At 54.3% G+C, this 255,680-nt stretch overlaps 22 protein-coding genes, 2 long non-coding RNA genes and 2 other non-coding genes across 48 annotated transcripts; 18 read left to right on the forward strand and 8 right to left on the reverse strand.

Moving 5' to 3' along the window:
- Nucleotides 1-2,042: 2,042 nt before the first annotated feature.
- LOC149523788 (uncharacterized) lies at nt 2,043-8,867 on the forward strand. The gene is made up of 2 exons (XR_016350421.1): nt 2,043-7,278; nt 7,389-8,867. It is a non-coding gene; the product is annotated as an uncharacterized LOC149523788 (long non-coding RNA).
- Nucleotides 8,868-15,486: 6,619 nt separating this feature from the next.
- Nucleotides 15,487-32,514, forward strand: HNRNPUL2 (heterogeneous nuclear ribonucleoprotein U like 2). The gene is made up of 14 exons (XM_075939305.2): nt 15,487-16,189; nt 18,734-18,869; nt 19,137-19,210; nt 19,806-19,945; nt 22,703-22,793; nt 24,229-24,341; nt 24,689-24,952; nt 25,528-25,650; nt 26,019-26,147; nt 26,263-26,431; nt 26,679-26,879; nt 28,266-28,342; nt 29,091-29,198; nt 29,550-32,514. Exons 1-14 carry the CDS (start codon nt 15,508-15,510, stop codon nt 29,616-29,618), a joined length of 2,376 nt encoding a protein of 791 aa, XP_075795420.1. The 5' UTR covers nt 15,487-15,507; the 3' UTR covers nt 29,619-32,514.
- Nucleotides 32,515-33,361: 847 nt separating this feature from the next.
- Nucleotides 33,362-47,855, forward strand: LOC149523789 (uncharacterized). Of its 4 annotated transcripts, none has more exons than XM_089781104.1 (7): nt 33,362-33,456; nt 34,152-34,197; nt 34,589-35,722; nt 36,002-36,105; nt 40,625-40,743; nt 41,866-42,015; nt 47,576-47,855. In XM_089781104.1, exons 3-7 carry the CDS (start codon nt 35,579-35,581, stop codon nt 47,716-47,718), a joined length of 660 nt encoding a protein of 219 aa, XP_089637230.1. In that variant the 5' UTR covers nt 33,362-33,456; nt 34,152-34,197; nt 34,589-35,578; the 3' UTR covers nt 47,719-47,855. The 4 variants fall into 4 exon arrangements, with proteins under 4 accessions (XP_089637230.1, XP_089637231.1, XP_089637234.1 ...); XM_089781105.1 differs by lacking the exon at nt 40,625-40,743 and adding an exon at nt 41,401-41,498; XM_089781108.1 differs by having other exon boundaries at nt 34,589-35,608.
- On the reverse strand, nt 42,323-44,478 carry GNG3 (G protein subunit gamma 3). Its single transcript, XM_014571052.4, has 2 exons — nt 44,369-44,478; nt 42,323-44,115 (listed from the first exon to the last, which is right to left on the reverse strand). The coding sequence occupies exons 1-2, from the start codon at nt 44,465-44,467 to the stop codon at nt 43,987-43,989; spliced, it is 228 nt and encodes a 75-aa protein (XP_014426538.1). The 5' UTR covers nt 44,468-44,478; the 3' UTR covers nt 42,323-43,986.
- BSCL2 (BSCL2 lipid droplet biogenesis associated, seipin) lies at nt 47,167-56,696 on the forward strand. 2 transcript variants are annotated; one of them, XM_025182182.3, is made up of 11 exons: nt 47,167-47,303; nt 47,951-48,171; nt 48,618-48,699; nt 49,041-49,184; nt 49,600-49,734; nt 50,677-50,774; nt 51,038-51,179; nt 51,468-51,543; nt 51,716-51,820; nt 52,996-53,085; nt 54,313-56,696. In XM_025182182.3, the coding sequence occupies exons 2-11, from the start codon at nt 47,963-47,965 to the stop codon at nt 54,450-54,452; spliced, it is 1,221 nt and encodes a 406-aa protein (XP_025037967.3). In that variant the 5' UTR covers nt 47,167-47,303; nt 47,951-47,962; the 3' UTR covers nt 54,453-56,696. The 2 variants fall into 2 exon arrangements, with proteins under 2 accessions (XP_025037967.3, XP_089637229.1); XM_089781103.1 differs by lacking the exons at nt 47,167-47,303; nt 49,600-49,734.
- On the forward strand, nt 54,472-63,067 carry LRRN4CL (LRRN4 C-terminal like). The gene is made up of 3 exons (XM_006118224.4): nt 54,472-54,605; nt 60,807-61,082; nt 61,605-63,067. Exons 2-3 carry the CDS (start codon nt 60,893-60,895, stop codon nt 62,465-62,467), a joined length of 1,053 nt encoding a protein of 350 aa, XP_006118286.2. The 5' UTR covers nt 54,472-54,605; nt 60,807-60,892; the 3' UTR covers nt 62,468-63,067.
- A 5,103-nt stretch (nt 63,068-68,170) lies between these two features.
- On the forward strand, nt 68,171-71,213 carry LOC112544976 (uncharacterized). 3 transcript variants are annotated; one of them, XR_003088369.2, is made up of 7 exons: nt 68,171-68,215; nt 68,411-68,462; nt 69,362-69,386; nt 69,763-69,816; nt 70,111-70,188; nt 70,716-70,807; nt 71,079-71,213. It is a non-coding gene; the product is annotated as an uncharacterized LOC112544976 (long non-coding RNA). The 3 variants fall into 3 exon arrangements; XR_003088368.2 differs by lacking the exon at nt 68,171-68,215 and having other exon boundaries at nt 68,224-68,462; XR_003088370.2 differs by lacking the exons at nt 68,171-68,215; nt 69,763-69,816 and having other exon boundaries at nt 68,224-68,462.
- A 78-nt stretch (nt 71,214-71,291) lies between these two features.
- LOC142831020 (proton-coupled zinc antiporter SLC30A1-like) lies at nt 71,292-74,826 on the reverse strand. Its single transcript, XM_075939751.2, has 2 exons — nt 74,104-74,826; nt 71,292-72,379 (listed from the first exon to the last, which is right to left on the reverse strand). Exons 1-2 carry the CDS (start codon nt 74,651-74,653, stop codon nt 71,667-71,669), a joined length of 1,263 nt encoding a protein of 420 aa, XP_075795866.2. The 5' UTR covers nt 74,654-74,826; the 3' UTR covers nt 71,292-71,666.
- Nucleotides 74,827-80,016: 5,190 nt separating this feature from the next.
- On the reverse strand, nt 80,017-82,638 carry LOC112544977 (uncharacterized). Its single transcript, XM_089781366.1, has 3 exons — nt 82,546-82,638; nt 81,867-82,127; nt 80,017-80,498 (listed from the first exon to the last, which is right to left on the reverse strand). Exons 1-3 carry the CDS (start codon nt 82,546-82,548, stop codon nt 80,082-80,084), a joined length of 681 nt encoding a protein of 226 aa, XP_089637492.1. The 5' UTR covers nt 82,549-82,638; the 3' UTR covers nt 80,017-80,081.
- Nucleotides 82,639-86,290: 3,652 nt separating this feature from the next.
- LOC112544985 (small nucleolar RNA SNORD104) lies at nt 86,291-86,356 on the forward strand. The gene has a single exon (XR_003088378.2). It is a non-coding gene; the product is annotated as a small nucleolar RNA SNORD104 (small nucleolar RNA).
- A 2,272-nt stretch (nt 86,357-88,628) lies between these two features.
- Nucleotides 88,629-95,400, forward strand: UBXN1 (UBX domain protein 1). The gene is made up of 10 exons (XM_014571054.4): nt 88,629-88,743; nt 90,109-90,193; nt 91,838-91,891; nt 91,979-92,100; nt 92,514-92,580; nt 92,754-92,945; nt 93,163-93,214; nt 93,584-93,700; nt 94,247-94,427; nt 95,076-95,400. Exons 2-10 carry the CDS (start codon nt 90,138-90,140, stop codon nt 95,123-95,125), a joined length of 891 nt encoding a protein of 296 aa, XP_014426540.2. The 5' UTR covers nt 88,629-88,743; nt 90,109-90,137; the 3' UTR covers nt 95,126-95,400.
- A 6,759-nt stretch (nt 95,401-102,159) lies between these two features.
- Nucleotides 102,160-103,406, reverse strand: DMAC1 (distal membrane arm assembly component 1). The gene is made up of 2 exons (XM_089781113.1): nt 103,106-103,406; nt 102,160-102,690 (listed from the first exon to the last, which is right to left on the reverse strand). The coding sequence occupies exons 1-2, from the start codon at nt 103,302-103,304 to the stop codon at nt 102,635-102,637; spliced, it is 255 nt and encodes an 84-aa protein (XP_089637239.1). The 5' UTR covers nt 103,305-103,406; the 3' UTR covers nt 102,160-102,634.
- Nucleotides 103,407-104,063: 657 nt separating this feature from the next.
- On the reverse strand, nt 104,064-106,345 carry UQCC3 (ubiquinol-cytochrome c reductase complex assembly factor 3). The gene is made up of 2 exons (XM_025182185.3): nt 106,139-106,345; nt 104,064-105,930 (listed from the first exon to the last, which is right to left on the reverse strand). The coding sequence occupies exons 1-2, from the start codon at nt 106,322-106,324 to the stop codon at nt 105,799-105,801; spliced, it is 318 nt and encodes a 105-aa protein (XP_025037970.1). The 5' UTR covers nt 106,325-106,345; the 3' UTR covers nt 104,064-105,798.
- Nucleotides 106,346-106,386: 41 nt separating this feature from the next.
- Nucleotides 106,387-113,548, forward strand: LBHD1 (LBH domain containing 1). The gene is made up of 4 exons (XM_075939300.2): nt 106,387-108,209; nt 108,595-108,805; nt 109,499-109,886; nt 112,918-113,548. The coding sequence occupies exons 2-4, from the start codon at nt 108,602-108,604 to the stop codon at nt 112,959-112,961; spliced, it is 636 nt and encodes a 211-aa protein (XP_075795415.1). The 5' UTR covers nt 106,387-108,209; nt 108,595-108,601; the 3' UTR covers nt 112,962-113,548.
- Nucleotides 113,549-113,681: 133 nt separating this feature from the next.
- On the reverse strand, nt 113,682-116,655 carry CSKMT (citrate synthase lysine methyltransferase). 3 transcript variants are annotated; one of them, XM_089781110.1, is made up of 3 exons: nt 116,372-116,504; nt 115,116-115,215; nt 113,682-114,558 (listed from the first exon to the last, which is right to left on the reverse strand). In XM_089781110.1, exon 3 carries the CDS (start codon nt 114,539-114,541, stop codon nt 113,870-113,872), a length of 672 nt encoding a protein of 223 aa, XP_089637236.1. In that variant the 5' UTR covers nt 114,542-114,558; nt 115,116-115,215; nt 116,372-116,504; the 3' UTR covers nt 113,682-113,869. The 3 variants fall into 3 exon arrangements, with proteins under 3 accessions (XP_089637236.1, XP_089637238.1, XP_089637237.1); XM_089781112.1 differs by lacking the exon at nt 115,116-115,215 and having other exon boundaries at nt 116,372-116,655; XM_089781111.1 differs by lacking the exons at nt 115,116-115,215; nt 116,372-116,504 and adding an exon at nt 115,307-116,022.
- A 1,440-nt stretch (nt 116,656-118,095) lies between these two features.
- Nucleotides 118,096-118,243, reverse strand: LOC112544984 (small nucleolar RNA SNORA57). The gene has a single exon (XR_003088377.2). It is a non-coding gene; the product is annotated as a small nucleolar RNA SNORA57 (small nucleolar RNA).
- Nucleotides 118,244-120,502: 2,259 nt separating this feature from the next.
- On the forward strand, nt 120,503-123,339 carry C11H11orf98 (chromosome 11 C11orf98 homolog). 2 transcript variants are annotated; one of them, XM_014571056.3, is made up of 4 exons: nt 120,503-120,659; nt 121,425-121,549; nt 122,277-122,416; nt 122,885-123,339. In XM_014571056.3, exons 1-4 carry the CDS (start codon nt 120,621-120,623, stop codon nt 123,004-123,006), a joined length of 426 nt encoding a protein of 141 aa, XP_014426542.2. In that variant the 5' UTR covers nt 120,503-120,620; the 3' UTR covers nt 123,007-123,339. The 2 variants fall into 2 exon arrangements, with proteins under 2 accessions (XP_014426542.2, XP_075795416.1); XM_075939301.1 differs by having other exon boundaries at nt 122,277-122,374.
- Nucleotides 123,340-126,789: 3,450 nt separating this feature from the next.
- Nucleotides 126,790-131,960, forward strand: INTS5 (integrator complex subunit 5). The gene is made up of 2 exons (XM_075939295.2): nt 126,790-126,946; nt 128,150-131,960. Exons 1-2 carry the CDS (start codon nt 126,873-126,875, stop codon nt 130,947-130,949), a joined length of 2,874 nt encoding a protein of 957 aa, XP_075795410.1. The 5' UTR covers nt 126,790-126,872; the 3' UTR covers nt 130,950-131,960.
- Nucleotides 131,961-132,324: 364 nt separating this feature from the next.
- Nucleotides 132,325-147,162, forward strand: GANAB (glucosidase II alpha subunit). Of its 4 annotated transcripts, none has more exons than XM_075939290.2 (25): nt 132,325-132,419; nt 133,684-133,785; nt 134,144-134,252; nt 136,451-136,578; nt 136,882-137,061; nt 137,630-137,701; nt 138,849-138,948; nt 139,183-139,270; nt 139,969-140,065; nt 140,812-140,992; nt 141,495-141,648; nt 141,942-142,177; nt 142,468-142,594; nt 142,738-142,817; nt 142,964-143,107; nt 143,485-143,581; nt 144,322-144,423; nt 144,675-144,918; nt 145,233-145,297; nt 145,399-145,475; nt 145,571-145,648; nt 145,831-145,944; nt 146,021-146,133; nt 146,459-146,559; nt 146,704-147,162. In XM_075939290.2, the coding sequence occupies exons 1-25, from the start codon at nt 132,400-132,402 to the stop codon at nt 146,811-146,813; spliced, it is 2,919 nt and encodes a 972-aa protein (XP_075795405.1). In that variant the 5' UTR covers nt 132,325-132,399; the 3' UTR covers nt 146,814-147,162. The 4 variants fall into 4 exon arrangements, with proteins under 4 accessions (XP_075795405.1, XP_075795406.1, XP_075795407.1 ...); XM_075939291.2 differs by having other exon boundaries at nt 145,574-145,648; XM_075939293.2 differs by lacking the exon at nt 132,325-132,419 and adding an exon at nt 132,426-132,559.
- Nucleotides 147,163-148,262: 1,100 nt separating this feature from the next.
- On the forward strand, nt 148,263-163,565 carry B3GAT3 (beta-1,3-glucuronyltransferase 3). Of its 3 annotated transcripts, none has more exons than XM_089781109.1 (6): nt 148,263-148,406; nt 153,034-153,131; nt 153,774-153,951; nt 154,813-155,143; nt 162,426-162,551; nt 162,888-163,565. In XM_089781109.1, the coding sequence occupies exons 2-6, from the start codon at nt 153,050-153,052 to the stop codon at nt 162,984-162,986; spliced, it is 816 nt and encodes a 271-aa protein (XP_089637235.1). In that variant the 5' UTR covers nt 148,263-148,406; nt 153,034-153,049; the 3' UTR covers nt 162,987-163,565. The 3 variants fall into 3 exon arrangements, with proteins under 3 accessions (XP_089637235.1, XP_006118291.2, XP_014426544.2); XM_006118229.5 differs by having other exon boundaries at nt 148,264-148,406; nt 162,261-162,551; XM_014571058.4 differs by having other exon boundaries at nt 148,266-148,406; nt 153,093-153,131; nt 162,261-162,551.
- A 150-nt stretch (nt 163,566-163,715) lies between these two features.
- On the reverse strand, nt 163,716-174,343 carry LOC112544975 (uncharacterized). The gene is made up of 12 exons (XM_089781114.1): nt 173,767-174,343; nt 173,207-173,301; nt 172,833-172,988; nt 172,223-172,379; nt 171,839-171,875; nt 171,523-171,665; nt 165,376-165,479; nt 165,165-165,240; nt 164,681-164,769; nt 164,359-164,490; nt 164,184-164,254; nt 163,716-164,020 (listed from the first exon to the last, which is right to left on the reverse strand). The coding sequence occupies exons 1-12, from the start codon at nt 174,341-174,343 to the stop codon at nt 163,798-163,800; spliced, it is 1,860 nt and encodes a 619-aa protein (XP_089637240.1). The 3' UTR covers nt 163,716-163,797.
- Nucleotides 174,344-183,613: 9,270 nt separating this feature from the next.
- Nucleotides 183,614-198,063, forward strand: EML3 (EMAP like 3). Of its 4 annotated transcripts, none has more exons than XM_075939282.2 (24): nt 183,617-184,064; nt 187,307-187,474; nt 187,710-187,797; nt 188,138-188,611; nt 189,116-189,229; nt 189,582-189,610; nt 189,745-189,780; nt 190,149-190,272; nt 190,483-190,632; nt 191,045-191,114; nt 191,277-191,387; nt 191,903-191,998; nt 192,586-192,720; nt 192,869-193,007; nt 193,472-193,623; nt 194,365-194,490; nt 194,695-194,826; nt 195,090-195,157; nt 195,465-195,553; nt 195,773-195,870; nt 196,136-196,223; nt 196,459-196,557; nt 196,716-196,846; nt 197,246-198,063. In XM_075939282.2, the coding sequence occupies exons 1-24, from the start codon at nt 184,019-184,021 to the stop codon at nt 197,441-197,443; spliced, it is 2,961 nt and encodes a 986-aa protein (XP_075795397.1). In that variant the 5' UTR covers nt 183,617-184,018; the 3' UTR covers nt 197,444-198,063. The 4 variants fall into 4 exon arrangements, with proteins under 4 accessions (XP_089637241.1, XP_075795397.1, XP_075795399.1 ...); XM_075939284.2 differs by lacking the exon at nt 183,617-184,064 and adding an exon at nt 185,190-185,214; XM_075939283.2 differs by lacking the exon at nt 183,617-184,064 and adding an exon at nt 187,138-187,162.
- Nucleotides 198,064-198,637: 574 nt separating this feature from the next.
- On the forward strand, nt 198,638-215,476 carry MTA2 (metastasis associated 1 family member 2). 2 transcript variants are annotated; one of them, XM_075939287.2, is made up of 18 exons: nt 198,975-199,161; nt 201,801-201,868; nt 202,390-202,483; nt 204,167-204,284; nt 204,558-204,621; nt 204,842-204,959; nt 205,171-205,273; nt 205,377-205,476; nt 206,051-206,239; nt 206,455-206,529; nt 206,636-206,694; nt 207,947-208,044; nt 208,252-208,391; nt 208,749-208,977; nt 209,052-209,141; nt 213,883-214,001; nt 214,286-214,434; nt 214,826-215,476. In XM_075939287.2, the coding sequence occupies exons 1-18, from the start codon at nt 199,134-199,136 to the stop codon at nt 214,995-214,997; spliced, it is 2,013 nt and encodes a 670-aa protein (XP_075795402.1). In that variant the 5' UTR covers nt 198,975-199,133; the 3' UTR covers nt 214,998-215,476. The 2 variants fall into 2 exon arrangements, with proteins under 2 accessions (XP_075795403.1, XP_075795402.1); XM_075939288.2 differs by lacking the exon at nt 214,286-214,434 and having other exon boundaries at nt 198,638-199,161.
- A 2,989-nt stretch (nt 215,477-218,465) lies between these two features.
- TUT1 (terminal uridylyl transferase 1, U6 snRNA-specific) lies at nt 218,466-225,140 on the forward strand. 3 transcript variants are annotated; one of them, XM_006118238.5, is made up of 10 exons: nt 218,466-218,687; nt 219,240-219,430; nt 219,516-219,725; nt 220,030-220,144; nt 220,261-220,391; nt 220,510-220,736; nt 221,087-221,196; nt 221,749-221,871; nt 221,980-222,072; nt 224,000-225,140. In XM_006118238.5, exons 1-10 carry the CDS (start codon nt 218,615-218,617, stop codon nt 225,085-225,087), a joined length of 2,361 nt encoding a protein of 786 aa, XP_006118300.3. In that variant the 5' UTR covers nt 218,466-218,614; the 3' UTR covers nt 225,088-225,140. The 3 variants fall into 3 exon arrangements, with proteins under 3 accessions (XP_006118300.3, XP_075795400.1, XP_075795401.1); XM_075939285.2 differs by having other exon boundaries at nt 218,483-218,687; nt 219,240-219,353; XM_075939286.2 differs by lacking the exon at nt 218,466-218,687 and having other exon boundaries at nt 218,694-219,353.
- Nucleotides 225,141-230,371: 5,231 nt separating this feature from the next.
- Nucleotides 230,372-237,667, forward strand: TAF6L (TATA-box binding protein associated factor 6 like). Of its 2 annotated transcripts, none has more exons than XM_014571063.4 (10): nt 230,372-230,567; nt 230,648-230,734; nt 230,903-231,053; nt 231,608-231,658; nt 232,328-232,422; nt 233,237-233,311; nt 233,464-233,684; nt 233,954-234,086; nt 234,446-234,574; nt 234,960-237,667. In XM_014571063.4, exons 1-10 carry the CDS (start codon nt 230,421-230,423, stop codon nt 235,767-235,769), a joined length of 1,899 nt encoding a protein of 632 aa, XP_014426549.2. In that variant the 5' UTR covers nt 230,372-230,420; the 3' UTR covers nt 235,770-237,667. The 2 variants fall into 2 exon arrangements, with proteins under 2 accessions (XP_014426549.2, XP_006118302.2); XM_006118240.5 differs by having other exon boundaries at nt 230,374-230,567; nt 234,975-237,667.
- Nucleotides 237,668-237,847: 180 nt separating this feature from the next.
- Nucleotides 237,848-246,738, forward strand: TMEM179B (transmembrane protein 179B). 2 transcript variants are annotated; one of them, XM_089781116.1, is made up of 6 exons: nt 237,848-238,805; nt 244,278-244,465; nt 244,555-244,689; nt 244,863-244,941; nt 245,227-245,307; nt 245,546-245,683. In XM_089781116.1, exons 1-5 carry the CDS (start codon nt 238,710-238,712, stop codon nt 245,272-245,274), a joined length of 546 nt encoding a protein of 181 aa, XP_089637242.1. In that variant the 5' UTR covers nt 237,848-238,709; the 3' UTR covers nt 245,275-245,307; nt 245,546-245,683. The 2 variants fall into 2 exon arrangements, with proteins under 2 accessions (XP_089637242.1, XP_006118303.1); XM_006118241.5 differs by lacking the exon at nt 245,227-245,307 and having other exon boundaries at nt 238,650-238,805; nt 245,546-246,738.
- Nucleotides 246,739-255,680: the final 8,942 nt, after the last annotated feature.

Below are 255,680 nucleotides of genomic sequence, written 5' to 3' on the forward strand. Positions count from 1 at the left end.
AGTCAACATGGTTTCTGTAAAGGGAAATCATGTCTTACTAATCTATTAGGGTATGTCTACACTACCACCCTAGTTCGAACTAGGGTGGTAATGTAGGCAACCGGAGTTGCAAATGAAGCCCGGGATTTGAATTTCCAGGGCTCCATTTGCATAAAGCCGGGCGCCGCCATTTTTAAATGTCCGCTAGTGCGGACTCCGTGCCCGCGGCTACACGTGGCACGGACTAGGTAGTTCGGACTAGGCTTCATGAGGAGTAACGGTAGTTCGGACTAGGAAGCCTAGTCTGAACTACCTAGTCCGTGCCGCGTGTAGCCGCGCGGCACGGAGTCCGCACTAGTGGACATTTAAAAATGGCGGCGCACGGCTTTATGCAAATGAAGCCCAGAAAATTCAAATCCCGGGCTTCATTTGCAACTCCGGTTGCCTACATTACCACCCTAGTTCGAACTAGGGTGGTAGTGTAGACATACCCTTAGAGTTCTTTGAAGGGGTTAACAAACATGCGGACAGGGAGGATCCAGTAGATATAGTATACTTAGATTTTCAGAAAGCCTTTGACAAGGTCCCTCACCAAAGGCTCTTGTGTAAATTACATGGCCATGGGATAAGAAAGAAGGTCCTTTCTTGGATTGAGAACTGGTTAAAAGACAGGAAAAAAAGGGTAGGAATAAATGGTAAATTTTCAGAATGGAGAGGGGTAACTAGTGGTGTCCCCCAAGGGTCAGTCCTGGGACCAATCCTTTTCAACTTATTCATAAATGATCTGGAGAAAGGGGCAAGCAGTGAGGTGGTAAAGTTTGCAGATGATACCAAACTGTTTAGGATAGTCAAGACAGAAGCAGACTGTGAGGGACTCCAAAAAGATCTCACCAAACTGAGTGTTTAGGCAACAAAATGGCAGATGAAATTTAATGTGGATAAGTGTAAAGTAATGCACATCGGGAAAAATAACCCTAACTGTATGATGGGGGCTAATTTGGCTATGACAAATCAGGAAAGAGATCTTGGCGTTATCGTGGATAGTTCTCTGAAAACTTCCACACAGTGTGCAGCGGTGGTCAAAAAGGCAAATAGAATGCTAGGAATTAGTAAGAAAGGGATAGAAAATAAGACAGAATATCTTACTGCCCGGGCTCGTCTACACTGGCCCCTTTTCCGGAAGGGGTATGTAAATTTCACCTATCGTAGTAGGGAAATGCGCGGGGGATTTAAATATCCCCCGCGGCATTTAAATAAAAATGTCCGCCGCTTTTTTCCGGCTTTTAAAAAAGCCGGAAAAGAGCGTCTACACTGGCCCCGATCCTCCGGAAAAAGCGCCCTTTTCCTATTCAAAGTAGGAATAAGAGCCTCCGGAAAAGGGCGCTTTTTCCGGAGGATCGGGGCCAGTGTAGACACTCTTTTCCGGCTTTTTTAAAAGCCGGAAAAAAGCGGCGGACATTTTTATTTAAATGCCGCGGGGGATATTTAAATCCCCCGCACATTTCCCTACTACGATAGGTGAAATTTACATACCCCTTCCGGAAAAGGGGCCAGTGTAGACGTAGCCCCCCTGTATAAAGCTATGGTATGCCCACATCTTGAATACTGTGTACAGATGTGGTCTCCTCACCTCAAAAAAGATATTTTGGCCTTGGAAAGGGTTCAGAAAAGCTCAGCTACAATGATTAGGGGTTTGGAACAGGTCCCATATGAAGAGAGGTTAAAGCGACTGGGACTTTTCAGTTTAGAAAAGAGGAGACTGAGGGGGGATATGAAAGAGGTATATAAAATCATGAGTGGTGTGGAGAGGGCAGATAAAGAAAAGTTATTTATTAGTTCCCATAATAAAAGAACTAGAGGACACCAAATGAAATTAATGTGTAGCAGGTTTAAAATTAATAAAAGAAAGTTCTTCTTCACACAGCGTGTAGTCAACCTGTGGAACTCCTTGCCAGAGGACGCTGTGAAGGCTAGGACTACAATAGAGTTTAAAGGGAAGCTAGATAATTTCATGGAGGTTAGGTCTATAAAAGGCTATTAGCCTGGGGATAGAAATGGTGTCCCTGGCCTCTGTTTGTCAGAGGCTGGAGAAGGATGGCAGGAGACAAATCGCTTGATCATTGTCTTCAGTCCACCCTCTCTGGGGCACCTGGTGCTGGCCACTGTCAGCAGACAGGCTACTGGGCTAGATGGACCTTTGATCTGACCCAGTATGGCCGTTCTTATGTTCTTATGTTCTAAAATGACCCCTCTCTCTCACAGGCCTTAGAGTTTGACAGGCTATTCTTCACCTACAATCTCCTAACTTCAAACAGATTCTTTTTAGTAACCACACAGCACACCTCCATTATACTCATCTAGGAACTCACCCCTGCAATCGACCCTGGTGTCAACTTTGTCCACACATCTATATCCACAAGCAAAATCATCACAGGACCTAAGCACATAAACCACCACATCAACAGCTCATTTAACTGTAATGTGATCTATGCCATCAAATGCCAGCAATGTCCCTCTGCCATGTATATTGGCCAAACTGGACAGTCTCTACAAGAAAAAAGTAATGAACACAAATCTGATATCTGAAAAGACAACACACAGAAACCTATGGGGGAACATTTTAACTTGCCTGGGCACTCATTAATGGATCTCAAAGTCACTGCATTGTTTCAGGCCAATTCCAAAAGCCAACTCCACAGAGAAACCTTAGAACTTAACTTCATTTACAAGTTTGATTCCTATCACAGAGGTATGAATAAAGACATTGGCTGGATGGCCCACTACATTCCACATCCTAATGACATAAAAAATCCAATTAAAAGGTACTTAAGCACAATTAGAACCTTCTCTATCAGATTCATGTAGCATGGATTTGTTCCAATCCCACAGTCAGAGACAAACACCTACAGGACTGTAGAAGCTGTAGAAGCTGTAGAAACCATTTTCATGTTTAGCTAGAAGCCATCTTGTATATCAGAAACCATTTCAGCTTTTCTCTCAAGCACGTAGACCAGAGTGAACTTTCTGTCACCCCGTGAGAAGAGGCCTACAGGATGGGCTATTGGTATGTGTTAATTGGGCTGGTTGGGACAGGAGATGTACTCCCTCGCACCTGTCCGCCATCTTGTTGATAAGGTTTGGTTTTTCCAAATTTAATTGAGGATTTCTGTAATTGGATGCCCTGACGTCAGACTGTTTGGCTAAGGGTATAAAGATACTAGGATTGATTGTATTAGCAGCCTTACTGGGTCTGGCTCTGCTGTGACCACGTTTGGCTCATGCTGTGCTTTATTAATTAATAAAGCTGTTTGTTAGCTGCCTAAACACAGAGGAGCGTGTTTTTGCTTCGACAATTTGGAGGTTCCACCGAGATTCCTAACGCGCCACTTGCCCGTATGGACGGACCGGCACTCCACTTCCAAACCTCTCAGAGCGCTCAAGAGAAGGTAAAGGGGATACCTGTTACGAAATCTCCTGGTTGAGGGCTTGGGATTTGGAGTGACGGCCGGCCATCGGAGTAAGGGGAGCTACGGAATTCAATTTTGTGGAGCGGCTAACATTTTTGTTTGTCTGTGTCTGTCTTTGTCTATTAGGCCTGTCTTATGTGTCACAGTTCCAAAAGGGCACACCGGTGTCTCTAGTGAGGCAGCCATGCGCTGGACCCTCTGTGTTCGGACGCTAAAAGCTGGTGTGGTGCCATTACTCTCTCTCGGCACACGGAACTGTGGGGAAGCTTTGTTGTCTCTCTCTGTTATTTGTGGGCGTAGTACTGACCTCTGAGGCTAACCCCAGGCCATAGTGCCCCATTCCGCCAGGCTGTCTCCAGGCGCCAGGACGTGGTGTTCTGCCGGGCTGGGGCAGGTGCCGGAAACCCCTGTGAGGCAGGTGGACCTTGAGTCCAGTGCTTCGCAACAAAAAGGGGGGGGACCAGTGCGAGCAGGTGAATTCTTGATTCGGTGACTCACAGAGCAAGCAGGCGGATCCTGATTCAGTGACTCGCAGAGCAAGCAGGCGAATCCTGTTTCGGTGACTTGCAGAGCAAGCAGGCGGATCCTGATTCGGTGACTCGCAGAGCGAGCAGGCGGATCCTGATTCAGTGACTCGCAGAGCGAGCAGGCGGATCCTGATTCGGTGACTTGCAGAATATGGTGTAAGCAGGCGGACTTTGGTTCGGTGTCTTACAGAATTAAGCGCGCGCAGAAAATGGGGGTAGGTCAGTCTACAGGAATTCCAGTGCCTTTATGATAAGTGTTTTCTGGTATAGGATCCTAATGAAGTCTGATATTAAGTGCCGGGTGTCTTAGGGCAGCGTCGCTTAATAGAAACCCATGGGAACTAGACAACAAATAAAGATGCATCTAGATGTGGAAACTATAGGAAAAATGTGAAAAAGGAGAAAAAAATGTGTGTGGAAAATGAGTATGAATGTAATGAGTGAAGAATGAATGCCGTTGCATAGGTCTGAGACTTGAGCTGATCCCAGCTGCACCAGGGCTCTCCCACGAGGGAGCTCTGAACGCAAGGGGGGGGGGTCAGCTGAACCTCGAGACTCAGCGGATATGTGAGGGAGTGACGACTCCCCTTATTTCATGAGCTGCTAAGGTCTGACACTCTAGACCCGGCAGACTCTTTCTTTGGAGTGTGTAAAGTTAGTTTAAGTGGGGGTTAGTCTAAACACCCCCCACACTGCCAAAAGGCACCCCTGTATACTACTTGTAGATGCATAATGGTCCAAGGACCTGTAAGCATTTAACAAATTTGAAAAGAAGAAAAATTAAAGCCCTGAGGGATGAAAGTGAAGCTCAGAAAAGCAAAAATCCGCCCTGCAGTAAGATAGGTAACTTAAAAGTTGCTGCAGTGCCTCTGTGCCAAAATAATGCATAAGAAGTGGAAAAAAAAAAAGAAAATAAAATTCTCAGTTGGCACACCCATATCAACCAAGCTTGGGGGGAAAATCTGGCACAAAATCACCCCTCTATCCCTCTTTATAACGCATACACAGATAGAGAGGAAACATGAAAAATAACCGAAAGGAATTAGCTCTTCCCTTTGAAAACACGGGCTCCTGTAACAAACTTGCCCGATCCAAAGCAAAACACAAAGTTTAAAATAAGTTTAACAGTTTAAGGAAAGTGTTCCTCCAAATCCTAAAGGGGAGGGAAAAAAAAACAAACAAACAAACCTGCTTTAAGAAATGACTCCTTGTTTCTTGCAGCCTCTTTTAATCATCTTAGCAATGAAACAGTCAAGTTAAACATTTGGCTACAGACACTTTGCTAAATCTATTAAAGAGAAAATAAGGAATTCTACTGAAACTTAATTGGTTAACCGCATAAAAGAATAGAATCTTTACATTGTAAATTTGTAAAACCTGCACCCTAAGGGTTAAATGTGTCTTCCAAGGAACCTAATTATTGTTTAAAAAAATCCAAGCCCAGAAACTTCACAGTGTTTCTGTTCAAGGCTGAGCTGATAGCACTTTTGGCTTGCTTTCAGATCCAATGTTGTGTGTGTCTGCAAACTGCCTGTCTGTTCTGGAAGGGGGGAGCACTGTCCCCCATAAGTAAGTCTGTAACATTGCATGTTATTCTTTTCAGGAAAGGAAAACCTTTTGCTTGCTGGAATAGTAACTAGCAAGCACCTTGTTCTAAGAGTTTCTGTGGCAGTAATAAAAAAAAAAAAAAAAGCCTGGTCTGCAGTACAAGAGGGAAACTGAGGCATGCCACCTTTAACTTAATAATTAAACAATGAAGTAATTTACTCAAACCCTCTGAAGCTAGTGTTCAAAATAAAAGCATACCATTGGGTAACAGCAGGCTGATCAAAAAGTAGCAAAAATCTGTAAAGAAAAAGTGTTCTAAAATATAATGCACCACCCCAATGTGGGTAGAAATGTTTTCTTTGTCTTTCAGATCATCAAGAAGTGCTAATATCAGCTGAAAATTAACTGAAGAAAAAAACAAACAAACAAACCATGGTTCCGTGTCATAACATAATAAGTTTGTGTTCTGTGTTCTGTCCAGATTTGTCTTGTGTGTGTCTTGATTGTGATATATGTATTTCAAACGTTGTGTGTACAATATTGTTGTTTTAATGAAAGAATAATTTAAGTCCCTTGAATAATCTTAACATTGTGCTTTATATAAATGGTTCTTGCCTTTATAATTTTAGTAGAGTTTTAGTAGCAGGCTATGCAGTTTGTACTGTCTGGAATGTAGCGGAATCTGCTCCTCTACCTGCTGTTTTTCCCTTCTCTCCTACCATCGTCAGCTCCTATGCCGTCTCTTTCAGAACTGGCCCTCCTGCGAAACCAAACCCCAGAATCAGAAAAGCAGGAGTGGAGACTGGCAGGGTGCACCTTGCGCCCAGACCACTTGTGGTGCAGCTCTGATGGCCACATTGTTGCCCCAGTGGTCTTGCTACCTCACCTTGCCCCCGTGCTCCCTAGATTGTCGCACGTTGGCAAAAGGGGGGATGGTAGCAATCCTAAAACAAAATTGGTTTGCTCCCAAATTCTCCCAAGCAGCCAAAGATTACTGTCTGGCTTGCCCTGTCTGCCAAGCCCACAACGTGGGTAAACCTGTAAAGACAGTTCCGGTAACCAGACCTCCGCCTTTGGGACCATTTCTGAATTTACAAATGGACTTTATTCAATTGCTTAAATGTCAATCTTTTGAATAATGTGCTGGTTATTGTTTGCTTGTTTTTGGGATGGGTAGAAGCTTATCCCTGAAGGAAACATGATGACATCACAGTAGCTAAGAAACTTCTAAATTATTACATCCCATCATGGGGAATACACCTTGTGATCTCTAGTGATAAAGGTCTCCACTTTACTGGGCAAATTGTTCAAAAAAACTGGAAAAGTACTACTCTACCAAACAAGCACTGCACTGTGCACGACACCTGGAGAGCGCAGAAACAGTAGAAAGATGAAACAGGATTTTAAAGAACGAACTTGCTAAAATATGTGAGAACTCTGGCTTAACATAGATAGTAGCACTCCCAATTGCCCTAATGAGCATGAGAGCCACTCCTAATCAGAAAACTGGACTCAGTCCACATGAAATTGCATGTGGCCAACCTATGAGACTGTTAAGCAGCCCAGAAATTGACCTGGCTGATGCCACACTTGTTAAAAGAAGCATAGTCAAGTATTGCCAGGAACTTATGAGGTGTGTACAGTCTTATCATTCACAGGTTAAGGACGCCTTCCAGGAGGCCCCGACTGAGCCGTGCCTTAAACTACAACCAGGAGACTGGGTTTGCGTGAAAGTTCACCAGCGGAAGATTGCCCAGGTGAAAGGATCCCTACCAAGTCCTTCTGACCACCCATATTGCTGTAAAGTGCGAAGGATTGCCCACCTGGATTCATGCATCCCACTGCAAACCCGTTCCATTCCCTACAGAGGTTGTCCCCAACAAGGAGCACCGCAGACCTGGTACCGGAGACCCAGGTCCAGAAGCAGACAGGGATCACCGCAGACCTGGTACCAGAAACCCAGGTCCAGAAGTAGACGAGGATCAGCACAGGCTTGGTACCGGCAATCCAGGCCCAGAAGCAGACGAGCCTGAGAGACCAAGGCTAAGGTACCAGCTGCGGCCCAGAAGAACCTGCCAGCGATAGGTGAAGCAAACTACAAAGTCCTGAAGAACAGCCAGCATGAGGCTGGACAAACAATTCATGTTGAGCTTATGCTTAATCTTGTTTTTAATATTTAGTAGTTATAACCTATATGGTTCAAATGTGTTTATGCTTTTAATGAACCAAGTTTCCCAAGAATTTAATTCTACAGGTTGCTGGATATGTGCTCACAGTCCGGTACATTCAGAAGGAGGCATCCCAATAATTCCAGTCCCACTAAACAACACTCGAATGGCACACTGTTTAGTAAACTAAGCCAAATGATACTTGGCAGGATAAAGGGTTTACTAAACCAGGGTATATCCGCCTTGCCTTGACCCCAATTGGAAAGTACTGCTGGACATCTAACAGTTCAGGAGCCAGGGTGAGAAAAAGCCAAAACCGAATGGCCCTAGACCATGTCCTAGCTAGTAAGAGCGGGGTTTGTGCCTTAGTAAGAAGAAAATGCTGTGAGTATATTTCTGACACCAGAAAAGAAGTAAAGGAAGATGCCTCAGAAATTAAAAGAACTGTGAAACGCCTAAGGCAGGGGGAAGACTGGACCCTCTGGGATTAGTTGGGAGGCTGGTTTGGACATGTAGGAACTTGGATTTTGCAAAGAATAGTTTTAGTATTGGCTATATTCTTTTGTGCCTATTTTTGTTTCTTGCTAATCAAATGCTGTATTTCTTGTATTCTGGAAAACACAAGACAGACCCTTACCAATGGGAATGTGGAACTCGTGATGTTAAAATAGGATGAGCAGAGAAAGGAACAAGAAATGTACATAAATACTTTAATAGAAAAAGGAGGTATAAAATAGTTTCAAGGTTAGCCTTTAAAAGGCTAAAAGGGGGGAGTTGTAGAAGCTGTAGAAACCATTTTCATGTTTAGCTAGAAGCCATCTTGTATATCAGAAACCATTTCAGCTTTTCTCTCAAGCACGTAGACCAGAGTGAACTTTCTGTCACCCCGTGAGAAGAGGCCTACAGGATGGGCTATTGGTATGTGTTAATTGGGCTGGTTGGGACAGGAGATGTACTCCCTCGCACCTGTCCGCCATCTTGTTGATAAGGTTTGGTTTTTCCAAATTTAATTGAGGATTTCTGTAATTGGATGCCCTGACGTCAGACTGTTTGGCTAAGGGTATAAAGATACTAGGATTGATTGTATTAGCAGCCTTACTGGGTCTGGCTCTGCTGTGACCACGTTTGGCTCATGCTGTGCTTTATTAATTAATAAAGCTGTTTGTTAGCTGCCTAAACACAGAGGAGCGTGTTTTTGCTTCGACAGGACCTATATGGAGCATTTTTTAAACTAAAATACCCATCCAGAGAAGTGAAAAAAAAATCAGATTGACAGAGCCTTCCTGTCTAGGAAGGAGTACGGCAGAAAGGGATCTAGGGGTTATAGTGGACCACAAGCTAAGTATGAGTCAACAGTGTGACGCTGTTGCAAAAAAAGCCAACATGATTCTAGGATGCATTAACAGGTGTGTTGTGAGCAAGACACGAGAAGCCATTCTTCTACTCTACTCTGCACTGATTAGGCCTCAGTTGGAGTATTGTGTCCAGTTCTGGGTACCACATTTCAAGAAAGATGTGGAGAAATTGGAGAAGGTCCAGAAAAAAACAACAAGAATGATGTAAGGTCTAGAGAACATGACCTATGAAGGAAGACTAAAAGAATTGGGCTTGTTTAGTTTGGAAAAGAGAAGACTGAGAGGGGACATGATAGCAGTTTTCAGGTATCTAAAAGTGTGTCACAAGGAGGAGGGAGAAAACTTGTTCTTCCTGGCCTCTGAAAATAGAACAAGAAGCAATGGGCTTAAACTGCAGCAATGGAGATTTAGGTTGGACATTAGGAAAAAATTCCTAACTATCAGGGTAGTTAAATACTAGAATAAATTGCCTAGGGTGGTTGTATAATCTCCATCTCTGGAGATATTTAAGAGTAGGTTAGATAAATGTCTATCAGGGATGGTCAAGACAGTACTGGGTCCTGCCATGAGGGCAGGTGACTGGACTCGATGACCTCTCGAGGTCACTTCCAGTCCTAGTATTCTATGATTCTATGGACACTCTAATTGACTATTTCTTCCCCCTTTTTTCCCCTTCTTTTTTTTTTCTTTCTCCATCCTCTATTTATTTAGAAACTAGACCTTTACTAACTCCATTCATCTGAAGAAGTGGGTTGTGCCCACAAAAGCTCATGATGCTAGCTAAATGTTTTGTTAGTCTCTAAGTTGCTGCAAGACTATTTGTTGTTTTTTTAAGTTTTTCCAGGTTTCTGTGTGTTACCTTTTCAAATATCTGATTTGTGTTCATTAATCCTTTGAGATAGAGACTGTCCACTTTGGTCAATATGGCAGAGGGGCATTGCCTAGGCAGAAGGGCAGTTGATGGCATAGATCACATTGGTGAATGTGCAGTTATATGAGCCTCTGATGAGGTGGTTTATATGACTAGGTTCTGAGATGATGTAGCTAGAATAGATGTGTGGACAGAGTTGGCACCAGAGTTGATTGCAGAGAAGGGTTCTTGAATGAGGATGATAAAGGTGTGCTGTGTGGTTGCTGGAAAGAATTTCTTTCAGGTTAGGGAGTTGCCTGTAGGTGAGGATTCGTCTGTCCTCCAAGGCCTGTGAGAGTGAAGGATCATTTTCCGACATAGGTTGTAGATTGTTGATAATGCGCTGGAAGAGTTTAAGTTGAGGGCTGTAGGTGATGACAAGTGGTGTTCTGTTGTTTTCTTTGTTGGGCCTATTTTGAAGAAGCTGATGGCTGGGTACTTGTCTGGCTCTGTCAATCTGTTTTTTCACTTCTCTGGGTGAGTATTTTAGTTTTAAGAATGCTTGATATAAATCCTATAGATGTTTGTCTCTGTCTGTGGGATTAGAGCAAATCCGGTTGTATCGTAGGGCTTGGCTGTAAACAATTGACTGGGAAATGTGTCTTGGATGGAAGCTAGAGGCATGCAGGTAAGTGTAATGGTTGGTAGGTTTCCAGTGTAACGTGGTGGAAATGTGGCCGTCATGTAATTGTACTGTAGTGTCAAGGAAGCGGATCTCTTGTGTGGACTGGTCCAGGCTAAGGCTGATGGTGGAGTTGTCTGTAGGGGTATGTCTACACTACCACCCTAGTTCGAACTAGGGTGGTATTGTAGGCAACCGGAGTTGCAAATGAAGCCCGGGATTTGAATTTCCCGGGCTTCATTTGCATAAAGCTGGGCGCCGCCATTTTTAAATGTCCGCTAGTGCGGACTCCGTGCCGCACGGCTACACACTGCACGGACTAGGTAGTTTGGACTAGGCTTCCTAGTCCGAACTACCGTTACTCCTCGTGAAGCCTAGTCCATGCCGTGTGTAGCCGCGCGGCACGGAGTCCGCACTAGTGGACATTTAAAAATGGTGGCGCCCGGCTTTATGCAAATGAAGCCTGGGAAATTCAAATCCCGGGCTTCATTTGCAACTCCGGTTGCCTACATTACCACCCTAGTTCGAACTAGGGTGGTAGTGTAGACATACCCTAGGTGAGGATTGACCTGTCTCCCAAGGCCTGTGTGAGTGAGGGATTGTTTTTCAGGATAGGTTGTAGATTGTTGATAATGTGCTGGAAGGATAGAAATCCCTGTGGAATTCTTCAAAGGTCTCCTTCCCATGGGTCCATATGATGAAAATGTCATCAGTGTAGCATAAGTAGAGTAAAGATGCTAGGGAGTGAGAGCTGAGGAAATGTTTTTCAAGGTCAGCCATAAAAATGTTGGCATATTGCAGGGATATGTGGGTGCCCATAGCTATGCCACAGACTTGAAGATATAAATAGTTCCCAACTTGGAAATAGTTGTGGGTGAGGACAAAGTCACAGAACTCTGTAAGCAGGTGTGCAGTGGCATGATCACAGATAGTGTTCCTGACAGCCAGTAATCCATCATTGTGTGACATGTTGGAGTAAATATCTTCTACATCCATGGTGGCCAGGATGGTGTTCTCAGGAAGATTACTGATGTTCTATAGTTTCCTCAGGAAGTCATGGTGTCTCGAAGACAGTTAGGAGTGCTGGTAACACAGCGTCTGAGGAGAGAGTCAATATAACCAGATAATCCTGTTGTAAGTGTGCCAATGCCTGAGATGATGGGTCATCCTGGATTTCCAGGGTCTTAAAATATAAAGACCTTGTTCTTGAAAAAACAGGAATTTTTATTCAGGGACCATACAACAGGTGAGGGAGGGAGTAAAGAACCCGGAACGGGGGAGGGCAGCTCAGGAATGGGGCTGAGAGTGATACCTGCCTCCAGGTGGTTTGGAGGCTCCAACTGCCTCAGAGGACCCACCCCCGCCTTGGTTCTGGGGCCCTGGCAGCCTGGAAAGCCTTGGGTGGGTGGGGAAGTGGCTGTTGGCCCACTCCATGCACGACACCATACACTCCATCACTGGGGTGAGGGTGAACCTCACCATCTCTGCTCCCGGTAGGGTTGCCAGGTGTCCGGTTTTGAACCGTACAGTCCAGTATTTGTGCTGTTTGGGAAACAAATTGAGTAAATATAAATGAGAAAATAGAAAAGTCTGGTATTTTCTAAATAAGATGTAATGTCGCTTGTGATGCAATGTCAAGTGTGTATGGTATTTTTGTTGAAACTATCCTGGTTGGCTCGGCGCTCCTGTCAGTTGGCAGCCCCCTCCTGGTGCACTTCCTCGAGTCCCTGTATCAGGGACTGCAGGCAGACCATCTGCTCCCTCATCCACTCCTCCCAGGTCCATTTCTGCCTGCAGATCCTGCTCAGTAGAGTAGATGGAGTGGGAAGTGGGGAACACGCCAAGCTCACAGCTGTCCCAGTCGTGAAGAAAAATTACAGGGGCAGTCATCACAGGAGACACTGCATATGAAGCTTAGCCCTAATCTCTGAGCCAACACTGAAGCTCTTGATTCAGATGATGGTGATGTGCTTTGAGCAAGGCCATATGTTGTCTAGACAGTGGGCACTTTCCAGCAGGTGCACAGACGTCTCAGGGGAGCATCGCAACAACCACAGCCCAAGAACAAGCAGGCATATGATGGTGCTAGTCAGGCCAGGAGTCTGTGGGCAGGATGGGGTGGCTTGACTTTCTTCTAGGGTTGCCAGGGGGTCCAGTATTGACCCGGACAGTCAGGTATTTTCGCCTCCTGTCCGGTAAAAAATAGTTCAGAAAATACCGGACACCTAAAATGTTTGGTATTTTCTGATGTTTTTTCCCTGTCAGGAGGCAAAAATACTGGACACCCTGCAACCTTACACACACTCAGCCACTGGGCCCAGCCCCTGGTCGTCCTCCCGGTCTCCCTCCACTGAGCCCTCCGGACCCCCCTGCTTAATTGATTCTGCAGGGAAGCTACCTTCTGGCTTGATCAGGCAAACAAGATGTCTGCTGGCAAAAAGCTTTTTTTTGTTTAATAACTCTTGGGGTCCTTTTTTTTTTTTTTGCTCAACAACTTTGGTCTCCCCCTTTTTTTTCTCAACAGAATTTTTTCCTGTGTTTTTCTTTTTTTGGGGGGAGGGGAGTGTTTGCTATTTTTAGTTAAACCATCCAGCAACCCTACTTCCTTCTGTGTCCTGCACACGCTGGGTCTGGCACTAGTGGCATCCTGCAGAGAGAACTTCTATCCCTGCCCATAAAGGAAGTGTGTGTGAGCAGCAGATGCTGCCTGCCAGAGACAATACTAAAGGGTTCCTCATTGCTTTCTCCTCCCGGCAGGTTCCCATGCATGCGATCAGTCTTCTGCACATCACCACACTTGTCTGGGAGCAGAGACTGACAGAGTACAGGTAGACCCTGTGCTATGTATGTGGTTCCATGGCCCCAGACTACTTAGTGGGGGCTTGTCATGAGAAGATGTCCCACCATGGAGGCTGGAATAAGGCAGAACTCTCCAGGAGCCTTGTGAGAAGGACTGGGGGGGTTCCTGTGTGACAGTGTCATGGATCTGTGTCCTCCAGACTAATGTTCCCTGTGCAAGTTGTTGGGTGACCCCCAGGCCAAAAAAGCACCAGGCCATAATCAGGGAGACCTTGGGGAGGGAAGGGGAGAGATTCAGGTCGGGCTGAAATGCGGTCACAGCCCCTTTAATTGCCGCGTGTCCCAAGCGGGCTTCCGTCAGGCTCCAAGCTGGGCCTGGGAAAAACAGAAAAACTTCCTTAATTAGAAAATGTGTTTACTGGACACAAAATCCAAATATCAGACTGTCCGGTTCAATACTGGACACCTGGCAACTCTAATAGTCACTGCTTACATGCACATGGCTTTGTCTACATTGGAAAGTTGCTCTGGGTTATAGTTTTTTAAACCATTTGAGTTCACTGGGTGGAAAGCCCTCTGTGGATGCTTTTAGCTGGGATTAAGCTAGATCGCTTGAGTTTATTTGAAACTTCTTCCAAACCAGTTTACTAAACCCATAAAAAGCAATTCTCAAAGCCACAGGACTTGGGTATATCACAAATGGCACTCAATTAAATCAGCACAATTTGTAGAGCAGGTTGATGGTGGTCCAGTCTGCTTATGTAGGTAAACAGAGAGAGGGTACCAGGTGGCTTCAAAAAAAATACCAGATACACTTGATCTCAGATGGTGGGGGCGACGGGACTGGCCAGGAGGGGAGCAGAGCCAGCTGGGGGCAGAGGCAGAGGGGCTGGCAGGAGGAGATTGGGGGGCGGGGACCAGCTGGCAGGGAGAAGGACTAGCTGGGAGGGGAGCAGGGGGGAGAGAATCAGCTGGTGGGGAGCCAGCAAAGCACAGAGTCCAGCCCTGGGGATTCCCTCCTGCCCTGGCCCCACCTCCTGTAGCTGTGTACTGCTTGGCTGGTAGACACACTCACACAGCATGAGCATTTCTACCAGCCAGGCAGTTCGCAACTACGTACTGATACTCATAATTAAATAATAATAATAATAAAACTCACCTAATTAGAAAATACCAGACATTTCTATTTACTCAATTTGTTTCCCAGACAGAACCCTCAAATACCAACTGTCCGGTTCAAAACCAGACACCTGGCAACCCTAAGGTGGGGGAGAGAACTGCCCTTCATCATCCGGGTAATTACTTGGCTTCTATGTGGAGGCAGACAGCTTCAGGAGAGTAACTGCCCACATATACATGGGTGCAGGTACACTGTGGAGGGGTTAGGGCCCGCAATACCTTCCAGAAAGCCACAATGGGATGCATTAATTGCCCCAATAACTGAGGAACAGGTTCAGCAGGGACAGGTAATTGCCCCTTACACAGTGGGGACTGGTGCACTGGGCCCGGGGTAGTTGCAACTGTAGGGAGCCGGGCTAATCTCGGTCAGCTTTTTTCTCTCAGCCTGAGGTACCAAGGCACAAAATGGCGCCCGGATAAACTGAAGCACGGTACGGGGCATTTGAAAGCGCATCGGAGGCCACCCAATCACAAACAAGCCTTACAGTTGCTAGGCAGCTTAGAAAAAGAACGAGCCAAACATAAAATTCAGCAGCCTCCCGTACGACTGGGCCATAGAGGCCTCAAACACCCGCCTAAAACGAGATCGCTATGTACGTAGGCGGCGCGTGCGCAACTAAATGGTCAGCTCGAGGACAACCGCCTGCGGTTTTCGCGGCGGCTAAGAGAAAACAATTGGAGTCTGCGCAGAGTCAATGAGTGGGCGGGAGCGCACGCGCCTTTACCGGACCAGGCGATGGCTGTGATGCGCGCATGTGTAGTTGTGTGGGTAGTGGGGACAACGCGCGTGCGTCATGGCCAGCCTAGTCGGCCGTTGGGGAGCCCCGCCTGCATGTTGGTGAGCCCAAGAGGCCGTTGGAGTCTGCGCTTGCGCGACGGTGTGGGCGGCCTTGAGACTGCGCTTGCGCATTGAGCAACCGAAGCGACGCTCGGAGGGCTGCGCGTGCGCCTTGATGGGCCCAGCCTCCCGCGCTTGCGCAGTGGTCTGTTCGTCCGGTGGGCGCGCTTGCGCTGTGGTGTTGCGAGGCGGCGGCGGGGTTCGGCGCAGGCGCAGTAGCGGCGCGGGCGGCCGAGGCGCTGGGTCGGTCGGAGTCTCTCGCTCGCTGCCTTGTCCCCCCCTTGCCATGGACGTGAAGCGTCTGAAGGTGACTGAGCTTCGGGCTGAGCTGGGTCGCCGTGGTCTCGATTCTCGTGGGCTAAAGGTGGAGCTTGCCCAGCGGCTGCAGGAGGCCCTGGACGCCGAGATGCTGGCGGCCGGGCCCGAGGAGGCCGGCGCTGCCGGGGCCTGCTCTGGGGTGGAGCCGGGGCCCGCGGGGGGCCCTGTCGGAATCCATCCGCGTGGGGAGGGCGATGACGACGAGGACGAAGAAGAGGAGGAGGAAGAGGAAGAAGAAGAGGAAGATGAGGAGGCGCTGCTGGCTGACGAGGAGCCGGCCCCGGCCTTGGGCGGGGAGGCCCAACCGCAGCCCGGGCCCCAGGAAGAAGCGGCCCAGGCCCAGACGCAGCCCCAGCCCCAGCCCGAAGAGAGCGAAGGAGGCGGCGTGAATGGAGCTGAGCGACCGCAGGAAGAGGGGCCCAGCGGGGATGAGGCGGCGGCGGCCGAGGCTGAGACCAAAGAGGGGGGCGAGGAGCCCGGTGAGGCCTCTGACGGGGTTGGGGGGAAATCAGCCGTAGGTGACTCCCGCCGATTCCTTGCCCCACGGACACTACCTTACCCCACAAGTCATACCCTGCACATCCGGTTGCTCTTTCCAACCCATCTGCAGGACACCCCTTATATTCTCTAATCCCCTTTCCGGCACATCCAGCTCCTAATCCCACATCTTCCATGGGTTTACCTTACCCCGCAAATGCAACCTTTTTATCCTACACATCCAGATCCCTCCCCACATCTTTCATGGGAATCTCTTGGGCCCCATCAGTTTCTGCTTCTCCTGTCTATCTGGGACTGTTCCCTTCCCTCTCATATTCAGATATCTTACAATTTATTTCACATTATGTCCTGGTCCACTTTACCCCAGCTATCTAGTCCTGTTTCCCCAATTATTTTCCTCCAGTATCACTGCAGCCAGGTATCTGGGGGGCAGACCAAAGGATTGGGAGCTTCTAGTTTCAGACATATTTGATAAATAGGTCTGTGTAAATCTGTGACATAATATTTTAAATAACCCAAGTAGGATTATACAGTTCCTGGTGCATGTGCAGAATAAGAAGAAATCTGTGAAACTTTTCAATTTTGAGGGCACAAACTGCCCTGCCTCCTGGATGGGGATTTCCAGGCTCAGTGATAATATCCCTGTACATAATTCATCCTTTCACTTGTCTGAATATCTCTGTGCATTGGCTTTTGGTTCAGAAACCCTGTCTTTTGTGCATGGGCAATAAACCCCAGAATGGGGCTATAGGGTGTGATGGTAAAGTTCTGTCAGCACCAAGGCAAAGCTGACAGTTCTCTTCATTGATGTCCTTTTGGGATAAAATCCAAATCTGTTTTAAATTGAAAGTAGTTCCAGGCACCCATATTTATCACTGAGTCTGTTACCAACACTTGTAATTAAAATTGGCATCTAAACACACTTTACTGTTTTTTTCCCTATCTTCCCATGAAATCTCAAAATTTAGAGGGGGGAGGGACCTGACTATAAACCTTTGTCAAAAATGTCCATAGCAAACAGACAGTTTGCAGGTTAGTTGTAGTGGTGAGGGTCCCAGAATATTAGAGAAACAGAATATGAAAGGTACATATCTGTTATTAGACTGAATGTTATTGGTGAAATAATCAAGCTTACGGAGAGTTTTTCAGGTCTGTATAAGCTTGAAGTTGATCAACTAACACTTAAACTTCAGTTAGGGTAATCTTTGTGATTGCTTACAATAAAAGATAAATAAAAGTTGATTGCAAAGTTTTATGTTTGAGAGACTTTCCAGGCTGATCGCTCTGCTTACTAGCTGTTTGTCATTAATCATTTGCTATTTTACAAGTTCATTGTAAAATAGCAAATACAAATAACAACTTTGATATCACTCTTTCCTATTCCTTCCCTTATTTTGGTTTCTAAAGTGTTCAGGGAGGGGAAAGCCCATCTGACCATAGCGCACACAATTTAATTGGATTTTTTTCTTTGGGTTTTGGTTGGCTTTGATTTATGTTGTTACTACAAGGTCAGCTTTGTTTTTTCTATAAAATATATGCATGTGACTTCAGAGACCCTGATCTCGCAAACACACATTTAACTTTACTATCAGGGCTCTCCTGTCAAGTCCCATCTCTCTCTCACCCTCCTTGAATTAGGGGGTTTCAAAAGTATGTTTGTGAGATCTAAGTCTGTGGGGGAAATAAAACAAAGTTTTAAGGCCTAACAGTTGGAAAAATATAAATGCAAAATTAAAAATGTAAAATACATCTCGTTGTATTCTGGCAAGACCAGAGTAAAATGAGGTGTTTCTCTAGAGCTTTTCCTGCACTCTTTAGGGCATATCTGTATCTTCAGCAATTTGTATGTGAAACATGGGGTATTAATATGGATACTTAATGCTTGTACAGTTCATTTCATTTCAGACAATTACAGATGTTACTAATTAACTAATGAACATTAAACCCAGATTTTATATGTAAGTTAGGGAGAAACTGAATTTAAATGTTTGCTTCCAAAAACACTTTAGTTCTTCAGTTCACATCTGTGTTTACCAATTCAACATAATTAAATAATGCTGTCAACTTAAAGTTTGGTCAGTTTAACAAAGTTAAAAGTAGTTTCAGGTACCAATCATACCCGTGAGTACATCTGTTAATTTTTGTGTTTTTATAAAATCCTATTTTTGTTTCTGGAATGTTATTTTCCCAAATTGCAGTGTGAACGATTCACATGAGTAAAATGGGAAATAGCAAAGCTGGTTCTAAACTAAACAAACTGAAATGAGGATTTGTAGTGATCTTTATTGTCATTCATCAGTAGATGACAGTCAGGCAGAAGTGTAATCTTTAAGATGATGGTGTCCCTTTAACAGTTTTTTTTTAAAGTTTAATGAAATGGCCAAATTTTTTATAGACTGTCCATGAGACAGAAGCACTTTATAGGTGTCATCTCTTTGCCAAGAGGATATATCAGGCAAGTGGAACCCATAAGTTTTGTTTCACTTTCAGTAAGACTTGCTGACTTTTTCTTTTGCCCCCAACAGTGGACGAAGAGGACGGGGATAAATCAAAGCCAACAGGTTCAGATGGAGAGCGACGAGGGGTTAAGAGACAACGTGAAGAAAAAGAAGAACATGGCCGTGCTTATTATGAATTCCGAGAGGAAGCTTACAATAGTCGGTAAGAAGCAGCAAATCTTGGGTCCAGTTCTTACAGGCGATTCACGTTACTTCGTAGGCAATGGATAAAATGTTTTGATCAGCTGACTCTGGAATTAGGCAGACCTTGCTCGTGGATGCAGGGGAAAGGTTTAAATTTGATTTGGAACTATGTCAGAATATGTGTTCTTGATTTACATTCTGCTGTTTTTTTTCTATTCTAAATGGGCTTATTCCTGGATATTCTGTAGGAACCTGATCTCTTGTTTCTTCTCTCACTCTTGCCTAGGTCTAAGTCTCCACCACCACCAGAAGAAGAACCGAGAGAGGAAGATGATGAAACTGTTGTGATCCTGGACACATGTATGTATAGGCGATGTGGTAGCTATTTGATTCATACTACATTTAAAATTCAGAGCTTTAATTATTAGGTATATAATTTGAGAAACCCAGCATCACAGCTAATGATGTTTGTGTCAAAACAACCGAGGCCTCTCTGCTCCTTCATCCACCATAGGGTTTACAGAAGCTTGCGTAAGTGGAACTGTGTGGAGCTGGAACATGTGTAATTCTTTTTGATCTTTTGGTCAATATATGGTAGATTTGGAGGTACTTGAGTGGAAAGTGCAGCATTAATGCTGTTGCACGAAAGTAGTGCTTTTCAGTCTGGTCTGCGAACTCCTGGGGGTATGAAAAGTGTCTTAAGACTTCCAAAGGTGTCTGCACCTCCGTCTGGAATTTTGCAGATGCCTACAAATGTGAAAAGGTTGAAAACTACTACACTAGAGCAACTTTGGGCCTGCCAGTAAAACTGGAAGAGAAGAAGGGTAGAAGACTATCTTCTAACATGTTAATTTCTATCTAGATATGAACCAGACTTACTGGTGCTTGTGGTTTAATGCTTTTGTGTACATGTGAAGAAGGAACTTGGTGTAAACTGATGTCTCCTTTCTGATAGATACATCTGATCTCCACTTCAAAGCAAGCAAGGACCGCTATGGAGGACAACCTCTTTTCTCAGAGAAGTTCCCCTCCCTTTGGTCTGGGGCCAGGAGCACCCATGGAGTGACAAAGGGGAAAGTCTGCTTTGAGGCAAAGGTAGGACACCTGGTAGATGGATGTGGTGAGTCAATGTGTTGGGAAGTGGCAAGGCTGTTCTACTGATCCCTGGCCCTTGCAATACTGAATGAGATGTTAGATCTGAGGTAGTCTAATTTAATAAAAATCTAGTAATATTTAATAGGTTGAAATTTAGATTAGCTCTAAAGAAACTCACCATGCTTATCTTAAGGATGTGTGTGTGTGACACAAGGACTGGGTAAGGTACTGTTGTGATGAGAAGATCTTTCCCGAGCTGTGTCTAAACTACATCCCTTTTCTAGAAAAAGGGATGTAAATTAGACACTTTGAAATTGCAAATAAAGCTGGGATTTAAATTTCCCGCACTTCATTTGCATAATGGCAGCTGCAGGTTTTTTTGAAAAGGGGCTTTTGGAAAGAAAAACGGTTGTTTAGACGGGGATCATTTGAAAATAAAACCCTTTTTTGAAAGATCCTGTACTCCTCCAAATGATCCCCATCTAAACAAACGTTTTTCTTTCGAAAAAACCCTGCGGATGCCATTATGCAAATGAAGTGTGGAAAATTTAAATCCAGCTTCATTTGCAATTTTAAAATGTCTAATTTAAATCCCTTTTTTGAGAAAGGGATGTAGTTTAGAGACAGCCCCAGAGTGTAGAGAGAGAATGTCAGAATTGACTCTGGCTGTGGCTCTGTTTAAAAATGCAAACAAAGGCCCACTTTTTGTATCAGAGCCAAATTTCTCACTTAAATTTATTTAATTGTAGCCTTTTGCTGCTTTTAATAGAAAGACCGCCTGAAAATTCTAGGGTCTTTTTTTCCTTGTGTTTTACTTTTGCAGTATAAAGATTTATCAAGTCTGGATTTCCCTAGTTTGCTGGAGGGCATAGGGTGCTTGGGGATGGGATGATAAGGAGTTTGGTTCAATTAAGGACAAAAGGCTCATAAAAAGAAGAGTTATGGAGGGTTTAATCTTTAGCAAACATTTATTTCTTTCCAAGTGTTAATTATGCATTCCAATAATACAGTTGTTCTCAAAGCAGACTTGTAATCAGTCTAGCTGAAATTCCCTATCTCTCTTTTTTTCCTCAGCTGTCAGTTTTTTGTGACGCTAACTTTACTAGTTCTTCATTCACAGCAGCCTCTGTATAACTTAGTCTTAGATACCTAATGTATAAAAAGCTTTTTCTTAAACATCTTTCAGGTATGGATGTAACAGTGTAGCTATTTAAATGGGTAACCAATAAGCTCATCTTATTGGTCCGTAACTCGAACTGTTCGTAACTTGGACCCCACTGAGTTACACGCGACCGTGCTGTTCGTAAGCGCGGGTTGTGTTCGTAACTCAGGGACCGCCTTTACGACCGCTCCATGGGAGCTTTGGTTGTAAGTGCGAACAGTTGTAACTCGACCGTTCGCAACTCGGGGAGCAGCTGTACACAGTTACATGCATTTTAACATCCCTATTTTCAGGAGGCTTTCAGACTGCCTAGGAAAAGTGAAAAGAGTGCAATGCTATTTCTTATTTCTGTGCAAGTTATATTTAAATGCTGAATTTTGTGGGTTTGTCACAAGATTTTTCTTTTCCCAGATAAAGGATTTCCCATGTAAAGCAATTATTTTATTTTGGAAAAGAAATTCCTCGTTATTTCATCAGTAGCTGTTCAGTCCTGGGTATTGGTGTGGCCATACCTGAAAGGAACCAGTTTTGCATAAAATACATATTTCCTTATGTTTACCTTTATCACTACAGTCTCCTATTTAAGAGAATTTCTAGTTGGTGGATATCCTCTCAGATGGGAGTAATCATGAGAATGCTGGTTGAAGCTCAGAATTTGGCAGTCTTGGTAAATGGATTTCAGAACATAAATATATACATCCCAATGCCAAGACACAAGTTTCTATATGGCGCCAGGTTCCCAGTGCTGTCTTTCATTCCTGTTACTGTCTCTGATCTTGTGCGATAATGGGTAGTTGGAGACGATAGAGTTTTTGTAGAGGGAAACAAGTGAGTATATAGTCCTACTAGTATAGTGTCTCACCTAAGCAATAGTCAAGGATTGGCCTGGGGAACATTGCCATGGTCAGATATCTCACTGGGCTCTGCACCAAAAGAATAGACTGTCTAAATGTGGTTTGTTCTAACTCTTGGGGAATCAACTTCTAAATGGCGGAGGTGATTTGGTGCTGCTGCTGTGTTTGTCTTAGGGCAGGGGTGGGGAACCTCAGGCTGGATGCGGCCCCTGGCTTGCCTGGATCTGGCCCCTGAGGCTCAGTGGCCCTCCACCATTGTGGAGTCCATGCTGGTGCTACAGCCCCCTGTTGCCTCACGGTGGGGCTTGAGCACACAATATCTGCTAGGATGAGCCCTTTATGCTCTGGTGTGCGAGGGGTAAATGGGGAGTCTTTTTCCTTCTCAGCCAGGGGCCACATTTTTTGTTTTTGGGTTTTTTGTTTCTCACTTGTGTGTGGCCCCCGACTGATTTTTTTTTTTCTGTGGGTCAGCAGCCCCCAACCCAAAAAAGGTTTCCCCTACTTTACAGTATCTGACATGAGTGCCTCTCTCTGAAGCAGATGAGATCTATATTTGAATAGACTGTAGGGAAAGCAAGAGAAATACCACATTAACCTGTGGCTTTAGTACAGAGATCTGTGCCTGTGTCCAGATTGTGTAAATCTTTTGACTAGGACCTGGAGGATTATAGTCTTGCAGAGGCCTGACTAGTTTTGCAAACAACACAACATGCTAAATGACTTCTCCTGTAATTTCTCTAGGTGACACAGAACCTTCCAGTGAAGGAAGGTAGTACAGAGGTCCCGCTTCTTCGGGTTGGATGGTCTGTGGATTTCTCTCGTTCCCAACTAGGTAACTGAGTTCATTTTTCTTCTATGTTAGCTATAAACTGCAGCAGGTTACTGAGCTATTGAGATTTTGTAAAAGTATTAATGGGCAGTTTGGCTCAACCGTGACGAGATGTGAACAACTAGTCGACTATCTGGTAAGCAAATGCTTAGAGTTGCTCTCCCACCCCCTTGCTCCCTCTATCAGAAAGAGGCAGCAAGTGGGGAGGAGGGAGTACTTCAAAGTGGCAGTGCCACATGGAGCCTGGGCCATCTAGGGTGTCCCCAGGTTGCACACAGCGTTTCAAAGTATCAGCGCCGTATGAAGCCCAGGATCAGTGTGGGAGCCAGCTGACTCGGGGCTCCATGCGGTGCTGCCGCTTTGAAATGCTGTGTGCAGCCTGACGCTGAGCTCCCTGTGGTGTTTCAAAGTGGCAATGCCACATGGAGCTACAACCCTAGGACTATTGCTACACATCAAAGGCAGAGGCGCCCTATCGACTAATCGAATAGTCGATGCAAAGTGCATCGACTATTCGATTAGTCAGTTACTCAATATTTAACATTTCTAACCATAACACAATTTGCGAAAACATGTTTGGCTGATGAGGCAGATCATGGTGTCTGAAACAGTCATGTGGTTGAGGGACATATACGCAGAACACATCACAGGACACCAACAGTACCAAGATGAATAAACAGGACATTACTGACAAGGGCCACAGTTAGGGAAGTAGCCCAAATTCTTCCTGCAGAGAGCCCACTCCAGAAACTGAAGGACAGTGGAACAGTCCTTACCCATTTACATATCTGCTTACTAGGGATGTTAAAATAAGTATTTTTGTAAACATGTAACCACTGAAATTGGGAAGGAGGGAGACGGTGCTTGCAGAAAGATGGCTTTTAAGCTGGCCTGAGCCCCAGCTCCTGCCTACTCCCTCTTCCCCACGCAAAGGCAGCAGTAGAGGGAGGAGTTGGGGCTAGCGGCTTTGTGGGGGCCAGCTTGAAAGTAGGCTTCTTGCATGTAACGGTTCCCACCTGCCCCTCCTCCTGTGCTGCTGCCTCTGTATCAAAGGTAGCAGCATGGGGGGCAGGTGGCTCAGCAAGAGCCAGCTTAAAAGCCAGCTCCCCACATGCACTGGCTCCTTCCTTTCTCCTCCCCCACACCCTGCTTCCTTTGATACATGATTAACCGATTAGCCCGGGCTTATTGCTTAACCTTGTATACAGGGACACACATTAACATCCCTACTGCTTACCACAACCAATTGCATAACATTTCCAATGGGTGATGCACTTATTCCCTACTATCTAAAAACTTGCATACCTAACTCTGGATCAATGCTGGTCATGTACCATACATGTCTTGTGATTTTCAAAGTCAGTCCCCAGATGTACAGAGCCTTTCCTCTTAACCTGTTCATTTTGATTTCAAACATTTATCTGCTGCTCTTTTTCAGGTGAGGATGAGTTTTCCTATGGCTATGATGGACGAGGATTGAAGGCTGAAAATGGGCAGTTTGAGGAGTTTGGTCAGCCCTTTGGGGAGAATGATGTGATCAGCTGCTTTGCTGTAAGTACTCGAGATAAAACCTGTGGTAGACATTTCAGAGGCAGGAGGGAGGAAGTTTTCTATCCTTGCATCAAAATGTGTTAACATAAGATAGTCCATTCCTCTCCTGTGTGTAAGGAAACAGCTGTATACTTTCTGCAAACAGGAAGACAGTCTTGAAATGTCTCTCTGGTATGTTTCTGATTGACTGCATTAGATTGGACAACAATAAGCCTGGAAGTGGCTTTCCTCCTGTTTGTGCTGGAGCCTGTTAGGAGATGGTTTTGGAGGAAAGATGGTGGAGGCAAAATAGTGGCCAACCCTCAAAGCTTCTGATCTCAGGATTCTTGTGTTCTTTGTTGTCACAGAACTTTGAGAGTGAAGAGGTGGAGCTGTCCTTTTCCAAGAATGGGGAAGATCTGGGAGTAGCCTTCCAGATCATTAAAGAATCTCTGGGTGAGAGAGCCCTCTTGCCACATGTGCTGTGCAAAAACTGTGTGGTTGAATTGAACTTCGGTCAGAAGGAGGAGCCCTTCTTCCCAATTCGTGAGGAATATGTGTTCATCCATGCCATTCCAGTTGAAGATCGAGTGCGCACACCTCTTCCACCAAAAACCACAGAGGAATGTGAGGTAATGGGGTTCGTTTCAGACAGACTTAGTTACTGCTTGTAAGGAGTAATCATGGCTGAGAGTTAGTGGTTGCAAGCATATGGGCCTGTTTTTTAAAGGAATACCTGAAATATATGTGGAAAGAGCCATTCCTGGCAAGTTATAGTGTTGACTTTAACTGTTTCTCCTCAGAGCTACTTAATCATTTCAGCTCTTCCTCTAATCTCTGTGGGTGTGTCTAGACTGCAGGCTTTTTTCGAAAAAATCTTTACCTGCGTCTAGACTGCTGCCGTGTTCTTTCGAAAGTAAATCGAAAGAACGTAGCAGGTTTTTTGACCGTGGTAAACCTCGTTTTATGAGGAATAACGCCTTTTTTCGAAAATGCTCTTTCGAAAAAAAGGCACTATGAAAAAAGCAAACTGTGCTTTTTTGAAAGAGAGCATCGAGACTGCCTGGGTGCTCTTTCGAAAAAGTGGCTTGCTTTTTCGAATGTACTGGTTGTAGTCTAGACGCTCTTTTTCGAAAGAGGCTTTTTCGAAAGTATCTTTCAAAAAAGGCTTGCAGTCTAGACGTAGCCTGTGTGATGTTTATTGCAGGTACTGCTGATGGTTGGACTGCCAGGGTCTGGAAAGACCCAGTGGGCACAGAAGTACACCCAGGACAATCAAGAGAAACGATACAACATCTTGGGAACAGAGACTGTTCTTTACCAAATGAGGGTAAGCCCTTCCATTGGGTAGAGCCCTTCCAGGACTGAGTTGGCAGGACGATCCTAAAAAATATAGTAGCTTTATCTTCCATTGCCAGTGTTCTGCTATAAATGTGGCATTGCAGAAAATTGCTTAGTGGAGTAGTAAGGGGACGGGATTCCTCTGATAGCAGCAAAAAGGAGTGGGTTTTCCCCTCTTTTGAAATCAGTCTGTATATGATTCTAGGGTGAAGACAGCTAGTGACCAAGCTGTGGCAATTATGTTCTGGTTTATGTGACACCTTTTATGGGGCACCAGTGCTAGAGAGGGGTGACCACAGGATTGGTTGTACACTGTATCTAAAGAATCTTATTGATGTTCCTTGTTCCTCTTGCCAGACAAAGGGCCTTGAAGAAGAAGAAGTAGATCCCAAGAGCCGAGACCTGTTAATCCAGCAAGCTGCCCAGTGCCTTAGCAAGCTGGTTCAGATTGCTCCCAGGGCAAAGAGAAACTACATTCTTGATCAGGTATTGTTACTAACCCCCAGGAACTTCCTTTCCTGAGCCGATTTGACTTCAAGGCAAGATGAGTTGAGTAGTGGCAGATGAATTTCTGAAACCTGTTTCTTTTCTCCCCCCTCAGTGTAATGTGTATAACTCTGGTCAGCGACGGAAGCTGCTTGCTTTCAAGGGTTTCTCTCGCAAGGTGATCGTGATTGTTCCCAACGAAGAAGACTGGAAGAAGAGGCTGGAATTGAGGAAAGAGGTTGAGGGGGAGGATGTGCCTGAATCAGTGATGCTGGAAATGAAAGGTAGACTGGTTCAACCAAGCCTGTTGCATTGTGCTGCAGCATCTCTAACAATCCTTAAATAATTCAGAGAAACTAGCTCTTTCCAGACTATCCTGGGCAGTGGTAGGCGCTGAGGTACTCCTTCTGGGTGATGGGGTAGGAAGTGTGTTAACCTCTCGAATCTCTTTTTTGCTGGGAAGTAGGGTCTCAAGCCACTGAAAGTTGCCTTGATATTGTGAATTCTCTTGCTGTTTTCATTTTAACACAGCTAACTTCTCACTTCCGGAGAAGAGTGATTACTTAGATGAGGTGATGTATGAAGAGCTGGTGAAAGAGGAGGCCCAGCCACTGGTCACCAAATACAAGGAGGAGGCCAGAAAACTGCTCCCTCCATCTGAGAAACGGGCAAACCGTCGCAATAATCGCAACAAACGCAACCGTCAGAACCGCAACCGAGGCCAGGGATATGGTGAGGCTCTGCAGGGCCTAGGCAGCATTGCCTCTCTGGTCTCTTTTGTGTCTAAAGGCTCCTTATGCCATATTCTCTTGATGTCAAGGCAATGTGTAAGGATTCTACTCCCTAGGTGTGGAAGAAGGGAATTGGGTCACCAAGTGCAGGCCTCAGCAAGACAGCAGAACTTTCTCTCCACTCTAGCTTCTAGTTCTTCTCTCAAGCACCTTCTTGCCTAGTTAACCTTATGGTTTAACTTGCATTTCCTTATTCAGAGCCAAATTGTTCTTGTGCTAACAGAAGGCTGCAGTTTTCAGAAACATTTGCCTTTCAATGAAATTTGAGCTACCTCCAGGTCCTTAATTCTTACTGTCATGGTAGAAGTAACCATCTAAAACCTGTATTATACAGAGTGCTCTGTTCCCATAAGCAGGGCTTGACAAACGGCGGCGAAATCTACTCACCAGCCCCGCACTGCACATGCGCAAGACCCGCATTGCACATGTGCGCGCCGCCGGTGAACGGGGCAACCGGCTGAAATCTACTTGCCATGGGCGAGTAGAAATAGCGATTTGTCGAGCCCTGCCTGTAAGCTTTTGTTACCCTCACTGGTGACACATTTTTCTTAATTTGCATGTATCCTTTCTACCTGAGGCTTTGTTTTTAGTCTTAAATGTGCATTATTTTGCTGCAGCCAACATGACAATGATGTAAGCCCTTGTCTCAACTCCCTAGACTCCTGCTTGGAGACAGCTTACCCTAGCTACCTTATTTATCTGAATTGAGTCTCATTCTATCGCACCATCTTTCACCTTTCAGAATATCCTGCAGTTTCACTTTCCCTCTGCTTTTCACTGCCAACAATTGTAACTCTTTCAGTATCCCTGACAGATAACACCAATGCATGTTTTATTTCCTGTAGGTTATCGATATCTGTATTAATTAGTTCTGGTCATGCTGTAGACTGTGGGATGTTATTCCACTACTGTTTAACCTCTGTTTAGGGTGTGTTGTCTGTCTCATGCTATGCTCTTCCTTTCCAAACCCCATTCTTTTACTTTGTTGGAGAGATGCTGAGATTGAGATAAGTGGGGCTGCTGCTGGATTTTCTCTCCCCTATAACTTCATTGGAGGGTGTGAAATATGGTACTGTTTCATTAAACCTAGTCTAGCTGCCTTCTGTAATGAACATTTGCTGCTCTCACTCCCCAGAAGTGAAACACACAACCTGGAGGCAGTTACTGTGCAGAGCTGTAATTAGAAAGTCTCTGACAAGCTGTTTTTTGGCTTCTGCCATCATGAGATTGCAAGTCATGGGGCAATGCAGGAACAGCTTGACTCTTGCTGATGTTTAGGAGGTAGTGCATCTGTAGCATTGACGGATCTTGCTTGTTTCCTTTCTAGTTGGTGGGCAGCGCCGAGGTTATGACAATCGATCTTATGGGCAGCAGCAGTACTGGGGGCAGCCTGGAAACAGAGGAGTGAGTGCAATAGTTCTGACTACTTCATATCAGACTCGAGCAGGGGGTATGATGGCCATCGTTGATTTTTCTCAACAGGGAAAAGAGGGCGTTTTTGGGGTGATTCTTGCACCATTTTCTTCCCAAGAGGAGGAAGAGAGGATGATAATACTAGCTCTTGTATGGTGCTTTTTGTCCATAGATCTCAAAGTACTTTACAAAGGAGGCCAGAAGCACAGAGAGGAAAGTGACCTTGCCCAAGGACTCCCAGCAGGCCAGTGGCAAAGCCAGGAATGGAACCCAGATGTCCTGAGTCTCAATCCAGTGTTCTAGTCTCTAGGCCACACTACCTCCCATGAGATGGAGATTTAAAAAAAAAAATGTAACGTCTGTACTGATAATGAGTTCTTCCTGCTAGACTTGGGAACCTTTGCACCATGCCTAAACTTTTAAGTCAGATTATTGGCAACCACCATCTGCCTGAAAATAGCCATGTGCTTCATCCTGGTGGTTGCCTGAACCTAGGTGTTCTAGTCCTAGTTGCCCCTTTTTTTTTTGCTGTTTTCCCCCTTGAGACAGGGATATGCACCCACCTCTGTGTGAAATGCTTTGAGAGGTTTGGGTAGCTGAAAGAGAGACTGTACAGCTGAAAGAATTACTGGAGGATATGAGGTGTTTCCATAGGATGGGGTTCTGTTTACTACAAGGCCGTATTTTTCTACAGGGTACGTTGTTAGATGTGCTTAGCTAACAATCTCTATTATCATAGGGTTACCGTAATTTCTATGACCGGTACAGAGGGGATTATGATCGATTCTATGGACGCGAGTATGACTACAACAGATACCGAGATTACTACAGGCAGTACAACCGGGAGGTGAGTGGCCACACTCCACAGGGCAGTAATAATTCTAGGAGGGGCTTCTCAACCTTTAAGTGTGTGTCTGTGGACACCTCAGTTCCCATTTGTTACCGTGATAGTCCACCTGTAGAAGTATCATCCTAGTATCCCTGTAGCAACTGTAGCAACTTTCCACGTGGAAGAGTGAGCAGTTTGGAAGCAAGCAGGTTAAGCCACAGTAGCGTGCTCCCAGTTGAAAGCTGTTGTCTTAGGACATTTGTGGAAGAGGACTTGGGCTGGGTGGAAGCTATAGTTGCATGGTTATAATGGGAACTTGACTTTTCCAGCACAGCGCCCCTAAATACAAGCTATTTGTTTTCCGTCCAGTGGCAGAACTACTACCAAGACAGAGACCGATACTACAGGAACTACTACGGATACCAAGGATATCGGTGAAATCCCAGCCGTCTTCACCCTTCAGCCAAGAAGCTGAATGTGCGGAGGTGTCTGCCACTTCCCAAAACACAACCAATGGAAACAGGGCTGTTGGGGGGAGAGCGGCGGCGGGGGGGAGGGGTGGGAGGAGGAAAAAAAAACCTGTAAATTTTTTTTAAAAAAAGTTTGTTGAAAAGAATATTGTCTTATTCTATAAAACATTTCAAACCTAGTTAGATATTTGTAATCAGAATGTTTGCGCAGAGAGTGCAGCACTTAGTGCTGCCTGGCCTGTACCCTGTGATTGGGCAGGAAAACCACATACCCTTTAACAACTTTCTAGAGCAGCTGGACTGGCAGCTGGGCAGTGAGGTGCAGGGTTTGCGAGATGCGCTCAGTGATGAGAATTGAACATGTAAGAACAGGGAGGTACAGATGAGTGAGAATAGAGGGGCCAGCGTCCCCTGGGGTGAGAGGGAGGATTGGGAGGCAGGCAATATTAATTGATCATTCACTTGCAAAACTGATTTTCTTCCAGATTATCATTTGCTGATCTAGCTTTAGGGTGATGTGTGGGGCTCTTCCCACAGTGATTCTGAAGACTTGTTGCTCTTCAGTAACTGGTGGAGAAAGGATCGTTTCCACCTTGGAAAATCTGGCAGAGTTCAACGTTCCTGCTGTTGTCTTGTCTGACACTGCTGTGCTGGCTGGATGTAACATATCCCTGGCCAAAGCCTGTGATTTTTTTTTAGTCAAGCAGTTTGCTTTACACACACACACTTCCCCCTCTCCCATCCCAGCAAGTAAATTTCCCCGAAAGCTTGTAAGTTGAATCATGAGCTGGTTTTTTTTGACAGAAGGAAGCACAGGAATTTGGTTTGCCAGTCCCTAAATTCTCGTTCTTCCTTGGCCAAAGCAGACTGTCTCGGCGAGACTCTCCTGTCCCCTTCCCCACCCCCAGGCTAGCAGGCTTGGCCAGGTGCTAAATCATCTCTGTATAGTGTCTGTCCTCTTTAGTGGAAGAGAAGGAACATTTCTCAGGGTTTCTGCTGGATCTTTTCTTCATTAGAGCGTAATGTGTGTATATAGGCAACCCATGCAGTGTATCTCCTTCACCTGTGAAGAGATGGTGCTGAAAATAGCAACAATTTTATACCGTAAGAAGAGGGCACAATTGGTAACGTGCTCCTGTGGTTTTGATAAACTGGTAGAGCGTGTATATAGGAAACTAGGGAAGGCGATTGAGTGCAGTAGCGAACCAGCCTGAAGTGGGTGGGTGTGTGTGTGTGTGTCCCACCCTCCCCATGGTTTGAAAATAATAAGGTTTTGACTTTGACACATGCTGTGAAGTCTAGTCCCAGAAGAGGGGAGGGGGGTTCCTGAGGACACTGCATGAAGGAGGATTCCCTTCAGTGCTTAGGGTGTACTCCAATATAAAATTTGGGTTGTCCTCAGTCTTCAGAATTTTTGTAAGATTTGGTGGGAGGAGAGGGCATAATTTCAGAAATAACCTTTCCCAGACAATAGTGTGTGTGGGGGAAGGGAGTAGCTACTTCTGTAAGGATGTGCATTCATGGCAGAAGTGGATGTGGCTGGCTTGTATCTTGTAGGGGGGAGGGCTGATTTATTTTCCCATTATGAGATTTAGCATTGATCTTTTTTTTTTTTTTTTTTTTTCATTCTCGTTAGTTTGTCTCCTGCCCTGTGATTCTTCCTCCATCCATCTTTCCCAGTGAGGACAGAATACCCTCTTAGGAATTGAATTGTAAATACTCTTGGTTCTGGTCCTATAGCCTTGGATTTGGCTAGGGAGCTAATTATGTCCAATCCTCCAGTTCCTTTCCCTTCTACAGCTTGAAAATTACCTTCTCCCTGTGATTTGTTTGAAATACAAACATTTTAATTTGTTTTAAAAATTGAATTTTTTTATTCTTTGCCTAACATTGCAAGCTGCCCTGTCTCCAGTGCCCATTGTCACATCCCAGCCCAGACTAAAATCTCCATCCAGACCAAGACATGGTGAGACATGGCTCTGCCAGTGCCAGAGTGCACATGTAACAGGTTGCTGGGATCTCCCAGCCCTGTGCCACTTCCCAATGCAAGAACTAGTGAGAAGCAAAGTTCTGCTGACTCCAGCTGTGGTGCCGCATGTGTGTATCTGAACGTGTGACTGTGTGACGACCGTTTTTATAACAAAGCAACTGGTATTTTAAATGATGCTTCAGGCCACTAGAAAATACTCTTGGGATAGGAGTAGAGGGGAGAAAGCAGGATCCTGCAATAGCTGTGTGCTGGCAAGGGTGTATCAATGCTTTGGTATTTTTAAAAAGTTCCTTCTTGGGGTGTGCTTTCCAATGGGTGGGGCACAGGCAGCCTCCAGTGTACAGATCCTCCACAGCTTCATTGGGTTTGGGGGGACATGGAGTAACTGACACTGGAGCCAGGAAAGCTTAAATCACTTCAGGAGGCGCTGTCATCGTTAACAAAAATAACTTTTGAAGCTATAGTCCTTTTTAAATAAAACCTGTTTTTCTGGGGATGACTAGAACTGCCACATCCTTGTCCGTAAGACCAAGAGATCTTAGCAACTTCAGTAGATGTCTTTTTCTGCACATTTTTGTTAAAAAAAAAGAAAAAAAGAAAAAATTAAATGGTAAACAAGGAAATGCAGCCTGTTTTAGATCTGTTAGTGTTTCATGATTGTATGTCTTAGTTGCTGTAGATGGAAAGCTTGAGAGAACATGAAGGCTGTAAATGTTTTTACAAACTGTAAAACGTTTTGAAGTGGCCAGTAAAAGGGTTTTACCATTGAACATGTAACTGTGTGGTTGTTTACATCTGTAACTTTCCTTCAGATTCTGGCAAATGTAGGCAATAGCTTCCATTTTTAGAATAAATAACCATTGGCTTGACTTAACATCCTTATGTTGCTGCACTGACTTCATAGGTGTCTCTATACTTTGGCTCTTCTTCCCCTCTCCAATAAAATACCCTCAAAAAACAAGGCTAATTTTGCTCTTTTCATAAGACTCCTTTATTCAGATCCCTGGCATTCACTTAAGTCTTCGTTTTGCACAGCAGAGAGCAGGCAATGTCCCTGCTGCTCATTATGGGTCCTAGCATGGAGGAGCCTGCCTTTCCTGTGTGAGGCCCTGGCAACGGTATTGTTAACACACTCATGCTTTCGCTCCATCTGGGTGAGGGAAAATATTCTTGCTCCCTCAGGGTAGGACCCAGGAGCATAGCTGCTGCGTTTTCGCTTCTTTCTCTTAAGAAACCTTGTGCTGGGGGAGGGGTTAATTTGAACCGAAAGGAGGTTGGGGAGGAGGGGGGGCGGTGTCATGAGGGCCTAGAGCCTAACAGCCCCTTTGCTCTTGCTTGAGGAGCCGTATTCTAAATCTTACCCCCGCTTCTGTTCTCTCCGCTGCAGCATGCGCGCCCTTCTGGGGGGAGGGCGGAATAGTGTCCCCGGTGGCAGCTGGGCCGGAGAATGGAGGCTCGACATCGCCCCGCCCCCTGCAATTCGCTTTGTGGGCTGGGCTGGGGCTTTGATCACGGGCTGGTTCTGAGCACGACTCGCCGCCTGGCTCCAGAGCCGGAGACACCCTTACTTAGCAACTGGGCTGCTCTTCGAAGCCTCACGTGGGTGCTTCCGGGTCCGCGCTCCCTGCCTGGACATGGAGGCAATGGCTTCGCTCCCGGGCGCTGCTCGGCGCAGCAGGAGCTCTGGGCTGCTTCTTCCCGGCCCGAGCCGGACGCAGACTGATGCCCAGGTGCTGGAGGAAGCGCTTGGCCGGCTCAGCGGGACCACTGCTGCCATCACGGCCAACGTGCGACGGATCAATGCAGCGCTGGAAAGGTAATGGGCCGTGGGGCGCTTCCTGGGACGGACTCCTCTTCCCCAGGGCGCTGGAGAGAGGGCAATCCCTGCCTGGGATGCCGCTCTGTGGGGCTGGAGATGAAGCAACCGGGATTCCTTGTGAGTCCTGCTTCCCTCCTTCCGATCATTCCCTTGGGGACGGGCAATTCCCCCCCCCCCCTCCCCGTGCTGTTGCTCGTTCCGCGGGAGAAGGGATGCCTCTGAAATGGGCAATACCCCCACCTCAAACTGTCCCAACCTCAGTCCAGTTAATTCCTGGAGTCCCTGTATCCCAAGCTGGGGGGGAGCTGATACTGTTGCTTATTCTTAGGAGGGTGGCAAAAGGTCCTGGATATTGGGGTAGTACTGGCATGGGTGAGTGCTAGGAGAGGGTGCAGGAATGGACTGGAGAGATGATGGGTGCAGGATTGGTTGGTGAGGATTTTGAAGATGGTGGTAGATTTGGGGATGGGCCTGGGGTCCAGGAAAAGGGCATGTCCAGAGTAGGCATGAATACAAGACATGGGGAGCAGACTCGGGTAGTGCCAATAAGATGGACAGAGGCAGTATTTTCCTTTGTCAGGTGCATTACCCATCTAGCCTTAGTCGCCCCCTGTTCTGGGTAGTCCTCTAGATGCAGGGATACTGGGGTAGGGGTCATGCCAGTAATGGAAGCTCTTCTCCCCTTTGCCTAGGATTCTGGAGGATAAAGTGACTGTGGAGGAGCTGGAGCAAATGCTGGTGTGTCAGGGGAGGGGGCCTGAGCGAACAGCATTCACCTCATGCTGCACAGAAACTAACATCCCTGAGGAATGTTTGAGGGCAGGAGTAGGTGCTCCCTGCTGGGGCTCCCCCTCCCAGGGCACTCCCACATACTACAATGAAATACCAGGTTCCTGATTTCATTGGGAAAGCCTCCATTCTAGGTGGCATTTGAGTCTGTGGTGCCTGGTTCCATGAGAGTCCATCATGGAGCCATGTCCCATCTGCTGCAGACACAGGGAGATGGGGGTGGGATGATGACAGGAGTGAGGGGAAGGGCACGATGCGGGGGTGAATGAAGAGGCTTCGGGAAAGAACCTTACCAGGTGCACATCTCTGTCCTTCATTTACTCTCAGTCCTCTCTTCCAGAATAGCTTTGAGTCAAAGTAGCTTTGAGATCACACTGAAGAAAACCATGACCACAGCCTTCTGCTTCAAAGAGACATGCCTGGGCCCCATGTCAAAGAGTGGGACCCAAGCTGCTCAAGGATATCCTGGCTTGTTGCCAGCTGGAGATGCTGTCTTCATGAGGACACTACAAACACCTTGGGTGCTGCATGGCACTTCTGCCCCATGATGCTTGCAGATTATGCAGTCACTCTTTGTTCTCACAGATAATAAACATAAGATATGATTTCTGATCTCCAGCTTGCCTGTGAATGTGTCTCCCCCACCACATCATCTGACTCCCCTGCGTACTGTGAATGGTGGGGATCATATTCCTAGTTACTGGAACTAAAGCCACTGGGAGGGGAGGGGAGGGGGGGTGCGTGAGCCTACCATGAGTTTCTGGATCATAGTGGGGAAATGGGGTCTTCTTGGAGAGTGGACTCCTGCGAAGGGAGAGGTCTTGTGGGTGTGTAGAAGGTAGCTCCATTCTGGGTGCTGGAGTAACTGACTGGTATTTTGTCTATTTTGACTGGTTGGTGTGAGTTACCTGTTCCCAAACTCCACAGTCTGTGAGCCTGTTACAGGCCCAGTTAGGGAGCCTGCCTCTTTAGCTCAAGCTGTAGCAGCTTATGTTTTCAGCTGTGGAGGTCCCGATTCAATCTGTGCAGGGTTTGCCTCCTGTACATCCTGTGTTCAGGTACCAGTGCCTTGGGGAGAAGGTTCAGAGAGAGGATTGTGAGGGGCTGGAGCTGGAACAAAGATTGTGTGACATGACCAGGCATTGATCCAGGGGGCTGCCATCTTAGTTTCTGGGACAGGACCTTAGCTGTATGCTGCCATCTTGAATACTGGAACAGAAGCTTTCCAGGCGGCAGCCATTTTAGATCGTGTAATTAGAAGCGGCCTAAGGAGTCGCCGCATTTGATCCTGGATTGAGCGAGTCAAGGGGCTGCCCTCTTGAGCCCTGGAATGGAAGCCGCCTCAAGTGCCGCTTGCAGGGTAGGAATATATGCGCGCGCACTGCTCGCAATGGATGAAACTCCGGGCGCCGCCACGTTGGCTCCGGGCGCTGAAGCTAGCTTGGGCGCCGCCACGTTCCCCTGTGCCTGGCAGGTTAGAGGTTGCACATGGTCGGGGGCAGAGGGCGCGGAGTCGGGCCGGGGCCAGCAGAATGGGGAGGGAGCGGGAGGGAAGCGGTCCCGGCTGGCGGCGCACTGGGGGGACAAGGAAGGGGAAGGTGGTGGATCTGCTGGCCATGGACGCTGATCTGGTGCGTAGGGGCCAAGTGAGAGCAGGCGCGGAGTCAGGAGAGGGGTTCCCGGGGAGGGCGAGCTTACTGCGGGGGCAGCTTCTGAGATCCAGCGCCCTTCCTGATCGGCCTCTCCCTGCAAGGCGGGGACAACGCGGGTCACACCGTGGTGGTGGGGCTGGTGGAGTACGATTTCCAGGTGCTGCCGAACCACAGCGAGGTCACAGCCGTGCCACCTCCTTCCTCGGTGAGTGACCCTATGTACGCTGACATCTGCCCGCACCTCCATCCTGACACCCAGCTTCCTTCCTTGGTGAGTGACCATGTGTACTCCAGTATACCCCTGTACTGGAATGATCTCTGTGTGCCCCAGTATCCGTAAAACTCCTTCAGTGAATGACCCCCAGGGAGACTAATAGCTCTCTGGATCCCTGCCACCAACTCCCCCATCTTCACTGTGTGATGAGCAACCTCCAATGAACTCCAATGTCCTCTTGCATCCTCTCCCCAATACTCCATCTCCTTTTCAATGAGTGACCATGTTTACCCCAATATCCTTTTGCATCCTTTCCTTCAACAGCCCCACTTCCATAGGTGAGTGATCTGACCCATGTTTTCCAGCATCCTCCTGTTTTTCTACCCCCAAGTACAGTACTCATCTGGCTCCTCAGCTGCCATGCCACCTCCTTCACTCATGAGAGCCCACCCTGTACCCCAGTATCCCCACTCCAATATTTCCCACTTGGTGCCTAGAAGGGTTCCAAACTGCCATGCCTCCTGCCACCATCACCAGTGGAAAACCTCCCCATATCTCCGTTTGCTACTCCCCATCTTCCTCATAGTCCTGTGTGGGCTTGAACTGCTGTTCTATCTCCTCATCACTGAGTGATGTTCCCCACCTGTAAATATCCCTTATCCCTCTGCATCCCCATCCTGACTCTCAACACCCCTCCTCCCTTAGTGCTCTGCACCGTCTTGACATGCAATGCAGTCTCCCCACTCCACATCTCTGCTATACCCTTTGCCTCTCACTCAGCCCTCTGCACTTCAGGCTGTGATCCTGCTGCTGAGTCTGTCCAGGGAACGGAGTGGTCATCCACCTCCCAGGACTCTCTGAAGAAGCTGAAAAGAACCTTAAGAAAGGGCCTGGTGAGGGAGGACCCCTGCCAGGGGGTGGCAGAGTTGGGGTGGCAGGAATCCTGGGTTCTGTCCCCAACTCTGGGAGGGCAGTGGGGTCTAGTAAGTTAGAGTTGGGGTGGGAGTCAGAACTCTGGGCTCTATCCTTCCCTTCCCTTCCCTTGGTTACATAAAGGCATGGTAAATAAATTCCAGTTCCCACTCTTGATATTAGGGCTGTCACACCTGGCCAACCTTCCCACAGTAGTGTGTTTTCCTTCTCTCGAGGGCTGGGAGTCAGGCACAGAGATCTGATAGAGCTCACATAGGTGAGTCCAGAGTAGCCAGCAGGGGGCGCCATCTGCATCCTCTGGAAACCTCCTCTTTCCCTTAGAATGTGTGGGGGGGGGGGTGACCAAGCAGCTGGGCAGTAGAGTTGGGAAGGAGCAATTGAGTGGGCAGTGGCAGCAGAGGGGGAGGGGCTGGTAGGGGCAACGGTAGCAGGGAGCATCCCTGCCCTCTCACCTCATCTGTTGTTTCTCTTGTCCCAGTGTTCGATTTCCACCAGGCCGTGATTGAGATCCAGCAGCAGCAGGATGGCAAGAAGTGAGGGGAGGTTAACAGCTGGGTCCCCATTGGGGGAAGGACAGGAGGGATGGAGCTGGGCCCAGGGAGGATTATGGCTGGATGCCCTGGAGTGGGGCATTTCCATGGGGGTTCCCCTTGGACACCAATGGCAGGGGCTAGGCTGGGGTTGGGGAGAGGGGAGGCCATTTCTGTGGGATTCTCATCCTTTGGTGACAGGGCTGCTGCTCTCCCTGCAGCATGGGCCAGTGGAGGGAGTGCTGGGTCTGGCTGCAGTGGCTAGGAGGAGCTGCTGTCACCACCCGTCTCTGACTCTGCTTCTCTGGCAGCCTGGGCACCACCAGGAAGGGCATTGGCCCTGTCTCTGCATGCAGGGCTTCCCACACTGGTCTGTGCATCTGTGACCTGCTGGCTGACTTCCACAAGTTCACCAAGGAAGTGAGTTAGAAGGAGGCAAAGGCAGGTAGGAATCCTTTAATGAAGAAGTTCAGGGACCTCTGAAGATTCACTCGTTCAACCCAGCCCTGGGGATCTGCTCACATATCCTACCCCAGGAGGTAGTGAAGCTTGAGCATCTGTGACCTCAAGCAGTGCAGGAGTGTTTGGGGGTGCACTTTGAGGTCAGCCATGTGTGGCCCCTGCAGCCAGTGCAGGAGCATGGAAGGCAGGGATCCTGGCTGAGGAACAAGCTGGGCTGCAGAGGGGGGTCTCCTGGCTAGAGCCTCCCTCTGGTACCCCAGCCCTTCCCTCTCCCCAATCCTTTGTCCCCCTCTAGCATTCCTACCCCATATAACCCAAACCCTCAGCACCCCTGCTCCTACACTCATAACTCCTCCCAGACCTTGCACCCCAATCTTCTGTCCCCAGTCATAACCAGATTCCCTGCATCCCTTCCTACACTGCTCCTGCAGGTCATAACCCCTTTCCATATCCTGCACTCCCTCATACACTGCAGTCTCCTTCTGCAGGCCACCCCTCCTTCACCCAAACTCCCTCCTGCACCCTAGTCACTTTACTCCAAGCTATCTTCTGCACCCAATCTCCATCCCAGACCCTGCACCTCCTCCATTAATATCATGGAAGAATGCAGCCCTTGACCACTTACCAAATTCTTGGAGTGGCCCCCCCCATTACAAATTATTGTCCACCTTTGCCTTTGGTCTATGCTGAAAGGATCTGAGCCCTGGTAAAGGATGGTGTGTATTTCATGCACCAGGCCCCACACAGGCCCCCCAAGAAAATCCTGGTGAATGGAGCCAGTGCTGGATATTTACTTTGGTAAGTGTGGCACAGTCCCCTCATGCCTGGTGTATAACAGGTGAGGCCTGCCGCCGCCTCTGCAGTCTCTAGGGTAGTAGTTCTCAACCTGCGGCCCAATCAGAAAATAGCTGCCGCACATTTGACTTCTTCAGGGCATACAAGTATTATTGGATGCATCCTGCATAACACAATAGTAAATAGGTTAAGAACCATGGCTCTAGAATAATGATAGAAATGTAGCCGTGTTAGTCTGGGGTAGTTGAAGCAAAATGCAGGACAATGTAGCACTTTAAAGACTAACAAGATGGTTTATTAGATTATGAGCTTTCGTGGGCCAGACCCACTTCCTCAGATTCCTTTTGATCTGAGGAAGTGGGTCTGGCCCACGAAAGCTCATCATCTAATAAACCATCTTGTTAGTCTTTAAAGTGCTACATTGTCCTGCATTTTGCCATGGCTCTAGAGAGTGCCAAGCCCTGGGCTAAGCTTTTCCTAGGGCAGCCACACAGCTCTAAGACTCAGGTTAGCCAGGAAAGCAAGACTTAAATGAGGGGTAGCGTTAGCCGAAGTAACAGCCCTGCTTACTCCATGGCCTTCTGGAGCCTGTGCCTGAACCTGTGTGTGCTCTACCAAGGGCTGCCAAGATCACCTTCTCTCCTCACCTCTCTCTTCTTCCCTAGCTCTACCCCTGCTGCGTTTGCTGTTGTGCTTTCCCTGGGGCTTCCATTGTCTGCGTGGCCCTTTGTTTATCTGGACTGACTGCACATAGCTCTGGATAAGCTATCTGGGCTGGAACCCCTATGGGTATATGGCAACCAACCATGCCTTTCTACCCTCCCTAGAGGAGGAATTAACCTCTCACTCCCTGCAGACAGCAACACAAATTGGGTAGGGAATTGAGTCACACACATTTACTATATATTTGAGAGAGTTTGTCTGTTTATTCAAGAACTCCTCCCAACGGTAAGAGCTAGGACCACCACATTTGATAGACAGCTTCCCCTTACCATAACTTAAAGCAAGTAAGGGTTTGGTTGTGCCAGGGAAATGGGATGTGCCTGGAATGGGATTGCTTCTCATAAAACCAAACAGAAAAGAGACAGTCACCAGGAAGGTGAAAGGGGCTGCCTGGGGGCATGCCTCCCCCCTGTCTGAGACTGCCTCAGCCCTGGGCTTCTCACCCTCCAGGTGCCCTTTAGGGAGGTTGGCGGCAGGGGAGAGAAGCTCCCTCCCAGATTTCTACCAGGACATTGCTGGCTCCCTTTGTCAGGGAGCAAGGGGAAAGTGCACCATTTGCTGCATTCCTCACTCTGGCTGGGGAGCACAGGGAGCAGACAAGCTGTGCACTTTGCTCTTGCTCCCTGACAGGGACAGGAAGGGGAAGAGCAAACAGCCCTAGTTTGAATCTTGGGGCGGGATGCGCACACACACACATGCACCCACTCAGAGCTCTTCCTCACCCCGTCCCAATCCAGATTCCTACATCCCCCACATTCCCTGTCCTGAGCCTCCTTAAGAGCCTGTTCAATGCCAGGTAAATGTGCTAGTTGTTGTTAAATTAATTCCCGCATTTTGCACTCCCTTCCTGCTCTGTGGGACTATGCAGCAAAAGCAGCCGGAGTCAAAGAAAACATGTTCTGATCAACACAATCAGTTGCAGGCTGGAAAGGGAGAGTTCTCATTACAACTGGAATCCAGGGCTTGTGGTGTATGGACTCAGAATGGGGGCTCTGAGCCCCATTTCTGAAGACCTTGTTTGCTTCCTGCCCCTGCTTAGCTCACCTTGGCCTCTCATTTCTCCCCAGGGACATACCCGTTTGTGACATCCTTGAACTGCACAGTGAGGGGAATCTGCACAGGCCTGGGCATTCCACCTTGCCACATCCGGAAGATGTATGGGGTGGTGAAGGCCTACACAACCTGGGTGGGTTTTGGGACCTTCCCCACAGAGCAAGACAACGTGTGTTCTGAAGAATGGGTCTGAATGGCCAGCTTGGGGGGGGGGGGGGCATGGCCCCTGATATTTATAGGCAGTCTCAGACAGTGGAGAGTGAGATTCCAAGTGCTTTCTCCCTGAAGGAACAGGGAAAATCCTGGTGCCACCCCTGGAGAGCAGGGACGATCTCTCGCGTGTCCCCCCCCTTTGACACAGCGCATGCGCCATGGTGCCAAGGCTCATGCGTGGGGCCCCGGGAAGCGTGGGGCCCGGGGCAACTGCCCTGCTCACCCTGCCCTAAATCCGCCGCTGCCCATATGATCAATGGATTTAGTGTGTAAGGACCACATCACCTCCCCACTGCTCCCTTTCACAGCCTCACTGAGTCCCCCATCCTCACCCTCACTAACAGCCTCAGGTACCATCTCCACATCCACCCTGCCATTTCCTCCCCCATTACCCTTCAGCCTTACTAACACCCCCCCTCGGATCTTGCCTCTCCATTGTCCCTTCCTACAGTCTCACTAACCTTTCCCTCCCATGCTCTCACCTCATGCATCCCCTGCCGTCAGTCGCTGCCTCTTGCATGCTCCGATCTTGCTATCTCCCTACCCCTGCGTCACCTGCTCCTGGCTTTCCCTGCAGTCTGGCGCTCACCAAGCTGGATATCCTAGACTCCTTCCCTGAGATTAAAGTGGGCATGGAGTACCTGTTGGAAGGGAAACCCATCTCCTACTTCCCAGGTGAGCCAGTGGCTAGGTTACGCCATGAAGGGTGGTTATTGCCCCTTCCCCACAGTGGGGGAGGGTAGTGGCCCCTGGGGATGAGGCCTTGTAGCCCTTGAGCTTGGGGGAGAGGCTCTTGTGGAGGGGAGAAGAATGGGACTCCAAGGGAGGTAGGGAGAGGGGCTGAGCCATCCATGGGTGTGGATAGGTATCTGTCTGGGAGTGCAAGCAGCTGAGCCATCTGAGGGGGGAAGGACTGCCTGAGGAATGAGGTGGGGGAGAGAGGGGATCCTTTCGGAGTAGGGGCTAAACCACCTTGTGGTATGGTGGGGAAGGGACTCCCTGGGGCCCTTCGGCAGCCAGTAAACTACTCTGTTCCCTGCAGCGAACCTGGAGCTGCTGAACAAGGTGTCGGTGAACTGCAAGACACTGCCATGCCAGCAGTGCAGCACAGAGCAGGCCCGCAGCTCTGCCAGCTTGCCTTCACAGGCACAGAGCTATGTCTACTTCATTGAGTGCTACCTTGGGGTGCCAGGTGTGTCCACAGCCTTACCGCACTGCCTGCTGGCCTGGCTTCCGGAACCTGGGAATGGAAATGCTGGACGCTCCCTTTAGGGTGCTGTGCAGTTCCCGGGAGAGGGGATGCCGAGGGGTGTGGGATCTGCCTTTTTCCTCCTGCAGTGAAGTGGGTGATGTCAGGGAGTTCATTAATCCTTCATCTGGATTTCTGAAGCCTCCCCTTCCTCCTAAGCTGTCCCTTGGAAGAAAAGATGGTTCTGTAGGGGTGGTGGTGGAGGGGATCTGTCTTGTATGTGGGGGGGGGGAGGATATGCTGGGGGAGGGCGTTGGGGGTTCCCAGGTCTCACCCTTCTCTTTTGCAGTGAAATGGGTCAGTGTCGGAAAGTTCTGTGACTCCATCAAGATTTTCTGAGCCTCTGGCCAGCTGTCACTCGAGGGGGCTCTGCTCTTGGACACTCCCTGATACGTGGATCCCTCAGCAAAGGATCACAGGGACCAATGGGCTGGGAGCAGCCCTATACATGCCTCTCAGTCTTCCGTGTTCCCAATCCTTCCCAGTTCTGTGCATGGTGGGGAGCCCCAGCCTGCAGTTTACGGGCCACGTGTTACACTCTGCTCCCGCTGGCTGGTGGCCGGGCCATGTGGTCCCCTCTCCTCACTCCAGGGCTGTGCCTGATGGGCTGTGCTCACTCCAGGTGGGGGACCTGAGCCCAAATCTTGCTCCTGCTCCACCTGTCACTCCTGCCCCCTATGGAAGCAAAGCTCACCTTGCCTTTCCCTACTGGGCACCCCAGTCTCCCTGCTCTTCACCCCAGGAAGTCCCACAGCTTCTTTTTCACTGCATAGAGATAGCTATAAAGAGCCGTGATTTATTTTCACCATGAGCCCAGTGCTGCATTGCTGGGGGGTGCAAGAGGACTGGAGTGGGCACTGTCTAGTGCTATCACATGAGGGAGGCCAAGTGTGCCCCGACACTGAGATGGAAAGAAGGGGAGGGAGCCAGGTGTACTGGGGATGGGTGGATTATTGTGTATGTAGGAAGCAACCGAGCTTCCCCCGGTGCTGGGAATGGGGCATGGAGGTAGGGGGCGGTCTGGGCTGCTCCCTTCCCTCTTGGGGTTCCTAAGCCAATCTGTGGTGGGATGGTGACAGGCTCTGGGGACTATGTCTTGTGCATTGCTCCCACTACCCAGCACCATTGTTGGAGGCTGTTCACGCTCCATACAGACTGGATAAGGTCCCAGCTGTCAGCAAAGCTCCTGGTGCTGCCCCTGGCACCTACTTGCTGCTCAAGCTCGGCCTCTAGTCCCTACCCACCTAGCAAATAGACTCAACCACTATTCCTATCCACCCCCAGCCAGCCTCTTCTGATGGCACTGCCCACTCCCACCCCAAGCTCTTACTGCCAGTGCACTGCAATAACACTGATGCCACCCCAGGGTCTGTGTCTCCTGTTACTTTATTCTCAAGATCTCAGTTTACATTGTGAGGGGCAGCTGAGCCCTGCAATCTTGGTGCTGCCCCACCAGCTCTGGGGGAGGGGGATGAGCCTCTTTGGCCAGGAGCAGCAGGCTGGGAGTTGCCATGAATCCTATTTTCATTAGCGGGGGAAAGTGTCAGGTGTGACACTGCTGGGGATGGTCTGCTGCGTCAGCGGCTTCAGGCCCATATACAGGAACTCAGACTTGGCATGACTCTTACCAAGATGAGGTGCGATACCCCTTCCTGATTGAGGTGGGTGGGACATATTCCTCCTGAAGGGGAGGGACTTTGGGGACTTGTGCTAAGGGTAGGTGCCCTCTCTGGGGAAGCTCAGTTGGGTGGGTGGGGGAAATGATCCCAACCACATACCCAGCTCCAAAGCTGGCCCTAGGAGGGTCTGAGGGCTTGGGGGGAGGTCAGGCCCTACCTGGGAAGTCCTGCCCTATTACAGATGCAGGGTGGGGGCTACATGGTGTCTGTAGCTAAGGGGTGGGATAGGCAAGGCTCAGAGCAGGGCACAGAAGAATTTCTTCTCGCGGAATGGGTTCTCAGAGGTGGGCACTGGGGTGATGAGTGGGTCTTCGCAGGCATGGGCATCACAGTATGTCATCAGGTCAGCTGCTGCCTTGGATACCTGCAGGGAGGGGAGAGGTGAGAACTCTGGAGCGGGGGGGGGGGGAGCAGCTGGAGGTGCTGTGGGGAGCAGGGCAGGCTCACTGGCTGGGAAAGAGCTCCCAGCTACTCAAGTCCTGACCTCTTCCTCACACGGGGCACTGCAGGGACGGGCAGGAGCACTGGCAGAATGAGGAGCTCCCAGCTACTCCAGCTCTGGATATAGGCAGGGGCCTTTTCTACCACAGCAGTCAAGATGCTACCCCAGTTCTTACCTTTATCCGGCACATGCTGGCCTCAATCTTGAGCTGCTCCACCATCTTGCGGGCCTGCCCAATGCTCATGGTACTGTTGACAGGGGTTTCACCCTTCATGGGGACCCTGTAGAGGGATAACAGAGGTTGGGCTCAGCACTGGCAAGAGTCATGTGGCACCCAGGGGCCCCTATCCTGGAGTCTCACTAATGGGCAGGGGATGGAGCCCTGGACAATTGCCCCTACCCCTCATTCTCATTGGGTCACTCCTAGCCCCTCAGCATGGTCCCCAGCTGGCTGCTGGTTAGTTGGGGTTCCATTCTGCCATAGTTCCTCCCCACCAGCTTCTTCCCATTTGCCGCATCCTCTCCTTTCCAGGCCTTGTATCCCTGGCTCTGCTGTCCAGTGCTCCCAGATGGGACACCTGTATCTCCAATCTTGCTTGTCCAGGACCCCAGCCCATGCTTAAGAGTTTGTTGTGACAGGCCCATAGTTAAGCCTAATCCCCTTGAGGTGGGGATTGTGTGGAGGAGCACATTACAGGGGGTGGCCCTGCTCCAGAATGATAGCCCCAATTTGCTCCAGTATGGCATTCCTGCCCTGGAGAGAATCGGGGTGGGGAGCTCTTCCTACGAGTAACATGCATAATACTATCTGCGGGCCAGGAGTGTCTCCCTATAGCGAGGGGCAACTTCCTATGTACACTACTTGCTCGCCTCTCTAGCGGGGAGGGAGTAGACGCAGTATGGACTGCTCTGCCCTATGGTCACTCAATGCTGGGGGCTGCCTGCCCGGGCTGCAGGGAGATTGTGTTTGTCCAGGGATCAGCCCCAGGTAGAGGGGAGCTGTGGGGACCATCCCTGAGACCTTCTTCCCATTTTATTCCCAAGATCTAGTGCAATGGGCCCTACAGAATTGTCTTCTGACGGGACTAACACCCCTGGCTTCCCAAATCTGACTAACCCAAGCACTAGTTTGGGAAGCAGAAGCAGGGCTTGAGGCCCTGTAAGGAGGCAGGAGCTAAGTGCCCCTTCCACAGCTGAGCCCCCTTACTGAGTTCCTTTATGCTCAGCTGAGCCTCCAGCTCTTCACTGTTCGAATGGTACCCACTGGTCCCTGGCACACTGCTGGGCGTGGATGCATGGTGAGTGATTAGCCCAGCCTGTGTGCAGACAAAGGGGTTGCTGATCACTCTCCTCCCCTTCCAAGGGCACCCCCAGCCACTAAATGCAGCATTATTTCAATTCTGTCCTCAGCAATCTGCTTAGGGGATGTCAGGGAGGGGCATCCCTGAGTTCAGCTGGGGAAGAACCTTGTCCCCAGCCTCCCTTTCCTCAGGCAGCGGCATGGTTAGGGGCGGTCCACCATTCAGCCTCACATGGGTCCTGCCCTCTGCCCTCCCTCCCCCAATCCAGGCTGGCTGTGCCTCTAGGAACCCAGGCACACCCCAGTGGCCAGCCGGGCACCCCTGGGCACTGACCTTTGACGGTGGCTGCCAGAGCTGGAAAGACTGGGATGGGCTCCCCTGTGTGCCCAGCTGTCCTGCAGACAGCACTGCTCCCGGTGCCTCCTCCTCCTCCGGGATGCAGCTAATTCAATGCGCCTGTGGTACCTTGAGGATGCTCAGAACCGCTCGATGCTGAGAGCAGACCATGACCACTCCGGGGGGAGTTGCACGCAGTCACCAGAGTTGGCGAGGAACAGGATCACTGTCCAGGACCCATAGGTCCCTGGTGCATGGTCCCTGGCAGGGCAGGAAAAAGGGGGAGGGTGCTGGGGGGGAGACAGAGTACCCCAGGAAGGGGCCAGGCCAGGGCCAGGTTCTGGACACCCCTGCTCTGCTGCTGGTGGTACAGGCCTGCAGTAGCTGCAGTGAGAATGCTGTCTCCCCACCATACTCATTTGGAAATCTGACATCAGGGGCTATGCTAGGCATGGGGGCTGCTCCTCTGCCTGGTTGTGAGCCCCTCCTCAGGGTGCCTGGAATGTGATGGGTAACAGGCAGTGGGGTTCATAGCCCCACCCTTCTTGGGGATTGTCTGGTTTCACACCTGAGAGCAGGGGGATAGCCCCACTCTAGGCAGGGGGAAACTGAGGCACAGAGCAGGGAACAGACACACCTGGAGCAGCATAGCAAATCTCTGCGAGTGCCAAAATAGAACCCAGGGGGCCTAGTTCCCAGACCCCGGTTCTAACCACCAGACACCACTCGGTTCCCGGAGCTGGGGAGCGAATCCCAGAGTCCTGGCTCCCAGCTCCCTGCCATGGAGTTGGGGCGGCAAGCAGGCACTTTGGGCTAGCCCCGCTCTGTGTGGCTGGGCCTCAGTGCAAGTCCTGCTGCCCTGTATGTGAAATAGAGACGGGGGGGGGGGTCTCTCCGGGGGTCCCCAGAGTGGGAGGGGCCACTGGGGGAGGAGCGGATACACTTGGTGGAGAAGGGGCAGGGCAACACGTGGCCTGTGCTGCGTCTCTCGTGGGTGGGTGGGAGCCATTCAGCATGGGAGGGGGGCTGTCTGGGGCGGGTCTGGTCTCTCTCTCGGGGGGGGGGGGCTGCCCCTGGAGTGGGAGGGACATCGGTGGGGGACCTGGAGTGGGGCTGGCCCGTGGGGGGAGTATTCGGGCGCGCTCGGGGAATTACGTCACCATGGAAACAAGGAGCGTGCGGTGCGTCTTTAATCACGCGAGGGCCAGAGCCTGCAGTGGGAGGAGCTTTTCTCGCCCCGCGCGGTCTTTGCGGGCGGGGCGGGCCGCTCGCTGCCGGAAGAGGCGGAGCGCAGAACGGGCCGAGTCCGTACGAGCGGCCCTGGAGCCGGCTGCCGGTGCGCTGTGCCCTGGGTTAGCTCCCAGTGCCTCCCCCCATCGCTCTGGTCACTGGACTCCCCCTTCTGGACCTGGCGAGTCTAGGCTGTCAGTGCCCCTGCTCTAACCACTAGGCCCCATCCCCTGCAGAGGTGGGGTAAGTGCTTGGATAGCAGTTCTCATCCGTAGAGCCGGGAGTCCATCTCCCAGCCCCACCCCGGGCCCTCCTTTCCAGTTGGGACTGGAACCCAGACTTCTAGCCCTTCTCCCCACTCCCTTTCTATGCTACTGATAGGTTCCTAACCCCTCCCTTTCCCCCTTGGCCTGCACAGAGTCCCGGAGACCTGACTCCCACTCGTGCAACCCACTCTAGGCTCTCCCATTCTGCTTTCCATGCCGACCTTCTTCTTTGTGTCTTTTCTTCCTCAGATTGGCTCTGGTATTTGGCTTCTGAAGCAAGACTCCAGTGTGTGACCAATCCCACGCAGGCCCTGCCCCAAGCTGGTTGGCATGGCCCTGCCAACCATGCCCTAGTGCCAGTGACACCCTGTGATACTCTCTCCCATGGCTAGAGACAATTACTGGAAGGCTAAGCGGCGCAGACAGGCCAGAGAGCCTGCCCTGAGCCAGAGCCTTTTCCCTATAAAGGAGCCACTGAGCCTAGGCCCTTTCCAGTTGGGCCAAGGGGCCTTTCCTGAGCCATTCACAAGCACTTGAGCAGGCACTGCCACTCCATCCTCCCTTCCCCAGTGCAGGAACTGACGGCTCAGCTACCCACCCAGACATCAGTTTGTGGCCTTCCAGGTCCCCTGTGCCATGACGGGTAGCACAGGGCCCTTCCTTCAGTGGGCCCAGGAGGTGGCCGCGCTGCTGCTGCTGCGGGTGCGACGTACGGTGCTGCAGACGGCTATCCTGCTCTGCGTGCTGCTGCTGCTTCTCTGGGTTGCTGTCTTTCTCTATGGCAGCTTCTACTACTCCTACATGCCCACTGTGAGCTACATCAGCCCTGTGCACTACCGCTTCAGGTGAGGATGCCCAGGGGGTGGGCCAGACATCCTGCCTCCCAGGAGGGGGGATAGATTTCCTAGGGAGAGCCTATGGAAGCTCCTTCACTGAAGGCTTTCAAAAGGAGGCTGGATAGCTGACTGCCTTGGCTAGATTAGACCCATCCAATGCTGCATCTTGGGCAGGGGGTAGATTAGATGACCTTAATCTAACTTATTCAGCACCTGAGCCCTTTTCTGAGTGAGATGCCCTGAAATGGGCCCCTCTGGGCAGCACGTTGGAGCCCTTCTGGGCAAATCTCCCATTCTCCTACACGTTCTGTAGCTGTGAGTTCCTCCGAGCTGTGACTTACTCCTAAGGACAAGGGTCTGGGCTGCTGCAGCAGTGGAATAGGGGGTGGGGGGTTTGAAGAGGTCTGGGGGAGCTAGTGGTCCCTGAGTGTGACCCATTACCTTGTGTCTTCCAGGACAGACTGTGGTTTGCCAGGCCCTGATCTTTGCTCCTTCCCCATTGCCAACATCTCCCTGGTCAAAAACAACCGGGACAAGGTAAGTGGCACTGGGCGTGAGGCAGGCTGCTGGCTATCACCTCGCTGGGGGTCATGTTCCCCTGGCCATGCCTTGAGTGTAATGCTTTTATCTGGGGTCAGCTGGCAGCAGTACTGGGGTGGGAGCTTTCCCTGCAATGTGGAGGTTAGGCTTCCTGTTCTATCTCTGATGCACTCTCCCTGCGGTGCGGGGCTTTGGGAGGGTTGAGGAACAGGCTCCCCACTCCATCTCTGAATCACTTTGCTCACAGCTATGGGCTCTGAAAGCCTGTGGGGCCTCTAGAATGGTCTGGGAGGGGCAGATATCACCCTCTCTGTCTGCTGTCCCCTGCTGCCCTGTAGGTGCTGATGTACGGGCAGCCCTACCGCATCTCCCTGGAGCTGGAACTGCCTGAGTCACCCGTGAACCAGGAGCTGGGCATGTTCATGGTGGCAATATCCTGCTACACAAAGGGTGGGCGGATCATCTCCTCCTCCACCAGAGCGGTGAGTCCAGGGCCATTCCAGCCTCCTCTGAACTACCCACTCCCACTCCCACTTCAGCGCCTTGCACACCTACAATCCTGGCATCAGATAGAGGCTCCGGAAGTGCTGAGGCAGGGCTCCCTGCAACAGCTATTTCATCCTTAACCACAGGCTTCAGTGATTCTTTGGGTAGTAGAGCAAAAGGAGCTAGCAGTCAGGGCTCCTGGGTTCTATCCCTGGCTCTAGGAGGAGGTGAGGAGGCCTCCTGGATTAGGATAAGGTGGGCTGGGAGCCAGGACTTTGGGATTCTACTCTGTGCTCTGCTATGGCCCCAGCGCACTTTTGTGCAGCTCCCTCCCTTTCTCTGCAGTGGAGAGGCGTGGGTGGGTGTTGGCGGGGCTGGGTTTAGTGCTAACACTAACTCTGCTCCCCACAGACCATGTTGCATTACCGCTCAGGCCTGCTGCAGACTCTGGACACCCTGGTCTTCGCTGGGCTCTTCTTCTTGGGCTTTGCTGAGCAGAAGCAAATAGTTGAGGTGGAGCTGTACTCGGACTACAGGGAGGACTCGGTGAGGGGCAGGTGCAGGCCTCTGCTGCATTGGCTGTCTGGATTGCTGGGCTAGGCTTCTGCTTCCCAACACACATGCGGCATCTGTTCTCTAGGTGTACCCTGAGTGCCCGGTGCAGGCACCCTCCCTTTTCCCCACAAATAGCGGCTCCCACTGCTGTGTGGATTGAGAGTATGGAGGGGCACAGGTTGTCTTGGATGGGCAACAGGTACATGCCCTGTTGACTGGTTTGAGCTGAAGGAGAGCAAGGTGCTGATAAATGCTTTGCAATGTGAGTTGGGTGCTGGGGGTGCAGGTGACTACAGCTCTGTCTTAGGGATGTTAAGTAGCATTTAATTAGCTAATCAAGTAGTCATGTAATTTCCATCAACTAGTCGATAAGCAAGGCACTCACTACCTCCACTGCAGCTCTGCAGTTTAAATGTAGTAGGAGCCAGGTGTGCAGATAGCCTAGCGCCTACTGCGTTTAAACTGAGTGCCGCAAAGGAGTAGCTCCCAGGCACAGCACGAGCTGGGACTAAGCTGTCCCAGCTTGCACCGCCTTCAGGAGCTAACCCTGCTGCAGCTCTGCTTTTTAACTGTAGCAAGAGCCTGGTGGCTGTTACTACATTTAAAAAGTAGAGGCACAGTGGTGCGGGACCTGGCGCAAGCCGGGACCCTCACTGTGCTTCTGCTTCCCCTGCCCCCCTGTGGAGACAGTGCTGGGAGGAACCAAAGCCAGCTCCCCCTAGTACTGGTACCTGCTCCCCACCCTTGCTGCTTTTGACACAGAGTCAGCAACGGAGGAAGCGGGTAGTCAAGGAGTGACTCAACTAGTTGCTTACATCCCTAGTCTGGGTTGTTTGGGCACCAGGGCATGAGGCTGGGTGCAGGCCTTGTGGTCAGGGTTGGGGATCTTGCAATGACCACAACTGGGCCTCTGACCCTGCCTGTCCCTTCTAGTATGTCCCAACTATTGGAGCCGTGATAGAAATCCAGACCAACCGGATCCAGATCTATGGGGCACAGCTGCGGATCCATGCCCACTTCACAGGCCTGCGGTGAGGATGGGGGAGCTTCACGGGGGAGGGAGGGAGAGGAGGGTATGGGATTGCAGCACTGGTGGTAGTTCCTGGTGCTAGAGGTCTGCAGTGCACTCAGTTCAGCAGCCCCACAAAGCTGCTCCTTGTAATCTGCCCCGTTGGTGGTGTTGGGGGGGTCAGGAGGGAGGCTATGCATAGGGGAAGGGCCTCTGTTTGTAAGGGGAAGACTGGATCCAGGCTGCAGTTCCCTAATGCTCACTCTGCACCCCCTCTTGCCTCAGGTACCTCCTCTATAATTTCCCAGTGACTTCGGCCATCTTAGGCGTGGCCAGTAACTTCACCTTCCTCAGTGTCATCGTGCTCTTCAGCTACTTGCAGTGGATCTGGGGCAGTGTATGGCCCCGGGAGCCCCTCTTAGTGCAGGTGAGAAGGTGGCTGTAGTGCTCCCTGGCTTGGGGGAGTTGAAGAATGGAGCTCTGTTGAGGGGAGGGGGCAGTGGGGCATGGAAATTGGGAAATGTATCCCCTGCAAATGAAGGGGCATGGAGTGAAGATATGAGGGGATGGTTCCTGGAGGGAATTGGGCCAGGAGGCTATGCCTTCCCATGCAGTAGACGGTATGGGGCTCTGGTGGGGTGGAGGTGGCATTAATGGGGACTCAGCATTGCCTGGCTCCCCCCACTGTCCTGTCTCTTCTCTCCCCTCCCCCCAGGTAAACACACGGGATGGGGCCAGCCTGCAGCAACGGCGGGAAGAAGCACGACGGCGCATAGTTACTCCCAGGCCAGGTACAGGGAGGTTGGTGGGGATGCTGGGGTAGGAAAGGCTTTGGGGAGGGCAGGCTCTTCCCTTGGTGTGTGGGGGTTCCTGTTTGTCTGTTGCTGGGGTGGGAGATTCCTGTTACTCATCTTGGGTGAGGTGGTGCTGATCAGGTCCGGTCTCTGCCCCACTCTTCCCCAGATGCTCTCTGTCCTGAAACAGCAGACCAAGAGGAGCTGACAACACTGCAGCCCGAGGCCAGAGGGCTGGGCAAGAGTGACCAGGAGAGGGTTCCCCAGGGCACAGGTATGGGGGAGCCTGAGGCTGGGCTGTTCCTGCTGAGCGGGGAGGCTGGGGCAGGGAGGCATTAATTCAGATAAAATAAAAGGGCCCAAAGAGGCAAAGGAGTTTGTGTCCCATTTGCTGCTCACCATTAAATAGTGTTAACCAAGGCTTGGGGGCTGGAGTACAGAGTCCTCAGCCTGCTTAACCCCAAATGCATTACAGCTCCCCTGAGAGCCCTTATTAGCCATAGAGACGTGAAATGCAGCTTCTGTCTCTGCTGCTCCTCTGCCATCTACTGCTAGGAAACAGGTGCCCCCACCCATCAGCTGTTCTGAGACCTGGCAAATGTGTACCAGTGTTGGGCTCTCTGGGGCAGTGCTTGCAATTGCCTCGCTGGTCACAGGGTTAGAGCAGTGTTGCAAACTACACAGTCTTGTCCAGCTTAGCTAGATTATTAGGCAGAAAGCAAAAGGAGAGGGATAGGAGAGAGGAGGAAGGAAAAGTACCTGAGGAGATTGGGTGGGTGTAGTTGGGATTCAGCCAAAGCCAATACAGATGGTGGTGATGTCTGGATCTATCTGTCTGGCCCAGTTGGTTCACGGTGTGTCTCAGGATCAGAAGGTCAAAGGTCCAATTTATATCCAGGTGGATCTGGAGGATCCCAGGAAACCAGCCATGTGGGGGTACCAGCCATGATGGTGACACTCGCTCCTTACTGCTTTTCCGTTTTAGTCAATCAGTGTCCATTCCCACCAGTCCCCCCTGTTCTTTTCCTGAGGACCCCGAAAGGCAGTGGTGGGTGGCACCTACATTTAGCCCTAATCTCTGCCATATGAAGTTTGGTTGGTTAATTCATGTTTATACACTTTGGTTTCAGGCATGATTTTCACGCCTGGGTTGTATCAGTTGGTCTCATTGAAGCGCATTCCTGGTGCCCCTTTGCCATGCCCAGTTACTATTACTGATTGGGGGGCAGTTTTTATTCCCTTTTCCACTGAGGGAACATTTGAAGGCCCAGTCACTACTGTGGGACCCCACAAGCCCACTAGGGAGGGAATCAAGCCTTTCTCAGTGCGACCTGTTGGCTGCCTTTAGAGGTGGAGAAGGGGACAAGGCTCTTTGACCTGGCCTGTGTTGGTGCCTTGGCCTTCTCCCAATCTCTACCTCTAATCTTTGGCTCCCTCCTTTCCGCACAGCTTCCCCCCCACAGTTAACAAACCCATCTCTGGAGACAATTGGCCACATAGAGGACGCAGCCCAGGGGAAGGAACTGGACCTGAGTGAAGGTGAGTAATGTGTCCCAGCTCCTCCACCTCCAGGCTCCTCCTAGCCCCTCCTCCCCTGCCCCCCAAAACCTTGCACAGCAGAGCAGGGAATAGAACCCAGGAGTCCTGACTCGCAGCTGCCCTGCTTTATCCCTTTAACCTCCGCTTTTTACCCATCGAGCTGTGGCCCAACCAAGGGTGAAAGTAACTTACATTTCTTACAGGTACTGTTGTATTGAACTCCTGCGGGGAGAGGGTGAGCTTGGGGGGTGGCGATGTGGGGAAGCAGGGCAGGGGCTTGGAGAATGTGGAGGGAGGGCAGGAGTCAGGGTTGACTGTGAGGGAGGACCTCAGGCAGAGGATTGGGTTGTGTGTGGAGTGGTGCAGGGATCAGGGCAGTGGGCTGGGACCATGGGGGGGACCTAGGCCAGGGGCTTCAGGTTGGGAGGAATACAGGAAGACAAGGGAGCCATTTAGGAAGGGTGGGGGAGGGGAGGGCAGGCTGAAGCTTCTCAAAGATTCCTACTGCATGATTCACGCACTCCTCTGCCCCCTCCCTTCACCACCCAAAAGGGAGGAAGGCAGGTATGCTGTGCGCTTTCCTCTTGCTCCCTGAGAGTGATGCAAAGGGGAAGAGCTTGAGGTGGGGAAGGGGGGCAATGAAGCTCCCCTGCCCTCCCTAACTGATGCCAGGAAGGGAATTGGAGCAGCCCCAGACCAGTGGGGGGCATGACCCCAACCAGCCCCTTTCATCTGCCTGCTTCTTAGCATGGACGTCTGCAGGAGGGTCCCAGGAGCCCATCTGGAAGTGCAGTGTGCCTCCCCCTGCAGCTGATTCCTTCTTGATGGAGGGGCACACTGGCTCACACTGCCTTACTTTCACCTCTAGGCTCCAGCATCCATCAGGGCACCGAGAACCCCTCAAGCAGGAACCTAGAACCTGTTCAGTAAGGTCGAGGCTGGGGTGTGCAGCTGGGAACAGCTTGGTCTGGAGGAGGGAGCTGCCCCCATACTGGGCTGGGAGAGGCCTTTCCCTCCACTTCATGGGGGCCCAGACTCTATTCAGGGACAAGGTTTGTCTCCTGTAGGCACCCGTAGTGGCCATGCCCCTGGGTATACAGATGGTTCTTGTACCTGAAGGAAGGGATGTGTCTGCAGCATCCTGCGGCGGCCTCTCCGTGGAGCCTAGCACAGCCCTTCCCTCAAGCACTTCTGGGATCTCTAACTGTCTCTCCCCTCCTCCTGCAGAGGCTGAGTTCGAGTCCGTGGATGAGTCCTCCCTGCTCACTGATGCCAACTACCCTCCCCCTGCAGGGACACCTGTGATGCTACCACAGCTGGGAGAGGGAGATGAAATCCGTCAGAGATACGTCTGCTCCAGCTCCTGAGGGCACCATCTCCCCTTCCCCAAAAAACAAAAACCCTCTGGCCTTGTTCCCTGGGCTCCCAGCTCGTGTTTACATTCCAACTCCCAACCCTCACTTGGAACTGCAGTAATCGAATAAAGCACCTGCTGGAGGAGCCAGACTGCTGGCTTGGGGGTAAGCAGGCTGTGAGGCAATGCTGGGGGCCTGTCCGTGGAGGTGGAGGGCTACATTCCTGTGGTGAAGGACTGAGATGAGTTGTGCTCTGACCCCTGTTGATGGGGGTAGAAGAGAAACCCCACCCTTCAGGATAAGATGGGCTGGGGTCCCCCAACATTCCACCTCCTAGCCAGGGCGTGCCCATGGCAGCAGACGAGCCGCTCCTCCCCCCCATCCCAGCTCTCCCATTCGCTCTCCACAGCCGCACCTCTTCCTGTCTGCTGAAGTGAGGCCACATGAGGGTGGGGAGATGCCCTCTCCTGAACTGAGCTCACTGCAGCCGGGAAACCAGCATGAGCTTTCCCCACTGGGCTGTGACGTCTGCATTCCAGAAGGCTCAGTAATTGGGGGCTGGATTACACAGGAGGTTGTAAGCTTGGCAGGGAAGGTGTCTGCTTCTGGAGGCAGTTGCCTTTGCTTATCATGCACTGCTCTGAGCACCTGGCAGCCCAGCCCTTGCATCCAGCCACCCACCCATCTGTAAGCTCTCTCTAGCATTTTCCCTCTTGCTGAGGCATTAGGAGTAGAGCACCATTGTTGTCTGGCTGCCTCTTCCAACAGAGGGTTCTGTAGGGAGTGGGGCAGGAGCTATTGGGGGTACTGCTTTGTCAGAATCCAGCCTTCCAGGGTTTGTGCAAGGGGTAGAGAAGCTGGGGCAGGGTATGTCCTGCTGCCTTCCCAGTGTGGAAGCTGCACTTATTTGTGGGGGTAGGAACCTGCAGCCTATTGAGGCACTAACACATGCAGCTACAGCTGTACCTACCTTCCACCAAACCTGGCTCCACTTTGGGGGTGATGCAGGAAACTGGCTCCTCCTCCACTTCTGCCTCCGGATCAGTTGTGAGCTTCTGGCCGCTCTCCTGTAGGTCTCACCTGAGACTGCTCTGCCTGCCAGCCTATGTAAGCAGCCCCACACAGTAGGAGCACAGGGCGAGCCATGATACCTGCCCTAATTTCTCTGTCCCCTTCTACCTCCCTGGCCACTTTGGGCCTGTGGGGTTCTAGGAGTAGCTTTATGGAAAAGTTTCTATTCCTGCAAAGAGATGGGTTATGGGGGCAGAGCCAGAGATGGATGTAGTTCCATGGGCAAGAAGAGTTCTGGCTCCCATCTCCTTCACAAAGACGGGAAGAGCCCGGAGCTTAGGTTGAACATGGCCTGGTGCTGTCAGCCTAGCAGAAGGGGGCTGAAAGCTGTTGCTGCTCTCACTCTTGTGTTGTCCTTGTTTCCCCATACTCATTCTGAGGGTGGTGAGAACTTCTTTGCCCAGCCCCAGCTCAAAGGCCCCTGACCACGAGCCAGGGACTGGCCCAGCTTTGCTTGCTGGCTTCAGCCTGGTATACGTGGGGTGGCCCAGACATGGCTGTTGTGGGGAGGAGGGTGGCACAGTCCCTGTCCTGCTGTGGGATGTTCATCCCACTAGGCCTTAGGTGATATAGGAGCTGTTGCCTTGTCCCTTTCAATGTGTTGGTGGGGGGCCTAAAGCGCCTTTTGTAATGCACTTCTGCCTGCTAAAACAAGTGATGGGCTTGTCAGAATGGGTATTCCTAGCTAGCTGAGGAGTCAGTGAGGCTGGGCAGTTGCTAGGGGCCTCATGGGCCACTGTGGGAGAGCCTGTATAATGCACTACGGCCTCCAGCATTTGGAGGAAGGGACAGGCTGGCTTTGCTCCTACTGCCCAGCTATCCACTTGGTGCACCTTCCTCAGCAGCAGCCGGGGCTAGGCAAGAACCCTGTTGTAGCAGAAGAAGAGTAACTGATTCACAAGTTAAGTCTCATCCTCTGAGATCAGCTTGACCCCTAACACAGGAGCATTGCTCTCCATTCATAAAGCTTTGCTAGCAGTAAGTACCCAGCACACTTGTCTTTGGTATCCACCAACATGTCAAGTTGCTCAGTGTCTTTCTTAGCTCTTGGCCTCAGCACCTTCCTGTGGCAGAGAATCCCACAGGCTTATGACACATCATGTAAACAATTCAGAATTTGCCACCTTGCAGCCACTGTGACTCCCTGTGTTAGGAGAGAAGGAGAATAAAAAAATCATGATCTCAGTGGCTACTTTCAACTTTTATGGGGGGTGGAGCAGAAAATATGGGTGCCTTAAACACATGGCAGTTGGAAAATCAAAAATAGCAGGGGGCAGTCTATGAGCAGACAGCTCCTGATGTGAATTGGGGTGGGGAGGAGCAATTGCAGAGCCCTGTAATAGAGGGGGATGGGCAGTTCATAGGGGGAAGGAGGAAAAAAATGCTGGCCTGGGGGCTGCAGCGGGAGTGAAAGATGTGAAAGAGTATGAATGGTTCCCCTGGCCTGCTCCATAGTCTTTGTATCTCAGTCTGCAAGTCCCTCTGCTTCTGGTTGGTTGTCAGTTTAGTGATCAGTTTTTCTGGGAGCAGGTGCCTTCTCTGCACCAATGAAGTTCAGCTTTGAATCTGATAGTGTCATTGAATGGTGCTGCCTCTTTCCATGGGGCAGGTGTACAAGTCTCCTCCCAGCCCAGACAAAGTTAGGGATGAGCGCTGCATGGGCACTCACCAAACCTAGGTTCTACTTTCACTTCTTGGCTGATCTTGGGCAAGTTGGGGGACCCTTTGTGCCTCAGTTTACCATAAAGTGCACTTAGTTGTGCTGGATGAGAGCTAGTGAGAGAATTAACTGCATCTGTAGGAGGCTTGTAGCAGTACAACAATAGCTGTGTAAACCTTCCCTCCCTCAGACACACATCATTATACCAGGACACCAGCCCCAGAATGAGTTGCCTTTTGCAGAAACATGAATGGGCCATGCAGTAGCAAGCCACCACTGAGAGCACCTGTAACCACCACCAGGCGGATTTGAACCTGGTATCTCTGGAGCTTAGTATAGGAGCCTCTATCTTTTGAGCTAAAAGCTAGTGCCCTCTCAGCCCATGCTGTAGCGGTCTCTTGTTCTTATCTGTTGCTGTGGTCTAGGTGCCACTGCATGAGACAGTGAACCACACTAGGTGTGTGAGTTACACATCCACATGTGTTTTAAATCACTATCTTTTTGTCTTATCTTCCCCCACCTCCTAGAACAGTGGCTGTCAGTCTGGGTTCATGCAGCACCTAGTAACAGGGGAGGTGGTATCAGGGTGAGTGCCTTTAAGGGCTGAGCTCCCCAAACCATGGGGGCTGGGCCCTGGGACGCTCTCCGGCTGCGTCTAGACTGGCATGATTTTGCGGAAATACTTTTAACGGAAAAGTTTTTCCGTTAAAAGTATTTCCACAAAAGCGCGTCTAGATTGGCACAGATGTTTTTGCACAAAAAGTGCTTTTGCGCAAAAGCATCCGTGGCCAGTCTAGACGCAATTTTGCACAAGAAAGCCCCGATCGCCATTTTAGCCATCAGGGCTTTTTTGCGCAAAACAGTTCTTCCCTGTCTACACTGGCCCTCTTGGGCAAGTATTCTTGTGCAAGAGGGCTTTTTCCCGAGCGGGAGCGTGAAAGTATTTGCGCAAGAAGCACTGATTTTGTACATTAAAAAGTCAGTGCTCTTGCACAAATTCAAGTGGCCAGTGTAGACAGCTGGCAAGTTTTTGCGCAAAAGCGGGCACTTTTGCGCAAAATCTTGCCAGTCTCGATGCACCCTCCTTGTTTTGCCCAGCCATTGGGGTTGAACATGGGCTAGAGATCTCTTGCAAACATTTTCATCAGTGAATGATCCCTGACCAGCACGTTGAGGTCCAAGTGCAAGATTGGATGCTGCTGTGCCACCATGAACCAAGTAACTAAGAACCCTAAGTAATGTAAAGCCCAAAGCAGTCTGGTTTTACTTTAAAATAGTCACTGGGCACTGCATTTCTAGTGATGCTTTTTTCAGCCCTCAGCAGGTGAACACACAGTTCTGAGGATACCTCAATTAACCACGTTAGGTACGAAACTGGCTTCTCTTGGCACTGAGATGCAGCTGTCTCTAGGGAGGGTGAGAGGGCCACTTAGAGGAATCCCTCACCCAACTTGGAGATGTAGCTGCTTCTAGCATAGCACAAGGGGGCTGTTTGTGCAAGGTTCCTTTGCAAGGTTTAAGCAAGGTTCCTTTCCTGGTGCAGCTCCCTCTGAGGTGAGGTCTGGGGGCTCCAACATTGCAATACAGGGGCAGCCCGAGGTGAGCTGCCGGCAGCTGGTGCCACAGGCGGAATGTGCGATCAGCACCCTGGTTTCCACTGCCCTCAATGGCGTGATATCATCATTGGGTGCCCCATTTAACGCGGCGCCCTAGGCGACGGCCGAGTCGGCCTGTATGCACGGGCTGCCCCTGTTGCAATATCTTTTGTTCTTTTTTAATCTTGTGATTTTGGCGGTCTTGACTCATGAGTCTGTCACAGTTTGGAGTTTCCAGCATCTCGCTCAGTCTGTGTTAAAGCAGCATTGGCTGTTGCTGACTGGCTTACCAGCATCCTAGACCTGAGCCAAGATGCAGTAACTTGGTTTAAATTAGATTCAGAGCATCCATGCAGCATGTGGTCACTTTTAAGCCAGTGCAAATTGCAAGTGTAGAGGAGGCCCTTGGTTGGGCGGAGCCAGGACTCTGACATGGACACTGCTCCCAGCTAACAAAAAAACCCTCTTAAGCTTCAGGGGGTAGCAGAGTTAGTCTGTACAGGATAAACTTTAAAAACAACAAATAGTCTGGTAGCACTTTATAGACTAACAAAACATGTAGATGGTATCATGAGCTTTCGTGGGCACAGCCCACTTCTTCAGATGACCGGAGTGTTGGATGTCCAGGATCAAAATAAATAGGGGAGGGTGGAAGAGGAAAAAGTGGGAAGGGGGGGAGAGACAAGAAGAGACAGTGGGTAAAAAATATCAAGGGGAAAACCGAGCTGGAATGTAATAGGAAAAACAAATAGTCTACAAGTTCCTAAGACTGGATAGTCAAAAGAGGCAGATAATAAACAGTTGTTGTTAATTAGTGGTTTTTATCTGCCTCTTTTGACTATCCAGTCTTAGGAACTTATCGACTATTTGTTTTTCCTATTACATTCCAGCTTGGTTTTCCCCTTGATATTTTTTACCCACTGTCTCTTCTTGTTTCCCCCCCTCTCTTCCCATTTTTTCCTCTTCCACTGCCCCTCCTTTCTCCCCTATTTATTTTGGTCCTGGACATCCAACATTTTGGTCATCTGAAGAAGTGGGCTGTGCCCATGAAAGCTCATGATCCCATCTACATGTTTTGTTAGTCTTTAAAGTGCTACCAGACCATTTGCTGTTTTTTAAGTTTACCCTCTTAAGCTGTATCCCCCTTGGATACCTGCAAACCAGTGAGGGAGCCCCCAGCTCTGCCACAAGCCAGTCGCTCCTGGATTGAGAAGCTGCCTCTGGCAGTACCGTTGTAGAAGTAATGCACCATGCGTGTCTGTCTGAGCAGAGTCCCCACCCATCCCAGAGGCTCCTGATCCCTTTGCCACACATGAGTCATCCACACCTCACAGTACACATCTGGCTCCCACCACCGCTGCTGTGCACAGTATAGTTGGGGCTGAGATCCAGGGACAAGACTGTCACTTCCTGCCCTTCCCTGAGCTCATGGATGCTGGTGGGATTGGCACTGCCTGTGAGGAGTGACTGTCTCCACCAGCCCCTTGTCATAGGCACTGACTGGCGGCTGCTTTAGAAAGAAGGATGAATGGAGCTTGTGCAGATCTTTGTCCCCGTTGTAAAGAGGGCCAATCTCAACCCCAGAGTTAAGGTCGCAGAGTAAGTCAGTGGCAGAGAATAGAACCCCGTGTCCCATCACCCTGCCCCCTTCCACTTCTTTACCCCCTCCCGCTCCATAGACCACTCTCCTCTCCCAATACTGGCTGGGGACAGCACCCAGGGCAACATTCTGTCTGCTCTAACCACTAGCCCCCACTCTCCTCCCGGGGCCAAAACCAGAGCCCGGGGGCCTGGCTCCCCTCATGCCCCAGCCCGGTCCCTGCGCTCTGTCTGGTTTCCACGAACAGGAAGAGTCTGGCTGGAACAGAGACCTGTGGGGGGCGGCTTCCCACTGTCTATCCGGACGGACCGTCCCTGATTGTGCCTGAGGGCTGAGGCGGGAGGGCCGAGATCCCTGTCCTGCCCCATCTCGGCGGCCTCCGGGATCAGGCGGGAGGGACCGAAATATCCTTATAAGGCAGAGTTTTATTTTCTTTGTAGCCACCTGCAGCCCCCCCTTTCCGCCCCCCCTACGGAGCCCCCGGGCCGCCCCGCCCCTGGCAGCCCCAGCTGGCTGGGGGCGGGGGATGAGCTCAGCTCCGCTCCCCGACGGCATAAAACTTGCTGCAGCTGCCGGAGCGAAGCAGAGACGAGACTCTATAGCCGAACCGAGCAGCGCCGCGCCCCGGAGACGAGAACCCCGATTTCTAGTGGGGAGTCCTATCGGCCCCGCCGCCCCGTGTCCTGAGACCGGACTCTTCCCTCAGCAGGCACCAGGTGAGTGAGGCAGGGAGCCCCCGTCTCCGGAGCCCAGGGACACCTGCCTGGAGGCCACTGGTCCCTACAGCTCCAGGCGTGTCTCCTTGTGAGGGTCGCTGGGCTGGTGCAGCCAGTCCCCCCTTCCCTTAGGGCAGGGCCTGTGGGTGGCATGGAGCCCTGTGTTTGTGGTTCCAGGCCCCAGTAGGGACACACGGACTCCTGGAGCCAAGACTCCTGGGTTCTGTCCCCAGCTCCAGGAAGGGAGGGGTTGGGAGTCAGGGCCCCCTTGGTTCTGTCCCCAGCTCAGCCACTGACTGGCAGCTTGTGAGAGTTCCTGCCAGTCTGTGCCTCAGTTTCCTCTTGTGGGAAATAGGGGAAGGGATCTTGCCCTGGCTCCCAAGGCCCATATATCCCAGGGCCCATATTGCTCCCCTGGGATCTTGTAAGGAGGCAGGAGTGGGGCACAGTTCTCTGCTGGGGGAATCAGACCTTGCCCAGCCCTTCTCTCCTCAGACACCCACCCCATCCTCTCTCTTCCAGGAACCATGACCATCCTCTTGGGACTCTCAGCTCCAGTCCTCACTGCCACTTGCCTCCTGATCCTGTGCCCAGGGGCAGCTCCAACGAGTATGGGAGGCTCCCTGCCTCTTCCTCCAAAGGGCCAGAGCCACTGGCCCTGGCTCCATGCCCAGGCAAGCAGCCCTCTTGTCTTCCCCACCTCCCAGGATGACTTGGAGACAGACTATTACAGCTATGAGGACTTCACCCAAGATACCCCCAAGATGCCTGGCTCTCAGTCCCCACCCGATCAGCCTTGTGACTACCATCGCTGCCGCCACCTACAGCCAGCCTGTGCAGAGTTGAGCAGGGAGACGGGCTGCCTGTGCCCTGGGGTGACTGGCCCAGGTGTGCCCCCAGAGCCACCCCAGCTGAGGACAGTGCACATCACCGAGTCTGGGGCCAGCCTGCATTGGTGTGCTCCTTCTTCCACAGTGCGGGAGTACCGAGTGATGTACCAGGCCGATGGAGAGCCCCCCATTGCTGGTCCCATCTTCAACAGCACCTTCCGGATGGCAGCGCTTGGAGGACTGTGCCCCAGCACCTCCTACCTGGTGTGCATCATAGCAGCCAACCAGGCGGGTGCCAGTCCCACTGACAGTGGGAGTCAGGCCCATGGACCATGCCGCACTATCCGCACCTTGGCTTCTCAGCAGCCCTACGCATATGTGGCTGCAGGACTGGCAGCCATGTTGTGCCTGGTGGTGGTGGCCGCGCTGATCTGGCACTTTGCCCTGCGTGTGAGGAGACGGCAGTTCCATGGCTCCCGGGACAATATCCTGAATGGGGAGGTGGGGCCAGCTGGGGTGGCCAATGGCTCATATGGGGGTGAGGAGCAGCTGTAGGGACTCCTGAGCCCTCCAGCTCCCAAACTCATATACTTCTGGCCTGGATCAGAGCCAGCCCCCATGGACTGTGCTGTGCAGTGGGGAGCAGGGCTGGCAGAGATGTGGAGTTAGCGGGAGGCAGTCCCTGACCCAGCCAGGGCACAGAGTCCTTCTCCACTCCATATGGGGTGAAGCTGCTCAAGTCCTGATGCCCCCCTCAACATTTATTTATTTTATTTATTTATTTATATAATGAAGCATCAAGGGCTGTGAGGAGGCCCCACAGGGACCCATAAGCAAAGGTCCTTGACAGCCAGTATGAGTTATTTGAGTAATGGTCCCACAGGTGGGCACCCTCCATCCCGCACCATCTGCCTGTGCTGGCTCCAGCGGGAAGAGGGATTGCCTGGGGCTTCCCATGCTTGTTGTGGGGGGAGTCACCCAGTTGCTGTGGCATGTCTGGAGGCATGCCGGCTGCACCCTGGGACCACCTTCCCCACATAGCCAGGCTGGTACAGTGGGGAGAACCCTGCCCTGGGAGGAGCCATTGTGGCCGGTTGTGAACTTGTTAGTGTTAAGGAATTAGAGATGAATAAAGCCCAGAAGCAATGTCCTGGCTGCAGATTTGTCCCTTGTCTCCTTCAGCTCGTCTCGGTTGCATGGTGCAGTGAATCAGTGTGGTGCCCCTCCATTGGGGTCCCCCCCCCTTGGACAGCCTGTCTGCTCTGCTGGGTTTTCTGCTTATAGCCGCACCCAGCAGCGTCATAAAGGCCCTTGAACCATGGCCTGGAAAACATGATCTATCCCAGATGTTCATGAGATGGCCCCAGCCCAGAAGGCAGTGAGCATAACAAGCTGTAGCTTCCTGCAGTGCCTGTCTTCCTTGCTCTTGGTGTTCCTGTGAAATAGCCCTGCCCCGTGCCCTGACTGCTGGGGAAGCCATGGTGCCTAGGTATGTGAGGGGCAGCCTAGCCCAGCTGGTGTGTTTGGGAGATGGCTCTCAGGTCCCAGGCACAGGCAGGAGTGAGGTGCTGGGGCAGAGCTCAGCCTTACTGTGCCAGGCAGCAGGCCTGAATGCATGGACTTGATACTGTTGGCATTTGGGGCTTGGCAGCCTGGTGCTAATAGGTTAGGCTGGGTAGGAGATCCCCCTGTCTAGTGTGCGCTGGGCCCAGTGGGGCTGAAGTGCGAGGGACCCCGGGATTGGATTGTCACTGAGATGGGGCAGTTGGGAAAGGGGTTACTCCTGTATTGTGATGAGGCAGCAGTTCATGCTGCATGTTGTGTAATCTAGGGAGACCTCACCACTCCGTGGCACAGGAAGCTGTTGGTATGGGATGCGCTGTAATAACTGGCCAAAGTGCAGCCACTTCCCTTTTCTTGCACGTTCAAGCACAAGGAGTAACACATGCCCATCCAGCATGACACACACAGCCACGCAGAGAGCCAAGCAGATATTCAGAATGACACACAGGCACCGGGAATGCCACAGACGTGGATATGTACACACAGGATGTGCTAAGGGGGCCAAAGCCCAGCCACTTCCCCTCCCAGCCCCTTGTGGACAGACACAGTGTCGCTCACACACATGCTGTGTCACTCTTGCTGCCTGGCCAGGTTGTGCTGTGTCACTCTTGCTGCCTGGCCAGGCTGTGCGTGCTCACCACGCTGGCTGCAGGATCTCAATGGTGAGCACAGAGCCCAGCAGAACCCAGCCCTGAGTCACTCATGTGTCACGCATTAGCAGCCATTGCACTGGCAGAGTTTCCCAGCATCGCCCTGACACTCATCTGCAGCCACTGAGCCTGGCACTTGCCTGCCCAGGCTGGGGCGTGAGCCCAGGGCCTGCCCCTCTGCATTCGGACCTGGATGAAGGGCCAGGTACTAGTGTGTGTCTGCATCTCACTGCTGGGGCCTCCGGAACCTATGGTGCACTTCAGCTTTGCTCAGTCGGGCAGAGTGATTGCCCAGGCAGCACCTCGCTACAAAGAGCTTTGTGTTTTGGGACAATCTCCTGCGTGGAAAGTTGTGAAGCCCATAGGTAAACACACATGCGCACACTGCAACACACTCACTGTAACACAAACACTCAACATATGCTCACTGTAGCACCCCACACACACTGACACACACTTTGTAACGCTCACTGGAACACATTCACATTCACAGTCATGGGCATTCACTGGAACCCCCCCGCTGTAAGGCATGCCTGCTCATTTACACATCCTTATTGTAACACACACACCAACATATGCCCACTACAGGCAGTCCCCGACTTACGCGGATCTGACTTATGTCGGATCCACACTTATGAACGGGGTTTTCTCGCCCCGGAGGTCGGGGCGAGAAAGCCCCGTTCGTAAGCTGCTCCGGTGCCCCTGGTCTGCTGGAGACCGTCTCCAGCAGACCAGGGGCACCGGGCGGGTTCCCGCGCTTCTGAGGCTTTGCCAGAGCAAAGCCTCAGAAGCGCAGGGAACCGCCACTGCTGCCGCTTCAGTCTGGGTGCCTGTGGTCTGCTAGGGACCGTCCCCAGCAGACCACAGGCACCCAGACTGAAGCGGCAGCAGCGGCGGTTCCCCGCGCCTCTGAGGCTTTGCTCTGGCACCGAGGAGCGGCGCTACTGGAGCAACCCAGCAGCACCCCAGCTGCTCTGCCCCAGGCGTCCCCAAGTCAGCTTCTGCTGAAACTGACCAGCGCTGACTACAGGAAGCCCCAGGCAGAGTTGCTCTGCCCCGGGCTTCCTGGAATCAGCTGCTGATCAGTTTCAGCAGCAGCTGACTTGGGGACGCCTGGGGTTCTTAAGTTGATTCTGTATGTAAGTCAGAACTGGCGGTCAGTTTCAGCAGTGTCTGAATCTGGACGCCAGTTCCGACTTACATACAGATTCAACTTAAGAACAAACCTACAGTCCCTATCTTGTACGTAACCCGGGGACTGCCCGTATACACAAATACTCCACCATACACACGCCACATAACACACATACCAAAAACACACTCACCAAGACACATATGCCACACACACTTCCTGTAACACCACACTCACTGTACCACATACTGACCTATTGTGCACAGGTCCACATGCTCACTGAAAAACACACACACACCATGTTACCTACACACCTTACCCCCACTCACTGTCAGGCACTGACACAGACTTATATGTTCACTGTAACAATCCCACCTGCCCCCTCCACACGGACAATAAGCCACACCTTGTTGTAACCCTCTCTGCCTCATGCCTGTGCATTTGCCCCAGCCCGTCTTCTATGAGTGTCCCTTGGTGCCCTGCAATGCTGGCTGCAGTGGGAGCCCAGTGTACAGAGAGTTAAGGGTGGCACCAGTGACTGGGGCTGGAAGGGGTGGGGGGAACAAAGCCTCTTTCATTCCCTGCTTGGAGAGTTTCCTGTCTGACCTACATACCTCCCCACACTAGCCTGGGCCCAGGGCCAAGGCCTCGACTCTGTCCCAGCAGGCATGGAAGGGGGCAGTTTAACCGAGCCATGAGGTAGTTGGGGGTGGGGGAGCAGTGTCAGAAGGGGCCATGGGAAGGGAAGGAAAAGAAAGGGTCCAGCTGAAGCAAAGCAGGGGATGGGACAGGAAAAGCTGTGATGGCGAAGGAGGGGGAGGCATCAGCCCCTGCCTGTTCTCATGATGGACCTGCCCTGTGAATGGTGCTTCAAGCATACAGAGCAACCATCCACCTTGAGCCCTACAATACAGATCAGTTTCTCTGCCCTGAGTAGCTGTCCCATGCTGAGATGAGAACCCCTGTCACTTGGTCTTGAAGCCTGGAGGAAGGGGCTACCCAGCCTGAGGCCCCAGACAATAAACTTCAGCCACTCAGGGACCCCCAGTCTGTCATACACACTAGAGTAGTGGCCATGGGAGTGGCAAGAGGACAGACAGATAGACTCTTTCTCTCTCTCTGCCTGGAAAGCTCAGAGGATGTTACAGTTGTGAAAGACAGACACAACCATGCAGTCAAGGGCACAGCTGTGAAAAGAACCCTTGAATCCAAGGCTCCCAGCCTGCTCTGATCTACCTCACTAGATCTCACTCCACTCCTGGAGCTGGAGATACAATGCAGGAGACCTGGCTCCCATCCCTAGGTGTAAATTCATGATCCACTGTGTGACAGATTGGAAGGAATGTCTGTGTGACCTCCACCTGGGTCTGTGAAAGTTATGTTACAATTACCGTAGTGGATTGGTATGGCCACTATATAGTGGGGCTGGGCACCTAGTGGCATGCATCTTAATTGCTTGATGGCAAAGGGCCTACAAGACAGATGGCTTTCCCCAGTTAGGACAGTGGCTTTGCTACCTAGAGGGCTGTTACTTTGGACTGACCATCTCACAGAAAGCACATGGGTAAAACAGGGCCCAAGATTATTTTAAAAGAGGTGGGGGCTTCCCTAAGTGAGGTCATTCCATCTTCTCGTGGCTGCCTGGCTAACAGGAGGCAGGGTGGTATGGCTTGAAGATGGAGGGCACTCCTAGACCTCCTAGGAGATCTGCCGGAGGAGGGAAGCTGACGTCAGGGCTCTGTGGTGTCTATTGATTTGTGGATCTCTAGGTGGCTTGGTTAAGAGTAATGTGCCTGTAGTTCAGAAATGCCTCGGCCAAGCCCCTGTTTGGTTGCAGGCTGGGCCAAATCTCCTTCCACTGTTGTGATTGCCATGCCTCACTGAAGATTACTGTACGAGACTGCTAGGCAGCCCCACCTGAGCCAAGGAGTACGCCAGCTCGCCTAAGAACTTGGCTTATGTGGGCGAAGGGCTATGCAAGGTATTTGGGTAAGAGGGAAGCAGGACAAAGCCAAAACCAAACACAGACTGAACAAGCAACTGGCATTGGCAGCACAAGCCTGGAGCAAGCTTAGAGCACTTTGAAGGGCTGCGTCTGGGGCAGTAAGCAAGGACCCGGCCTCCTGTTGTTTGGAACTGCCTGTATTCAGGGGAACAGGACTTTGTGCATTCCACAGAAATACACAGGATTGTACCAAAGGGCCCAGACTCTATTGTCCAGGCTCCTCCCAGCTAGAACCCACCCCGGGACCCAGGGCTTTGGTCAGCCACTCAAATAAAAAATTTGAGCAGCCACATTGTCAAGAACCTGGTCCCTGGAGCACGTGCAGCCCAGGGACCTCTGGGGGGACATATCCAGAGCACCTGTGTCCTAGGGGACTCTGAGATGTGTCCAGGCTGGGGTGCTGGCTCTAAGGTGTAAGGCAGCCAGACTGTGGGGTCTCCCTCATCCTAGGAAGGGCTCAGTCCTGGGTCCTGCACCAGGGAGTCCACTTAGATACAGTGCCCTGACTCAGCCCAGACCCAGGGGCCTTGGCAGTTTGGCCCACATGCTATTGCCAGGTGTCCGCAGGGCAGACTCTGACAGCTCTTGCTGTCTCTCCCACCCCCACACATGGGGTCACTCAGGATCCCCACAAGATTTTCTGCAAGAGTAGGGGGTTAAACACACACAGATGGCTGAAGCCAGGGAAAATGAGCAGGGGCTGGACAGGACAGTGGAAGAAAGATCCAGGGGAAATAGCTGGCAAAGGGGGAGCAGAAAGGGAAGAGAAAGCATGAGGGGGGAGGTTGTGGGGAGGGATACTGGGTGGAGGGGCACAATCTGGTGGGGGGCAGGAGTAGAGGGCCAGATTGTAAGAAGGGCAGGGTCCATGGGCATAACCTCCATACAGAATTTTCAGGAAGTTGCCTAGCAACTAGGACTCCCCCATTGCCCAGACCAATCCATACGGGCAGGTAAGGGCTTTAACCTGAGAGACACCCCTCCATTCCCGTGGCCCCAAACCCTGGCCCAAGCTGCTGGGATGCTGGGGGAGAAGTCGACTCCCAGAGGGGGAAGCTGCCCTTGAAGTTGCCTTTCCCCCGTGGCAGGGTGAGTGGGCCGCCCTAGTCCGGGCTGGTTCCGAGCTGTTAACCCCCCTTCTCCTGCAGCCTCCAGCATCATCATGGCTGCCCCGCGCCTCCAAGTGCGGATCATCTTCTGGTGAGTGGCAGCGTTACCCCCACCCATATCTCCTACTCAGCACTGCCCCATAGGCACTCTCACCCAGCATCCTCACGGGTACCTCTCACCCAGCATCACTCCATGTGCACCCCTCACCCGGCATCACCCCCATGGGCACCCCTCTCTTGGCATCACCCCATAGACACCCCTAGCTCAGCAATGCCCCCAGGGCATCCCTACACCACCCCCATTGGCACTCCTCACCCAGCACAACACACATAATAGTGTTCCCTCTATTCTTTTCCATCCATGTGTGGAATAATTTTTATGTGCACTGAGGCATCTGTGAATGTGCACCACCAGTAGAAACACAAACCTAGCTGTGAGTGCTCTGCTAATCAGCATTCGAATCTCTCCTGAGTGGCTGCCGAATGCTTGCAGGGAACACTGTCCCCCTCGCCCCGCTCACCCAGCACTCCCTCCAGGGTCACCCCTCATGCAGCATTGCTCCCATCGGCATGCCTTACCCCCCCAGGGCACACTCCATACAGCTTCATTCCCATGGGCACCCTCACCCAGAACAATTTCCATGGTCATGCTCCATACATCACCACCCTTAGGGGCACCCATTACCGAGCACCACCTTCCATGGGAACCCCTCAGCCAGAACCCATGAGCACACCCCATACACTTCTGAGTCCTCATGGGCACCTCTTACCTGGCATTGCCCCCTGGTACCTCCAATTAGCATCCAGCACTGCCCCCCTAAGGGCACAGTCCACCTTAGGCACTGGGTCCTTGCCTCAGCTTCCCTTCCCATCTCCTCAATTCTGACTCCCCCTGCCACTGGGCCTCTGCCCAAACCCCAGCCCCCCTGCCCATAGGGGTTCCCTCTCAGCATGGTGTCGCTTCACACTGATGCGCCATTTGCCTTGTAGTGGCAGTTGAGGATACAGAAGCCGGGTGAGTACAGTGTATATCCTCCCCCTCTCCCCCCCCCCCAGTGAGAGACTCAGCCTGTAGTCCCTCCATTTCCCCTGTGCACCCTTCCAGTGCTCCATGTGCCCCTGGCTTTCATTGGGCCTTCATGTCTTCATCTGTGGGGGCTCCCCAGGCTCTTTTCCCTAGCAATCTGCCCCCAGGGTCCCTCCTGCAGAAGGTGTTGGACTGCACGGCTGGTAGCGTCTCCCCCTCTGAGGAGTTGGATACCCTGGGTGATGCCAGAGGGCAGAGGGGATTTGTGGGCCTAACAGGCTCCCTGGGCTGGGGAAAGGGGAACAGAGGCAGGGCCTTCCACACCTCACTGACCCTCCCCCATCTCTCCTTCTACTCCCCCTAGTTCCTGCAGCTGCAGGAGTTCCTAGAGAAACGCTTCCCAAAGCAGCTGGAGATTGTGAGTCACCCTGGATCAGGCATGGGTTGAGGGACCAGGTGCAGGAGGGCAGGGAACCAGGTGCAGGAGGGGAGCAGCGGGCATAGGAGGGACAGAAAATCAGGGTTGGGAGCTCTGGGAAGGATTAGAGCAGCAAGCCCCACACTGCTCACCTGAGCCCCCAAGGGCATCCTCCAATTAGTGTGGGGATCACATGCCCCTTGGCCCCTCATGATTTCACCCCCCACTCTGGGACAGTTCTCCATAGGGCTCAGCACCCTGCAGTTTGGTCACCACATACTTGCTCTCTCCCAGACAGGGGAAATGGCTCCCAGTTCTGGGGCCTTCGAGATTCTTCTTCCGGACAGCGGCCGGGTCCTGCACTCCAAGATCGTGAGTACCCGGTGGGCGCTGTGTGTGGGCACCTGCCAGCTGGGGGCTGGGCAGCAATGTTCCCTCTAATTGTTTCCATCCATGTGCAGAATAAATGTTGCTATGTGCACTAAAGCATGAGTGGATATGCACCACCAATACAGCCACACTTGAATCTCTCTTGGGTGGCCGCCCAACTGCTCAGCTTACAGGGAACACTGCTGGGCAGGGGTACTATGCTATGGGCACATCCCTTGCTCTGGGGGAGCTGAGGGGTACTGTGTTGGGGGCACATCCCCAGTTCTGGGGGCACTGTGCTGGGGGCACATCCTCAGCTCAGAGGGGGACTGCGCAGGGGCACTCTTCTGGGAGGCACATCTGCTTTGGGGGGCTGGGCAGGAGCATCTTGCTGGAGGCACATCCCTGTTTTCGGAGCCAGAGTAGGGGGACACATCTTCAGTGTCGGGGGGACTGGGCAGGAAGGCAGGAAGGCAGGAGAGCAGGGGCATCATGGGCAACACAGACTGACCCGTCCCCTGCTCCCACAGAATGGCGATGGCTACGTGGACAGTAATGCCAAAGTGCAGCGCATCTGTGAAGGCATCAGCCAGGTCCTGAAACAGTAGCAAGCAGGGATTGGGTAAGAGACCCCTGGGTGAGGGGTTGGATAGATTAGGAGCCCCAAGGGACAGGAGGTAACATGCCATCCCATGTGGGGTGGGGCTCTGTGGGAGGGTGGGGGATATGCAGAACCCACTCCAGGCTGTGTGATGTTGCTGGAAGGGTGACACACCCCAGCCCCTGTGGGGTCAGGGCTCTTGGGGAGGTTGGGAGACAGGCTCCAGCCTATGTGAGGTCACAGAACACACGCCAGGAGCTGACACTGCCCCATCTCCCCTCTCTCCACACAGGGTGCTATGCTTTCCAGGGCAGCACATGACGGGATCAGCCAAAAGGGAGTCACAGCCCAGGCTAGTCCCTGACCTCCCTCCCGGTGCTCCAATCCCTGGGGCTGTTGCCAAGCAATAAAGAGCAACATCCTGGCAGGCAGCTCCATGCTATTTATTTACAGGGACTGCAGCCATCTAAAAGGAGCAGCCCCACATCAGCCTCGTCCTGTGGCATGTCCTGTCCGGAGGGGAGCCCCATCCTGGGCCGTGACCTTCCTGAGTGTGGAGTCCAGGGGCAGCTCTGTCCAAAGCGCAGCAGTTTCCAAAGCCCCATTGTGCAGCTGAGCCTGGGAAGTCACTTTCTGCTCCTCTCTTCATTTTCTGTCATTAGGGCTGCCAGCACCGCACTGCTCCCCTCTCTCCACGGCGCTGGCTCCTCCACCAGGAATCGCACAGGGGCAGAGGCACTGCCTGGGGCAGGCAAAGAGCAGCAGCTCTCAACTCCCCAATCTGCCTGAGGCATGGGGGGAGCAGAGGCTGTTCATGTGGAGTCGCTGCCATTCCCCCTCTCACTCCTCACAGTGCTGGTTCTGAGGCGGCTCCCATGGCTCACACTGTGGTCTCGTACTCGAGAATCACCGTGGGGAGGAGGGAGGGCAGTGATGGGTGTCTCTTCCTGGGGGCCTCACCACCCCCCCTACCTGCAGCCAGGCAGCAGGATCCCTGAAGTGCACCAAATTCAGGCTGCACGGTGGCTGTGTGGATTCCATGCTCCCAGAACACCTGCTGGATCCTCCGGACCACGGCCCCATAGGAGGTGGCATCCAAGCACCAGACATGGGCTGTGGCCACCAGGTTGTGGGCACTGTCCAGCTGCCAGACATGGAGCTCACGCAGGGCTGCCACCCCTTCTGTGCCCCTGAGATGCGACTCAAGTTGCCACAGATCCAGATGGTCAGGCATGGCCTGCAGAAGCACCAGGGCTGAGTCCCGCAGGGATGGGGCAGCCAAAAGGATCAAGGCTAGTACCACAGCCACACAAAGCCCAGGGTCCAGGTACAGAAGCCAGCAGGGCCCCAGCTCTGCCATGGATGTTGCAGAGCTGCCCAGGGGCTGGCACAGCATCCCAGTGCAGGGGGGCAGACAAGTCACATGCTCTGTGAATGGGGGCCACAGCAGGTGGAAGGCAAGCGAATAGAGCAGCACAGCAGCAGGGCCCAAGGAGGTAGACACGAAGCGAAGGCAGAGGGCCAGCCAGGCACCAGACTCCTCTGCTGGCAAGCACCCATCCTTTAGCCAGGGCTGCCTGTTCCCCAGCAGGTCTGTGTGGGGGAAGGAAGAAGTGTGAAAGGAGTGTAGGAGCAGCATCCCACGCTACAGCTGAGGGGCAAAGGGCAGGGATCAGTATGGGGCAAGGAGCAAAGAGACTTTGTCTACACTTGCAATCGATCCACAAACTTTTTGTCATTCATTGGTGCTTAACTCCTCCCCCACCCCTCAGCCCCTGGCCAAATGAGAAAAATTTTGGGGCAGCAAATCCCAGTGTAATGCTGCTTTGTTGGCTCTCCTGCTGACAAAGCAAAAGCACCTTGTGGGGGCTCAACGTATTTGTCTGCAAAAGTCCTACAACAGCATTCACATGTACCAACTCTTAGCAACAGGGCTACTTAAAACCTGCTTAGTGTAGATGTAGCCTAAGGGATTCATCGGTTACACAAGCAAACTCTCCCACCCACAGCTGAAGGAATGGCCTAGTAACCCTCCCTCCCACATCCTCCCTCAACCACCCTGCTCCACACACACAGCTGGCCTGACCTGGCGTCATACCAGGACATAAGAACAGCCATACTGGGTCAGACCAAAGGTCTAGCTAGCCCAGTATCCTGTCTTCTAACAGTGGCTCATGGCAGGTGCCCCAGGGGAAATAAACAGAACAGGTAGTTCCCAAGGGTATGTCTAGACTACATGCCTCTACCGACAGAGGCATGTAAACTAGGCTACCCGACATAGTCAATGAAGCGGGAATTTAAATATCCCCGGCTTCATTACAATAAAAATGGCCACCGCGCTTCACTGGCTCAGCTGATCGTTGGCACAGCGCACGAGTCAAGACGCGGATCGGTCAACAGGGGAAGCCTTTGTCGTCCGCTCCCGTAAGCCTCTTACAGGAGTGGTCGACAAAGGCTTCCCCTGTCAACCGATCTGCGTCTTGACTGTGACAACGATCAGCTGAGCCGGTACAGCGCGGCGGCCATTTTTATTTTAATGATGCCGGGGATATTTAAATCCCCGCTTCATTGACTATGTCGGGTAGCCTAGTTTACATGCCTGTTGGCAGAGGCATGTAGTCTAGACATACCCCAAGTGATCCACCACCTCTCCCTTATTCCCAGCTTCTGACAATCAGAGGCTAGGGACATCATTCCTACCCATCCTGGCTTATAGCCATTGATGGACATATCCTCCATTAAATTATCTAACTCTTTTTTGAACCCTGTTAAAGTCCCGCCTTTACAACATCCTCTGGCAAGGAGTTCCATGAGTTGACTGTGTGTTACATGAAGAAAAACTTCCATTTGCTTGTTTTAAACCTGCTACCTATTAATTTAATTTGTGACCCCTAGTTCTTATGTTATGGGAACAAGTAAATAACTTTTCCTTGTTTTCGTTCTCTACACTAGTCATGATTTTATAGCCTTCTATCATATCCCCCTCTTAGTCTCCTCTTTTCTAAGCTGAAAAGTCCCAGTCTCTTTAATCTCTCTTCATATGGCAGCCATTCCAAACCCTTAATTGTTGCCTTTTTCTGAACTTTTTCCCGTGCCAATGTATCTTTTTTGAGATGAGGCGACCACATCTCCACACAATATTCAAGATGTGGGGGTACCATAGATTAATACAGAGACAATAAGATATTCTCTGTCTTGTTCTCTATCCCTTTTTTAATGATTCCTAACATTCTGCTAGGAATACCACCCCCACCTCCGCCCTCCCTCTAGCTGAGAGACAGGCTGGCTTCGTACCACTCCCCCTCAGCAGGACTCACCTTGTGTCTCCTGGGCAGAGGTGTCTGTGGCTGAACTCCCTCTGCTGGTGCTGACATTGCTGTTGCGGTGACTCTCCCCGACCAGACAGTGCTGCCCATCCAGCCTCAGCCCAGCCAGATGGACGAAGAGCCCTGCAGTTCCCACTCCCACCAGTGTCAGGGGCCGCTCTGTCACTTGGGGATGCCCTGCCCGCTGCAGTGCCCTGAGCAGCAGGGCCAGGCATAGTGCTGTCAGGAACACGCTGCACACCAGGGTCCCTGCCACTCGGGCCCTCACCCATCCAAAGGTGTTCCTGGAATCGCAGTGTGCTCTGCAGGCCAGCTGGCTATCCAGCAGAGCTAACCCCAGTGCCAGCACCAGCCCCAGTGTCTGGAGGGAGCAGGAGAGAGCCAGCAGAGAGCCTGTGACCTGGCTGCTCACCACCTCTGCCAGGAACAGGCCGAGGGCAAGACAGAGCTGGGCAGTTAGCCAGCCCTGATGCCCCTGCAGCCCTGGTCCTGCTAAACAGCCCTGATGCCTCAGCCCCATCTGCACTCTGGGCAGCCCCATCCCTGCCCCAGGATCTCCTGCCTCAATGTGGACTCCTGTTCCTCTCTAGGCTCTGTGCTCCTGTCCCTACCCCAGCCTACTCCCCAAGCAATCGCCTCTGCCCCAGCAGCCTCCTCCCTATCTGGGCTCTGGGATCCTGTGCCTGCCCCTGCTGCTCTGTACTTGTCGCCAGGAGTTTGCACTCGGAGTGGCTGGCCAGTGCACAAAGTCCCATGGTCCCTGGGGGTCCCTTAAAGGGGCAGTGCCTGCTCCTTCCCCCATGGCTGCTTGCCCAGTTTGCCGCCCGCTGGCAAGCACAGCACACAGGCTGCTCTCAATCTCACAGCCCCTGACTCAGAGCAAGAAGATGTACCCTCTTCTGTCTGCAGTCTGGGGTAGACTAATGGGCAGGTGCCCCCTTTCTGTATCAGGCAGTTCAGACATGGGAACCCCAAGGGCCTCTGTTCTGGGGAAACTGGGATTCCCAGCTCCACCCAAACAGTCTGTACTGGGGAAAACTGGGAATCCTGGTCCCAGCAGAGGCTTCATAGATTCAGATTCCAAGACCAGAAGGAATCACTGGTCATTTAGTCTGGCTCACCGTATAATTCAGGCCACAGGTCTTCATTGCATTAATTCCTGATGGAACTGGAGGAGGCATGTTAGAAAAATATGCCATCTAAAATTAAAAATGATCAGTTAAGGAGACTCCACCACTGTTCCAATGGTTAACCTGTTCCAATGGTTAATTACCCTCACTGTCAAAAATGTACCCCAAATTTTCAGTCTGAATGTGTTGTGCTTCAGTTTCCAGTCATTGGATCGTATTAGACCTTTCTCCTGTTGATCAAAGAGCCCACTATTAAATATTTGTTCCCCATGGAGTTACTTAGGGTATGTCTACACTACAGAGTTAGTTCGAACTAACGGACGTTAGTTCGAACTAACTTTCATAGGCGCTACACTAGCGCTCCGCTAGTTCGAACTTAATTCAAACTAGCGGAGCGCTTAGTTCGAACTAGGAAATCCTCATTTTACGAGGATTAAGCCTAGTTCGAACTAGCTAGTTCGAATTAAGGGGTGTGTAGCCCCTTAATTCGAACTAGTGGGAGGCTAGCCCTCCCCAGGTTTCCCTGGTGGCCACTCTGGCCAACACCAGGGAAACTCTATTGCCGCCCTCCCGGCCCCGGACCCCTTAAAGGGGCACGGGCTGGCTACGGTGCCCGTGCCAGGTGCAAGCCTGCCAGCACCCAGCCAGCAGACCCTGCACCTGGCACGGATCGAGCCAGCCACCCGATGCCCCCCAGCCCTCCCCCTCTTCTCGGGACCAGGCTGGCGGCTCCCGGGAGCTTGCCCAGGATCGCAAGAGGCCCTGGGCTAGTGCGGACATCGTGGACCTCGTCCACGATCTCCGCACTAGGCACAGGAAAGTGGCTGGCTAGGGCAGGAGAGCTGCCAGCCTGGCCACCCAGGAGCAGGTGTGCATGAAAATCAAGGGGGTCCACTGAGACCCCCGACCCTGAGCCCTGAGCTTACAATGGCCGTCCTGGGTCAGACCAAAGGTCCATCTAGCCCAGTAGCCTGTCTGCCGACAGCGGCCAACCCTAGGGACCTTGGAGGGGATGGACCGAAGACAGTGACCAAGCCATTTGTCTCGTGCCATCCCTCTCCAGCCTTCCACAAACCTTGGGCAGGGACACCACTCCTACCCCCTGGCTAATAGCACTCCATGGACCCAACCTCCATGACTTGATCTCACATCCCTTTAAACTCTGTTCTAGTTGTAGCCTTCACAGCCTCCTGCAGCAAGGAGTTCCACAGGTTGACTCTTTGCTTTGTGAAGAACAACTTTCTGTTACTAGTTTGAAGCCTGCTACCCATTCCTTTCCTTTGGTGTCCTCTAGTCCTTCTTTATGGGAACTAATGAAGAACTTTTCTGTATGCACCCTCTCCACCCAACTCCTGCTTTTAGAGACCTCTATCCTGTCCCCCCTCCGTCTCCTCTTTTCTAAGCTGAAAAGTCCCAGTCTCTTTAGCCTCTCTTCATATGGGACCTGTTCCCAACCCCTGATCATTGTAGTTGCCCTCCCCTCTCCCACCCTCTCTCTTCCCCTCTCCCACCTCCCTTTCCCAGTCTCCCCCAGTTTTGTTCAATAAAGACAGATTCCATTTTTGAACACAATTGTCCTTTATTTTGTACATCAAGAAAAGGGGCTAGGGAAGGGTAAGTGGAAGGAGGTGAGGGAGGAATGGGGCACGAGCCCCCGATGGGGAGGACTGAGCTGGCTCTGCGGGCTTCTGGGGGTGGAAGCTCTCCTGCAGCCCCCCAATTGCCCCCTCTCCCCAGATGGCAGCCTGCGGCAAGTGCAGCCGGTCTGATGGCCGAGTGCTGTGATGTGCCCAGTGTGGGCACTCCGGGCACTCCAAGCCAGGACTGGTTTGCAAGCGGGGCACCCTGAGAACTGTCTGTCCGGGGTGGGGGTCGGGTCCCTTTAAGCGCAGCCCTCGGCTAGCCTGAGACAGCATCTCCACGCTCTAAGTCCTCCTCTGATGCCCTGCCGGCATTGCTTCCGGCCATCCTTAAGCCCGGTTCAGGGTCCACTTAATGTGGACATGCTAGTTCGAATTAGCAAAACGCTAATTCGAACTAGTTTTTAGTTCTAGATGCGTTAGTTCGAATTAGCTTAGTTCGAATTAACTAATTCGAACTAAGTTAGTTCGAATTAACGTTGTAGTGTAGACATACCCTTAGAGACTAGGATCAAGTCACCCTTTAACCTTCTTTGTATTAAACTAAGTAGATTGAGCTCACTGAGTCTGCCACATGTTTTCTGATTCTTTAATCATGCGCCTTGCTCATGTATGACCCCTCTCTAACCTACCAGTATCATTCTTGAATTGTGGGCACCAGTTGGGACACAGGATTCCAGCAGCAGTCTAACCAGGCCAAATACAGAAATCCAATATCTTCTGCATTCCTTGCTGAGATTCCCGTTTATGCATTCCAGGATTGAATTAGCCTTTTTGGCCTCAGAATTGCATTGTGGAGTCATGTTCATCTGATTATTCACCGCAATCTCCAAGTCTTTTTTAGATTGCTGTTTCCCACAACAGAGTCCACCATCCTGTATTGCCTACACCTTTTTTATTCATAGCTGTGTACCTTTACATTTAGTTGTGTTAAAACATACCTTCTTTTCAGTTTATCAAGAGATCCAGATTTGTTCTGAATCAGTAACCGGTCCTCATTATCAATAACCAATCCCCCAATTTTTGTGTCATCTGCAAAGTTTGTCAGTGATTTTATGTGTCTTCCATGTTATTGATTAAGAAGTTAAAAAGCACAGGACCCAACACCGATCCTCTTTTCTCCTGTAAACCAAGGTCAGCTTTTTAACCAGCACCGGGGGCTGACAGCTTCCATGGACCCCATAGCAAGGTAAGGGGTGGCTCTAGGACTCTAGAAGGGGCCATGGTGCAGCAGGCCAGCTCCCCAGCCACCAGAGAAGGATGGGGCAGTGGCACAATATCCCAGCTCTCTGGCCACAGGGGAGGGTTAGGGCCAGGCTGCAGCACAGCAGCCCCAAATCTTCAGGTGGCCAGGAAGGATCGGGCTGTGAGTGGGCGGGGCTTGGCTGCCAAGGCGGGTCTCAGGCGGAAGGCATGGGGCTGGGGCTTGCCTTACCCGCAGCCCATGAATAGAAGCCACAGAAAACTGTGCAACCCATTTTGTATGACATAACCCTGATGGTGAACCCATTCAAATGCCTCCAGCAACCCACCTCCTGCCCAGCCCAGTGGCTTGGCAGTTTGCCAAACGGCCCAGCACAGAAAATCCACCAGGACTGATAATCTGTAGCTGTCCCAATCAAATGACTTTAGGGTCATGGGCTATCCACCTGGACCTCATCCAGGTGCCTGGATGGAGGGAGGGGTGGATACTGGAGATCCACCAGGAAGTGAGTAAGATGCTGCCTGGAATGGGAGGCAGACATTCCCATATGGAAGCAGGAGAGGAAGGAAGGGGAAGCGGAACATCCTGAAATACCAGCAGAGGCCTTGGACACACAAGACGGGAGATACAGCAGGATTTAGGTACTTCCCAGAGATCCATTAATCACTAGCACCTTTGAAGAGTAAAGTGATTGTGGTTCAGAGCTGTCTTTGCTAACTGAGTTCCCAGCCTTCCTGCTGTGTTGTCTCTCAAGGGGTTAAACTAGAAGCCCAGAGTGCCCCCAGCCCCCAGAGGTGTGTATGAGTGATCAGGAAGGCTAGGCTGGGGCCATCAATTCTGTGGTTGAGGGCTGCTGGGCTGTGGAACCCTATGGAGTCTGTGATGGTTGCCCCACCCCATGTTTTATGAAGTTTGTCTTATTAATATAAATATGTGTAGCCCAAGGCTGTTTTAAACAATCTGCTGGATCTGTATATCATTCTTGTATGTGACATTAGAAATATGAAGTATGAGACTATTTTAGTTTTAAATGTGCTAATGAGAGCCATTACTGGTGCCTTCCCCCCACCCCCCGTTTCCCACCAAAGCCTTAACAACTTGATGATCAACTTAACAACTTATAAACAGCCTTGTTTGTCCTGTAAGTCCAAAGATAACTGGACAAAAAGTAAGACATGAGACCATACCATCTGGTACTGGATTCCATTTTGACCCAAGTATTTTTTCAGGGAAGCAGCAATGTAGAACAAAAGATTCCCGCCCCAGGGAAAAGATTGTGTAAGCAAGGGGAAGCTATCAACCCATTGTCTTCTTACTCCAATGAGCTGTTCTAGGTACAATCTTCAGGTCAGAGACTCTTTTACCCTGGCCTGAGCCCACAGCTCTTTGTATCCTTTTACAGACCAGCCAAAGACAAAAGGTTGATAGCTTTCCCCTTGCTTAAAAAGTCTTTTCCCCAGGGCAGGAATCTTTTGTTCTATGTTCCCCCTTCCATGAAAAAATACTCCGGTCAAAATGGAATCCAGTACCAGATGCTATGGTCCCATGTCTTACTAGTTCAATCACCTTTGGATTTACAGGACAAACAAGGCTGTTTACAAGTTGTTAAGTTGAGCATCAAGTTGTTAAGGCTTGGAGGGGGATAGGCACCTTCATATTTCTAACATCACATACGAGGATGATACATGCTTCAAAATAGAATATACAGATCCAGCAGATTGCAACATTAAAATGGATAGGTTACATGAGGTATTTTGTTCAAAGCAGCTATGAGTTATGCATATTTATATTCATACGCCAAACATAAAGCATGGGGGAGGCATCATAGGGTCAACCGAGAAACCCAGGGCTGGGAACAATGACCTTGCTTGGCCCAAACCCAGCTCCCCCTGGGTCCCTGCACAACAGACAGGACATAGATCACATAATGCCAGGTTCACAGTGTAATTGACAGAGGTTTGCCTGGATGTGGCTGGGCCCAGCAGGATTGGCCTTTTACGGCGAAGGCTCAGCTGGGCCTGGGGCCTCTTCAGTGCCAGGTGGCCCCTCATCCCCAGTGTCAATGTCATAGTGGGGTGGGACCTGCCTGTGCCCAGCACTGGGCACATACTCCACTACTTGGACACGGCCATCAGGCCTCTCCAGTTGCCGGTAGCGGGGGCAGCCCACAGCATAGAACAGCTGCTCTTTGATCCTGCGGCCCCGCTCTAGCCCCTGGCTTGGGGGCTCTGCTGGATTCAACTCTTGCTCTACCAGTGAGCGAAACAGCTGCTGGTACTCGCCTAGGGACAGACCGTGGATCTGGAGTGGCTGGACAGCCTGAGCCTTTGCTCTCCTCTTCACCCTGGCGGGCTGGGGACTGCAGAAGACTCTGGCTGCTGTGTTTCCAGGGGGCACAGAGGCCCAGGGTCCCTGTGAAAAAGGCCAGAGCTAGAGTGAAGGGCCAAACCAGGACTAAGAGCTACACATCCCGCCCTGACAGCAACCCCCTGTCGCTGCCTTCCTCAAGTCCTACAGGCTAGGAGTGTGGACCTCTCCACTTCACATAAGCCAGCTGTATAATAATGCCCATGCTGCTCCCTCTAGAGGCCTCCCTTTAGCTGAGCATCCCAGCACTTTCTAACCAGCAATTCACTAACACCAGGAAGGAATCATGGAGAGCACTGAGATGGAGATGCCTCTGGTGAGAGGCAGGGACTGTTTGTATGTTGATCCCTCACCTGGCACCTCACCTCTGGGGTGGGGCACAAGGGCTCTCTCTACAGCAGTGGTCATCAACCAGTAGATCGGGATTTACTGATAGATTTTGGTGATCCTGACTGGTTTGGCCAGGAGGCTGTCAAGTGCTCCTGTAGCCAGACAGCTCCTCACCCCACTGCTGCACATCTCCTGCCCTTTGCCTTGGAGCTGCCTCCCCCCGCCCCTCCAGGAGCCTCCTGCTTGCTGGGCAGTGGAGGAAGAGAAGAGGCACTGATGTCAAGATGCCCCCTCTCCCACCCTGTATCCTATCTCCACAGAGCAGGGCGGGGGGCACAACAGGACTTGGGATGGAGTTTGCTGGCTGCTTTTGGGAGTGATGCAGGGTCAGGGCAGGGGTGAGCCTGCCTTAGTCCCACTGAACTGCCACCCAGGAGCCACCTGAGGTAAGCAGGGCCCAGTCAGAGCCCACATCCTGAAACCCTTCCCCCCTTGCATGAACCCCCTCTTGCAACCCAAGCCCCTCATACTCCTGCATCTAAACGTCCTCCCAAAGCCTGCACCTAGAACCCCCTCCGGCACCCCAACTGTCTGCCCCAAGCTCAGCTCAGAGCCCCTCTCACACTCCACATCCATTAATCCAAGACTAGAGCCGCCCCCCTGGCACACTGCCCCTGCCTGGTGAAAATGAGGGAGGATGGGGGAGGGATGGAGGATGGAGTGAGTAGGGGCGGGGCCTTGGAGAAGGGGCACGAAGGAGGCGGGACAAGGGTATTTGGGTGTTAGGTAGATCTTGGATTGAACTTAAATTTAAAAAGTGATCTCGTGCTTAAAAAGGTTGGAGACCCCTGCTCTACTGGGATACTCAATGCTGAGATGCAGGTCCCTCTCAGCTGGTGTTCAGGGGCTGTTTATACAGAGGATTCCCTGGTAGGGTTAGATAAGATGCTTTGTTCATACTTGTAGGATCTCTAAGGATCACTGACCAGCCTGGGCTGTGGCTCTGAGCCAGTTTCCCAGATCTCAGACCCCAATTTGTTATACACATACACCTGCACCAGCACTGCTGCCCTCCCAACTCACCTGACTAGCTCTGTGCTTTGAGCCCTGATGCATTTGCTGGCGTCTTCTGACCGAAGCCAGCCCCACTCTCTGTGAGCTGGGGACTCTTTGCATGCTGCCCTCAGTGTCTGTCCAGCTGCAGTAGTTGTGCTCCTGTGCCACAATGCTCCCGGGTGCCCAAGGGGCTGGGAGGATGCTGTGAGCTGGCCATGCTGGGTAGACCAAGGCTTGGCCTGCCCCATGAGGTATGAGGCCTGGGTGCGATCCTGCTTCTGGGGGTTGCTGCAAGGGGAGGATAGACAGACAGATGGGGGATGGTGAAAGTAGCTGCTGTTCTCAATATGACAGTATCTGACATTTCTCTAGTGAGATCCTAACAGGCACTGTGGCTCTGTATATACAGAGACTGCTTCTCCTGCTACTCAGATGCAGTTGGCTCTGGGGTGGGACACAGCAGCTGTTTACACAACAATTCCTCATGCAGCATTGAGATGAGGCTGGCACTGGGTGAGGTGTGGAGGCTGTTTATACAGGGATCCCTTGTCCAGAACTAAGCTGCAGCCTGTTCTAGGGAGGGGCACAGAGGCTATCATCCAGATCCCTCATCCAGTGGGAAGATGCAGCTGCCTCTGGGGTGGGGCAAGGTCGGACAACCATTTGATATCCACATAACAGACTTCTCCCATCCACTGCCTCTCACCATCCTGACTAGCCTGGGTGCTTCTCACCCTCTACTGGCACTGGACCCAGGAATGTCAAAGTTCTGCCCATGTGCGCAGGTTCCGGATGCAAGGCATCACCGAGGAAACATTTGTGCCCTCAGCTGGGATGTTCCAATCTGAGCGGTGTCATGCTGGCTTAGGGAGTTGTCTTTTATTGCCCCATCTCATGCCACATGTGCCCTCAAAGCAAACTCATCTCTTCTTCTGCCTGCCCCATAGTGCAAGAAAGGAACGAAGAGATTCCATCCATCACCTAAGATCTCAACCCCAGGGTTGAGGTCAGATTGGTTCCCTTAGTTCACATCTCCCTGTGTAAAGTCAAGCTGCCATCTCCACATCTTTCTTGCAGTAACAAGAGCTGGGACCCCTGAAATATCTCCTTTGCTTGCATTTCCCTGACTGGGGAGGTCCATCTCGCTCGGCTGGGGGTGGGGGGTGGATTTAGGAGACCATGAGGAATCTAGTGGGGAGCTGAGTTTGTAGAGGTCATGGCTAGGACTATAGTCCTAGCCAATGTTCCTTCTAAACCTTTCCATCCCTGTGTGGATTTTTTCCATCTACAGGAGGAATAAATGTTTATTCAAGACATTTACAAATGTGAACCACCGGTAGAAACAAAGCCTAGCTGTGGGCACTCTTCTAATCAGCTGGGTGGCATCTGAATCTCTCTTGAGCGGTTGCACAAGCGCACAGCTTACAGGGAACACTGGTCCTAGCCCAGTGTCTATTCCCTGCTGGGCCCTGGGCTATGTGCATCCCACAGGGCCTGGAGTTGGGATGCAGACTGTGGCTGTAGCACAGTCTCATCGGCATCACATAGCCCTGGCACTCAATAGGATACAAAAATTTGGCCTCATCAGGATTGTGGAGGTTGACTGGAACTGCTATTCCAGAGTCAAAGCAGCCACCCAGGGAGCTGCTCCAGAACAGTTCTAATGCTTTGAATCCATACTTTACCTTAATCCAAAATAACTTCACTGTGCAGACAAGCCCTAAATGAGTCTGACATTACAAATGTTTTTGATTTAATGAACACAAGTAATGTATCAATACTTTTAATTTAAGTGCTATTTTAAAAAAAATAGGTTGAAGCAAAAAATCAACTAGAAAGGGAACTTGAATAAAATAGGAAAATCATTAAAAGTCAGAAAAAAAATGCATGGACAGGCTATGGCTGGCTGGTGTTTTTCCATCACAGTAAAAAGCACCGAGACAAAATCAACATTTTGATCTCCACACAAAAATGACCTTTTAGTAGAGGCCAAATTAGTAGAATCTTATAACATGTACAACTGCTGATGGAGATTAGCAAGAGAAAGCAAAACACAACCTGACTGCTTTTCATATTTGTTTAGGTGTGTATGGTGCCTTAAATTCATACAAAACACAAAAACAGATGTTAGCAGCCACATAAAGGCCTGATCATGGACATTCTCCAGAGACTGCCTAGACCTCTGTGTAGCAGATAATATAATGGTGACTGATCACAGAGATGAGAAGGTTTCACAGGAAATATGGAAAAAGGGAAAACACTTTTGGGAGAATTTAATTTATCAAGGAAGCAGAATTCTGAATTGTCAGTGTAATACTGTGCAGTTCAATATTTGGGATTTATGCATCTCCTCATTTAGTTGTCATAATTCTGAAGTTTTATATGGGGGACCACTTCACTATATCTGAAGTGGCTCTAGGCTGTCCCAGAAGGGACAGGGCCTCTGGCAGAAGAGGCAGGGCCAGGACATTTTCATGCTCCCCCTCCCACAGACCCTGATTGACCTGTGGGTGGTGAAGCTAGGGTTACCAGGTAGACCCCCCCAAAAAAAACAAACACACTTGATCGTGGGTGGGTGAGGGGACTGTCTGGGAGGGGGCGGGGCTGGCCGGGAGGAAGGGGGGGCAGGAAGCACAGCTGGGGGGGGTCGGGGGCCGCGGGGCTGGCCGGGAGGAAGGGGGGCGGGAAGCAGAGCTGGGGGGATTCGGGGGCCAGGAGGAAGAGGGGGCCGGGAGGAAGGGGGGTGAGAAGCAGAGCTGGAGGGGGGCAGTGCAGCAGCACTGGCTAGGGGAGATCAGGAAGCGGAATGGGCCGTCGGGAAGCAGAGCTGGGGGGCGGTGGAGGGGGGCTGGCCAGGGAAGATCAGGAGGGGAAGTGGGGGAGAACCAGCCGGCCGGGAAGGGATGGGGGGTGAGCAAATCGGCCGGCGCTGAGTGGGACTCATCTGGACACTTGCAGATCCCGGGGCGCTGCCTGTCCCGCGCAGCCTCCCGGCAACACAAGTGAGGAGAAGGCTTCCCCTCCTCCTCACACTCAACCAACTGAGGGCTCCCAACGGCAATCGCGGCTCTGCCTCCCAGCTGGAACTCCCAGCTGCTCCCCCTGCCCACGCCAGGCTTCCGTCCAGTGCACAGCTGGAAAAATCAGAAAATACCGGACATTGCACGTGTCCAGTATTGTCTGATTTTTTTTACTGGACAGAGAGTGCAAATACCGGACTGTCCAGTAGAATACCGGACACCTGGCAACCCTAAGTGGAGCACATGAAGTTTTTGCCCCCATCTCCTCTACCTAGAGAGAACTGCCAGCTGTTCTGAACAGCTGGTGTAACCCAGATACCTAGTGTGGGTCACTGTCCCATGTAGTGGCACTTTGACCACTTACAGTGAGAGATAAGAACAAGGGAGCTCTACATCCTAAGCTGAGAGCCAGCTGGCTTTTAGCTTAAGTGGTAGAGGCTCCTACACTAAGCTTCAGACAGTCCTGGGTTCAAATCCACACTGTGGCAGTTATACTGGCAGTTCTAGGCACCTGCTCCCTTGCAAGGCAGGAGAAGACTTCACAAGCTTCCCCCACCCCCAGGCCAATCAGAGACTGAGGGTGGAAGGAGCATGCAAAGTTTCTCACTCCATGAGCCTGCGTGAGGGCAGGAAGCAAGAGACTTCAAAGGCCCTGATTGGTCTGGGGGCAGGGGAGTGGCAAGTCACCCACAGGCTGGATCCAGCCTGTGGGGTGCCCCCTTGCCCACCCCTGCAATAGAGCAATGATCACTGGGTTTGGAGTTGCTAAATCTGAACAAGCTCCTGCTGGTCCCAAGGGGACCATCTGACTCAGACAGTCTTGGCACAGCCAGGTTGCTTCCAACCCAAGGCCCTGCTACTGAGATTTTTCTCAGCTCCTCTGAGCCCCCACTCTGAGCCCAGTCTAGGGGGACACAGAGCTGGACCCGTTATCTCAGGGCGGCTAGATGCAGACTGACTGAAGCCAGCCTAAGCGGGTCCCGCATGCCCCAGTTCGGGCAGTTCAGGCCTACTTGGCCCTTCCTTATGGGCCAGAATGGGCCAGACTGTGTGAGGAATGGCCGCTGATGTCAAACCATTGCCTGTTGCCTGTCCCGGGCCTTACTTTTACTGGTTGCTGGTGAGAAGGGGCAGTGCCTGCTGAGGCACCTGGACTATAAGTACCAGCGGCTGCAGCCCCTACTCCCCTTTCCTCTGTGGCACAGTGTGGGAGGTGAGCACAGCAGAGGATGGGCCCCAATCTGCTTTAGGAGCTGGGAGTGGGTCATCCCATGACTCCTGTGAGGAGAAGTGGAGGTTGGGGTGTCCTGGCAGGACTTGGGGGGGTGCTCGCTCTGGCGGGGTGGGGAGGGTGACAGGGTGGGCCTGAGGTGTCCTGCCCAGGGTAGGAGGCAGCTGCCATGGAAAGGGTCTGACCTGCCAGCGCTGGTTGCCATGATGATTGTCCTTACACGTGTTAGAACTTCTGACACAGATGAAGTGAAACCAAGTCTGAGCCCCTGGTGCTGGGTCCCTCAGGCCTGCTTTGCCCAGAGTCTCTGCTGACCTGCACTTGTAAATGGGAGAAGAACATTCAATAAACCAGCAACAAAATCTCTGAGCTGGTTTCCTTGCTGAGCAGCACAGCACTGCCTTTGAGTGGGCGCAGTGTCCCTCTCATGGCTTCACCAGCTAGGCAGTGGTGCAAGAGGAAAAGCTCATTCATATCTAGTGCTATTTGGCTAGAACCCGACCTGGGCTCAGGCCCAGCCAAAGAGGTTGTGGGGCCCAAGGCAGCATGGCTAAGCCACATGGCCGCACAGCTCCCCATCAGAGCAGCGAGTGAGTGGGTGGGTGGATTGGCAGGGCCAGGAGCTGGGCAGCGCAAGGCCCTGAATGTGTGGAGCCGCGGGGCCCTGAATGCATGGGGCCCAAGGCAACTGCCTCACTCGCCATGCCCTAAGGCCGGGCCTGGCCGAGCTTTCAAGATCAAGCAACAGGTTGGTATCAGGGCAACACTCAGAGCATGATTAAACTGATCCACTTGGCCCTGCTGGGTGCAAGTATGAGCTGACATGGGGGAGGATGGCCTAATGGATCAGCCAGCTGCCTCTTGCACTTGGGAGTGTGAGTTTGAGTCCTGTCTTTCCCTGCTACAGAGGCTGTACCCTTTTCCTTCTGGTAGAGTGAGAGCACTGACTGGGGAAAGGCAGAGTACACACATGCTACCTGGAGGCATTCTCAACTGCATCCGTTGGTCAAATTGTGGTCATTGGGAGTTGGTGTTTTTCATGCCCATCCTCCTCACACACACTACACCAACTCCTGCACCCTCCCTCTTGGCCAGGCACCCAGCAGGGCCACCAATGACCATGACCATGAGCCCCACAGCAAGGTATGTATGGTGGGGTGGCTCCATACTTCCAGAGGAGGCAGAGCTGAGGCCAGTCAGTCCTTAGTGCTGCTTCCCCCACAGCTGTGTCCTGGAGCTGGGCTATGGTGCAGCTTTTCTGTGGCAAGCAGCTTACCCCATGTGCTGGAGCTGGGACCTACAAGGCCCCAATCGGGCAATTGTCCTGGGACAGGCCCTGCTGTCTGGCTCCCATCTAGCTGCAGGCACCTGCTCCCTGCACATCCCAATCCCCTGCCCTGTGTCCCTTATACTCCCCAAACCCTGACTCCTACACACACACACCCTGCCATAACGCTCCCACACACCCCAGCCCTATGCCCTGAGCCCCCTATACATCCCAACCCAGACTCCTGTACCCCCACCTCTTCAGAGCCAGCCCCCTGCCATAAGATTGACAGAAGACAGCCTGAATGTGTGCATGAAGCTGGACTTGACAGGTATGATGTAAACTTCAAAGAAATGTGCAAAAAGATGCATCAGCAGAAGTCCCATTAAATGAAGTCTGAGTACAATGTTTCATGTATGCTATTAATCATAATATCAATCATCAATAATATTAAGTTGCATATTTTCAGTTATGCAAATGGGCATTCATATATGGTTCTTTGTTGACCACTTGTTCTGAATTTTGATGTAGTTTGGCTCTTTGGTTTGAAAAGTTTGGCAACCCCAGGTCTAAAGCTTTGGGATGGGCATCAGGGTCATCAGCTCTTTTCCTCTGGCACCAGAGAAGAAGGATGGGTTGTTGATAAGGGCACTTGTCTGAAACTTGGGAAACCCAGCTCTGCCACAGACTTCCCTGTGTGGCCTTGGACAAGTCATATAGTCTTTCTGCACCTCAATTCCTGTGCTGCTCGATGGGGTTATTGGTCTGGCTCTACTTCCCAGAGGTGTGTGAGGATATGTGCAGTAAAGACTGTGAGGCAGTCAGATGCTATGGCGATGGGGACCAGATCATGCTGGTATGGGCTCAGTGATATAGACAGAGGCTGGCCCTGATAGACCCTGTGGTGAGGAAGCCAGGATAAGGTTCCATGAATGACGGGGAGAAGGGGTCATTTTAGAGTGAGCATAGCAGGATGTGTTTTTCTCTGTTCAGGTTATTCTGTGTCCTAACCCGCGATTGTAGTGTGGCTTATACACCTATGAATGGGTTGGTTTTAACTTTAGATGTAGGGAAACTGAGGCAGCAAGTGGGGCCATGACTCACTCCGAGTGACCCAGTGAATTACTGGCAGAGTTAGGGATGTAACGCAGGCAGCTCGATACTCCCAATTTAACTACTTAATTCCTCTACACTCCCAGATCGGGGGAGGGCGGGGAAGGCTCGGGGATTTGGGGAAGGAGTCTCTGCCCCTTTAAGAGTGAGCGCAGGACGGAGCCATTTGTCCCTGAGCGGCTGCCGTCTGCCGAACCCTCACATGACCAAACACAGCGGCCGCGTGAGTCTCGCTGCTTCCGGTGCTGGGGCCCCAGGGAGGAGTCGGACCCGGTGAGTTCCTGGGACACCCCCTCCTCCCCCCGGGACCTGCCTCCGCCCAGGCAGCGCGGGGGCCTTGTAGAGGAGGGGCCCTCGGGGAACTTCAGGAGAACCGAGGGGGGGCTGGGGGGGGAGATGGAGGGGTTGGGGGCTGTGCGGGGGGGGGAGATGGAGGGGTTGGGGGCTGTGCGGGGGGGGGGAGATGGAGGGGTTGGGGGCTGTGCGGGGGGGGGAGATGGAGGGGTTGGGGGCTGTGCGGGGGGGGGAGATGGAGGGGTTGGGGGCTGTGCGGGGGGCTGTGCTTGGGTGTGGAGGCTGTAGAGAAGGGATAGCACAGAGTCTCCATCCGAGGTGGTGTCACCAGATGTGCAGAGGTGGTGCACGGGGTCGAGTTCACCCTGGTGACAATACCTGAGAGTAGCTGTGAGCTGGGCACATCAAGTCATTAGTTGCAGATGATAAACTTTAACCCAAGCTTTAAACCAATGACTAGGGGAGGTATAAATGGCGTCTCATCCCATTCTCTCTAACTCCTGGGCACCTCTCCAGAGACCCCAGTGGCACTGCTCGGGATCTGGCCACAACCCTTGTCTGCCTTGGGTTTTGGGCCCTCGCCTACCTGTATCCCCTTGTGGGATGCTGCTTAGTATGGGGGGCAAATCTCACTGCAGCAGCATAAGTTATGAGAGTCCCGGGGATTTTTAAGCTCTAGCAGGAGCTGGGAGCCAGTACTGCTGGCTTCTATTCCTGTCACTGGGAGGGTTGTGGCATCTAATGGGTTAGAGCAGGACTGCTCAACTTTGGAAGCTCTGGGGGCCACAGTGATACAACACCTGCTGAGGGCCACAACTTAAGTGTGGTTGCATATATATGCAAATAGCTTCTTTCACAGTGACAAGAATGAATACAAAAATTAAGGAAAGATTACACAACACACAGGCCCAATTTAAGTCAGTTCTGCTGATATCAATAAAATGCAATATTTACCCAATGTCCACCCATATGACAGCACTTTTAATGAGCAATGACAGTTCAGGAATTTAACTACTAAAACGCATATCAACAGAAGACCATTATATTGACTACTTTTTTGATTCAGCTCCCTGCCACGTGTTGAGTTTAGCGTAAATGCAAACTGCACCGTGGGCCACAAACAAACAGGCTGTGGGCCACATGTGGCCCACAGGCCATGTATTGAGTAGCCCTGGGTTAGAGGATAGAGCATCCCAGTGCCATCCAGGCCCAAGGAACCTCTCAAGTAGTGGATGTGCCACATATCACGTCATTTCCTCCAGCTGTCCCACCTTGTCCTTTAGCAATCACCTCTCCTCATGGAGCTGTCCTGTAATACATCGTCTCCATCTCTTCCCTTTGCAGAGAGGTAGCTGGGTCCAGAACAGCACATCATGGAGTGCACAGCACTGGAGAGTCTCATCGAGATGGGCTTCCCCCACAATAGAGCGTATGTATGCCTGCCATTCCTTCTCCAGTCACCCACTGGCTGCCTTGGCTGCCCCTGCATCTTGACTTGGTCAGGGTACTCCCTGCTGGTGACTGGGGATCATGGTCTGTGGCTGTAGAACAGCAGAATGAAGTGATCTGGTGCAACATGGGAATGGTCTTTGAGGGGAAAGAAAAATCTAGTGTTGAAAGCTGGACTCCTGAATTCTATCCCCAGTGCTGAGAGGAGAGTGGGGTTTAGTGGGTTAGAGGATGGGGCTTTTTGCCTCAATTTCCCCATCAGCATAGCAGAGATAATGCCTCTCTCTCCTGCATTTCCTCCCACATCCTGATTTCTTCAGCCTAAACAAGAAATACTTATAACATGTTTCCCTGGGCCAGGGCTGCATACTGGTTGTGTCACATGTCAGAGACTCTGAGTAATGGTCTGTATTTTGTATTCCCTTGGTAAATCAAAGTAGGGGCTGGAGCCAGCTTGATGTTCTTTAACTTGCATTCATAACCCCCAACATCTTGGACACTAGCTCATGAACAGTACTGGGAGACCAGCCCGCAAGAGCCAAGAGCAGGGTCTGTCTGAAATCAAGACTGTTAGCTGTATCAAAGCAGGATGCAGTGGCCCAGCTGAATCAGATCCAGGGTCCTTATAGCCCTGTCTCCCAGGGTGCTTCAGAGGGTTTCTAGGTGCTGTGATAGTGTAAGGCCAGAAGGGATTATTAGATCATCTAGTCTGCCCTGCTGTGTAGCACAGGCTAGAGAATCTCTCTCTTACCTTTTCACTGAGCCTGGTTACTCACATTTGACTAAAGCATCTTCCAGAAGGGCAGCCAGCCTTGGCTGGAGATAGAGAATCCACCCCTGCCCTGGGCAGCTTGTTTCAACGGTTAATCACCCTCCCTAGGTGTGGAATGTGCCTGGTGCCAGCTTCCAGCCATTGGTTCTTGTTCTCCCTGTCTCTGTTTATATTAAAGAACCCTCCAGTGCCTGCTAGTTTCTCCTGCTATGTATTCACGAGTCAGGTCACTGTTGTTGTCTTTTTTGGTGAACTAAACAGGCTGAGCTCTATCAATCTCTCACCATCAGCATTTCATTCAGCCCTAGAATTGTTTTTGTGGCACCACTCCTCAGATTCTTCAATGACTCAACACCCAGTTTAAAATGTAGCACCCAGATCTCACCAAGGCCATAAGCAGAAGGGGGTAGGTCTTTCCAGGCACTTGGAGAGTCTGGAAGGGCCAGCGCTGTGAGAGAAGGGAGCTATTTGTGCCTCTCCACCCACAGGAGTAAGCAGCTGGGAGACAATATGCCAGCATTCTAGTCCTCCCAAAGCCTTCGCCAGTTATCCAGCCTAGCATGTGGCCCTTCTGTACTTCCTTCTGAGTCCCCTTTGCCTGGCATTACGCTGACAGCCATGGGCCCACCCTCTTCCAGCTTGGGGTAATGTTCTGTCAGTTAGCCGGAGTGGGAAGACAAACGTCCAGGCTGGAGGCCAAACTATGGTGTTGTGGGTCATCCTGGTGAGTTGCCTATCTGTGTCTGCTCTTTGAAGCATTTCACAGGGAGGATGCTGCTGTGCAGGAGGGGCAGCGATTCATCTGCAATTCCTGTGGGCTGGAACTCAGCCACGGTTGTCTGTTTCTTTCAGAGAGAAGGCGCTGGCGCTGACCGGGAACCAAGGCATCGAGCAGGCCATGGACTGGTGCGTTGGGGCCCTCTCCCCTAGATCTGTCTGCATTTTCTGCCCTTCCGCCTTTCCTTGCTGATGTTTCTCTCTCCCCCTCAAAAGGCTCATGGAGCATGAGAACGATCCAGACTTGGATGAGCCATACGTGGCTCCCCAGGGCCATGTCTTGGGCACAGAGGAGCCCCCTGAGGGAAGCACCCCTGAGACCATGGAAGCCACAGCAGGTTTGAACTGCCCTGGGGAGCTGCCTGGGCTAGTGGGGGAGGAGAGAAACTGCCCAGCCTGACTTGTGGGACATTCTAGGTTGGGCCATGACCCATGCACATCAGGGTCTTGCCTGCTTGGCTGTTCCTTTCTGGAGTGACCCCTTCTCGGCTCATTGCGATTCCACTGAGCTAGGGGGAAGGGTTTTGCCTGCAGGAGGGGCAGGTTGGGAGTCCTGTGGTAGTCTAGGCTCTCAGCCAGGGGTGTGGCATGTCTGTCCCCTCATTCCACGTCCATGTTCCTGGAGTGACGGGTTCTGAAGGATGCTGGTCCCACCTTGATGCCAGCTGCTTTGCCCATTGCCCATGTACCCCAATGTGGGGAACAAGGGGTGCTGGTTTGTGAGCAGAGGATAAGAGGCTTTTCTCTACAGATCTCATGGCGGAGGAAGGTGACAAGCACCCCCTGACTGAGGAGGAGAAGAGGGAACAGACCAAGCGGTAGGAAAGGCCCCCCCCCCCTTTCCTGTCTGACAGGGAGAGATGTGTACCCTGGGGTGCCAGCTGCGTGGCATGATGGGAAGCATAGCTCTGAGAGCAAGGGGGCTTGATTCCTGTGGGTCCTGTGAGGAGGGGAGCATGGAAGGGGGTGCCCACTCCTGTCCCTCCGACAGAATGATGGAACTGATCGCACAGAAGCAGCGGGAGCGGGAGGAGCGGGAGAAGCGGGAGACCATTGAGCGGGAGAAGCAGCGGCGCAAGCAGGGCCAGGAGCTCTCCATGATCCGCCAGAAGCTGCAGGAGGACGAGATGAAGAAGATGGCAGAGGAGAGGCGCAGGGAGAAGATGGAGGAGAAGCTGGCCAAGTGAGATTTGGGGGAGAGTGGGATGGGGATGTGTGGGGAGCAAGGGAAGGCTGAGGGAGTGGGGGGCAATGGGATGGGATGTAGTGGGGGAAGGTGCAGAGTGGGGGAAGGTGAGGAGTGATGTGGACATGGAACCTACCCTTGCTGTGATGTTACAGCAGAAACACAGCTCCATGACATGCTGTGGGCCCATCCTTAATTGAGTCTGTTCTTGCAGGCAGCGGGTGCGTGAGAAGATTGAGCGGGACAAAGCAGAGCGAGCCAAGAAGGTAAGGAGCAGCAGTGGCTGGATGGGATCCATGCCCCCCATAATGGCACCTGCTACTGCCGTCCATTAGGCTAGGGGGTGGGGCAAAGAGGCTTGTGGGGGAAAGGTTGATGAAGGGGTGGAGTTCTGGAGGCTCCCAATCATTATGTGAGCTCCCTGCCTTGTGCCCCATATATGTGGAGGTAGATGGGAGATGCCTTGGGTGTGGCTTTCCCCTCAGGCTGCAGGGTATTGGTGTGGGAGGCTGTGAGAGCACTACGAAGCAGCTGGGAACGGTCCTGGGGCAGCCTGGAGAAATCAGCTTGGGTTTGGAAGGGGAACCTACTTGTGTCTTAATGCCTGGCCCTCTCCATGCACCTTTCCCATCCAGTTTGGAGGTAGCAGCAGCTCTCAGGCCCCAGCTGAACCAGTGCAAGTGACGCTGGTGCCCTCATCACCCAGCCAGGAACCGCCCACAAAGAGAGAGTACGACCAATGTCGAATACAGGTAACCAGAGGGGCAGCTCCACAGACCCTTGTGCTTCGTCCACCTGTTCCCCGTACACCCCTTCCCCCACCCTTGCTGTGGGTTACTGGGAGGGTGCAGACAACAGGCTTTGCCAGGGGGCTTCCGCCTGGGGTCCCAGGTACTGTTCCCTGTAAGCTTTGCCCTTGTGCAGATGCTCAGGAGAGATTCTGATGCCACCCAGCTGATTAGCAGAGGACTCACAGCAAAGTTTTGTTTCTGCTGGGGGTGCACATTTGCACATGCCTTGGTGCACATAAAGTTATTCCATGCATGGATGGAAAAAATCCATAAATTGATGGAAAAGATTAGAGGGAGCATTGGTACCAGGCAGTCACTGGGATATTGGCCCTGATCTGGCTTTCTGCTGCTACTCGGGAGGAAGCCCCCCACTTTATGGAGTCACACCCGGGGTGCACCACAGTGAAACAGGGGCAGTTCTCCTGAGTGTGGAGGGACTATGCATCCCAGCATGCTGCCTTATGGTGCCATGGGATTTGGACCCAGCCCCTTTTGCCCTCCTGTCAGGTGAGGCTGCTGGACGGGACGTCGCTCACGCAAACCTTCAAGGCCAAGGAACAGCTGGCAGCTGTGCGGCTGTACATAGAGCTGAACCGCAAGGATGGCGAGGAGCCCTTCCACCTCCTCACCAGCTTCCCTCGCCGCATCTTCACCGATGAGGACATGGAGAAGCCCTTGCAGGAGCTGGGTGAGCCTGGGGATGACAGGGGCAGGCAAAGTGACTGGCTTGAGGGCACAGATAGCAGCAGCGCTGGGGAACAGAACCAGAAGTCCGGGCTCCCAGTTGCCCTGCTCTGACCTGCTAGATCCAACTCTCCTCCCAGAGCTGGGGAACAGAACCCAGGAGTCCTGACTCCCAGCCCCTGCTACCGTAACCACTAAGCAACAGTGGTGAGTCCTTTGAGAACTGATCTTGGCACGAGACTCATGCCTGCAGGACCATCCAGCTCTTCCTTTGAGGCCCCCATGAGAGAGGGGAGGGTATAGAGCCTGCTTGTGGCTGGTGCTGGGGACAGGCGCTCAGGCTGCAATCAGAGAACCTACTGCAAGAGCCAGCCTTGTCTATGTTGCTGTCTTCCATTGGGCACGGTGGGCCATGGCCCTGTAGGATCTCTGCACAGAGATGCTGTGCCCATTCCTGGACCAGCCACTACAGGATGCTGGGGAAGATACAAACCACAGAGCCCCTAGGGCCCTTCCAGCTCAGACCCCTCCCTGCTGAAGTTGCTCTTGCTCCCAGGGATCAAACCTGTCCAGCCCCAGGGGTGAGTGTGTGCTCCCTCCACAGCCCATATGCACCCAGTTCCTAGTTTCAGCCTGTCTCCTGCCCCCACAGGTTTGGTGCCTTCGGCCGTTCTCATCGTGGCCAAGAAGTGTAACAGCTGAAGGACGCCCTGGCTCATGCGTGCTGTGACCGGAGCTCCCTCCCCACCCCGGCCCTCAATTCCTATGCTTCCCTCTGCCTCCCTCACAATGTGGTTTTGCCCCTCCCCCTGCCCATCTGAGCCCAGAGAAGTGACTGACCATTTTGCTTCCTCAGGACTGGATCCCAGCAGAACAGCTGGTGGGGGGGGGATGAGGGGCATGTGTCCACCCCCTGGGGGTGTGCCACAGTGCGAGCCGCAGCACTAGGGACACTAATAAACATCATCTGTTCTGCTGCTGCCACCCATTATTCCCCCATGCTGCTACTGGTGGGAAGGAGGCCCCAGCTTAGCTGGAGTGGGCAGCCAGCAGGCTGGACACTGGAACAGAATCCTGCCCCCAGCCAAGAAAGGGCCCCACCATAGATTCATAATCCAAACTTCATAGGTTTGTTGGGACAGAAGCCTTCTCTGGGCAGTATCTGGCACAAGTAGTGGAGACAGGCCCCCATCATCGCAGGAGATGCCCCCCCAGCCAAGCGTGGGGTCTGTCATGGTTGAGGCTGGGAGGGCACACGAGCAGGCAGAGGGGAAAGGCCTGGCTGTGTCCATGTGGGGGAGATGATCTGCCCTAGGCAACCTGTGGGGAGAGACAGTGCTCTCTCTACCCCTGCAATGTGAGCTTATCCTATCCCAGGTGCTCAATGGAGGCATTATGGGGAAGGGTTGGTGCACAGAGAAGTCAGAGCCCTGCCAGGCTCTGTAGCAGATGCACTTCCCTTGCTCCTAGGGGGATAGGTAGTGCAGGATGGGGGGGGGGAGGGACTTGCTGGTGAGATGTGACACCCATTTCTGGCCATTGGTCAGTAAAGTGTCCCTGTAGGCCTGGGGCACAGTGCTGTGTGGGTGAGGAAATGGAAAACAGCTTGAGCTAGGAAGATCCAGTCCCCCTGAGCCTGAGAAAATGAGGCTGTATCTACATTGGCATGATTTTGCGCAAAAGCATGCTGCCTGTCTACACTGGCGGGGAGTTCTTGCACAAGAACACTGACGTTCTAATGTGTGAAATCAGTGCTTCTTGCGCAAGAACTATGATGCTTCTGCTCAGGAATAAGCCCTCTTGCGCAAGAGGCCAGTGTAGACAGGCAACATGAAGTTCTTACGCAAGAAAGCCCAATGGCTAAAATGGCCATCGGAGCTTTCTTGAGAAAGAGAGTATCTACACCGGCACGGATGCTCTTGCGCAAAAGCACATCTCTTGCGCAAATACTTTAACGCAAGAACTCTTGCCTTAAAGAGTATTTGCTCAAGATCATGCCGATGTAGACATAGCCTGAGAGTTTGGGTTCCAGTACGGAATTAGGGTTCCAGAGGGAGCCAAACTGATGGTGATACCCCTGCACAGGGCTTTGGCCCACTGACCTGACCTTGGAATGGGGTTTCAAAGCTGCCTTTGAAGATAAGTTAATAGAGGGCAAGTTAGAAAGGGCCTGTGTCCCAGGGCTCTCCCTAAGCAACTGGGCCTGGGAAGCCCATTCCAGGGCTCCCTGCTGGAGCAGCAGCCCCTGGGGCACTCTGGTCCTGGGGCTCCTGCCTGCCGTGTTTGGGCAGCTTGCATTATTGGGGCCCTATTGGAGCAGATTTTCCTGCAGGTGGGCTGGGACTGTAATCCAAACCCTATGCAAGGGGAATGATGGTGCCAGACTCTTCCTCCCCCATCTCCTAGGCACTTAAGGGAGGGGGAAGTAGCCCAGTTCTTGCTGTGGGTACTGGATGGAGTTTACAATCAGAGCAGTAGTTTGGACAGAGCCTTAATCTCCACATCCCTTCTTCCCTCCCCAGTTTGCTGGCTCATTACCACTGCCTGAAATGATGTGCTGAGTCAGCTGTAAATCCAAGCAGGCCCTTTGCTCTAAGCACTAAGTGCTGCATCCTCACAGCACTGGGGGGGGGCAGAATTTAACCCTCTGTCCATTATCTTTATCACCTTTCCAGCAGCTGCTGAATCACAAACTCCTCCAGTGCAGATGAGGAGGAAAAGTTCACTCAACCCTGGTCTGGGTCCAGCATCTGTTTGGATTAGTAACAGGCCACTGGGCTTAGCTGGGCTGACCTGGCTGCAGGCCCTGAAGCCTCCCGAAATTCATCCCTGTCAAAGGTAGAGGGAATGTGAGAGAGGTGTCCCATCAAATTGAAAGGGGGAAATATCTACTTTGTATCATCTGCAGGCTGAGTTCCTCCCAAAATCTGCCTGGCTGCCATCCTCCAAAATGCCCCCAGCAAAGGGAAATTCTAGGACTCCCCTTCACAATTCTCACACCACTGTCGTCCCCCCCCCCAATTTTCCCTCCTCTACCAATAGTTCTGTGCCCCCCCATTATTTCATTCCAGGTGTCAACATTACACTGCTGGAGGAGCAGAGATGGGGTATGTGACTGGTGGGGTTGCAGAAATCCCTTTGGGGTTGTCTGCCAGAGTGCTAAGCAAGCCAGTGCTACCTGCCCTCCTGTCCACTGGGGCTCCCCACCACCATGTCATGCTGAGCCAGCAGCTCTGGTCTCCCCCAGCCAAGATATAGAGTTGGGGTCACTGCCCCCCTGCAGAGCAACACAGACACTGAAGCAGCTCAGGTCTGGGAGGACTCCACTATGAGGCTGCTGATAGCACCAAGGAAACCAAACCCCAAAAGGGACCAAAACTCCAAATAGATCCATTTAACCTGTGTAACAGTTTTACATTGAGCAAGCTCAAAGAGGTTTGCCCCCTTTATCAATGAAAGAGAGAGATGCACAGTAGTTACTTTCCCTCCCCCCCAGTTACAATTATTTATACTGGGCTTGATAATAAAGAAGTGTTTTTATTAAATATAAGATGTAGGATTTAAATGATTGCAAGTGAAAACAAAGTTCAAAGTAAGTTACTAAATTAAAATAAGACACCAGTTAATTCTAATATACCTAAGGCCTTATCTACCCAAATCCCACACCCATCAATCTAATGTACACAACTTCAGCTACACAAAAAGCTTAACTGAAGTCGATGTACTTATCATGGTGTCTTCTGTGCAGTAAGGTCAGCAGGGGCTGCTCTCCTGGCTACTCTTCTTGTTCTGGTGGAGTATGGGAATCAATAGCAGAGCATTTGGTGATCAATTTGTTAAATCTAAGCCGATTAGATAAATAGACTGCTAGTGGATTGATCGCTGTAGTGAAGACAAGCTGCAAGAAACTTGCCACTTGAAAATTCTTACCCTCAACAGCTATTCTTATCTGAGGTAAAATGTTTCAAGGGTTGATCTTTACTCTGCCTTGGGTCTACAGCTTTTCAGAGTTCTTTAGAACATTTTGTTTTCAGGATTATTCATATGTATTCTTCCAGGGTGGATGGGGCAGCTTTAAAGGCCAGGTGAAGACAAAGATCTGATTGCTTTCCCCCAGTGCAGGAATCCTTAAAATAGGAATCTTTTGTTCAGTCTCCCCAGGAAAAATACATGATTCAAGATGGATTCTAATACCAGGTGTCATGTTCACATTTTTCTAGGACCAAACACAGTTTGGGATTATAGGAAAAATACAAAGAGGAGTCTGGTGGCACCTCAGGCTACATCTAGACTACATGGCTCTGTCAACAGAGCCATGTAAAATAGTTTATTCGGCATAGTCAAAGAAGCGGGGATTTAAATAATCCCTGCTTCATTAAAATAAAGATGGCTGCTGTGCTGTGCCAATGATCAGCTGATCCAGCACAGCGCTGCAGTCTAGACGCGGCGCAGTCAACAAAGAAAGCCTTTGTCAACTGCTCTGGTAAACCTCGTTTCATGAGGCTTCCTTTGTCAACCACACAGTGTCTAGACTGCCGTGCTGTGCCAGATCAGCTGATCGTTGGTGCAGTGGCCATTTTTATTTTAATGAAGCAGGGATTATTTACATCCCCACTTCTTTGACTATGCCAAATAAACTATTTTACATGGCTATGTCGACGAAGCTATGTAGTCTAGACATAGCCTTAGAGACTAACACATTTATTAGTCTTTTGTGAGTAAAACCAGTTTCATCAGACGACGTGGAGTGGATGTTTTAAAGAATTTTCAAACCCAAATTCAAAGGGACACAGCTGAACTGGAGTTCATTTGCCAATTCAGTACAAGCAATTTAGGACTGAATAAGGCTCTGAATTAGTTAACATGCTACAAAAGGTAATTTCCCCTCTCTTGATATTCACATTTCCACACCAAATGCTGTGAATGAGTCACTTTCACCCTGATTTGATTAGCCTATACCTCTGCTTCTGTAACTTCCACTCCATCAGATGAAGTGGGTTTTACCTACAAAAGTTTATGCTCTAATAAATCTGTTAGCCTGTATCTACACTAGGACATAAGATCAAATTTATTAAGGTCAATTTCTTGCCATCTGATTTTGCAAAGTCAAAGGTCCATGTCCCCACTGGGAGCAAGAATTCAATGTAGTTCAAAATAGCGTGTCCCCACCAGGGAGACAGTCGTTTACTTTGAGAGTGATGCATTGTGGGTAGCTACCCCACAGTGCCTGTGATGCTTTGCATTCTGGGTTATGCTCCCAGTGAACATTGGGGCCAAAATTGTGCAGTGGGTGTTTCTGGGTTCATGTCATTAGCATCCCATAATGCACTCATCTATTTGCTTGAGATCAATAGGAAACAGTCTTTTCGCACCCTTTTTGGCCTTGGACACCCAAACATGCCACAGCAGCATGAGCATGGCCTCTTGAGGATCCCATTGTGTACCAAAGCACTGTGATGTTCATGTGTACCTTGGTGTGCCTAATGATACAGTATGTCAAGAGTGTATGCACGACACTCCACCAGGAAGAGGATGAGGAAGAATCTTGGTCTTGGGGTGCCACAGGCCCACTGTACAGGCAACCCCTTGTGTGGAGAAAATTGGACATGCAGTCAGCATTTGATCCTCTGGAAACAGTGGAACGCTGGTTCTGGTGCCATGAGACAAGCACAGGCTGGTAGGACCTCATAGTACTACAGGTATGGGATGATCAGCAGTGGCTGTAAAACTTCCAAATGTGCAACTGCACTTTCATAGAACTTTGCAAATGGCTTTCCCCCATCCTGAAGCATAGGGACACCTGAATGAGACTCTCTCTGGCAGTGGAGAAGTGTGTGGCAATTGCCCTGTGGAAGCTTGCAACACCAAACAGCTATTAGTCAGGAATCAATTTGAAGTGGGGAAATCTACACTGGGGGCTGTGCTGCAGTAATGCCATATCACTTACTGCTGCTGTGGGAAGGTGTCCTACTGTGGAGGACAGAATAAGGCTGTGAGAAGCACCAAAGAGTTCCTCTCTGCATATCCTCATGGAGGATTCCTGCTCCATCTCTACGTGCCTTAACAAGCTGTTCCAGGCCACACCACATGGTGTAGGCACAGAATACAACACACATCGTACTCAACTGCCTTAATCTAGGCTTATTTGTTAATCTTGTTGACTATACCTCTGTATCGAAGACAGCAAGGATGGTGGTGGGGGAACAGGAGCCAATGACTGTGAGGAACTGGCTTAAAAACTAGCTCCCCACTAGGTCTGCCTCCTAGCACTAGGTCTGCCTCCCCCCACTCACTGCTCTGTCTGATAGACAAGCAGCAATGGTGAAGGGGATAGGCTGGAGCTGATACGTGCAGGAAGCTGGCTTTCAAGCAAGCTCCCCACACATATCTAGTCACACGGACCTTCCTGCCTTCCCTTGCTGCCTTTTACAGAGGCACGGGGTGGGCAGGCAGTAGTTAGTGCTGGAGAGAGCCATCTTAAAGGGCGGTTCCCCCCCAGCATCAGCTCCAGCTTTCTGCCCCCTTCCACGCTGCTGCCTCTATCACAGGCAGCAGCACAGGCGGGGATGGACAGGGGAGGCTGCTGTAAAGCAGCCTCTGTCCATGGCATGCCAAGTTCCCTGCAGATAGTGGCTGCTTCATGGCAGGAGCCCCATCCACAACGGGTCTGAGGTCCCTGCAGAGGATGTTTTGCATCCTGCAGAGAAGTCTCTGTCTGTGGGGACCTTGGACCCCCCACAGACAGGGTCTGCTGCCACTCCACGGTGCTGCCTCTTGATCAGAGGCAGCAGCACAGGGTGGCAGGCAGCCAGTCCACAAGGAAAGCTGGTTTTTAAACTGGCTCCCCTCACAGACTGGCTCGGCCTTGCCACCCTGCATTGCTGCCTCTGATACAGAGGGAGCGGCAAGGGACTCCCGGGGAATGGGTCTGGGAGCCAAACGAGGGTATTATATGAGAAGCGTTAATTGTGACTTCATACAGCTCCCTTTTTTGTTTTCTGGCATTTGATGCCTACAACACTCCCTAAAATTTTGGAACTGACCAGATGTGGCATTTAAGAGAGATCATATTTTGCACAGAAATGCTATCAAGTTGGTCTAAGACCTTTGCAAACTTGGCCAAAAATGTCCAGTGATAAAGAAGCCACCCCAGGTCTGGATAACTTATTCCAATGATTAATGGCTCTCATTTTGAATCCGCACATTTGTTCCAGTCTGAATGTGTCTAGTTCCAACTTGTGGATCTTATTAGATCTTTGTCCGCTACATTAAAAAGCCTTCTATGAAACTTTCATTCCCCATGTCAGTAGACAGACCAAGTCACCTCCTAACCTCTTTGTGAAGATGAAAAGATTGAGCTCAATGCTTCTATAACTGCAAGGCAGGGTTTCTAATCCTTTAATCATTGGTGTGGTTCTTCTCCAGCTTATTCATGTGCTTTCTGAACCATGGACTGCAAAAATGGGTACTGTATTCTAATAGCAGTGGCAGCTACAGGGGGAATAAAGCCTCTCTTTTGACATGAGATTCTCCTAATCATACAGCCAAGGATCACATTAGCTCTTTTGGCTAAAGTATTATAGTAGGAGCTTCTGTTCAGTTGATTATCCCTTCTACCCCCCATTTTTGAGTCACTGCTTCCTAGCATAGATTGAAATACAGTTCCTGCTTCTCTCCCTGCTGTGAATCTGGGCCCCCACAGGACCAGGCCCTTCTTGGACAAAAGACACAGGACATTTCACACACAGAATATATTGGTTTGAATTTGTCCTTTTATGAACATTTTTCTCCTCCAAAGCTGCCTCCCCCATCCCAATAGAGAAGTGGGGGAATAAGAGACAAAATGCATTCAGCAGAGCTCTGGAAAGAAGACTATTTGTAAAGATACTGGTTCTAGAGAAGCAGACTGATGGGTGGAAGAGATGAGCCTATCTAGAGCCAAAGTGTGTGTGTGGGAGGGGGGTTCAAATTAGAACTGGACCTTCAAGGAATAGGGCAAGTCATGCAAGGGGAGAAATATAGTCATGGCTCATCCCATAAGCAGGAGCTGGGATGGGCCTCTTCTCTCTCAGGTTACCATTGGCTGGTTTTCATAATAAAAAGCAAACAGTCATCTCTTGCATTCATATTCTTGTCCCACATGCACATCCCTTGACTTAATCAGTTCTGGTGGAAGCAGCAGCCGCATCTTGTCCTGCCTCATCACAGATACTACTTCTTTTTCCCAACTGGATCAACTATGATGACTATGCCCCAACAGGCGAGACCTGGAGGGAGAAAACAGGAAGGAGACATCAGGGGGTGGCTGCATAGGATTGACTCTCCCTTAAAGGTATGACCCCCAGGAACTTGAATGGAGTGATCACTGTGCAGATTATAGTTTACATGGAGGAGAGGACTTGCTAAGTCGTGATCCTAAACACTCCTTAGAGCTAACATAGATGTAGGAGTAACCCCTCTGTGATGGTTTGGCCCCTGGGCCATGATCCCACTTGCCCCTATCTCAGTGACACCGCCTTGGATGGGTGATCCCATGCAGCTGGAATGGCCCTTGGCTCTGGGGTGACTTGTGACTCCGAGGTCAATGACGTCTCATGTCAACTCCAATACACCTGACCCCACCAAGGAACTCAGGGCTGGTTCCCATGGAGACAGGTCACGCGGTGCCCGGCGCACACTCACTGACGGCGAAGGTGAGCTGGACGATGTTCCATGGGGAGGGGGCGTAGCCCCGGGACAGGACCCTGCGCGCTCCCAGGTAGACCCAGAAGCCGGCTCCGACCAGCGCCGAGCCGGACAGGATGCGGCAGCTCCAGCAGGACCCGAACGGCAGCTTGGAGGGAGGCGCAGCGTCTTGGCGCGGCTCCGGGGCCCGAGACATGCCGGCGGGACAGGCCCAGGAAGGAGTCTGTTCCGAAGATAGCAGCGCAAATTAGGGGAACCGGAAGTACACGTGCCGCAAAGACCCTAGGACAATGAAACAGGAAGTAGAGATCTTTGTAATAACGGAATGATGTCACTGGAAATACTGGCCAACCTATTGGAGTTCTGGGGAGTGGAACGGGACAGGAAACGCTGCTCGTGAGGGTGCTGTGTGTTAGTGTCCGTGTGCGGACGTCATCCACTCGCTGGTAGTTCCGAGCGCTGAAAAATCTGCACCCCCCCAAGCATCTCTGCTCCTGACGGCTTCTGTCTAAGGCACTCCTCGGCCACTCATGGCTATTGCCCTTTCTGGGGGAGCTGCCGTTGTCCCCAGGAGAGCTGGGGCCCAGACTGCGCCTCAGGAAGGATTAGGACAGTTGAAGAGAGTCCTACAGGTGGCCCCCCATGACAGGCCCTTTGTGGTTTGGCTTCTCTCAGCAGGGCTGATATAGAGAGCAGGGCAAGAATACTTGCTGTGAGAGGAGTTCTTGGTACTCCAGCCCCAAACACTGTCAGCAAGGCTGTTGTAGGAAACACAGCAGGAACACAGGCTAAGATTGGAATTTTGAGTAGATCTTGCAGGGTTTCTTTTCACTTTTTCCTTTTTAATATTGTGATATTGATACAGTTCTCCCCCTTTACTGGGATTAGCCTATATATTATTAAACATGGCTCTTTTTGCACAGTCTGAGTAGATATCAGAGAAAGAGGGACAGGCCAGGGCACAAAACAATAGTTTATTCATACCAAAACCCTTATTAATAATTGTTCAACATATCCATTATTCCTTTGTATTGCAATAGCACCAAGTTTACTCCATTCAAGTTCTTGTACAACCCTGTTCTCTGTGATATCTGGCTTTTTCTGTAAATGATGCGTCAAGTGATATGACTAACATTTGGCACAGGTTTCTTCAGTGAGGAGGGGGATTTTTTTTCTAGCATTATGACTCTTATTAGAGATTATACAGTCTATGTGTTGATGTTCACAAAGGCAGATTGCAGATATGGCCCAAAACCTCTGTATGGAAAATGGGGAAGTTTAGGTTGATTTTTAGTTCTTGAGGGAATTTATTACCACTAGAGATGTTAAAAACATGTTTATCTTAGTAAACACTAACTGCTGAAAATTTCAGCAGTTACACTGCAGGAGTTGGTTCCCCCAGAGCCTGTGCACCAGCTTTTAAGAGCAGCTCTGGGTGGGGAGGAGGCAGCTGTTGCTCACATGTAGCTGACTTGATACAGAGGCTGGAGTGGGGGGGCTGCATGTAACCATGAAAGTTAACCAATGAGCCCAAGCTCATTGGTTAACTCTTTACATCACATCCCTAATTACAATCTGGGACTAGCCTGCAGAGAAATAGTGTCTCTTGTACAAACTGTTGCCAGAGAGTTCTATTGAAACTGAGGAGCAGAGTGCACTGCTCTTGTGGTGAAGCTTTAGGCAACAATTGGCGTTGGTTCTGCTTTGGGCAGGGGGCTGGACTCAATGACCTCCTGAGGTCTCTTCCAGCTCTATGATTCTATGAACTTGGGTTCAGCTGTGGAGCATCCTGAAGATAAGCACTGAGACCTTGGCTACGTCTATATTGGCAAGATTTTGCGCAAATACTTTTAACGCAAGAGTTTTTGTGTTTAAGTATTTGTGCGAGAGAGCGTCTACATTGGCATGTGCTTTTGCACAAGAGATGTGCTTCTGCGCAAAAGCATCCATGCCAGTGTAGATGTTCTCTTGCACAAGAAAGCTCTGATGGCCAGTTTAGCCATGGGGCTTTCTTGCGCAAGAAATTCATGTTGCCTGTCTACACTGGCCTCTTGCACAAGAACAGTTGCTCAAGAGGGCTTATTCCTGAGTGGGAACGTCATAGTTCTTGCGCAAGAAGCACTGATTTTTTTACATTTGATCTCTGAGGGAAAGGCAGAATAGTGGGCAGGAGGCAGATATGCTGCTGTGCCTTATCTTAACAGCACAGGTTAGCACAGTGGGAATAGTGGATAAATAACAGTATCAGTCTATGCAGTTTTTAGCTGGCTTGGAATGGCAGCTACCCCCCACAGATGCCTAGATATTACAAAAATTCAGTTATGTGATTAGCACAAGAGGCAGCAACCATAGAGCCCTAACTGCCTTAACCACAACAACAGACATTTTTCAGGGTTACCAGATTAGTTTATTAAAAACCTGAAAATGCTTATTTACCTCATGCAATAATAGTCTTTGCTCTATCAGATCTGCATTATCCTCATGCTCAATGGGTGCAATCAGGGGCTGGAAATAAGACAGACCCTTCCAACATGAGGATCACTGACAACCAAGGAGTATCCATCCCATTCTGGCCTGTAGGAGACCACGAGTGGCTGCAGCAATGAAGAATGCAGTCTGTTCCCACCTCTGGCAGGTTCTCAGTACCAGTTGTTGCCTTGGTTCCCATTTGGGAGAGGAATGGTCAGGTGTCACTTGCTCCAGGGTGTCGGCCTCCGGGCCACGTTCTCATCTGTTTCAGCTGCCTCTTTGATTGCTGCCATTACCAGTTCATTCTGGTGTCGCCTCTTTGCCCAGTGTAGTGGGGTTGTCTCCTGCAGCTCCTGAGAAGAGAAGAAAGGGATTAAGGGTGTGTGTGTGTGTGGGGGGGGGTGTTTGGTGGTTTATAGAGCTCCCCCTGCTCCCTGAAAGCAAAGGCGAGAGTAACAGCAGTTTTTAATTCCTTTCTCCCGACCTCATGGACTGTTGCCTTTGCCAGCCCCCCCTCCCCGCAGTTATCCATCCCAGAGAAACTGGTTTCCAGCCTCTCACCTCCAGCCTGCGCTGCTCCCGCGGCGCTATCAGCGCCAAGATTCCGACCCCCACTCCTGTGGTCCCGGCCACCACCAGGCTCCCCAGCACCAGGCGCCGCAGGAATTCCATAGGGCGGGGATGAAAGCCGCCGGGTACCACAGAGTCTAGGTTTGTCGGGGGACGGAGCGGGCGGAACGTAACCATAGAGAGCGGGGGAGGTGTTTGGGTAGAGCGTCCCGTTGAGCTCGTGCTACCATAGAGGGGAAGTGCGAGTGAGGGACCACGATGGAGAGCGCTGCGCTGTGACAGAGCGCCCCCTCTTGCAACGGTGGAGAGAGCGCGGAGTGGAGTCAGAGAGTTCGATTTTTTGCAACCATAGAACGCAGGAACTGGTGGGCTAGAGTGTCCTATTTTGCAACCCTGGACAGCTGAGAGGTCTCGTGCTTCTCTCGCTTGTTGTGTGTCACTGGAGCCATTGGGCTAGTGCAACCTGGAGCTGTATGAGGCGATGGCATAGAGGGGGTGTATGTCTGGCTAGGTCACACTGCTGCTCCTTACTATAGATAGGGTGTGTGGCTGGGCCAGGCTGCCCAGCCTCCCAGCACAGTGCGGCTGTTTGGGGGCTGGGTCAATGTGCCTGTTCTGGTCTCTGTGGGTTCCAGTCTGGTCTCCAGACATGCTGCCACCCTCAGAGAGCGGTCAGGGAAGTACGTAGGCAGGGGGCGATGTAAGCTTTCCAGACCCATCTGAAGGGGTACAGAGGAGTCAGTCACCTGCCGTGTAGATGAGAGAGTGTATTTGTGCAGGTCTCACCCTGCCCAGGCTGCTCCCTTGCTGGGCACCTACAGAGGCCTTAGTTCCTGAATTCCAGCCTCTCTCGCTGTCTGGTCCTTGCTGGGAAGCAGCCTCAGCACCTGTAAGTGGGAACAGGGAACACCCAACCTTCTGTCCCCATCCCTTAGTGGGTGAATTATTGGGTCTGAGGCCCCATCTTGTGTTCTATAATGATAAAGAAAGGCCTGGAAAGGAGGAGATATTATATTTCCTCTCCCCCCATCCCATGATGCTGGGGATGTGTCCCTTTCTAATCTGCACAGGATTTGTCACGTCAGTCCCATTAAAACAGCTTTAAACTTTAGGAATCATGTAATCAAGCTACCTTAGATCTGAGCATGCTAGGGAAATGGGGCTGCTGGAAAATTTGGTAACTGGATAAACCTTGAGGTGAGGCCTTCACAGTGCTAAGGGCTCTGGGATCTCTATTCATAGTTCTGTTATTGCTGCCAAATTAATCCAGTCCTGCTCTAGCCCAGTTCATGGTGAAAGCCAGCCTGTGTGAGTAACATCAGCTGACCCAGTCTCTCTTGCTTGCCCCTCACCTCTAATGGCTGGAGCAGCTCCAGGGACCCAGTGCTGTTGCTGCTTAGCAGGGATGTGCAAGCTTCATGACAGAAGCTGAGATCTGGGTCCCTGGTCCCTTAAAAAACCTCAGATCCTCCACCTCCAGGGCAGCCAATTAGCTGCAAAGGCAATTTCTGTTAGCTCACTGCATGATTAACTGAAGCCCTGAATCCAATCCTCCTCTCCTGTATCTGTGTCCTGGAACAGCTCCCACCCAGTGCAACAGCTACCTTTTAAACCCCTTCCCTGATCTGGCCTGGGCTCCTGCTTTAGGTGCAGCAGGGAGATGATCTCCCTGGTGCAGGCTGCCATCAGCATGAGGACTGGAGTCCAGGGCTGAGAGTGCAGATGATGGGATCCAAAAGGAGAGCACTCTGCTGGCAGCAGAGAGTATTAGGGAGATCCCAGGTCTGGGAGTACAGGGGGGAACAGCAGGGGTACTCTTGCCAGGTTGGTGGGTACTGACAATGCATGTGGTCCCTGCAGAAGCACTGACAAAGGGAGTCCAATCTCTAGTCTTTCTCTCTCCCCCTGACCAGGCACCATATGGCTTTTGTGCCCAGGGGATTAGTCGGGTGTCAGGACAAAGCGCTTATGGCTCCTGAAGCATCTGTCAGCTCCCTGTGTTGTGGGCTGCTGGGCCCTATAATCCCTGCACATCCTGGGAGGGCCCAGGCAGCGCTTGATGGTGAGTGAACGAACAGAGTTCTGAGGGGAATCTCGGGGGAGGGGGGTGCGTGCAGCCCACGCACAGACTCCCTTTGTCCTCACAGTGGGACTCCTTGGAAGAATAGGGTGATCCCTGGGGGTGTCTCTGTCAGAGGCTCTTTGGGGCAGGGAAATGCCTTCCAGGGGAAGGGCTGGGACCTGCAGTGTGTGCATGTGGGAGTCTGTGGTGTGAGGAATCTCCCCCCCTTCCCTCCCCCATCTGGTGCAGGGGCTGAATTCCCAGTTCAGGAGTGTCTGAACTTCAGGGTCCAGATCTTGGGGAATAGATGTGGGGTTTATTCCTGGCTGGGTGATGGAAGGATGTGGGGCCATTTCCAACCCTGACTCCCACTGTTTACCCCCAGCATCACCATGGCTGAGGGGACTCTGGACAGTGCGGGTGCTCCAGCCCAGGCAGCACTGCCCCCTGGTGAGGTCTCCACCCCCATCCAGGTACCTGTGGTGACCCCAGGCCGGAACAGCCTGCTCCAGCCCCAGAGCACTGACCAGGAAATGCAGTGGCTACCAGAAGTGGGAAGGAGCCTCATCCAGGCAGAGCCCCCTGCACTGAGACAGGTGAGACACCCTTTTCCTGGGACAGCTCCCACTGGGTACACCAAAAGGATGCCCCTGTGGAGAGCCTGGTGAGCCTCCCCAGGACAAAGCCCCTTGTGCTGCTTCTCACGCTTCTGTGCATCAGATCGAGCCCCCCTCCCGCGCCTCATATCAGGGCCTTACTGCCCTGTATGTCCCTTCCTCCTGCCCCTTTCCAGGTCCCTGGGCAGCTAGGCTCTCTGGCTGTGTCTAGACTGGCAAGTTTTTCCACAAAAGCAGCTGCTTTTGTGGAAATCTTGCCAGCTGTCTACACTGGCCGCTTGAATTTCCGCAAGAACACTGACAATCTCATGTAAGAAATCAGTGCTTCTTGCGGAAATACTATGCTGCTCCCGTTCGGGTAAAAGTCCTTTTGCCACAAAAGCTTTTGCGCAAAAGGGCCAGTGTAGACAGCTCAGATTTGTTTTGCGCAAAAAAGCCCCGATCGTGAAAATGGCGATCGGGGCTTTTTTGTGCAAAAGTGAGTCTAGATTGGCACGGACGCTTTTCCGCAAAAAGTGCTTTTGCGGAAAAGCATCTGTGCCAATCTAGACGCTCTTTTCCGCAAATGCTTTTAACAGAAAACGTTTCCGTTAAAAGCATTTGCGGAAAATCATGCCAGTCTAGACATAGCGTCTGAGTGCCCAAACTAACCCCAGTATCCTCTGTGCCTAGTTCTCTCCAGAGCTCTGTGAGATGGGCAGGCTGTGCAAAACTCCCCCTGAGGAGATGTGCGAGGCAATGTTCGAGGATCCCCCCAGGGAGCCATGCGTGGAGCTGTGTGAGGACACCCCTCCCTGGGAACTGTGCAGGGAATCCCTCCCTGAGCCATGTGAAGGGCTGTGCGAGGAGATGTGCAAAGATCCTCCCCCCTGGAAGCCATGTGAGGGTTCATTTGGAAGTCCCATGCAGGGGAAGGCCCGGCTGCCATCTATTGTGGTAGAGCCCACGGAGGTGGGAGAAGTGGAGAGTGGGGAGCTGCGATGGCCCCCAGATGACTTCCTGCTGCAGGAGGGTGAGGATGAGCTCTTCACCGATGAAGAGGAGCAAGCGCCAGGGCCAGGTGAGTCTGGGTGACAAGAATAGGCCCCGGAGTCTGGGGGACAGGACAGGGGGCTAATGCAAGAAGGAAAGGGGCTTTGACTGGGCCATAGGATATAGGCCAAGGTGTCTTGGAGGCACCTCAGGATTTGGGCTCTCAGGGGGGGTTCTTGCCATGGAGGGGATTATAGTTCCATAAAGCTTTGGAGGATGGGATGTTCATTAGGAGTCCCTCCCCCATTTGGTGTGGCTATGGGGCTGTTAGGGGGTTAAGTGGTGCTGCTGTTCCTGCTCTCCATGTCCATGCTCTGAGGGGCATGTGGAGGGGATGGATCTGGCTGTCCTGGCCTGGAAGGCGCTGGGGTCTTGAGAGAAGCTACCAGAGGCAAAAATGGTGGGAGGGACTTGTCAGCCCCGGGAACTGTACAGAAATAGCTCCTTGGACATTCCCAGTGAGAGGCCCCAGCTGTAATCTAGCTTAGCTCAGTGCACACCCAGGCTGTGTCTACATTGCCATGATTTTGCGCAAAAGTGCCTGCTTTTGCGCAAAAATATGCTGCCTGTCTACACTGGCGGCGAGTTCTTGTGCAAGAACACTGACGTTCTAATGTGTGAAATCAGTGCTTCTTGCGCAAGAACTATGATGCTCCCGCTCAGGAATATGCCCTCTTGTGCAACTGTTCTTGCGCAAGAGGCCAGTGTAGACAGGCAACATGAAGTTCTTGCGCAAAAAAGCCCTATGGCTAAAATGGCCATCGGAGCTTTCTTGCACAAGAGAGCATCTACACTGGTACGGATGCTTTTGTGCAAAAGCACATCTCTTGTGCAAAAGCACATGCCAGTGTAGACGCTGTCTTGCGCAAATACTTTAACGCAAAAACTCTTGCGTTAAAAGTATTTGCGCAAAATCTTGCCAATGTAGACGTAGTCCCAGTGTCCACATGGGGCTTCTCTTGAAATAGCTCCTGGGTCAAAGGAATTTTCCTGTCCTACAGGTGAGCCTGGTACTTTGGTGAGTTTGTTCCTGGGACTCTGAGGGCCACTTGGGGATCTGGAGGGCAGAAGAAAATGCCTGCCAGGGGAAGACTGAAAGAGTTCAGCCTGCTCAGCCCAGGTGCTTTGTTTCCTGTGTCTGAGGCCTTCCCGTGGAGAAAACAGCAGATAGCAAAGGGCTGGAACTGCGCAGAGACAGGCAGAAAAAGAACAGTGGCTGGAAGCTGAAGTCAGAGTAATTCAATTTAGAAACAAGGCTCAAATTTATCTCAGGATGTGAGACTGACTGTTGGGACAGGCTCCCCAGGGTAGGTGTGGAGTCTGCCTCCTTGAAAGGCTCTTCAGTCAAAGGGCAAATCTTCACTACAGGCTGGATTGATGGGCAATGATTGATCCAAGAGGAGACAACTGCTGAGTGCTCTCCTCTCAATTCCGGTACTTCACCAGAACGAGAAGAGTAAGCAGAGTTGATAGGAGAGCATCAGCTGTTGACTTACTGCAGTAAGGAAACCTAAGTACATTATTCACATAGCTGAAGATCCATAACTTAGGTCCCACGGTAGAATAGACAAAGCCAAACACAAGTGATTGGGCTCTATACAGGGTGTCATGGGAGAGTCAGGAGGATGTTCTCCAGCTTGTGCTACACAGGACGGCAGACTATGTGATCTTCTGGCCTTACACTCTGGCTGCGTCTAGACTGGCAAGTTTTTCCGCAAAAGCAGCTGCTTTTGCAGAAAAACTTGCCAGCTATCTACACTGGCCACTTGAATTTCTGCAAGAACACTGACGATCTTATGTCTGAAATCAGTGCTTCTTGCGGAAATACTATGCTGCTCCTGTTCGGGCAAAAGTCCTTTTGCGCAAAAGCTTTTGTGCAAAAGGGCCAGTGTAGACAGCTCAGATTTGTTTTGCGCAAAAGCGCGTCTAGATTGGCACAGACGCTTTTCCGCAAAAAGTGCTTTTGTGGAAAATCATGCCAGTCTAGACGTAGCCTCTCAGCCTGTTTGACAGGGGAATGATTCTACCACTAATTCCCATGGCCCACAACTCAGTGACCAAGTTGCTGTTTGACAGCCTTAAAGCAGTGCCTTACCAAATTTGACCTTTTCCCACAATAAAAAAAAAATAGGGGGACCTAATGTAATTAATAGGCAGTAGGTTTAATACAAGAGGAGGTATTCATGCAATGCACAATTCACCTGTAGAACTCCTTGCTGGGGGATTTTGTGAAGGCCAAAAGTGTAGAACCGAGTTCAGAAGAGTGAGATGAGTGTATGGAGTATAGGTCCATCACTATTAACCAGGACAGAAGGGACACAGCCCCATGATTTAGGCATCTCTGAACTTCTAACTGCCAGAGAATGGAGGGTTGGACACTGGTAGATTTCTCCAGCATTGCTGTCATGTACACTCACCCTGAAGCTCTGTTCCTGGTTGCTGATGGAGACAGGATACTGAGCTAGATGGACCATTGCTGTGTCCCCTCTGGCAGTTCCTGTATTCATATGACCTTCCCCTTGGGGTGGGACTTGTCATGCTATTGCAAGGTGCCCTCTGCATGGGAGGGAGCTCACGTACTGTCTGGATGCCCAGCTGGCCAGGGCTTGAGGGTGTGACTGAGTCATAGAGCTCTGGGACTGCACTGCCCGAAGAACTCTTGCATCTTTCCTTGGGCCATCCTGCTGAGACTGTGATCAGTAGCGATTCTTGAGCTGGGACTCCTCTCTCTGAAGGTGCAGCAGGCAGGTATTCTCTGCGAGGGCTCCTGCCCCCCCAGGCTTTCCCCCCATCTCTGGCCTCAGTTAACCAAAGGCCCAGGGGTGCAAAGTGTTCTGCAGGGTTCTCTCAAGTCTGCTTGTATGGAGCTTGGGCTGGCAGCTTCACCTGAGGGCCAGGCTGAGCCAGGACGGGGGCTGGGAGACAAAGGCTGTGGGGAGTTCAAGTTGGGGGAGAGGCCTCAACATTTCAATGTCAATAATCCTAACAGGGCCAGGAACTGTCCCCTGTGCTGCTCAACATGCTCTGACTGCAGGCTCCTCCGTGCACTTTTGTTTCAGGGCCCCCTGCTCTGGAGAGCACCCTGGATGAAGTGCTGCTGTGAAGCCACTGGGGGCAGAGAGAACCTGATTTCCTCCTCCTCCTCCCCCGGAACCAGAAACCACTAGGGACTCAGCTGTAGCCTTGGGAGCCATAACTCAGGGACTGTGGACCCCCTCCCCAGGAGCTGCACAGCTGTAGGAGGGAATGGGTCCCCCCTACCAAAACCTGGGGTGTGTGTGTGTGTGTGGAATAAGACCAGTCAGGGGCATCTCCCTGCTAGACTCTACTCCCTATTTGTAAGCAAGAGTCAGCCTAATTTTGGTCTGCGACATCAGCACCATGGGGCACACACTTCCCCCACCACCTCCAGGAGCTAGGCCCAGACCAGGCACCTGCTCTGTATGGACAGTGGGGACTCAAGGCCCAGAGGAGCTGAGGAGCCTGCCACCTGCAGAGTTTCTGCTGGAGGGGTACAGCCTGCCCCCTGCTTCCTTGCTGAGCTCGGCAATAAAAGGTTCCTGTCCTAGCTGTGGTGTCACATTGTGAAGTGGTTGGTGAGGCCCTGGGAACAGGGCCCCAGATGTAGTATCCCTGTGGGGCTGGGCTGAGCTTCACACTCTGTGAGCCTCAGGTTGACTGATCTGGGAGGAGGCAGGCAGCAATATCTGGGCACCTGCATGGTGGCTGATGCAGAAGGGGGATGCTGTTCAAGTGGGGAGTTGTGCACAACAGGATCGTGTGTTGGGCGGGAGGCGGACTAGGGAACAAAGCCAGACTCCAGAAAGGTGATAATTCCTTTATTAACAATTCTCCTGTTGGCTTGGGCACCCCCACCTGAGTACATGCTGCTGTGGCAGCCTGCTGGCTGAGGGCACCATCCCCCTAGTTCCTAATGCATCCTGTCCCTGAGTCATACACTCCCTTTGTGCAGTCTTCATGGCCCAATAACACAGGGTCTCCTGTGCCATCCTAGTTCAGCAGTCCCTTGGTTGGTGACTCCAGGACTGGCTGGCTGAGTTTGTAGATGAAGTAGCAGATGCCATTAATGTGCCCGACCTCCTGCACTGTCACACCAGCCCCTCCCACCCGTTCCAGGAAAGGGATCCTGGCATCTGGGTCCTCATCTGAGAATTGCAGCAAGATGCCCCCTGGGCACAACACCCGCAGGCACTCAGCCACCAGCTGGCCAGCCTGGCCTGGTCCCTGGGGGCAGCGCAACAGTGAATCACAGGTGCCCTTGTCCAGCACCACATGGAAGGAACCATCCCCAAAGCTCCCCCCCTCAAGGTTAGTCGCATCCGCCACATGCAGATGAAGCTGGGAAAGGGAGTGTCGGGGTGGGGGGACCTCCTGGAGCAGCCGATGGAGAGACCTGATGGCCACAGGAGACACATCCACACAAGATATGTGGACAGGGTGTGGAGAGTCCCGATACAGTCCCAGGCCCAGATCTGAAGTGCCACAGCCTACGTCAAGCACCCGCATGGGGCTGAGGTTGGATTCGGGTGAGCCATACTCCTGCAGAGCTGGAAGCAGGAGCCCAGAGATAGCGGCGTAGTCAAAGAACCAGTTGAAGTGGGTCGGGGTCCCACCTGTAGCCTGCTGCATGTAGAAGCGGTCCCATGTGCTGGGCTGGGCCATGCCATGGTGCAGCCCATCTGGGGGAGGAAGGAGAGGTCAGTCTAAGGGCTGGGCAGGGAATCAAAAGAGGGGAAGATTATAGTAAGGCCAACAGGGAGGGTGCTGAAGCTCTCTAAAGCCTGGGTGCTGTAGCCAGACACAAACCCCATCTTGTTTTTCCATGAACCCCATCTTGTCCGTCCCCCCCCCCCAGAGAGCAAGAGAAAGGCAGTCAGCCTTTGATGCCCTGGGAACGCAGGTGTGCTGCCTGTCCCTGACTCTACCATAAACAGAAACCAGACAGTAAATGGGCTAGCTGACGACCCGGGGCCTCCCGTCACCCTGATGGCTAGTACCAGTAATTGACACACCTGCACTGTCCCAGGAGAGGAATCTTCGCCCATCACATACCAGAGGTGCCCATTGTCTGCATTTTTCCCAGGTGTAAATTATGCTTTGCACCCTTCGTGGGAAACTTGGTGTTCAAAGCCATTTTTCCTAATTGGCCACTTGAGACCAGGAAGAAGCCTACATGACCCAAGGGGTATAAAAGAGGTTCAGCAGCCCACCCCATTTGAGCTCCAATCATCTATACCTGCTGGCAGGTATTGATTGTCTCCCGAGGTCTGTGGGACGCCCAACCTCGCCCTACTTCTTCCCGAGGGATTGAGAGAAAGATGCTGGCCACGCCAAGTCTGGAACGCAGGGGTGAGAGTATATACTTGCTATGTGTCTATTTTGCATGCATTTAATAAGAGCTCAGAGAACCAAAAGGTTTCATGGTACCTGTAAGTGACTTATTAGAGTAATTTCTGTCCTGTCCTTTGTAGTGGCTGTGTTATCTGTAACACAGCAGTAGCATTTAACAACTAAGTTTACCCTGTAACAATAAAATAGTAACTGTTTAAGCTTTAACCTGACTCCTTCAGTTGCTGTAACAGAACCAAGCACAATTTAAAAGAACTTCAGCCGGTCATAAGGGACTCACTGCCCTGACTGTCGGCTGACAGGTGCCCAGTCTGAGTTCTGGTCTAAACTGGGACAGAGCCCTGAGGTCTGTGGGGTTATGGAGGGGGATGGGCAAGACAGCCACATTTCTGCAGGGGCCAGGGACAAGCAGCCTCCTGTCCCTTGGTGTCATGCTGATGGATGCAGAGGGCCCAACCCCAGCCTGGAGCCAGCAGATGGGGATAAGTGATCCTGGAGCAACCCTACTTGGAGCCCATGTGCTGCAGAGATGGGGATAAGGAGAGACTACATGCTCCATTTCTGGGGCTGTGATCCTTCCCCTTAACTAGCCCCATAGAGGCAGCCTCCCTCCCTGTGTGACCCCCTCTCCTCATCACAGCCCAGCCTGACTCTACACAACACAGGTTGCTCACCCCTCCCCCATGTAACCCCATAGGGCAAGGACCCATCTCACCCTGTCAACCAGTCTGATCCCATCTGCCCCCCCTCACCTCCCAGCCTTACCCCGTGGGGCTGGGATCTGCATCTGACCCACCCCCAGGATGACTTCATGGGCCTCAACTGTGTGATGGTTTCTGTCCTCCTCCAGCATGAGCCCACGAAGTCAGGCCTCACCCGGCCCCCCCCACCTCCCAGCCTTACCAATGGACCCACCTCACCCCACCACATGGTCTGAGCCAGTGGGACTGGGATTCCCCCTCCCTCCCTCCACCAGGCATGACCCTCCCCTCAGCCTGCCACAGCCCTCCGTGCTGGGAGCCCCCGCACAGGTGCGACTCGGGTGCCCTTTCGTCGGGGAAGAGCCCCCAGATGCCCTCTGGCGGGGGGCTGGTACCGGAGGGACAGGACACACCCCGTCCCACCCGGGGAGCTGGCACCCACCTGCCCAAGAGCAGAGCAGCCGGAGCAGGGGCCCGAGGGCCCGGGCGCCCCGCGCGGGGAGCATCAACAGTGCGACCCTCCTCGGGGCCTCTCTGCTCCGCAGCCGGGATTCTCTGCTGGACGCTGCCCCGCCCACTTCCTGCAGCGCCTGGCTCAGAGGCGGGGCCCGGATTCCAGCCCGTCTCCGCCCACAGGGACCCAGCCTAGGGCTCGCCCCCACCGCGGTAACTCGAGCCGCAGCTGCCCGCGGGCCTGAGCTCCCCCCCCCCGCAGAGGGGTCACTCTCCGCCCCATTCCTCACGGGGTGGGGGAGGGCCCGCCTCCCATTAGCGAGTGGCTAATTGAGGAGCCTGAGAGGAGGGGTCAGGCCCAGCCGCAATTCACAAGGAGACTTTCCTGGCTGGGCTTTCTAAAAGCAGCTGAACCAGCCAGCGATTTAAACTAAACGCCCGGCCAAATCCCTGTCCCGCAAACAGAATCAGGTACTAACAGGAACGTGTTCAAAACTTTATTAGCATAACGAGGCAATCACCTGAACACCCCTTTCTGATCAGCAGGGCCGGCTTGACCAAGGCCAGGATCTCTTCAGCCCCTTGCTAAAAGAATAGGGAACCAAGACCATCTCCCCCCGCCGCCCACTGCAGGGCTGTGTCTACACTGGCATGAATTTCCAGAAATGCTTAAAATGGAATACTATTCCGTTTTCAGTTTTTCTGGAAAAGGAGCGTCTACATTGGCAGGCTGCTTTTCCAGAAAAGCCCTTTTTCCAGAAAGGCATCTGTGGCCAATGTAGACGCGCTTTTCCGGAAAAGAGCCCCGATTGCCATTTTCGCGATCGGGGCTTTTTTCCGGAAAAGACTACTGGGCTGTCTACACTGGCCCTTTTCCGGAACAGTGTTCCGGAATAAGGACTTATGCCCGAGCAGGAGCAGAATAGTTTTTCCGGAATAGCAGCTGATTTTGTACAGTAGAGCATTGTTGCTTTTCTGGAAATTCAAGGGCCAGTGTAGACAGCTCGCAGCTTATTCCGGAAAAGCGGCTGATTTTCCAGAATAAGTGGCCCACTGTAGACATAGCCCAGAAGTCTACTTAGGCTGTTCTGCCACCTCTAAACAGGCCCAGCTCAGCCCTCAAACACAAAACCTGCAGTTTCAAACTAGAAGCCACCCTGTTTCACTTGACATTCTTCTACAGAGGGACTGGGTACTGGGGTCTCAGCATCCTTACATCCACCACCATCAGCCCCCTGAAAGGGGATATTAATTCCACCCCTCCAGTGAGCTCAAGTCTAAACCCAAACAGCAATGGGTGAGCTGTAAACCAAGCTGCATGCTATTGTTTGGTGTGCCTGATGCTCCTGCAGAGGGGAGGGATCTCTGCCCAAGGCAAGCAAGGAAGAAGTCTGCAAACATTCACACCACTATGCTGCCCCTCCTTAGGCAGCAGGTCTCCTAGAAGGATCAGGGCAGATCTGGAGAGGAGGCTGCAATAGTCTCATGGTGGGTTCTAATCACAAAAGTCAGTGCGCTCTAGAGGCAGGAGTAGAGCCAAATCCTCAGGGCCTTCCAGAAGCCTGGGAAGAAATAAACAATTCGTAAGAAACCCTTTCCCGTGGTCTGTAAGGAGGGCTAGCTTCCACCTACTGATGCTTTTTTGCCTCATACCCCAGGAGACCTCCCCACCCACCCAAGCTGAGCAAGCAGCCCCCTCACGGGGAGGAAGCTGCGTGTCCCGGAGTTTGAGGATAGAACCAGCAGATGGGAAGCCACTGGCACCGAAGACAGAACACCGGAGGGATGGATCCCCCTCATCTGCCTCCAGAGCATCACAGAGCCAGGCACTGCACCGCCTGGATCTGCCAAGAAAAGGAGGCACTATCCTAGCCCCCCCCCCACCCAAGAACCCCCTTGAGATTGCTGCTCCCAATGTCCAACCACCATCAGTTGCCCCAGTTCCAATCCCAGACCAATCACTGTTCCCACCATCAAGGCCATCTTTAGGGTTTATGGTGCCCTACAAGGGATGATTAAACTGGTGCCCCTATGCCTGACTTACTCTTAGCAACACAAACATAAGCTTACAGTATCGGAAACTTGCCACATGCACATTATTAAAAACAGTTTAACTGAATTAAGTACACTGTAATACTGATGGACTAGTACTAAAGTAGCAGCACTATAGAAAAAAATTCAGATTTATTGACAAAATGATGCAAATAATATTTTTTTTAATTTGTCAACATTTTATTGGAAATTTATATTAAGAACCCTGCCCTCCTTCACCAGCTGCAAGATGGGGGCCAGCTGAAGGCCAGGGCTGGCCCATGGAGCCCTGCTCACCCCAGACAAATTTGAGGCCAGGCCCAGCCCATGCAGGTCCTCTCCCCCCTCAGAGGAGCTGCTGACAGGAAAGTGAAGCTCTGTACCCTGGGGAGGAGTCATCAGCACAGCATTGTCACCCTTGTAAACCCTGTAATCTCTTCCCGCTCCCTCCTGAGTTCTGCACCCTCTACCTCCTGCCCTGACTCCTGCTCCCCCACCTCCCTACCCTGAGCCCCCCCAGACCCTGTGCCCTGAATCCACCCACCTTCTGCCCTGAGCTGCCCCCACAAACCTTCCAGCCCCCTGCCCACATATCTTAACCCCTACCCCTTACCAAGTCCCCCATATCTCTACCCTGACTCCAGCCCTGCAACCTTATACTTCTGCCCTAATGCCCCACACCAAACTGTGTGCCCTCAGTCCCCTATCTTCTGCCTTTGCACTTCAACCCCTGCCCTGAGTTCCCCAACTCTCCCAGTCCCCTGCCTTCACTCCTGTACCCCCACCCCTTATTCTAGCAAAAGACAGAAAACTTGCAAATACTGTCCTCCAAAAAACTATAGCTGATGTTTTAATCACTGACCTTCGGATATTAATACAAACTTCTTTCCCCTTCATTTTTTAAAAATTCTATCATTTAAATAAAGCATGTACATTGTCCTTTTATTTTGTAACTTCTCCCCCTCTCCACTCCTCCCTCCCCCGAAATTACCTCTTAAAGATCCAGATACGCTCATAGGGACATAAATATGTAATCACAACATGCATAATATCTCCCCGCCAAGATTTTCTATTAATCATAAAACTTAGAAATATTTGAAGAAAACGGAGAGTGCCATGTAGTAACAGGACTGCAGGAGCTGGGGATTTATGGCTTCCCTCGCCCCAAAAACAACCCTCCCCCAAAGCAAATTGACAACGAGATACAGGGAGCCTTCTTCCCTCCCCAGTACTGGCGGGGGTGGTGGTGAGTGCGGGTGCTTACCCTCCCGGATCTAAGGCCCCAGCCTCCCTCCCGGGCTCAGCACTCAGCGCCCCCTCCCTCCCGCGGCCCCAGACCCACCTTTCTCCCCTCCCCGGCAGCAGCGTCCACGTGCGGAGCTCAAACCAGCTGAGGGGAAAGTCGCCTGGGCTTCTCCCCACGCAGAGCCCCGGCCGGCGCCGGGGAATTTAAAATACCGGTGCCGGCTCGGGCTGCGGCGCCCCGCGTATCCGCCACCAGCCAGCGCTTCGGCGGACTGCCCCGGGCCAGTCTGCCCGTGCCTCAGCACACAGCCCTCTCCTCCCCTCCTCCAGCACCTCACCTCACCCAGCCCTATGGGAGGGGAGAACGGGAGAGAGCTGTGCTCCGCGGGGGAGGAGGGAGGGGAGAAGAAGCCCAGCCAGCTTCCTCACCTCATGCCAGGAGTCACACAGGGGAGCCTCTTCCCCCACCCCCTCCCGTTCCCAGAGACCCCAGCAGCCCATCCCCTCCCTCAGACGGTGCTGCAGGCAGCGCATTCAGCTCTTCCTAGGACCCAGCAGCGCTGCTGCTGCCTGCTCACTGCTTCCCACTCCTCCCGGCAGAGTGGAGCCCCAGAAATACTGGTGGCCGTGGCCTATGCCCGCCATACTACACACTCAATTACCTGTCAGAGAACAGGCCACGCACCTACCGAGGCGGCTGCTTATAAGGCAGGGGCGTGGTTTAACACATCTTCATTGTGACTGGCCAGCCGGTCTCCCAATCAGGGACTTGCATCCATCTGGACCCAATCAGAGACACGTTATAAATTCAAATCCCGCCGCGTGGGCGGACGAACATGAGAGCTGTGGGGAGGGAGGGAGAAAGGAAGGAAACAGAAGGCGAGTGTGATGTTACGTAATGTCACGTACGGAAGCGGTTGTGTGCGACTGCGAGAGCGAGAGCGAGCCCATGTGGGTGCAGCATGGGGACCCCAGGAGGAAAAATCAACCGGCCCCGAACGGTGACTGAGAGCTCCCCCCACCCACAGCCTTACCCCGCAGCTCCCCCCAGGGCACCCCCCCCCCCCGGCTGAGGGCGCATCGTTTCTGCAGCCGCTGTGCCTCTCATGGGGTCTCCTCTGCAATCCCTCTCGTGGCCTCAAACCATCTTCTGGGGCTCTTTACGGCACCTCCATTGACCCCATAACTCAGCCCCGCCTCTCCTTTGTGTAATGCCTAGTCCCGCCTCAGATGCCTTTGGCAGGTTCCCCTTCCTTATCTTTGAGATGACCCTGCCTCATAGCCAGAGACCCTCTTCTGAAACGCATTGTCTCCTTGGGACACCAGCCCATCATCCTTCTCCTCATGTAGCTCTGATCTATGGCATTTCTGCAGTGCTGAGCCCCAGACCCTGGGCTCCCTGCTTTGCCCCAACTCAGTACAGAGCTGGGGAGCCCCACTGGGTGGTGGTGACTGACCAGCAACTTCAAAGAATTTGCAGTGAGTTTCTCAGCTCACTATGGGATGAATAGGCTGGGGTGTGTGAAAGATTTTCCATCTCTCCAACCCCCAAATTCTCTCCAGCTTCCAACAACCAGCAAGCTTCTCCCTTCTCCATTGTCATTTGCTTTATGATCTGGAGTCTGTAATGTTTTGCTGGGTCTGTGACTTTGCTTCCTGTGCCTCCTACACTCTTTCCATGTAGAGTTTCCCAGCCTCTTAGCTGGTCTAGAGGTGCCAGTAGTGCCTGATGGTGAGTTATGAGCATTGTACTTTTCTTCCATTAGGAGCTGAAGAAAAAACTTTTCAAAAGACGCCGGGTTTTAAGAAAAGAGAAAAGAAGGAAGCACCAGATCACAGGAGCTGTGGTGGATGAGGGACTAATCACCATCCATCACCTGAAGAAGCGTGGGTGAGTCACCTTGTTTCCCCCCACCCTGAAGATCCAGATATGCTTTCAGTCAGAAGGCCAGAGAAGAGCAGTTAACCATCCCAGCCCCTAGAAACATTCAGACCTCAACATCTCTTCAAACACCTTGGTTCTGTCATCAGCCCTGAGAGAGCAGTGGGGCCAAGTAGTTAAAGCAGGAGTGGGCAAAAGGGCCTCTGCAGGCTGGATCTGGCCCACGGAGGTCCTGCTGCTCCCCCATCCCCAGGCCAGTCAGAGCCTAGGGATGGGAGAGCGCTTGGCGCTTAGAGTCAACCGTTCAGAACAGCTGGTGGTTCTCTCTGGGGCGTGTGGGGGCAAAGACTTCATGTTCTTACCCACCCATAGACCAATCAGGGTCTGTAGCTGGAGAAGCATGGAAGTGTCCTGGCTCTGCTCCTTCCATCTGAGCCCCCTGCCTCTTCTAGGGTGGCTCCGGGGCCACTTGAAAAATTGAAGTAGCCCTTGGTCAAAAATGATTGCCCACCCCTGGGTTAGAGCAGGGGGCCCTGGGCTCCAAGATTCCTAGTTGCTGTTCCCAGCTCTGGGAAGGGAGAGGTAGGGGGGTCTGTATTTTTAACGTGCAGCTCTTCTTCTTACTATTGGACTCCAGTGAGCATCTGCAGCTGAGAGGTAGGAGGGTTCAGCTGCCTCTCTTGGCTATTATTCTATCTCTGGGTTTAATAGGGCTTTGGGTATCTTCCACCCACAGTTCCAGCTCACGTGCCAACATTACCCTCTCAGGGAAGAAACGGAGGAAGCTGAGGAAGCAGATTCTTTACGCCACCAAGGAGAGAGACACAATGCAGAGTAATCCTTTCCTGACAATGAACTATGGGGATCTGAGGGAAGGTGTGTGTGGTCAGGGTCCTGCAGTGAGTCAGTAACCCAAAGGGGGTAGGGGAAGCTAAGAGCAGGGATGGATAGACTGCTCAGAACGAGGACAGAGCTCAGGGTCTCCCAGCTCCTAAAATTTAATGACACCCACAATCCCCAGAATCTTCTGGGGCTTCTTGGCTAGTCCAGCATCCAGTGCTGGAATGGGCCACAGAAGGGCTGAGATCAAATTCCTACCTCCACCACAGACTCCCTGTATAGCTTTGAGGAAGTCACTTCATCTCTCTGGGCCTCAGTTCTTAGCCTGTTGAATGGGGATAACTTACTTTCTCGCACCCTATTTAAATGGAATGCAGGGACTATCTTCTTGTCTGTGTGGTGTCATGGGAGGTCCCCTCATCTTGGGCTGGGTCTGTGTGGTGTGATAAGGATCACATTACTGTTATGCATGCACTAATGGTTTTCCTCCTTTCTTGGGCAAAGTTGAAGCTGTGAACCAGGCACAGACAAAAAAAATCACTGGCAGTGGAAGGAAGAAGAAACCTACAGCCTCCCAAGATGTGGAGATGAAGGAATCGGAAGCAGGGCCAGGATTGGACAGCTGAACTACTTCCACTGGCTCCAAAGCCTGGCATCTCCATCACCCATTTGCTGCATTGGTGCCTGCAGTTCTATGACTTTCCAGAGTCCTTTCCACAATTACTGGAAGTAGTATCTTGTTCTCATTCCCCTGGCTCTATTTTATGCTGGACCCCTAGGTGGGCAGCTCCCAGCACCTTTGGCTTTAACCTGCTTTTCTGGAGGTGAAGTAATACCAATCCTATCTATGTGGGAAGTGACTGGCTGAACTGGGGCTATGTGTGACTCTACAGTATTTTGTCAAAGAAATAAAGAAATAAAATCATGACTGGTCCTCCTGCAGGGTCAGAGGCACTTGACATCTCAGCTTGTTTGTGCTGCTACCTTAGGGACTTTTCATTGTGGCCCCAGCTCCCACTGCCTGGGCCGAGCAAGGAGGTAAGTCAGGTCAAGAAAAGGCGCCTTTGGGAGAGGGAAGGGGGACAGTGGCTGTGTGTGAAATGAACCACTTTGGCGCTTACCATCTCCCTCTGGCCAGACCCCTAAAGAGACAAGTAAGGGTGGGAGGGACTCTTTTTGTAATGAAAAGTCTGCATAGCCTTTGGGAGACAGGAATTGAGCTGGGCTAGGTGGGTCTCAGGCCAGTGGCTGTGTTGATTCATTCCCCTTCTGGGTGAGCATGGGGAAAGGCTCCTTCTGGAGCAAGGGTCAGACTGTTGGGTGTGTTTCTAGGGCAGTGATTCCCAATTTTATTTGGCCATGGAACCCTTTTAAACGTTAAAGAATTTTGCAGAACCCCTAATAACAGTCTTATATATGGACCAGGGTATATGAGCAAGCTAGGAATGCAGGGTCTTGGCAGGGGAGTGAGTGAGGGAGATTTGGGTGTTGGGTCTGGGTGTGAGGGGGGACACTTACCTAGCTTGGCACCCTGCTGTAGACAGGAAAGCCTCCAAGCAGCATGCTCTTGTTCCCCCAGCAGGGGGGTGAGAGAGGGAGCTCAGTTGTCCCATGCAGCGGGGATCTCAGCACAGTTGCAGCCAGCACCAGGTCAGGCTTCCCCCTGGCAGGGCAGGGACAGGGGGGGACCTGTAGTAACCCCAACCTTCCCTGCCAGACCAGACTGCCACTTCCCCAGCAGGATGGGGAGGGCCGCAGGGGAGAGAGTGGCAGCGCATGGGGGGGGGAGGCAGCGTGCCCTGAGCGGAGGAGCGCAGAGCCCTAGCTGAGTTCCAGGGGCCGGGGCACAGGCAGCAGTTTAAAAATCCTGAGGTCCGAGAGCGCCTTGGACCCAACCACCCCTCTCCTCCTGGCAGCAGTGGCTGCTATAACAAGCCACCACCTGCACACGAGGAGGAGGAGACTGCACCGTACTGGAGGCCCCGTGGGACAAGGTCAGTCCTGTGGGGTGAGGAGGGGGCCACACTGTGGTGGGGCAGTTGCAGTGGGTGGTGGAGAGGCACGCTGCCAGAAGCCTGCCCCCGCTATGGGCTTTGTACGGGGGAATAGAATTTTATCACAAAACCCTTAGTTTCACTTTGTGGAACCCCAGGGTTCCGTGGAACACCATTTGGGAAACACTGCCCTAGGGAAACTCCTATTGTCTTAGTGCAGCTGTGACCAGGTGCAGCAGCCTTTGGTGGCTGAAAACCCAAGGTACCTTCTCCAACTCCAGTTAGCAATAAACAGACTCGGGATGTCCTGACTTTCATGCTGTTGTGATGGTTTCCTTTCAGGGTGGGATGCTGTCCAGACACAGAGATCCCTTAAGATGGGGTGGGGAACCTAAGGCCTGGGGCTTGCCTGCATCTGGTCCCCAAGGCTAGGGGCTTCCCCCCAGCATTGAGGAGCCAGTGCTGGTTCTCCAGCTCTCCTGCTGTCTCCCCATGGAGCTGGAGCACACACAATCTAGCCTGGGCCCTCCCTAGCCTCTGGTGGTGCTAGGGGAATGTGGGGAGTGTCTTTCTCCTCAGTTGGTGAGGGGTTTTTGGTTTTGTTTTTCACTGTGTGTGGCCCTTGACTGATTTTCCTGTGGGTCCCTGACCCTAAAATTGTTCCCCACCCCTGTTTTAAGATCATACATTTGGGGGAGGAGGGATCAGGAAGAACTCTAGGGAAGAGGCCAATTTAGCTCCAACCTTACACCTACTGCTGGACTGCATAGTCTGTACAAGGTGGTGGTAGGGTTGCCAGGTGTCTGGTATTTTTGGCTTTTGTCCGGTAAAATATTCAGAGAATACTGGACACCGGGTTCCCCAAGACTGCTGGCACAAAATGGCTGCCTGCCAAAAGATCCCTGTATGTAAAGGGGACATGCTGTTTTATTTAAAAAAAAATTTTTTTAGGCTTAAGTCCTTGGAGCCCCTTTTTTTTCTTTCTTTCTTTCTCCCCCCCCTCCTTTTTTTCCCTTCAACAGAATTTTTTCACTGTTGTTTTTTTTTTTGGGGGGGGGGCATGTTTGGTATTTTTGTTTCAACCATCTGGCAACCCTAGGTGGTGGGGGTGCATGACTGAAGGGAAAAGAGGGGTTGGATGCATTATTACTGGCCACAGCAAACTTGGTTGGGGCATTGCCAAGATAGTCCCATCTGAGCCCCAAGGCAGAATTGCCTAGTGGGCACAGCATGTTATATACCACAGGATCTTGCTGATGGAGAGTGAGGCAGGATGCTAGCCTGAAGGGGCCACATTAGCCAGGTCTCCCAGCCCTGCTCTCAGTAATTGACAATGCTTCTGTGGATGGTAGGGGGATAGGGAGAAAGCTCTTCATGGATACAAAACATTTGGATCTGCAAAGATGGCAAACAATACAACTACAAACATGGATGTAGAAAGCTGTGTATTGAAAGTTAGTATTTGCATATTTGCAAGGTTCTAGGGATAAGCATATGCTTTATTGCCTTCAATAGGAGGGCAGGCCTCTGTCCTGAGAGGGATTGTGGTGGGTGGTACCTACAATGGTTGTCCCAGCAATAGTGCTGGGGGACTGCAATGGCTGGAAGGAGGTGGTGCCAAGATCCAAGCCGGGGCGGGCAATAACATGGTGGCAGTTCACTAGGGTTAGCCCCTGATGAGTGGCCAGTGCTTTACCTGCATGGCTGCAGGTATCAGTGATCACAGCTCCTGTTGGCTGTGAATCACTGTACCCAACCAAAGGGAGCAGAGTGGACCAGGGCACTGCTCCCTGCAGCTCCCATTGGCCAAGAACGGAAATCTGCAGCCAACGGGAGCTGTGGTCACCAGTACCTGCAGCCATGCAGGTAAATATAGTGGTGGGGGCCCATCAGGCGCTAACCCTGGAAAACCTGTCCTGCAGGCTGGTATTTGCTCCCCCCCCCCCCAAAAAAAAGCTGTACTGTTTGGAACAAACTATAATAAACACTCCTGCAGTGAGGGAACGGGGAGCCACCCAAAAGTGAAACCTTTTAACATGGGAACCCAGTACAGCATAGATGTTTCCAGCCTGGATTTCTGCTCAGTCTAAATCTCAGATTAAATCCACCCACCTATGGTAAAAATCTGTTTCTCTTCAGCCCAGAGTCCAAACTCACCAACAAGCTCAACATCTCCCTCCTCCCTGCAGTTCAGAACCTGGCAAAACTCTAGTGCAGGCCTCACCAACCCAACCCCCCCACAGCTCAGCACCTAACCCTTCAGCCTATCTCCCAATCCCCACAGCCAGATGCCCCAGTCCCTTCCCTAGTGAGACACCCTATTATGTAGCCCATTCCCGCACTTTCCCCGGCCTGAGCTCTATCATCTCACCAGCGCACCGGGACTGGAACCTTCATAGCGGCACTGGGGCCGGAGGGCCCGTTTCACTGTTACACCTTCCCCCAGGACGCAGGCGCGGAGTGAGCCTGGCTGCTGCCACTGGGACCCCACGCCCGGGATGTCCGCGCTGTGCGACCCCCCGGGAGCGGCGCCGCCGCAGACCCCGGCTCACGGGGCCCACCCGCCGCTCAGGTACCAGGAGCCCCCCGGCAGATGTCCGACCGGGAGCCCTCCCAGTCCCACAGTCCCTCCCACCCCCGGGCAGGGACCTCTCACTGGGAATCCCCCGAGAGCCCCTCTCAGGCAGGGACCTCTGCCTGGGGACCCCCGTCCACGCCCCCTTTTCTCCTCCTGCGCCTCAAAGCCCCCTCCCGACGCAGGGACCTCTCACTCAGAACCCCAGGGACGTCCCATGGGCACTGTCAGAATCCCAACCCCGCCCACTGGGGCTCCCCTTGCCATTCCTGGCAAAGCTTCCACTGGGAACCCTCCTTTGGGGTCTTGAGCCCTTCAGTCTCCCTCTTTCTCCAGGCCCTTCCCTGACTGGATCACACCTCCCAAGAACAGGGACTCCTTCCCCAACCTCCCACTGGGAAATCTCCAACTCTGCCCTGGGAATCTGTGCACTGATACCCCCAGCACTCCTCTGCTTCTTGGCAGGGACCTCCCAAGCAGGAAATTCCAATTTCTCCAAGTTTTGTACATCCACAACCCACCTAACCAGATCACCCAACTGTCCCTGACAGGTATCTTCCACCACCAGTCCCTCCCTGAAATCCCCTCCTTTCCTATGTCCTGGAGACTCATGATAGTTTTGCAGGTCTGTGCTCTCCTGAGTCACATGATGCTGCTTGATGTCCTTGGGTTGGTGGGGGAGTAATATTTAAAACTCAGCCCCAGTAGGTTGTTGGATACCATCCATGTTATAATAAGGGATTCCCTAATGAGCAAGAAAGGGAACTGCAGACTAGCAAAGCCTTCATAGGATGACTGGGCCTGTTTCCCACTTAGTGCAGTGGGTCCCCTCCACCCATTTTTCCAGATGCTAAAACCACGTGAAGATGAATGTTGGGGTCCTATATCTTGTGTTCTGGAGCTCAAAATCCTTCTGGGATGTCAGGCTGCTACTTGGACAACTATATACTGCCCATCCCTGCAATATCTTTGTGCCTCACACTCACCCTTATGGCACCTTTTTTATCCCCACAGACCAGAACTTAGGTGTCCTGGTTCTGTTCTGAGTCAAGTGCCCTACCCACTAGACATCCCCTCCCTTTCTGGATAGAATGCAGGCTGGTGATGGGAGGAGATTGGAGTCCAGGCCTCAGAAGAGGTTGGAGTGAACATCCCTGCTTGCAGCCTGACGCTTTCTGTGTTTCCCCCTCTTCCTCATAGTTCCCAGGAGCTGGCCCAGGAGATCAAAGCCTTCCTGAGTGGTGCAGACCCTGTGCATGGTAACAAGCTTACCATCAAGGAGCATGCCCGCTGTGCCATCCTGCTGCTGCGCAGCTTGCCACCTGCGCGCAGCGCCGTGCTGGACCATCTGCGCAATGTATTCGATGAGTATGTATGCACCTACCTCTTAGAACTAGAGAGCAGCGAGGCAGGACTAAGTGCTGGGCGGACTCAGGGGCCCAACTTGGATGATGTGGTGCAGGAGATCCAGAATGTGCTGTCTGAGTTTGTCCGCATGAACCCCAAGGCCTGGGCACCTGTGGTCTCAGCCTGGTCCATTGACTTGATGGGGCAGTTGAGCAGCAAGTACGCAGGGCGGCACGGTGTGCCCCACGCCTCCAGCCTCAATGAGCTGCTGCAGCTGTGGATGTCATGCAAGGCCACACGGACGCTGATGGACATCTACACCCAGTGCCTGTCCTCCATGATCAACACCTGCCCTGATGCATGTGTGGATGCTCTGCTGGACACCTCAGTGCAGCATTCTCCGCACTTCGACTGGGTGGTGGCTCACATTGGTTCCTCTTTCCCCAACACCATCATTAGCCGTGTCCTCTCCTGTGGCCTCAAGGACTTCTGCGTACACGGGGCAGCCCCTGTCGACCTGCTCTTCCCCAGTGCTGCTGACAAGCGCGTGCCCAAGATTGCCTCAGTGGTGGGCATCTTGGGCCACCTGGCCTCGCGCCACTCAGGCAGCATCAAGCAGGAGTTACTGCGGATGTTTCATGAAAGCCTGGGCCCCATGCGTGACCAGCAGCAGAAAGCTACTGTGCCCTTCCTGCTGCAGCTGGCCGTCATGTCACCCATGCTGCTGGGGACCATCTCTGCTGAGCTGGTGGACTCCCTCAAGCCGAGCGTGCTGAGCCAACTGCACCAGCACTTTGCTGCACTACCTCGCGAGGACCTAGAGAACATGGTGAGCATTGTGGTGCATCTCATCTGCCAGACGTCAGCAGGGGCCTACCGTATCCTGCAGTTCCTGGTAAACACAGCCATGCCAGCCTCGGTCATCACCACGCCAGGGCTGGCCGTCCATGACAGCGTGCGCGAGGCCTGTGACCGTATCATCCAGCTCTTGCTGCTCAACCTGCAGAAGCTGGTGTACAACCGGGGCACAGCCAGCCTGGGGGATGCCCCACCCCGGGCTGTGCCCTTCCTAGATGAGCTGAAGGGCCATGTGCGGGAGCTATGTGTGGAGACACTGAGGCTAGAGCGCAAACGCTTCTTGTGGCAGCACCAGCTTCTTGGGCTCCTCTCAGTCTACTGTACCCCCAGCTGTGCCACAGATGCCCTCTTCTACCTGCTGACGCTGGCCCGGAGCCAGGAGGAACTGGGCCTAGCCACCCAGCTCTATGCTGTTCTGAGCTCCTGTATGAGTGACCTGCTGCCAGCTACTGTCAAGAAGTGCGTGTGCCAAATCCACATGGGGGGGCTGTCAGAGCAGCACATGGTGCAGCTGTTCCACAATCTGGCCTTGATTGTACAGTGGGAGGGGGAGGGTCCTGCCTCCATGAGTGCCCAGCTAGGAGCTGTCCTCTCTCTGCACCTCTATGATCTTGGGCAGCTGTTGCTCCATCACAATCCGGAAGTGGCTGAGGCTGCCTCCTTGCTGCTCTCTGTCTGCCCCATGCCCCAGACCATCCGGCCAGCTCACCTGCTTGTCATCATCCGCTCAGCTGTGCACCAGTTCTTCCTGGTGCTGCATCGCCAGTGCCCTACAGGCATCAGCTACAGCAGCCGGCTGCTCTCCCGTCTTAGTGGGGCCTCTTCAGCTGCCATGAAGGCTATCCTGCAGCAGCTGGTGGAGGGAGCACTGCACCCAGGGAACGCTGAGCTCTTTGGGGGCCTGGCTGAGCTGCCTACTGGGGATGATGCCGGCCTGGAGGGTGCCAGGGTCTCCCTATTGGACATTAACCGGCGCTTCACAGCTGCTGTCAACTTCTCTGGCAGCGTGTGGTCTGTATTCCATGCAGGGGTGATTGGGCGTGGGCTGAAGCCATCCCATCCCACCCGCCGGCAGGAGCCTGAGGAGATTGTGCACAATGTCCAGAACTTCCTGAGCCTGCTGGTGCGCTGCTGCCGGGGTGGATGCTACAGTGCTCCTGAGCCTCTGACCCAAACAGCAGCTGTCAACCCCGAGGCAGCCAAGGTGGTGGCTGTGGTGCTGGTGGAGAGCGTCTGCCCTGATGTCACCAACAGCGAGCTTGGCTGGCCGCCTGAGGAGCACACCCGCACCACTGTGGAGCGTGACATCCAGATCTGCCGACGCTTCCGTGACAACCCGCTGCTTTTCCAGCTGCTGCGATTGGTGGCAGCTGGCCCACCAGCCCTGTGCTACTGCTCTGTGCTGCTGCGTGGCCTGTTAGCCACCCTTATGGCCCACTGGGAGGCCTCCCGTCACAGCGACACCACCAGCTCACCATGGCACCTGCATGCCTCCTGCATCCTGGTGGCTTGCATGGCAGAGGGCTCCCTGCTGCCACCTGTGCTTGGCAACATGCATGAGATCTTCCACCAGTTGGTGCCCTTTGAGGTGCATCTGCTGCTGCTGAGTGTCTGGGACTACATGCGGGACAACAGCCCTTTACCCCAGAAGTTCACCTTCCAAGCTGATAAAGGGCTCTTCTTCCGTGACTTCTCCCGTGACTGTGATGTTGGGAAGTACCTCTGCGTGCTGCACAATGTGCTGCACAAGAACATCGACCGCTTGGGGCTGCTGTCAGGGCGCTTCCAGCCTTAGCGCTGCCCCCCATCTTAGGACAGTCCTGGACTCCCTGCACCTCCCAGGGCATGACTACTCCTGCCATCTCAGGGCAGTCACAGACTTAGCTCCTGCCCCACTCCTAACACACTGCAGGGGCTGCTGCTTGGAGGGGGAAGCATTTGACTTGTTTTTTAACCAATTAAGAATAACTGTAAAATTCTCCAAGGGTTCATTTGGGAAGCTGAGAGTGAGGGGGTCCTGGCACCTCCCACTCAGCCCCTGGAGCTCTAAGCAGGAGCCAATGCAGCTGCACTGGGGAAACTCTGCCTCTTTGTCAGTTTCTCTCTGGGACAGGAATCTTTGGTTTCTGGTTCCAGGGGGGGCTTGATGGCTGGGAGTTGGGTTGCCTTCGGGTAGTAGAGACCCCCTGGCTCACCCACAGTGAGGCACTGAGCATGCTCAGCCTGTCCCAGGGCCACAACAGCTCACTGAAAGTGCTCCCAGGCTGCTTGCCTCCTGTCTTCACACCTTCTGTGGGGGGGATTAAAGCAGGGCCACAAGGTCAAGTCTGTGCCCTGGGACTAGCTAGAGAAACTGGTTGAGGGTGGGAAGTGGGAGATGTTTATGTGTTCAGCACATCTGCTCCAGCCCAGCCTTTCCACCCAGTTCCCTGGTTCTACTGAGCTGGGCCTGGGTGGATTCTGTTCCTGTTGTTTTCGAGCTGCTGTGGCCAAGGGAGTCTCGTGGGAGAAGGACAGACACTCTGGAAACCAAAAGGAGCCTTCACCTCCATCTACCACTGTTGAAAGGGCTCTGCTGTAGTATCAGAGGTTGTTTATTCAATCCTCCAAGATTATCATTCCTCTGTGGTCCTGGCTGGTAGCCACATCCTGGGGACCAACAGGACAGGAATTGTGTGGAGACTCCAGCTATTCAGGGGGACTGGGAGTGCCCAATGCCACATCCCACCAGGGCACAACCCCCAGCTCAGTCTGCTATCGCCTTTGCCAATTCCTTCTCCTTTTCAAAATAAAGGCTGAGAAGGGAATCTTGCCCCTGCAGTTAGTGTTGGGTATGGGGTTGGGGGGCTGCCCCGCAGCTTGGGGCGCAGGGCGGGGCAGCGGAGGAGAGAGGCGTGGGGGGGAGCTGGGCACATGGACTGGGCGTGAGCGGGCCGGGATCCGGTCCCAGCTCTGCTCGGGGATGGAGCGCGGGCCGGGCCCGTTCCTGTCTCAGTGCTGAGCCCCGGCTGTGGCCCTGCGCAGAGCGGGGCGGGTCCCGGACACGAGCTGCCGCCGCGGAGCAACACCAAGGCCAGGCCGGGCCTAGCCCCGCCCCCGGAAGCGAACCGCAGCTCATTCATATTCATAATTGGGCGGGGTCTCTGAATAATTCAGCAGGGAGGCGGGGGAGGGACTCGGGCTGGGCCAATGGGGACCCGAGCCGTGCCGCCGGGGGCGGCGTACAGGGTCAGGCTCGATCCAAGATGGCGGCGGCGCTGGAGAGGTGAGCGGGAGCCGGCGGGGGGCCCCGGTACCCAGAGCCCCCCCGGGGCATGGCCCCGAGTGCCAGTTGAGTCCGCCCCATCCCTGCTGCTCCCCAGCACCCCCCGAGACCGGCCCCTTCCCCGGCCCAGGGCCACCGAGGTACCAGCCCTTCCCCCTGCATCCATCACTCCCTTGGCCCCCCCCGCCTCGCGCTAAGCCCCAGCCCCTCCCCGTGCTCCTGCCCCAGAGCCCCTGCTTCCAGCTCCCCTCAGTCCCGCCGTCCCAGAGCCTCTCCAGCCTAGACACTAGCCCCTCCCCTCGGGCCTCCCTCCCGCTCCTTACTCCCCGTTGACCCCACGCTCACTGCCCTGGCGCTCTCTGCTGCCCCTCATACCTGCACTGTCTCTGCCTCCTACATACCGGCTCGAGCTCTGTTCGCTGGGGCCCAGCCAGAACCTGCTAACCGTGCCAAGAGTAACGGGGTTCAGAGCCAGGGGTCAGGGCTGGGGGTGCCCTGGGGTGTGCTCTCCCTTCTGCTCCCTTGCCTGAGTGGGGAAAGGACTTCCAAGCTCCTGAAGACCTCCCTGAGCCACCTCTGCTTTTTTGCAGCCACTGCTGCCCGAAAATCCCCTGTTGCAGGGGATGCTAAATCCTACCTCTAGCAGGGAGGGTAGCCCTAGGAGTGGGGATCTGGGGATATTGTTCCCCCTCCCCAAGTTAAGGGGAGGTATTGGACCTGGCAGCAAGGGTCTTGATATTTGGATTCCAGGGGTGTGGTAGGCCAAGTAGGGAGGCTTTCCCTGACTCCTACCTGTGTCAGTGCCCCCCTACCCCGCACCCTAGTCCTGTCCTGCATCCCCTCCTAGTCCAGCCCTGGGCATAGTTCTGCCTGGGCCCTTCAGTACTGTGAAGCCTGTGTACTGGCTGTAGAGGCTGAGTGCCAGTGGGTGGGTGCTGAGATTACCTTGCGGACAGAGCGGAAGGGTTCCTGCTCTAACAGCCTGGATCACTGACACTGAGCAGAAAGTCCCACTAGTAGAGTGTTATATGAACCCTGCAATCTGTGTTGCGAGCGCGCTTGCTGCAGGAAGTTGCCCTTTGCTCCACGCTAGCATGAAGAAACCCTGCCCTTCCCCCGCTCCTTGCAAGAGACCAATGCTCAGGGCAAATGCTGGGCATCCTGAAGTCCGTGCTGCCCTCTGTGGTAAATCTGTGTGCAGTGAGGGGCTGATCATTACCCATCCTTGCTATCCCATCCCCCCCTCACCTCGGTTGTCTTCTAGGCTGGGGATGGCAGCGCTTGTCTGGACAGCCCTTTGCCTTGCTTCTGCCATCGCTGTGGATAGAAGCAACTTCAAGACGTGCGATCAGAGTTCCTTCTGCAAGTGAGTAAGCAGCGCAGGGGCACTGGGCTGAATCAAGCCAAGTGTGAACAGTGATGGTAGGGAGCAGGAGTAGAGCATACGGGGCTGGAAGAATCATGGCTGTCATGCAAGGCCAGGAACTGCTGCTCTTTCTGCCCTCCCTCAGCCCCTGGCCTTGTGCTGGCAGCAGATTTTCTTGTGGAGCGGGCTGTTATGTAGTTCCCATGCTGGCTTCTCTTCTCAGCTCTCCCCAGGGCAGGGAGCAGACACGAAAACAAGTAGCGCTGCTGCTGGTTCTAGAGAGCAGGGATCCAGGCTGAGCTGTTCCCCTTGAGCCACACCTGCTGCTGGCTGCTCTAATTTTTCTCCCTGTCCCCAGGCGCCAGAGGAGTGTGAAGCCTGGGAGTTCCCCATACCGGGCATTGCTGGAGTCACTACAGCTCAGCCAGGACTCCATGAAACTGCAGCTTGTCAATGAAGTGAACAAGGTGAGGGGGGCCCAGCATGGGGTGGGGTAATGGGCTGGAAAGCCCTGCCCCAGGAGTGAGGGGAGCATGGGAAAGGGGGTCAGGACTTCCTGGTCATGATGGCATTGTGCCAGAACGCTGCTCTGGTATTGTGCAGCAGCCGTGTTGTAGTCAAGCCATGAGGTAATCTGTCCTCTGGATTCCTTGAGCCTTCACAGCTGGGGGCACATGCTCCCCCACTATGAGCATGTTGTATACATGACCCAGCTGGGCTCCACAAAGCTTCGGAGTGAGTGGCAGCATTTCACCCTCTGGAGTCGAGGTTTGGTGGTGCCTTCACCCAGGTGCAGCAGCCGGCAATGGGGAGTTGCTTTATGAATCTGGCTCCTTCTTTAGCCACGTGTTCTAGGGCCAGTTTGTGTGTGGAGAGTCTGTGTGCCCTGAAGCAAGCAGGCTGTAATGTGTGAGAGTCTGGGGAGGGGCATTAAAGCTGGAGAATAAAGGCTGCCAGGACTACAGCTGATTACTGAACAGGGCCTGAGGTGACCTGATGAGCTGTGGTGGAGAGCTTGGCAGGAACCTTGTTGGGAAGAATTCAAGCAGAGTTACTCTAGAGCAGTGGTCACCAACCAGTAGATCGGGTTGGTCACCAACCAGTCTATCGCCACAGAATGGATAGCGGGGCCAACAGGGCTTGGGATGGAGGGAGTTTGCTGGCTGCTTTTGAGAATGGTGCAGGGCCAGCGCAGGTGTGAGCCTGCCTTAGCCCCACTGCACCACCACCCAGGAGCTACCTGTGATAAACAGTGCCCAGTTGGAGCCAGTTCCAAACCCCTGGCCCAGTAATGTAACCCCTCCTACAGCTCAAACCCCTGTTCTAACCCTGAGCCCCCTGGATCCAAGCACCCTTACAGAGCCTGTACCCTGATCCCCCTCCTGACTCCAATGTCCTGCTCCAGGCTTAGCTCAGAGCTCCTCTCTCACTCCAAATCCCTTAGCCCAAGACCAGGGCCAGTGTCCCAACCCTCGGCCCTGCCTGGTGGAAGGGAGAGAGGATAGGGGAGGATGGAGTGAGCAGAGGTGGGGTCTTGGAGAAGAGGCAGGAAGGAGGTGGAGCAAGAGTATCTGGATTTGAGAGAGATCCTGGATTGCACTTAAATTCAAAAAGTGATTTTGTGCTTAAAAAGGTTGGAGACTAGAGCAGCCGGGACAGGCAGACAGACCTTTCTGGAGTCTGTGGGATGCCCCTCAGTTCAGTTGTCTCTGATCCACACCGGTTTGGCATCCCCCACTGCCAGTGCATGTTGTGTTCTTAATTTGGGGTATGTCTACACTACCCCGCTAGTTTGAACTAGCGGGGTAATGTATGCATACCGAACTTGCTAATGAAGCCTGGGATTTGAATTTCCCGGGCTTCATTAGCATAAAGCCGGCGCCGCCATTTTTAAAAGCTGGCTAGTGCGAACCCCGTGCCGCGGGGCTACACGCGGGGCTACATGCGGCATGGGCTAGATAGTTCGAACTACGTAGCCATTCCGAACTATCTGTACTCCTCGTGGAACAGATAGTTCGAACTACGTAGCCATTCCAAACTATCTAGCCCGTGCCGCGTGTAGCCGTGTGGCACGGGGTTTGCACTAGCCGGCTTTTAAAAATGGCGGCGCCGGCTTTATGCTAATGAAGCCCGGGAAATTCAAATCCCGGGCTTCATTTGCACGTTCGGTATGCATACATTACCCCGCTAGTTCGAACTAGCGGGGTAGTGTAGACATACCCTTGGACCCGTCACTACTTTGGATAACCTGCCCATCCCCAGCCAGGCCCAGTTTAGCCATGGGTCGCAGCACTAGATGTTCAGAATATAAGTAATGTAATAATTCCTGGTCAGGGTTTTACTGGTGTCATGGCACCTTCTGATTTAGGACTAACTATTGCCCCAGGGTTCTGGCTCCAGTGCTGGGAGAGAAGAGGGTTCTAGTGAGGTGGGGTAAGGGAGGGCTGCAAGCCAGGATTCCTAAGTTCTCTCCTTAGTGCTGGGAAAGGAGTGGAGCCTGGTGGGTTGGAGCAGGAGGGCTGGGATCTGTTCCCAGTGGTGCCCTTCCCCACTCTGCACAACAGGATGATGTGCTGGCCGTCGAGGCTGGTGTGTCCCCTGCTGGAGGATGCTGGGAGAGGATGGGCCCTGAGATTGGTAGGAGACTAAGAGTGACTCTTCCCAGGTCCCACTCCTGCTGGAACTGTATGGGCTGCAGGGGAACATGATGCGCATCAAGATCAATGAGCTGAGCCCGTTGCACCCGCGCTACGAGGTGCCTGATGTGCTGGTGCGCGACCCACCTGCCACCTGGTAAGAGGCCTTGTGGGGAAGTGGTCCCCTTTGCTGTGCTTGTGGGGAGCTGTGGGGCTAACAGCAGGGAGTGTTGGGCCTGCTCTTCTAGCTGTGCTCCGTGGGTAAGCAGGGGATTGTCCAGGGCTCTGGCCTTGCAGGCTAGTTGTGTCCCTCTTCCATGTCTGCTTTCCCCCAGGCTGGCTGGGGCTGGACATTTATCTCCTCTTCCCTTCCATATCACTGCTCCCCCAAGCTGGCTGGCACTGGAACTGTGCCCCCTTCCATACCTCTGCCCCCCATCCCCTCTGTGCTGCCCCCCAGGCTGGCTGTGACAGGCCGGGACGACAACAGCGTGGAGCTCGCGCTGGGTGACTCCGGACACAAGCTGATCCTCACAGGGAAGCCGTTCCGCATGGACCTGCTGCAGGGGCGGGAGCTGGTGCTGAGCGTCAACTCCCGTGGGCTGTTGCACTTCGAACACCTGCGGCACCGGAAGGACTCGTGAGTACCGAGGGGAGGGGAACTCTGGGCCAGTCCAGCCTGAAGCTCTTGCAGCTGTGAGGGCCTCCCTGCAGGCAGGACTGCATCCCTGAGAGCCACCAGGGTTCTGATCCCCTAGGGGTGACCGGTTCCCACTCAGCTTAGTGCACTCAGTCCCAGCCTCTCCCAACAGGAGGTGGGAAGGGGGCAGGGCAGGAGCTGGCTGCAGAGGGAGCTCCTGGGTACTCCAGCCCTGGCCTCTCCCAGCAGGGGATGCTGTGCTGAGGCACAGTCCATGTTCAAGCTGTTGGTGAATTGCCAAACCCCTCGATTTTTGCTTTCTAGAGACTCTGGTTGGGGGCTGGTTCCCATGGCTGGTCACTGGGGGGGGCTGAAGGGAACAGGGGCTGGGACCTGGCCCCTTGCTGTGACTTTGCTAGGAGGCTCATCTGGGAGGGGGAGCAGTTCCTGCTGCATCTGTTATGCTCCTGGGAGCACAGGGCCTGGTGAGGGGGGTGGGGATCTCTGTGTCTGGAATTCCATGCACTGACTCTCACTGTTTCTGTTTTGTTGGTTGTGCCTGCCCCAGCCCCAGTTTCTCGGATAAAGTTAGTAGCTCGGTCGGTAGCTTGTGGGATAAGATCAAGAGCCTTTTCCATAGGTAAATCCACAGCTTCTGCTACTGTCTCTGATCTCCCCCCACCCACCCGCCCCGTAGCCGTACTGCTACAGCTGGGGAGTCTTGGGGCTGATCCCTTCCTACTCCCCCCATTGCCAGATTTGGGGAGCCGTGGGACTCCTCCTTCCCCTTCCTCTAGTCCTGGAGGATGGCGTTCATCCCCTGCCACATTGCTCATTGCTGTAGGTCGCTCCTGGGGGTCTCTCAGTACTGCCCAGGCCCTCAGTGAGGTAATCCCCAGGCACACGGGGGGAGAGACGGCAAGTGCATGGGATCCCCTAACTGCTTAGGGCAGGGATCCTGCCTGGGCAGCCTCATGCAGGAACTGCAAAGGGTGACCTGGGGGCTGTGTGGACATGGACAAGGTAGTCTGTTGTGGGTTGTTTCCTCCCAAGGGTGCTGGTTGGAGAGGGGCTTTGGACTCGGGGCTGGGGAGGAAGGGAAGAAATAGAGATCAGGCAGGGAGAGCGGCTGTGACCTACCCCAAGAGACCATGCAGGGAAAGTGGCTATATTTGTGGGGGTGCCAGGGTGTGGGGGCAAGGAACAAGTGAGCCCATCCTGGCTCCCTCTGAGTGAGTCCAACTTTCCAGTGAGCGCTGGCACGAAGGAGGCTGCTCTGGGGCTGGGAGGCATCTGGCCCCACACAGTGTTGTTGTAGTCCCAGTATGAGACTCGCTCAGCCTCCTCTTTGCTCCAGTCTCAGCACCTCTCTCTGTAGCAGCCCCAGCCCTGTAGCCCTGCAGGGGCTGCAATGCTTGCTCTTGCCTTGGGCACTGAGACCTTCCCTAAGTGTGTTATCATGGGGGATCCAGCACCTCCAGGACTGTGGGGCAACAGGGGAGGGGTAGCACCCTCCCATGCAGAGGAGTCTGGGGTAGGGGAAGGCTCTGCCTGGGGAAGGAGTCAGATCAGGGCTCCCTGTGGAGTCTGGATGCATCTGGGCTGGGCTGTCCCCTCTTTCTGTGTCCCTGCTAACCTGGTGTCAGCCTGTGTGTGTGATTCCTGCTTCTAGAGACTAACGGTGCCAGCCCGCCCTGGAGATGCTGCTGTGCCCAGCTTGGGGCGTCATTCCTGGTGCTGCCCTGGGTGGGCATTGAACCTTCTTTTCTTCCCTCTGCCTCTTTCAGGGAGGAGCCAAAAGAGTCGGCCCCGGCGGACGGGACAGCCAGCGAGGAATCGGAGGCAGCTGTGCCCGGGGAGCAGGAGTCCAGTGAGAAGAGCACAAAGGTGTGTGAGAGAGAAGGGGACTCCTGTGTAGCTGGGGAGGGGCCCTGTGCAGGGACTTGTGTGGAGGCAGGGGTAGAGGAGGGTAGCTCAGCAGTAGCTGGGTGCAAAGGCACACAGAGAGCCTACTGTACCCCCTGTGCTTCCCCAGGAGGGTGCCCTGTGGGTCTGAAAAGGGGCTCGAGGGTGCCCAGATTCATCCCTGTAGCTCCCCTGTCTAATTTCCATCGCTTTCAGTCAGAGGAGGACAGACCAGACCAGGCCGAAGAGGAGCTGGGGTCCTGGGAAGAGACATTCAAGACCCACACGGACAGCAAACCCCATGGTGAGAGCACTTGACTTGTTCTCCTCCCCTCAGGCCCCTATGTGGGGTACCTAGAGCAGCCACAATGATCATGTAGGAGACTGGGTCACAGGAGAGGGACTTCCTCAGGCAGACAGTGTGCAGGGAAGTGAGTGGGGCTCGGGGAGTGGAGGGGTCCAGTGGGTTAGAGCTGTGGGGCGGGGACTCAGGATTCTATTCCAGATCTGCCTGTGGCCTTCAGCTAGTTGCTTCCTGGTCATGCCTGTTTCCCCTCCTACCCTGCCATTGAGTCTGATCTGTCAGCTTGGTTGAGGGGGGGGGTCTCTGCAGTTCCCATGGAGAGGACACCAGGCTAGATGGGCCCATTGCTCTGATCTGGGCTAGAGGGGCCTGTTGCTCTGACTCGGTTGGGGGAGTAGGGGGGTTGATGGGGCTGCCTGCTGCTCTGACCTGGTGGGAGTGGAAGGGAGGTGTGAGGGACAGCTGGAGGGGCCTGTTGCTCAGAGGGACGGGTGCCCCTGCCTACTTTGCCCCTAGAGCTTTTGCTGTGGTGGCACTAGCAGTGGGAGTTACGCTAGATCCCAGCCTGTACAACCTGAATGGGATCCCAGTGCTGGGGTAAGAGGGCTGTTTTCTGGGTAGGGCTTGGTGGTGCCGTGCTGCCCTAAGCCCCATGGGCTGCTGGGAGCTGCAGCAATATCACAACCCCTACTTTCCAGGGCCGACCTCAGTGGGGCTGGATTTCTCACTGCCGGGCTTTGAGCATGTCTATGGGATCCCGGAGCACGCCGACAGCCTGCGCCTGCGCACCACCGAGTGAGGAGGGGCCTGCTGGCGCCACTGGGGGGTTTCTGGGCCTGGCAGAGGAGGGGCACTGGCAGTGTTCCCTCTAATTTGTTATGGCCATGAGTGGAGTGAATTTTGTTCTGGGCACCCATATGGAGGTGATGAGTCACACATCCCGCCCGTGTCACACCATCTCCATATGGGTGCACATAACACACTGCATTCTGCACTTGAATGATCTATAGTGGGAGTGGAACTGGGGGAGACTCAGGGTTGGGGGGTGAGGGGTTTGGCGTGCAGGAGGGGCGGAAGGGTTGGGTGAAGGCTTGGGGTAGGGGTCTGGGATTGAGCTGGCAATCAGAAGTTTTGGGTATGGGCTGACCCCAGTGTACTCTCACCACAGCTGCTCTGGGCAAGGCGAGAGGTGCCTCTCTGCCAGCCGTGGCAGCTCCCGTGAGGCAGGGGGTGCCTCTCTCTCCCAGCTACGGCAGATCCCTGCTTCTGGAATGGCAGGGGGAGAACTTTGAGAAGGTGCCTCTCCCTCGGCTGGTCGTGCTGGGGCTGGAGAAGCACATCTCTCCCCCAGCCATGGTAGCCCTGAGCCCCTGCATGGGGCTTATTAAGTGGCCATGCAGCTTAGAGTGAACCCTAGGCTCTGAGCTGATTGGGGGGATGAGAGGGCGTGCTGCCCTTGTTGTGGCTGAAGGGCTGTTGGAGGAGGGAGTGCTGCTTTGCTCAGGATTGGGGAGGGGCAGTGACCCAGTGTGTCCCCACAGGGGGGGTGACCCATATCGCCTCTATAACCTGGACGTGTTCCAGTATGAGCTGTACAACCCCATGGCGCTGTACGGCTCTGTGCCATTCCTGCTTGCCCACAACACCCAGCGCACCGTGGGCATCTTCTGGCTCAATGCTGCCGAGACCTGGGTCGACATCAGCTCCAACACAGCTGGCAAGGTATGGGGGCACCGGCTCCTGCTGGGCTGGCAGGTGCATGTGTCAGAAATAGGGATGTAAAATCTCATGTAACTGGTTAAATGTAATATTTAACCAGTTAACTGTTTAAAGGGGGAGGGGTGGGCAGGCTGGAGTAACACAAACTCCCTCCCCCCGATGCTGACAGAAGCTGCTCCATCCAGGCTGAAGCACCCCCCACCCACATTGGGCCCCATGGGGCTGGTGCAGGCAATTGCCTGTGGTGGGTGGGGATCTGTTCCAGCTCCCACTGATTAACTGGAACTAGTGAGGCTTACTGGTTAACCATGCACATCCCTAGTCAGAAATCATCTGCTGGGGGAGCCTGGCTTGAGGGAGTGTCTCAGCTCTAGAGGGGGAGTGGGTTCCAAGCCAGGTTAAGGAGTCTGGCTCTGTTGTGGCATGGGGCTGGCCCTGGGGGGAAGGAGGGGGACAGTGTGGGAGATGGTATTCTCCTCTCTATTGCTGACGGCTCCCCCTACAGACACTGTTTGGGAAGATGCTGGATTACATGCAGGGGGGTGGCGAGACCCCCCAGACTGACGTGCGCTGGATGTCGGAGAGTGGCATCATCGATGTCTTTCTGCTTCTGGGGCCTGCTCCCAGTGACGTCTTCAGGCAGTACACTACCCTGACGGGTATGGGCTGGGGGTGGCATGGCACTGATGGGTCTAATTGGTGGTGGGACAGGGGATATGTGGCCCAGATGGGTACAGGTGTGGGAAGGGTGGGGACAGTGTTTTTGCAGCATTGATGGATGTGGAGAAGCAGGGATGAGGTTAAGTGGCACTGATAGGTTCAGAGTGGTGTGGAGAGTAAGGGCTGGGTCAGGCCAAGCTGGGGGTCGCTGCACAACCTTGTCAGTGGGGCCAGGTGTAAAGGGAAGGGTGGCTCTGTGGATGCCCCATGCATTGGTTCCTATTTGCCCCAGGCACACAGGCCCTGCCCCCGCTCTTTGCCATGGCCTATCACCAAAGCCGCTGGAACTACAATGATGAGGAGGATGTGGCTACCCTGGACGAGGGCTTTGACACGCATGACATCCCCTGTGATGTCATCTGGCTGGACATCGAGCACACTGATGGCAAGCGCTACTTCACCTGGGACTCCAGCAAGTTCCCCCAGCCCCGCAACATGCTGGGGCATCTGGCCGCCAAGAGACGCAAAGTGAGAACCCCACTGGCACCCACTCACGCCCCCAAAGCTACGTTCCTGAAAACCACAGTCCCATCTCCCACCCCTGCAGCGTACTGAGCCAAGAGATAGAAGGGGAAAGGCTCTCACTCCTGTGAGCCACTAGGGCAGCTGCTGGCAGGAGGCTCCATGTGAGGCTCCTGCAGAAGTCCATGGGCATGAGTCCAACTTATGAGAATGTCCCCTCCCAACCTAAGTGACCAGAACTGCCCCACCCCACTGACCCCTCTCGGGTTGTTCAGATTTCTCACCTCTCCACCCAGATGGTGTCCATTGTGGACCCGCACATCAAGGTGGACAGCGGGTACCAGGTCCACAACGAGATCCGCTCCCGTGGCTTCTATGTCAAGACCAAGGATGGCAGCGATTACGAGGGCTGGTGCTGGCCAGGTGAGCTGGTGATGCCAGCTGTGTGGGTGACTTGACTTGCTGGGATGGTGGCCAGGGCTGTGGCCCAGGTTAGGTTGGGGTGCCAAGCAGAGTGCTATGCGTGGGGCCCCTGGGGTGTCACTAACTCTCCCCTTCTCCCCCAGGCTCGGCTGGCTACCCTGACTTCACCAACCCTGAGATGCGTGCGTGGTGGGCCAGCAAGTTCTCCTATGACCAGTATGAGGTAGTGTGGAGGTGGCACCATAGGTGGGGAGGGGAGTCATTGGGTGAGTCATCCCCACACTGGGGTGCCTTGACTCAGCAGTTTTCCCCATGTGGGGTGGGTGGCTAGGGTGCTGCCTGTGTCTCATTCCCATCCCTGTTCCCTAGGGCTCCATGGAGAACTTGTACATTTGGAACGACATGAATGAGCCATCTGTGTTCAATGGCCCCGAGGTGACAATGTACAAGGATGCCCTGCACCAGGGCGGCTGGGAGCACCGTGACCTGCACAACCTCTATGGCTTCTACGTGGTGAGGGGGCAGGAGACCTTGGGGGGCGGGCACCGCCGCCTGCATAGCCTACTTGGTGAGGAGGCAGGGGCACTGCTGCCTTCATAGCCCTCTTCACAGTGAGGGGAGGCACCTGGAGTGTTGAGAACTTGAGCCTGCAAACCTTTGCGGGCAGAGAGTCATCGCATGGCTGGGATCCTGGAGGGTGGGGAAGTCTTCCCCCATGAAGTGGGGTCCCTGGGGATGGGGGAAAGAGTGTCACTCACATGAGTTGGGGATTATAACTACATGGCAGGCACCTGGGGGATGGTGTTGCCCCAAGGAGGGGGGAGGCCACAGTTAGGGAAAGGAGTTGGCAGACTGCCTGTCACCCTCAGTGTCTCCTTTCCCTCTGGCAGCAAATGGCAACAGCACAGGGACTGGAGCAGCGCTCGGGGGGCCTTGAGCGTCCCTTTGTGCTGAGTCGTGCCTTCTTTGCTGGCTCTCAGCGCTACGGTGAGTGGATGGAGGACGCTCTGTCCCCGGTGCTTTGCGGGGGAGTGTGGGTGGGGGGAGAGGGCATGATAGTTTTCAGGGCTTCCAGGACTGAGCCTATGAGCTGGGATAATGGAGACCGAAGGGTCCCACACAAACTTGAACCAGCACCTGCTGTCGCAGTGAGCCTCTTCCCTCATCCCAAATGTCCTTTGCAGCATTTCCACCGAGGCTGGCTGTGACTCTGTTTTTATGCATGTGATTGCACTGCAGATTGCTTCCTATGCGAAGGTATAGGGAGGGTTTGATGCCTTTTGGGCCACAAAATTCCTTGTCTGTCCCCACAGTCATCCCATAGCAGTGTGGCCCCTCCATCTTGATTTCACATCTCTCTCCCCCCACTCTGTTCATACACAAACAGGGCTTCTGCAGCATTGGCTTACAGTGCTCCATGTATGTGCTGCCTAAGAGGCAGGTGACTGCATACGGAGCGGTGGAAAGCTGCTTAGCAGGTCTGCCTGGGTATGGCCTGGCAGATGGTGTGGTCAGTAGCTGAAGTACCTCACATAGTATCTCCATATGTTTCACACTGATGCCAATGACCAGCTTGGCTTTTATTTAAGATCATGCACAAGGGTGTTTGGTGCACCTGACTGCACATCCCAGGGTCGGGATAGTCTTGCAACCCCCTTCCAGTGGACATGGAGCCCAAGAGGACCGCTCTGTCCTCACCCCTTTCTCTGGTGCCCACTAACTCACAGGTGCGGTGTGGACTGGGGACAACACAGCAGAGTGGGACCATATGAAGATCTCCATCCCCATGTGCCTAAGCCTGGCTCTGGTGGGCATCTCCTTCTGTGGTGGTGAGTATGTGGGGCACAGCTCTTCATGGGTAGGCCTAGTCTTGGTGGCTCTCCTATGCCTGAGGACTGTGGCTTGGTAGATTGGGCAGTTGGGGGGCAGATTCTGGACTCTTGTCTCTCAGTGAATTGGGGGCTTGAGGAGTTTTAAAATCAGGTTATCTTTGGTGCTGGGCAGGCGGAAAATTGATGGGGGACACTGGGGCCTGGGGCTAGACCAGGCGCTCACCTCAGCCATATCTGTCCTGCTTCAGCTGATGTAGGTGGCTTTTTCAAAAGCCCAGATGCAGAGCTACTGGTGCGCTGGTACCAGCTTGGTGCCTACCAGCCCTTCTACCGGGCTCATGCCCACCTGGACACTGTGCGGCGTGAGCCGTGGCTCTTTGGGGAGGAGAACAAGGCCCTGATCCGCGCTGCCATCCGCCAGCGCTATGCCCTACTGCCCTATTGGTACACGACTTTCTACCACAGCTACCGCTCTGGCCAGCCTGTCATGAGGTGAGCAGGGATGGGATTATGGGGCACAGGCATTGCTGGGTAGAGGAGGAGCTCTTGGGGTGTTGGGGGGGGGGCACTCGAGCAGGATCGTGTTTGGGGAAGAAGAGGGGAGCTCTTGGGGTGGGAAAGATACCATTGGGGACAGAACAGGGGAACTGTAGGAGTGAGGACATGGCTGGGGATGGAGTTGGGACAGGTGCTGCTGGGAAATGGGGTTGGCTTGGGGCTGGAGCTCTGCTCGGGAGAGATTGTGGGGCTCAGGGGCTCTTGTGGGGTCAGGGTGTGATTCTCCCTCATGCCCCACTATGTTCCAGGCCACTCTGGGTGGAGTACCTTGATGATGTAACCACCTTCAGCATTGATGACCAGTTCCTGATTGGTAAGTGTCCAGCCCATGGGGATCACTGGCTGGGGGGTAGGTGCTTCCCCTCCCCTACCCCACATCCTAGTTTCTACTGACCTTGCTGTGTCCTCCCCCAGGAAATGCACTGCTGGTCCACCCAGTGACAGAGCAGGGAGCCCATGGCGTGCAGGTCTATCTACCTGGCAAAGGAGAGGTGAGGAGGGAGGTAGATCATGGTAGAAGGACAGTGGGATGCTGAGAGCTGGGGGTCACTGGCTGTTGGCACTCCTGTAATGGCTTTTCTCTCAGCAGGTTTGGTATGATGTCCACTCACACCAGAAGCACCATGCCCCCCAGATGCTCTATGTGCCTGTCACCATGAGCAGTGTGAGTCATGGGGGTATCTCCACTGGGAAATGAGACATTTGGTCTTCCCTTCCAGGGGGCCTCTGGCTCTGACCCAGCCCTGGGTAGCGGGTGTGGGCAATGGGACACTGGATCTTCCCCTCCAGGGCACATGGCTTCGATCCAGCCCTGGCCAGGGCCTCTAACTTCTCCTCTCCCTGCAGATCCCTGTGTACCAGCGGGGTGGGAGCATTGTGCCACGGAAGGAGCGAGTGCGACGCTCGTCAGACTGCATGCACCACGATCCCTACACACTCTATGTGGCACTCAGCCCTCAGGTGAGTGATGCAGGGAACCCAGCATGAGGGTTTCCTGGTAACCTGCCCCTACTGACCAGCTCCTGTCTCCACACAGGGTACGGCAGAAGGAGACCTCTTCATTGATGATGGACACACATACAACTTCGAGAGCAAGGCCCAATACCTGCACCGCCACTTCAGCTTTGCTAGCAATACTCTGACAGCCAGGTACCCACAATGTGCTGGCCTGGTGCTGCCTCCCAACCCTGCACTGTGCTGGGCTGCCACCACCTCCACCTCTATCCCACCTAGAAGGGTGATACCAATGCTGCACCACCACAATACTGATCCCTTCCAAATGGTACCAGCCCAGGTTTGCCCATACAATCCCTCCCAGACTGCCAAGTAATCTCCCTTCCCCCACACATACAGTGCTTCCCACCCTCAAAAACCTGGCACCCCCTGGCATTAGCACTATTCCTTTCCCTATTATCCTTGGGTTGCCTCCTGTCAAACAGCCTGAGACCCTCAGACTCTATATCCCCTTTTCTAGGTCAGCAGATTCCAAAGGCATCTTTGAGAGCCCAGCCTGGATTGAGCGGGTGGTGATCTTAGGAGCAGGGAAGCCGGCCGCTGTTTTCCTCAGACAGTCTGGTGAGTTGGGGACAGGGGCCTCGGGCTTCCTGATTTGGACATGGGCGGTGGCAGTGACTGTCCTGTGCGTGGTGGCTCACGGTTGTGGGGAGGGGCAGTGTGTGCTAAGGAACCCTTCTGTTAGCTGCTTCTCCTCTTCTGCAGGCATGCCTGAGATGCGCCTGGATTTCCAGCATGAGCCAGAGACCTCCATCTTGACTCTCCGCAAACCCGGTGTCAACATTGGAGCTGATTGGAGTATCTCCTTGCGATAATGCCGTGCAGTGGGGGGTGGGATGAGGGAGATGGGAGTGATGTCCCCCCCACCCCAGCCTCACATCATGCCCAGGCAGGGAGGGTGCCCTGAGCCAGTAGTACCCCACCCCTCTCCCTGTGTCTCAGGGCTGGTCTCTTCTGTGAAGGGCAGATAGGGGAGTCCTGACACACACCTCAGTCTGAGGGGATGGGAGTGCCCAGCCCCCCCACTCCCTTAACTGTTTCTGAGCTGCTTCATTGATTAATTTGTAGCAATATTTGCTCCTGGTTGTGAATGAGAAATCCTTGGGGTGGGGGCTAGGTTGGTGGGTTATAGCCCCATCCGCCTTGCTACTCAAAGGCCCCTCCTGGAAGGGGTGATGGCAGGACCTGAGGCAGGAAGGGAGCAGCTGCTCAGTCACCAAGTTCTCTAGAAACATTTAGGTGCCCCTAGCACAATAGCAGGACCAAACGTTTTGGCTGCCACCATCCTTCCTGCCCAAAAAGGAGACTCCTCTCTCTCACTTCTAGCTGCCCTTCCTATATGGGGGAGGGGGCTAAGTGGTACCCCTTCTAATTCAACCTGTCCTCCTCCCCTCCCCCTAGCAACACTGTGACCAGAAGCAAATCTTGGAATATGCAGGGAGCCTCCCCTATACTGTCCCTGGTGGAGTAGGGCATCCTACTTTGCTGGGGCTCCTGCTCCAATTCACTTGTGGGGGACAGGTGCTGTGCTGCCCCTAATCCTAGGAAGAGGAGGGTTCTACTATGTGTGTGGCAGACTCACGCTTGTATTTATAATGGTGAGTGAGCAAATGGATCATGTGGGGTGGTGGATCAAAATGAGCCAGGGGCCTGGGGAGGGTGTGTGGATGGGGGAAACTACCTCGGCCTTGGCTCAGCATGAGACCTGTCAATGCTGGTCCTGGGCTCAAAGGCAGTCCTAGCCCCAGTCTGGCCAGGAGAAAGTGACAGTGAAGGATAATGGCTGGAGTATTTGTCCCCATGCCCTCCCTTAGCTCTTGCAATGTTGTTGCCCTGGCTGGGCCTGCCCTCTTGTGCTCCCTCTGCCCGAGGGTAGCATTTCTCACTAGATACTGCAAAGCTGGCGTGGGCAGGTATCTTTTTAGTACCAAGCTGCCTCCCTTCCTCCTGCCCCAGCCATCTGGACAAACAGCCGGGGCGGCCTGTGAGGGTGAAGCAGCCACTGACCATGTTTTGATAAGAGGAACAATAAAATGAAGAAAAAAGTGACGCTCGTCTGTCTGGGGCGGGGGGCTCAGGAAGCGCAATTTCCTCAGATCTGGTGGGGGGGGCTCAGGAATTCTCCCTCTATGGCGCCCTCCGCCCCCCCTCCCTCCGGGGGGCCTGGTGCCCTAGAAACTCCCCCACGCGCCGTCGCTTTAGAGGTCCCCTCGGGGAACGGAACTGGGGAGCTGTTGAAGAGTTCGGACCGGAAGTGAGTTGCAAGGGGCGGAGCCCGAGGGGGGTCCAGCGCTGAGCGTGACCCGGCGGGGGCGGGGGCGGAAGTGCCCGAAGCCGGGGGCCGAGGAGGCTCCAGGACACCGAGTCGGCCCATCCCCCCCTCCCCGCCAGGGGCCGGCGGTGGCGCGGTGAGTAACCAGCCCCCGGCTCCGTGACAACCGCAGCACGTTCCTCCCTTCGTGACACGGTTTCTATAGCAACGACAGGACGTTGCCGCGCCAGCGGTGCGGTCTCTCCGTGTCCCCTGCCCCCCCCCTCCGGCACCGTCTCCCCGGGCTGGTGCGGTGTCCTAGAGTCGGTGCCATATGACCTGCGGGCCCCCCCCCCCCAGTGAGAAATTCCCGGTTTGGTGCCGTGTCCCAAATCTTCCCCCGCGCCACCATGGTGCCGTTCCCGGGGACAGGGCTACATCTCCACTTCCCCAAGTGTGAGCTGCCCGGGGCAGTGCCACGTCCCCTGCCCGAGACCCACGGGCCTTCGACCAGGCTCTGTGAGTAAACCCCTTCACTGCCACAGCCCCCACTCTTCTCCCAGCGTAAGCCACTTGGCTTCATCTCCTAGGCTGGATTGCTGGTCCATCAGCATCCCTGCTTCTCACCATGAGCTCCAGTCCAGTCCAACTGGGATGGATGTCTAAGCAGGGTGTGCAAGGCAAGTCACCTGTATGGGGACCTCCTCTCTCCCTTTAACATTTTCATATAATTAAAAGAACCTCACTCATTATGGTCAGTGTCACACCACTTACATTCTGAAATCCACTTTCCTGGACTTCCTTGCAACAAACTCTGCTATCAGATCATAATGATCCTCGTTTGATGCGACTTCCTTCTCAATGGACAAAATGGCAGGTCCACTCAGTCTCTTTTGCAACATAGTTGACTGTAGATAGTTCTTAATTTTTAATTTGGAAAAACTTCACTCCCCTGAATCCACTGTGGCTGGGATTATCAGCAAAATCCTGAGGGCTATTGCTGTGTTTGGGAGCAATCCCCCATTTTAGGGATGCTCAGCCAGCATTGTAAAATAGAAGGGTTTATTGTTTATTAGTCCTTAGCAGAAAGGACAGAATGTTACCATATGGTTCATCTCGGCCAACCCAGAGCCTTCTGACCCCTCATTTTGTCCCAGTTCAGGACCGTCTCTAGCTTTAGCAGCCCACATTTAACAACACTCCACCTGGCCCCTCTTCAGTCCTTTGTTTTTGTTCCCCTGCAAATGTGGCTGGCTTTCTGCAGAGATGAGAACCAGAGGTTTTTCCTTCATTAGTAGGGGACCTGGCTTTGGTGCTTCTGGAGTGACATGCACATGGTGTGGTATAAGGGATGACCTTCCCCCCTCCCACACCCTCAGTTCCTTCTTGCTGCCAGTGATTGTTTACCTGCCCAAGTGGACAAGGTTTTCTTTGCTGAGCATTGGAGTGTGGCACCTCTTCTCTGCTTTCTTCTATCCATCTTAGACTACTTGCTGCAGCTCAGGAAACAGTCTAGAGCATTTTTCCTTCCAAATGCACCTTGCTTTCATCTCTGCATTCCACCCACAGATCCAAGATCTCACTGTTTTCTCATGACATGACAGTCAGATTCCTGAGGGTCTTTGAAAGGCTTTACCCGCACTTGTGGATCTCTGTCCCATGCTGGGATCGTACCCAGATTCTGTCCAGCTCACCAGCTTTGTTCGCTCTAATTTTTTCCATCTATATGCTGATTTTATTATGTGCATCAAGGCATGTGTGGCTGTGCACCACCAGAAGAAATATATGCTGTGGCCATTCTGCTAATCAGCTGGGAGGTGTTTGAATCCCTCCCGGGTGGCTTTCCAAGTGCTCAGTTTATAGGGAACACTGCTCATCGGCCTGCTCCTCACGCCACGGGGCTCCTGCTCCCTATCCCACTTGTCTTGGAAGGTCATTTTGTCAATGAGACAAGTCTTGGAGATCAAAGCCTTGACCTTGGAATTGCCTTATGGAGTTTATAGGGAACACTGCTCATCGGCCTGCTCCTCACGCCACTGGGCTCCTGCTCCCTATCCCACTTGTCTTGGAAGGTCATTTTGTCAATGAGACAAGTCTTGGAGATCAAAGCCTTGACCTTGGAATTGCCTTATGGAGTTTTTGTAAGGACAAGGTCTAATTGCAGCCCCATGTGGCCTTCCTGCTGAAGGCAGTGTTTTTCTTACATGTGAACCAGGACATATTCCTGCCTGTGTTCTCTCCCAAGCTACACAAGAGAGCAGAGGAGAGGTGTCCATGGCCCTCCCGACACAACATAGGCAGGAATATGTCCTGATTTTCGTGGAAGGAAGACACCGTCTTCAACAGGAAGGCCAGGTGGGGCTGCAGCTGGACCTTGTCCTTATAAAAAATAGGGATGTAAAATTGTGATTAATCAGCTAATAGTCAGTGGAATTTCCATCAACTACTTGATTAGTCGATAAAGGCGGGAGTGCTCACTACCCCTGCTGCAGCTCTGCAGTTTAAATGTAGGAGGAACCAAGTGCACAGCAGCCTGCTCCTACTACATTTAAACTGCAGAGCCACTGTGGGGTTAGCTCCCAGGAGTGGTGTGAGCAGGGGCACAGCAGTTCCATTCTGTGCTGGCCCCGGGAGCTAACCCCGCTGCAGCTCTGGTTTTGAAATGTCGTAAGAGCCACAGTAGTCGGGGACTCAGCATAAACTTCAGTCCACAATTGCACCGGGTCCCGTGCTGCACCTCTGTCTTTTAAATGTAGTAAGAACTGGGTGGCTCTTACTACATTTCAAAGGCAGTGCCACTGTGCCTTTGCCTCCCCTGTCCCCCACCCCCACTGCAGAGATGGTGCTGGGGGGAACTGGGTTTTAGGCTGGCTCCCCCCAAGCACTGACTCCTGCTCCCCCTACCCCTTTGTTGCCTCTGTTACAGAAGCAGCAAGGCGGAAGGGGGAATGTGAGTGGTTGACTCAACAAACATAGGCTTATCAGGTAATCGGGTAGTCAACTATTCAACTACACTTTTACATCCCTAATAACAAACTCTTTGCTTGGGGTGTACCAAACCTTTCCACAAATTCACCCAGTTCTTCACTACAGCAGTCAGGATGAAGGGCCTTCCAGTTTCCTTACGAGGATTTCTAACTGGATCACCTTGCATAAGGACCTGTTATAAGGTGGATCTACTGCCGATCGTCCTAGCTTGTTTGACTAGAGTTCAGGCATCTTCAGCAGCCTTCCTAGCACTCATCTTGATTCGGGACATCTGTAGAGCCATGATGTGGTTCTTGGTTCACATTTCATTATGCAATCAGCCAGCTGGCCAGAAACAATTCTGGGTTTTGGAAGAGCTGTGTTACAGTCTGTGTGGCCATGAGTTCCTATCTGTCTCCACAGGTCCTATGTGGAGTCATCTCATGTGCAATGGACATGAGCAAGAGCTCAAAGAAGAAAACACAGTTACCTGTTGTGTCACTGGGGTTCTTCAAGATGTTGCTCATGTTCATTCCATGACTCACCCTCTTTTTTCACTGATGGAGTTTCCAGCAAACAGGAATTGAGGGTGAGGGGAGCTGGCTATGCCCCTTATGCCATGCAGGCACCACTTCAGGGGCCTCCAGCACTGGTCCCCTATGGATACTGCCATGTGGCAAGCGCATCCAGCTAATATGGAAGATGAGCAATCAGAGCCTCTCCTGCCCATAGGACAGTCCCGGGTGGCTGCCTTGGGCCCTGTACTTTGAGGCACAGGGCAGCCTGGGGAATAATTGGGGGCCTGGAGCTGGCAGCAGAGGTCAGGCCCCCCTGCACACACCAGCAGGAGCTGTGCAGAGCAGAGCAGTCTAGCCCAAGCCTTCTCTGCTCTGCTTCATCACAGCAGCTGTAAGTGCAGCAACCTGGCCCAGTTTGCTCTGCTCTTCCAAGTGACGTGGCTGAAAGCCAGGCTGAGGAGAGTGCAGCAGGCTGGGGCCAGGTCTCTCTGCTTCAGCCTCTGCAGTGAGAACTCCTGGTGCCAGTGCCAGGCCCCCCAGTAATCCTTCCAGGGCACTTTGCTCAGGGGAAGAGTTGCGATGGGGACAGGGCAGCAGCACAGTAGAGGCGGGGACAAGTGGAGCTTGGGGGAAGGGGTGGAATGTGGGTGGAGCAGGGGCAGGGCAGGGCTGCGGGCGGAGCAGGTCCTGTGATGGGCACAGTTTGAAGAACAAGTCACGTAACAGGCAGCTTTCTTTTCTCAGCACCAACAATACAGCATGTAGGGAAAACTGAGACACACAGATCCTATTCATATAAAATATTATAGAAAATTTCCATTCCATCACACCCCTTTCCCACCTATCCCAGTAGTACTATCTCCCCAGGGATGGTGCCACATCCCACTATCATCCCCAGAGACAGTGGTGCATCCCCCATCCCTCAGGTGTGATTTCCCCTCGTCTCCCCCCTCCAGGCACAGTGGCCAGGGTGGGACTGAGATTTACATTGTCCAATCAATGTCTGCTTTCTGTTGTATGGCCCAGCCTGACTTGAAGGCTCCAGTGAAGGCTGGGGGCCCAGTCATGCCAGGGGCTGCCAAAAGACATGGTGAAAGCTCTGCCTGGAGACCCTTCCAGTTCTGGAGCGTGGAAGAGGTCTGGGGTGGCCAGGATATCGAGATGCAAATTGCAGTGCAGGGAGGGGGGGAAATCCATGTGCCCCAGCAGTTCCCTGATGTGCTCACCCTAGCAGTGTGGTGGTGGGAGTGCTGCAGCAGGGCATTCCCATAACCAGCCACTCCCTCCCCATCTCCCCAGGGGCCAGAGTGGCACCATGAAGGTGAAGCTGAAGAATGTGTTTGTCATTTACTTCCTAGTGTCGGTGATTGGGCTTATGTACGCGCTGCTGCAGCTGGGTGAGTTTGGGGGCTGAGCGCAGAGCAGGTTTGTGGGCTTGGACAGCACCGTTGAGCCAAGAACCATTCTCTGTCCGTACCACAGAGTGCAGTGCCAGCAGTCACTGGCCCCTGAATGTTCTCTCTCCCCCAGTGAAGCAGCCAGCCCTTGGGGACAGCTTGTCTGGGTGCCCATCCTACTGAGTGCTAGTTCCTGCCCCAGCTCCACTGGGTGTCTGTGTAAAGAGCTAGGGCTTCAGAAAGAGATATTGGTGAGGGATTGGACTGGGGGAAAGGGCACAGGCCCTATCTCAGGGAGTTTGAGAAGTCCCAGGAATGCTTGAGGGCCAGACAGTGGATTAGGAGGGAGCATGGCCCTTGTTTGGGAGCAGGGATGGGAGCCCTGTTGTTTCCTGACTGGGGATGGGTCCAGCTGGGGAATCATCCCTAGGGGAGAGGCTGGAGCTATGCAGCTCCCTGTTGGGAATGGGTCTGGCTGGGAGCCTGCTGCTCCTCAGCAGGGAGATGAGGAAGGGCTGAGAGCACCCTGAATCAGTGGATTTCAAGTCTGGCAGGGAACACTCAGGGAAGCAGGCTGGTGGGCTGGCTGGGTCCCAAAGATCTCCCCTCTGTGATCTGTCTGCCTTCTCTGCTCGGCTCCAGGGCAGCCCTGCGACTGCTCCCAGCACCTGAGATCGGCCAGTGAACTATTGCATGGCAAGGACAAGAAGATCTCCCAGCTGCTGAGTGAGGTGAAGCGGCTGCAAGCCCATGGAAAAGGTTCCGACCTGGAGGGACCAGCACTGCCCATTATCTATGCCATCACACCCACCTATGCCAGGTGGGAGCTCCTCTAGGGGGAGCTGAAGGGGAATTGGCCATGCTGGGAATAAGCTGGGCTTGGGGAAATGGGGGGTTTCTGAGGGTGGGAAGAATCTCCATGTGAGAAATGACTCCAAAGCTGGATTCAGCAGCCTGAAATCCAGCTGCAAAGGAGAGCAGGGGCCTGCAGGTAGCAGGTTAGGGCCTGTGACACTCTGGGAACCTCCCAGCAGGCCCTGCCGCAGTGTTAGCAGCCAGGGAGCTGAAAGGGGCCCTATTACCCCTGCCAAGCACCAGTCAGTGTTACAGAAACACTTCAGTGGTTCTCAAGCACTCAAGGAAGCAACCTCTGCAGAAGCTACAAAAATATTTTGCAAAACAACTAACTGGTTTGCCTCCTCCCAGTCTCCTCAGATGAGATCATGAGCGTGGGTTTCCACCCCCCAACTACTGTTGCCTTGCTGGGGTAAGACATGGCTGAGGGGAAGAATATCCCTCCAGCAGACAGCACTGGTGTTAAACCCATTAGTGCTGGACGAGCTGAGAGTTCTCTAGTGCCAAGCACTGGCAACTCCAATACCCAAGAGGTGCTCCGCAGAACCCCGCTGCTTCATCTCTGCCAGGAGGAACAGTCGGACCCCACAGCCTGCTCCCCCTTGCCCACCCTGCTCTGCCTCATCAATGCTTTCCTTGAAGGCTACCTCTTGTTCTTATTTTTTCTCCTACCACCACCTTCTCCAAGTGGTGTGCTTCTCTTACTTTTACCCCTTTATTGTAGCTCCCTTGTTTTCCAGGCCAGTCTGGTGCATTCCTCTATTGTTTCCCCCTCCCACTCCAGGCTGAGCGGATGCATTTCTCTATTGTTTTCTCTCTTCCACAGGCTGGTGCAGAAGGCTGAGCTGGTGCGCATCTCGCAGACCTTCCTGCACGTGAAGAACTTCCACTGGATCGTGGTGGAGGACTCCCCGGTAAAGACCCAGTTGGTGTCAGAGCTGCTGGCCCAGAGTGGCCTGCGCTTCACCCATCTACACACAGAGACGCCCAAAGAGCACAAGCGCAAGGAGAGCGATCCCAACTGGCTGAAGCCCCGTGGTGTGGAGCAGCGAAACCTGGCTCTGCAGTGGCTGCGGGAGAACCGGGAGCTCAGTGAGGAGGGCATAGTCTACTTCGCCGATGATGACAACACCTACAGTCTGCGCCTCTTTGACGAGGTGGGTGCTGTGTAATTAGGAGTGGGATGGTGGCAGAGCGGTAGAGGCAGACTGGGAGTGATGGGGAAGTGGGGACGGCAGGTGTTACAGATCCATACAGTCAGAGCTACAGGCCTACCTCTGGAACAGTCTATCAGGAACCTCTTCTGTGAGCCAGTCCCCTTTGAGTGTCCCCTGTAAGAAGCCTGAGCTACATGGTTTCACTACTTCTTGAGCCAGTTCTTCTGGACCTGCAGCTCCCCTGCAGCACAGGGAGTCCAGCTGAGACAGACCCCGATGGAAACTGGTTCGCTCTCCAGGGCTCAGTGCCCCTCGCCAAGCACTGGAAGACACACTGCACTGTCAAAACAGTTGGCTTTATTAGTCCTTTGGAGCACACCATAGGGTGTGCTTAGGTTAGCACAGAGAACAGATGTTAAAACACAGTCCATTCTGGTAGCCTGGAGCCCAGCCAAGCTGACGTGATCACCGTGGTTTAAGCGGTCTCTGATCCTTCGATTCTCTGTCAGGCTCTAGAACCCTCGCTGCCTCCTGCACTTATCCCTCTTTTTATATCTCCAATCCTTGGATCTGGCGCTGAGATCAGCCTCAGGAAACATCCTGTTTTCCTACAGATATTACGTCTTGCACCTTAGAGAAGGTCTGCTTGCATCAGCTGCTCTCCCACTTTGGATTTACCCAAGTCCCACTCCTGGGGCTGCTTCCATTGGTTCCCTTTCCCAGGTCCTGTGCTTAGCCCAGTTCCCTTTGGGTCTGTCTTCATACTGTCACAAACTCATCAGCCGTGCAGACCCTTCAGTTCCCTGTGCACTAGCTACACTTTAAGTTTGTCACAACAGATCTTCTAGAGTTTCTGCAGTCCAGCCAGGTTTTACAAATCTTCCAGTGCAGTGCTCCTGCTCTCTTAACTGCATTTGTGAAGATATTCTCCCAGCAGGGTGGAGGCTTCCAGGTAGATCACACTCAGGGGCTTTTGCACACCCCGAAACCTCGATATACGCTCCAGGTGTCAGTTCGACTTAAGCAGTAAAGCCTTTCTGAAGTGTTCACAGTCCCCAGTATCAACTCCATCCATGTGGCTGAATGCCTCTATAGCTATGGGTCCAAGTGAGGGGTCAGACAGAAGAGCCAGTTTACAAGGTTACCCTGGTTCAAATCACAGGCCTTCTCAACGGCAGTGAGACAGATATCAATATCTTCCTCCTCCCTCAACTGAGGCAACAATTTGGTGTCTAGGTTCCCCGTGAAATTGGCATCTTTCCTCACTTGTCCTGCTGTGGGTCCTCTCACCCCTCTGCTTCTCCGTATCCAGTTCCTGCTTTCACTCCTCTGAGCTCTTCACTGTTCTTCCTCATGCTTTGTTGCTTCTCCCCCTCAGTTCATTGGCGCCGAGAGGGAACAATCCACTAGCACCTTCACTCTTGGCACCAAGTCCCACCACTTCAGGTCTCTCAATGGAGAGCCAGGTTGCAAGGACCTCAGCTGGACAGGGAACTGGGTCTTGTGGATGCTGCTGCTGCCTCTCACTGTCACACCTGCTTAGAACCTGCTTGGATCTGGAACCTGCTGCTTGACCCGAAAATCCTTCTCCAGCTGTGCAGCCAGGTGTGCCTTGTTGGGCTTCCGATGCTCAACCCTCTTTGCTGCACAGGTTTGTGTTGCTTGATTTAGGGAGCTGCCCACTGACCGTTTTCTTGCTATTCCCTTTAACTATTCTGGTTTTACTGCTGCAAGTCACTTACAGCAAAATACCCTGGATTCATTCAGCATCGCACTGCTACCACCAATTGCACAGAGTCACAAGATCAGTGATATGGTCCTGGTTGGGAGGAGTCTCTTAAGAGGAATCCCTTCAGTGTGCCAGTCCCCATAGGGGTTCCTCTGGGAGGGAAGCAGTGTAAGGCACGCCGCTTACCATCTCCTGAAACTGCTCCTCTGGGCCTGCCGCACTCCTGGGTCTCGCTGTGAGCTCCATTCAGCGAGTGCAGCTGACTGACTGGCACATTCTCCAGGGATCAACACCCCTCACCAAGCACTGTCAGAAACACTCACACTGTGTGGTCAAACCAGTCGGGTTTATTAGTCCTCTGGAACATGCCATAGGGAGTGCTTAGGTAGCACAGAGAACAGACGTTAAAGCACAGTCCAGTCTGGTTAGCCCGGAGCCCAGCTAAGCTGTTGTGAGCCCCTTCGTTCAAGCTCTCTTGGTTCAAGCCGACTCGAAACTCTCCAGTCCTCAGATCTCAAAACTGCTCAGCCCCCTCTCTAAGATAGCACTCATAAAATATTACAGCTGGGAGAGGGTGACAGGCAAGAGTGGGTGGCAGGGCACTGGGAGAGGGTGTAGAGAAGGGTGAGCGCAGGGCGCTGGGAGAGGGGGAAGGGAAGAGTGGGCGCAGGGCGCTGGGAGAGGGGAAAGGAAAGGGAGGGCACTGGGAGAGGGGGAAGGGAAGGGTGGCGCTGGGAGAGGGGAAAGGGAAGGATGGGCGCAGGTCGCTGGGAGAGGGGAAAGGGAAGGGAGGGCGCTGGGAGAGGGGGAAGGGAAGGGTGGACGCAGGTCGCTGGGAGAGGGGAAAGGGAAGGGTGAGCAAGAGGCGCTGGGAGAGGGTGAAGGGAAGGATGGGCGCAGGGCGCTGGGAGAGGGTGAAGGGAAGGGTGATCACAGGGCGCTGGGAGAGGGTGAAGGGAAGGGTGGGCGCAGGGCGCTGGGAGAGGGAAAAGGGAAGGGTGGGCTCTGGGAGAGGGGGAAGGGAAGGGTGGGCACAGGGCGCTGGGAGAGAGGGAAGGGAAGGGTGGGCATAGGGCGCTGGGAGAGGGGGAAGGGAAGGGTGGGCACAGGGCGCTGGGAGAGGGGGAAGGGAAGGGTGAGCACAGGGCGCTGGGAGAGGGGGAAGGGAAGGGTGAGCACAGGGCGCTGGGAGAGGGAAAAGGGAAGGGAGGGCGCTGGGAGAGGGGGAAGAGAAGGGTGGGTGCAGGTCGCTGGGAGAGGGGAAAGGGAAGGGAGGGCGCTGGGAGAGGGGGAAGGGAAGGGTGAGCACAGGGTGCTGGGAGAGGGTGAAGGGAAGGAAGGGCACTGGGCGAGGGGAAAGGGAAGGGAGGGTGCTGGGAGAGGGGGAAGGGAAGGGAGGGCGCTGGGAGAGGGGGAAGGGAAGGGTGGGTGCAGGTCGCTGGGAGAGGGGGAAGGGAAGGGTGAGCACAGGGCACTGGGAGAGGGAAAAGGGAAGGGTGGGCACTGGGAGAGGGAAGGGAAGGGTGGGCGCAGGGCACTGGGAGACGGGGAAGGGAAGGGTGGGCGCTAGGAGAGGGGAAAGGGAAGGGTGGGCGCAGGGCGCTGGGTGAGGGGGAAGGGAAGGGAGGGCGCTGGGAGAGGGGGAAGGGAAGGGTGGGCGCAGGGCGCTGGGAGAGGGGGAAGAGAAGGGTGGGCGCAGGGCGCTGAGAGAGGGGAAAGGGAAGGGAGGGCGCTGGGAGAGGGGGATGGGAAGGGTGGGCGCTGGGAGAGGGGAAAGGGAAGGGTGGGCGCAGGGCGCTGGGTGAGGGGGAAGGGAAGGGAGGGCGCTGGGAGAGGGGGAAGGGAAGGGAGGGCGCAGGGCGCTGGGAGAGGGGGAAGGGAAGGGTGGGCGCAGGGCGCTGGGAGAGGGGGAAGGGAAGGGTGGGCGCTGGGAGAGGGGGAAGAGAAGGGTGGGTGCAGGTCGCTGGGAGAGGGGAAAGGGAAGGGAGGGCGCTGGGAGAGGGGGAAGGGAAGGGTGAGCACAGGGTGCTGGGAGAGGGTGAAGGGAAGGAAGGGCACTGGGCGAGGGGAAAGGGAAGGGAGGGTGCTGGGAGAGGGGGAAGGGAAGGCTGGGCGCTGGGAGAGGGGGAAGGGAAGGGTGGGTGCAGGTCGCTGGGAGAGGGGGAAGGGAAGGGTGAGCACAGGGCACTGGGAGAGGGAAAAGGGAAGGGTGGGCACTGGGAGAGGGAAGGGAAGGGTGGGCGCAGGGCACTGGGAGACGGGGAAGGGAAGGGTGGGCGCTAGGAGAGGGGAAAGGGAAGGGTGGGCGCAGGGCGCTGGGTGAGGGGGAAGGGAAGGGAGGGCGCTGGGAGAGGGGGAAGGGAAGGGTGGGCGCAGGGCGCTGGGAGAGGGGGAAGAGAAGGGTGGGCGCAGGGCGCTGAGAGAGGGGAAAGGGAAGGGAGGGCGCTGGGAGAGGGGGATGGGAAGGGTGGGCGCTGGGAGAGGGGAAAGGGAAGGGTGGGCGCAGGGCGCTGGGAGAGGGGGAAGGGAAGGGAGGGCGCTGGGAGAGGGGGAAGGGAAGGGAGGGCGCAGGGCGCTGGGAGAGGGGGAAGGGAAGGGTGGGCGCAGGGCGCTGGGAGAGGGGGAAGGGAAGGGTGGGCGCTGGGAGAGGGGGAAGGGAAGGGAGGGTGCTGGGAGAGGGGGATGGGAAGGGTGGGCGCAGGGCGCTGGGAGAGGGGAAAGGGAAGGGTGGGCGCAGGGCACTGGGAGAGAGGGAAGGGAAGGGTGAGCACAGCGCTGGGAGAGGGGGAAGGGAAGAGAGGGCGCTGGGAGAGGTGAAAGGGAAGGGTGGGCACAGGGCGCTGGGAGAGGGGGAAGGGAAGGGTGGGCGTAGGGCACTGGGAGAGGGGGAAGGGAAGGATGAGCACAGAGCGCTGGGAGAGGGGGAAGGGAAGGGTGGGCGCAGGGTGCTGGGAGAGGGGGAAGGGAAGGCGCTGGGAGAGGGGGAAGGGAAGGGAAGGCGCTGGGAGAGGGGGAAGGGAAGGGAGGGCGCTGGGAGAGGGGGATGGGAAAGATGGGCGCAGGGCGCTGGGAGAGGGGAAAGGGAAGGGAGGGCGCTGGGAGAGGGGGAAGGGAAGGGTGGGCGCTGGGAGAGGGGGAAGGGAAGGGAGGGCGCTGGGAGAGGGGGATGGGAAGGGTGCGCTGGGAGAGGGGAAAGGGAAGGGTGGGCGCTGGGAGAGGGGGACAGGAAGGGTGGGCGCTGGGGGAGAGGGAAGGGAAGGGAGGGTGCTGGGAGAGGGGGATGGGAAGGGTGGGCGCAGGGCGCTAGGAGAGGGGGAAGGGAAGGGTGGGCGCTGGGAGAGGGGGAAGGGAAGGGAGGGTGCTGGGAGAGGGAGATGGGAAGGGTGGGCGCAGGGCGCTGGGAGAGGGGAAAGGGAAGGGTGGGCACAGGGCGCTGGGAGAGGGGGAAGGGAAGGGAGGGCGCTGGGAGAGGGGGAAGGGAAGGGTGGGCGCTGGGAGAGGGGGAAGGGAAGGGTGGGCACAGGGCGCTGGGAGAGGGGGAAGGGAAGGGAGGGCGCAGGGCGCTGGGAGAGGGGGAAGGGAAGGGTGGGCGCAGGGCGCTGGGAGAGGGGGAAGGGAAGGGTGGGCGCTGGGAGAGGGGGAAGGGAAGGGAGGGGGGAAGGGAAGGGAGGGCGCTGGGAGAGGGGGATGGGAAGGGTGGGCGCAGGGCGCTGGGAGAGGGGAAAGGGAAGGGTGGGCGCAGGGCGCTGGGAGAGGGGGAAGGGAAGGGTGGGCACAGGGCGCTGGGAGAGGGGGAAGGGAAGGGTGAGCACAGGGCGCTGGGAGAGGGGGAAGGGAAGGGTGGGCGCAGGGCGCTGGGAGAGGGGGATGGGAAGGGTGAACACAGGGCGCTGGGAGAGGGAAAAGGGAAGGGAGGACGCTGGGAGAGGGGGAAGAGAAGGGTGGGCGCAGGTCGCTGGGAGAGGGGAAAGGGAAGGGAGGGCGCTGGGAGAGGGGGAAGGGAAGGGTGAGCACAGGGTGCTGGGAGAGGGGAAAGGGAAGAGTGGGCGCAGGGCGCTGGGAGAGGGTGAAGGGAAGGGTGAGCACAGGGCGCTGGGAGAGGGAAAAGGGAAGGGAGGGCGCTGGGAGAGGGGGAAGAGAAGGGTGAGCACAGGGTGCTGGGAGAGGGGAAAGGGAAGAGTGGGCGCAGGGCGCTGGGAGAGGGGAAAGGGAAGGGAAGGGAGGGCGCTGGGAGAGGGGGAAGGGAAGGGTGAGCACAGGGTGCTGGGAGAGGGGAAAGGGAAGAGTGGGCGCAGGGCGCTGGGAGAGGGTGAAGGGAAGGGAGGGCGCTGGGAGAGGGGAAAGGGAAGGGAGGGTGCTGGGAGAGGGGGAAGGGAAGGGTGAGCACAGGGCACTGGGAGAGGGAAAAGGGAAGGGTGGGCGCTGGGAGAGGGGGAAGGGAAGGGTGGGCGCAGGGCGCTGGGAGAGGGGGAAGGGAAGGGTGAGCACAGGGCACTGGGAGAGGGAAAAGGGAAGGGAGGGCGCTGGGAGAGGGGGAAGGGAAGGGAGGGCACTGGGAGAGGGGGAAGAGAAGGGTGGGCGCAGGTCGCTGGGAGACGGGGAAGGGAAGGGTGGGCGCTGGGAGAGGGGAAAGGGAAGGGTGGGCGCAGGGCGCTGGGAGAGGGGGAAGGGAAGGGTGAGCACAGGGCGCTGGGAGAGGGAAAAGGGAAGGGAGGGCGCTGGGTGAGGGGGAAGAGAAGGGTGGGCGCAGGTCGCTGGGAGACGGGGAAGGGAAGGGTGGGCGCTGGGAGAGGGGGAAGGGAAGGGTGGGCGCAGGGCGCTGGGAGAGGGGGATGGGAAGGGTGGGCGCAGGGCGCTGGGAGAGGGGGAAGGGAAGGGTGGGCGCAGGGCACTGGGAGGGGGAAGGGAAGGGTGGGCGCAGGGCGCTGGGAGAGGGGGAAGGGAAGGGTGGGCGCAGGGCGCTGGGAGAGGGGGAAGGGAAGGGTGGGCGCAGGGCGCTGGGAGAGGGGGAAGGGAAGGGTGGGCGCAGGGCGCTGGGAGAGGGGGAAGGGAAGGGTGGGCACAGGGCGGTGGGAGAGGGGGAAGGGAAGGGTGGGCGCAGGGCGGTGGGAGAGGGAGAAGGGAAGGGTGTGCACAGGGCGCTGGGAGAGGGGGAAGGGAAGGGTGGGCACAGGGCGCTGGGAGAGGGGGAAGGGAAGGGTGGGCGCAGGGCACTGGAGGCAGGATGGGAATGATGGGGAAGGGGTGGGCAGCAGGGTGCTAGAGTTTGGAGAGGTGGTAGTATACTGGAGGCAGGGAATGGGGCAATGGGAGCTGGGAAATATTTGTCTTGTCCCCCCCACATGGGGGTCTCTTGCTACTACTGATACACCCATCTCTCCCCCACAGATCCGCTCCACCAAGCGTGTTTCAGTTTGGCCCGTGGGGCTGGTGGGTGGCCTGCGCTTCGAGCGCCCCCTGGTGGAGAAGGGCAAGGTCGTGGGTTTCTACACAGCCTGGAAGCCTAACCGGCCCTTCCCCATGGACATGGCCGGCTTCGCTATTGCTCTGCAGCTGCTGCTTGCCAATCGTGAGGCCCGGTTCGACTTGCTGGCCGAGCGTGGCTACCTGGAGAGCAGTCTGCTGCAGTCATTGGTCTCCATTGAAGAGCTGGAGCCCCGTGCTGACAACTGCACCAAGGTGAGGAGGGGGACCCGTGTCCCCATGGTGTGTGGGTGTGTGGCTGTTGCATGAACATGGTGGCAGTCACAGCAATAAACATATATCCTCAATACCCATGGGGCTAGGAGGGCAGTGGGTGGAGGGGGTCAGAACAGAGGGTCAGGATTCCTGGGCTCTGTTCTGGACCAGGAATGAGGAATGTGAACTTTTACGTGTAGGTGGGATGGTCTCAGGTGTCTTCAGTCTCCCACCTCTGTTGCTGTGCTGGCTTGCTGGGGGTGCTGGTGTGGGGAGGGGCATGGTGTGAGGGGATCTCTCTGGACCCCACCTCTGCCTCGCACTCCTCCCTTACAGGTTCTGGTCTGGCACACGCGAACAGAGAAGCCCAAAATGAAGCAAGAGGAGCTGCTGCAGAAGCAAGGCCTGGGCTCTGACCCAAGCATTGAGGTGTGAGTGGCACCTGGAGCCACGGTGCAGGGAAGCTTGTGTAGTGAACTGGGCCAGAGCCCCACACAGGACAGCATCAGGGTGGCCACCAGAGCAATGGACTCGGGGACTGAACACCCCAGACTGCTTTATTTATTGTGACGTGCAGGGGCCCTGCCCCAACCCCTCCCCACTGGCGGAGCAGCCTCTGTTCCAGAAGCGCCAGTGCTGCCGAGGGAGCCCCCCCCATCCTCACTACTGCTGCCTGGAAGTCAGACCCTCCCAGAGGGAGGCTGTGGCTCCAGGCTCTGTTCCCCTGCCCAGCAGCTCAGAGTGCTGGGCTAGGGGCCCTGGACCCACTGCATGGCACTTGAGGATGGCGGCTTTGGTCCTTCCCTGCTGGGCAGGGCTTCAAAGTGGGGGTGGAGCTGTGAGTGCGACACGACATTCCCCCCCGGCCCACCCCACTGGCTAGTGGGCTGGGATCCCTTCCCCTACTCCAGGGAGCCTTGTGTCCCCATGTTGTGTGTGTGGCTGTTGCATGAACGTGGTGGCTGTTACGGCAATAAGCATGTTCTATCCTCAATAAAGCGCCCACCCCCACTATCCCTGCTGTCTCTCTGCCCCAGGCCCACTCCCCGCCCCACATACCCTGGTGCTTATGCCCAGCAGGCAGTGGCAGAGCTGCCCAGGCACAGAGGGTGGTGCAGGGGCAGGGTCCCTCTAATCTTGTGTGCCCCATGGGGAGAGCACAGCCCCTTGGCCCCCAGTGGGGCAAACACTTGGAGCACGAGGCTCTCCATACCAGGCCCAGGATGGGGGCGGGTCCTGTCCCGCATCACATGAAGAGCTGCTCCATATCCCTCCCATAGAGCAGCCCCAGCCCAGGACAGGCCACAGTCTCTGCAATGGGCTCCGATGGTTCTGTGTTAGCCCAGGGGGGACACCCAATGTGAGCGGCAGGGAGAGCACCAGGTCCCAGCCCTCTCTGCCCACCCCAGTCGTCCTGCTGCCGATGGATCTTCATGTGGGCGTTTCGGCTCTTGATCTTGTGGAATGTCCTGGGGACCGAGGGGGGGTGGGGTTAGTGAGGTGCCTGTGTGGGGCCTTCAGCCTCCCAGCTGCTTCTCCGCAGCAACCAGAGGCCTGGGGATGCTGCTGCTTGGAGCCCATCTCCCACCCCCCACTCTGCTGGGCATGGAGCCCAGTATTAAAGCCACTTACTTGCCGCAGCGTTTGCAGGGAAAGCTGGAGCCAGGGGGTGAGTCCTGAAGCAGCTCGGGAGTAGGTGGCGGCTGAGAGAAAGAGAAAAGGGGGAGCATTGTCCTCATCATGGACCCCCACTCTCCCAAGGGCTACAAACACAGCGGCTCCCCCTCATCCCTGAGGTCTCACATACCTGCCCAGGACCGGCCCTGCCCCCCGTGGCGCCCATCTCTGACCCGGCACCACTTCGTCTGTGACTGCGCCGCAGTCGGCTCTTGTGCAGGTAATAGAACTCCACGCATTGGGCCAGCTGCTTGGAGGGCACCTGGGGAACAGAGAGAGCTCAGTCAGCCGGTACCCCAGCACTGCTGCGAGAGGCCGGGGCTGGAGTCTGTGCCCCACAGCCAGCACTCCTGCCCTGCTCCCTACAGCATCCCCTGCTGGGAGAGAGCAGGGCTGGAGTGGCCAGGGGCTGGGATTGTGACCTTGGTTGGAAGTGGAGGGGCTGGTCTCACCGCACGTTGGATTTGGGCAAAGTCCTTCCTGTGCAGGGTGAAGGCTTTGGAGAAGAGGCGGCGCTCGTGGGGGCTCCACACATCACTGCCTGTGGGAAAGGAATCTGAGACAGGACATCCTGCCCTCCCCATAGCACTCCCTGCCACAGCCTGGCCCCTGCCCACCCCTCATAGCCTCTGCCCTGCCCAATGTTCCTACCCCCTCTTGCTGCTCTCAGCCCCAGGGGCTAGAACTAGGAGTGCTGGGGGTGCAGTGGCACCCTTGAGCTTGAGGTGGTTTCCATTGTAGGGTATAGTTTGGCTCAATGGCTCTCAGCCCCCTCACTACAAAAACTGTTCCAGTGCTACCTTGCTTACAGCCCTGCCCCTCACCCTGCCCCTACTCCTAACCTTGCCCCCACTCCTCTTTTATCCGGTCCTGCACAGCTGTTCTCCTTCCCCCATGCTGCCTTCATTGACCCAAGCCTCTGCCCCCTCCCCTTACCTGTGTAGTGGTAACTGGCCAGAGGGTGAGACTTGGGCCACACTGGGGTTTGCAGCAGTAGAGTCTCCAAGGCAATCTGAGGGGAGAGGAAAGCTGAGAGTGGGGTCCTGGCCCAACCTCTCCCTCCCCAGGGGGCTCCCCACCAGAACCGGCCAGGCCTCCACTCAGACACTGCCACTCACCAAGGCCCAGGGCATAGGGGGACTCTTACCATGACATTCCCACCAGCCTGGAACAGGCAGTGCAGTGCCAGCTCCTGATTGGTGCCACCCCCAGGGAGGGCGCTGGAGCAAGCCACGTCCAACAGCGTCTCCACTGCAACCAGAGAGCAGCCATCAGATGGGCCCTGGAACCTCCAGGCCCCTCACTGCACCAGTGTTCCCTCTCATTTTTTATGTCCACGTGTGGAATGAAATGTATGGGCACCAATATGGAGGTGGTGTCATCACAGAGATGATGTGGAACACGTCTCCATACAGGTGCACATAAGAAAGTTCATGCTGTACTGGGATGATCTGTGGCAGGGGTGGGGCCGAGTGTTGGGAGTGTGGGCGGAAGCTCAGGCTTGTGGGGCAGATGAGGGCTCTGGCTGAGGGTGCGGGCTCTGGGGTAGAACAGGATGAGGCATTTGGGCTCCAGGCTGGGGCCAAGAGGTTTGGAGCAGGTGGGAGTGCAGGGTCTGGGCAAGAGTTAGGGTGCAGGAGGGACTCAGGGTTGAGATCTAGGAGGGAGCTAGGGTGGTGGATTGGGCTTGGGGCTTGGGCTCTGCGTTGGGTGTGGTGTCTGGGAGGGAGATAGGATGCAGGAGGGGACACAGGGCTGGGGCAGGGAGATGGTTCCCCCATTAAGCCCTAGGCAGGGGTTCAGCAGGGAGAGATGGCTCTCCCCAAGCCCTGAAGCTGCAGCAGCCAGTGGGGAGGAGCCCTCCCAGCCAGACACTGAACAGAGCTGCCCAAGTAAACCCTAATCCTGCCCTTGAGTCCCTCTGCCTTCAGCACCTTCCTGTATCCCAAAGCTCACCCCCCAACCCAGAGCCTATGCCCCTCCTGCATCCCAGATCAGAGCCTGTACCCCTCCTGCACAGCAACCCCTCTGCTCCATCCCCACCCCAGAGCCCACACCCCTAGCCTTGCACCCCAACCTTCTGCTCCAGGGCTGAATCCCCTCCCATGCCCACCCACCACATTAATTTTGTTATGTGCACCAATATGAAGGTCGTAGTCTCCTCTGTCGCACATCACCACAGGATTGGTGCACATAAAAAAATTAATTCTGCTCAGGGGTGGGAAATATTAGAGGGAATCCTGTTTGGGGTGCAGTGCTGGGGAGGAGCTGATGGTCATGGTACGTGTAGGTTCCAGTGGCATAGGAAAGATAGGAGAGAGGTCCTGGAGGTCAATTTTAGGCTGCTAGGAAAGAGATTGAAATCTAGGACCTCAATGGTAGTGTTCTCTGAACGCTTCCAGTTCCATACGCAGGACTACATAGGCAGGCAGAACTGCAGAGTCCCAACGTGTGGATGAGTTGATGGTGTAGGATGGAGGGGTTTAAATTTATTAGGAACTGGGGAAACTTTTGGGAAAGGGGGAGCCCATACAGGAAGATGGGCTCCGCCTAAACCAAAATGGAACCAGATTGCCAGCACTTAACATTAAAAAGGTAGAGCAGTTTTTAAACTAATGGCTGGGGGAAAGCCGATGGTTCATAGGAGCACATGGATCAGACAGAAACATCCTTTGGGGAAGGTCTATTAATAGAGACTCTCTGTCCTAGTGAAGAGGAGAGGATGGAAGCTGATAAAATATGGGTAAGGGCTGATGAGAAACAGTCAAATGATAAAGAGTCCCATTCAATCATATCAGGTAAAGGCAGACAGCTAAACAGTGACAAGTTTTTAAAAGTACTTATATACAAATGCTAGATCTCTAAATAAGATGGGTGAACTAGAGTGCCTCATATTGAATGAGGACATTGATATAATAGGCATCACAGAAATTTGGTGGAATGAGGATCATCAATGGGACACAGTCATACCAGGGTACAAAATATATTGGAAGGACAGAATAGAACATGCTGGTGAGGGAGTGGCCCTGTACGTGAAAGGAAGCATAGAATCAAATTAAGTAAAAATCATAAATGAACCAAATGATTCCATAGAATCTTTATGGATAGTAATTCCATGCTCTAATAATATGAATATAGCAGTAGGGATATATTATCAACCACGATAGTGATAGAGACTGTGAAATGCTAAGGGAGATTAGAAAGGCTATACAAATAAAAAAAATCAACAATAATGGGGGATTTCAACTACCCCCATATTGACTGAGTACACATAACCTCAGGACAGGACAGAGAGAGAAAGTTTCTTGGCACTTTGAATGACTGCTTCTTGGAGCAACTGGTTCTGGAACCCATAAGAGGAGAGGTAATTCTTGATTTTGTCCTAAGTGGAGTGCAGAATTTGGTTCAAGAGGTGAATATAGCTGGACCACTTGGAAATAGTGACCATAATATAATTACATTTAACTTACTTATAGTGGGAAAAACACTACAGCCGCCCAATACTGTGGCATTTAATTTCAGAAAAGGGAACTACCCAAAAATGAGGTTAGTTAAACAGAAATTAAAAGGTACAGTGCCAAAAGTAAAATCCCTGCAAGCTGCATGGAGACTTTTCAAAGACACTATAATAGAGGCTAAACTTAAATGTATATCCCAAATTAAAAAACAGAGTAAGAGGACCAAAAAATGTCACCAGCATTTAACAACCAAGTAAAAGAAGTAATGAGCAATTAAAATGGCATTGTTTAAAAAGAGGAAAATAGAACCATAAACTCTGTCAAATGAAGTATAAAAATATAATTAGGAAGACCGAAAAGGAATCTGAAGAACAGCTAGCCAAAACCTAAAAAAATAATAGCAATTTTTTTTAAATACATCAGAAGTAGGAAGCCTGCTAAACCACCTGTGGGGCCACTGGATGATTGAGATGTTAAAGGAGCACTCAAGGTTGATAAGGTCATTGCAAAGAATGTAAATGGATTCTTTGCTTCTGTCCTCACAGCTAAGGATGTGAGGGAGATTCCCAAATCTGAGCCAGTCTTTTTAGGTGACAAATCTGAGCAATTGTCCCAGACTGAGGTCTCATTAGAGGAGGTTTTTGGAACAAATTCATAAACTTAACAGTAATGTCATCAGAACCAGATGGCATTCACCCAAGAGTTTTGAAAGTACAGGCAGTCCCCGACTTATGCGGATCCGACTTATGTCGGATCCGCACTTATGAACGGGGCTTTTCTCGCGGCTTTGCTCGTTTGCCCCGGAGCAAAGCCGCCCAGGCAGCGGGACTCCCCCCGCCTGGGCAGCTTTGCTCCTGTCCCCCTGGTCTGCTGGGGGGATCCAGCGGCTTTGCTGGACCCCCCCAGCAGACCAGGGAGAGACAGGAGCAAAGTGCCGGCTATGCTCAGGTGTCCCTGGTCTGCTGGGTGGGTCCAGCGGCTTTGCTGGACCCCCCCAGCAGACCAGGGAGACAGGAGCAAAGCCACACGGGCAGCGGGGTCCCTCCGCCTGTGCGGCTTTGCTCGGGTCTCCCTGGTCTGCTGGGGGGGGGGGCACAGCTAGTGCCCCCCCCCCAGCAGACCAGGGAAATGTGGAGCAAAGCCCTGGGCCTTTGGTAGAGCAGGTGGGGTGCTGCCGGTTGGTCCCTCAGCACCGCTCCTTGGCGCTACTGGACCAACCCGGCAGCACCCCAGCTGCTCTGCCCCAGGAGTCCTGATTCAGCCGCTGCTGATCAGTTTCAGCAGCGGCTGAATCAGGACACCTGGGGCAGAGCAGCTGGGGTGCTTCTGGGTTGGTCCAGTAGCACCGCAGCGGCGCTACTGGACCAACCCAGCAGCACCCCAGCTGCTCTGCCCCAGGCGTCCCCAAGTCAGCCGCTGCTGAAACTGACCAGTGGCTGACTACAGGAAGCCCCTGCCCCTGGGCTTCCTGGAATCAGCCGCTGATCAGTTTCAGCAGCAGCAGACTTGGGGATGCCTGGGATTCTTAAGTTGAATCTGTATGTAAGTCAGAACTGGCATCCAGATTCAGCCGCTGTTGAAACTGATCAGTTTCAGCAGCGGCTGAATCTGGACGCCAGTTCCGACTTACATACAGATTCAACTTAAGAACAAACCTACAGTCCCTATCTTGTACGTAACCCGGGGACTGCCTGTATTCAAATGTGAAATTAAAGAACTACTAACTCTGGTTTGTAACCTATCCTCTTTTGGTTACCTATCCTTTGATATGATGTTACCTACCCTTTGGTATTGACTGTACCAAATGACAGGAGGATAGCTAATGTGACACCAATTTTTAAAAGGGGCAGTAGAGATGATCCTGGCAATTACAGGTTGGTAAATCTAATCTTCAGTAACAGGCAAATTGGTTGAAACTATAGTAGAGAACAGAATTGTCAAACACATGGATGTTCTTAGTGGGGTGCAGGGCGCTTACTTGGGGCAGTTCCCATTTGGTGGGGGGAGAACAGGTGTTTTTGTGCAGCCCATGCTAACCTGCAGGCATCACCAATGCAGCTCGCTGTGATTACTGGCCCAATGGGAGCTGGGTGGTGGAGTCTCAGGGCAGCTAAGGGACAGAGTTCCAGCTGGGGAAGGGGGAGGAACAGCAGCGCCCAGAGGTCTCCCCTCCCCTGCACCAGGAAGGGCTGGCCCATAATACAGGGGGTTTAGTGCCTGCACTCCCTAAAGCAACTTTCTTATTCCAGCCCTGCTGCTGGGGCTGGAGGCTGCACACAAGGAGTTGCTGTGGCCAGGGGACAGGCATGCTCCTCCAGCCCCAGCAGAGAGCTGCCATGGCCAGGGAACAGATGCACTTTGGCCTGGCCACAGTAGCTTTGTGTGCAGCATCTCCGAACCGCTGTGTGGGGCTTATTAGACAGCTGTGTAGCCATGCAGCTTAGAGGGAATTGTGACGGTGCGTTGGGGGTCCCCCGTCTCCTGCAGCCCCGAAATGGCACAAACAGACTGCACCAGCCGGTGGAATAGAGGAACTTTATTCCCTCTCCAGGATACAGCACAGCACAGATGTAATCTGGTCACAGAGCTGGGCTAGGATGCCACAGGCCACCTTGAGATGGGGGGAGACTGGGCCCCTAAACTCCAGCCCCTTTCCCTAGGCTGTCTCCTCCATGCTCCCAGCCAGCCACTCTAACTAACTCTCTTCCACTATTTGATCTGAGGAAGTGGGTCTGGCCCACGAAAGCTCATCATCTAATAAACCATCTTGTTAGTCTTTAAAGTGCTACATTGTCCTGCATTTTGCTTCAGCTACCTCTAATACCATTAACTCACAAACATCCCACTCTCCCCACCTCTAATATCATCAATTCACAGACACTTACCTTCCTCCCCCCCCCCCCCGCATCCCCCTCCTGTTCTGCAATGTGATTTGTCCTTTTCATATTTGTTCATTTTTTTAAATTGTATCCTTTGGTATATATGGTTGTGACTACTTTCTTCCACTATTTGATCTGAGGAAGTGGGTCTGGCCCACGAAAGCTCATCATCTAATAAACCATCTTGTTAGTCTTTAAAGTGCTACATAGTCCTGCATTTTGCTTCAGCTACCCCAGACTAACACGGCTACATCTCTATCATAACTCTCTTCCAGCCCTGCCCCCCAGCCAGGGCAGCATTCCCCCTTCCTTTGTTCCTCTCCATGGGGTTTATCTGGTTCAACAGGTTTGGCATCACCTTTGCATAGTGAGGTTTTCCCTGCTGGGTCTTGCTCCAGACAGCAGAGGTCACCACAGCCCAGCAAGTACCCCCACTACGTCACAGGAATCCTGCTCTGCAGCCAGACAGCAGACAGCAGCTGAGCCCTGGGAATGCTCCATCCACTGTAAAGGATATATAGGCCTGCCCCAAGGCCCATGGATGCCCTCACTGCACCCAAACAGCAACTGTCAGATGTCTATGGGGACACCCACCTCATAGGACTCCTCCATTCCCCAGACAGTAGCCATCAGTTGGGATTCCACCATCCCTCATGCTGCACCCAGACAGCAGCCACCACGTGGGCCCTGAGACCCTTTCCCCACTTGATGGGAGCCCCTCAGGCACCATCTGCTGCACCACCCGGGCTAGGGGCTGTGTCACTATCACAGATGCCTCACAACCCCCTTTTTCCACAAAAGTCAGGGTTGACTGGATCCTGCCGACAGAGCCCCAGAGAAGCCATAGGGGTGGGCTTGTCCTGCTGCCTCTCCCCTCCCCCCACCTCACTATAAGGGACATAGAGGTCTGCCTGTTAAATAGCTCCTCCACCTGATATCTCCAGTGCTGCCGCTCACCTTGGCGCTGGGTCTCTGCATCCTGCTCCAGCCTGGGCCAGGGCCTCCAGACAGGTTCAGCTTGGGGCGGGTCCAGCCAGGCCAGGTGGGGGTCCTGCAGCACTGGCAGCACTGGCTGGAATGCGGGGCCCACGTTTATCTGCCTGTGGGGGAAGGAGCAAGTGAGGAGACCTCCCTGATACTGTCCTTCCCTGACCAGCCAGTTCCCCCGCACAGGAATCCTCCCTCCCCCAGGAGATATCTAACCCAACCCCTTTGCCACACTGCCACTGAGGATGTAGCCTAGGCTCCCTCCACCCCACAAGACAGGACTTACGGGGTGTCCAGGCGCCGGAGGCGGTCAGGGCTGCCATCTGCAGAGGGAAGAGTCCAGCAGTGAAGGCCCCTGGCACAGGCAGTCCCCCACTTGCCCTGAGACAGATTTTCCTACCCCCTGCCATCTCCCGGGCCCTGCAGGATCTTCCCTGTAGCTTTGTAGCCACCAGACAAATCTTTGTGGACTTCCACCTTCCCACCACCACCACTCACGGGGACCCACCCCATATGGCCCAATGGAGGGAAAGACCCTCTCTCGTATCCCCTGCCCTGTGGCAACACTGCCACATCTGGGAATAGAACCCAGGAGTCCTGGCTCCTAAATGACCAGTCAAGCCCCTCAGCCCACATTAGAAGGTGGGGGCTCGCCTGGATCGGCACTTACCACCCAGCGAGGCACCCAGCTCAGCAAACAGCCCTGTGCCTTGGCGCAGTGGGTTGAGCATGGGGGGCGGAGTGTAGTGTGGGGAACTCGTGGCACGGTGCATCTGACTCCAATACGGGGTACCCTGATAACTGGAGGCCAGGGAACTCCCAGAAACCTGTGGGGAAGAGGAGGAGTCAGAGGCTGCAGGGGCCCAGTCTGTGAACAGGTGATGAGAGGAATGGGGTGTCATAGTCCCCCCCAGCTCTGGCACCCCAGCCCTGCTGGGTCCAGCAACTCCCTTCCCCCAGTGCTGGGAAATGCCTGGCTAACCTGGGCTACTCACACAACATGCTCGTTATTCCTGGCGGCTCCAGGAGGGTTGGCAACTCTACAACCAGCAAGACTCTCTCCCCCGCCCCCTCCTTCCCTGATTATTCCTTGTCGGTGTCTGTGTTAGCCGCCAGTCAGGCGCCCTCACTCCCTTCCAGCGAGTGATCAGGTGCTCAAATGGGCACAAGGTTGTAGACTGTGATGGGGGCTCCCTGGGCTGGCTCCCCGATTCCATTGCCCCACCCATGCTCCCCTGAGGGTTCAGGTGAGGCAGCCCCCAAACTTCCAGTGTACTCACCTGGGGACTGGCAGTGCAGCCTGCCAGTGGGGGGCTCTGCTCATGCCCCAGCTTGGCAGCAGCAACCTCTGACTCCGGCTCCCCAGGGGAGACCCCCAGCCATGGGGTAAAACCAGCAGGGAGAAACTCCAGCCCTTTGCAGTAGCGCTCAGTATCCTGCAGGGGATGAGGGGCTCAGTGTGGGGAGTGAAAACCCACAGCCAGGAGGAGAACCCTGGCATCCTGGTTCTCAGCACCAGCCCTGCTCTAGCCACTGGACTCCACTGTCCTCACCACTCATCTTGGGGGAATCTCCCCACTCCTCCCCTCCTTGGCAGCATGGTCCTGGGACTAGGTGCCCCCATCTCCCCACCACCCTCCTCATGCCAACACACCTGGTAGCAGCAGAGACTGGAGGTGGCATCAGGGGGCCAGTCTGAGGGTCCCAGGAGTCCAGCATATAGCTCAGGGCCTGTGAGCCCCTGGGGAGCTGGTACACAGGGAGGGAAGGTTAGGTTGTAACAGCAAAGAGATGGGGTCCCCCCCTTACATCCCAGCAGCCTCCCCCCAAAGCTGGGGCCCTCCCTTGCATTTCCTGTAACCCCAGAGTAGGCCCCAGAACCCCCTTGAGATGAGTTTCCCCACCTGCTCCATAACTGACACTGGGTCCGGTGCCCCTCCACATATACTCCGTGTCCATAACCCCCATCCTCCTAGACCTACACATCACAGGGGTGTCTCCCCTCCCCATAGCTCCCTCAGCTGGAGTCCGTCCTCCATATTCCCCCTGCCAGACTCCACAGCCTCTCCTCCCCCCTCCCCCCCCCGCACACACATAGCCCCTGGGAACATTCCCTAGTCCCATAACCTCCCCTTCAGCTGACTGCCCCCATCTTGCCTCCTCCCCCATCTCCTGGGCACCTGTAGCCACCCCCATTCCCTTCCTGTCACTCACCAGGCCCCGGATAGCCCCCCGGGGGGCTGTAGCTAGCAGGCTGGTTCTCCTGGTACAGGCACGGAAGGGGGGTCTCCCTGCAGTGCTGCCCATACCCACCTCCACCCTGTCCCTGCCTTGCTGGGAGGCTGCAGTAGGGCAGAGGAGGCCCTGACCCCTCCAGCTGGCCTCCAGGGAGTTGCGGCAGCAGGGGACTGCCAGGCGGGTATCCCTCCTGTGGAATGGCAGGGGGGTGCTGGGCCATTATCTCCTGCAGGCTGCAGCCCGGGCTCCTGGATGCCTGGGTCCCCAGTACCCATGGATTCCCAAAAGGTGGGTTAGGGAAGGCTTGGGCAAAGGGGTCCAGCCTGCGGGGGGCTGGCTCGATCTTCTGGGGCCAAAGCCCATAGGGCCCCCCCGCTGCCCTGGGCAGCTGGCTCTGCTGGGCTGAATTCCCCTCTAGGCCCCAGCTGGGCTGGCCCATGGCAGAGAATGGCCCCTGTGTGCTGGCAGGATCCCCGGCCTCCATGCTGCAGGGGAGGTAGAAGGGGTTGTAGGTGCTCATCTCAGGCTCCATCCCAGTGGCCTTGAGTCCCATAGAGAGCTGAAAGAGATGCAGAGAAAAGAGGGGGCAGCAAAGGGGTCCTGGTTAGCCAGCTCTTCTGGGAATGGAACCCAGAAGTCCTAGCTTCTAACCCACCTGCTTTAACCACTAGAGCCCTTTCCCCTCCCGGAGCTGGGAAGAGAGCTCAGCGGTCATTGTCCCAGTTTTACAGAGGGGGAAACTGAGGCAAAGAGCAGAAGTGTGCCTTGCCCTGGATCACCCAGGCAGCCAATAGCTGAGCCGAGAATAGACTCCTGGCCATGTGTTTCCAGTCCATGCTCCGGCCAGACGCCACCAGACCCCACTCCCCTCCCAGAGCTGGGGATGGAAGCCAAGTGTCCGGGCTCCCAGTCACTCCCCCCATCCCCTTCTAATCATTAGACCCCACTCACTCTTGGTGACAGGGATAGAACCCAGCAGGAATCCAGGCTCCTCCCTCCCCCACGGTACCCACAGACGCTCGGCTGACGCCCGCCCGGGTCCCTGGCTGTTTGCAGAGGGCTCAATGCAGCGTTGCGGCGCATTGTGCTGGTCCCACAGAGACCCCCCTCCCGCTTCCTGTCAGCGCGGCGGCTCCGACGCCTGCTTATCTCCCAGCGCGAGCGAACGAACAAACGGAAAACAGGTGCCTTCGCCGCACGCCTTCCCAGCCCAATATCCTGTGTGAGGGCGGGCGGGGGGCAGACACATACAAACACATGCAGGGCAGAGTGGGTCTCTGGCAGGGCCAGCACGGGGTGGGGAAGGGACCTGCCCACCAGCCCGTGCAGTTGGGCAGAAATAGAAGGCAAGAGTCCTGGCTCCCAGCACCCCCCTGCTCTAACCACTAGACCACTAGGTCTCTCCCAGTCAGGGATGAACCTGGGAGTCCTGGCTGGCAGTCTCATCCGTGGGCCAAAAAGGTATCTCCCTTCCTGTGCTCTGAGGGCAGGACCCACAGAGGAGGGCAGGTGGGAAGCCCAGCAGAGCTAAAGCACTGGGCCTGACTCCCCACCCTTCAGTGCAACCTCATAACTCGTGGGGGGGCCGCGGCTGCACCCTGCTTTCCCCACATCTCCCTGCCCTGCTGCAAATGACAGCACTGCAGGGCAGCGCTTGCCAGTGCCCCCTCCCCCTCCAGCAAGACACACGGAGACTCCAGCGCCAGGCCGCCTGGAAGAACCTAGGGGATGGGGGCCCAGGTGGAATGGAACCAGACAGAGAAACCTGAATCCTGACCTGAGCCCCAGCCTTGAGCCCAGCTCAGCCTCTGCTCCACAGAGCGACTGTCTCGTTGGCATCAAAGTTCCAGGTCTGAGAGTTAAGGGGTGTCCTTGAACACTCCCCTCCCCCGGCCCCAGAGAGCCCATTGGGGTGGTGATCATGACAGGATTATGGGGCTGGAGATGTTGGCACCCTGAGCCTGTGGTTTGGAGTCTCCGTGTGTCATGCTGGAGGGGGACGGGAGTTTCTGCGGGAACCCCACACTGCTAGGGTCTCCCTGCATGGACAGGCTGTGTGATGAAGGACTGGAACAACAAAGCTGGAGTCCCCCCAGTGCTGGGAAATTTACATGTTACCAAGCAGGGGCTGCGTGTCCCTCGCTGCAACCTGTCCAGTGTGACACGTGTCTCCTGCGAAAATCTGCTGCACCAGGCTGCTCTAGTCCTTACAACCCCCCCATCTCCCTGCCCTGCCCTAGCCATGAGGTTCACTGGAGACGGTCGGCTCTAAGCTAGGCCCAGCACTAGAGCCAGAGGGGACCACAGTGCTCAGCTAGTCCGACCTCCTGTCCGACCTCCTGTGTGCCACAGGCCAGGCCAGAGAATCTCCTGCTTGAATTCCTGGCTGTACCAGAGCAGAGCTGCTAGAAAACCAGCCCGTGGAGATGGAAAACTGTCCAGCAGAGGAGACTCCCTCTGTCTACCTTGCTGGGAACATTCACACTGTATTTCCACTCTGCATTTATCAAGCTACTTCGCCCACTTCTCAGATCCTGTTTGGCCTTTGCCTGCAAGCCTGCGACCCAGGCCCATCCTTACAGCGGTTCTTAGCTCACGTCACCATTCGTCTTCTTTTTGGTCAAATCCAGGTTGAGCACTTGGAGCCCAGCCTGATCTAGCGCTCCCCATGCCTGCCCCACTCTGGGCCCATGCAGGGGAGCTGGGAGCCTGGTCAGAGCCTGGCACAGAGCAGCTGGCAGGACCGGGATAGGGACTGCAGTGAGCATGGGGAAGAGACTCCCCCAGCATCTGGCCCATGAGAAGCTGCCATTGTCCCTGGAGAGAGAGAGACATCTACACACACCCAGATGCCAGGGAGCCACCAGCCAGCGCAGGGACCCACATGGAGCCCGGGGACCCATCTGGGCCTCGCACGTCATGGGACGTAACAGCTTCTCAACCTGATCCCAATGCCCTTGGAGCTGTCCTCTCCCCTCCCCCGCCCAAGTTCACTGGCCCCTGGAGAGAGGAGTCCCTGAAGCCCCAGGAGCCTCCCTGCCCCCACAAACCTGGCTGGTCCTGCTCTGCCCTGGTGGAGGATTTAGGCAAGGCCTAGTGGGGCCAAACAGCACAAAAGCCCCTTGCCCCCTGCTGCTCTTTCAGCCATCATGCATGTGAAACCTCATAGAAAGCACAGACCGGGTGGTCAGCACCGGGGTCATGGCCCCAGATGAGCTGCCTGGCTCTGGGGCCAATTTCCATGGGGCTCAGAACCCTGCTGAGCAATGGGATCTCCAGCTCTAAGGTGGCTGAGGTGGTTGGGGTTAGGACTCTGGGGTACATGGGTCTGAGCCCTCTGGCCCCTGTAGTGTGGGGCTGGGAAGGTGAAGGAGGGGGGGGGGGTCTCTAATGCTGAGTGCCTGCTGCAAGGAAGTGTGTGGGGTGATCCCTCAGGCCAGCAGCCAAGGATGCAGCCAGGATGGACTTGGGGAGCTGGGAGCCCTGACAGGGCAAGAGTTTATTTTCTGCTTGGATGGGGGGGGGGGGCTGGAATCTAGGGGTGTGCCCTGCTCCGCCTTTTGCTCTGTGTTGGTATTTCCCCAGCCCCTGAGCTAGGCCATGCAGCTCCCCAGAGCCTGTGGCTGGTCCAGCGCGGCTGGTGCAGGGTGAGGGTCCCTGGGCAGGCAGGTAGGTGATGGGGACAAGGCCAGGTAGGTGGAACGTTCCAAGATGTCCTGGGCCATGGCAGGTTTCCCTGTCCCCAGTTGAAAGGGGGATTTAAGTCTCCATTTGACCCCGCCTCACCTCACCCCCACTGCCAAGATGATGCTGCTCTGGGGACCAACCCCTCCCCTTGCCATGGGGCCAGGACACTGAGGTGATGGGCTCTTGGATGAGATTGGATGCTGCCAGCACACCTGGCTGAGGGCAGAGAGCCCCATAGGAAACTAGTGGGAGAGCTCCCCACCCCAGCTCCTGGTGAGAAGTCCCTGCCAGGCAACCGGGGTTAGAGGTGCCCTCTGGGCAGAGTCTGGCTCACTAGGTCTTGGCAGAGCTTAACCCTGATGGGGACCCTCTGCCCAGGGGAGCCAGAAACACCTGGGTCCCTGGGAATGCCAGGCTCCCAGTGACTGAGCCTGAGGATGGGGCATCCGGCCGGGTGGGGTGGCTGGGCCTAGAGCCTGACACGAGGGTGCAGCTGGAGCCAGCTCATTCCCCATCCCCTGCCTTTGTGACTGACCCTGGTGCCTGACCCTCTCCATGACCCTGACCTGTAAGCCCCTAACCCAGGCCCTTGGGGCCTCCTGAGCCTTCAGTCCCTGAATGACACGCTCCAGCAAACTGCCAAGGTTAGCAGCTGAGGCTCCTGCCTTGGTCCAAACTGCCTCCGAGCATGGGCAGGGGGAGCAGACACTGGGGGCAACCATAGGCGGAGACTCTGGATGGGGGAGACCAGCCCAAGGGGACAGAAGTGTCAGCGGAGCAAGGCACCATCTTGCCCTGCCATGGCCCCCACAGCAGCTGGGGCCAGCACAGGAAACAGTCAGGGCCTGAGCCTGAGATCTGGGTGCCCCGCAAACACAGCAATGAACTTAGAGTCCTGAGAGGGGCCTGGAGTTCCTGGGGGCTTGGGCTCAGCCCCAGCCCCAGGCTGGATGCTCACTGTCCCCTGCTTGCTGCCCTTGAACCTAAGGTCATTTCTCTCCTAGAGCCTGCCCCACAGTGGGGGACCTGCCCCAGCACCCTGAACACCAGAGCCCACCGCCCACTAGGAAGGCTGGGCCGCTAATGGTGATACATCTTCTGGCTGATGCCCCCTGGAGCTGCTACCCACCCCGCTTCCTGTCCCCCTCAGTCGCTCTCCTCACCCCCACCCCGCTCCCTGTCCCCCTCAGTCCCTCTCCTCACCCCCACCCCGCTCCCTGTCCCCTTTGGTCCCTCCTCTCACCCCGCTCTCTGTCCCCCTTGGTCCCTCTCCTCACCCCCACCCCGCTCCCTGTCCCCCTCGGTCCCTCTCCTCACCCCGCTCCCTGTCCCCCTCGGTCCCTCTCCTCACCCCCACCCTGCTCCCTATCCCCCTCGGTCCCTCTTCTCACCCCGCTCCCTATCCCCCTCGGTCCCTCTCCTCACCCCCACCCCGCTCCCTATCCCCCTCGGTCCCTCTTCTCACCCCGCTCCCTGTCCCCCTCGGTCCCTCTCCTCATCCCCACCCCGCTCCCTGTTCCCCTCAGTCCCACTCCTTCCCAGCAGGACAGCAGCTGCAGGGGGTGAGTTCACCCATGAGCCTGGGGTGTATTGTGGGAAGGGGGTCCCTCACCGTAAGCTGCCCCAGCTGAGAATGCCTGGGCCTGCGAGGTGGAAAAGGGAGGCCAAGTCAGCAGGCTACTTCCCCAGAGAGCTCTGCTCCTGTCACAAGCCTGGATGCCAGGAAGGGAGGATACCCACCCCAGGGCTTAGTGCAGACCCCAGTGCAGGTGCCAGCCGCAGATCCTCATGCCCAGAGACTGGACAGACACCCAGTCCCAGGGACTCAGATACGCCATGCAGAGTCCTGCCCCCTCCCACTGCCAGGACCCTACCTGCGGTGCCGTCTGTGCTCCGTGGTCCCGACCGAGTGGCAGTGCGGGAGTCCTGGCCTCTCTTGAGCAGGGAGGCCGTCACCCAATGAGGTGCGAGTGGGGCTGGGCCCTCGCACTATGACTGTGCAGGATCCGGCTCAGCGCCAGCTGGGTTCACACCTTCCACGGGGGGTATAGTGGGGGGGGGGGCTCAGATTTGCCCCCAGAGAGGGGAGGCCTTGGGGAGAGCAGAGCACTCAGAGCCGGGACTAGTTAAATTGTGAGAACTTTGGGTGTGAGCTACCAAAATGATGAGGACTGCAGTCAGGGTCCATGCAGCACCTGGCGCGATGGGGCCTGATGTCCTTTGGGTCTGTGCAGCGCCTGGCGCGATGGGGCCTGATCTCCCTCAGGTCTGTGCAGTGCCTGGCGCGATGGGGGCTCTGGTCTCCTTCGGGTCTGTGCAGCACCTGGCGCGACAGGAGCTCGGATCTCCCTCGGGTCTGTGCAGTACCTGATGCAGTGGGGGCCCTGATTTCCCTTGGGTCCATGCAGCGCCTGGGCTTTCTCTCAGTAACAAATAAATTACAGCAATGCCTACCAGCCACGCAGTGAATTCCAGTCGATCAGTTGGGGGGCGGCTCCCGCGAAGCCCGTGGGGTGGTTTCACTTTCAGGATGAATCGGGGCCAATGTCGCTCTTTGTTGTGGGTTTGGGGCGCTGGGACTGACGGCCTCAATTCATTGTGAAACCAGGGCGTGTGGGCGCCATTATCGCAGCTCGGCCCAGACATCAGCCTTCCTCAGACTGCCCCTCCCCCAGCGCCAGTTTGGGACCCTTTGTGTTCCCACTGTGCAAGGAACGGCCATGTCTCAAGCCCCCTGGGCATCCCAGACCAAGCTCCTTAAAGGGCTCGGTGCACTGGAGGCGCATCAGGACTCCCCCATATAGTGTGAACCTGTCCTGAGAGGTGGGTCATTTCTGACACCCTGATTCTCAGCCAGGCCAGGGACAGCTCTCCCGCCCAGATTGCTGGTTGGGACTAATGGGCACTGGCAGAGCTGGGGAGCACAGGGCTGGGATAGCAGGGGCTGGTGTTGGATTGGGGGCAGTGGCAGAGCGGGGGTGAGTGCAGGGCTGACTGAGGGACACCAGCAGGGTTACATAGGATCCAGGCTCAGTGTCTCCAGCATACATTTGAAATGAGATTGCTGGATTCTCTGCTGTGTCTGCAGTGGATGGCGGGGGATGCTCATCCCTGATCCTGGCTGGGAGGGTGTGGGGGATGCATGAGGGGGCAGCAGGGGCTCCCAGACTCAGACTAAGCAGCCCCACAGGGCTGAGAGCATTAACCCTTTGTGTACCAGTGCTGTGGCTCTGACCTACATCATGGGGCAGCCCAGCTTCCTGTACTGTAACCACAGCTTACAGTGCAGCCGCAGCCTTCCCCCCCACTCCCACACACACACCGGGCTTGCCTGGGGCTCTGCTAGAAATGCCCACCCCACTCCCCATCCCTCGGCCTCCATCCTGCACCAGTCAGCTCCCTCTTCCAGTCCTGATCCTGTGCTTATCCTCAAATCTCCTACCTTACAGGGTGAGTGGGGCCTTTCCAGGGCCAGCTACCCCTGTACCAGGCTCCACTCAAGCACCACTTGGTGGGTGAGGAAGGGCAGCCTGAATGGGAGGAGAGTTTGATGGTGGGATCAGGGCCCTGCCATGCTCCACACAGCCCCGGTCCCCTTCCTAGGGTTGCCAGGTGTCCAGTTTTGAACCAGACAGTCCAGTATTTGAGCTTTCTGTTTGGGAAACAAAATGAGAAAATATAAATATCCGGTACTTTCTAACTAAAATGTAATGTAGATTGTGATGTAATGTTAAGTATGTCCGGTATTTTTGTTGAAACCATCTGGCAACCCTACCCCTTCCTCTGCTCCTAGCCTGGCTGCCGCCCCCACCCGCCTGTGGCAGGCAGTCACACTCTGACTGGCTCGGCAGGGCGCAGGGTTTCCAGTTGAATCACCCCTGCCGGAGAACAGCCTGGTCCTGACAGTGACACTGGTGGGGGGGGCAGGAAGTGGGAGCGGCCGCAGCGGGAGCAGCCACCCACGGGGCCCATAGCGTGGTTTTGGGCCTACGGGGGGAAATTTGCCCTGACTCAGAGGGAGAGCAGGGCTGGGGAAGGAGCTGGGGGAATGGAATGCAGAGCCCAGGTGAGATTATGGGCTCTGGTCCTTCTGGGCCCAAATCATCAACATCCCCACTTCCCACGCCCAGACTCCCTTCCCATCACCAACTCCCCCATAACACAGAGACCCCCAACTTCCCCACATCACACTCAGACCCCCATTTTCCCCCATGTCACACACAGATCCCCCATCTCTACCATATCACACTCACAGACCCCCATATCACACACAGATACCCCACAGGTCCCCATTTAACTCTCCATATAGACCTACATCACACATTCAGGTCCCCATCTCTTCCCATTATGAGATTTCCCTTCCCTCCACTAGCTATGTGAGTCGGGGGTCAGGCCTCCTGGGCCAGGAGCCAGAGACATGTGCACTATGCTGTGGGTGGGAAGGCAGTGCTGTCCCAAGCCCCCATACCCAGTTCTGTCCTGTGCCTGGAACCAAGGGCCTGTCCATCTGTGGACCCATCTGTGCAGCTCAGCCTTGTACCCAGACTAACCTTGTTCTGTCTGGTCTCCTGGGACCCACAGGATGCTAGGGTATGAGGGCTGCAGTGCTGTGCCTGCCTCATGCCCTACAGGGTAGCTAGACACACTGATATAGAAGCCAGGTACCATTGCAGCCTGGGTGTGTGTGTCCCCTCTCACCCCGTTGTGCTTGGTGGGGTGTCCTGGGAAGTTGCGGGTGTGAATCCTGTTGCTGGTGCCCTGGGTCAGTGGGTCTCAACCAGTGTCTCTCCTGATCAGTGATTCTCAACTGGGGGTGATGACCCCCAGAAGGGACCTGGGATGGATTTGGGGGTATCAAGTGCAGAACTGGTGTTAGGGGAGAGCCAGCATGGCAATCGCATTGGGCCGCCTGTAAAAATAAATTCCATATTCAGCCCTGAGCCGTGGGGCTCAGGCTTCAGACAAGTGAAAAGCAAGCTCAGGTCTCACACTGAAATGTAAGTATATGTACATTCCAGTCGATTGATTTGATGCTCTATGGTACAAATGCTAAAGTCAGTGAGTTCTCGGTCACCGTGTGCTGCAGCCCTTTGTAAAACCTGGGGGTGTGCAAGACAAATCTGACTCTGAAAAGAGAGCCACTGCTCTGGGGCACCGATCCCACCAAAGGAAGCTGAGGAGTCCCCCAGTGAATCCTGGTGGTAATAGATCTGGGCTGGGAGTGGGGATAGGGGAGTTGGGACTATGTGGTAGTGCCCTGCATCTCACTGGGGGTGGCTGGCTTATTCTTCTGCCTGGTGTGGCCAGTGGCCCTTGGACCAGGCTGGGTGACTGTGTGTCCTGGCAACGCAACATCAGTGCCATGAGGGTCAAGGAAAGAGGAGCCACTCACTTCAGACCAGGATTTTCCATCTCCCAGGGTGGCCTGTCCAACCTGCTACAAACCAGCCACTTCAGATACTGCAGAACCCGTGCTCCCCCACCCAGGGTCTGCCACCAGTAGCCCCCACAAACCAGCAGCTCCAGATATTGGCTGGAGCCACCTTTCACATACAGACTCTGCCCCCCAGCCAGAGCCAGAACTAGGCATAAGCAGATTAAGCAAATGCTCAGGGCCCCAAGCAGCTCAAGAGGGCCCCCTATTTGATTTTTATTGTAAGACCCTTACTTGCCTGTTTTAACATGGCAGGGGAAGGCGGAATAGCCCTGCCTAGGGCCCCCCTGTGGCCTAGAACTGCCACTGCCCGCAGTCTCTGGCTCCTCCAGAGGTGACTGGGACACAGTCCCCTCTAAACTAGTGCCAAGGGGTTTCATTGCATCCCATGGTGGGGGGGGGGGGCTTTCCTCCCATCCAGTGTCACCCATCCTACTGGTAAGAAGGCTCCTGGATTCTATCCTGGGCTTAGGGAGAGGAGTGGAGTGGAGTGGAGCCTAGTGGTTAGAACAGGAGGCTGGGAGCCTGGGGTAATTTCTCAGCTGTGGCGAGTCCTTACAGTGTGTGATGTGGTGATGTGTTTGGGAGCCAGGAGCCTAAATGTAATCCCAGCCTCTGGAAGGGGCGGGGGTCTAGTGACTGGAGGTGCTGGGAGGCCCTGGGTTCTACCCGCTGGCTCTGAGAGGGGCGTGGGGTCTGCTGTGCGTGTCAGTGGGTGAGTCGGGAGCGAGGACTCCCCGGGACTAGCCTCTACTCTGGGAAAGGAGGGGTCAGCGTGGCTGTGGGGTCAGGGAGCGGGACTCCTGGGTCCCCTTCCGCCCCCCATGTCCAGTCTCTCGAAGGGCCCTTCGCCTCTGGGCCCAGGTCCTCGGCCCACAGCTCTCGCCTCCGAATTTGCTGCTGGAGTCGCTCCGGACAACGAAGCGTTAACGCCCCTCCCTGTCCCGAGCCGGGCTCGGCGCCGCGAATCCGGAGTCACACCGGGCTCGGGCCCGAGCTGCGGAGGGGAAATGACACGGCGCGCCGCTTCCTGGGGTGAGGGAGCCGCGGCCCCAGCGCTCGCTGCCTCCCCGGCGCTCACTCGGCGAGTCGGGGAGCCAGGGGCGCATGGCCCGCGGCGCGATGGACCGGTGCTCGAACCACAGCCCCGCGGGTGAGTGCGGGGGCCCGGCCTAGGGGCTGAGATCCGGGGCCCGGGGCGGGCCGAGCTGCCCGCGCTCCGGACCGCCCGGGGCCCGCTAACAGGGCTGGGGCTGGAGGGGGCGCTGTGCGGGCGGGTGCCGCGTAGGGTGGCTGTGGGGTGTGAGGCGGGGGTCGGGTATATGGGGGTGGGAATGCAGGTGTTTAAGGGTCCCCGGGGAGGGGGTGTATTATGGGGAGGGTATGGCCTGGGGAGGCAGATGTTTGAGGGTCCATGGGGTATATTTTGGGGTGCAGGAGCTATGGGGCAGCTGGAGGGTGCTCTATGTTTGAAGGGGTGGGGGGTGGGGGGTTGGCTGCTTGAAGGGCATTCTGGGCTATATGGACAGGGGTGTACGTTGTGCGGGGGGGGGTCTGTGGTGGAGAATTTGCTGCTTGGGGAGGGGGTGTGGATTCAGTGGGCTTGTATGTAAGCAGAGTGCTGGGGGTGTGCAGGAAGTCAGAGTTGCAGGGGCTGCATGTTCGGGGAGGTGAAAGCTTTTCCTCCTAGGAGAGAGTTTGAGTTTCTTGCTTGGGGGCCTCCATCTCTGTGACACACCCCTCCCCCTAATATCCAAACCTGACACAATCCCCTGCTCCATGCACCACTTCTCTTCCCTGTGACAGCCTCAGTAATTGCCATGGCTTTATCCATTTCACAGATGGAGGAACTGAGGTCCAGAAAGAGTCCAAAGGGACACACACAGAACTGTGAATAAACCCAAGTGCTGGTTCCTAGTGCCCCGCAACCCACAATATCTCTCTCTCTCTCTCTCTCTCTCACACACACACACACACACACACACACACACACACACACACACACACATATATATATATATATATATATATATATATATATATATATATCCTGGCTGAAGCAGGCTCCCAGTCTAGTCCCTTAATGGCAAAGATGCCTCCTTTCATCTCTGGACAGGCTGATGAAGCGTGTGATCGGGTTGTGCCCCCTCTCTGCAGGATTCTTGGCTCCCCATAGCACCCTGGCATTCCTCCTCCCTGTGAGAATCAGGGCTTCCTATCCATCCTGAAGCTAGGAGGAAACCACTGCTTTGGCCCCGCTACTGCACCAGCCATAGCCAAAGCAGCCCAGCCTAGAGACATGGGTGTGTATGTGTCAGGTCAGAACTAGGGGGAGCAGAGGAGGCAGTGTCTGTCTGTGCTCCTCCCCCAGCTCTGTGGGGTTCCCCTGCCATCTGGCCACTGGTCTGGTGGGGCTCCTGGCTGGAGTCTGGCTTTGCTTAGAGCAGCCCACACTGGGTCCAAAGGTCCCATCAATCCTGGCCTCAGGCTGCTTTCTCAACCCCACCCTGAACCCCCTCCTTGTGTTGGGTCCTAACTGGCAGGGAGGTAGGGACCTCTGTGTAGCTTGGGGATGCCCATCTGGGGTGCAGGAATTAAAAGGCCCCTTTGTCCTCATGCTGGCTCCAGCCAGTCCCTGTGGGGTTCATGTTGTAGCATAGATCCCACACCCAGCTGGGAATCCCAGTGGTGCTGGAACTAGGAGTGCTGATGTCCTGCTATATCCCCTGCCTTGAAGTAGTTACCCAGGGTTTCCATGGTCAGCAATGCCACTATAAAAATTGTCCCAGCAACCTTGGGGAATCCAGAGAACAGAAGCCCTACGGGGTGCGACCCCAGTGGGACAGGACCAGGACTGACGTGTATTGGCCAGGGTAGGGGATGCTGGGTTCACAAATTCAAGGCCCCCCCCCACTCCAATCTCATCTCCCTAGATGCAGCTTGTCCTATTGATGACATCAAACCTAAGTTGGGCCCAGCACAGAGCCCATGTAAACAAATGTGCTGCTGGTGGTGGGAAGCCAGGAGAGAGGAAGTGCCTAACTCAGCCCCACACTCCTGTAGGCCTGCCCTCCCCCACCAGCTCCAGGCCTATTCCCCAGGCATGTCCCTGGACTCCTCACCCAAGCTAACTCCTTCCCCCCAAGTTTTGGATCTATCTGGCCCCGCTCCCCTTTGGCCTCTTTCTAGGCAGGTGGCAACCGGAAGCAGTGGGGATGGCTGGCCCATCTGGGTCCATCTTCTGCCAGAAGTCTTCCACCCCAGTTGTACTCAGTACCCTGTCCCCCCTCCCCCCCAAGCTGGAAGCTCAGAGGCTGCAGAATTGGAGCAGGATTTGAGTGCTGGGAGACCCCCATGGCAGCGACTCCATTGCCTAGCACCTAGTCCTACACCTGCCCCTGCAGCTGGCAAGAGTAACATCAGACCCCAAAGGGTTAATGCCAAGCTGAGCACCTCACTCAAAAATGTCACCCAACTTGTTTCCCTGGGGCAAGGGGGCGCGGCTTCCTGCCAGGAACTGCTAGAAAAAGCAGCCTGTGGTTTAAGGTGCAGGATGGGCCAAGGATGCTTGGTTCTAGCCTCAGCTCTGTGGGGGCTGGGGGCTAGTGGTTAAAGCAGGGCAGGCCGGGCACCAGAACTCTTGGGTTCTAGGAAGGGAAATGGTGGGGTCCTGGAGTGCCTGTCACAGCCAAGTGCTCAGCCCCTCCCTCTCCAGTGCTTTTCCTGCCCAACTCCTACCTTTCCTGACCAGCATCATGCTAGGCTGTCCCCCTCCCCCGCAGGTGCCCTCCCCTCTCTGGCTGGGAATGAGCTGTCAGACTGGCGCCTCAGAGCTGTAAATGCCATTGAGAAAGCGGCTTTGTGTGTGGCTGGGGACAAAGCAGAGCCTGTCTGGGGCTGGGGGCGTAGGGCAGATGTTATGGCTGCAGAGTCTGCTCTCAGAGCTGCCCTAAGTGTGGGGGAGGAGGGCACCCACCAGGGCAGGGTCCCCTTCCTTCTAGCCCTGCACAGAGTCCCTAGCCCTTTTCAGCCTGCGCTACCTGCTCTTCCTCAATCCTCCCTGTAGGGGCTCATCTGCAAGGCCTGGCCTAGGCGGAAGTAGGGCTCCGGTCCTCGTCCAGGGAGGGGTGGGGTTGGGGGGGAGTGGCTCCAAGGAGCAGGTGCAGTCCAGCCCCTTCTCCCTGGTGTCAGCTTCCCCTTCTCTCAGGGCTGGGTATTAGAGGTCTTCAGGGCTCCATTCCATGTGGGAAGGTTGGAAGCCAGGACAGACTCCTGGGTTCTGTCCCTGCTCTCGGAGGACAATGGGGTCTAGTGGTTAAAGCAGGGGACCTGGTTTGGGAGGCAGGGGCCTGCCCAAGTGGCTGGATCTAACAGTTCTGATGCTTCCCTTGCTAGATGAGACCATCTCAGCCTTGCACCCTGACCGGCTGGCGAGCCTGGAACTCCGACTGCAGAGCCAGGAGGAGGAGCTGACGCTGGTGAAATCGGCCCTAGCTGACGCGCTGCGGAGACTCAACCTCTACGACCGGCAGATCCCACTCCTCACGCAGCAGCTGCTGACAGGTGGGATGAACAGGACCTTGGAACTGAGCTGGGAGTCTAGCAGGGGGGCTGCAGGGAGCAGGGCAGGAGCGCTGGCTATGGGCCAAGCTCTGGGTTACTCCACCCCAGGTTCTCCCAGGCCTGTAGGGGCTGGAGCAGGAGCAGGAGCAGTCAGGGCACTGGGAGCACAGCGTTAGTGGGATCTGAGGAGTTGGGGCCTTAAAAGGGCTGACGTTTCTCTGTCATTTCCCTGCAGCAAATGATGCCATCCCAGACGCCCAGCAGTTCCTGGACTCTTCACCTGGCCATGGGGTATCCTGGGTCCAACTCACCACCAGCTACAGGTACCACTCAGATGTTGCACTTGACCCAGGGACATCTTGCTTAGGGATGGGGGGCTGGAGGGCCGCACTGGACTGTGAGGCAGGCAAGACCCTGACGTTCAGGTTCAGTACTGAAAAGGGAAGGAGTGTCAGGTACTGGCGAGGGGACCCCAAGCCCAGCTCCCCAGAGGGGAATGTAGAGGGGATGGGGGCAGAGGGGGTATTTTGAGGAGAGCAGTAGGCATGGACCATTGGCGAGTTACAAGAGGGCAGCTTTGGGGAGTGGGAGTGAGGCACTTCAGAGGCCTCCCAGCCCATGGAGCGTGCTCTCAGCCCATGCTGTGATACTTCTGTTCCACAGCCCAGTGCCTGCATCAGGAGTCGTGCGCCATGAAGAGCTGGGCGCAGGGAACCCACGGGGCGCCCCCATCAGCACTGGGACCCAAACGGACGAGTCAGACCTACTGGGCATGAAGTGGGGCTGGAGCCACAGCCATGAGACCCCTCCAGGGACCGGGGTTGAGGCAAAAGAGCCAAATGCTCTGGGGATGCCTCTCAGTCTTCCAGGCCTGGCCCAGTCCCCAGTGGCCCAGCCAATCCCAGCCCCTGACAAGCTGGGAACAGGCTCCCCGCAGGACTCCTCCAAGTCTCCCCATGACTGTGAAGAAACTGCCCCACTTCTGGGCAGTGCAGATGGCAGCCAGCCCCTTGAGAGTCCGTCCCACAGGGAGGAGATGCTGTCCCCAGAGCCTCCATCCGAGGGGAGCAGCAGCAGCAGTGCCACAGTTTCTCCAGTGCCAGCGGTCCATGCCCTGAAAGGCACCAGGAAAGAGCTGTACGTAGGGGACAGAGCAGGCACTGGGACACCTGCTTTCTACTTTCAGCTCTGGGAGGGGAATGAAGTCTAGTGATTAGAACAAGGTGTGGGAGCCGGGGCTGTGGGTGGGGATTGGGGTCTAGTGAGTGAGTCTGTTTATGGGGGCCAGAGGGTGGGGGTGAAGGAAGCTGTCTGGAAACCAGCACTCCTGGGTTCTATTTCTCAGCTGATGTGGCCAACTGTATGCCCCAGTGCAGCTTGTGCCATGGGGTTGGTAAAACTGGATTCCGTGTCTTCTGCTCCCCTGCCCCGGAGGAGCTGGAGTGGGGAGATTCCCAGAGGGAATTGCTGAACAAAGGGCTCCTGTCTCCCCTTTGCTTGAGCTGGGCTGCGGGTGCATTGATGTGGGGAAAGGGCATTCATGTGGGGGTGTCCCTGCTTTGGGGACTGGGATGTGGGCCATGCAGACCCCTCCCCAGTGCATGTAGTTAACCCTTTGCTGACTGTCTTCTCTTCCCTTAGCCTGCGCAGGAACAGTTCCTCGGACAAGGCCGATAAGGCGAAGGCCCGGCAGCACCTCAGCAAGAAGGCAGCGTCCTCTGCCAACCTGCTCTCACGTTCCAGCAGCCTTGAGAAGTAGGGACTTTCCACCTCCCACCAGTGCCCCCTGCTGGGCACACCCTGCCCTCCATGGCCATTCCTCACCCCCCTCACTCACACTCTGCTCTCCAGGCGATCCCTGCTGGGAACATTCCCTCTCATGCAACGCCTGGAAAACATCCCCCACTTGCATACCTTGCCCACCACAACGATTCCTGCTGGAAATGGCTCCCCATGAAGTTACACACACACACATACACACACCCTACACCTCTTGTTGCTGGGAACAGCTCCCACATAGAGCTCCTCCTGATTCACACCCCAGTTAGAGCCGGGACCCAGACTCCCTACAGTGCCCCCCTGCTGATGCTCTGCTTTTCCCTTCTAGCCGGATGAAGGACCCTAACCTGAGCCCAGGTGAGCTGCAGGGAAGCTGAGTGAGGCTTAGTGCCTGGGAGTGTCATTCCACTGGGCTCTGCAGCCCCTTGCCCTGCTCCTTCCTCCCACTACACATGTCCCAGAATCTCCTGATGCTCCCTGTTTCCTTGCAGGACCTTTGGGGTCTCGGCGTGGGAACTACAACCTTGGTGAGGCAGCTGGGGCAGACAGTGGAGGCTGCCCTGGGTGGCCGGAGGCTGAGGGGATACGACCCAATGCATGTTTCTGATGGGGTTTGTGGGGTGATGTACTTGGGAGCTGGGTGCCTGCAGGGAGTGAGGTGTGGGCTGGGAGGGGGCAGCACAGGGGCTGATGCTGTGGAAATCAGGCATGTGGGGCTGGTGTATGGAATGGAGTATGGGGGCTGGGCACAACCTGGGGGTGGGATGGGTGGGCTGAAAGTGGCAGGGGTTGGCTGGGGTAGCACCTGTGGGGGATGGGCCTGGGCAAGCTGCTTGGAATGAACCTGGAGGTGGCTCTGGCTGTGACCTGCCCCCCTCCCATCCCCCTCTCTCAGAGGGCCTCTCAATCAAGATGTTCCTGCGAGGCCGGCCCATCACCATGTACATACCATCGGGCATCTCCCACTACGAGGAGCTGCGTTCAGAGCTGCCTGCTGAGCACCTGCAGCTTGACTGGGTGTATCCTTCAGCCGGCAGCCCCACCTCCCTGCCCTGCCCCAGACAGCACTATTGCCCATAGAGGGTGCTGCACTTCGTGTCCCCCTGCACCTCCACAGGCTATGCTGCACCCCCATCCAAAGGCCACTGCCCCCCCTCTGTCTCCCAGCCCTGGGTCTGGTTGTCTTGGCCCCCTCGTACCTCCCTGTGTTCCTTGACGGGCCTGCCCAGCTATGGGTACCGTGGCCGGGACAGCCGCTCCAATCTTTACGTGCTGGCCTCCGGGGAGCTGGTTTACTTCATTGCATGTGTGGTGGTGCTGTACCACATCCAGCACCGCAACCAGCGCCACTACCTGCGCCACACTGACTGTGTGCGATGGTGAGTGCACGGGGGACACCGACATTGTGCGAGGGGGAACGAAGGCTGGGGCATGGGAACACTGACTGCAGGGGAAGGGAAGTACATTGGGGTGTAGACCAGTAGGGTGACCAGATGTCCCAGTTTTATAGGGATGGTCCTTATATTTGAGGCTCTGGCTTATATAAGTGCCTATTACCCTCACTCCCAGCCCAGGTCCCAGTTTTTCACTCTTGCTGCCTGGTCACCTACAGAGCAGCTGGGGGGCACCAACTAGAATGGAGGAAGAGCACACGGGGGTACAGACTGAGGTGGAGAGTGCGGGTGCAGGAGCACTGACTGCAGCAAGGGCACACAGCAGGTCCCAGGCTGGTCTCTCCAGCCCGTGGGTTTCTGAGGCAATAACCCTGCTCCCTGTGTCTCTCCCCTGCAGCCTGGCCGTGCATCCTGACAGAGTGCGTGTGGCCACAGGGCAGACTGCTGGCGTGGACAAGGATGGCAAGGTACCCACCAAGGGGGGATGGACCCTGCAGGGCTGCCCCAGAGTGGGATTTAGGGGAGTCCCAATGAGCTAGCTTCCTAGAGGCCAGGGACCTTACTACAGGTCCCTGACCCCCGCCAGCTCCCGTGTCTGTCCCTGTTCTGACCTGTTGCCTCTCTTGCAGCCCCTGCAGCCCTTTGTGCACATCTGGGACTCCTCCACGCTGCTCACCCTACAGCAGATCGGCCTGGGGAGCTTCGAGCGGGGGGTTGGCTCCCTTGCCTTCTCCACGGCTGTGAGTCCAAGTGCTAGCCCTGCCCCCACTTGCTTCCCTGTCCTCTTTTTCTCTATCCGCAATTCACATCCCTCCCCCATTGCCCCACCCGAGCTTGGCTCCTGGCCCCCTGGCCGGAGTGATCTGGGTCTGAAGGGACAGAGTGAGGGCAACTGGCTTCAGCAGTGTTACTGAGCATGCTCTGTACAAACCAAGCAGCAAATCTAGGGTGCACACACACACACACACACATCATCAATGCCCCCCAGGGGCTCTGGACTTGGGGCTGCCATCGGGGCAGGGTAGCCTGACAGGAGGCAACCCTGCTGGAGTGCCCCCAGTTCCCTCTCTGCTCCCAGTCCCTGTCTGCCCTGGCTATGCATTTGAGAGAGAGAGGAATTTTTGTCTCCTATCCAGCCCCCCCACATTCCTTGCATGTTCTCCAGGCTCTTGGGTCCCCACATTCCCTCTCATAAGCCCGGGCTCCTCCTTGAGGGGCCCCACTGGTAATGATCCTGCCTGGCTGCTATCTGCAGGATCAGGGGGCCTATCTGTGTGTGGTGGATGACTCTAATGAGCACATGCTGTCGGTGTGGGACTGCGCCCGTGGCACCAAGCAGGCCGAGATTAAGGTGAGCCAGGTTCAGCCCCCTGGGCTGCGTAGCATGGTGGCGGGGTTGGGGGAGGGAACCAAGGAGTCCTGATTTCCTGTCCTCATCCCTCCTCTCACTAGCCACTCTCCTGTCAGAGCCAGGAAGAGACCCTGAGTGCTGGGCTGCTACCCTCGCTCTCCTCCCCTGGGTGACATTGCAATGGGACAGGTCCTGTGCTGCTCCTGCTTTCTGGGTGCCATCTCCATGGCAACCTGTGAATATTTGAGGAGATGAAGTCACTATGCTGTTCCCCCGGCCCCCCATACAGGGACCCTGGGCCAGGCAGCCGTGAGGCTACACTGTGCATCCTGAGGATAGAATTGGCTGTGGGGGGAGGACACTTCTGGGCTGGAGAGGCCCCTAAATCCCAGCTAAGCACTCCCACCACCTGGACAACCCTTGCCCTACTCCCCAGTGCCATCCATTGGTGGGAAAGGAGCAGTGCAGGGGTCTAACCATCCCCCACCTTGGGAGGTTCGATGTAGAATCCTGCTGGGAATCCCCACACGCCCTTGTCCTTGAGGCTGCCGACTGTCCTGTCATGCTCCTCTCTTTTCCCTCTCCAGAGCACCAATGAGTCCGTGTTCACAGTGGAGTTCAACCCCCTGGACAGCAGCAACTTCATCACCAGTGGGAAATCCCACGTTTACTTCTGGACCTGGAGCGGCAGCACTCTGAGCAAGAAGCAGGGCATCTTTGGGGTGAGGGGGCTGGAGAAGGGGGCAGTGCTTGGCCCAGCCTGCGACAAGGGGTCTGGGCTGAGCCTGGCTAGGGAAAGGGTCTGGGCTCAGTCCTCTCTTGACTGAGGGGCTCCCCCCCCTTGATTCACTTCCCCCTCTCCATTTCCAGAAGTACAAGAAGCCCAAGTTTATCCAGTGTTTTGTGTTTGATGCCAACGGGGATGTGCTGACTGGGGACTCGGAGGGGAACATCTTGACCTGGGCACGCACGGCTGCTGACATCCGCACGCTGGGCAAGGGCGCCAAAGGTATTGGGAGAGGTTTTGTACACCCCCCTGGGCTGGGGCCCGTAGGGTTTCCAGTTTTGGTGGGACCTATTCCTGGAGTTTCACATAATCTTGTATTAAAGATTAATTAATTCCTGGAGATTCAAAGAGAATCCTGGAGGGTTGGCAATCCTATCTGAGGGAGGCCTGCACAGATCCCTGGATTGAGGGGGCAGGGTTTCTGGGCTGGAACCCCTGAGCTGAAGAAGGCTTGTACAGACTTCTGGTCTAGAGGGGCAGGGACCCCAGTCTTTTCCCCTGGTGTGGGAGGAGGTGGGGTGAAGAGAATCTGGCACTGACAAGCCCCAGGAGATGTGTGTGGACAAAGCAGTTGGGAGGATGAGGGTGGTGGGGGACATTGCATCGGAGGGGATGCTGGATCCCCTGGATTGAGGGATGTGCGGGGAGGGCCCAGCAATGACTCCTCCCCCCCACACACATTGCAGAGACATACCAGATCGGGCGTCAGACCCGGGCACACGAAGGCAGCATCTTCTCACTCTTCCTGCGGCACGATGGCTCAGTGCTTAGTGGTGGGGGGAAGGACCGGCGCCTCGTGCACTGGAGCCCCAGCCTTGCACTGCTTCAGGAGGTGGAAGTAAGGGGAGCCCTCAATCTGCATGGGGTCAATTGGCTCCAATCCAAAGTGTGGGGCAGGGTAGAATCTGCATGCGACGGGTGAGATTGAGCAAAGGGGATTCACGGGATTGTGGGAGGTAGGGGTGGGGCCAGAATGTGCCAGTGTTGGAGGGGGTTGGGCAGAGAGATCTGTTGGGCAGGGGATCGCTTGGGCTTGGACATGGGGATTTGCCTGTGGGATCCGCTGGCGAGGGGTGGGAGGAAGGTGTTTAGATGTTATGAGAGATCTGCAGTGGGTGAGGGTGGGGCATCCGTGGGGGTGGGCGGGGAGTGTTTGGGTGTTGATGGGGGGCTGTAGTGGATGGGGTGGGAATCTTCAGAGGTGTGTGAAGAAGATTTGGAGGGGTGAGGGGTCTATAGTGGGTGGGAGTGGACAGGGAGTTTTGGAGTGGTTGGTGAGGGAGCAGCAGTGGCTGTGGAGGAGGATCTGCAGGGGTGGGCAGAGGGTATTTGAGGGGATCTCTGAGGTGAGGATGGGGGAATTACAGGGGCAGGCAGAGGGTGTTTGGAGGTGCTATGGGGTGTATGGGGGCCTGGTTGGGGGACTATAGAAATCAGGGTGGGAGTTCACAGACAGCAGGGGTGTGTTGGAGGCATGGCAGGAGGCCCTGGAAGGGTATGTGCAGGAGGGGAAGGGGTCTATAGGAGCCATGTGGGGAGGATCTGTGACTCCAGATGAATCAGCCCCTTGTGCCCCCAGATCCCGGAGCAGTTTGGGGCTGTGCGCACCATCGCTGAGGGCCCCGGGGACGAGCTGCTGGTTGGGACTACGCGCAACGCGCTGCTCAGGGGCAGCCTGGGCACTGGCTTCACCCCCATTGTCCAGGTGCGTGGGGAGCTAGATTCTGGGCAGCTACAGAAACTGCACGGCCATGGGATGGCTTGGGAAAGAGGGGCCTTGGGAATAGTATGGGGGTGCAGCAGAGTGGTGGGCTGGGGAAAGCAGAAGGGGTCTGATGGGATGGGGAGCAGCATGCAGTGGGGTGAGCTAGGCCCCTGTCTGCCTCTATCAGGTTCTTCCTGGTTGCAGGGTCATACGGACGAGCTGTGGGGCTTGGCCACCCACCCCTCACGGAGCCTTTTCCTCACCTGCGGGCATGACAGGCAGGTCTGCATGTGGGACAGCGGGGAGCATACAGCGGCCTGGAGCCTCACCCTGGAGGTATGGCCCAGAGGGGATGGGGGAGCTCGTGGAGGTACCGCCCGGAGGGGAAAGGGGAACCCATGGCAGCCTGGAGCCATACCCTAGACATACCACCTGGGGTGGATGGGGGGGCTTACGGTGGCCTTGAGTGTCACCTGGAGGTACTGCCTGGGGTGGGGGAGGGATGCAAGGCCTGGAGCCTCACCTGGAGGTACCACCTGAGGGGATGGAGCGTGGGGGAAGAGGGTCAATGACCTTACAGTGTATCTCTCCCCCTCTAGGAGACTGGGCTCTGTGCTGATTTCCACCCCAGTGGCAGGGTGGTGGCCGTGGGACTCAACACTGGACGGTAACTCCCCACCACCCCCCATTACTCCCTTTCTGGCCCCTTAGGGGTGCTTGGCAGCCCTTCCCACCCCATTGGAATCACACCCAGCGAACGGCGGATGCTGGTGGCCCTGCAAGCAACACCGTGAGATTCGGGCTGTGGCCCCCATTTCCTGAGTCTGGCCCTCCAGGGATTAAGGGGTCACTGAGTTTGCCCCCAAGGCCGGACCTCCTCTCTGTTGCCCCTGTTCCCTGGGGTGGGGTCGGTCCTCTGCGTGCCTCTGCATGTTTGGCACCTTGGGAGCTCTGACCCTGCCCTGTGCCTCCAGGTGGATGGTGCTGGACACAGAGACACGGCAGGTGCTGTCATGGGGCTCGGATGGGAACGAGCAGCTCTCGGTGGTGCGGTATTCGCCAGGTCAGACCCTCATGCCTCCCTGCCCCGCTCCCCTCCCCAGCAGGCCCATTCTGACTAGATTCCTCCCCCACTGCAGCGCTGGCTCCCTCCAGCCCCCATTTTCCTCATGTTGCTGAGACAGCAAGTTCCTCCCATTCTCCCCCATTCCTGCACCCCCTCCACTGCCCCCCCTTTTGCACACAGATGGCCCCATCCCACCCCTCTTTCCCCCCCCTGCAGATGGTGAGTTCCTGGCCATTGGCTCCCATGACAACTTCATCTACATCTACAGCGTGGGGGAGGGGGAGCGCAAGTACAGCCGCTTCGGTCGCTGCACGGTGAGGCGCTGCTGGCTGTAGGGGGGGCAAGAAGAGAGGGTTGTCAGAAGGAGGCTGGGAGTGATAGGGGCTACTGGGGCAAGGGTAAGGGAGGGAAGAGAAGAGAAGAGAGTTTCAGGGGGGCTGAGAATGGGGGAAGTACTGGGAGCCGGGGGTGTGTGATTCCAAGCCCTTGGGTTGTGCATCCTTGGGAGGCACCTCAGGCTGGGGAGGGGATTCTTGAGTACCTGGCTTTAAAGTCCCATTTTCTTCCCTCTTGCTCCAGGGACACTCCAGCTTCATCACCCACCTGGACTGGTCCAAGGACAGCAAGTTCATCATGTCCAACTCAGGAGACTACGAGATCCTCTACTGTGAGTGCAGGGAAGGCATGTACTCAGGAGCCCCTCACCCTGGTGCCGGGGTGTACGTCCTCCTCATTGTGCCTGGGCCCATCCATAAGCATCTGTCATGGGGGAGATAATTCTGGTGCCCTGAGACAAGGCTGTGCGTGGTCCCCTGGTGCCTAGGCTAGGAGTTGCACCTTCATGTGGCAGTGCCGGTCACTGCAGCTGACCCTAACCCTGCATGTCTCTGCCTCCTTTGCAGGGGATGTGGCTGGCGGCTGCAAGCTGCTGAGGAATCGCTTTGAGAGCCGTGACCGGGAGTGGGCGTCATACACCTGTGTGCTGGGCTTTCATGTTTTTGGTGAGGGTTGGGAACCATAGGGTGTGTAGGGAGAGGATGAGTGTCGGGAACGGGAAAGGAGAAAAGTGTAGCCGGGAGGGAAGGAACCCAGGGGTTCCAAGAGCCACAGTCAGGAAGAGGCACTAACAGCTAGTGCATATCCTGTATCTGCTCCGCAGGTGTGTGGCCGGACGGCTCAGATGGCACAGACATCAACTCCCTGTGCCGCTCCCACAATGAGCGTGTTGTCGCTGTGGCAGACGACTTCTGCAAGGTGCATCTGTTCCAGTACCCCTGCGCCAGGGCCAAGGTGAGACTGGCAGGGATAGGGGAGTTTAAGCCCTGAACCCATGCCAAAATGAGAGGAGGCACACAAGGGGAAGGATTAACTAGGGATTTTGTTTGCTCTTCTGCTCATTCACTGGGTATTGCCCTGAGAGTTTGGGGACCAGAGATGCCCAGAGGGTCTTTGACATGGGGACATCCCAGGGGATCAGGAAGTCTCTATGGGATCTTGGGCAGGGGAATCTCTGTCTGAGTTTGGGGCAGAATAGGGGGGTCTCATCTGGGTATCACGGTGGTTCTGGGAGGTCCTGGGTGTAGTGGCAGAGCCCAAGGGCCTGGACCAGAGGTTAGGGAACAGCCTGGAGGTGATGGGATTTCATCAGTAGCCCCTACCCCTGACCCCACTCCTTGTTTTCTCTTGCAGGCGCCCAGCCACATGTATGGGGGCCATGGGAGCCATGTGACTAACGTGCGCTTTACCAATGATGACAGCTATCTGATCTCACTGGGGGGCAAGGACACCAGCATCTTCCAGTGGCGAGTGCTGGGGGGCAGCCTCACCCATAGCTGCTCGCTCTCTTCTGCTTCCCTATCTTCCCAGGAGGCAGGAGGCTGTGTCTGAGCCGGAGATGCTACAGGGACCAAGCCTCATTGCCTGTAGGCCTGGACAGCCCTGGCACATGAATCTCAGTGAGCGAGGCCCAGCCAGAGGGTTCCCTACCCCCTGGCACTAACACATGCTAATAATGCGACCTGATTCATTAACACTGGGGAAAAGGCCTAAATTCTGCTCAGGGCCTGGTACAGGTCAGAGTGGTGAGGCAGGGCCAAGGGCCTGTTGGCAGCTCCCACCACTGGGGCCCAGGGGCTCATCTGGGAGGGTGTTGGGATTGGGACTCTTGCTTTGGAGGCAAGGGATGGGTCTGGCAGGGGAACTCATGGGTCAGGGAACTGCAGGATGTGTTAATGGAGGCAGCATGGCCTTAGGGTTGGGGCTGTCCATACCCACCCTTGTTCCCCATGGTGGAGCAGTAGCCCCATTCCCAGAATGTGTATGTGTGATGGGACCTGTCCACCTGGGGGCACTCTCCTCTCTAGGGGCCTGAGGGCTGCCCCCAAACCTGGGACCAAGCCTGGAGAAGCAGGACACTGCTCTCCCCACTTTGTTTACATTCCCAGCTGCGCCAGAGCAGCAAGACGCTGAACACTGTGAGAGGCAGCAATAAAGCCTTGGCATCAGGGGCTGGGCTCCCGTCTCTTTCCTTCCAGGGGTGGGGAGCAAGCAAATAACAGTGGTAGGGGGCAGCTGGACAGAAGGTTGTATGCAGGGGCCACAGCAGTGGGGTGGGGAGAGGAAGGCATGCAAGGGGCAGCAGGGTGTGGGGCTAGTCTGCATTAGGATGGCACAAAGACCACATTTAACAGCCTCAGAATGGGGGTGAGGGGAAGCAAATGAGGCTTTTGTTCCGAGGGGGAAACGAGAGATTTAGTTCCCTAAATCCAGTGGAATACAGAGAAAACATTTCCACCTCTCTTTTGGGACACTGGGATTAGTGCAGTGGTGCTCCACTCCAGAGTTGGCTGCATCTCACCTCGGTGTAGGACTCCGCTGCAGGTGGTGAATTCTTGGGTAAATGAGTGGCTATTTTGGTCTAAACATGTCTAAAACTGCACCTGTATGTATGGAAATAATTCTAGTGCAGTTGAGGCTGTTGGGAATTGCCCCTTGAACGGGGGGCGGGGCAACCTTGAGCCCTTCGGAGAAGAAAGGGTTAAAAACCCAGGGCTTGAAGCTCCCTCCGAAAAGGCCCGAGCAGGGCAGACCGTGTCCGGAAATAACCGAAAGTTTCAGTTTCCGGATTTACCCGACGTCCTGCTCGGCGCCGGCCATCTGGAGTCACTGTCCGGAAGGACCCGATCGCCGAGAGGCTTTAGTCGACGGTGCCCGAAGCTTCGCCAGGTGCTTTCGGAAGTACCCGAACGGTTCCGGAGAAACTCGATCTCACGCGGAACATCCCGAAGCGCTGCCGGAGTCTCATCGGGTATTTCCGAGTCTTGCCGATCCTTTTCCGGAAACCACCGAAGCGCTACCGGAGTCGCATCGGGATATTTCCGAGTCTTGCCGATCCTTTTCCGGAAACCACCGAAGCGCTGCCGGAGTCGCCCGAAGTCTCCTGGTCCCGGCCTTGCGTGAGGAGGAGGAGGCGGCGGCGCGGGAGGAGATGAAGAGCGGCCGGGAGCGGGGCTAACGTGGGCCCGAGCGGAGCCGGACGCAGACGCCCCCGCCCTTCCCCCCATCGCGCGACGGGGCCATGGCGGCCAATATGTACCGGGTGGGGGGTGAGTCTCGGGCCGGCGCTGCCCCGGGCTGGGACGGAGCTGGGCAAAGGCGGGTGGACCCGGGAGGGGGAGGGGTCAGTGCGGGACCGAGCTGGGGGGCAGCGTGGGGCCGGACCGGACCGAGCCGAACCGGAGGGGAGCAGTGCGGGGCCGGACCGAGCGGGGAGGTGGAGGGGTAGTGCGGGGCCGGCCGGACTGAGCGTGGGGGGGGGGGAGAGGAAGCAGAGCGGGGGGAGCAGTGGGGGGCGGGGGGGGGCCGGAGCTGAGCGGGGGGGAGGGGGCAGTGCGGGGGCGGGGGGGGGGTAGAGCGGGGGGGGGAGGAAGCGGGGGGGGAGGAAGCGGGGGGGAGCAGTGCGGGGCCGGACTGAGTGGGGGGGGAAGCAGAGCGGGGCTGGAACGGAGGGGAGTGGGGAGGGTAGTGCGGGACCGGACTGGACTGGACCGAGCGGGGGTGGGGGAGGAGCAGTGCAGGACCGGACCGAGCGGAGGGAGCTGGGCGGTGAGCCGGGGGAGCGCGTTCGTGCTTGGGGAGTCAGCAGGACACGGCGGTGCTGACGCTGGTGTGGGGGCTCCCGGGGCCTGACCGAGCCGGGGGGGTGTCAGTGGCTCGGCCGGAGGTGTGTCTGTGGAGGGCAGTGGGGTCAGACAGGTTGGTGTGTCTCGCGCTCCACCGGATTTTTTTTGGGGGGGAGGGGCTGTCCTGTCCTGCAGGGCTTATGGGCTGTGTGTGTGTGTGTGGGGGGGGTGATACCCCCTTAGTTCCTTAGAGGAAGGTGCCGTCCCTCCCCCCCCACATGCTGCACCCCTGTGTGGATAGTGTAGGGGAGTGGTGAGCAGTGGGTTTGTTATGTGGGGACTGGGAGGATTGTTAGAATGTGGGTGATCTAGGGTAGTGAGATGGCTTCATCTGGTATGGGGAGTCCACGGGCTCTGGAGGCCTGGGGCAGTTGGCATCAGGTTGTGGGGGGGGGGTAGGTGGACAATGGCAGTATGGGATAATGGGCTGGTTATGTGAGGGCAGGAGAATGTGGTGTAGGGAGCTGGTTACATGGTACGAAGAAGTTCAGAGGCTCTGGGGAAATGGAGCACTTGAGGGTCTGGCTGGTGGGTTGGGTTTGTTATTTGGGAATGAGGTAAGTTGAGGGGGCAACTGGCAGGTTATGTGGTGGAGGAAGTCCTTTGGGGAAAGCATGTTTGGTTACATAGGGAGGGGTAAGGGAATTCATCAGGTGCAAGGCCCACAGGGGACAAGGGTCGGCTGGCTCGATGGAGTATAAGATTTGGAGGGCTGTGGTTATGGCTGCTGGGGTGGGGAGCAATTAGAGAATGAGGGTCAGTGAGGTGTTTATTTGTTGTCTGCAGTTTGCTTGTAGGGTGTAAGTGGGGCAGTTGACCAAGTGGGTTATCAGGTGTTTGGGGGCAGTCTGGTTGTGGGTAGGCTATTGCACAGGCTGTGGATGAGGCAGTTTGGGGGCATGAGTTGGGGAGATTGGAGGGCAGGTTGAGGTGTCTGTAGTTCTGGGACAGTTGTGGGGTTTAAAGGCTGTGGGAAAGAGAGGCCTGGCTGGGGATGTGCCTGGTCTTGGGGAGGGTGGGTTATGTGTGGGGCAGTTTGAGAGTCTGTGGGGAATGGTGTGTGTGGAACAGTTGGGGAGTGTGCTGGGAGGTGGAGGTAGTTGTGGGACATCTCGTTTTACTGCAATTGGTGGTGGTGGCTTGTGTGGAGTTTGCTTGAGGAGGCCGGGGTGGTGTGTCTGATTTAGGGTGCTTGAGGGGGAGGGATTTCTACCATGACCCTTCCCTGGCTCAAACTGGGCATTTGACCATGTGCTGAGAAGCCCATGAGCATTTGGTGCTGCACTTTGGGTGTGGCACTTCAGGGGAAGGGAGCAAGAAGGTTGGCCCCTTTCAGTGGGGTGGGGTTTTTCTCAGGGTCTCTATTTTATAATGTCCTCCCCACTTCCCACTCTGGGGTGTGTCCCATGAGGGGGTATGATCTTGCACTGAGATCACCATACGTTTGGGTTACGTTGGAAGGTGGGAGGCTGTCTGCCTGTCCTGGCAATGCCATGCCCACGCCAGTACCTGGCTGTTATGCTGCCTGGGCATGTGGCTCAGCTATCCCTCAAGCCTGGTAAATGCTGCCCATGCTTAGCTATTGATGTTCCAGGCTGGAACCTGTTACCAGGCATTGGCAGTACTGCTGTTAAACCGGACCCTGTCCGAGCAGATGGTTGGCAGGTGGTGATGGAAAGGCTCTGGGTTCTAATGGTGTAGGGTTTGGGCTTGGGCTTGGCCCCGGCCCTGGGGAGCTGCAGCCTCGCAATGTTGCCCAAGAATGCAAATGGCTGTGGACAAGAGGAGTGCATTGGTGACAGGGAGGTGGCTGGGGAGACAAATCCCCTGCTATTCAGGGCCTAGACTAGGGTGGGGGCAGGAAACCCCATGGCAGGTGAGTATGAAACAGCTGAGACAGTCTAGGTGAGGCAGCCCTCTGAGGGAGGAGCTTAATGGCGCTTTCGGTGAAGGTGGCCCTGGGGCTCATGTAACGTTTATGAGGGTTCAGCCTGTCCTTCCTGAGTACCTGCCTGTTTCCCCCCATTTCCCCATGACGGCTTCAGTCTCCGTTCTCTTGGCAGATTACGTCTATTTTGAGAATTCCTCCAGTAACCCTTACCTCGTCCGGCGCATTGAGGAGCTCAACAAGGTGAGAGGCCGTGGGACCACAGCCGGAGATATCCACCCATCCCCTGCATGCACCCCTTGGGACCACAAGACCACAGCCTGCCCACGCCCCCTCCCCTGGCTACTAGCCATGCACCAGAGGCCCACCCCCGCTACCTCCCTTGGGCTGTGAGATCAGAGCTAGACATCCATCCCCCCCCTCTTACACCAGAGACCTGCTTGGCTTGGGACAGATCTCCCCAAAAGGTTGGGATCTATAGCCAGCCTCCAACTTGGGGAATTTGCAGCCAGGCCCCTCTCTATAGGAGAGCTCCATTGGCCAGATTGAAAGCTTGCTCCTGGGGGCATTGCAGCTGCTCTGAGCCTGACATTTTTAAGTATGGGAGGGGGTTGGGATCACCAGTGGTTGCCTGAGTGCCCTGGCAGGGGATGGGGTGGGTGCACTGAGTGCTGTGGCTGGGGTGTGGGCGTGTTGAGGAGCAGCTTCCAGGGTACAGCAGTGCCAGCCCCTACTCTCAGGCAGTGTCCTGCTCTCATCCCTAGACAGCCAATGGCAATGTGGAGGCCAAGGTGGTGTGTCTTTTCCGGCGCCGGGACATCTCCAGCAGCCTCAACAGCCTGGCTGACAGCAATGCTCGTGAGTGCTGGGGCCCATCCCTGTGGCTCTACCTGCAGGCCCTGGACCTCTGGGGGTATCCCTGGGGGAGTGGAGGTCTTGGGGGCTCTTAGATCTGTCTCAGGCTAGCAGGAGGTTGGTCTATCTTTAGGGATGGAATAGTAGGACCATGCAAAGGGCAGGGGACAGTCCTGCGTTGTTGGGAAGCAATGGATCTGTCTCAGGTGTGAGATCTTGGAAAGTGGAATGTGTGTGGGTGTTGTTGAGGGTCTTGGGTCTACCTCAGGGCATGTGGGGAGGTTGGTGGTGGCCAGTGGGTAGGGCTCATGGGAGCAACTTATGGCCCCATCCTTACAATGCAGCGCAGACATGGCAGCAGCGACTGCCAGCCAGAACTAGTGGGTGAAAGGCTGCCTTGCCTGCCCCTCCTTGGGCAGCTCCCTGCCTGCCTGGCTAGGAGAACTGCCAGCACTTTCCCAACCCTATCTTGTCCTTTCCCTCTCCCTAGGCTGCAGGCACTGGGAAAGGGTGGCATTAACCCTTGACATTGATAGTATGGGATAGGGGTTGTTTCCAGCACATAGTACAGCCAGGGTACCACATCTGCCAGTCACATGTGTATTCACCCTGCACTGGGCAGTGCCCAACGGTCTGTGAAGGGACTTGCAGGGCCCAAGATTTTGACGTTTCATCCCAGTAGCACTGAGGTTAAACATGCTCGGCAAATGCCTCCAGCCAGACCTGTGGGGAGGGGTAGGGGTGGGTGGGTGGGTGGGGGTGTGTGTGTGTGTGTGTGTGTGTGTGTGTGTGTGTGTGTGTGTGTGTGTGTGTGTGTGTCCCAGTCCAGAGCTGCTGCAGTAGGGGGCTGCAGGCTGGGAGTGAGGGGCATCAGCACAGCTGTAGGAGGGGCAGGGGCTGTGCATCAGGAGTGAGGGTGCTGTGGGTGGAGCTTGCCCAGCTCTCTCTAGCCCCTAGTGTATGAGCCTGGTGCAGCATGGGGGCCATGGGCAGTGCAGGGTTAACAGGCTGCGGGAGCTCTTCCGGTTGGGGCCTGTGCTGGCTGCTCGCCTGGGCTTGGGGTTTCCGGGCCTGTTTGGTGGGGGCTGCTCTTGATTCTGCCCGAGTGGTGGGTAGGAGTGGGACTGAGTTCCAGGGAGCTGCCCCCATGTATTCCCGCCCCCGTCCCCACAGGGTTTCCTGAACACTGAGCAGGGGTGGAATCAGCACCACCCCCTACTGGGCCGCTGCCAAGTGCTGGAGACGGCTGGGAGAACAATGAGCTTCTTGGCAGTGGCTGCAGCTTGGCCACTTCCTGCTGTGGGGAGGGATGGGCCTCTGAGGATAGGGGGCAGTGTGCACTGCTGAGGGGTTCTGGGGGTGCATCCTGTTCTTGAGCAGTGGGGGAAGGTTAGTCAGGGGGCACTACGTTCTGGTGGTTATTGGGCAGGGGAAGGAGGGGGTGATGTTCGGCTTCTCAGAGGAGGGGAGGTTAACCCCAGGCAGGTGCTCTGTTCCAGGGGAATTATGGGGCCATTCTGTTCCTGGGTGGGGAGGAGAGGCTTAATCCTTGGGGGGGTTGCACTGAGGTTAAACATGCTCAGGGGAAGGAGGGGGTGATGACACTGGTGGGGGCATGCTGGGGAGTGGGCCTGGGGGTTGAGGTGGTGGGGTTGAAAGCGCCCTGACCTTCATGTCCTGCCACAGGGGAGTTTGAGGAGGAGTCGAAGCAGCCAGGGGTGTCAGAGCAGCAGCGGCATCAGCTGAAGCATCGTGAGCTCTTCCTGTCGCGCCAGTTTGAGTCGCTGCCAGCCACCCACATACGGTGCGTGGGGTGGCCTGCTGGGCCAGGTGCTAGGGCTCTTCGGAGGGAGGGGTGCTATTCTGGGTTTCATGCTTCATTGTTGCCATCTCCCAAGTCTGTTCTCTGGGGTGGCCCGGCACCAGGCCCGCTGTACAGGTAGAGGTGGGAGCCCAGGGTGGGCTGGCTTTGCTACTGTTGGGTCTGATGAGGTGTGGGGATCCCCCAGGGCGCCAATCCAGGGGAAGGGGAGCCATGGAGCCAGCGAGTGATTTGGCCTGTGCTTGAATCCTGCAGGGGGAAATGCAGTGTCACGCTGCTCAACGAGACTGACATCCTCAACCAGTACCTGGAGAAGGAGGTAAGGGGCTGGGCCCTGCAGGGGTTGAGGGCTATACTCAGCCCTTGGAACTGGTCAGGAGGTGAGGGCAGGAGGAAGGAGGACTTGCCACTTAGCTGCAGATGAGAAGCCAGGCCAGAGCTTTCTTGAGGGGCTACGAAGAGCCATCTCCACGTGGGGAAGGATTGGGGGAAGGCCAGTCTACTGGGGTGCTCTGCCTCACCCGCTGCCCCTTCCCCAGGATTGCTTCTTCTACTCGCTGGTTTTTGACCCTGTTCAGAAGACGCTTCTGGCCGACCAGGGGGAGATCCGGGTCGGCTGCAAGTACCAAGCTGAGATCCCTGACCGGCTGGCTGAAGGTGATGGGGGAGGGTGTCTCACTGCCCCGGGGGAGGGGAGGTGGGGAGATCAGTCTCTCTCTCTCTCTCTCTCTCTCTCTCTCTCTCTCTGAGTTGTGTCCCAGGGGAGAGCTTCTGTGCCTAGGGGAGCCATGGGCCTAGTCTGCCTCTCTGTGGTGACTGTAGGTGAGGGGTGCAGCATTGTCTGTCCTGACCTGGCCCCTCCCAACAGGTGAGTCGGACAATCGGAACCAACAGAAGATGGAGATGAAGGTCTGGGACCCCGACAACCCACTGACCGATCGACAGATTGACCAGTTCTTAGTTGTGGCTCGGTGAGATGCCAGCCTAGGAGGGTAGGGGTATGGGGGAAGGGTCCCTTGTTCATGTGGAGTCCCCTTGGGCTCTAGGGTGTTGCTAATTTATGTCTCTCTCCAGGGCCGTCGGGACTTTTGCTCGAGCTCTGGACTGCAGCAGCTCCATCCGGCAGCCCAGTCTGCACATGAGCGCAGCTGCTGCTTCCCGGGACATCACACTGGTGAGGAGGAGATGGGGGTGGGGAACAGGCCATGCGACTAAGTCCAATTGCAGGGTGTCCCTGCTAGGGATGTCAAATCCCATTTAAAATATTAACTGGTTAAACTATATGTTTAACTGTCCCACTGCGTAGAGCTGGAGCAGCCTGCCCCACAGGGCCTGCTGGGTTTTGCTGCAGATGGGGTGGTTGCTCTGGCTGGGCTGGGCACCAATTACCCCTTTATATCCCTAGTCCCTATTCCCACTAGCTGCTGGAGGGGCCCATACAATCGGAGCAGCCTGTACCACAGGGCCTTCCAGACTGTGCTGTGGATGGGAGGGATGCTTGGCTGGGCTGGGTGCTGGTTACCACTTTACATCCCCAGTCCTATCCCCACTAGCTGCTGGAGGGACTCCTACAGTCCAGGTTGACTTGCTGGGTGTTAGAGGAGCTTGAGAAGCTGCCTCAACCTCCTGACTTCAGGTTGGAGGCCTCTGGCTGCCCCCTGCATTGCACCCCTCTCACAGGCTGCTGGGGGTGGCTTAGAGCCTTGGCAACCAGGAGTGACAGCTTGCTCATGCTGCTTTCCCCACAGTTCCACGCCATGGACACGCTGCAGCGGAATGGCTATGACCTGGCCAAGGCCATGTCAACCCTGGTGCCCCAGGGGGGCCCGGTGCTATGTCGCGACGAGATGGAGGAGTGGTCAGCCTCCGAGGCCATGCTCTTTGAAGAGGCACTGGAGAAGTACGGCAAGGACTTCAACGACATCCGACAAGACTTTGTGAGTGGGGCTTGATGGGACAGACCTGCCTGGGATCACTCCCCAGGCACCCAAACTGGACTGCTCCGTCAGGAGAGGGGCTGGAAGTCCTGGAGATTGGTCCTGCACTGGCTTAGGGTGCTGGGGCACTGCTGTTTCTCCTTCCTCCTATGACTCCTGGGGCTGGATGCATGGGCTCTCCTGGCACTATCTGACAGTCTTTCTGGTTTTTGCAGCTGCCCTGGAAGTCCCTGGCCAGCATCGTACAGTTCTACTATATGTGGAAAACCACAGACCGCTACATCCAGCAGGTGAGCGTGGGGTGTCTGTGTCTGGGCCTTCCTCCCACGGCACCAAGGTGAAGGGGCTGGAGAGGAAGCATCTCCTCCCCTGCTTACACTCTGTCTCTGTTTGCAGAAAAGGTTGAAGGCAGCTGAAGCTGACAGCAAACTGAAGCAGGTCTACATCCCCACCTAGTAAGTAATGGGGGTGTTCTCCCACGCTGAGTATGGGGGTTTTGTGTAGGGATGTTGTGTAGAGTTATTGTTGCTTCCCCCTTCCCCTGTCTTGCTGTGTCTCTGATAGAGGCAACAAAGGGAACAGAAGCTGGTGTTGGAGGGAGCCAGCTTAAACCTGGTTCCCTCCAGCACTGTCTCTGGGATGTTGCCTACTCCCCCTGCCTGATAGAGGCATCGGGGCGGGGGGGAGGGGCAGATAGGGAAGGCTGCTGCGAAGCAGCCCCTGTCTGCAGGGGTCCCAGCAGGGAGCTGCTTCCCGCCCCCCCCCCCCCCCCCGCCCCTCCCGGCTCATGCCGGAGCAGCCTCTTTTCATGGCGGACAAGTCTGGCTGCTGCGAACAGAGACTGCTCCAGCAGCAGTCCCTGTTTGTGGTGGGCGGGGTGGCTCCGTGTGAGCGGGGACCAAGCAGTCCCAACCTGCGCTGATCACTGCGCCTCTGCATTTTAAACGTAGTAAGAGCCCGGCGGCTCTTACTACACTTACAATGCAGAGCTGCGGCATGGGTGGCTTCTGGAGCTGGCATGAGCTGGGACTGCTCAGTCCCAGCTTGAGCTGTTTCCTGGACTATATGATTAGCCTGATAACTGCATTTTTGTGTGTGTGCGTATGCGCGCACCCTCCTCCACCTCCCGACTCCCCAGCGTGTGTGTGCTTGTGCACCAATGGCACAGTATGCCTGGCCATAGGGGGGTGTGCCATCCCTTGTTGGAGGTGGCACATGTGCACACTAAGAGTGAGTGTGCGATGCCCTGCCGATTGGGAGTGTGCCATCTCACTATAAATGTGCCACTATAAATGTGCCATCTCCTTGCCTAGTGCAAGGATGTGCATGTACCTGATCCCCCAGTCATGTGTGAGAATGTGTTCATGCACCATCTGCCAGCCTAGGGTGTGTGATCCCCTGCTGCATGCATGTGGGTGCCAGCCATCCTCTTCCTTCTGAGTATGGGAGTGTGTAATCCCCCCACTCTGTTTTGTGTGGATGTGTGAAATCCCCCACCCAGCATGAGTATTGGGGGGGGGGTTCATCCCTCTTCTCCAATGTTGGGAGCTAGGCCAGGCAGCTGGGCCTGGGGGAGGGGTGATGTCTCCACCTAATGGGGGGGCTGGGATAAGCGGTGCCTGTCTTATGTGCAGGGGGAGCAGGCCCTCCCGCTAGGTGTGTAGGAGGAACAGAGCTCAGTGTGACCTCATCTTTTTCTCCTGGCAGCACTAAACCCAACCCCAATCAGATCATCTCAGTAGGCTCCAAGCCTGGCATGAACGGGGCCGGCTTCCAGAAGGGGCTGACCTGCGAGAGCTGCCACAGTGAGTGCTGACAGCTCTCCAAGGGGTCTGAGGGTCTGGGCCCCGTTCTAGGGGTGGAGGGCCCTGACTGCTGCCATGGATCTTGCCCCAGGGAAGGGGCATGGATCTTGCCCCAGGGAAGGGGCATGGATCCTGGGCTGGCCTGCCAGCAGCTGTTCAGCTCTGGAGCCCCCTCCACCTAATGTTGTGGTCTCTCTACACTCTTAGCCACCCAGTCAGCACAGTGGTATGCCTGGGGCCCGCCCAACATGCAGTGCCGCCTCTGTGCCTCCTGCTGGATCTACTGGAAGAAATACGGGGGGCTGAAGACACCGACGCAGCTGGAGGGAGCTGCCCGCAGCGCCACGGTATTGGACAGGACGTAGTAATAAAGCCTCCTGGGGGCCAGGGCACACAGGGCACCACATGCAGTGCTGTGGCAGTCCCTGCTGGAGTGGGTTGGCGTGGGTGGGGCCCTCAGTGCCTTGGGGAATACCTGCTGGGGTTGGTCAATGGCTGTGCTGGATGCTGTGTAGGGGGACAGGGCGTTAGGGAGGCTCATGTTCCTTGTGACCATGCAGTGGTGTCCATGCAGTGAGCTCTGGGTACTGTCAGCACTTGAGTCTGGGGCTCCTCCATCCTTACTGTACTGGGCTGGGTCCCTTCCCCAAGCTCTCCCAGTGCCCCATGCTGGGCCATGACCCACCTTCCCTTCTGTGTAACAGGAACCACATTCCAGGGGCCACATGTCGAGGCCGGAAGCCCAAAGCCTCTCGCCCTACACAACTAGCGCCAACCGGGCCAAGCTGCTGGCCAAGAACCGCCAGACCTTCTTGCTGCAGACCACCAAGCTGACCCGCATTGCCCGCCGCATGTGCCGCGACATCCTGCAGCCACGCCGTGCTGCCCGGCGTCCCTATGCCCCTATCAACGCCAATGCCATCAAGGCTGAATGTATGTGGGCAGGGCTGGGAGGGAGGACACCATAGGCATCCCCCATCTCACCTGTTCTCTGCTTCCCTCCATAGGTTCTATCCGCCTGCCCAAGGCAGCCAAGACCCCCCTGAAGATACACCCCTTGGTGCGGCTGCCACTGGCCACCATTGTCAAGGAGCTGGGTAAGGCCCATGGTTGTAGAGCTCTGGGCACAGCAGGGAGGTAATCGTGATGATTGCCAGTTGTGTTCCCTCCCTCTGGGGCATCTGGCATTGGCCACTGTCGGCAGACAGAATACTGGGCTAGATGGACCTTTGGTCTGACCCGGTATGGCCGTTCTTATGAGAGCCCAGCTGGGCAGGACTGAGGCCTGGCTCCCCATGCTCCACACCAGCCCTTTTTCCCCTCACGAATGGGGGTTGACTGACCAGACAGCAGTGCCCTTCACTTGAGCAGGGTTGTTGCTCACATGTTCTTTGAGTGCTTAGCTGTGGACCCCACTCTAGGTGCATCTGCTTGAGATTGGATGCCCTTGCATGCCCCCAGCTGTGGGCGTGAAGGGCAGCCTCAGTTCCTCTTGCTTCCCTACTCTTATAGCTGTCCACTGTGGCTGTACTGATCTCCATTCTGAAAATCCTTCACAAGTGTCTCCCTCTAGCTCACTAGCCAGCAAAGGATGTTCCACTGTCCTGCAGCTTTGACTGCAGGGCCCCCTTCAGAGACTCTGACAGCCCCTGACTGTGAGACACTTGAAGGGTTAGAGATGAGGAAAAATAGATTGTAGAAAGAGAGACAGGTCCTGAAACTTGAGGAGCAGTGTCCCCAACTTCTATAGATCCTCTTTGTCTCACCAGATGAAGTGATCTCGTCTGCTCTGGATACCTGCAGTGTTTTTCAGGAACAGACTATGATACCCTAGAAGCTCAAACCTCAGTGATCTAAGACCCCTGAGCCCACAGATTTTGCCATCCTCTGCTCTGGGTGGGATGGTGATACTAGTTGGGGAGGGAACAGTGGAGCCAGCCACAGATCTGTGGAAGAAGCATCTTAGTACCTTTACCCCAACTTAAAAGCAAGTGGAGAAAAGAGGGATCAAGTTCTGCAGAAGAGAGCTCAGAAGTTCTACTTCCACCTGATCTCTGGTGATCTCGGGAGGAGACAGACAAATAGATTGTTCTGAAAGACAAAATCCCTACTAGAAAGCTCACCTTTTTGGAGAGAGAGAAGATTATTCCTTTGCCTTGCCCCAGATACAGAGCAAACTACCGAGTACTATTCTGAGTCATAACCTAACCTGGGAAAAAGTAGCTCCTTTTATTGGTAGAATACACTTTGATACTGTTTAGCCTTTAAAGGCAATAACGTCTATCACTGGTTCAAGCATCTCTCCAAGCAGCTATGCTTGTTTTGGATATATAGATAGATGCATTGATTCTAACCCTGTACGGATGATGCTCTACATTCCCTGAAGCATTCCAGAGACATGCTGGGATCACTGGGCATTCATACCCTGGCCTCCATAGGGAAACCAGACCAGGCAACAAATAGCTATCAGCTTGCAGCAGCAGCCTACGTTTTCTTATCCATCACTACCATCCTAACTTTGTTGTCCAGAGTTGCTTAGTCTTACCTTTGGATGCCTCCTTGGTTCACTCTGACATGGAATGGAGTGAAATTGATGAATGGGTACTAGAAGTCATCTCTGCCACTGTTCTTGTCTCTCTCCAGGGATCCTTCTCATGAAAGCCAATTGTAAGTGGCCTCCCTCCTTTGCCTAGGATTCCGGATATGCTCAGAGGTTAATGAGAACAATTTATCTCCCTTCTCCTTGTTTCAACCTTTTATGTACTTGAAAATTGTTGTGTGTCTGCTCCTGCCCTTGGTCTTCTCCAGACTAAACAAACCCAATTTTTGTCTTCCCTAAGAGGTCATGTTTTCTAGACCTTTAATCATTTTTGTTCGTTCTCCTCTGGACTTCCTCCAGTTTGAAATGTGGTGGCCAGAGCTGGACACAATACGAGGCCTTATCTGCATAGAGTAGAGTGAAACAGTTACTTCTCTTGTCTTGCTTATAACACTCCTGTTAATACATCCCAGAATGAGGTTTGCATTTTTTTGCAGCTGTTACACTGTTGACTTATATTTAGCTTGGGATCCACTATGATCCCAGATCCATTTCTGCAGTACTCTATCCTAGACCATCAGTTCCCATTTTGTGTATGCAATTGATTGTTCCTTCCTAAGGGGAGTACTTTGCATATGTCCTTATTGAATTTCATCCTGTTTACTTCAGACCATTTCTCCAGTTTGTCATGATCACTTTGAATTTCAACCCTATTCTCCAAAGCACTTGATCCCCTCCCAACTTGGTATTGTCCACATGCTTTGTGTTCTCATCTAAATCACTGAATAGAACTGGACACCCAGAACCAATCCCTGTGGGACCCCACTTGATATGCTCTTCCAGCCTGATTGTGAACCACTTTCTTGGAATGGTTATCCAAACAGTTATGCCCTCACCTTTGAAGTAGCTCTATCTAGATTGTATTTCCCTAGCTCATTTATGAGGAAATCATGTCAGATATAAAAAGCCTTACTAAAGTCACGATGAACTACGTGTAACTGTTTCTCCACTATCCACAAGGCTTGTCACCCTGTCTGAGAGAACTATTAGTCTGGTGTGACACGATTTGTCCTTGACAGATCCATGCTGACTGTTCCTTATCACCTTATTTTTTCAAGGTATTTGCTTATTTATTTGCTCCCTTATTTTTCTGGGTACAGAAGTTAAGCTGACAGGTCTGTATTTCTCAGGTTGGCCTTATTCCCATTTTATAGACTGGCACTATGTTTGCCATTTCCCAGGCCTCTGGAATCTCATGATGATGATGATGATGAACTCCAGGAAATCATCCCACCACCAGTGGTTCCCAGGAGTGTACCTTCTGGAGAAGAGATTTCCCCAGACAGTCGTCATCCATGGCTGCTGTGGCCTCAGGAAGTGGTGCACTTGGCTCCCTCCTAGGCTCTGCCCATGGCACATATTGGTTCAGTCCCTAGAAGACTGTAAAACTTAGTCTAATCTAGGTTATTGAGCCAAATACTTTTAGCTGGGTATCCCTATAAACAGTCAGACCTGCTGCATAGCACAGTCTTGATCTGATGGTCCTCCTGGTTTAAACTCTGTAACCTCCCACATCAAATTAAATCCTGTTCTTACCTCTTAGGCTGCTCTGACATGCTGCTGCTAGTCGGGTTTCCCTTCCCCCAGCACAGGACTGGCTGAGGTCGGTGTTATCACACTATCAGACTGAAGTGCATGTCATTATTCTACTTTGTACTATGTCGTCATTCAACTGGTGAACAGAATCTATGCATCTTTTTCCTTCCAAGGAAGACCTCAGTCCCAGATGCTGCTGGGACAGGTTGAGGTGCTCACGTAGGGAACTAGCTTCACGTAGGGGAACCATTGCCTACAAACATCTCTCTAGTTGCTGGATCTCATTCAAATGTCACCTCAGCCATCAGTAGCACTTCCAGATTGTCCTCACATGGTATCTCAGAATCGTGGCCAGATTCTCACTCTAGATGCAAACATCTAACAGCCTAGTTGTGTTGGCTGGTAATGGGCTGCCAATAGACCCCATTTATTGCAAGTCTGAGGACTGATTTTTACCAAGTAGAAATCCCACCATAAGGAGAAGCAACATCTCTCTGGAAAACCCTGGCATCAAGATTCTTGACAGTGGTCTGTATCTGAATCTCTGTGGATTCAAGGTCAGTTCAGTCAAAGTCAAGGTTGCAGCTGCTAGAGCCTGCCAGCCTATTCCAGGCACATGTTGTTTTCTCCCCCCTACTCTTAGAAAACCAAATAAAGATCTAGTCTTGTAGCCCCTCTCTTGAGTCCTCTCTTTGGCATCTTGCTGTCAAAGCAGCTCTTCCACTGGCAATTCCATCAGCCTGCAGTTTGGCAAGCTCCAAGCCCTCCTGCCTGCCCCATTATACATTTTTCATCAGTATCAGGGGGTGGCAAGGCTAAAGTTGTGTTTAAAATTCCCACTGAAGCCAGAGAGTGAATGTCCTGGTTTTCTTTCTTTGTGGGGAAGCAGCTCCACCCTGGAAACATCTTCAGAACCATGCTCTTACCTAGTAGGACCAGTCATCTCACCTTTTTGGCTGCATTAACTGGCCCCACTATGGGACAAGTGGTCTCTTTCCAGATCTCATCTCCGTGGGCTCCTCAGTGTATTCCAGTGTTACCACATAGTAGGCATTTCCTGTCCCCAGGTATCTGCTTTTAAAGCCAGGTGTCAGGCTGTCACCTCTGTGTTTCAGGACCTTCCCTGGGCCCGAGGTCTGCAAAGCAGCCCTGGGAGTAACCCAGTGCCCTTTGTCCAAAGTTGGGTCCCAGCCTGGGCTTTGAGCCCAGATGTCGAGTTCAGAAAGCTCATGTTCCAATTATTGTTCAGGGCCATTCATGGTGCCCGGGAGGTGGGACTGCTGGCCTGGCACCTAGGATGGGCTCCATGCACATGCACATATAGGGCAGCAGAGGGATGGTCCCGGCCAAACCGCCCTTCATACCCTCAGATATGTGGAGAGATAACAGGGACAGGAAGGACACTGATGAGGCCCCAACAGGCATTGCTATGCAAATGATGCCCATCATGTGTGTGGTACTCGGACATAAAGGGAGAGCCCTTTGGACACCAACATCTCCAAACCCTTTCCCTCCCCCCCATTAGTACGAGGTAAGGAAGGCCCAGGGAGAGATTAGGGTGCAGCCCAGCAGGAATCCTGGGTGGCAGGGAAGTGGGGGATGGTGGTTGGGGAGGACTGTTTGGTTAATGGGACGGGGGTGTTGCTGGAGGCAGGGCAGTGAGCTAGACTGTGGGATCCTCATGGTACTGTCTGGTTTTCCAGCTGCACAAGCCCCTCTGAAACCAAAAACCCCACGTGGCACCAAGACACCCATAAACCGGAACCAAATGAGCCAGAACCGGGGCCTGGCTGGCATCGTGGGCAAGAGGGCCTATGACAGCGTGAGTGCCCTACACCCTCTCTGGGATGGGGGTCAGGGATGGCATGAGTGACTGGGGATGGATTCTCACAGTCAGAACTTTCTCCCTGGACTCCAGGGCCCCAGAGACCCTTCCCAAGGGGGCGGGCGTTCCTCATGCAACCCCATGGGAGTCAGGTTAGTGGGTCCCAATAAAGAGGGTGGAGCACAGCCGATGGCTCTGGTCTATGGTTGGTGCAGGGGGTGCGGTCTATGCAGAAGAGGGGATAAGGCCCAGCTGATGGCTCTGGTCTGTGATTGGTGCAGGTGGCAGGGAGTGGGGTCCCGTTCTCGGCCAATGGCCGGCCCATGACCTCGGGAATGCGGTCGAGTTCCCAGCCAGCTGTCAAGCGCCAGAAGCTGAACCCAGCTGATGCCCCCAACCCTGTTGTCTTCGTGGCCACTAAGGACACCAGGTACTTTGGGGTTGGGGGGAAGGGGAGTCACTAGATCATAGAGGATAGGTCCCACCAGATAATGGGGAATTGTGGCAGGTGGGGGGACAGGCAGAGGTGACACTTAGTAATGGAAAGGGATTGGTAGACACATCCCAAGCTAACTGGAGGAGATGGGGGAGGTTTAGTCACACCCCTATTCCAACCCACTAGTCTTTGAATGGTGGAGGGCATGGACTGTGGCCTCATTTTTGCCCTCCCTCAGCCCCTGCTGCCACAACATGCAGCTATCTGACTTGAGTCTGCTTAGACCCACACCTGCCTGGGGCATATTTGGAGGGGCCCTGACCCCCCCCCCACCCTCCCCCACTTGTAGGGTCTCCCACTCTGACCTGGTGTCTGTTTCCTGCAGGGCATTGCGAAAAGCTCTCACCCACCTGGAAATGCGCCGAGCTGCCCGTAGACCCAACTTGCCGCTCAAGGTGAAGCCAGTGCTGCCCCTACGGCCTGTGGTAGCACCGCTGTTGCCAGGGCCCCCAGCCCACCCTGCCAGCACCAGTGAACCCATCATTCTGGAGGACTGAGCCTGGCCTTTCTTCCCAGAGCCACGCCTCCCCGTCTCCAGAGCCTATGCGCATGGCAGGCTTGGGGGAAGAATCTGGTTCCGCTTTCCCTCTGGGGGAGCCCCCTGAGGGACCAGCCCAGGAGTGGGGGGAGCAGGGGCATGGCTTATACTTTTTATATTTTTTTATTTCCACAAACTCCCTCCCCTCTGTCAGGCTCTGGGAGGGGGGGGGGGGTTGAAGTGGGGAGCCAGGGAGGTCTGCCCGCTCACTCCCCCCAAAATGCAGTTACTTCTTGTCTTTACTTATTTCCCTGTGTTGGTTCTACTGTCTCTGCTCCTCATTTCCCATAAGCCACCCTTGCTCCTCTTCTCCCCCCCCCCCCCCCCCCAAACCCATCCTGGGTTTTGTACATGATCAGAGAGAAGAATCTGTCTTTTTTTTAACTCAATCTGTAACCAGTTCTTATAGCAACCAGGAAATAAACCGCCTTTTCTTCAGCTGCCCACTACTGGGGCAGGGAGGTGACTGGGTACTCAGGGAGGAGCAACAGGAGATGTATGGAGCCTTCAGTTCATGGGGTTCACTTGGGGAAGGGGCTTCTCATGTTGGGTTGCTTCTTGGGGCTAGCTTGGTGCTGGTCACATGACTACTTCACCCTGGGACTCAGCCTAGTCCCAGTATAGAGAGGGAGAGGTGACATGGGGCCAACTTGGGGAGGGGGAGAGACAGTAAAGGGACATGGGGCTAACCTCTGAGGCATAACTCAACACCAGGCCCGGTCCAAGTGAGAGCAGACAGTTTAATGTCCTAGCAGAAGAGGGTTGTTAGTGGTCCACCGGGGATCTGAACACTTGTATCTTCCCTAGCGCTGCCAGGGTGCCAGCTTCCTAGCTAGGGCCTGGGGGAAATGGCTACTGCAGGAGCCCAGATTACATCCTACAGTGGTAGAATACTAGAGGCTGCTGCCTACAAGGGGAGGTTCTACACTAACAAAGCCTCCTGCTGTTTGCCTGTCTTGGGGGAGGGTGTGTACTTGCAAACCTCCCCTTTGGGAAGATGGTTTTAGTAGGACTGTGGTCCTTAGTTTAGCTCAGAAAGCTTTCTCTTTCCTCTAACACACATTCCACCCTAGCCTGCACTAGCTTTCAACTCCTGTATCTCCCTCCCACATGCATGTAAGTCAATGGCCCATGCTGCCCCCTCAGCTGAAGTAGCTGGTGATGAGCTCTTGCTGCAGGTGATGAGCCTCCTGGCAGAGGGGCTCAGGGTGAGGAGACACCTGGGTACATGGCTTAGCATCCGGCTCTACCCCCTCTGGCATGGCAATACCCCGCTTCACAGCCATGTTGTGCAGGATGCAGCAGGCCACAAAGATGTGGCAGACCTTGAGGGGGCTGTATTGGAGCACCCCTCCTGCCCGGTCCAGGCACCGGAACCGACCCTTTAATGCCCCTACTGTCCGTCCTGCCACAGCCTGTGTGGCCATGTGCGCTGTGTTGTATCGCTGCTCAGCTGCTGTCCCTGCTGCTTTCACTGGTGTCAATAGCCATGGTTTCAGGGGATAGGCTCCATCTCCTGTGGAGAACCAGACACGGGTTATGCTCTGCAGACTGGCTGTTCCTGACCTTCCACCTGTTCCCAGGGCAGACTCCAGCCTTCAGAATGGGCCCTCCCCCCTCTATGGGATGCTAGTTCCAATCAATCTGGGCAGGGGTAGTGGCAGTCTCAAGGGGAAGAGGGAGTAAAATAATAAGGCTATGTCTAGACTGGCATGATTTTCCACAAATGATTTAACGGAAAACTTTTCTGTTAAAAGCATTTGTGGAGAGCGTCTAGATTAGCATGGACTCTTTGCTGCAAAAGCACTTTTTGCAGAAAAGCATCCGTGCCAATCTAGATGCGGTTTTGCGCAAGAAAGCCCCGATCGCCATTTTCGCCATCGGTGCTTTTTTGCGCAAAACAATACTGCGTTGTCTACACTGGCCCTCTTGTGCAAGGGTTCTCCCCTCTCATGTGTGGCCTGGAAGTCACAAGTCTCCATGATGCTTCAGGAGGAAGGAAGGGCCTATTGAGATATAATGTTCCTTTCTCCCTTGCAGAGTTTCTTCCAGACAGCAGACTGAGGCATGTGCCAGAATTTGAGTGGGTGGATGCTCCCTACACTTAGCAGGGAATTCAGGGTGGGGTGAGGGGTGAAGGTTACTAGCAGCTGTCACAGAGCCTTCACCACACAACCTAAGTTCGAATAATTGGGCAATCTCATCACAAGTAGGGTAGGTAGCCTTGGTTACTTCCCTGGCTGCTAGTTGCAGGTGGAGCTGCAATGAGGGGCCAGGGTGGGAGCCACATCACTGTAGAGATAGGGTCTTACTAAAGTGGTGGAGAGTGGAGGTGCTGGGGAGTGAGGCAAGTAAGGGGTGCAGCAGGTGCATGAGATTGACAAGTGAGGTAGCCAAGGAAAGGAGGGACCCCTAGGCCATGGCTCACCCAGCAACCAGCCATCCATGTTCCTGTGCCCTTCAAAGATACTCTTGAGGTTGGAACAGCTGAGGATGTGGGCATCTGGCACAGAGCCAGGGAACTCAGCCACCACATGGGTTATTAGGCCATGGGCATCACACACCAGCTGCATGTTCATGGAGTGGAAGCGCAGGGGGTTGCGGTAGAGGTTCTCGTGATCTGCAGGTGGCTTCAGGGCCACGTGGGTGCAGCTCAATGTCCCCAGCACGTTGGGGAAGCCAGCAATGCGTAGGAACTCCTCCTTGGTGTGGGCCTGCTCCCGGGGCTGGAAGGGGAAGCGAATGTAGGCATTGGCACGGCGGAGCAGGGCAGTTGTGACCTGGGAAACACAGCGGGACATGCTGGCTTGGCTGATGCCAGCTGCATCACCTGCTGGAGTCTGGAAGGTGCCTGATGTGTAAAAGTTGAGGGCAGCTGTCACCTTGACGTAAACAGGCAGAGCGTGGCTGCGGCCAGTTGAGGGTTGCAGGTCGCACTCTAGCGTGTGACACAGATCTCGGATCATCTCAGGGTTGAGCTGGTAGCGCCGCATCACCTGCTCCTCTGGCATGTTCAGGAACTGGATCCGGGGCTTGAACACCCGCTCCTGGGGCACTCGCCGTCGCCGCCGTGCATGGGCACGCTGGGCCAGCAGGTACAGTGCCATGGGGGAGCTGCAGCCACCCGGGGAGAACAGCTTTTCTTCTCGATAGCAGGCTTGGTGGAGGCTCGCCACTTGCCCGGGCTGGGCTTGGCTAGGGGCGGGGACTAGGACAGGAGGGGGAGGGGTTCGGGCAGGGAAGCAAGGCCAGAGGGGGGTCCCGGCCGGCCCCGGAGGTAGATCTCAGAGCCCCCAACGACCACGGACCCTCTGCAGGACCCCGCCAATCAGCGAGCTCCGCTCCTGCTTATTAATGAGGCGGTGTCCCTTACGCCACCTATGCGGCATATTCCAATTAGCCCCGCCTAACTCGGGGGAAAGGGAACCGAGCGGACCATTTCCGACGGAAGTTATGCTGCTGTCTGGTACTCTCCGGCAGAAGCGCTGCTGGATCAGGCACTTCCGGAGGATATGCTTCCGGGGTAGGGCGTATCAGGGACGGAGCACTTCCGGTGGCGCGTAGTTCTGGCCCGGGATGGAGCAGGATGTGGAGTCGCTGCCCCGTGGAGGCTTCCGTTGCCGTCTCTGTCATGTGACTGCGGCTAACAGTGAGGGGGAAGCCCAGGGTCACCGTGGTCGAGTCACTTGGGGGAGGGGAGCAGGCTGCTGAGCGCCCCGCGGAGCCAGCCTGTGGGCGTCCGTCTGCGAGTGGCGATTTGGGGCGGGGTCCGGGATACCGGGCTGGGGGGCACAGGCGGAGTTGGGGTCATGGTCCCTCTCGGGTCAGAGGGCGGGGGCGGCCTGGTGCCGGCGTCAGGTGACAGTGAGAGGAGGCGGCACCTTAGGACCATGGTCTGGATGGGTTGCTGGCAGGTCAGAGGTCACGGTTGAGTTCGGTGTTGGGGTGTCATGGTGTGAGTGTGATTAGTGTCCCGCCAAAGCGGCCTTGTGGGTGTAAGTGTCAGGCTGTCCATGCAGGTCACAGATTGGACGTGTTGGGTGAGTGGTAGGTCAGAGTTACCACGTGGATGTTTGTGTCAGGTTAAAGATTACCCTCTGGGTCTAGAAGTTGCAGTCTGGGAAGTGTGACTTTCATCTCCAACCTGTTTCTGCCCCTGTATTTCCCCATCGCTCCTGAGCTGCATGTGTCTCCCCTGCAGAGCCCAGCCTGCATGACCATCTGCGGGGGAAGAAGCACCAGCGGCTGGAGAGCTTACGTACCAAGCGCCAACTCCAGGAGCTGCGCAGTGTCTTTGTTAGCGGCTTCCATAAAGGTACATCAGCCCCTGAGCTGAGTGAGTACTTCCAGGCCTTTGGGGGTGTGGCCAGTGTGGTGATGGACAAAGACAAGGTGAGTCCTGTGGATGGGCCAGAGGTTCCTTGGGAAGATGAGACGCCCCTCACTAGTACTAACAGGGTTTGTTTTTTGTGCACAGGGGGTCTATGCTATTGTGGAGCTGCAAGACCAGGAGGTGCTGGAGAAGGTGCTAGCCCACCCTCAGCATTGCTTGGGGGGGAAGCGGCTGCGGGTGAAGCCTCGAGAGAAGAAGGAATTCAAGTACATGCCTCCCAAGAAGCAGGGATCTGCCCCTCGTGAACAACTGAGTCCTGAAAAGCTGACCCAAGCCCTGTGCCAAGCTGATGATGTGAGTATGGATGGGGCTTTGGGACTTGTTCTGCCACCCAGGAGCAAGGGTGGCTGCTGAGCTGTGTGGGACAAGGACACTCTCTTATGGTGTGTGTATGGGGGAATGTTCTGAGCTGTCCGCAGCTGGGTTGATCACTGGAGTGAGGGTTTGGGCTGTGTGGTCCCAGAGCTTGGCGATGAGGAAAATGGATGACAGGGTTCTGAGCTGGGTGGGGTGGGGTTTTGGGCCATGTGATCCTAGGCACATGTTGGGGAGGAGTGTTTGATGATGTTGACCTCTCCCTCCTCCACCACACACCCAGGTGGACGCCCAGATGTCGCAGGTGGTGCAGCTATTTGAGTTTTCTGAGAGTGAGAGGCAGCTGCGGCACCTACTGGTCACCCTGTTCCAGGAAGTTTTCTCAGAATTCTTCCCGGGTGAGTCCCAACCTGTGTGTGTGTGTGTGTGTGTGTTTGTGTAAATACCTATGTTCGCTTCCCTATCCTTGCTCCATGTGCCATTGTTATGTCTTTTCCCTCCTGTGTGTATGCAGGGTGTGCCATCCTTCCTTTTGGTTCCTCGGTGAATGGATTTGACATCCATGGCTGTGACTTGGATTTGTTCCTGGACCTGGAGAAAACAAAATCCTTCCAGGCATCTGCAAAAGCACCCCAGGAGGCACAAGTGAGAAGGGCTGGTAACAGAGACCCCTGGAGGAGTGGGGGGATGGGCACTGGTACCCAGGGGGTTTTGCAATCGTGGGGCATGATGGGTGGTGGGCACTAAGTGCACCCCCTTGCAGGCTGAGGAGGGGGCAGGGCCAGACACCGATTCAGAGGACTCCATCTTGAGTGACATCGATCTGGCAACAGCAACGGTGCCTGAGGTGCTCGAGCTGGTGGCAGCTGTGCTACGGAAGTGCGTACCAGGGGTGCACAGTGTCCAAGCAGTGCCCAGTGCCCGTCGTCCTGTTGTCAAGTTCTGCCACAAGGACTCAGGGCTGCTGGGAGACATCTCCATCAACAACAGGTGCAGAGCCGGGGTGTGTATATGGGAGATGGGGAGAGGGCATTGTTGAGCCTGGGGTGGGGGAGGAGGCAGGGGCAGCTCTTTCTGGGAGGGAAGCGGGAGGGGCCTCTCCCATCTACAACATCCTTCCAGGGCAGGGTGTATAGGTAGCTGTTGACCCTGCTCTGGAGAGACAAAACATCCTGGCTTCATGCCCGAGATTTTTTTCACCAACCCAAATCCATGTGGGGCTGCCCTTGGCCTTGTGGGAGGTGGGGTCTGGAGTGGAAAATGGCAAGGATTTAGGAGTGCCTCAGAGCGTGCATGTGTGTCTCCCCCACCCCCTCACACGTGTCTCATCTCCCTGACAGGCTGGCGCTCTGCAACACACGCTTCCTACAGTTCTGTACGGAAGCTGATGAGCGGGTGCGGCCCCTGGTCTACACGTTGCGCTATTGGGCCAAGCAGCAGGGTCTGGCGGGTAAGGACTTCTCCCTCCCTTCCCCCATTAGTGGGAGTTTAGCTAGACCTTCCATCTGGAGAAACCATGCTGGGATTTGAGGGATTCATGGTAGGGATGTGAATGTGTACTTGTGCGTAAGGTAAACTGGTGATCCTAGGCTCACTGGTTAACCCTCATGGTTTCTCTCTCTCTCTCTCTCTCCCCCCCCCCCTTCCCTGCTGCTGCCTCTGAATCAGAGACAGCAGCATGTGGGCTATGGGGAGCCAGCTTTTAAGCTGGCTCCCTGTGCATGTTGGTTCCCAAGGAGCTGCCTGCCTCCTCTCCCCATGCTGCTGACTCCCACAGAGGCAGCAGCATGTACGGGGGGGAGGGAGGGCAGGTGGGATTTGGTGCTCACAGGGAACTGGCTTTTAAGCAGGCTCCCCATGAGCACCGGCCCCAGCTCCCCCCTGCATGTAAACACGTTACTGCTGAAAATTTCAGTGGTTACACGTTTACAAAAATACATGCTTTTTAACATCTGTAGTGATGGGCCCCCATCCACTTCTCTAATAGCCCGTCTCTTCTCAGGAAACCCGTTTGGGGGAGGTCCCCTCCTCAACAACTACGCACTGACCCTGCTGGTTCTGTTCTTCCTGCAGACACGTTGCCCCCCAGCCCTGCCTACAGTGGCCCAGCTCAGGGAGCTGACAGGTAGGAGTCATCCCATAGTGCACCCAGCTGGCTTTGCTGAATTACCCCCTTAAGCTCCTGAGGCAGTGTTTACCTTACTCCTCCTCCCACTTCTGTTTTCATCCCTAGGGGATGGGGATCAGGCCATTGTGGACGGCTGGGATTGCAGCTTCCCCCAGGATGCATCGCGGCTGGAGCCCAACACCAACACAGAGAGTCTGTGTGAGTGCCATGGGGGGTGTATGTTATGGCTTGAAGGATAACCTCTCACCCCACATTCACAGCGTATGCACAGGCCTGCCACTTGAGATCAGGTGGATTCATCCTGCCTGCCTGGGTGGGGGGTTGTGAGAAGGGTGGTCTCAATCCACAAGGATGTGAGTGATTGTCCCAGCTTCAAGAGATGGATTTCTATTGTGCTCTGGGGATAATAGGTGGTAGGTTTGAAAAAAACGAAAGGAAGTATTTCTTCATGCAGCGCACAGTCAACCTGTGGAACTCCTTGCCGGAAGATGTTGTGAAGACCAGGACTTTAACAGGGTGCAAAAAAAGAACTAGATAAATTTATGGAGGTTCTGTTCATCAATGGCTATTAGCCAGAATGGGTAGAAATGGTGTCTTTATCCTCTGTTTGTCAGAGGCTGGAAATGGGTGACAGGAGAGAGATTACTTGATGATTTCCTGTTCTGGTCACTCCCTCTGGGGTATCTGGTACTGGCCACTGTCAGAAGACAGGACACTGGGCCTGATGGATCTCTGGTCTGACCCAGGTTGGCCATTCTTATGGGGATGGAAGAAATGAATGTTTTCTTGAACTGCTACAGAAGGTCAATTCAGTCTGATCTGCTGGCAGTCCCATGCAGGCAGGTTCCCTGGGCCATTGGGGAAGAGAAGAGAGAAGCATATTTCTCCTTCCCCAGCTCCCTCTCTGCAAACTGAGAGCTACCCAAGTTCTGCAGTACCATTGTGTTCTCATGAATGTATGGGGCTCCCATCTCCCCACCAGCACCCTGCCTCTTGGCCTACCTTACTCCCCTGTGGCCACCCTGAGTTACTTGCACAAAATTCTCTATTACAGAGTCTCTAGGGCATCCTTTTACCCTTCTGGGGGCTCAAGATGTAGCCCTGTTTATTTAGGCACCTCCACCTTTTCCCAGATCCTAGGGCTCTGGTAGAAGGCACCCAACTTTACCCCTCCATGGGCTTCAGGCTCTAGTCCGCTCTGGGTAAACACCCATTCCCTGTGGACTCGGCAGGCACTGATCCCCTGTGGACTCAGTGCTTAATCTTTTGCAGGTGTATGGGTCCTTTACCAATGAAAGAGCTTTCCAGGGTAGTATCCCACGTCTATTTAGTAAGTCACCAAACCAGAATGCACAGGCTAAGCACACGATGCTCACCAATCCCAATTAGGCAGATAGACTTTTCTTGAAAACTAGTCAGGATCATCTGGGGGGGCTCGTTTTTGCACAGTGTGGTTTGATAGGCAGTTGAGCTCTGGCAGCTCTGATCTTGGGGCTGTGTCCTGGAGTTGATGCCAAAGAACTTCCTTTTGGAGCCTGGTTTATATTGTGAAACTTGAGTCCTGCTTAGCTGTATTTTAACCAGTCATTTTATTAAAATATGACTAAACAATTTTCTAACCAACTCTAATGTATTGTAAAGCAATTCTTTATGCAGTGAGACCCCATCAACATAGTTGATTTACACTTAGGTTATGCAACAAACAAAAACAATTTTGCTATCACAGAACCGGACAGGGACCACACAGATAAACAATAGAAGGGGGGAGCATAAAGGCCGAATAATAGAAATATAGATTTTACAATCACAATTGTTGTGATTTCCCTGAAGACAGAATATCAAACAGGTTTTTTTAAACTGTGTTTCTTTATCTGGTGACAATGGGTTTCATTAACACAAGAGTGCCTTCTTAGTAGCCCAACAGTACATGGTTTTAATATATTTCACGTGGAATGTAAGGATATGACTTTCTGCATCTTGACCTGTGACTCCTGCTCTTCTAATATGGCTGTAGAGGGGAAAAAAGCCTCAATTTACAATATGACTACAGGGAAAGGCCTTACTTTACAGCAGGGCTCATCCCCACACAGCCACCCTCCTCTCATCTGTCTACATCTCCCTGCAGGTTCCCTCCTGGCCAAATTCTTCTGCGTCTTTGGGGACCATGACTTTGCTGGCTGTGTGATCTCACTGCGGGAGGGCCGGGCGCTGCCCCTGCCCAACTTCCTGCTCTCGGAGATGGATTCCAAGCTCAAACTGGGTCCCTTCAACGTGCAGGATCCCTTTGAGCTGAGCCACAACGTGGCAGCCAATGTCAACGAGAAGACAGCGCTACGGTTCCAGCACTGCTGCCGGGACGGGGCCAAGTACTGCCGCAGCCTGCAGTATCAACGCAAATCCAGCAAGGGCAAAGCCTGGGGGCTGGTGCGGCTCTTCCAGCCAGGAGTGCCAGAAGCTGGGGAACTGGGCCCCGATGGATTTCTCCTCACCATTCCCTTCACGCCAATGGCGCTCTCCCCTGGGAGCCGGTGGCAGCTGTGCCAGGCAAGGGACTTCCGTCGCTGCTGGTTTGGAAAGGTGTGCTCTGCCATCACCTTTGTGCTGAAGGACGTGCTGAAGTGCAGCTGCACGGAGCCTGCGGGGCAGCCCCTGACGCAGGAGCCCACGGAGCAGGGTGGAGGGGAGCAGCCCATAGTGGGATCCAAGCATCCTCAGTCTGATGAGGGAGGAAGCTTGGTTGTCTCCCCAGCCAGAAAGAGGCTGAGAGCAGAGGGCCCAGCACCAGAGGAGGGGGAGAGTATGAGCTGGAGCTGTGCTGTGTGGCACCGCGTTTGGATGGGCCGACGCCGCATTCGGCGCCAGCTCTGGCACCTGGGCAGCCCCCAGCCAGACACAGAGCAGGAGGCTGGCTCCCTGGAGGTGGAGGAGAAGGTGTCTGAGGCCATAATCCAGCAAGAGGGAGATTCCAGGGGGGCAGAGCCATTGCTGAGGTTCACAGCCTGTGCCCAGGTGGGTGGGAGCCAGGAAGATACACGGACCCTCCTGTGCTTCACCCCAGCCCCCCAGCAGGGCCCCCTATTCCAGGACTTCTATCACTTTCTGCAGGGCTTTCTGCCCAAAATGGTGGAGCGATATGTGGGCAGAACAGCTGAGGGGGGTAGTAGTGAAAGCCAGGACAGTGCCCTGAGACTGGGTGATGCTATTTTAGATTGACTTTCCAGTCACATGGTACAGACACAGCAAAGGGAATAAAGGGTCTAGCCATGTGCCTCTCTGGGCTGTGCCTGTCCTGCTGCTGGGGTGGGGGTGAGGGAGCGGGCAGGCCCCAGCTGGTCACAGGCCTGTCTCCTATCTCCTTGCCCAGTCTCCTGTGAATGCTGCTGGCCTGACAGTATTCTGTATGCACATTATTGGGAGTGGAGATGATTCTTCACAGAGGAAAGGAATATCAGTAAGGGCCGGTGGGGCCTGAGTGGGGAATGGCATGGTTAGACCCTGGCTTTGGCCACTTGGTTCCAACAGCAGCACCATGTGTTTCAGTGAGGGCTGGCGGGAGGGATTTATGGGAAGGGGATTCAAAGGTGGAGGTTGCACTGGGAAGGGGCAGGGTCCCCAAGAGATGCAGCTCTGAGCAGGACAAAGTGCTTCCCAGCCCCAGCTGAGCTGCCCCCCCCCTCCCCCCCAGTGTTCCCTCTAAGTTTTTCACATGTGTGGAATTAATTTTATGTGCACCATTCTGGAGATGTTGTGACACATCCCCTTCATATTGGTGCACACAACAAAATTCATGGGTGAGGCTAGGGTGGGAGCAGGGTTTGTGTTTGGGGGCAGGGGATGAGGGCTCTTACTAGGCATGAGGGCTCTTACTAGGCATGAGGGCTCTGGGATGGGGCCAGAAAGAAGGTGTTTGGGGTGCAGACTGCCCTGGGACTACAGTGGGGAGAAACCCCTTCTCCCACCAACTCTCTCCACACAGCAGTGCCAGGGCTGGGAGGGAGGTGCCACTCCCCGTGATGGTAGCTCCAGGGCTGGGGTCATGGGACAGGCATCCCTCCCTCAGCTGTAGCAGGTCCCATGTGGCAGCACAGCCTCCTCCCATTAGTTTAAGTGCTGCCTTCCCCAACTGAAACAGGTAGGGGGTAGGGAGAGAAGTAGAAAAGGTATTTAGGCCCCAGTGCCTGCAACTCTCTCCTCAGGAGCAAGCAGAAGAGGCCAGGCTAGGATTGGGGTTCTAGAGGGGATATAGCCCCTTCTTCCCATTGTGCCTCACCTGTGCATGCCATGCCAGAGGGATTTTCCAGCACTGAACAGGTTAAGCTGGTGTGGGTGCAATGACAGCAATGTGGTTTCGGGCATTTCAAGTAGAGTCTTGGGCTGTGTCTACACTGGCACAATCTTGTGCCAAAGCGGCTGCTCTTGCCCAAAAACTTGCTGCCTGTCTACACTGGCCGTGTGTTCTTGTGCAAGTAAACTGACATTCTACTGTATGAAATCAGGGCTTCTGCGCAAGCACTATGATGCTCTTGCTCAGTAATAAGTCCTCTTGCGCAACTGTTCTTGTGCAAGAGGCCAGTGTAGACAGGCAACATGAATTTCTTGCGCAAGAAAGCCCTATGATTAAAATGGCCAACAGAGCTTTCTTGCGCAAGAGAGCGTCTACTCTGCAATGGATGCTCTTGCACAAAAGCACATGCCAGTGTAGACGCTCTCTTGCACAACTACTTTAACGGAAGAACTCTTGCGCTAAAGAGTTTTTGTGCAAGATCATGCCAGTGTAGACGTAGCCCTGTAGTACATTCCGGTATTTAATGCTGGTCTGTACAGCTGGTCTTCTCAACCATGCTACAGAAGGGCTCAACGGCAGCATATCCATCAGATAAAGATGTGTTGGCTCAGTCTTCCATCTTCTAAGGCTTAACGCTAAAACAAAAATAACCAAACCACTCCTAAAAGAAGCACTCTTTGCAGCTGAGGAAGATCTTCAGAGAAGCACTCTAGCACTCACAGGGATATTTCCAGTGCATCATTGATTGCTTTGCTGAAGCATCAAAAACTGACCTCAAAATGAGCCTAGAGGAAGCTGTGGTGTTACATGAGTCCTCTTCACCAGTCTGTGTCCTATATTGAAGCATAATCCATTGGGGAATCCAACTAAAGCATGCTGGCAGTTTTACCTGTCTCAAATGGACCTCTTGACAAAGAGACAGTGAACAGAATCACAAACAGAATACTGATGGGTCGTTAAGAAAGCTATGTGACAAAGTCCTGAACTCCTACAACATAATCCTCTCACCAAAAATAAAACTTGATAATGCTTTTGTGCTCACATCTCTCTTCTAGGGCTGAGAGGCCTACACACCGTACAAATGGCATCTCAAACAGCTAGACAACATCTACTCTGCAACGCTATTTCAGGATACCCGAGTATCCCAAATAGCTATCCTGTGTCTTCACAGCAAGCCCGGGCTTGCTATTCTGATTCTTGCTATTATTATTTCAGGCTTGCTATTCTGATTCTTGCTATTATTTCGGGCTTGCTATTCTGACGTCCCTGTAAGCCTCGTTCTACGAGGAGTAAGGAATGCTTTGGAATAGCGCTTTATTTAAAAATTTGGTGCTGTGCAGACAGCACCAAATGGCAAAATAAACTATTTTGACATAGCATTGAAATAAGATACGCAATGTGCATAGCTCAAATTGCATATCTTATTTCAAGTTATGGTGCAGTGTAGATGCACCTCTGGAGGCCTTGTACATGCAGTCTCTGCATGCCATTACAGAAATCCATTGGCAGGACAAAATTAGCAGCCTGCAGATTCTCCCCAAGTCAAATGCCATAAGCACTGAGGCCATGCTGATAAAAGTTCCACAGTGCTGGGCTGGGCTCACCATTAGGATGTCTGAACATCAAATCAGGAACTTTTTGTGTGGAGAATTGGCACAAGGACCTTGGAATCAAGGCCACTCCAGAAAGCACTACGAGGACAGTATCAAGAACCACACACACTTTGGTGTAATAAACTGGATGATCTTAGGAAGGCTGCATGAAACAGATCAGCCTGCTAACACACAAAACTTGGAGCCTTCCAAGTCTTTGAAGAGGATAGAAATAATTGTTAGCTGCCAGGGAAAAGCTATGTACTACTGCTATAGCTACCACGATGCTGACCAATGTCTTTGCCTGATCTGGTCATGAGCATGCATGTCACGCTTTGGACTTAAGAGTCTCTCCAAAAGCCACAAAAAGAGCATGAAAATGTCATTGTTAAACTGACAGACTACACGCATATGCATTCACTGCACCTATGGAGTTCTGGGAGGTGAGCAGGCCTAAGATAAGGAGCAACTAAATCTAGGGTCCAAATGGGGACAACTAATAAAAAACAGAGACTGGACTGAGGACATAGGGCCATAATCAGGGAACTGGAAGGGGACAACAAGCAGAGAATTCCAGGCAGTGCCTGCTGCTCAAAGGGGTCTAGCGAGCCAAGGGACACAGCCCAGAGTAACTCTGTCCACATGCATGATTGAAGGGAGGAGCAGAAATAGTCAGTGCACTTCCCTGTCCAACATCCTCCTGGTGTTCTAGCTAGCCATTTTGGCCAGTGTCAGGAAGAGGTTGACAAGGAGGTCTGGTGACTTTCTGGGGGGCACAGGGGGAAAGGGCAGCCAGAACCTTAGAAGTAGGTTAACCAGGGGCAGGGATGGGTGCAGCAGCAGCATGGGGTCATAGTTCCAAGTAGAACCCTGCAGTGCAGTACACTATTTAACACTGGCTATACTGATTGTTTCACTGCAGCTGCAGTAAGCCATTGAGCCAGATTGGGTGAGTTTCTGGGTCCCAGGCCCATATGGGTTTACCAGGGAGGCTCAGTACTGATTTTCCAGCTGCAGCAATCTACTTCTGGTCCAGGCTTAGCATGGCCTGAGCAAATGTTGGCATATTTTATCCAAAGTGGACTTGCTTCTGGTCAGTGTGCATGGTGGGAGAGGAGTGCTGGAGACAGAGGTGGCTGGTGGATGTCCTCCAACCAAACACAAGGACAGGAAAGGGGTGGGTGGCTGTGTATTGGGAGACTGAACAAAGGGTAGGACATGTTCAATGAATGGAGACAAATGACTGCTTCTATAAAAAGGGCTAGGGAAGACTTCAGGCACCCTATACACACTCATTACTTTCTCCACACCAGTCATGATTTTATACACCTCTATCATCTCCCCCCTTAGTCGTCTATTTTCCAAATGTCACTATCTTGTTAATCTCCCCTTATATGGTAGCCATTACGTACCACTAATCTTTTTGGTTGCTCTTTTCTGAACCTTTTCCAATTCTAATATATATTTTCTGAGATGGGACAACCTCATCTGCACACAGCATTCAAGGGGTCTGTGTATCATGGATTTATTCAGAGGCAAAATGATATTTTCCATCTTATTGTTTATCCCTTTCCCAATGATTCCTAACATTCTGTTCACTTTTTTGCCTGCAGCTGCACATTCATAAAACAGGAAGGAAGCTTTAGAGGTGATCCTGGCCAGTCCCCTGAACTCATAGCAGTGCCAAGCACCATTAAGCGTATGTTTTCAGAGAACACAGTGGCTGTGTCTAGACTGGCAAGTTTTTCCGCAAAAGCAACTGCTTTTGTGGAAAAACTTGCCAGCTGTCTACACTGGCTGCTTGAATTTCAGCAAGAACACTGACGATCTCATGTAAGAAATCAGTGCTTCTTGCGGAAATACTATGCTGCTCCCGTTCGGGCAAAAGCTTTTGCGCAAAAGGGCCAGTGTAGACAGCACAGATTTGTTTTGCACAAAAAAGCCCTGATTGTGAAAATGGTGATTGGGGCTTTTTTGCACAAAAGTGCGTCTAGATTGGCACGGATGCTTTTCCGCAAAAAGTGCTTTTGTGGAAAAGCATCCGTGCCAATTTAGACGCTCTTTTCCGCAAATGCTTTTAACAGAAAACTTTTCCATTAAAAGGATTTGCGGAAAATCATGCCAGTCTAGATGTAGCCAGTGACTTCAAGATCTCTCTCGATTGGGAACTGAATTAGTTGTTACCATCCTATTATACCTGTACCTGGGATTATGTTTTCCAATGGGCATTACTTTGCATTGCATTGCATAGCAACAAGGTCCCTCCAGCTGGAGGTTATTCCGGATTAACAGAGCCTGCGCCCACTCCACTCCCGGGGGGCAGCGAAACCACAGCAAGGCCGCCCTACTCTGCGTCTACACGGCGGGTTAACCTGGCCAAGCCCGCGAGGTGCCGCGCGAGATCCTCACGCGCAGCCAAGCCCAGGCTCAGCCTGCACGCGGCAGCAGCCTGACAACGCCTGCTCGAAGCTGGGGCGGCCCGGCGCGTGGGACCTCCGCCCGGCCCCTCCTGCTGCTGCTGCTGTTCCTCCTCCTCCCGCAGCAGGCTTGAATGGACGTGCACGACGGCCAATGGCGGCGCTCGTACAAACTGTTCCTTGGCTGAAGGCGGAAGAGGCGGGGCGAGGCGTGAGGTGGCCGCCGGCTGGCCCCGCCCCTCTCGCGCAGCCATGGCAGAGCGCGAGGAGCGGCGCTTCGTGGAGCTGCCGCGCGAGTCCGTGCGCCTGATGGCGGAGAGCGCGGGGCTGGAGCTGCCGGACGAGGTGGCCGCGCTGCTGGCCGAGGACGTGTGCTACCGCCTGCGGGAGGCCGCCCAGGTGCGCAGACCGCCCGGGCCGGGGCGATCCCCGCGGGGGCTGCCCCGGCCCCAGCCCCTCACTGTGCTCTCCCCCCGCAGAACAGCGCGCAGTTCCTCAAGCACACCAAGCGCCGCAAGCTCACCGTGGAGGATTTCAACCGGGCCCTCCGCTGGAGCAACGTGGAGGTGAGCGAGCGGCAGCGGGGCCAGCCCCAGCCCGGCCGGGGACTCCCCGGCCCTGGAGAGGGGCGCTGGGCGGACTCCCAAGAGCGCCCGCTCCAGTCCTTTGCCCCCCCAACACCCCCCCCCCTTGGGAGTGCCGGCGGGGCAGTGAGTGGCTGGTGTCCTTGGCAGGTGGTGTGCGGCTATGGCTCCCAGGACCCCCTTCCCTTCCGTGCTATCAAGGAGGGGGAGCTCTACTTCCAGGAGGACCGTGAGATCAATCTCGTGGAGTTGGCCCTGGCCACCAACCTCCCCAAGGGCTGTGCAGAGACGGCGGTGAGAGGTGTGTGTTGCCCTGCTGGGAGGGAGGGGGGGTACCCTGCCTTCTCTGGGCTCCCTCGCCTCGATCTGAATCTCCCGATTTTCAGGGCTCCAAGCCCTAGGGAGAATCCCCTCACCACATCCCTTCCCCTTTTCTGCAAGCAACAGGACACTCAGCCCTTCTGCCTTTAGGGGCAGCCTGCCTCCACCGCCCGTCTATCCCGTAGCAGGGCGCTATGCAGGCTCCCAGGAGAGGATAGTTCCCCGTCAGGGCTGCTTACCAGTCTCCTTGAGTGACTCAGCCAGGCTAGACCTGTGTTATTTCTCCTGTAAATTGGTTCCTCTGGTGCTCAGATCCAAGCTGTTGGGTAGTGACTCTTCACTGGGCCTGCACCTAATGTGTAATAGCTTGGGCTCATGGGGGTCTCCTCAGAGCTGGCTACATGGGATTTGAAGCCCCCTGCTCTGTCACTTGGGTATCTAGAACCCTTTCCCAGGCTGCCTCACTAGAAGAGGAGCATCCTAGGCTGCAGCGATCATCCAAGTTGTGTAACAGCATCTGTGCTTGCCTTGTAGTTCACGTCTCTTACCTGGATGGGAAAGGAAATCTGGAACCGCAGGGAGCTGGTGAGAATTGCAGAGCAACTCATTCCCTTATGTGCATCTCCCTACTGTATTGAAGCAGGGTGCTGTACAGACAGTTGCTGCCCTGCAGAGCTAACAGTAACCTCATCCTCTTCCCTGTTAAGCTGATCTTAAGCTAAACCCCAAAGCAGAAGGCTTTCTCTGCTTCCCAAATCTGCTAGCATTAACTATCCTGCTCTCACTTGTCCTAATTAACCACATCCTCATCCATGTCCCCCTGCATCTCACTTAGTTCTGGGTCTCTGCACTGCCCTGTATCAGGCAGTGCCCCAGGTCAGTCAGGCAGTGTATGCAAAAACATGTCCTTTTATCAGTTAGGAACTTTGCTGCCTTTGGCAATGCTTGTCTTGTTAGAGATTGGGAGAACAGAAGCACCAGACCTCCCTTCTCTGTCCCATTTGTTATCTATCAACTTTTCTCCTGTTCCTTCTCTAAGCAGTCCCAATCCTTTCATGGGAGAGTTCTCCCTGCTCTTTCTCTGACACCTCTCCACCCCCCCATTCCTCCATCTCCTTTCTGAACAATGCCCCTTGGCAGGTCCCTTCCATATACTGGGGCTTGGGCTGCTGCTGTTCTCATAAAGATTCTTTGTGCTCCGGCAGGGTCCCCACTGAATTCCTATAACCCTTCCCTTCCTGGCTTCTCCTGCAGTGCCCAGCGCTGTCTCCACACTCTCAGATGACCTGCTGAAGTACTACCAGCACGTGACCCGAGCTGTGCTTGGGGATGACACCCACCTAATGAAGGTGGGTGAGGGGCTGGGGGTTAGTGCCTTTGTCAGGGCCTGGAATGGGAGTGGGGGGGATTGTTTCAAGGACTGCAGCGCCCCAGCCTCCACAGAAGTATTGTGTCCAGTTCTGGGCATCACATTCCAAGAAAGATGTGGAGAAATTGGAGAGGGTCCAGAGAAGAGCAACAAAAATGATGAAAGATTTAGAAAACATGACCTTTGAGGGACGAATGAAAGAATTGGGCTTGTTTAGTTTGGAAAAGAGAAGACTGAGAGGGGACGTGGTAGCAGTTTTCAAGTATCTAAATGGGTGTTACAAGGAGGAGGGAGAAAAATTGTCCTCCTTGACCTCTGATAAAACAAGAAGCAATGGGCTTAAACTGCAGCAAGGGAGGTTTAGGTTGGACATTAGGAGAAACTACCTACCTGTCAGTGTGGTTAAACACTGGAATAAATTGCCTGGGGAGGTTATGGAATCTCCATCTCTGGAGATATTTAAAAGCACATTGGAGAGACATCTATCAGGGATGATCTGATGGTGCCTGGTCCTGCCATGAGGGCAGAGGACTGGACTCGATGACCTCTTGAGGTCCCTTCCAGTTCTGGAAGCTGCTGGATGCAGTCCAGGAGGGAAAGGACCCCTGAAAGTTCTGGCGCCAATGGTTCAGCCCACCAGCTCTGGCTGGCTCAGGAGGACACACAACATGGATCACTGGTCTGGGAGGGAGCTAAGGGACTATGGCTACATGACAGTGCTTCTCATGCCCCCCACCCCACGGGCTCTCCATTTGCACACTCTGACCCTTAACTGACACTTCACCCCCTCACAGGTTGCCCTCCAAGACCTGCAGACCAACTCGAAGATCGCAGCCCTGCTGCCCTACTTTGTCTACGTGGTCAGCGGGGTGAGTGGAGCAGGAGTCCTCAGGGCAGGAGAAGCAGGGGTTTGGGCGAGAGATCCTCCCAAGCATCTGGCTCCCCGGGGGTGGCCCCTTCCCTTCTTCCAGCAGCAGTGAGACTTGTGCTCTCTTCCTTCTCCTGCCCTCTCGCCTCCCAGGTGAAGTCAGTCAGCCATGACCTGGAGCAGTTGAACCGCCTGCTGCACATTGCCAAGAGCCTCATCCAGAATCCCTACCTGTGCCTGGGTTCCTATGTCAAGAGCCTGATTGCCAGCGTCATGTACTGCGTGCTGGAACCACTTGCGGCATCCATCAACCCCCTCAATGACCACTGGACACTCCGGGACTATGCTGCTATGCTCCTTAGCCACATTTTCTGGTGCGTCCTGGGGTGGTATGGAGCCCCTACAACTGCTACCACCATCTGTGCCCCACCCAGTATGTTTGGTGTCAGTGGGAGTTTCCTTCAGTGCCCAGTGCTGCCCCTGCTCTCCTAGGCAGGGCCCTGGTTGTGCCCCCGTGGTGTATGAGTTGCCTTCTTCCAGGCCTGCAGCTCTGATGGAGCACAATAGGGGAGCGGAGAGTCATGGGTGAGATGCATGAGTGCCATCCCCAGGGAGTCTTCAGCCTCTGCTCTGTTGTCTTCAGGACACATGGTGACCTGGTCAGTGGCCTATACCACCAGATCCTGCTGTCCCTCCAGAAGGTGTTGGCTGATCCGGTGCGCCCACTTTGTTCTCATTATGGGGCAGTGGTGGGGCTGCATGCCCTGGGATGGAAGGTAAGGGACAGTTCTCGATCCCACATGATCTTTGGACAGGGGAGGAGAGCAAACGGTGGTGTCTAGGCTAAACACCCTGTTTCCTTGGGTCTGTGGATTGAAGCTGTGATGCCATGCCAGGAGGGTGGCTATGCTGGGTCCTATGTTGGGGGGCATGGGAGGACGCGGTGACCTGCTGCAGGAACAGGTACCCCTGCTGTGCTTCAGTCCCTTCTCTGTGCGCACACCAGGCAGAAGATCCTGGCTGAGTTCCCAGGCTGGTACTTCTGGATCTCACGCAGTGGCTGTGCTGTTGATTCTTGGGGCCCAGTCAGTAAATGGCCCTTTTGGGGCGGGGTCTTTTGCACTCTCCTCCCCAGGCAGTGGAACGAGTCCTCTACCCCCATCTCTCCACCTACTGGGCAAACCTGCAGGCCGTGCTGGATGACTACTCTGTCTCCAATGCCCAGGTGAAGGCTGATGGGCACAAGGTGTATGGAGCCATCCTGGTGAGTCTCACCCCACGAGTACAGAGGAGAGGGCTGAGCCAGGGCTCTGCCTATAGGGCCCACGCAGTTACAGTGGTTCCAAGCAGCTCAGGAGCCCCTTCTCTCAGGAGCTCCATGTGTTACCTTCCCGATCTCCCAAGAGCAGAGCTTCTGGCCTTGGTCAGGCTAGACACAGGGCTCCTGCCAGAAAAGGGATGTGAATGACTTGGCTTCAACTTGGGTACAGTGAAGGGGGTTTCCCACTACCCCTTAGGGATGGGCAGAGAGGGTTGTGTGAGTGCAGCCTGGCTCAGGGGCTCAAGTGAGCCAGTGAACCCCTGCGGTGGGGGGGAGGGGCACAGCTGGTGCTACGGAGCAAAGATGCCAGGGTGTCTAACCAGAACAGCTCTTCTTTTGCCAGGTGGCAGTGGAGCGCCTGCTGAAGATGAAGGCGCAGGCAGTGTCTGTGTCTCCGTTAGCCCAGGGGGACAGGCTGTGTAGGGATGGGTGCTGGCGGGAGAGCTCTCCCTGGCTTAGCCCCCTGCAAGATCCCCAGGTGGAGTTCAGCTTTGGCATTGCCAGCCACCTGCTGCAGATGGGCAGCGGGGGCCCCCAGCTGGGCACTGGCATCTCTGCTGACTCTCCCTCAGTCTCCCTGCACGAGACCTACCAGGAGCTCTACGACTTCTTTGGAGACAGCCTGGCCACCCGCTTTGGCACGGGCTCAGGGCTGCACTTGCCTGAGCCAACGCCTCCTGGCCCCAAGGTCTTGGACACCAAGAAAGAGCAGCCAGCCTTTGGCACAGGGGATGTGGTGCGCAAGATGCCCCAGCTGACAGCCAATGCCACGGTGAGCCCTCGGGAAGAGGAGAGCCCCCGGGCAGATTACCCACCAGGCAGGCCAGCTCTGCATCGTTCAGCCAGTATGCCCCGCTCTCGGAGTGCATCACGCCAGCAGGGCCACCGGCCTGGGGTCCGCGATGTCTTCCAGAAGTGCCGCTTCACTCCTCAAGGGCCACCTCACTTCAGCTTTGTAATCGCTGGGCGGCAGGTGGGCCTGCGATGTCAGGGCCGACGGTTCCAGACCTGCTTTCCGCAGCATCATGGCCCCAGCCACATTTCCCGCTATGCACAGAAGCTGCCCATGATCGGCAGGACCAGCAAGCCTGTAAAGAAGTGGGCCCACTCAGAGTACTCCCTCTACCTGCCTCTCTGAGGATTGCTCCAGGACTTCAGTGCATGGCCACGCTCCATCTGGGTTCTTCCCTGGACCTCTGAGTATCCTTTGTTGGATGTACTGGGGGGCCCCCTCTCAAGCCAAACCCCCAGGAGAGGGCTGTCTCTTCTACAGTGCTGGGGAGCTACCCAGCAATCTCTGGACTCCGTAAGGAGGGTTGAAGACACATTCTGCCCTCAGCAGTGCTGCCTGTGTGACTCCAAAGGGCCAGCCAGGGTTTTCTGCTGTGCGATGGCTTCACCTGTGTACATGGGCGAGGAGGTGCTTATAGGGCTCAGGGCCTCTGTGCATTTTAGGTACAATGCCCAGCCCCAGACACCACCGTCTAACTGAAGCATCTTAGCGCCCCAGCTCCAAGCCACGTCCTACCCTTGTGGACTCAGCACTCCTCTTGGAGCTGAGGGCGCTAAGATGCTTCAGTTAGACGGTGGTGTCTGGGGCTGGGCATTGTACCTAAAATGCACAGAGACTAACAAAATATACAAAATGCAAAGACTAACAAAATATACAAAACCCACTTCCTTGGGTGAGCAGAGATGTAGGCTTTGGTCATGAAAGCTCATGATTATATATAACATGTAATTGAGAGAGAGAGAGTGTGAGTGTCTTAGGGTGGGTAGCTCTGTTAGACTCTTGGGACTGGATTTTCCTGACAACTCTGCAGCATTTCTCCAATGCCCTAACCCTTGTACTGACCCCTGCCTGCTGGTGAGGATGGAGGATTTGCTTGGTAGCCTATCCCTTGTTGCATGAGGTAAGGGAGCTATAGGTACTCCTGCCTTGCCCCTGCTTGAGACTGCTCATTAGCAAACCCCCCTTCACCTGTGAGCCAGTGCTTACTGCAAGCAGCCAAGGGAAGGCTAACAGCTAGAAAGTTTTGCCTGCAAGTTGAGGGAGCTGCTCCTGTCTTCATAACCCACCATTATAAATTAGGGACCTTCTTCCACACACACACACCCCTGGGCCATATCTGCCTGCTCTCAATCACTGAGTCGAACCCCAGCAAGAGGAGCTGAGTCTGTCTGTAAACCAAAGCCCATGAGGTTTTCAGGTGGTGACTTTGAACACCAGGAGCTGACTGCTCTTTAAGCATGTGGAAGATCCCAGGCTGTTGGAACAGTGTGTTACTTTTTTGAGTGGGAAAGGAGGTTCAGCCTTGGGTGTGGCTACAATCACCCCAGCTCAGTTGCATTTCAGCAGCAGTGTGTGGCTGAAGTTTGGGGATGGTGGAGAGGAGTGTAGGCTCAGGGCAGGGCTGTGGCCTCTCCAGCATTCTGTAAGGTAAGAGATGTGATTTCATCTTTGTGATGTTTCACAGGCATAGCTCCTAGCTGCAAGCACAAATCCTCCCTGCAACTGGGAGATGGGACCAGAGCAAAACTAGACCCTCTCTGTTCTCTTCCAGCCCTGGACCCAGGGCTCATTTCTCTGCAAAGGAGAGGTTGGAAGGCCCTCTGAGATTGAAGCGAGGGGAAGCATTCTGAAATCAACAGAAAACAAATCACCTGCTCAAGGTTAGAAACCAGGCTGTTAGCTCAGGCTCCGAGAGGACACTAGCTCAAAACTAGCTAATAGATATTTGTGTGATAACACAACTGCTAGTAGAGAGTTGCCTGGAAAGGGTCTGGTCTCACAATGCACAGCCAACTTGGTGACATCAGTGGAAAAGTGAGGGAGCCTGGATCAAGCATGTTTTAAGTTGGCCGGTTGCACATTTGTGGCTGGAATGCTATATGTGGCCAATGGTGGGCATTTGACCACACACAATATGGTCTTTTACAACTGATAAATACTAGGAATTAAGCATAAGGGAAGCAGTGCCATGCCAGGATGGCAGTATTAGCTCCCCTGGGCAATAAAGACAAGTAGAAACCTCACTATGCTGTGTTCCTCTGAGCCTGCTGTCTGTTTCACATGTTGCTGCATATCTACAAATCGCTAGGAAACAATGCACAATAGGGATGTAAAACTGTTTAATTAGTTGGTTAACTGTTACTGAACTGATTAACCAATTAAAAGGGGTGGGTGGGCTGGAGTGCCCCCTATTGGGATGGGGCTGTTGCAGTCAGCTGGGGGTCAGTTGGCTGGGGGTTAACCAGTTACTCATTAACACCCCACATTCAAAATCCCATACTGTTGCTGGGCACAGCTGTGGTGCTTAAGGTGTTGACTGGTCAGGCTGGATACTATCCTAATGAGCAAGGCTCTTTCTGCCCAGGAAGTCATGGATTCTGTGACTGCTGCAGGGGTTGGTACAGCTGTGTCTGGTGCTGCCCAAGCAGCTCAGGGAGCTGCCTGGGCTAATGCTGAGAGTGGGGGTTAGGTCAGGGGGCAGAGTGGCAGGCTGGCATGTCTGGGGTGCAGCCTCTCCTGTGGGCTGCGTTTGGAGCCCTGGTTGAGTCTGGTTCTCTGCTGCTGGGAGCTGGAGCTCATGGGGGGAGCCTCCCCCAGGAATTGCAGGGACATGCTGGCCACTTGCAGGGAGCTGGGTAAGGAGCCTGCCAGCCGTCCCCAACCCCAGCAGTGCCCCCCTGCCCCGAGGATCCCGGCCGCAAGTTCAAGGGGTCATATGGTGCCAGTCAGTGAGTGACCAAAAGCCTGCGATCTGTTGAACGGCGAACCGGCCCTCGCCCGGAGCCCTACGGTTGCGGGGCTGTTGGACGCTGCTGTACATCGGGGCCGTGTGTGCTGGGACGGGGCCGCTTGCGCTGACACCCCCAGGCCGAAGCCCCTTTGGCGCGTGGCAGGAGTGGCTGGGCGCCGCGGTTGGGAGCGCTGGGGACTAGCCCCGCACTGCGCGCCAGGAAGCGGGGCTCGTGTTTTCGCGCCGGGCTCGGTTGTGCAGGGAGGGCGGGGGACAGCGCAGGCCGGGAGCCTCCCCAGGGGGCGGGGACTGGGGCTCGGGGCGCCGAGGGGAACATGGCGGTGTCCGCGCTGCAGCTGGCGGAGCTGGCTCTGCACGGAGCTGCCTTCCTCTGCGGGGTCATCAGCGCCTCAGCCCTGACGGTCACTCAGGTACGGGGCGGGGGGGCGGGGGCTGGGTGAAAGGCGACAGCCCCCTGGATGGAGGAGGCGGGGAACCCCTGGCCCCGGTCTGCAGCCCCTCCCAGGGCTACTGGTGTCTCCGTGCCACGTGTCGCAGCTGCCCCCTCCTGCCACTGCACCTCCCCCGCCAGCAATCTCTGGGCAGCTCATGGCGCCCAGCTTCTTCCCCCTGCCTCAGCCCCGTCACAGCCCCTTGCTTCGGCCCCTGCCGCCTCCTTCGCTCCTTTCAAGCCGCATCTCTGGGCAGGCAGCGAGCGCTGGCAGCACAGGGCGCCTAGCGGGTCAGGGGCTAAAAGCCCTGAGCAGACTCCTCGTCTCTGGCCAGGTGGGGGGTGAGTGGAGGAGAAGCATCGCCCAGGCCCCCCGGTTGCTGGATTGGCTCCCACGCCCTCCTGCACTCAGCTCCCAGCTGTCATGTGAGCTCACAGCCCTGGAGCTAATGCGAGTCAGCTGAGGCCTCTGGAAAGGCATTTCCTGCCTGCCTCTATACATACACCCCTCCCTGTGCACACAGGCTCCACCCTCCGCAGGGGCTGTGTGTCTCAGGACGGGGACACTTGGTTCCCCACCAAATACGAACAGCCATACTGGGTCAGAACAACAGTCCATCTAGCTCAGTATCCTGTCTGCCCACAGTGGCCAATACCAGATGCCCTAAACTAGGGAGGGAACACAACAGGTCATCTTAACATGATCCCTTCCCTGTCACCCATTTCCAGACAAACAGAGGCTAGGGACACCATTCCTACCCATCATGGCTAATAGCCATTCATAGACCTAACCTTCATGAATCTATCTAGCTGTGTTTTGAACCCTGTTAAAGTCTTAGCCTTCACCACATCCTCTAGCAAGGAGATCCATAGGTTGATTATGCACTGGGTGAAGAAAAACTTCCTTTTGTTTGTTTTAAGCCTGTTGCCTATTAATTTCATTATATTGTGGGAATAAGTAAATAACTTTTCCCACCAGTCATGATTTTATAGACCTCTATCTCTTCTTTTCTAAGCTGAAAATTCCAAGTCTTTTTAATCTCTCTTCATATGGGACCCGTTCCAAATCCCTAATCATTTTTGTTGCCCTTTTCTGAACCTTTTCCAAAGCCAATATATCTTTTTTGAGATGAGGCAACCACATCTGTACGCGGTATTCAAGATGTGGGCATACCATTGTTTTATATGGAGGCAATAAAATATTTTCGGTCTTATTTTTTTATCCCTTTTTTAATGATTCCTAACATTCTATTTGCTTTTTTGACTGCCAGTTGCACATTGAGTGGATGTTTTCAATTCTCCCTTCCCTGCATTCTGTACTGTATTTGCCTTTTGGCTGCACCGAAACAGCCCCATCCGCAGCAACATTAGGGCTGTCTCTACACTGGCATGAATTTCCGGAACTGCTTAAAATGGAATACTATTCCGTTTTCAGTTTTTCTGGAAAAGTAGCGTCTACATTGGCAGGCTGCTTTTCGGAAAAGCCCTTTTTCCGGAAAAGCATCTGTGGCCAATGTAGACACACTTTTCCGGAAAAGAGCCCCGATCGTCATTTTCGCGATCGGGGCTTTTTTCCGGAAAAGACTACTGGGCTGTCTACACTGGCCCTTTTCCGGAACAGTGTTCCGGAATAAGGACTTATGCCCGAGTGGGAGCAGAATAGTTTTTCCGGAATAGCGGCTGATTTTGTACAGTAGAGCATCGTTGCTTTTCCGGAAATTCAAGGGCCAGTGTAGACAGCTCACAGCTTATTCCGGAAAAGCGGCTGATTTTGCAGAATAAGTGGCCCAGTGTAGACACAGCCTAGAAGTCAGTCCTGGTCCTAAGAGCTTAGAAGGCAAGTGACAGAGCCAGGTTATGGGGTTCTCAGGCCTGGTCTCCACTGAGAATCTGAGGAAATTCTTTCCCCCAGTGCTCAGGGCTTGACAGGTGCTAGCCAGACTGGATACAGCCAGTGGACCTACACCTGCTTCAGTCAGGGTAAAGAACTTGCTGATGAAATGCCCCAGCCCTTTGCACCTCGCTAGCACATCCTCTTGCTCCAAGCCGGGCCTCCTATGTAACCTTGGGTGAGTTACTTATGTCTCCTCCAATGACTTCATAGCTTGTCCTTCAGTTGGAATGGACAGTCAGAGGAAGTGCTGGAACAGAGATGCTTCAGCAAAACTGTAGCAAGCTGACACAAAGTAGGACTATTTTGTAATATTTCCCTGAGTCCTGTGTGCCTCAGTTTCTCGTGTGTTGCACTGTTACCTAGTGGCATTGTTCCCTCTAAGCCAGGGGTGCGCAAGAGGCAGCTAATAGGCCAAATCCGGCCAGTGGCTGCCTCCCCTGCATCCTTGTTAAAAAGCAGCTGCAGCCGCTTAAACAGCAGGCTCCTAATTGCTCTCCAAGCTGCGCAGGGAGGAGAAAGCACCTTGTGGTGTCCCCATCCCTAACAAAATCCCCAAGCTCCCATTGTCCAGTTTCCGGCCAATAGGAGCTGAACAATTTTGCTGAAGGCAGGGTCAGGGAATGAAGCCTCTTCCCTCTTTCCCTGTGTTGGAGCAGAGCCAGATGAAGCAGACCTGCCCCCCCACCTAGGTCAGTGCCTCCCAGCCCGAGCCTACCTCTGACATCCCAGACCCTCTTTTCCCCCAACTACTTGCCCCAGGCCACCACTCAAACACTCTGTATCCCCTCTTCCCAGCTCCTCCAGGTCTCAACTCCCTCCTATACCCTTCCCCCAGACTCCCTCTTATACCCATACACCCTCCCTGACCCTGCATCCCAGTTCCCTGCCCCATGTCACCCCCTTTCAGCTCTTCTCCCAGATCACAACTCCATCCCAGACTCTACACCCCTTCCTATCCCTCTCTCCCAGGCCAGAATCCTCTCCTGCATCCATAATTCCTCCTTGACCCTCCCCCCCAAGCCCCTGCCCCGGATCATAACCCCCTCCTTCACCCAAACTCCCTCTCAGACCCCACACTGCCTCCTGGATCCCAGTCCTATATCCCAAGCACCCTTCGACACCAAAACTCTGTCCCATACTCCTCCCCCTCCATAGAAGTGCGGCCTTTGACCACTTACCAAAATCTTGGAGTGGTCCCCCCATTAAAAATTATTGCCCACCCCTGCTGTAAGCTAAGCACTTGGGCAGCCACCCAGCTGATTAGCAGAGCATCCACACCCAGCAGTAGCATGTATTTATATTGGTGGTGCACAGCCACACATGCCTAGGTGTGCAAAACAGAATTCATTCCACACATGAAAAATAGAGGGAACACTGCCCAGTGGGAAGGAGCTGCTTCCTCTGAGGGCAGATCTGGTGTGGCCTAGCTGCCTGGAGCTTAGGCTCCACATCAGTACAGCGTTTGAGCAGACAATGGCAAATTCAGTCACCAGGACTCTGATGCCTAGCAAGCCAAGACCCTGAGGGACAGCTCACCCAAGGGAAGTGAATCAGCATTCACCAGGAGACTAAAGGAGTGGGAAGGCTGCTGGGAAGAGCCAGGGTTCTCATGTGGATTCTGACCAAGGAGGACAGATTCAGTAACATAGCTTGAAGGGGGAGGCTCACTTTAATGTGGCTGGGTTCTGGGAATGAACTGTGCTCTAACCGTCTGGTCCCTGTGCTACACAAGGATTTCCTGTGCTGTGTGCCTTACCCTGATAACCCCAACTGTTGTGACACTGTTTGGTGTTACTACAGATGTTTGGCAAGGTGCATTAATCCCTGAAGAGTGGACAAGCTTCTGTCAGGGTCTGTATCAATCAGTAGAAGCTCATGGTGCAAAGTAGGGGTGTTGGAGGCCCAGAGGTCCAGCTGAAGGCGGTGGAAAAGCTGCATCCAGGAGCAGCTCGAGGAGAGCTGCCGGCAACTGGCATCCTAGGCAGAATGTGTGATCGGTGCCCGCGTCTCCATAGCCCTCAATAGCATGACATCATCATTGGGCACCGTGTTAAATGCAGTGCCCTAAGCAACTGCCGAGGTTGCTTGCATCCACGGGCCGCCCCTGGCTGCATGGCTTATCCTGGAGGAAGAGAGACTCCTAGAGACCTGGCACTCTGAAGGGATTCCTCTTACAGATCCAAAGTAGGGATGTTAAAGACTAGTCGACTAGTCATCTATCCGATAAGCATTTGCTTATGAGATAGTCTTTTGACTAGTTGATATCCACCCCCTCCCACTCTGTTGCTGCCTCTATGAGATAGAGGCAGTGAAGGGGAGGGGAGCCAGGGGTACTTCAAAGTGGCAGTGCTGCACAGCTGTGCATTTCAAAGGGGCAGCTGTGGAGCCTGAGGTCAACTGAGGACTCCCCAGTCTGATCCCGGGCTCCAGACGGCATTTTCCCGAACCTGGGATCACTTGGGGACTCCGCAGTTTACCCCGGGATCCAGGGAAGTGCTGCGTGGAGCCCGGGATAAGCTGGGGAATCCTCAGCTGACTCCAGGCTCCACTGCCCCTTTGAAACACACAGAGGCCATGATTCAAAGGGGCAGCTGCCTCACAGTTGATCCACGGATCATCTGTGAAGCGGCTGCTCCTTTAAAACGCTGCCTCTGTGCATTTCAAAGGGGCAGCTGCCATGGAGCCTGTGGGCAGCTGAGGACTCCCCAGCTGACACTGGGCTCTTAGCAGCATGCGGCATGCAGCATAGCATGGAGCCCACTGACCCCAGGCTCCATGGCTTTGAAATGCACAAGAGCCCCCACTGGGGACTCTTGTGTATTTCAAAGCAGGCACTCCGCATGCGGCCCAGAGTCGGTGGAATCAGCAGAGGCTCTTGTACATTTCAAAGGAGGAATGCGGAAAGGCCTATTGACTAGTCTATTAACCACATTTTAACATCCTTAATCCAAAGCAGGGGGTGTAGCACTGACCCTGTGTCTCAATGATGCAGCCTGGAGCCAATTCCACACAGGAGCCTAGGAAGGGCATCCAAGTTCTCCCACAATACACCACAAACCAATTCCTGGAGCAGCTTCAGGGACCTTAGGACACACCCCGGAAATCCCAGTGCAAAACACACCCAGGCACAGCGCCAGCATGGCAGAAGATTGGTGTGTATTGGGTTGGGTAAATGTGTGACTGCAGATGTGCCAGCCCAGAGACAGGTACACCATAGCCTTTTGGTGTATGGCCCAGATCCTCACAATTATTTAAGCAACTGACTCCTCTGGGGAGTACAGGCCTTCCCAGAGGAGTGAAGCATCGAAATACCTTTGAAGAGCTGGACCTCAGTTCCCCCGCTTATACTCTAGTAATGGGGGGGCCATACAGGTACCTCCAAGATCGTTGGAGATCCATCCTCTTTTTCCTCTCACAGCCACCCCCAATCTTTGGCAGAGACATTGGGGCCTCACTACCTTGCTATAGAACATGCTGCCGAGTAGGGGTGTCCTTGTCCCTTGTGCAGTAGACTCTGCCCCGCCCCCCAAGATGCTGTCTCTGTTTTCTCATTCCCAGGGGGAGTTTGGTGGCCGGTGTATCCTATATGGGTCCGTAGCCAAGAATGGGACAGTCCTCACTCTGTCTCATTTCAACAACATCTCCCTCTGTTACTTTGTCGCCGCCATCTCCATCCTCATCGCTCTGTACTGCTTCTCAGTGCTGCTTTACGGCATCTACAGCTGCTGCATGGACGAGGGGCAGTGGTGAGCAGAGGGCATGGGTGCGTGGAGGGCGGTTAGAGCCAGCCAATCCCATGGGCTGTCCCACTGATCTCTCACCCGTCCCAAACCAGGGCTCGCACTTGGCTCACTGTGAACCTGGCAATCTCTGCTGTGATCCTCTTCTTCCTGCTGGTCTCAGCCTGCATCCTCCGGGTTGGGATGGACACTCTGTGCTCGTCCATCCTCCAGACCAGAGCTGTGAAAAGGTAGGTGGGTTTCTCTCTGAGGAGGACTGCACTGCCCACGTGCAGAGGGACATCACTCTCAGCAGCCAGAGGCTCTGACCCAGTGTCAATATTCAGCCTGGCGGGTGCGGGGGATTGACCTCTTCTAGCTCTCCAGCTAATAGGTGCTCTGCCTTCTCTTAACTCCACTGTAGCTGCCAAGAGGCCCAGCATGTGACATGGTCCCCACAGTATAATGCAGCAAGGTTCTATGACAATCTCTACAGTGCTGAGGTGAGAACAAACCCCGGGACTGGGGGTGCTGGCTGGTGGGGCATGGAGGGGCACACAAGTCCTGACCCCAAGATTTTCAAGGAGGGTTGGCAGTTGCTGAGAGAAACATGGGAGCACAGCAGCACCAGCGCAGCTTGAACAGCAAGTGAGAGCCAGTCTTCTGAAGCCCCCGGTTCAGACCCTGTCCCATGAGATGAGACAGTGGGGGAGGGGAAGAAGGTGGGCAGTATTCCTTTAACAGCTGGGCCCTGCATAATTCATGTGAGGAAATTTGACTTGCTGCAGTGCAATGAGCTTGGGGGGCTCCAGGCAGCCAGACTGAGGAAGAGTTGAGTATCGTGGTGACCACTGATGATGGGGGTTGAGGTAAGAATGAAGTTGAATTCCCTCATGCTTCAGGAGAGGAGGGACTCACATCCCATGGGGGCTGGGTGTGTTACACCAACTGTTTGCTTGTAAAGCAGTGGACAGGACAAACAGCTGGACAAGCCACTAGTCTGGCCACTGCTTCCTGGGGCAGGCACTTCGGAGGAAGAGCCTGAGGCAGATGGGCAAGGAGAGCGATATGCAGTCATGCTTCACCAGCCTTTCCCAACTCCAACAGGCAGCTGCCTGGGTGAACTTCTTCTTCTGGTGTCTGCTGCTGGTCCTGCTGCTCCTGCAACGCAGAAGGGAAACCCCGTTCCAGCTCCTGCAGCGCAATGACCCAGAGTGGAGCGCCGAGACAGAGGCCATCTTTGGTGCCCGGTCACAAAGGCCGTGAGAAGACCAGGGAGGGACAAGCAGCCCCAGTTTGGGAAAAGGGTGTGTGTGAGAGAGAGCGGGAGGGGGAGGGGAAGAGAGGGCTGGAAGACACCCCCCCAGGTCTATCCTCTGGCTCCATGGGTGCTCTGCTTGTCCTCCCTTGGCTATTCTGGTTCTCTGTAGCAAGAGAAGCCAAAGGGCTGGCCAATGATCCTGGCTGTGTGGCATAAGCCCAATCCCAGGTGAAGGCATCTGGCCTCCACTACGTATCTCTTCCCACCACCACCCCTCCAGAGGAGGTGGGCCAGGGTTAGGGTTTTACCTCACATGCAGGCATGCTATGGGCTGTTGGGGGAGCTGTGGACATGAGAGGGTCTCAGCAAACATGTGAGCTGGGCAGAGTGCGTTGGCTGTAGGCTCCGTAACCCTTGAATCTGGGGACACCAGCAGCCTCTTCTCCCTCCCAAAGCTCTCTGATGTCAATGTGATGGGCTTTACATAAGATGGTTGGGTGCATCTGCCTTAGTTCCCAGAGACCCTGGGATTGCAGGAGACCATCCCAGCTGGGCGTGTGTAACCACAGAACTAGTTCAGTGGTGACAGAGAGTCTTCTCGTGGAATGGGGAAAGGAGGGTTCGGCCCAAGTTCCTGCCTGGCTGGGAAAGACAAGCCCCAGCAGCACCACTGTGACACTAGTTACAGGATATGGGGCTGGGAAGCCATTGAAACCCAAGTGCCAATGTCCAGGCCCAGTTGCCATACCCTCTCAGCGAGAGGGTCCCTCATGCCAGGAGCCAGAGAGAAGACAGCTGCCTAAGTGCAGGCAATCTGGCTGGGCCAGTAAGTGCCTTCTGTAGGGTGTATGAAGACCAGAGCAACACAGAAGAGCCCATTCATGTCTAAGTGCCTCTGTGGCCCCCCTTCTGCCCAGGGCTTGGGGGTCTCTTCCTTGTACTAAGCCTTGCCATATTATTGTCTGTGAAACTGGGTCCATTTCTTGTGCCTTTTCATTTTGTACTAAACCTTGTTATTAAAACGATGATTTTCTCCAGATCAGCTTGTGCAAGGGCCATTTTGTCTTCCCAGAACACACCCTCTCCTTCCCCTGCCACAGGAGGTAGCAAGTGGGAGGGCTAGACCCTCTCCCACATTTTAAATACTAAGTAGCTCTTCCATTGCAGGCTCTGATTTCCTCCAGCTTCATCCCCTAAGTAGGGCTGAGACAAGCCAGCATATGGCTGGGTCATGTTGTGCTGGGACATGTTGGAAAGGGTACAGGGGACAGCCACTAGAGTCAAGTGAGGTCTGGAAAACTTACCATACAGTAGACTATGGAAGCTCACTTCATGACCAGAAGGTGAAGAAATGACAAGAATGATGGTTGATAAATATCCATATGGCCAGAGGGTTTCTGATGGGAGAGGGGGGCTCTGTGCTCTCAAGAGCAAAGGCAGAACGAGATCCCATGGTTGGAAGCTACAGCTGGAAAACTTCAGACTGGAAAAATGGTGCAGATTTTTAGGGGGGTAATTAGCTGTCAGAACAAGTGACCTAGGGATGCAGCAGATCCACTATCCCTTGGAGTGTTTACATCACATCTGGATGTCTCTTATACAAGCTGTGCTCTAGCCTGGCCAGAAGTGGTGGACCAGATGAAAAAAAACCCACTAGTGAAATGCACTGGCCCATTATGCAGCATAGACTAGGACTATGTCTACACAGCAGCATTATTAAATAACATGTCTACACACCAAGTCTGTTATTTCGAAATAAATTTGAAATAATGGGCTTCTTACTCTGATTTCTGTAAACCTCATTGTATGAGTAAGGGCAGTTGGGGGAAGAGTGCTCTATTTCCAAATAATTGCTGTGTAGACTGCGCCAAAAGTCAAAATAAGCTATTTCAACTCAAGCTACGCAATTAGCATAGCTCAAGTTGTGTAGCTTATTTTGAGTTTAGCCCTGATGTGTAGACGTGATCTAGATGAGCATAATGGTCCCTTCTGGCCTTGGAATCTCTGAGTTCATGTCAAATGACCACCCAATGCACCTGTGGCTTGCCTTGATCTGGCCCATGAGGCTTGGGGTTCCCCCCATGCAGTAGTATGAGCTAGCATGGCCGGAGTGGCAGGGGTGGAGGGTCAGCCCCAAAAATCATGGCCAAATTGGGCCCACAGCCTCAGCCTGGCAGGGGGAGGAAGCAGCTCTTGTCTGCTGCAGGGAAATACTGCCATCACTCCCATTGGCCAGGAACTGCAACCAATGGGAATGGAGGGGTGCCTGTAGGGAAGGCTTTTCTGCAGTGCTCCTTCAGAGTTGCACCAGGTAGGCACCACCATCCCCTGCCATCTTCCACCTGACCCTATGCCCCCACCCAGCTCCTGCACACTCCCACCCCCAGCCCACTCCAGCCCACTCCTGCACCCTATCACCCACCCAGACCCTGCACCATGACAACCACCCTGCTCCAGCATCCTACCTCCCACTCAGACCCTGCACTCCTACCCTCAGCCTGCTCCCCCAAAGCCGCCTCCTGCACACTGAACCTCTTATTTTTGGCTCCACTCCAGAGCCTGGGGAGGGCTCACAAAATCCAGTAGCCCCAGATGTCCAGGAGAGTTAATCTAGCTCTGGGAGTAAGCCCAGAGCCTTGGCATTTCCCCCTTCCATCAGGCTGCAGCTTGTGGAGAGCATCATTTTTTCCTGCTTCTCAGTTGAGGATTACATCTGTGAGGGGTTTTTAGTTCCTACTTCTTATGCAGGGCCAGGTCAGTGAGGGCTGTGGTTTGGGGTTGTCTTTTTGTTTATGGTTTGTTGGCTTGGTTTGGTTTGGTTTAGTTTTTTGCTTCTCACTTGTGTGTGACCCCTGATTTTTCTGTGGGGTAGTGCCCCTGACCTAAAAAAGCCCCCCCCCCACTTTGGCACAAGAGCTATCTTTCAAGCTGTGTCTGTGCTGTGGCTGACACAATGGCTCTGTAACCCCTAAGGGGGGGGGCGGTAAGTCATAGCCATGCGCCGACCCCTAATGCTGCTCTTTTCTTTCCTGCCTCACTCTTAGGCTGTGTCTACATTGGCACGATCTTGCGCCAAAGCGGCCGCTTTTGCACAAAAACATGCTGCCTATCTACACTGGTGGGGAGTTCTTGCGCAAGAACACTGACGTTCTAATTTGTGAAATCAGAACTATGATGCTCCAACTCAGGAATAAGTCCTCTTGCGCAACTGTTCTTGCGCAAGAGACCAGTGTAGACAGGCAACATGAATTTCTTGCGCAAGAAAGCCCGATGGCTAAAATGGCCATCGGAGTTTTCTTGCACAAGAGAGCGTCTACACTGGTACGGATGCTCTTGTGCAAAAGCACATCTCTTGCGCAAAGACACATGCCAGTGTAGATGCTGTCCTGTGCAAATACTCTAACGCAAAAACTCTTGTGTTAAAGAGTATTTATGCAAAATCTTGCCAATGTAGACGTAGCCTTACAGATCTGGGAACCCTGGTGTGCATAGCTACTGTCCCTCCAGCTGTTCTGCCCACCTGCCCAGAGCCAAGCCAATACCCCTGCACCACTGTCCGAGCACTTACCTAGCCATGTTATGCAGATGGGAGAGAGCCCGCCCGGCGATGTAATAAAAGCAGCTCAAGGAATGCAGCAGCTCTGTTGAGTGCATATCCCACCAACCCAGCACCGTGCAAGTGTGCTCATGCCAGCAAAACTTATGTTGCTTAAGCCTGGATCTGTTTTTTTCACACTCCTGAGTGGCCAAAGATTTGGCTACATATGTGCTAGTGGAAACAGGGCCTCAGGTTGGAGGGGCATCCGGATGCAGAAATCTGAAATTAATATATATAGCTGGACAGAGCACCACTGTCTTTGTCAGCCACCACAAGTGCAACAGTGACTAGAAGCAGTTAACCGGAGTTTAGTGAGGAAGTTTTCCAGGTGATAGGGGGAGCCATTAGGTGACCCTAGGGTGTGTGTGGTTGGGGTGGTTTTTGCTTGACTATGGCAGGAGTGGGGAACCTTTTTTGGGTTGGGGGCCACTGACCCACAGAAAAATCAATCAGGGCCCACACACAAGCGAGAAGCAACCAAACCCACACTATTCACTAACATGGGGCCCTTTGGGGGGAGCCCCAAGCTTCAGAGGCTGGATCCAGGCAACCTGGGGTCTGCATCCAACCCCTGGCCCTTTGGTTCCCCACCCCTGGCACATGCAGTGTGCTCTCTTTGGGGTCCTTGTGCTGAGCCTAGCAACTTCCTAGGCAAGGCTGAGAGGCGCTCAATGGGGCTTTGGTCCTTATTAAGCTCGTTAGCACCTATCAGCCCTTAACAAGGGGGTGGGGCTCCTCGGGGAGAACACGGTTTAAAAACCCTACTCCAGGCGCGGAGCAGCTCAGAGAAGTACGGGCGCCTTGAGGTAAGGTTGCTTTTTTTGGGGGGTCGCCGCTCGCAGCGAGTGACGCGGTTCCCAGGGCGCAGGCAGGTTCGGGAGCCCTGCGCCCCCTTTTCTCGGTAGCCCGGCTTGTCTCACGGGGGAGGGGCGGGTTGGCTGGCGTCCAGCTGCTTTGGTGGGAATCCCCAGCCTGCTCCCGGCGTCCTCTCGCCGGGCTGCCCGGGGCCGAGATCCTGCTGCCCAAGGGGGCGTCGGAGCAGGCTCTGAATTCCCACCTCAGCAGCTGGACGCCAGCCCGCCCCTCCTCCCCCACTCCACGTGCGCAGCCGCTGCAGCCCTTGGCCCCTTTGGACTGGCCCCATCCTGGCTGGGGCGGGGAGGGTGCTGATGAGTGACACTCCCCGAGCTAAAAGGGGGGGCAGATGGGGGGGGCTGCATGTGCGGGGCCGGAGCTGCGGTTGCTCGAGTCTGACCGCGAGCTTGCAGGCTCCTGGCCCTGAGCGCTCTTGGTCCCAGTCCCGCGCGCTCTCTGCCCCCGCGCACCCCGGCGGGCTCCCTGCGTTCACGTCGCTAACTCCCCCTGGGCTCAGGCACCCGCAGCTTTGCTCTGCCCATCGCCTGGGGCAAAGGCGCAGTAGTCGGGTGGGAGAGTGAGCAACACAGCCAGTGGGGCGGCTTGCCCACGTGGCTGCGGAGGGGGGAGGATGCAGGGGTTGGGGGAGAAGGGCGCACAGTACAGGGAGTGAGCGCAAGAGGCAGATGCAGTGAAGGGGGTACAGGGGTTTGAGAGCAAAGGGGTGCAGTGCAAGGACTGGGGGCACAGGAAGGAGGTGCAGAGGTTGGGGCAATGAAGGAAGGTGCTTGGGGTGGAAGGGGCAGGACCGGGGCAATGGGGAACACAATGATCCTGGTGGCCAGTGACCCCAAAATTCAAATTCACTTGGGGGGTGGGGTGGCATTTTCCCTAAGGCTGGCTTAGCTGCACACCTGTCTAGTTTGCATGAATGCTCCCAGAGCCACATATGAATCATGCAGAGAGAGGCACCAGCCAAATGCTCCCAGCTCCCAACACTGTACCTTAGGGAAAAATACCATTTTTGCACTGCTCAAGACCCTTTCTTGTGTAATGCAAGCTTATTGATGGGTTCCCCAGTCTATCAATGGAAAATGGACATGCCCCAACCTTTAGTGACCTGAGCACATTTACTATACAGTTTAGGCAAACTCACTAGTGAAGATACATAGTAAAACACCTTTATAGATAGGCAAAAAGTCAGAGTAAGTACCAAAATAAAGTAAGCACCTGGTCTGAATGCCCAATCTGTAGCCAGCATGACACCCAGATGAAGCAGTTTTTCCTTCTCCCACTAGATATTGCAGGTTGGTCAGGGTTTTCCTCTGTGTCCAGACAGTCTCCACAGCATAGGTAGAAGAGATGGGAAAGATGAAGCATGGTGTTATTGTGTTATGTTCTCCAAGCACATGGGCCAAGGCACTAAGTCCAGGCATGTCTGGTGACTCAGCAATGCCCACCAGACAAGGCAGAGCAGTTCCCAGAGGTGGCTTTGTTCCAGTAAGTCATTGAACATGTAACCCCCTTGCTGGACAATAACTACTGATGATTAACCCCTTTGTGCTTTCCTCTTGTGATCTTACATCTGGGAGATTCCCCAGCATATTTTAGTGACCATTGACAAACATCTGCTAACTGCACCAATCGTGTATGGCTTTAGCTGGAATAAGGGCTTTCAGCAGAATGGAACCTGTCCCCTGATAGGCAATATCACAACATGATGGTGAATATGGGGTAACAGAGCTCTCGCCAAGATAGTGGCACAATAGTGTGGTCTGGCTGGTTGGGACAGTGTGTGCTGAGCCTTTTGGCCTGCTAACCAAGGCTGAGGGCTTGAGGGACCCAGCCTCATCAAGAACCTATTTAGTGTTTAAAAAGTCAGAGTGGTAGCAGAGTTAGACTGTAACAGGAAAAACTTAAACAACATGTAGTCTAGTAGCACCTTAAAGACTATCAAAACAAGTAGATGGTGTCATGAGCTTTCATGGGCACAACCAGTGTTGTGGCAAACCTATGAAAACTCAATGGGTCCTGTGCTTCCTGGCAGATTTGCTTGCCTTAGAGGCTCACAGCAGCCCACAGCTTTAGGTACCACACCCAGGGCTTTAATTTGCTGCTCCATCCCTCTCCCAAGCAAATTTCCCACTTCTCCTGTTCCCCTTCCTCTTACCCCTCTTCCTGATCCCTCTCCTCTCCTCTCCTTCCTCCCCTCCTCTCCCTGACCTCTTTCCTTCCCCTTCCCCTGTTGCTGCATTTGTCAGACATTGGCCCCTGGGAGGCAGTTTTTGTTTCTCTTGCTCCCAGCACATCTAGGGCTATTTCCCTCCGCCACTGCCCCTTCCATCAGTGCAGCAGGGACTCCAAAGTCCCTGTTTACTCATGTTTGTTGGCCACGAAATCTGTAGGGGGCTTTGGCTTGAGGGCATTCAGGGGCCTGTGGCCCCCACACCTGATGTGCTAAAGGATAAGCTGTGCAGTTTCTTGGAGGAAATTTGTGGCTCCAAGAACAAGGTGACTCTTCTCCCTCAGTGCTGGGGAGACTCTCATCCTCCAGACTGTAAGGGCCATTTTAGGGGAGATCAAAGGGACTGGGTGGCAGGAGGCTGCAGCCTACCAGAGGACCCACTGCTTCCGTGATGCCCTGCTCAGACTTGGGTACAGTCAGTTTGCTGGGGCTCAATGGGAGCTGCCAGAACTCCTGCCAGTGAGGATCTTCCCCAGCCCCCTCAATGCTGCTGTTCATCTTTACCACTCTAAATACCTGGGGCTGTAGGTTGGGTCTCTGCAGGAGTCAGATGCACTCCTTTCTTTGGGGGGGGGGGGGGTGGCAACCTCTCACTTTCCTGCAGGAGATCCATACTGCTCTGGTAGCTGAGGCTAGCTGGTGGCTGGAGTGGGGGGGAAGGGAATGGGGGGGGTGTGTGGCTTTTTTTAAAGCTACCTGTTTGCCCTTTAAGCTGGGGTGGTGACCCTGTTCTCCCTGAACCTACAGCCTGAGGTGCTGGGGACTGCGGTGGTTGTGCAGGGTCAACTGCTGCACCTCCAGGTTTGGGTGGAGGGGCTAACATTAAATGTTCTTAATGTCTAAGCGGCCCAGAGAGGCTCTGCTTCTTCCAGCAGGTGTCTGCTGCCTTTGACTCTCTCTGGATCCTCGTGCATGCCTGGTTCTGGGCAGGTATTTCAACTGCACCATTGAGGAGTGAGACTGAGCAGTATCAGGCCGCTGCAGATGCCCTCAGGGAGATAGTAGATCAATAGTCCCTGGTGAATGTCTGGTGTGACCACCACCTGGATGAGGAGACCACATTCACCTTTGCCCAGCTGAAGGGTCAACAGTCATCTCACTCCCGGTTGGATGGCATTTATATTTCTCATCACCTTTCCCAGGCCCACTCCTCCAGTATTCAGCCGGCCCCATTCTCAGACACCACTTGGTGGCTATGATGGCCTCTCTTCCTTCACCCAGGTGGAGGCTGACCTACTGGCATTTCAACAACTGATTGCTGGAGGATGTGGGCTTCATAGTGTCCTTCCAGGAATTCTGTCTGGCCTGGCGAGGGCAACGGTGTGCCTATCCCTTGGCACAGTGGTGGTGGGATGTGGGAAGGGTATGTGCATGGCTCTTCAGCTGCAACTACGCCCAGGGTGCCAGCCCATGGTGGGGTGTGGTGATTGAGCAGCTGGACTGGGAGGTGTTAGAGATGGAGAAGCATCTGGTCTGGTGAGGGGTTGCGCTGGCTGCTCCCCTCTCACAGCTCTATAGTGTGCTGTGGGATGGGGTGTTGGCCCAGGAAGAGGAGCGTGGTGCTGGTGGCTTCCCTGCAGGCTGCAGTCCCGTGACCACACCACAGGACTCAGGAGGGGTGAGTCAAGCACAAGGATTGTCTCTGCACTGGGGGAGGGGGTTTGTCCCCCACACAAAATAAAAAAGCCTAACAGAGTAGGCAAGGAATATCAACACAATAGTGTGTGTGTGTGTGTGTGTGTGTGTGTGTGTGTGTGTGTGTGTGTGTGTGTGTCCAAATGCAATCAAATTATTCCTCTGAAATTGTCCAGACAAACAAGTGGCATAGAGAAATATAAAATTTAGTTAATCAAGTTTTGAAAAGGAATACCATATCTCCTGCCTTTTGTCTATTTTTGTTTCTTTAGGTCCCCAGTTAAAATTTTCAAAAGCACTTGAGTGACTCAAGTCATTTTTGAAAATTGGACTTGGAAATCTAAGCTCAGATTTTCAAAGATAATTAAGCTCCTAAAGAGACAGATGTCAACTCGGATCTTCAAAGATATCTATCTGATCTTTACACACCTTTGAAAATCTGGTCATAAGTGTCCTAGTCAGTTCTGAATGTGAGATGTAGGAGCCCAGTCCTAATTCCTTCAGGCTTTTTTTAAAATTTGAACATTTATCTACACTAATGCCCCTCCTTTCTCTTTCCCTATCCAATAAATGCATGGATCAAAATTATAGGTGCTTTGTTAATATGCTGACTTGAGAATGGAAAGATTTCATATGGTCATGGGTTACCAGGAATCACACATCTCAAATATGAAAAACTAGGTTGATACCTGTTCATATCAGGAGCTGTTGAATTCAGTTCACCATTTGCGGTATCTCATTAGGATGTTTAGTGGAGAAGATATTTATTTATACTGTGGGCAAAGCATGGGCTCACAAGAATTCCTCTATTGTTTTACCATGAGTCTCAAAACATTTGGGCTATGTCTAGACTGGCATAATTTGTGCAAGAGGACTTTTGCCCGAACGGGAGCAGCATATAGTTCCGCAAGAACACTGACAATCTTACATGAGATTGTCAGTGTTCTTGCAGAAATTCAAGTGGCTGGTGTAGACAGCTGGCAAGTTTTTCTGCAAAAGCAGCTGCTTTTGTGGGAAAAACTTGCTAGTCTAGACACAGCCCTAGTGTTTAAAGACAGAGCTGACTAGAATCTGGGCCCCCCACTACAAAAAGGATGCGGAAGCATTGGAGAGGGTCCAGCGGAGGGCAACCAAAATGATTAGGGGGCTGGAGCATATGACCTACGAGGAGAGGCTGAGGGACTTGGGTCTGTTTAGTCTGCAGAAGCGAAGAGTGAGGGGGGATTTGATAGCACACTCCCTTCCTGAAGGGAGGTTCCAAAGAGGATGGAGAGAGGCTGTTCTCAGTAGTGACAGATGGCAGAACAAGGAGCAATGGTCTCAAGTTGTGGTGGGAAAGGTCCAGGTTGGATATTAGGAAAAACTATTTTACTAAAAGGGTAGTGAAGCATTGGAATGGGTTACCTAGGGAAGTAGTGGAGTCTCCATCCCTAGAGGTATTTAAGTCTCGGCTTGACAAAGCCCTGGCCAGGTTGATTTAGATGGGATTGGTCCTGCCTAGAGCGGGGGGCTGGACTTGATGACCTACTGGGGTCTCTTCCAGTTCTATGATAAGAGGATGGTTGGATGAAATAACAGGATCTTGGTAACTAATTGACCATTCATTATCAGTTGGAAATGGGTCAATGGAGGGATGATAGGAGTTGCT

This window comes from Pelodiscus sinensis, chromosome 11 (genome assembly GCF_052426305.1).
Source record: "Pelodiscus sinensis isolate ZL-2025 chromosome 11, ASM5242630v1, whole genome shotgun sequence".
NCBI lineage: Eukaryota > Metazoa > Chordata > Testudines > Trionychidae > Pelodiscus > Pelodiscus sinensis.

Bases quoted from the DNA above. Each gene is read 5' to 3' on its own strand.
- DMAC1 (XM_089781113.1), bottom strand. From the start codon at position 103,304: ATGTCTCGGGCCCCGGAGCCGCGCCAAGACGCTGCGCCTCCCTCCAAG. The intron at 102,691-103,105 runs GTGAGTGTGCGC...TTCTCCCTCCAG, and splicing joins CCAGCTCACCTTCGCCGTCA to GTCTCGCCTGTTGGGGCATA.
- GNG3 (XM_014571052.4), bottom strand. From the start codon at position 44,467: ATGAAGGGTGAAACCCCTGTCAACAGTACCATGAGCATTGGGCAGGCC. The intron at 44,116-44,368 runs GTAAGAACTGGG...CCCTCCCTGCAG, and splicing joins CCAGCATGTGCCGGATAAAG to GTATCCAAGGCAGCAGCTGA.
- GANAB (XM_075939290.2), top strand. From the start codon at position 132,400: ATGGCGGCGGCGCTGGAGAG. The intron at 145,298-145,398 runs GTAAGTGTCCAG...GTCCTCCCCCAG, and splicing joins TGATGACCAGTTCCTGATTG to GAAATGCACTGCTGGTCCAC. The intron at 146,134-146,458 runs GTACCCACAATG...CCCCTTTTCTAG, and splicing joins AGCAATACTCTGACAGCCAG to GTCAGCAGATTCCAAAGGCA.
- TAF6L (XM_014571063.4), top strand. From the start codon at position 230,421: ATGGCAGAGCGCGAGGAGCGGCGCTTCGTGGAGCTGCCGCGCGAGTCC. The intron at 231,054-231,607 runs GTGTGTGTTGCC...CTTGCCTTGTAG, and splicing joins TGCAGAGACGGCGGTGAGAG to TTCACGTCTCTTACCTGGAT. The intron at 234,575-234,959 runs GTGAGTCTCACC...TAACCAGAACAG, and splicing joins AGGTGTATGGAGCCATCCTG to CTCTTCTTTTGCCAGGTGGC.
- HNRNPUL2 (XM_075939305.2), top strand. From the start codon at position 15,508: ATGGGCCCAGCCTCCCGCGCTTGCGCAGTGGTCTGTTCGTCCGGTGGG. The intron at 19,946-22,702 runs GTAGGACACCTG...TAATTTCTCTAG, and splicing joins AAGTCTGCTTTGAGGCAAAG to GTGACACAGAACCTTCCAGT. The intron at 29,199-29,549 runs GTGAGTGGCCAC...TTTTCCGTCCAG, and splicing joins ACAGGCAGTACAACCGGGAG to TGGCAGAACTACTACCAAGA.
- CSKMT (XM_089781112.1), bottom strand. From the start codon at position 116,435: ATGCTCCCCGCGCGGGGCGCCCGGGCCCTCGGGCCCCTGCTCCGGCTG. The intron at 114,559-116,371 runs GTGGGTGCCAGC...TTCCTCCCCCAG, and splicing joins GCTGCTCTGCTCTTGGGCAG to ATGGGCTGCACCATGGCATG.
- LOC112544977 (XM_089781366.1), bottom strand. The intron at 80,499-81,866 runs GTGAGTTGGGAG...CCTTTTTCACAG, and splicing joins CAAAGCACAGAGCTAGTCAG to GGACCCTGGGCCTCTGTGCC.
- TUT1 (XM_006118238.5), top strand. From the start codon at position 218,615: ATGGAGCAGGATGTGGAGTCGCTGCCCCGTGGAGGCTTCCGTTGCCGT. The intron at 219,431-219,515 runs GTGAGTCCTGTG...TTTTGTGCACAG, and splicing joins TGGTGATGGACAAAGACAAG to GGGGTCTATGCTATTGTGGA. The intron at 222,073-223,999 runs GTGAGTGCCATG...ATCTCCCTGCAG, and splicing joins CACCAACACAGAGAGTCTGT to GTTCCCTCCTGGCCAAATTC.
- LBHD1 (XM_075939300.2), top strand. From the start codon at position 108,602: ATGGCTGAGGGGACTCTGGACAGTGCGGGTGCTCCAGCCCAGGCAGCA. The intron at 108,806-109,498 runs GTGAGACACCCT...CTCTGTGCCTAG, and splicing joins AGCCCCCTGCACTGAGACAG to TTCTCTCCAGAGCTCTGTGA. The intron at 109,887-112,917 runs GTGAGTCTGGGT...CTTTTGTTTCAG, and splicing joins GGAGCAAGCGCCAGGGCCAG to GGCCCCCTGCTCTGGAGAGC.
- LRRN4CL (XM_006118224.4), top strand. From the start codon at position 60,893: ATGAGCTCAGCTCCGCTCCCCGACGGCATAAAACTTGCTGCAGCTGCC. The intron at 61,083-61,604 runs GTGAGTGAGGCA...TCTCTCTTCCAG, and splicing joins CTTCCCTCAGCAGGCACCAG to GAACCATGACCATCCTCTTG.
- EML3 (XM_075939282.2), top strand. From the start codon at position 184,019: ATGGCCCGCGGCGCGATGGACCGGTGCTCGAACCACAGCCCCGCGG. The intron at 190,273-190,482 runs GTATCCTTCAGC...GGGCCTGCCCAG, and splicing joins CACCTGCAGCTTGACTGGGT to CTATGGGTACCGTGGCCGGG. The intron at 193,008-193,471 runs GTATTGGGAGAG...CACACATTGCAG, and splicing joins GCTGGGCAAGGGCGCCAAAG to AGACATACCAGATCGGGCGT.
- UBXN1 (XM_014571054.4), top strand. From the start codon at position 90,138: ATGGAGTGCACAGCACTGGAGAGTCTCATCGAGATGGGCTTCCCCCAC. The intron at 92,946-93,162 runs GTGAGATTTGGG...CTGTTCTTGCAG, and splicing joins ATGGAGGAGAAGCTGGCCAA to GCAGCGGGTGCGTGAGAAGA. The intron at 93,701-94,246 runs GTAACCAGAGGG...CCCTCCTGTCAG, and splicing joins ACGACCAATGTCGAATACAG to GTGAGGCTGCTGGACGGGAC.
- INTS5 (XM_075939295.2), top strand. From the start codon at position 126,873: ATGTCCGCGCTGTGCGACCCCCCGGGAGCGGCGCCGCCGCAGACCCCG. The intron at 126,947-128,149 runs GTACCAGGAGCC...TCTTCCTCATAG, and splicing joins GGGGCCCACCCGCCGCTCAG to TTCCCAGGAGCTGGCCCAGG.
- UQCC3 (XM_025182185.3), bottom strand. From the start codon at position 106,324: ATGGTTACGTTCCGCCCGCTCCGTCCCCCGACAAACCTAGACTCTGTG. The intron at 105,931-106,138 runs GTGAGAGGCTGG...TTCTCTTCTCAG, and splicing joins GGGAGCAGCGCAGGCTGGAG to GAGCTGCAGGAGACAACCCC.
- B3GAT3 (XM_006118229.5), top strand. From the start codon at position 153,050: ATGAAGGTGAAGCTGAAGAATGTGTTTGTCATTTACTTCCTAGTGTCG. The intron at 153,952-154,812 runs GTGGGAGCTCCT...TCTCTTCCACAG, and splicing joins ATCACACCCACCTATGCCAG to GCTGGTGCAGAAGGCTGAGC. The intron at 155,144-162,260 runs GTGGGTGCTGTG...TCTCCCCCACAG, and splicing joins GTCTGCGCCTCTTTGACGAG to ATCCGCTCCACCAAGCGTGT.
- LOC112544975 (XM_089781114.1), bottom strand. From the start codon at position 174,343: ATGGGACTCAAGGCCACTGGGATGGAGCCTGAGATGAGCACCTACAAC. The intron at 173,302-173,766 runs GTGAGTGACAGG...CCTGTGTACCAG, and splicing joins GGGGGGCTATCCGGGGCCTG to CTCCCCAGGGGCTCACAGGC. The intron at 164,021-164,183 runs GTAAGTGGCTTT...CTCGGTCCCCAG, and splicing joins CCCTGCAAACGCTGCGGCAA to GACATTCCACAAGATCAAGA.
- LOC149523789 (XM_089781104.1), top strand. From the start codon at position 35,579: ATGGAAGCCGCCTCAAGTGCCGCTTGCAGGGTAGGAATATATGCGCGC. The intron at 35,723-36,001 runs GTTAGAGGTTGC...TCTCCCTGCAAG, and splicing joins CGTTCCCCTGTGCCTGGCAG to GCGGGGACAACGCGGGTCAC. The intron at 40,744-41,865 runs GTGGGTTTTGGG...TGTTCCCTGCAG, and splicing joins TGAAGGCCTACACAACCTGG to CGAACCTGGAGCTGCTGAAC.
- BSCL2 (XM_025182182.3), top strand. From the start codon at position 47,963: ATGACGGGTAGCACAGGGCCCTTCCTTCAGTGGGCCCAGGAGGTGGCC. The intron at 49,735-50,676 runs GTGAGGGGCAGG...TGTCCCTTCTAG, and splicing joins CGGACTACAGGGAGGACTCG to TATGTCCCAACTATTGGAGC. The intron at 51,544-51,715 runs GTACAGGGAGGT...ACTCTTCCCCAG, and splicing joins CATAGTTACTCCCAGGCCAG to ATGCTCTCTGTCCTGAAACA.
- LOC142831020 (XM_075939751.2), bottom strand. From the start codon at position 74,653: ATGGGGCTGCCCAGAGTGCAGATGGGGCTGAGGCATCAGGGCTGTTTA. The intron at 72,380-74,103 runs GTGAGTCCTGCT...TCCCCCACACAG, and splicing joins CTCTGCCCAGGAGACACAAG to ACCTGCTGGGGAACAGGCAG.
- C11H11orf98 (XM_014571056.3), top strand. From the start codon at position 120,621: ATGGGGACCCCAGGAGGAAAAATCAACCGGCCCCGAACG. The intron at 120,660-121,424 runs GTGACTGAGAGC...TTCTTCCATTAG, and splicing joins AAATCAACCGGCCCCGAACG to GAGCTGAAGAAAAAACTTTT. The intron at 121,550-122,276 runs GTGAGTCACCTT...TTCCACCCACAG, and splicing joins CATCACCTGAAGAAGCGTGG to TTCCAGCTCACGTGCCAACA.
- MTA2 (XM_075939287.2), top strand. From the start codon at position 199,134: ATGGCGGCCAATATGTACCGGGTGGGGG. The intron at 201,869-202,389 runs GTGAGAGGCCGT...TCTCATCCCTAG, and splicing joins GCATTGAGGAGCTCAACAAG to ACAGCCAATGGCAATGTGGA. The intron at 206,695-207,946 runs GTAAGTAATGGG...TTCTCCTGGCAG, and splicing joins CAGGTCTACATCCCCACCTA to CACTAAACCCAACCCCAATC.
- TMEM179B (XM_006118241.5), top strand. From the start codon at position 238,710: ATGGCGGTGTCCGCGCTGCAGCTGGCGGAGCTGGCTCTGCACGGAGCT. The intron at 238,806-244,277 runs GTACGGGGCGGG...TCTCATTCCCAG, and splicing joins CAGCCCTGACGGTCACTCAG to GGGGAGTTTGGTGGCCGGTG. The intron at 244,942-245,545 runs GTGAGAACAAAC...CAACTCCAACAG, and splicing joins ACAATCTCTACAGTGCTGAG to GCAGCTGCCTGGGTGAACTT.